The sequence below is a fragment of the Coregonus clupeaformis genome, chromosome 37 (genome assembly GCF_020615455.1).
Source record: "Coregonus clupeaformis isolate EN_2021a chromosome 37, ASM2061545v1, whole genome shotgun sequence".
Lineage (NCBI taxonomy): Eukaryota > Metazoa > Chordata > Actinopteri > Salmoniformes > Salmonidae > Coregonus > Coregonus clupeaformis.
Window position 1 is genome coordinate 16,584,420 of NC_059228.1, and position 288,358 is coordinate 16,872,777.

Sequence of the window (288,358 nt, forward strand, 5' to 3'; positions counted from 1 at the left end):
CTCTGTCTCTACCTCTCTGTCTCTACCTCTCTGTCTCTACCTCTCTGTCTCTGTCTCTCTCTTTTCTCTGTCTATCCCTGTTCTTTCTCTTTTGAAATCAGTTTCTCTTCCTCACCTCATTCCTGTACATTTTCAGATTTCTTTAAAAAAATTAGAAATGTAAACCCTAACCTACCGTTCTGATACCTAGCAGAAACGTTCAGCAACTTGTTTCTCTGTCTCTACTTCGCTGTCTCTACCTCTCTGTCTCTACCTCTCTGTCTAAACCTCTCTCCCTCTCTGTCTCTGTCTCTGTCTCACCCTCTCTCTCTCCCTCTCTGTCTCTCCCTCTCTGTCTCTACCTCTCTGTCTCTACCTCTCTGTCTCTACCTCTCTGTCTCTACCCCTCTGTCTCTACCCCTCTGTCTCTGTCTCTACCTCTCTGTCTCTACCTCTCTGTCTCTACCTCTCTGTCTCTCCCGCTCTGTCTCTCCCTCTCTCTCTCTCTCTCTCTGTCTCTCCCTCTCTCTCTCTGTCTCTCCCTCTCTGTCTCTGTCTCTCTGTCTCTGCCTCTCTGTCTCTACCTCTCTGTCTCTGTGTCTCTGTCTCTACCTCTCTGTCTCTACCTCTCTCTGTCTCTCCCTCTCCCGCTCTGTCTCTCCCGCTCTGTCTCTCCCTCTCTCTCTCCCTCTCTGTCTCTCCCTCTCTGTCTCTCCCTCTCTGTCTCTCTGTCTCTGCCTCTCTGTCTCTGCCTCTGTCTCTACCTCTCTGTCTCTGTCTCTCTGTCTCTGTCTCTCTGTGTCTACCTCTCTGTGTCTACCTCTCTGTGTCTACCTCTCTGTCTCTACCTCTCTGTCTCTACCTCTCTGTCTCTCCTCTCTGTCTCTACCTCTCTGTCTCTACCTCTCTGTCTCTACCTCTCTGTCTCTACCTCGCTGTCTCTACCTCTCTGTCTCTACCTCTCTGTCTCTGTCTGTCTCTTTTCTCTGTCTATCCCTGTTCTTTCTCTTTTGAAATCAGTTTCTCTTCCTCACCTAATTCCTGTACATTTTCAGATTTCTTTAAAAAAATTAGAAATGTAAACCCTAACCTACCGTTCTGAGACCTAGCAGAAACGTTCAGCAACTTGTTTCTCTGTCTCTACTTCGCTGTCTCTACATCTCTGTCTCTACCTCTCTGTCTCTCCCTCTCTCCCTCTCTGTCTCTCCCTCTCTGTCTCTCCCTCTCTGTCTCTCCCTCTCTGTCTCTCCCTCTCTGTCTCTGCCTCTCTGTCTCTGCCTCTCTGTCTCTGCCTCTCTGTCTCTACCTCTCTGTCTCTACCTCTCTGTCTCTACCTCTCTGTCTCTACCTCCCTGTCTCTACCTCCCTGTCTCTACCTCCCTGTCTCTACCTCTGTCTCTCCCTCTCTGTCTCTCCCTCTCTGTCTCTCCCTCTCTGTCTCTCTGTCTCTACCTCTCTGTCTCTACCTCTCTGTCTCTACCTCTCTGTCTCTCTCTGTGTCTCTACCTCTCTGTCTCTACCTCTCTGTCTCTACCTCTTTGTCTCTGTCTCTACCTCTCTCTTTTCTCTGTCTATCCCTGTTCTTTCTCTTTTGAAATCAGTTTCTCTTCCTCACTTCATTCCTGTACATTTTCAGATTTCTTTAAAAAAATTAGAAACGTAAACCCTAACCTACCGTTCTGAGACCTAGCAGAAACGTTCAGCAACTTGTTTCTCTGTCTCTACCTCTCTCTCTCTACCTCTCTGTCTCTCCCTCTCTGTCTCTACCTCTCTGTCTCTACCTCTCAGTCTCTACCTCTCAGTCTCTACCTCTCTGTCTCTACCTCTCTGTCTCTACCTCTCTGTCTCTACCTCTCTGTCTCTAACTCTCTCTCTCTACCCCTCTGTCTCTACCCCTCTGTCTCTACCTCTCTGTCTCTACCTCTCTGTCTCTACCTCTCTGTCTCTACCTCTCTGTCTCTACCTCTCTGTCTCTATCTCTCTGTCTCTACCTCTCTGTCTCTACCTCTCTGTCTCTACCTCTCTGTCTCTACCTCTCTGTCTCTACCTCTCTGTCTCTGTCTCTCTGTCTCTGTCTCTCTGTCTCTGTCTCTACCTCTCTGTCTCTACCTCTCTGTCTCTACCTCTCCGTCTCTACCTCTCCGTCTCTACCTCTCTGTCTCTACCTCTCTGTCTCTCCCTCTCTGTCTCTCCCTCTCTGTCTCTACCTCTCTGTCTCTACCTCTCTGTCTCTACCTCTCTGTCTCTACCTCTCTGTCTCTACCTCTCTGTCTCTACCTCTCTGTCTCTGTCTCTCTCTTTTCTCTGTCTATCCCTGTTCTTTCTCTTTTGAAATCAGTTTCTCTTCCTCACCTCATTCCTGTACATTTTCAGATTTCTTTAAAAAAATTAGAAATGTAAACCCTAACCTACCGTTCTGAGACCTAGCAGAAACGTTCAGCAACTTGTTTCTCTGTCTCTACTTCGCTGTCTCTACCTCTCTGTCTCTACCTCTCTGTCTAAACCTCTTTCCCTCTCTGTCTCTGTCTCTGTCTCTCCCTCTCTCTCTCCCTCTCTGTCTCTCCCTCTCTGTCTCTACCTCTCTATCTCTACCTCTCTGTCTCTACCTCTCTGTCTCTACCTCTCTGTCTCTACCTCTCTGTCTCTACCCCTCTGTCTCTGTCTCTACCTCTCTGTCTCTACCTCTCTGTCTCTACCTCTCTGTCTCTACCTCTCTGTCTCTCCCTCTCCGTCTCTACCTCTCTGTCTCTACCTCTCTGTCTCTCCCTCTCTGTCTCTCCCTCTCTGTCTCTACCTCTCTGTCTCTACCTCTCTGTCTCTACCTCTCTGTCTCTACCTCTCTGTCTCTACCTCTCTGTCTCTACCTCTCTGTCTCTGTCTCTCTCTTTTCTCTGTCTATCCCTGTTCTTTCTCTTTTGAAATCAGTTTCTCTTCCTCACCTCATTCCTGTACATTTTCAGATTTCTTTAAAAAATTAGAAATGTAACCCTAACCTACCGTTCTGAGACCTAGCAGAAACGTTCAGCAACTTGTTTCTCTGTCTCTACTTCGCTGTCTCTACCTCTCTGTCTCTACCTCTCTGTCTAAACCTCTTTCCCTCTCTGTCTCTGTCTCTGTCTCTCCCTCTCTCTCTCCCTCTCTGTCTCTCCCTCTCTGTCTCTACCTCTCTGTCTCTACCTCTCTGTCTCTACCTCTCTGTCTCTACCTCTCTGTCTCTACCTCTCTGTCTCTACCCCTCTGTCTCTGTCTCTACCTCTCTGTCTCTACCTCTCTGTCTCTACCTCTCTGTCTCTACCGCTCTGTCTCTACCTCTCTGTCTCTCCCGCTCTGTCTCTCCCTCTCTCTCTCTCTCTGTCTCTCCCTCTCTGTCTCTGTCTCTGTCTCTCTGTCTCTGTCTCTCTGTCTCTGCCTCTCTGTCTCTACCTCTCTGTCTCTGTGTCTCTGTCTCTACCTCTCTCTCTCTACCTCTCTCTGTCTCTCCCTCTCCCGCTCTGTCTCTCCCGCTCTGTCTCTCCCTCTCTCTCTCCCTCTCTGTCTCTCCCTCTCTGTCTCTCCCTCTCTGTCTCTCTGTCTCTGCCTCTCTGTCTCTGCCTCTGTCTCTACCTCTCTGTCTCTGTCTCTCTGTCTCTGTCTCTCTGTGTCTACCTCTCTGTGTCTACCTCTCTGTGTCTACCTCTCTGTCTCTCCCTCTCTGTCTCTACCTCTCTGTCTCTCCCTCTCTGTCTCTACCTCTCTGTCTCTACCTCTCTGTCTCTACCTCTCTGTCTCTACCTCGCTGTCTCTACCTCTCTGTCTCTACCTCTCTGTCTCTGTCTCTCTCTTTTCTCTGTCTATCCCTGTTCTTTCTCTTTTGAAATCAGTTTCTCTTCCTCACCTAATTCCTGTACATTTTCAGATTTCTTTAAAAAAATAGAAATGTAAACCCTAACCTACCGTTCTGAGACCTAGCAGAAACGTTCAGCAACTTGTTTCTCTGTCTCTACTTCGCTGTCTCTACCTCTCTGTCTCTACCTCTCTGTCTAAACCTCTCTCCCTCTCTGTCTCTACCTCTCTGTCTCTGTCTCTGTCACTCCCTCTCTCTCTCCCTCTACCTCTCTCTCTGTCTCTCCCTCTCTGTCTCTACCTCTCTGTCTCTACCTCTCTGTCTCTACCTCTCTGTCTCTACCTCTCTGTCTCTACCTCTCTGTCTCTACCTCTCTGTCTCTACCTCTCTGTCTCTCCCTCTCTGTCTCTACCTCTCTGTCTCTACCTCTCTGTCTCTACCTCTCTGTCTCTACCTCTCTGTCTCTACCTCTACCTCTCTGTCTCTGCCTCTCTGTCTCTACCTCTCTGTCTCTACCTCTCTATCTCTGTCTCTACCTCTCTGTCTCTACCTCTCTGTCTCTACCTCTCTGTCTCTACCTCTCTGTCTCTACCTCTCTGTCTCTCCCTCTCTGTCTCTCCCTCTCTGGCTCTACCTCTCTGGCTCTACCTCTCTGTCTCTGTCTCTACCTCTCTGTCTCTACCTCTCTGTCTCTACCTCTCTGTCTCTACCTCTCTGTCCCTACCTCTCTGTCTCTACCTCTCTGTCTCTCCCTCTCTGTCTCTCCCTCTCTGTCTCTACCTCTCTGTCTCTCCCTCTCTGTCTCTCCCTCTCTGTCTCTCCCTCTCTGTCTCTCCCTCTCTGTCTCGCTGTCTCTGTCTCGCTGTCTCTGCCTCTCTGTCTCTACCTCTCTGTCTCTGTCTCTCTGTCTCTACCTCTCTGTCTCTACCTCTCTCTGTCTCTCCCTCTCCCTCTCTGTCTCTCCCTCTACCTCTCTGTGTCTACCTCTCTGTGTCTACCTCTCTGTGTCTACCTCTCTGTGTCTACCTCTCTGTCTCTACCTCTCTCTCTACCTCTACCTCTCTGTCTCTACCTCTCTGTCTCTGTCTCTACCTCTCTGTATCTACATCTCTCTGTCTCTCCCTCTACCTCTCTCTCTGTCTCTCCCTCTCTGTCTCTGACTCTCTGTCTCTCCCTCTACCTCTCTGTCTCTGTCTCTACCTCTACCTCTCTGTCTCTGTCTCTACCTCTCTGTCTCTGCCTCTCTCTGTCTCTACCTCTCTGTCTCTGCCTCTCTGTCTCTACCTCTCTGTCTCTACCTCTCTGTCTCTACCTCTCTGTCTCTACCTCTCTGTCTCTACCTCTCTGTCTCTACCTCTACCTCTCTGTCTCTACCTCTCTGTCTCTCTGGCTCTGTCTCTACCTCTCTGGCTCTGTCTCTCTGGCTCTGTCTCTACCTCTCTGTCTCTGTCTCTCCTTGTCTGTCTCTCCTTGTCTGTCTCTCGTTGTCTGTCTCTCCTTGTCTGTCTCTCCTTGTCTGTCTCTACCTCTCTGTCTCTACCTCTCTGTCTCTACCTCTCTGTCTCTACCTCTCTGGCTCTCCCTCTCCCCCTCTGTCTCTGTCTCTGTCTCTCTGTCTCTGTCTCTCTGTCTCTGTCTCTCTGTCTCTCTGTCTCTGTCTCTACCTCTCTGTCTCTACCTCTCTGTCTCTACCTCTCTGTCTCTGTCTCTACCTCTCTGGCTCTCTGTGTCTGTCTCTACCTCTCTTTCTACCTTTCTGGCTCTTCCTTTCTGTCTCTGTCTCTACCTCTCTGTCTCTACTGCTCTCTGTCTCTGTCTCTACCTCTCTCTGTCTGTCTGTACCTCTCTGTCTCTACCTCTCTGTCTCTACCTCTCTGTCTCTGTCTCTACCTCTCTGTCTCTGTCTCTCTGTCTCTGTCTCTACCTCTCTGGCTCTACCTCTCTGGCTCTGTCTCTCTGGCTCTGTCTCTCTGGCTCTCTGTGTCTGTCTCTACCTCTCTGTCTCTACTGCTCTCTGTCTCTGTCTCTACCTCTCTCTGTCTGTCTGTACCTCTCTGTCTCTACCTCTCTGTCTCTACTGCTCTCTGTCTCTGTCTCTCTCTGTCTCTACCTCTCTGTCTCTACCTCTACCTCTCTGTCTCTACCTCTACCTCTCTGTCTCTGTCTCTACCTCTGTCTCTACCTCTCTGTCTCTACCTCTCTGTCTCTCTGTCTCTGTCTCTCTGTCTCTGTCTCTACCTCTCTGTCTCTACCTCTCTGTCTCTGTCTCTCTGGCTCTGTCTCTCTGGCTCTGTCTCTCTGGCTCTCTGTGTCTGCCTCTACCTCTCTCTCTACCTCTCTGGCTCTTCCTTTCTATGTCTGTCTGTACCTCTCTGTCTCTACCTCTCTGTCTCTACCTCTCTGTCTCTACCTCTCTGTCTCTGTCTCTACCTCTCTGTCTCTGTCTCTCTGTCTCTGTCTCTACCTCTCTGGCTCTACCTCTCTGGCTCTGTCTCTCTGGCTCTGTCTCTCTGGCTCTCTGTGTCTGTCTCTACCTCTCTGTCTCTACTGCTCTCTGTCTCTGTCTCTACCTCTCTCTGTCTGTCTGTACCTCTCTGTCTCTACCTCTCTGTCTCTACTGCTCTCTGTCTCTGTCTCTCTCTGTCTCTACCTCTCTGTCTCTACCTCTACCTCTCTGTCTCTACCTCTACCTCTCTGTCTCTGTCTCTACCTCTGTCTCTACCTCTCTGTCTCTACCTCTCTGTCTCTACCTCTCTGTCTCTCTGTCTCTGTCTCTCTGTCTCTGTCTCTACCTCTCTGTCTCTACCTCTCTGTCTCTGTCTCTCTGGCTCTGTCTCTCTGGCTCTGTCTCTCTGGCTCTCTGTCTCTATCTCTACCTCTCTGTCTCTACCTCTCTGTCTCTACCTCTCTGTCTCTACCTCTCTGTCTCTACCTCTCTGTCTCTACCTCTCTGTCTCTACCTCTCTGTCTCTACCTCTCTGTCTCTGTCTCTACCTCTACCTCTCTGGCTCTGGCTCTCTGTCTCTGTCTCTCTGTCTCTGTCTCTCTGTCTCTACCTCTCTGTCTCTGTCTCTACCTCTCTGGCTCTACCTCTCTGACTCTACCTCTCTGGCTCTGTCTCTCTGTCTCTGTCTCTACCTCTCTGGCTCTACCTCTCTGGCTCTGTCTCTCTGGCTCTCTGTGTCTGTCTCTACCTCTCTGTCTCTACTGCTCTCTGTCTCTGTCTCTACCTCTCTCTGTCTGTCTGTACCTCTCTGTCTCTACCTCTCTGTCTCTACTGCTCTCTGTCTCTGTCTCTCTCTGTCTCTACCTCTCTGTCTCTACCTCTACCTCTCTGTCTCTACCTCTACCTCTCTGTCTCTGTCTCTACCTCTGTCTCTACCTCTCTGTCTCTACCTCTCTGTCTCTCTGTCTCTGTCTCTCTGTCTCTGTCTCTACCTCTCTGTCTCTACCTCTCTGTCTCTGTCTCTCTGGCTCTGTCTCTCTGGCTCTGTCTCTCTGGCTCTCTGTGTCTGCCTCTACCTCTCTCTCTACCTCTCTGGCTCTTCCTTTCTATGTCTGTCTGTACCTCTCTGTCTCTACCTCTCTGTCTCTGTCTCTCTGTCTCTGTCTCTCTGTCTCTCTGTCTCTATCTCTACCTCTCTGTCTCTACCTCTCTGTCTCTACCTCTCTGTCTCTACCTCTCTGTCTCTACCTCTCTGTCTCTACCTCTCTGTCTCTACCTCTCTGTCTCTGTCTCTACCTCTACCTCTCTGGCTCTGGCTCTCTGTCTCTGTCTCTCTGTCTCTGTCTCTCTGTCTCTACCTCTCTGTCTCTGTCTCTACCTCTCTGGCTCTACCTCTCTGACTCTACCTCTCTGTCTCTACCTCTCTGTCTCTACCTCTCTGTCTCTACCTCTCTGTCTCTACCTCTCTGTCTCTACCTCTCTGTCTCTACCTCTCTGTCTCTGTCTCTACCTCTACCTCTCTGGCTCTGGCTCTCTGTCTCTGTCTCTCTGTCTCTGTCTCTCTGTCTCTACCTCTCTGTCTCTGTCTCTACCTCTCTGGCTCTACCTCTCTGACTCTACCTCTCTGGCTCTGTCTCTCTGTCTCTGTCTCTCTGGCTCTCTGTGTCTGTCTCTACCTCTCTCTCTACCTCTCTGGCTCTTCCTTTCTGTCTCTGTCTCTACCTCTCTGTCTCTACCACTCTGTCTCTACTGCTCTCTGTCTCTGTCTCTCTCTGTCTCTACCTCTCTGTCTCTACCTCTACCTCTCTGTCTCTACCTCTACCTCTCTGTCTCTGTCTCTACCTCTGTCTCTACCTCTCTGTCTCTACCTCTCTGTCTCTCTGTCTCTGTCTCTCTGTCTCTGTCTCTACCTCTCTGTCTCTACCTCTCTGTCTCTGTCTCTCTGGCTCTCTGTGTCTGTCTCTACCTCTCTGTCTCTACCTCTCTGTCTCTCTGTCTCTGTCTCTCTGTCTCTGTCTCTACCTCTCTGTCTCTACCTCTCTGTCTCTGTCTCTCTGGCTCTCTGTGTCTGTCTCTACCTCTCTCTCTACCTCTCTGGCTCTTCCTTTCTGTCTCTGTCTCTACCTCTCTGTCTCTACCACTCTGTCTCTACTGCTCTCTGTCTCTGTCTCTCTCTGTCTCTACCTCTCTGTCTCTACCTCTACCTCTCTGTCTCTACCTCTCTACTCTGTCTCTGTCTCTGTCTCTACCTCTCTGTCTCTACCTCTCTGTCTCTCTGTCTCTGTCTCTCTGTCTCTGTCTCTACCTCTCTGTCTCTACCTCTCTGTCTCTGTCTCTCTGGCTCTGTCTCTCTGGCTCTGTCTCTCTGGCTCTCTGTGTCTGCCTCTACCTCTCTCTCTACCTCTCTGGCTCTTCCTTTCTATGTCTGTCTGTACCTCTCTGTCTCTACCTCTCTGTCTCTGTCTCTCTGTCTCTGTCTCTCTGTCTCTCTGTCTCTATCTCTACCTCTCTGTCTCTACCTCTCTGTCTCTACCTCTCTGTCTCTACCTCTCTGTCTCTACCTCTCTGTCTCTACCTCTCTGTCTCTACCTCTCTGTCTCTACCTCTCTGTCTCTACCTCTCTGTCTCTGTCTCTACCTCTACCTCTCTGGCTCTGGCTCTCTGTCTCTGTCTCTCTGTCTCTGTCTCTCTGTCTCTACCTCTCTGTCTCTGTCTCTACCTCTCTGGCTCTACCTCTCTGACTCTACCTCTCTGTCTCTACCTCTCTGTCTCTACCTCTCTGTCTCTACCTCTCTGTCTCTACCTCTCTGTCTCTACCTCTCTGTCTCTACCTCTCTGTCTCTGTCTCTACCTCTACCTCTCTGGCTCTGGCTCTCTGTCTCTGTCTCTCTGTCTCTGTCTCTCTGTCTCTACCTCTCTGTCTCTGTCTCTACCTCTCTGGCTCTACCTCTCTGACTCTACCTCTCTGGCTCTGTCTCTCTGTCTCTGTCTCTCTGGCTCTCTGTGTCTGTCTCTACCTCTCTCTCTACCTTTCTGGCTCTTCCTTTCTGTCTCTGTCTCTACCTCTCTGTCTCTACCACTCTGTCTCTACTGCTCTCTGTCTCTGTCTCTCTCTGTCTCTACCTCTCTGTCTCTACCTCTCTGTCTCTACCTCTCTGTCTCTACCTCTCTGTCTCTGTCTCTCTGTCTCTGTCTCTCTGTCTCTACCTCTCTGTCTCTGTCTCTACCTCTCTGTCTCTGTCTCTCTGGCTCTGTCTCTCTGGCTCTCTGTGTCTGTCTCTACCTCTCTCTCTACCTCTCTGGCTCTTCCTTTCTGTCTCTGTCTCTACCTCTCTGTCTCTACTGCTCTCTGTCTCTGTCTCTACCTCTCTCTCTGTCTGTACCTCTCTGTCTCTACCTCTCTGTCTCTGTCTCTACCTCTGTCTCTGTCTCTACCTCTGTCTCTGTCTCTACCTCTCTGTCTCTACCTCTCTGTCTCTACCTCTCTGTCTTTACCTCTCTGTCTCTACCTCTCTGTCTCTACCTCTCCGTCTCTACTTCTCTGTCTCTACCTCTCTGTCTCTACCTCTCTGGCTCTACCTCTCTGGCTCTACCGCTCTGGCTCTACCTCTCTGTCTCTACCTCTCTGTGTCTGTCTCTACCTCTCTGTCTCTCCCCCTCATTCCTCGTCTCTGTGGAAACCAAATGTGGTCATTCTTGAGAGTGCATATACCTTTTCCACCAGACTTTTAAGCAAAGATCTAAACAGTTTCATGGCCTGCTGTTAAAAGCAGCGGTGAGGCTGAGTGAGAATATCCAGTCACACTGGGCTTTTAGTGCTGTCAGGATAATCAGCTCTATAGTAGTGTGTTTACACCGCCCTGTCCTGTCTTACATTTTTACATTTTAGTCACTTAGCAGACGCTCTTATCCAGAGCGACTTACAGTTAGTTGGGAATCGAACCCACAACCCTGGATTGCAAACGCCATGCTCTACCAACTGAGCTACACGGGACTTGGGGTAGTGTAAACCCCTTTGTAGTCTACTGTTGAAGTGTGTTTAAACCTTCCTGTCTTGTGTTGGAGTCGTGTGTCATCCTTTCTGCTCTTTGGAAGTCTGTGTAAATCTAATTGTCTTGTATTGGGTAGTATGTACTAGGGCTGTGGTGGTCACTAAATTTCGTCAGCCGGTGATTGTCAAGCAAATAACTGTCGGTCTCACGGTAATTTACCGTTAATTAACATAAACACATTTAGCATCTCCTGGCTTCCACACATAGCCTACAAGCCACTTTAAAAAGTATAATAAAGCCTACAAGCCATTTTAAAAAGTCAAATAAATCCATGTAATACAGCCTACACCTTCACAATAAATCCATTATTTATTTTAGACAGGTCTAAAGAAGCATGATATGAAGAAAATGTAGTCTATTTCAGAAGAACAAAATAGCATACTCTGAGTTGTCCTTATGTTAGGTCCTGATCTGGCTATGCCAAATGCCTGTGGGCTACACTAGTTCATTTAGCAGACAAGATTTGCTTATAATTCAGTGGCATTATTTTATATTATTTTATAGTATGAAGAATACAATTGAACAAAGCTGAATAAAAAAATATATGTTTTCTCCAAACGATTTGAGGGAGTGCAGACATGCGTTTATTCTGTGTTGAGCGGTTAACAAAGAAATAGGTACTCCTATATGCTTAATTTAGAGTTATTCATGTAACTTTAGTTGTTCTACAAACATTGGGCTATATGTTTTGATTGTTAATACATTGTAAGGCTGCATGATGAGACTCTAATGATGATTTGAAAGAAGTCGCTTGAAAGGCATGAGCTCTGCTTTGTTTTTTTGTGCAGGCTGTACACACTCCAATAGTCTCTCATTCACAATTTGACAAACACTTGTTAATGCCTCGAATTTCACGGCAGCATCCACTTTGTGGCCGTAATGCACCCTAACAAAATCCATGCCTTTTGAGTCCCGGAGTGCTGCGTTGTGCCCTTCTCCCTGAGTGTGCTGCGCAATCCGAAGCGTCCACATTTACTGTCCACATTTACTTTTCGTCAGCCAACAAGATGAGTAGGCCTAACGAACAGCAAAAGCACTAGCCTATGTCAATCTACTATCCCCCATAGTACAAAAGTCGACCTATTATATTCTGTACGAGAAATTAATGTTCCAAACATAATCTGGGACAGTTGTGGGATGCGATAGATCCCAAATTAATACAACCACTAGAAAGTTGATGGGATCCTCCTCTTTTTATTAGCGGCCATCAAAACTGTGTTTTCTCCCGCAACTGCATAGCCTATAGAAATGTTGCTCAACATGAGCTCATGGGCTCTCATGAAGTGTTTGATTTTCAAAAACATTTGCATTGATGTCAGAGTGATTAGAGGGACAATAGAGTGCTGAGTACCAGGCAGTTAGCAAGTTTGGTACATTTACGTCATTTAGCAGACGCTCTTATCCAGAGCGACGTACAAATTGGTGCATTCACCTTATAGCCAGTGGGATAACCACTTTACAATATATTTATTTTGTTTTTTTATATTTAGTTTATTTAAAAAAATGTTTATTATTATTATTATTTTTTTTTATTTTGGGGGGGTAAGGGGGGGGTAGAAGGATTACTTTATCCTATCCCAGGTGTTCCTTAAAGAGGTGGGGTTTCAAATGTCTCCGGAAGGTGGTGAGTGACTCCGCTGTCCTGGCGTCGTGAGGGAGCTTGTTCCACCATTGGGGTGCCAGAGCAGCGAACAGTTTTGACTGGGCTGAGCGGGAACTGTGCTTCAGCAGAGCTAGGGGAGCCAGCAGGCCAGAGGTGGATGAACGCAATGCCCTCGTTTGGGTGTAGGGACTGATCAGAGCCTGAAGGTACGGAGGTGCCGTTCCCCTCACAGCTCCGTAGGCAAGCACCATGGTCTTGTAGCAGATGCGAGCTTCAACTGGAAGCCAGTGTAGTGTGCGGAGGAGCGGGGTGACGTGAGAGAACTCGGGAAGGTTGAACACCAGACGGGCTGCGGCATTCTGGATGAGTTGTAGGGGTTTAATGGCACAGGCAGGGAGCCCAGCCAACAGCGAGTTGCAGTAATCCAGACGGGAGATGACAAGTGCCTGGATTAGGACCTGTGCCGCTTCCTGTGTAAGGCAGGGTCGTACTCTCCGAATGTTGTAGAGCATGAACCTACAGGATCGGGTCACCGCCTTGATGTTAGCGGAGAACGACAGGGTGTTGTCCAGGGTCACGCCAAGGCTCTTCGCACTCTGGGAGGAGGACACAACGGAGTTGTCAACCGTGATGGCGAGATCATGGAACGGGCAGTCCTTCCCCGGGAGGAAGAGCAGCTCCGTCTTGCCAAGGTTCAGCTTGAGGTGGTGATCCGTCATCCATACTGATATGTCTGCCAGACATGCAGAGATGTGATTCGCCACCTGGTTATCAGAAGGGGGAAAGGAGAAGATTAGTTGTGTGTCGTCTGCGTAGCAATGATAGGAGAGGCCATGTGAGGATATGACAGAGCCAAGTGACTTGGTGTATAGCGAGAATAGGAGAGGGCCTAGAACTGAGCCCTGGGGGACACCAGTGGTGAGAGCACGTGGTGCGGAGACAGCTTTTCGCCACGCCACTTGGTAGGAGCGACCGGTCAGGTAGGACGCAATCCAAGAGTGAGCCGCGCCGGAGATGCCCAGCTCGGAGAGGGTGGAGAGGAGGATCTGATGGTTCACAGTATCAAAGGCAGCAGACAGGTCTAGAAGGACAAGAGCAGAGGAGAGAGAGTTAGCTTTAGCAGTGCGGAGAGCCTCCGTGACACAGAGAAGAGCAGTCTCAGTTGAATGACCAGTCTTGAAACCTGACTGGTTTGGATCAAGAAGGTCATTCTGAGAGAGATAGCAAGAGAGTTGGCTAAAGACGGCACGCTCAATCGTTTTGGAGAGAAAAGAAAGAAGGGATACTGGTCTGTAGTTGTTGACATCAGAGGGATCGAGTGTTGGTTTTTTGAGAAGGGGTGCAACTCTCGCTCTCTTGAAGACGGAAGGGTCATATCCAGCGGGTGGAAGTAGGCTACTAATGACCATAAACAGCATCAGAGCTGTGTATTTTGTAGTGTATAGGGGGTAGTGTGTAGCCCTCTCTGCTCTGTAGCTGATCTGTAGAAGTGTGGTTAAACCTTTTTGCATATTTTATTGGAGTAATGTGTAACACCACTGTACTGTTGAGGTGATCTGCAGTCCCCTCCTGTATTCCCCTGTCCATGGCAGCTAGAGGCCTATTATTCTCCTGGCCGTGGCCAAAGCCCAATCCCCCCGGTCTGCCTCCTAAATGAGTGTTTGCACATCTCATCTCGTTTGGCTTAACAAAGCCCTGGCAGAAGAGGTAATGAGCTTGGGGCTTCAGTGCTTGCTCCTCTCTGTGTGTGTGTGTGGAGCATTTTTATTTTTATTTTTTAGTAAAAAAAATTCAAATCTTTTTTTTTTTTTTTTTTTGGGGGTAGATCAGCTTAATATTGCAGATAGATTGTAACTTCCATCAATGTAATTGTCTGCATCACTTCCAATCCCCCATGTTTTTTATATGCACTGCTCAAAAAAAATAAAGGGAACACTTAAACAACACAATGTAACTCCAAGTCAATCACACTTCTGTGAAATCAAACTGTCCACTTAGGAAGCAACACTGATTGACAATAAATTTCACATGCTGTTGTGCAAATGGTATAGACAACAGGTGGAAATTATAGGCAATTAGCAAGACACCCCCAATAAAGGACTGGTTTTGCAGTTGGTGATCACAGACCACTTCTCAGTTCCTATGCTTCCTGGCTGATGTTTTGGTCACTTTTGAATGCTGGCGGTGCTTTCACTCTAGTGGTAGCATGAGACGGAGTCTACAACCCACACAAGTGGCTCAAGTAGTGCAGCTCATCCAGGATGACACATCAATGCGAGCTGTGGCAAGAAGGTTTGCTGTGTCTGTCAGCGTAGTGTCCAGAGCATGGAGGCGCTACAAGGAGACAGGCCAGTACTTCAGGAGACGAGGAGGAGGCCGTAGGAGGGCAACAACCCAGCAGCAGGACCGCTACCTCCGCCTTTGTGCAAGGAGGAGTAGGAGGAGCACTGCCAGAGCCCTGCAAAATGACCTCCAGCAGGCCACAAATGTGCATGTGTCTGCTCAAACGGTCAGAAACAGACTCCATGAGGGTGGTATGAGGGCCCGACGTCCACAGGTGGGGGTTGTGCTTACAGCCCAACACCGTGCAGGGACGTTGGCATTTGCCAGAGAACACCAAGATTGGCAAATTCGCCACTGGCGCCCTGTGCTCTTCACAGATGAAAGCAGGTTCACAGTGAGCACATGTGATAGACGTGACAGAGTCTGGAGACGCCGTGGAGAACGTTCTGCTGCCTGCAACATCCTCCAGCATGACCGGTTTGGCGGTGGGTCAGTCATGGTGTGGGGTGGCATTTCTTTGGGGGCCGCACAGCCCTCCATGTGCTCGCCAGAGGTAGCCTGACTGCCATTAGGTACCGAGATGAGATCCTCAGACCCCCTTGTGAGACCATATGCTGGTGCGGTTGGCCCTGGGTTCCTCCTAATGCAAGACAATGCTAGACCTCATGTGGCTGGAGTGTGTCAGCAGTTCCTGCAAGAGGAAGGCATTGATGCTATGGACTGACCCGCCCGCTCCCGGACCTGAATCCAATTGAGTACATCTGGGACATCATGTCTCGCTCCATCCACCAATGCCACGTTGCACCACAGACTTTCCAGGAGTTGGTGGATGCTTTAGTCCAGGTCTGGGAGGAGATCCCTCAGGAGACCATCCGCCACCTCATCAGGAGCATGCCCAGGCGTTGTAGGGAGGTCATACAGGCACGTGGAGGCCACACACACTACTGAGCCTCATTTTGACTTGTTTTAAGGACATTACATCAAAGTTGGATCAGCCTGTAGTGTGGTTTTCCACTTTAATTTTGAGGGTGACTCCAAATCCAGACCTCCATGGGTTGATACATTTGATTTCCATTGATCATTTTTGTGTGATTTTGTTGTCAGCACATTCAACTATGTAAAGAAAAAATTATTTAATAAGATTATTTCATACATTCAGATCTAGGATGTGTTGTTTAAGTGTTCCCTTTATTTTTTTGAGCAGTATATATACTCCCCTTTATTACTTTTCAACCCCGCCATCTTTTCCCTACTTGGGGTAAATTAGTGAACAACAATGCTTAGTCCTCTACTTCCATCTTATACTTACTATCTACATTTTATGGACACAGTCAATTTTACAATAATTATATTTTATTTGTTTTTGCTCCTGAACTTCTTCTACTCTCAACCTCTCCGATCATTTTCATGATGTCCATCCGGTTTGCTTCTATATGCCATATCTTTCTAACTGTGCTCTTTCCCAAAAGTACCCAAAATACAACCTATATACTTATTATGGACATAATATGCTTACATTATTAGTTATCTTGTTATTATTTGTTGTTATTTGTTATTAGTCCCATCCTTCAACTCCATTCAACACCTCCCATCTATCTCATAACACCATCCATATAGGATTTCTACTTGCCATATACAGTGGGGAGAACAAGTATTTGACACACTGCCGATTTTGCAGGTTTTCCTACTTACAAAGCATGTAGAGGTCTGTAATTTTTATCATAGGTACACTTCAACTGTGAGAGACGGAATCTAAAACAAAAATCCAGAAAATCACATTGTATGATTTTTAAGTAATTAATTTGCATTTTATTGCATGACATAAGTATTTGATACATCAGAAAAGCAGAACTTAATATTTGGTACAGAAACCTTTGTTTGCAATTACAGAGATCATACGTTTCCTGTAGGTCTTGACCAGGTTTGCACACACTGCAGCAGGGATTTTGGCCCACTCCTCCATACAGACCTTCTCCAGATCCTTCAGGTTTCGGGGCTGTCGCTGGACAATACGGACTTTCAGCTCCCTCCAAATATTTTCCATTGGGTTCAGGTCTGGAGACTGGCTAGGCCACTCCAGGACCTTGAGATGTTTCTTACGGAGCCACTCCTTAGTTGCCCTGGCTGTGGGTTTCGGGTCGTTGTCATGCTGGAAGACCCAGCCATGACCCATCTTCAATGCTCTTACTGAGGGAAGGAGGTTGTTGGCCAAGATCTCGCGATACATGGTCCCATCCATCCTCCCCTCAATACGGTGCAGTCGTCCTGTCCCCTTTGCAGAAAAGTATCCCCAAATAATGATGTTTCCACCTCCATGCTTCACGGTTGGGATGGTGTTTTTGGGGTTGTACTCATCCTTCTTCTTCCTCCAAACAAAGCCTATTCCCCCTCAGGAGACTAAAAAGATTTGGAATGGGTCCTCACATCCTCAAAAAATTCTACAGCTGCACCATCGAGAGCATCCTGACTGGTTGCACCACCGCCTGGTATGGCAACTGCTTGGCCTCCGACCGCAAGGCACTACAGAGGGTAGTGCGTACGGCCCAGTACATCACTGGGGCAAAGCTTCCTGCCATCCAGGACCTCTATACCAGGCGGTGTCAGAGGAAGGCCCTCAAAATTGTCAAAGACTCCAGCCACCCTAGTCATAGACTGTTCTCTCTGCTACCGCACGGCAAGCGGTACCGGAGTGCCAAGTCTAGGTCCAAAAGACTTCTCAACAGCTTCTACCCCCAAGCCATAAGACTCCTGAACAGCTAATCATGGCTACCCGGACTATTTGCACTGCCCCCCACCCCATCATTTTTACGCTGCTGCTACTCTGTTAAGTATTTATGCATAGTCACTTTAACTCTACCCACATGTACATATTACCTCAACTACCTCAACTAGCCGGTGCCCCCGCACATTGACTCTGCAACGGTACCCCCTGTATATATAGCCTCCCTACTGTCACTTTATTTTACTTCTGCTCTTTTTTCTCAACACTTTTTTTGTTGTTGTTTTATTTTTACTTTTTTTGTTTAAAATAAATGCACTGTTGGTTAAGGGCTGTAAGTAAGTATTTCACTGTAATGTCTGCACCTGTTGTATTCGGCGCATGTGACCAATACAATTTGATTTGATTTGATTTGAAACACGGCGAGTGGAGTTTAGAACAAAAAGCTCTATTTTTGTCTCATCAGACCACATGACCTTCTCCCATTCCTCCTCTGGATCATCCAGATGGTCATTGGCAAACTTCAGACGGGCCTGCACATGCGCTGGCTTGAGCAGGGGGACCTTGCGTGCGCTGCAGGATTTTAATCCATGACGGCGTAGTGTGTTACTAATGGTTTTCTTTGAGACTGTGGTCCCAGCTCTCTTCAGGTCATTGACCAGGTCCTGCCGTGTAGTTCTGGGCTGATCCCTCACCTTCCTCATGATCATTGATGCCCCACGAGGTGAGATCTTGCATGGAGCCCCAGACCGAGGGTGATTGACCGTCATCTTGAACTTCTTCCATTTTCTAATAATTGCACCAACAGTTGTTGCCTTCTCACCAAGCTGCTTGCCTATTGTCCTGTAGCCCATCCCAGCCTTGTGCAGGTCTACAATTTTATCCCTGATGTCCTTACAAAGCTCTCTGGTCTTGGCCATTGTGGAGAGGTTGAAGTCTGTTTGATTGAGTGTGTGGACAGGTGTCTTTTATACAGGTAACGAGTTCAAACAGGTGCAGTTAATACAGGTAATGAGTGGAGAACAGGAGGGCTTCTTAAAGAAAAACTAACAGTTCTGTGAGAGACGGAATTCTTACTGGTTGGTAGGTGATCAAATACTTACGTCATGCAATAAAATGCAAATTCATTACTTAAAAATCATACAATGTGATTTTCTGGATTTTTGTTTTAGATTCCGTCTCTCACAGTTGAAGTGTACCTATGATACAAATTACAGACCTCTACATGCTTTGTAAGTAGGAAAACCTGCAAAATCGGCAGTGTATCAAATACTTGTTCTCCCCACTGTATATTTCAACCGTACTGTGATGTTTTTAAAAAAGTTCTGAACCTTTCTATTCTCATTGCTTCTACAGATTGTGAATTAAAAATAAACATCTTTGCTAAAACTATTATTATAATATTGATCGATTGACTATGACTTTTCAGATCACCCAGTAACGCTATCTGCAAGGTTAGCTCCAGGTAAATATTGCAATCCTTTAGCCATTCCTGGACCTGTGTCCAAAAACAAGCTACAAATGGACAGAACCAAAACAAATGATCTAATGATTCTGTCTCTTCACAGCAAAATCTGCAGCTGGGAAGATTGTATCCCCCATATAAATAACATTCTATTGGTAGCAAGAATTTTATATAATAATTTAAATTGAAAGATTCAAATTTTTGAATCCGGTGTCCTTTTGCGTGTCAGTTCATAAACACTATGCCATGGGATCGGTACGTCAAAAATCTCTTCCCAACTATTTTGCCATCTATATGGGACGGCTGTCAATCCTTTGGTCCTTAAGTGAAACTGATATACTTTTTTATTTATCACAGTTTTCCTTAACCAATTATGTTCTTTAATGCAAGGCCGACAGACAAGTTCCTTACTTTCTCCCCCTTCCACTTTCCTCTTCCACTTTTGCGGTAAGGCTGCAATTATTTGGTTGTAATTTTGGGTAGAGCAGACATTTCCATATGTTTTTGAAAGCTGCATGTGTGACATAACTCCACCAGTCCTACCGATGATATCATTTACGAAGATTATACCTTTTTTGAACATTCTGTCAAAAAATATAGGTTTTTTGTCAATTAGTATATTTGAATTTAACCACAATATTTGTTGCATTATTTGTTCTGTCGTTTCTGGAGGATTAAATTGAAATTGCAACCAACTTTCTATGGCTTGTTTTAGAAATAGTGATATTTGGGAGATGATTTCCTTTTCAAATAACTGAAAATGAGTGGTTGTAATCTGAATAAAGGGAAAAAGGCCATTCTTGAACATTGGGTGAGCCTCCTAAATGAGTGTCTGCACATCTCATCTCGTTTGGCTTAACAAAGCCCTGGCAGAAGAGGTAACGAGCTTTGGGCTTCAGTGCTTGCTCCTCTCTGTGTGTGTGTGTGTGTGTGTGTGTGTGTGTGTGTGTGTGTGTGTGTGTGTGTGTGTGTGTGTGGGGAGCATTAGGTGATTGAGATCGTCTGTGTGGTTATGTGAGAGGGAGAGAGACAGACAGACAGACAAATAGACATACAGAGAGAGACAGACAGAGAGAGGGAAAGAGACAGAGAGAGGGAGAGACAGACAGAGAGAGGGAGAGACAGACAGAGAGAGAGAGAGACAGAGAGACAGAGTGGGTCGCTCCCAGCTTTTACCTTCAATGCTCTGTACAGTATCACTTAGTACCTCATGTTCTCTTTTTCAATTAGCCTTGTTTTTAGATGAAAATCACAATCCCAAAGAGTCATGGGAAAAAATTGAGAAATAGTCCCTCAACCGATAGCTACATAATCACCAAAACACCAACAGTTTTTTCTCTTTATCGATTTAAAGGAAAGATACAGGTAACTGCCAAAATAAAGGAAACACCAACATAAAGCATCTTAATATGCCGTTGGGCCACCATGAGCCAGAACAGCTTCAATGCGCCTTGGCATAGATTCTACAAGTGTCTGGAACTCTATTGGAGGAGGGATGCGACACCATTCTTCCACAATAAATTCCATCATTTGGTGTTTTGTTGATGGTGGTGGAAAACGCTGTCTCAGGCGCTGCTCCAGAATCCAGAAGTGTTCAGTTGGGTTGAGATCTGGTGACTGAGACAAACACGCACACCCTTTAAAGCCCCATTGCAGGCTTTGTAATTTAAAAAAATAATGGAACAAATCACTAATTTCATGAAAATAACTCAAAATATATTGTTTTAGCATTTTTCCCTGAGCCTCCTTTTACCATTGAAATGCTCGGTCTGATCGTGTGGGCGTGTTTATACAAATTTAAATATATTTACATACACAGCCCTGATTGGCAGATAGGATCGTCTAGACCAGGGATGGGCAACTGGCGGCCTAGCAGCCAGCTATCTAAACCTGTAGTAAGCATGGTCGAATTACCAATCGGGGTGGGGCCCATTGAACATCAGTTATCATATTAAAAACTGCAAACATTTGCCTCAACCCTATGGCAAAATGTGTAGAACTGCAGGAAATAAACTTTAAAACGTGTTTTTTTTTCATGCCTTCACGAGGAGGGCCGCAAAAATGTTTTGCCCATCAAAGTTGCCCATCTCTGGTCTAGACTCTAGAGCAGGGGTGTCAAACGTACGGCCCGCGGGCCGGATCAGGCCCGCAAACGGGTTTAATCCGGCCCGCGAGATGATTAAAAAAATAAAAAATAAAAAATAAAAAATAACTATTTTATTTTTTATTTTTTTTTAAGTATAAAAATGCGCTGAAATTTTTCTATAAAATAAACTGCTGTTCCAATTGCGTCCATTGGATAGCGCAATAGCAATTGTGTTAAGCAAGCAAACTGTTTATACCGGGGCAGAGCAAGTAGGTCAAGCACGTGCAGCCAATGAGCTACTTTGTTTTGCCCGCGATATTTATTACGGCTTCTACTTTTAACATTATGTGCTTTGGCACCCTCATTGCCCCAATATGTCTCTGTCAAAAAAGAGAAAAGTGGACGCAGAGTGCAGAGTGTTCCAAGAAAAATGGTCATCCTATTTAATCACGGAATTGAATGGGAAACCTGTATGTTTGGTGTGTTCAGAGCATGTTGCAGTGCTGAAAGAATATAACCTTCGTCGCCACTATGTGAGTCTTCATTAACCTATTCTTGACTCTGTGGTTCTTGCACTTGTTTGGGGAACAGGATTTCATTATTTTTATCTACATTTCTGCCTGAGAAATGACACCCTGATATAGTTCTGTGATCTGTGAAACAGTTCTGTTAATCACTGAGGCATTGTGTGTGTGTGTTATTTTTCTTTAGAATTTTCAAATAAACTTGTCGTGTTTTATGATTAATAGTGATGTTGTGCTTGTACTATTTTGGACACACTGTCCTCAGGCTCCAGCTTTATGTTGTATGTTGATCGTATTAAAACAAAGAAAACAATCTGAAGTTGTTGTTTTTAAGTTATATATACCATGATTTTTCCGGTCCGGCCCACTCCTGAGCTAAAATGAGTTTGACACCCCTGCTCTAGAGCCTACCCCGCTTAGCCCTTCAAAATAGGAGGATACATACAGTGGGGAAAAAAAGTATTTAGTCAGCCACCAATTGTGCAAGTTCTCCCACTTAAAAAGATGAGAGAGGCCTGTAATTTTCATCATAGGTACACGTCAACTATGACAGATAAATTGAGAAAAAAAAATCCTGAAAATCACATTGTAGGATTTTTTATGAATTTATTTGCAAATGATGGTGGAAAATAAGTATTTGGTCACCTACAAACAAGCAAGATTTCTGGCTCTCACGGACCTGTAACTTCTTCTTTAAGAGGCTCCTCTGTCCTCCACTCGTTACCTGTATTAATGGCACCTGTTTGAACTTGTTATCAGTATAAAAGACACCTGTCCACAACCTCAAACAGTCACACTCCAAACTCCACTATGGCCAAGACCAAAGAGCTGTCAAAGGACACCAGAAACAAAATTGTAGACCTGCACCAGGCTGGAAAGACTGAATCTGCAATAGGTAAGCAGCTTGGTTTGAAGAAATCAACTGTGGGAGCAATTATTTAGCAAAAGCCTACCATCAGTAACACACTACGCCGCCTGGGACTCAAATCCTGCAGTGCCAGACGTGTCCCCCTGATTAAGCCAGTACATGTCCAGGCCCGTCTGAAGTTTGCTAGAGTGCATTTGGATGATCCAGAAGAGGATTGGGAGAATGTCATATGGTCAGATGAAACCAAAATAGAACTTTTTGGTAAAAACTCAACTCGTCGTGTTTGGAGGACAAAGAATGCTGAGTTGCATCCAAAGAACACCATACCTACTGTGAAGCATGGGGGTGGAAAAATCATGCTTTGGGGCTGTTTTTCTGCAAAGGGACCAGGACGACTGATCCGTGTAAAGGAAAGAATGAATGGGGCCATGTATCGTGAGATTTTGAGTGAAAACCTCCTTCCATCAGCAAGGGCATTGAAGATGAAACGTGGCTGGGTCTTTCAACATGACAATGATCCCAAACACACCGCCCGGGCAACGAATGAGTGGCTTCGTAAGAAGCATTTCAAGGTCCTGGAGTGGCCTAGCCAGTCTCCAGATCTCAACCCCATAGAAAATCTTTGGAGGGAGTTGAAAGTCCATGTTGCCCAGCGACAGCCCCAAAACATCACTGCTCTAGAGGAGATCTGCATGGAGGAATGGGCCAAAATACCAGCAACAGTGTGTGAAAACCTTGTGAAGACTTACAGAAAAAGTTTGACCTGTGTCATTGCCAACAAAGGGTATATAACAAAGTATTGAGAAACTTTTGTTATTGACCAAATACTTATTTTCCACCATAATTTGCAAATAAATTCATAAAAAATCCTACAATGTGATTTTCTGGATTTTTTTTCTCATTTTGTCTGTCATAGTTGACGTGTACCTATGATGAAAATTACAGGCCTCTCTCATCTTTTTAAGTGGGAGAACTTGCACAATTGGTGGACAAGTTTTCATCTATATTTTTCATAGCTGTCTATTTACCACCACAAACCAATGCTGGCATTAAGATTGCACTGAATGAGTTGTACAAGGCCATAAATCAACAGGAAAACGCTCATCCAGATGCAGCGCTCCTAGTGGCCGGGGACTTTAATGCAGGGAAACTTAAATCCGTTCTACCTAATTTCTACCAGCATGTTAAATGTGCAACCAGAGGAAAAAAAACTCTAGACCACCTTTACTCCACACACAGAGACGCATACAAAGCTCTCCCTCGCCCTCCATTTGGCAAATCTGACCATAACTCTATCCTCCTGATTCCTGCTTATAAGCAAAAACTAAAGCAGGAAGCACCAGTGACTCGGTTAATAAAAAAGTGGTCAGATGACGCAGATGCTAAGCTACAGGACTGTTTTGCTAGCACAGACTGGAACATGTTCCGGGATTCTTCAGACAGCATTGAGGAGTACACCACATCAGTCACTGGCTTCATCAATAAGTGCATCGATGATGTCGTCCCCACAGTGACCGTACGTACATACCCCAACCAGAAGCCATGGATTACAGGAAACATCCGCACTGAGCTAAAGGGTAGAGCTGCCGCTTTCAAGGAACGGGACTCTAACCCGGACGCTTATAAGAAATCCCGCTATGCCCTCCGACGAACCATCAAACAGGCAAAGAGTCAATACAGGACTAAGATTGAATCGTACTACACTGGCTCTGACGCTCGTCGGATGTGGCAGGGCTTGAAAACAATTACAGATTACAAAGGGAAGCACAGCCGCGAGCTGCCCAGTGACACAAGCCTACCAGACGAGCTAAACCACTTCTATGCTCGCTTCGAGGAGGCAAGCAACACTGAAGCATGCATGAGAGCACCAGCTGTTCCGGATTACTATGTGATCACGCTCTCCGTAGCCGATGTGAGTAAGACTTTTAAGCAGGTCAACATTCACAAGGCCGCAGGGCCAGACGGATTACCAGGACGTGTACTCCGAGCATGTGCTGACCAACTGGCAAGTGTCTTCACTGACATTTTCAACATGTCCCTGACTGAGTCTGTAATACCAACATGTTTCAAGCAGACCACCATAGTCCCCGTGCCCAAGGACTCTAAGATAACCTGCCTAAATGACTACCGACCCGTAGCACTGACGTCTGTAGCCATGAAGTGCTTTGAAAGGCTGGTCATGGCTCACATCAACAGCATTATCCCAGAAACCCTAGACCCACTCCAATTTGCATACCGCCCCAACAGATCCACAGATGATGCAATCTCTATTGCACTCCACACTGCCCTTTCCCACCTGGACAAGAGGAACACCTACGTGAGAATGCTATTCATTGACTACAGCTCAGCATTCAACACCATAGTGCCCTCTAAGCTCATCACTAAGCTAAGGATCCTGGGACTAAACACCTCCCTCTGCAACTGGATCCTGGACTTCCTGACGGGCCGCCCCAGGTGGTAAGGGTAGGTAACAACACATCTGCCACACTGATCCTCAACACGGGGGGCCCCTCAGGGGTGCGTGCTCAGTCCCCCTCCTGTACTCTCTGTTCACCCATGACTGCATGGCCAGGCACGACTCCAACACCATCATTAAGTTTGCCGACGACACAACAGTGGTAGGCCTGATCACCGACAACGATGAGACAGCCTATAGGGAGGAGGTCAGAGACCTGGCCGTGTGGTGCCAGGACAACAACCTCTCCCTCAACGTGACCAGACAAAGGAGATGATTGTGGACTACAGGAAAAAAAAGAGGACTGAGCACGCCCCCATTCTCATCGACGGGGCTGTAGTGGAACAGGTTGAGAGCTTCAAGTTCCTTGGTGTCCACATCACCAATGAACTATCATGGTCCAAACACACCAAGACAGTCGTGAAGAGGGCACGACAAAGCCTATTCCCCCTCAGGAGACTGAAAAGATTTGGAATGGGTCCTCAGATCCTCAAAAAATTCTACAGCTGCACCATCGAGAGCATCCTGACTGGTTGCATCACCGCCTGGTATGGCAACTGCTTGGCCTCCGACCGCAAGGCACTACAGAGAGTAGTGCGTACGCCCAGTACATCACTGGGGCCAAGCTTCCTGCCATCCAGGACCTCTATACCAGGCGGTGTCAGAGGAAGGCCCTCAAAATTGTCAAAGACTCCAGCCACCCTAGTCATAGACTGTTCTCTCTGCTACCGCACGGCAAGCGGTACTGGAGTGCCAAGTCTAGGTCCAAAAGACTTCTCAACAGCTTCTACCCCCAAGCCATAAGACTCCTGAACAGCTAATCATGGCTACCCGGACTATTTGCACTGCCCCCCCACCCCATCCTTTTTACACTGCTGCTACTCTGTTAATTATTTATGCATAGTCACTTTAACTCTACCCACATGTACATATTACTTCAACTACCTCAACTAGCCGGTGCCCCCGCACATTGACTCTGCACCGGTACCCCCCTGTATATATAGCCTCCCTACTGTTATTTTATTTTACTTCTGCTCTTTTTTTTCTCAACACTTTTTTTGTTGTTGTTTTATTTTTACTTTTTTGTTAAAAATAAATGCACTGTTGGTTAAGGGCTGTAAGTAAGCATTTCACTGTAATGTCTGCACCTGTTGTATTCGGCGCATGTGACCAATACAATTTGATTTGATTTGATTTGACTAAATACTTTTTTTCCCCACTGTATACAAATAAAAGATGACTGGTCATTGGTCAGATCAGATTGTGATGTCATGATCTGGGCCAAAAACTCCATACCACCTGAACAGGCTGAAATTCCAGGCATTTTTTACACAAAAAGGGCATTATCATCATTTTCACAATTTCAGAGTGTTATTTCAACATCATAGTATAGAAATATCATTTAAAAAATCACTTTTCTGACTGCACTGCCCTTTTAAACCCCCAATGCTCCTTTGAGACCCATCTTTCAAAGTCATTGAGATCTCTTCTTCTAGCCATGGTAGCCAAAATAATGGGCAACTGGGCATTTTTCTACATGACCTCTAAGCATGATGGGATGTTAATTGCTTAATTAACTCAGGAACCATACCTGTGTGGCAGCACCTGCTTTCAATATACTTTGTAGCCCTCATGTACTCAAGTGTTCCCTTTGTTTTGGCAGTTACCTGTCTGTGTAAAGAAAATAGAGAGTGTTCTGATCATACCAAGATGGGAAGTTATTTTTTAAGACTGGATTTGTACGTCTCTTGGACACAAAGGTGACGGCTCTACAATTATTTTCTGTAAAATAAACGACTAAAGGTGTCACACACACACACACACACACCCCTGCTCTACATACTAAACAAGGCATGAGGTCCATAGTGTTACCTGTAATATGAGTAGATATGGTAGTGACTGTCTAACCCTTCGTCTTTTGTACAGCCTCATACACGGTCAGTTTAAACATTGGATATAGGCTATAACACATTTGTCACAGTGGTTTTGATACAGCAGATATTATCATGTAGTGAGTGCACTTAGAGCAAAGGTGTGAGAGGCCACTAAAACCAATGTAAACCTTTACTTCTAGATGTTATTTATTTCTTTAGAGTTATCATGTCAGCAGTCTCAAATTGGAAGTGCAGCGACTGTCTTTTTCATTCAAGTCTAACATCCTCCTGACAATGCGAGAGCAGACAGAAAACCTTTCTCCTCTTACCTCAGTACTACATTAGCTGACGTAACTCAAAATGGAGAAGACCCTGATTTTGTACACAAGGTTCCAATTTAGATAATCAGCTGGCTGTCATTTCGTCAACCACTTCTTTGTCAAGTAGTTTTCTCCTTCTCCCAAGACAGACATGGAGGAGAGGTTAGCCTAGATCTTGGAGCAATTTCCACCCTCATCTACAGTACATGCCTGCTGAATTTTAAATCAAACCCTAGTGCAACACCCTACTCCCTACCCCAACACTCTACTCCCTAGTCCAACACCTTACTCCCTAGCCCAACACCCTACTCCCTACTCCCTAGCCCAACACCCTACTCCCTAGCCCAACACCCTACTCCCTAGCCCAACACCCTACTCCCTAGCCCAACAACCTACTCCCTAGCCCAACACCCAACACCCTAGCCCAACACCCAACACCCTACTCCCTAGCCCAACACCCTACTCACTAGCCCAACACTCTACTCCCCAGTCCAACACCCTACTCCCTAGCCCAACACTCTACTCCCTAGCCCAACACCCTACACCCTACTCCCTAGCCCAACACCCTACTCCCTAGCCCAACACCCTACACCCTAGCCCAACACCCTACTTCCTAGCCACACACCTTACTCCCTAGCCCAACACCATACTTCCTAGCCACACACCCTACTCTCTAGCCCAACACCCTACGCCCAACACCCAACACCCTACTCCCAACAACCTACTTCCTAGCCCAACACCCAACTCCCCAGCCCAACAACCTACTCCGTAACCCAACACCCTACTGCCTAGCCCAACACCCAAAACCCTACTCCCTAGCCCAACACCCTTCTCCCTACACCCTAGCCCAACACCATACTTCCTAGCCACACACCCTACTCTCTAGCCCAACACCCTACGCCCAACACCCAACACCCTACTCCCAACAACCTACTTCCTAGCCCAACACCCAACTCCCTAGCCCAACAACCTACTTCCTAGCCCAACACTCTAATCCCTAGCCCAACACCCTACTCCCTAGCCCAACACTCTACTCCCTAGCCCAACACCCAACACCCAACACCCTAATCCCTAGCCCAACACCCAACACTCTACTCCCTAGCCCAACACCCAACACCCTACTCCCTAGCCCAACACTCTACTCCCTAGCCCAACAATCTACTCCGTAGCCCAACTCCCAACACCCTACTCCCTAGCCCAACACTCTACTCCCTAGCCCAACACTCTACTCCCTAGCCCAACACCCAACACTCTACTCCCTAGCCCAACACCCAACACCCTAGCCCAACACCCTACTCCCTAGCCCCACTCCCTAGCCCAACACCCTACTCCCTACACCCTACTCCAACACCCTACTCCCTAGCCCAACACCATACTTCCTAGCCACACACCCTACTCTCTAGCCCAACACTCTACGCCCAACACCCAACACCCTACTCCCAACAACCTACTTCCTAGCCCAACACCCAACTCCCTAGCCCAACAACCTACTCCGTAACCCAACACCCTACTGCCTAGCCCAACACCCAAAACCCTACTCCCTAGCCCAACACCCTTCTCCCTACACCCTAGCCCAACACCATACTTCCTAGCCACACACCCTACTCTCTAGCCCAACACCCTACGCCCAACACCCAACACCCTACTCCCAACAACCTACTTCCTAGCCCAACACCCAACTCCCTAGCCCAACAACCTACTTCCTAGCCCAACACTCTACTCCCTAGCCCAACACCCTACTCCCTAGCCCAACACTCTACTCCCTAGCCCAACACCCAACACCCAACACCCTACTCCCTAGCCCAACACCCAACACTCTACTCCCTAGCCCAACACCCAACACCCTACTCCCTAGCCCAACACTCTACTCCCTAGCCCAACAATCTACTCCGTAGCCCAACTCCCAACACCCTACTCCCTAGCCCAACACTCTACTCCCTAGCCCAACACTCTACTCCCTAGCCCAACACCCAACACTCTACTCCCTAGCCCAACACCCAACACCCTACTCCCTAGCACAACACCCTATTCCCTAGCACAATACCCTACTCCCTAGCCCAACACTCTACTCCCTAGCCCAACACTCTACTCCCTAGCCCAACAAACTACTCCCTAACCCAACACTCTACTCCCTAGCCCAACACCCAACACCATACTCCCTAGCCCAACACTCTACTCCCTAGGCCAACACTCTACTCCCTAGGCCAACACTCTACTCCCTAGGCCAACACTCTACTCCCTAGCCCAACACTCTACTCCCTAGCCCAACACTCTACTCCCTAGCCCAACACTCTACTCCCTAGCCCAACACTCTACTCCCTAGCCCAACACTCTACTCCCTAGCCCAACACCCAACACTCTACTCCCTAGCCCAACACCCAACACCCTACTCCCTAGCCCAACACTCTACTCCCTAGCACAACACCCTACTCCCTAACCCAATACTCTACTCCCTAGCCCAACACTGTACTCCCTAGCCCAACAACCTACTCCCTAACCCAACACTCTACTCCCTAGCCCAACACTCTACTCCCTAGCCCAACACTCTACTCCCTAGGCCAACACTCTACTCCCTAGGCCAACACTCTACTCCCTAGGCCAACACTCTACTCCCTAGCCCAACACTCTACTCCCTAGCCCAACACTCTACTCCCTAGCCCAACACTCTACTCCCTAGCCCAACACTCTACTCCCTAGCCCAACACTCTACTCCCTAGCCCAACACCCAACACTCTACTCCCTAGCCCAACACCCAACACCCTACTCCCTAGCCCAACACTCTACTCCCTAGCACAACACCCTACTCCCTAACCCAATACTCTACTCCCTAGCCCAACACTGTACTCCCTAGCCCAACAACCTACTCCCTAACCCAACACTCTACTCCCTAGCCCAACACCCAACACCATACTCCCTTGCCCAACACCCTACTCCCTAGGCTAACACTCTACTCCCTAGCCCAACACTCTACTCCCTAGCCCAACACTCTACTCCCTAGCCCAACACTCTACTCCCTAGCCCAACACCCTACTCCCTAGCCCAACACCCTACTCCCTAGCCCAACACCCTACTCCCTAGCCCAACACCCTACTCCCTAGCCCAACACCCTACTCCCTAGCCCAACACTCTACTCCCTAGCCCAACACTCTACTCCCTAGCCCAACACTCTACTCCCTAGGACAACACTCTACTCCCTAGGACAACACTCTACTCCCTAGCCCAACACTCTACTCCCTAGCCCAACACTCTACTCCCTAGGCCAACACCCTACTCCCTAGCCCAACACCCTACTCCCTAGCCCGACACCCTACTCCCTAGCCCAACACCCTACTCCCTAGCCCAACGTCCTAATCCCTAGCCCAATGCCCTACTCCCTAGCCCAACACCCTACTCCCTAGCCCAACACCCTACTCCCTAGCCCAACACCCTACTCCCTAGCCCAACACCCTACTCCCTAGGCCAACACTCTACTCCCTAGGCCAACACTCTACTCCCTAGCCCAACACTCTACTCCCTAGCCGAACACTCTACTCCCTAGCCGAACACCCTACTCCCTAGCCCAACACCCTACTCCCTAGCCCGACGCTCTACTCCCTAGCCCAACGCCCTACTCCCTAGCCCAACGCCCTACTCCCTAGCCCAACGCCCTACTCCCTAGCCCAACACCCTACTCCCTAGCCCAACACTCTACTCCCTAGCCCAACACTCTACTACGTAGCCCAACTCCCAACACCCTACTCCCTAGCCCAACACTCTACTCCCTAGCCCAACACTCTACTCCCTAGCCCAACACCCAACACTCTACTCCCTAGCCCAACACCCAACACCCTACTCCCTAGCCCAACACTCTACTCCCTAGCACAACACCCTACTCCCTAGCCCAATACTCTACTCCCTAGCCCAACACTCTACTCCCTAGCCCAACAACCTACTCCCTAACCCAACACTCTACTCCCTAGCCCAACACCCAACACCCTACTCCCTAGCCCAACACCCTACTCCCTAGGCCAACACTCTACTCCCTAGCCCAACACTCTACTCCCTAGCCCAACACTCTACTCCCTAGCCCAACACCCTACTCCCTAGCCCAACACCCTACTCCATAGCCCAACACCCTACTCCCTAGCCCAACACCCTACTCCCTAGCCCAACACCCTACTCCCTAGCCCAACACTCTACTCCCTAGCCCAACACTCTACTCCCTAGCCCAACACTCTACTCCCTAGGACAACACTCTACTCCCTAGGACAACACTCTACTCCCTAGCCCAACACTCTACTCCCTAGCCCAACACTCTACTCCCTAGGCCAACACCCTACTCCCTAGCCCAACACCCTACTCCCTAGCCCGACACCCTACTCCCTAGCCCAACACCCTACTCCCTAGCCCAACGCCCTACTCCCTAGCCCAACGCCCTACTCCCTAGCCCAACACCCTACTCCCTAGCCCAACACCCTACTCCCTAGCCCAACACCCTACTCCCTAGCCCAACACCCTACTCCCTAGGCCAACACTCTACTCCCTAGGCCAACACTCTACTCCCTAGCCCAACACTCTACTCCCTAGCCCAACACCCTACTCCCTAGCCCAACACCCTACTCCATAGCCCAACACCCTGCTCCCTAGCCCAACACCCTACTCCCTAGCCCAACACTCTACTCCCTAGGACAACACTCTACTCCCTAGCCGAACACCCTACTCCCTAGCCCAACACCCTACTCCCTAGCCCGACGCTCTACTCCCTAGCCCAACGCCCTACTCCCTAGCCCAACGCCCTACTCCCTAGCCCAACGCCCTACTCCCTAGCCCAACACCCTACTCCCTAGCCCAACACTCTACTCCCTAGCCCAACACTCTACTACGTAGCCCAACTCCCAACACCCTACTCCCTAGCCCAACACTCTACTCCCTAGCCCAACACTCTACTCCCTAGCCCAACACCCAACACTCTACTCCCTAGCCCAACACCCAACACCCTACTCCCTAGCCCAACACTCTACTCCCTAGCCCAACACCCTACTCCCTAGCCCAATACTCTACTCCCTAGCCCAACACTCTACTCCCTAGCCCAACAACCTACTCCCTAACCCAACACTCTACTCCCTAGCCCAACACCCAACACCCTACTCCCTAGCCCAACACCCTACTCCCTAGGCCAACACTCTACTCCCTAGCCCAACACTCTACTCCCTAGCCCAACACTCTTCTCCCTAGCCCAACACCCTACTCCCTAGCCCAACACCCTACTCCATAGCCCAACACCCTACTCCCTAGCCCAACACCCTACTCCCTAGCCCAACACCCTACTCCCTATTATTGTTAAAATGGTGGCTTTACCTATTGATGGAGCTATGTCTACTTAGATTTTTTCTCTTTCAAATAAACGGTTATTTCTTCAACTTCTTATTTCTTCAACATCACACAATTGTGTTTGAAATGAAGAAACCCCCTTCAAAACCAAATGACAGATGGCTATGTATAAAATATTTATTATTATAAATAGTATTTTACATATCTTTACAAATACTCTCATTTGTGCTTACAATAATTACATTTACAGTATCATTACAGGGAACGTACGAATATTGTGACATTACTGTCCTCATGATATATTTATATTAATGGTTGATATTTTACTAACACTTTACTTGAAGGGTACCTACATAAGCACTTCATAACATAAGCATAACCCATATACCACATTCATAAACAGTACATATATACAGTACCTTTACTAAATGCTTGTCAACTATGTCAAAAAATATTTTTGTTATGAATGTGTTATGAAGACCTGATATACTGTAGGTACCCATAAAGTAAAGTGTAACCAATATTCTCTCTCTCTCTCTCCACATGACATTCCAAAGTAGTATGTACAGACATAGTACCACTAGGCAGCAACCTTGAGCTGACCACAAAAATAGTTTAATGTTGTTTAAACTGGTCTGACGTAATCATGCTCACATGTTTTAAAGAGTGCAAAAGCGAATCAAGTTGAAGGGTTTTTTGGTGCATGAAGGGACTCGTGCAGCTGGGAGTTTGGGCCTTTAAACAAGGTGTTGGTACATGATTAGGTTTTATTGACCAGGCACATGCATGTAAGTGTTGCATCCCCAATGGCACCCTATTCCCTGTATAGTGGACTTCTTTTGACCAGGTGACCTGTTCAAATGTAGTGCCCTATATAGAGAATAGGGTGCCAAGTGGGATGCAGCCAAGGACTAGCTGAATAGCTGGTAGGCTCTTTCTCAATTGTCTAAAATGTCAGTTCTCTCGTAGCTTCCTCTAGTTTATTACACTGATCTGAAAGAACTGACCAGGTTAAAGCCAGCCTAATGACAAGCGTCCACCATACGGTTTTACCTGTCAAGTCTTTTCCAATCAATGTAGATAAAGGGGAGTAGCCTAGGAGAGGACGTTTTTGTGCAATCGAGAGAGAGCCCCAGATTACCCAGCCTCGAATTGTGATGCTATCCATCAGGGCTCTCTATCAATTGGTGTTCTAAACGACCCTTCTCCACTGTGATGTCATCACAGCAAGAAAAACCAACACATAAGGATCACCCATTAATGCAGTGGTATTCAGGTGAACACACTAAGCCAAGAATAAATACTTCTAAAAGTTTATCATCAAATATTGTACACATGCATCAATGCAGCTGGAATGAGAATGTACATCAAGTTTCCATAGAAGTGTGGTAAATGCATTATTGATGTACATTTGATGAATAACCCCCTATGTGATTTCAGATGGAAACATATTGAAGAATAAAGTTACATTACTAGCAATATGGATTACATTTACATTTTAGCAGACGCTCTTATCCAGAGCGACTTACAGTTAGTGAGTGCATACATTTTCATACTGGCCCCCAGTAGGAATCGAACCCACAACCATGGCGTTGCAAACGCCATGCTCTACCAACTGAGCTACACGAGACCATATGCATCAACCAAATGACATCATTGTTGTAGTTGCCCATGGTGGCCATTTTGGAAGAGTATCACATCACTTAACAAAAGCATGCTATAATATTTAGAAACATTTGAGCATTGTAATGCATAGAGTACAGCCTCATTTTTCTCATTAAAACAACACACCCTTACTCAGGCATTGGCCCATTAAACATTACTATACCGTATGTCAAGATAAATGTGTTAAAAATAAACAAGCTATTCTCTCTTTATGTTCACTTCTCCGTATCATAGAGACCGTGAATCCAGGCCAAATTTAAGGTATGTTTAAGTAAAGTGTGTGCATTTGTTTCCAATTTGCTAGAAAATAGTAACACATTTACACCAATAGGGGTCAGCAGTAAACAGTCATAACTGTATAGTTTACAGGGTAACACTACTTAATGCCAACACGGATAATGCATGATGTTGTTATAATGCATTACAAGACTTGCAATAAGCATATGATCCTTACAATGTCTTATCTCATAGTGATCCTTAATACATCACAGCAGCTATTTTCAGAAGAAAATGCTTAATATAAATGCATAACATAGCCTATAATAACACATTTTGAAGGTTCATATATGCTTATGACAAGTCATTAAGCACTATCCATGTTGGGTTTACGTAGTGTGTTTCTGTTGACTACAATTAATATCTGTCCAGGATCGTAATTATACTATTCATAATTATTGCTAATATTGTCTGTAAGTGAAGACCCTCCACATTCCATGTTGTTTATGGTCGAATGATAAACATGGTAACATTCATTAGTTGTAGTTTCCTTCAGATTCCAGCATGGACAAATCATCATAATCAGGACTTTTGAGAAAAAAATAAGCTGGAGAGCTGCTGTTTGCATACAAGAGCTGATCTCTGGACACTAGTTTTGTAAGCAAGCTCTTAGTGGAGTATAGAACAGTCCAACTCAAACTACTGCACGACTTATTCAAAGGTTGCAAGTGAAAGAAAACTCATTCATGACCCTTGAATCTCTATACATAAACACCTAGCGAAACCCATGTTCTGTAAACATTGTATACTGTTATTGTAATGGTTTTGTTCAAAATTAATATCTGAAATCATTCGTTAATACGAAATGAGACAAGAAGAATAGCCTAATGTAACACGATCACGATATGGGTTGGATTTAGTTCACGCATTGTAATAGCAGACAGTTACAGCAGAGATATGTTTTTTTTGCCCTTTTACTACGTAATTAATAAATTGAGTGCAGTGTTGCGGCTGTCTATGTTTGTAGCCATCTGCGGGCTATGTAGCACAATGCAGCCATTATGTAGCGTTATGTAGCCATTATGTAGCGTTATGTAGCCCAATGCAGCCATTATGTAGTGTTATGTAGCCCAATGTAGCCATTATGTAGCGTTATGTACCCCAATGTAGCCATTATGTAGTGTTATGTAGCCATTATGTAGCATTATGTAGCCCAATGTAGCCATTATGTAGCGTTATGTACCCTAATGTATCCATTATGTAGCGTTATGTAGCCCAATGTATCCATTATGTAGCGTCATGTACCCCAATGTAGCCATTATGTAGCGTTATGTAGCCCAATGTATCCATTATGTAGCGTTATGTAGCCCAATGTAGCCATTGTGTAGCGTTATGTAGCCATTGTGTAGCGTTATGTACCCCAATGTAGCCATTATGTAGCCCAATGGGAACACTGAACCGTGGAGACCTCCCTTAAGACTGATAATGAACTACATGTATATGTACTGAAGCTGGTTTAGTGAACCCCACTCACGGGATGAGTAACCTTGCCAGAGACCTGAAGACTCACGTTAGCTTCCCAAACTAATGCCTAGGCTTAAATACAGCCCAACACTGTCTTGTGGCATGCAAGACACCGGGCCCAAATGCCAGTTGGTCCCATATAGTAACGGCAAGATCATCAGCATCATACTGTATATTAAGATGACACTGCTAGGGTGTGATTAGTTATCATGTTAAACTCACTGAAGGTGCCCACATCATTGAAGATGTGAACACAGTGGTTGATAACTTTGGCACTGCTAGGTTCTAATTAGTAACAGAAGGTAATCTACATGTCCTGTATATAAATTAGATGTAAAAAATGTACATTGATTACTAATTCACAGGCCTCAAACTTCTGTCTGCCTTTGATATTCAGCAATGGAGTTCAAAGCATGAGCATACAGTAGGCTAGCCTACGGCAAGCTGCAGGACCAAACAGTACTGACATTAATGTGTGTTTAACAATGCAAGTCATGCAGCAAGTCATGCTTTGCAGTGACGTGTCTTGAATTATTTTATTTTTTTTGGAAGAACCAGTTACACAGCAAATGTTGTAATACATTTTCTATACGTTTCACATGTACAGTGTCTAAGGAGAGAGCCATCGGTTAGATGAAACTAAAGAATCAGCTAAGTAATGCAACCTCCTCCACATGCAAACAGCACAACATGGCGAGGTGGAGTGTTAGTGCAACTGAAAGAGTTCAGAGACATTCCCAGCACTGGAACCATCGGCCAAGAATACTGACCAAGCGGTCAACAAAGGTGGTTGGTTGTTGGTTTCTTGGCTATGGATATCAGATCGAACAGTGAACTGCTAAGACACGGTGATGGTCGGTCAGTCTGAAAGGAGGTTGGAGTTTGAGTTCTTTATTAAGACCATGCTGGTCTTCAATCGGTCAGACGGGGTTCTCTGTGCACAGACCAGAAGATTGATTGGTTAAACGTGACGGTCCTGAGCTCTGATTGGTCAACACAGCCTCCTCCATCTGGTTTAAAGAAGACGATGACACAGAGAGTACGGTAGTAAAGTTGGAAAAACAAACCCAAAGTAATATATTCTGTGAACCACCTGTGTGTTTATGAATGCATTGATAGAATATCAGGAGCAAGATCTATATTGAATGATTTATAGCAAGTACAAAGCTCAATATGCAGTCCCACCTGTGCTGAATGCATGTATAGCCTTTTTGCATTTATAAAGACAACACCAAGGTACACAACATGACCAAAAGTAAAAGTGTTCGTTGAACTTCTCATTTAAAAATCATGGACATTAATATGGAGTTGGTCCACCCTTTTCTGCTATAACAGCCTCCACCCTTCTGGGAAGGCTTTCCACTAGATGTTGGAACATTGCTGCGGGGACTTGCTTCCATTCAGCCACAAGAGCATTAGTGAGGTCAGGCACTGATGTTGGGCAATTAGGCCTGGCTCGCAGTCGGTGTTCCAATTCATCCCAAAGGTGTTTGATGGGTTGAGGTCAGGGCTCTGTGCAGGTCAGTCAAGTTCTTCCACACCGATCTCGGCAAACCATTTCTGTATGGACCTCGCTTTATGCACGGGGGCATTGTCATCCTGAAACAGGAAAGGGCCTTCCCCAAACCATTGCCACAAAGTTGGAAGCACAGAATTGTCTAGAATGTCATTGTATGCTGTAGCGTTAAGATTTCCCTTCCCTGGAACTAAGGGGCCTAGCCCGAATCATGAAAAACAGCACTTACAGTTGACCAGGGCAGGGCAGAAATTTGATGAACTGACTTGTTGGAAAGGTGGCATCCTATGACAGTGCCATGTTGAAAGTCACTGAGCTCTTCAGTAAGGCCATTCTACTGCCAATGTATGTCTATGGAGATTGCACGGCTGTGTGCTCGATTTTATACACCTGTCAGCAACGGGTGTGGCTGAAATAGCCTAATTCACTAATTTGAAGGGGTGTCCACATACTTTTGTATATATAGTGTATACAGAAAGTCTTGTAAAGTATTACAGGGTGATAGAATGACATCGTGAATACATACAGAATCTATTGTACACTGGTGGCTCAAAGAAAGCAAAATATTTATTCATCCCTTATAGATACTCTGAGAACCACTCATAAAGATAGTGATCCCATTGGAGATCTACAAGGATAATGAAGGTGAACAATAAAACATTCATTGCTGCTCTGCTCTTGCTCCACAGACTGGTAAAAAAAGAAAAAGTCTCAACCGAAATATACAGCCGATGTGCACGAGCAGACTAGCAGAACACAAGCGTACAGGAGTATAGGTGTGAACCTGTGTCTGTGGGTCACAGAGAGGGTAGCCAAACCCATGGTGGTCTTAAGGTCACTGCACTGTGCCTTGAACCCTTTCACTGCGCTCACCCCAGAATCTTCAAAGTGACCAACAGGGTCAACTCCAAGGTTCCATGGCCCACAGGGGTAAAACCACCAGGTCCTCTTTACATTAACAGCATCGTAGCATCATCATCTGCTGCTTTTCACAGGCATCAGCAAGGTGAGGGCTAATCAATGGCCTCAGCTGAGATACGCCAACAGCCTCCAGCATCTCTGACCCTATTGACCAAATTGCCCAGCATTGGCACAATAAAGATTTTCTGAATCTGTTAACCGTCTTCACACTCTCAAAGCCCCTCTTTGCTTCTACGAAAATATGTCCTCCTTGTCCGAGTCTGGCGAGGTGGGTCTGGAGATCTCAAAGAGAGGCTTGGGGGAGCTGGGAGCTCTCCTTTGAGCCTTGAGAAGCTTCAGAGCTTCTGCTAGCTGGGCCTCCAGGCCGGCCATGCGGGTGTTCAAGGCCTTCAAGTCCTCTTTGAGCTCCAGCTTGAGCTCCAGGAGGGAAGCATGGAGAGTCTGCTCTGGGATGGGGTAGAAGGCGTGCTGCTTGGCCACCTCAGGGGGCACTACAGGGCTGCGGTCCTGTGGCGTGTTGCCCGTGGTTAGAGCGCCGTCCCCAACGTTATCCAGACGCAGATCGCTCTTGGTAATGCCGCTGTCGCACGAGCCGGTTTTCTTGAGCGAGGTCTGGGACTCGTGGGCTGCCCCTACCTTGGTCCGCTCGGGTAGCGTCTCCATGGACTCGGCTTTGGACACCTTGGAAATGAAGAACAGAATGTATTAATGCAGATGGCTGGAGAGCTATTGAATCATCACTAGAGCTATCTAATGCCGGGATTCAATCAGAGGCTGGGAATCCTGGTCTAAATACACTGCTAAAAAAAATAAAGGGAACACTTAAACAACACAATGTAACTCCAAGTCAATCACACTTCTGTGAAATCAAACTGTCCACTTAGGAACCAACACTGATTGACAATAAATTTCACATGCTGTTGTGCAAATGGAATAGACAACAGGTGGAAATTATAGGCAATTAGCAAGACACCCCCAATAAAGAAGTGGTTCTGCAGGTGGTGACTACAGACCACTTCTCAGTTCCTATGCTTCCTGGCTGATGTTTTGGTCACTTTTGAATGCTGGCGGTGCTTTCACTCTAGTGGTAGCATGAGACGGAGTCTACAACCCACACAAGTGGCTCAGGTAGTGCAGCTCATCCAGGATGGCACATCAATGCAAGCTGTGGCAAGAAGGTTTGCTGTGTCAGCGTAGTGTCCAGAGCATGGAGGCGCTACCAGGAGACAGGCCAGTACATCAGGAGACGTGGAGGAGGCCGTAGGAGGGCAACAACCCAGCAGCAGGACCGCTACCTCCGCCTTTGTGCACAAATGTGTCAGCTCAAACGGTCAGAAACAGACTCCATGAGGGTGGTATGACGGCCCGACGTCCACATGTGAGGGTTGTGCTTACAGCCCAACACCGTGCAGGACGTTTGGCATTTGCCAGAGAACACCAAGATTGGCAAATTCGCCACTGGCGCCCTGTGCTCTTCACAGATGAAAGCAGGTTCACATTGAGCACATGTGACAGACGAGTCTGGAGACGCCGTGGAGAACGTTCTGCTGCCTGGGCGGTGGGTCAGTCATGGTGTGGGGTGGCATTTCTTTGGGGGGCCGCACAGCCCTCCATGTGCTCGCCAGAGGTAGCCTGACTGCCATTAGGTACCAAGATGAGATCTTCAGACCCCTTGTGAGACCATATGCTGGTGCGGTTGGCCCTGGGTTCCTCCTAATGCAAGACAATGCTAGACCTCATGTGGCTGGAGTGTGTCAGCAGTTCCTGCAAGAGGAAGGCATTGATGCTATGGACTGGCCCGCCCGTTCCCCAGACCTGAATCCAATTGAGCACATCTGGGACATCATGTCCCAGATGTCCTGAGTGGCGCAGTGGTCTAAGGCACTGCATCACAGTGCTAACTGTGCCACTAGATCCTGGTTCGAATCCAGGCTCTGTCGCAGCCGGCCGCGACCGGGAGACTCATGGGCGGCGCACAATTGGCCCAGCGTCGTCCAGGGTAGGGGAGGGAATGGCCGGCAGGGATGTAGCTCAGTTGATAGAGCATGGCGTTTGCAACGCCAGGGTTGTGGGTTCGATTCCCACGGGGGGCCGGTATAAACAAAAATATGTAAGCTCCATCCACCAACGCCACGTTGCACCACAGACTGTCCAGTTGGCGGATGCTTTAGTCCAGGTCTGGGAGGAGATCCCTCAGGAGACCATCCGCCACCTCATCAGGAGCATGCCCAGGCGTTGTAGGGAGGTCATACAGGCACATGGAGGCCACACACACCACTGAGCTTCATTTTGACTTGTTTCAAGGACATTACATCAAAGTTGGATCAGCCTGTAGTGTGGTTTTCAACTTTAATTTTGAGGGTGACTCCAAATCTAGACCTCCATGGGTTAATACATTTGATTTCCATTGATAATGTTTGTGTGATTTTGTTGTCAGCACATTCAACTATGTAAAGAAAAAAGTATTTAATAAGATTATTTCATTCATTCAGATCTAGGATGTGTTGTTTAAGTGTTCCCTTTATTTTTTTTAGCAGTGTATGTTATGTTTCTGGTCATACCTTGTTCCAGTTGGAATCCTTGGCCATGGAGTCCTTGAAGCGGCCCCAGCCTTTGACCTTGGCCGGCTCGGACAATCGGAGAGATGGGGCCTGGAGCTTGGCTTTGTCTGACGGGCCGGAGGTTGTGGACGCCAAGATGGAGATTGAAGGAATGGGTGTGGCTGGGCTTTCGGTGACGGTGACAATGCTGGTGGTGGCGATGATTTCATGGATGGGAATGGGCTCAACATACACGGTCTGGCCACTCTCCAGGTCATCGGATGGGTCGGCCCACTCCTGATGTACACGGGCCTCCTTCTGCTGCCGGAACCGCTGGAAGAGCCGACGGACCGGATGGTCAGGCGGGAGGTTGAGGGGCGCCTCATTCTTTCGTCTCAGGCGCTCCTCCTCCTCTCGTTTCACGTCGCTGATCTTTCTGAACACAATCTGTAGAGAGACAACACACTCTTCATTAGTTCAATTCAACTTGTTTTTGTTTGCACATACTGCATGATAACTTGTCTGAGAACAGAACAGTGATACTATGAACTCCATCCTGTGTTATGTAGCTCATGCTGTGCATTGGGTGGACTGTCTAACCACATTATGCTAAGCTAACCAGAGGTTGCTGAAACTAACCAAATAACCAGAATGTGCACTTTAAAAAATATATATATTTAAAAAATCGGGTCAATCAACTAAGTTTAGATAAGTGAAAAAAAACATGTCAATGTGTATCTGCACCAAATTCAGCTCTGTTCGATGATGAGCTTCTCTGACAGTTAAGACTAGCAACACAGGTAAGTATCTATAGTAGATACGCAGACAGATAATGCAGTGGAGCTAAAGGCATGGAAGTGGAGGTACAGTGCATTACTAATTTAAACCCATCGTACTGAAAACACTGCAAATAATGCCTTTTGTGGAGTCCCTCAAAGGAAATATGAATGGCTCCTCTCGATCCTCGCACCAGTGACTTTTTTCTCTACAGAAACGCAATCATTATTTAGCAGAATGTTAACCAAAACACAAAACAGACATTTTTGATTATTCTGGGTGACATTTAGAAAAAGCTTGTTCTATTTATGTCGATACAGTATTTTACACAGCAACTGTTGTCCCACAGATTGCATTCCTTGAACCATTCATGCACAACACATTTCTAGTGGCTTAGGATTTGTAAATATATATTCGTAGGGAAAAGCACATGCAAAATATCAAAGTTATATGCTTAGTATTTTCATTTATTTAGAGCCAGCACAAACACCCAAAGTTTCGACTAGGTCTTTTTCAAGGGTGCGCTGTGTGAGCAAACTCCTGCAGTCTGTATTCATACAAGTTTGAGTGAACAACAGGTGGCAACAATTGGTTATTTCAATTAGATAGCAATCAATTAGTGAGTCACAGTAGACAATATATTTAGACAGAATCATAAGTCAACATGATATAGACAGGGCCCATGTTTTTCAAAGCAATGCTCCCATGACTTGTGCAAAGGCATAACAATATTGATTAAAAAAATCAAAACATGGCCATGACACAGTAAATGTACAAAAATAAAAAATAAAAGTCAGATCGATTTCCTCATTAAAAGGATACGTTGGGATTTTGGCAATGAGGCCCTTTATCTACTTGAGTCAGATGAACTTGTGGATACCATTTTTATGTCTCTGTGTTCAGTATGAAGGAAGTTACAGGTAGTTTCGCAAGCCAATGCTAACTGGCGTTAGTGCAATGACTGGAAGTCTATGGGTAAGAGACAGCTAAAGAGGTAGAGAAAGATAGAGAATCTCTGCAATGGATTTGAAAAAGATGAACTACAGGCAATCAGTGTTCGAACAGGAGATATTAAACAAAATATTGAAAAAAATGAGCTCATCTTATGATGTTCATTGCAAAAATTTACTGATTCACTGGACACACACACACGACTGAAATATTAAATGACTGAAATAGATTAGTATGGCTATCCTCATCTTCTATGGAGACAAAAAAAGAAGACTAAGCAGCACATTCTAGATTGCTTTTGAAAAATATTACATTTGATTGAAACCCTAAACCCTGCATCAGACATATGCCAAATGCATACATGCTTATAACAAGTTATAAATCATTATACCTGCAGGCTTGTAGAAAAGTCTTACCCAAAAGGCCAATCTGCTGGTTTATCATTAATAGTTTGCTAAACTACTTCTCAACAGTGGCGACGCTTCATTTTGAGCCCCACCTGTTACATAAAAATAAACTGTTTTGCATGTTATTTTGGCATTATTATGGGTCACATATCAGTTTGCAATCAATGTAAAAATAATAATAATAATTTAGTAAATAAAGCCGCATACAAACAATTTTTTGCTTTCTTGACTAAGGCAGCTCCAAAATGCAGGTGTTTCAGCCTAGCTCAGTGCTTTCTGTGGTGGTAGGGCAGCCAGTGGAAAATATAGAGCGTAGGGGTTGGTAATGTTGTCTAGTGCCGTGATTGGCTGTGTTCTGTCACTCATGGGGACACTACGTCAGGTAGAGCTCGAAATCTACAGGTAGAGCAAAAAGATTCAAGCCCCTTGGGTTCTGCCATAGACTTACACATTAGAAGTGCCCATCCAAGAAGGCTCAAGGTCATTGGCCACAGATAAAATGACCTCAAATCACGTTATATCTACCGTAGCAAATCCTTTTCAATCCTTGTCATATGAAGAGAAATTATAGATAAAACGTATTGGTGCTCATCGGCCATTGGACATAAACATTACACAACAAGTTGGAAATCGCAAATTCAACACTGAGTGCTGAGGCGCGACCGCAACCTCCGGTTCGATCCCAGGCTGTGTCACAGCCGGCCGTGACCGGGAGACCCATGGGACAGCCCAGCATCGTCCGGGTTAGGGGAGGGTTTAGCAGGTCGGGATTTCCTTGTCTCATCGTGCTCTAACGACTCCTTGTGGCGGGCCGGGCGCCTGCAAGCTGACTTTGGTCGTCAGTTCGACAGTGTTTCCTCCGACACATTGGTGCGGCTGGCTTCTGGGTTAAGTGAGCAGTGTGTCAAGAAGCAGTGCGGCTTGGCTCTCGACCTTCGCCGAGTCCGTAGGGGAGTTGCAGCGATGAGACAAGATCGTAACTTCTGGCCGTTGCATGTGAATGTTTATCCTTTTAAAAATGTTTAAAATGTTTACATCCTTTTTCTCCCCAATTTCGTGATATCCAATTGGTAGGTAAAGTTTGAATACATTGGCCATGCTGTCAATCCACCATGACTTCTGCTGCGTTCAAAACAACTGGAAACTCAGAACTGGGAAATGTCAGACTTCAGTGAGTTAAAGACAATTGGGAATTCGGGAAAAAAACCTAGCTCTGACTGGGAAAATACGGAAAATAATTTTGAACGGTCATCCAACTCGGAATTCCAAGTCGGGAACTCGGGCCTCTTTCTAGAGCCCACAAGAAGGACCGCCGCGCCACCTTCCTGTTCAAGTGAGCACAGCACAACAGGGTGAGTCCAAAAATGTCTTGTATGCTGCTGCATAAATGATGTAATATGCCAGGGAGATGTGTGTATACTGTAGCTAAGAAACTAATACTAAGTGTATATTGTGTATTAAGCTGTTAGTAGCCCCTAATAATTTGGTCCCTTTCCCCCCTCATAACTTAGCCTACTGTTCTGACTTGGTGGTGCACACGTAGCCTACAGCCTGTTTTAGAGAAATGTAATCTTCAAATATTGTAAGCATTGTCTGATTATATGCCCCCTTTATTTATCCTACGGTTCTGACTTGGTGTACAGGGAGAATACTTTAAGAACGGCCCATGTTCTGAATTCTGTCACTGTACATTTCAAAAGTGCTGAACAAATAGTTATATTGACCACGTCCGTCCTAGCTCGGATTGCCTCTTATCCGCTCGCCAATCCCTTATGCCATAGTTTGTACATCTCAATTGTCAGTAGAAACCACATTTGTTTAAGCAAGTCAGCCATATCAGCTATGTTTTTAAGAAAGGCAGTAAATGAGGCTGAACAAACTGTTTCGATGCCAGACAAGGCTCCGCTGGTTTAGCGGTGGTAAGGATTCACTCCATGGTGCTGAAAAGAAGGCTATGCTGTTGGGACAGCTATATGTAGGCCCTAATAGTTTGTGGGCACCGTTTGTCACCGTTATAGTGCAATGAATGTATTGTTTAGTGTTGTGTAGTGTCTTTGTTGGCATGCATCATAAAACATTTAAAAAATGGTTAGCCCCACCAAGATTTACATGCTAAAATCGCCACTGCTTCACAATATATATCCCAAACATTTGCTGCTACCCCCAAGCGAAAATATGGTGTCACGAACATCCAAGTCAGAGAAGTGGTTTGGCATCTATTATTCAGTGAGCTGCTGAATTGCCAGCTGGCTGCTTCAGAGAACAAGAGCTTCACGTCAGTTGGGTATTTTGTATTTTATGTAAGGATGAGAGTTTAATTTAGGTTAAGCCAGTGACTCTCATCATAGGGGGGGTTAATCATGCCAAACACTGTAACGTTAACTCTGTCACTTAGTCGCCTACATATACAGTGCCTTCAGAAAGTATTCACACCCCTTGACTTTTTTGTTGTGTGCCTGAATTTAAAATGGATAAAATTAAGATTTTGTGTCACTGGCCTACACACAATACCCCATAATGTCAAAGTGGAATTGTTTTTAGAAATGTTAGAACTTAATACAAAATGAAAAGCTGAAATGTCTTGAGTCAATAAGTGTTCAACCCCTTTGTTATGGTAAGCCTAAATAAGTTCAGAAGTAAAAATGTGTTTAACAAGTCACATAATAAGTTGCATGGACTCACTCTCTGTGCAACAATAGTATTTAACATGATTTTCAAATGACTACCTCATCTCTGTACCCCACACATTCAATTATCTGTAAGGTCCCTAAATCGAGCAGTGAATTTCAAACATAGATTTAACCACAAAGACCAGGGAGATCTTCCAATGCCTCGCAAAGAAGGGCACCTTTTGATAGGTTGGTAGTGGTATATATATATATATATATATATATATATATATATATATATATATATATTTTGAAGCAGACGTTGAATATATTCCTTTGAGCATGGTGAAGTTATTACTTACACTTTGGATGGTGTATCCATACATCTAGTCACTACAAAGATACAGGTGTCCTTCCTAACTCAGTTGCCAGAGAGGGAGGAAGCTGCTCAGGGATTTCACAATGAGGCCAATGGTGAATTTAAAACAGTTACAAAGTTTAATGGCTGTGATAGGAGAAAACTGAGGATGGATCAACAACATTGTAGTTACTCCACAATACTAACCTAATTGACAGACTGAAAAGAAGGAAGCCTGTACAGAATAAAAATATTCCAAAACATGCATGCTGTTGGCAATACGGCACTAAAGAAAAACTGCAAAAAATGTGGCAAAGAAATTAACTTTGTGTCCTGAATACAAAGCGTTATGTTTGGGGCAAATCCAACACATCATTGAGTACCACTCTTCATATTTTCAAGCATGGTGGTGGCTGCATCATGTTATGGGTATGCTTGTCATCTGCAAGGACTATAGAGTTTTTTTTAGGATAAAAATAAATGGAATAGAGCTAAGCACAGGCAAAATCCTAGAGGAAAACCTGGTTCATTCTGCTTTCCAACAGACACTGGGAGACAAATTCACCTTCCAGCAGGACAATAACCTAAAACACAAATCCAAATATATATATATATATATATATATTATTTATTTTTTTCTTCTTCTGGGGGTAGATCAGCTTAATATTGCAGATAGATTGTAACTTCTATCAATGTAATTGTCTGCATCACTTCCAATCCCCCATGGGGGGATACACTGGAGTTGCTTACCAAAATGACATTAAATGTTCCTGAGTGGCCAGTTTTGACTTAAATCTGCTTGAAAATCTATGGCAAGACATGAAAATGGCTGTCTGGCAATGATCAACAACCACAGCTTGAAGAAATGTTAAAATAATAATGTCAAAATATTGTACAATCCAGGTGTGCAAAGCTCTTAGAGACTTACCCAGAAAGACTCACAGCTGTAATCGCTGCCAAAGGTGTTTCGATCATGTATTGAGTGTAAATACGTATGTAAATTCTATATTTCATTTTCAATACATTTGCACAATTTTCTAAAAACATGTTTTCACTTTGTTATTATGGGGTATTGTGTGTAGATAGGTGAGGGAAAAAAATCTATTTAATCCATCAGGCTGTAACACAACAAAATGTGGAATAAGTCAAGGGGTATGAATACTTTCTTAAGGCACTGTAGGCCTACACGTGCACAGGCCAACCTGGTCGCACACCCATTCGCATTATATTTTTTGGTCGCTACATTTCGTATTATACGTCCCTCCATTTCGTATGATATGTTACAAATGGTCCAGTGTCATTGCACTGCTGGAATAGCGGTCGTACAGTATTATTCAAAAAACTGTGTTTTAAGGGAGAAGTAGGCATTGGTCTGAAGCCGAAAAATAAAGGACATTCACGAGCACCACAATGCCTACTTTACCCATACTCTACCAAGGTTTTCCAGCACACAGCTTTGACCTACTACAGTAGCTACGTTGGTGTATTGTACTTCAAACAATGTGTATGCAGGTTGCTTAGGATTCAAACCTTCTCAAACAGCCTAATTCATACTTTTAGAGGAGGTGCTCCCACAATAATGTGATTTGTCAGCTAGCTTGTTTTGTGAAAGAATGTGGTATATATTCAACATTGAGTTGTAGTGCACAAATGTCCACACCACTGTTTGGGTATCGTTGGCTAGCTAGCTAGCTAGCTAGCTAGCTAACTGGTATTAGGACGTAAGCTAGCTAACGTTAGCTGTGAGAAGTAGCTAGCTATGTCAGCTGTTGTCTGGCTCCAGCTAGCTAGCTAACTAATGTCATGACCGAAGCAATATGTGTAAAAACCTTCCATAACCAAATATAGCTAGCTATCCAATGTTAGCTCTCATCTGGTATAATGTTACGTTAGCTAGCTACAGTACAGCTGCTGGCTAGCTAGCTAATCAAAACAAAACCACATTCATTGGCTTATCAAATCAAAAACAGCGCACTATTAACAACCAACCCATTGTTTCATGTCGGACAATCATCTGTATGCATTTATTGATTAACCTCAGCTTGAATACCAACATATAGCTATGTACAGTAGCCTAGGTTTGATCTCATCCACTTCTTATGACTGCCTGGCTGCTTGGCTGGTGCAGGTGGCCAGCTGTATTGTTGAGTTGCTGAGCAACCAAGTTGCTGGGCCCAGTTTTAGAACTGAAAAATATGTTAGCGTTGTCAGAAATTCTACAAAAAGGTAGCACCTCTTTGGTTCTCTATTGGCACGTGAGAGTGATCAATTGTACATTTATTAAAAACTGTTGCCCCTAAAAGAGTCCGAAAGGTGGCTAGTCTAATGGTCACTTTTTGGACTCTGTAGTCTCGTTCTTATCCGACGCCTAGATATTAAGCGAGGTCTGGGGAACAAATTGTATTTTTTCCTAATGCTAACGACCCTGGACAATAATTTCTTAGCGGTCATACAGTATCATACGTCTTGTTGCATTAGCATTTGTGGCTAACATTAGCTATAAAGTTAGCTTAACATAGCTAGCAGGTTAATGTAACATAGCTAGCAGATTAGCCTTACGTGGTTCAGTCTAGGGTTAGCGAACATGCTAAGTAGTTGCAAATCGGTATGGTTGTGGTTAGCTAAAGTCGCTAATTAGCTATGATGCTAAAGCTGTCCCGACACGATTCAAACTCGCAACCTTTGGGTTGCTAGACGTTTGCGTTATACGCCCACCCATCCTCCCTGACCAACCTCCCTACTTACTTTAGTTTCTGTCTAAAGTAACTTTCTGTCTTAAGTAACCAGACCATTTGAAACATATCATACGTATTGGAGGTATCCCCCCCAAAAAAAGAGTACTATCCTACATCTAGTCGGCGCGAACAGGCTGTACGGGCATGCACACATACACACACCTGCACAGACATCAACAATACTGGACGTACAAGTATGGAAGCAAACATATTGTACTGTACCATAGTTATAGTTACAAGTATGGAAGCAAACATATTGTACTGTACCATAGTTATCTAACGCTCTTCGTTGTTGCTTTATGCTTTGTTTGTTTGCTTTCATATTTAATATCACCTCAAGAGAGGAACTGGTGTCTTGCTGTGTGCAGAGCAGTCAAGCCAACAGTGTTGTGTACAATGAAAAATTGTGGCCTGAGGTGTTAGTGTTGCACTTTTATCTTTAGATCAGAGACAGGGTACACAGACAGGGTAACACACACACATGCACGGACAGTATTAGTGTGTGTATTTGTGCTTGTGTGTTTTTGGACAGACGTGTGCTCAGTAAGGAACTCCCATGGCGCTGTCTGAAAGTTCATAACTCGCCTATGGCTCAAGCCTTACTTTCATGAGGACGCTATGCTAACATAGCTTGAGTGGTTCATGAGGCAGAAGGCTAACGCAGACCAAATCCAGTCTGCATGGTGATATCTGAAAAACTATAAGACAAAACAACAGCCATGGTCATTTAAGTACAGTTTTCTTTTTATCAGAATATAAAATGCTACCCAACTTTTTATTCAAAAAATGCTTTATCTGTTAGCTTATCATTGCTATTTATAATTCACTTTCACAATTTGAAACTTTAAGATAGTATTTTCAGAGTAATACTGCACCCAAACCCAATTCATTTGAATGTGTAGCAGAAGACCCCTAAAGGCAAAGCAAGCAGTGTCATTTTGATTCTCTGATAGATCAATGGGCAAGGACGACTCACCACTTCATTGTATCCATGGCGATGCCAACAGGGTGTTACTTCTTCTAAGACTTGCCATCCGCATCTGGGTCCACTCAGCCATAACAAAACAGAAAGTAGGTTGACGCTGTAGTGTATTCTTAATGTCTTCAGAGGCTCATTAGACGTATGATATGCTTTGATGTGTGACACTAATGTCTAACTGTCTTTTCTCTGAATGCTGTTACGACGCAAAGGAAGATACAAATGAAAAAACTGTATTAGATAGGTTTGACTTATACCATACCAATCTGTTGGAATTAAACCGAATGAGATATACAGTATATTGTACATATAATGTATCCAAGTGTGATAGCTGAGCTTGATCCCAACATTGGAGTCTTTCTCTCTTCTACTCCCTCGTTTGGCCTAACAGAGCCATAGGAATAGATTCTCTCTGTCTCTCTGCCTGTGTGCAGTATTTAGTTTAGTTTATTCTTTAGCATGGCCTTTGGCTCTCTATCACTCATGCTGACAGCAGCATAGAGAGAGCAGGGTGCTCCCTACCCAGACCACAGTACCCATCACCCACCCACATATCTCCACCTGACAAACACCATCTGAAGCGCTGTGGGAGCATGCACGCACGCACACACACACACACACACACACACTAAGCCAACTCAATCTAACACCCCCTGTCCTTTTTATCTCCTCATACCATCCACCCTGACATCTGAATGGCCACTCCCCTCACCAGAAACCCTGCCCGCTCCATACGCTACACTCTTAGAAAAAAAGGTTCCATCTAGAACCTAAAAGGGTTATTCGGCCATCCCCATAGGAGAACCCTTTGAAGAACCCTTTTTGGTTCCAAGTAGAACCCTTTCCACAGAGGGTCCTACATGGAACCCAAAAGAGTTTTACCTGGAACCAAAAAGGGTTCAACCTAGAACTAAAAAGGGTTCTCCAATGGGAACAGCCGAAGAACCCTTTTGGAACCCTTTTTTCTAAGAGTGTAGCACTCCAAGCCCGCATCAAAGATGCTGAAGCGAGAGTGAAGATGCGGAGTGTTCCTGCCTGGGCCAGAATGGAATTAACACTAGCATTAGCTTGAGGGCAAGGGAAGGCAGTGGCAGAGTGTGTGCGTCTTTGTGATCGACTACACAACAGATCCTCTCAAACGTCCTCTGCATCTTACACAGGCTGCGTCCCAAATGGAACCATATTCCCTATAACTCTATGGGCCCTGGTAAAAAGTAGTGCACTATATTGGGAATAGTGTGATATTTGCTACGCAATCACCGACCCGATATGGCTCATGTATCCACTCAAACAGAAGTCAAAACTCTGCTTCTGTGATATTTCACACCAACCCTTCGTCATAAAGCTGTCTTTACACTGTCATTAGGGTGACATGTCTACGTCATTTAAAGTGTGGTCCTTTGATTTCCCCAATGTCAGAACAGAGCAGAACAGAAATCTGCCATTCACAAGAGCAGAAGTCCAAACTAGGGTTAAATAAAAGGAGGAACCCAGCGGGCGAAGCTGGTTGAATGACATCAATCCACATCAAGGAGAGATGAGTGTTCGACTTTCTTTTTTCATTTGAATTGATGTCATTACAACCAGTGATTATACCCTGATGAAGACAGCTTGGCTGTCCAAACGATGGTATAAAAGCATCTGAGCTCATGGAGTGTGCGGCACTCCTTTTCTTTTTAAATATGGTTGAATGTCATTGCAACCTCATTTATAGGTTGAAATCGGGGTTGTAATGATGTTGATGTAACCAGTTTTGCCCACTGGGGAAGATAGCTAGTTGACAATATTGCAACCGTAAATTTCATCCACCACCCTAATCGTGGAAGGGTGTACTTTTCATTACTTCGGTTAATTCGTTTTCCCTATAACTGTGACAGTGGACCAAGATCAATGGTCACAAATTGCCCTCCTTATTAGTCACTAATTGCCCTCCTTATTAGTCACTAATTGCCCTCCTTATTAGTCACTAATTGCCCTCCTTATTAGTCTCCTCAGAATTAGTCATTTCGCTTCGGTTTCTCTTTCCCCAAAACATCCTGCTGATTGTAATTCCTTCCTGCATTGAACCTTTATTGAAGCTCTCCTCCTCCATGGCCTGCCACACACACACACACACACATAGAGAGACACACGCACACACACAGACAGGCACCCACACACTGGATTGTCATATTAAACTCATATTTCATTCTGCCACCCTGGTAATTTACCTCACGTGGAGCGTCACGCTCCTGTTCACTCACACAGCTCCTTCCCAACTCTCTATAATTCAATACATTTCTTTGAATTTTATATACAGTTCATTCGGAAAGTATTCAGACCCCTTCTCCACATTTTGTTACGTTCATCAATCTACACACAATACCCCACAATGACAAAGCAAAAACAGGTTTTTAGAAATGTTTGCTAATTTATTAAATTCACATAAGTATTCAGACTCTTTGCTATGAGACATGAAATTGAGCTCAGGTGCATCCTGTTTCCATTGATCATCCTTGAGATGTTTCTGCAACTTGATTGGAGTTCAACTGGTAAATTCAATTGTTTGGACATGATTTGGAAAGGCACACACACCTGTCTATATAAGGTCCCACAGTTGACAGTGCATGTCAGAGAAAAAACAAACCATGATATCGAAGGAATTGTCCGTAGAGCTCCGAGACAGGATTGTCAAGGCACAGATCTGGGGAAGGGGTACCAAAACATTTATGCAGTATTGAATCTCCCAAACAACACATTGGCCTCAATCACTCTTAAATGGAAGACTCTTCCTAGAGCTGGCCAAACAGCAATCGGAGAAGGGCCTTGGTTAGGGAGATGACCAAGAATCCGATGGACACTCTGACAGAGCTCCAGAGTTCCTCTGTGGAGATGGGAGAACCTTCCAGAAGGAGAACCAACTCTTCAGCACTCAACCAAATCAGGCCTTTATGGTAGAGTGGCCAGAAGGAAGCCACTCCTCAGTAAAAGGCACATGACAGCCCGCTTGGAGTTTGCCAAAAGGCACCTAAAGGACTCTCAGACCATGAAAAACAAGATTCTCTGGTCTGAGGAAACCAAGATTGAACTATTTGGCCTGAATGCCAAGTGTCACGTCTGGAGGAAACCTGGCACCATCCCTACGGTGAAGCATGTTAGTGGCAGCATCATGCTGTGGGGATGTTTTTCAGCGGCAGGGACTGGGAGACTAGTCAAGATCGAGGGAAAGATACAGAGAGATCCTTGATGAAAACCTGCTTCAGAGCGCTCAGGACTTCAGACTGGGGAGAAGGACAACGACCCTAAGCACACAGCCAAGACAACGCAGGAGTGGATTCGGGACAAGTCTCTGAATGTCCTTGAGTGGCCCAGCCAGAGCCCGGACTTGAACCCGATTGAACATATCTGTAGAGACCTGAAAATAGCTATGCAGCAACACTCCCCATCCAACCTGACAGAGCTTGAGAGGATCTGCAGAGAAGAATGGGAGAAACTCCCCAAATACAGGTGTGCCAAGCTTGTAGCGTCATACCCAAGAAGACTCGAGGGTGTAATCGCTGCCAAAGGTGCTTCAACAAAGTACTGAGTAAAGGGTCTGAATATTTCAGTTTTTTATTTTTAATACATTTGCAAACATTTCTAAATACCTGTTTTTGCTTTGTCATTATGGGGTATCGTCTGTAGATTGATGAGGGGAAAAAACAATTTAATCAATTTTAGAATAAGGCTGTAACGTAACAAAATGTGGAAAAAGTCAAACGGTCTGAATACTTTCCGAATGCACTGTATTTTGGAAAACATTATTGCATTCCTGTTCCTTGGCAAACCTGAATGTCATTGAGAAATCATAGATTTATGTTATTTGAATTTCCATCTTAGTCTCGTTTTTTAGCAGGTCAGGATGACTGTGTGGTTTTTGAAATGAACAGGTCTTCGTCTACACACTCAAGCATGAGCAAGCCTAAATGTGAACTATCGGTTTCCATGTGCAGATTGTGTTTCTCTACTGCTGGAGGAGAAACATCTGAAAGGTACAGCAGGGATTCCGTCCCATTGCAGGACTTTAATCTTTAATCGAAAGCATAAAATAATAACATTTTGATCGAAGGTTAAAAATGACCGTCTCTTCCAAGTTCCTGAATCCCAAAGAGATTTATATTTATTAATATCTGGGTCTTTCTCTCCTTTAAATGTCCTTCAGTTTGGGTCTGAGAAAGGTGCTATAAAAGCATTATCATTCTCTAAAAGTAAAAACCCTCTCTTAAATGATCTCTCTCTCAGAAAGACTAAAAATAAAGACTTGTACAATGAATAAGTGTAAGCTGATGTAATTTAACGTATTTATAATATTGTGCGGAAATGCAAAATGCTCTCACACAACTGTAATGTACTTTGTTATATTATGTAAAATGCTAAATATTCTCTCTCTGATTGTTAAAGTGTGTTTTATTTGTCAGCCTAAAAGCCTTCCAAATCTGCGATTTGGAATCCATTAATAACATTAGCTCTATCATTATAAATAGTCTGACATTTTCAACTGATTTCACCAGGCCAATGTAATACTATTATGCATTTTCTTGTTTCTATCACAACGATTACATCAGCCCCCACCCAACTGGCAAAGCTGAGGCGCGTTCAGCAGGAAGCAACATTTTCTAACCTTCAGAAAGAAATATGCTATGTAGAACAAATATGCCTCTCCGACATGTAGAATAAGGAGTCATGTCAGCTCTATTGGTGGCCCGGGTTGTAATATGGTTGTAATGATCACTGCGATAATGTCCTGAAGCATTGTAAATAAAATCAAGCACTCATAATATAGGAAAATATGTGTGCATACCGGAGTTACCATCATGCAATAAATGTTTCCTTATAACAACAGTTATGAATCATAATTAGTTTCATATCTCTGAGGAATTGGATACTGCTGCTGGTTGTCTCTCCAATCAATGGCACACAACAGGTTGGTGATGAATAGCCCTTATGCCAGAGGACAACGCTGAGCGTTCAACATATGCTCATCATCATCGCTCATACAGGTCACGCACACACCCATAACCACTGTGAATATGACATGACAGATTATTCATCATCATCATCCACTTTGATTGAAATGAATCATGCTTCTCGGATTTCATGGTCATCCCACAAACCTGGGTTGCATAAAAGACACTGGTGTGGCTCATGCAATTATATTTGTCACAACTAACATCTTTCAATGGTATTGGTATTTTCCATTAGATTGCACAGCCCTGGAAAAAAACATGAATCCTTTGCTGACCCTTGCCAAATTCTAATGTAGTTGAGCAATCTAAGATGATCAGTCTTATTACCATATAACGTTTTCCTACTCTCACAAAGTCAGACATTCTACTCTATTAAAGTAATATCCCATGAAGATACATATATATACACAGGTGAAGTCGGAAGTTTACATACACTTTGGTTGAGTCATTATAACTCGTTTTCCAACCACTACACAAATGTCTTGTCCTAACCGACTTGCCAAAACTATAGTTTGTTAACATCTACTTTGTGCATGACACAAGTAATTTGTCCAACAATTGTTTACAGACAGATTATTTCACTTATAATTCACTGTATCACAATTCCAGTCGGTCAGAAGTTTACATACACTAAGTTAACTGTGCCTTTAAACAGCTTGGAAAAATCCAGAAAATGATGTCATGGCTTTAGAAGCTTCTGATAGGCTAATTGACATCATTTGAGTCAATTGGAGGTACCTGTGGATGTATTTCAAGGCCTACCTTCAAACTCAGTGCCTCTTTGCTTGAAATCATGGGAAAATCAAAATAAATCAGCCAAGACCTCAGAAAACAAATTGTAGACCTCCACAAGTCTGGTTCATCCTTGGGAGCAATTTCCAAATGCCTGAAGGTACCGCGTTCATCTGTACAAACAATAGTATGCAAGTATAAACACCATGGGACCACGCAGCCGTCATACTGCTCAGGAAGGAGATGCGTTCTGTCTCCTAGGGATGAACGTACTTTGGTTCGAAAAGTGCAAATCAATCCCAGAACAACAGCAAAGGACCATGTGAAGATGCTGGAGGAAACAGGTACAAAAGTATCTATATCCACAGTAAAACGAGTCCTATATCGACATAACCTGAAAGGCCGCTCAACAAGGAAGAAGCCACTGCTCCAAAACCGCCATAATGGGGACAAAGATCGTACTTTTTGGAGAAATGTCCTCTGGTCTGATGAAACAAAATAGTGACCATCGTTATGTTTGGAGGAAAAAGGGAAGGCTTGTAAGCCATAGAACACCATCCCAACCGTGAAGCACGGGGGTGGCAGCATCATGCTGTGGGGGTGCTTTGCTGCAGGAGGGACTGGTGCACTTCACAAAATAGATGGCATCATGAGGAAGGAAAATAATGTGGATATATTGAAGCTATATCTCAAGACATCAGTCAGGAAGATAAAGCTTGGTCTCAAATGGGTCTTCCAAATGGACAATGACCCCAAGCATACTTCCAAAGTTGTGGCAAAATGGCTTAAGGACAACAAAGTCAAGGTATTGGAGTGGCCATCACAAAGCCTTGACCTCAATGCTATAGAACATTTGTGGGCAGAACTGAAAAAGCGTGTGCGAGCAAGGAGGCCTACAAACCTGACTCAGTTACACCAGCTCTGTCAGGAGGAATGTGCCAAAATTCACCCAACTTATTGTGGGAAGCTTGTGGAAGGCTACTCAAAACATTTGACCCAAGTTAAACAATTTAAAGGCAATGCTACCAAATACTAATTGAGTGTATGTAAACTTCTGACCCACTGGGAATGTGATGAAAGAAATAAAAGCTTAAATAAATCACTCTACTATTATTCTGACATTTCACATTCTTAAAATAAAGTGGTGATCCTAACTGACCTAAAGGGAATTTTTACTAAGATTAAAAGTAAGGAATTGTGAAAACCTGAGTTTAAATGTATTTGGCTAAGGTGTATGTAAACTTCCGACTTCCGACTTCAACTGTATTACTATATTATTATTATAATATATTAAACATATTCAATTTATTTATGTGTGATATCCTCTCTCACTACTTTCTGTCCTCTACCTCCCATTACCCAGCATGCACCATTTTGTCAATGCTCGTCCGTCCCTGCCGCGCCCATGGACAGGATATGGTCTGGTTCGAAAGACATGTTTCTGATACGTCTGTACAACCCTAGCTCCTAGGTGAGATTGATGTTGTTAGGAGGGAGGAGGTCTGTCTCAATAAATCACCAGAGTTTAGTTAAGGTCTATAAATCTGTCCGGAGCCCAGCCATTAAACACACTGCTGCAGATGGCTGGGGACGGAGACTGTCACTACAACTCAGAATCAACATGTTCTCGCCATTACAATCCTTCCCCTTCACTCCAATCTACAGCAAGTCTCCATTCCAGTCTTCCACTTGTGTATGATTCTCCCAGTTCTCTTCCTCTATAGCGCTTCGCCACTCTTTAAAGGCCCACTCCTTAATTCGGAGGAAAAAAATACAAACAGCAGCCCGGCACTTGGGTTCTCATTCAACATCTACAGCAACTCTTCTCTCCATTCCAGTCCTCCCCATTTCCCTTCTCTAATGCTCTATCCTCCCTCTTCCCTTCTGTACCTCCTTTTCTGCCATCCTTTCGTTTCCTTGGGATCATGTCTAAAGTCTCAATCCACATTGTGGTGTTTCATATGGATGAGAGGACGTTTTGCTTACAAATGGTAGCTGACAAATGGCGGGCTTTTGTAAATTCATTACACTGCCCTTGTAGGAAAAGCTCTGTTAACAACGGAGACAGTAAACTTTGTTTTACAGGTCAGAGACAGTAAACTTTGTTTGACAGACCTCCTTGATAGGGTAAGGTCTTTGGAAGGGTAAGGTGGTCGCTCTAGGGATATTTAGTGAGCAGAAAGGACGAGATCAGCAAGAGATCAGGGCATCAGCCTGAGTGGGAGGAGGAGGAGGAAGGGTGAGGCCAAGTCTGGGCCTGAGGGGTAAGTTCAGCCTGCCAGTGTTCATCAGTACTGTAGCATCCCCTCCTAGTGTATATCAATAGCACAATCCTAGATTAAGATAGAGGCAACCATAGAGATTGAGACACTAAATAGCTTTATCTCTATGGAGAAAACTGACTACTAAGTGCAGTCGGTCTATTCTTCCTTTCTTTTGACTGATTTATAGGCCATGTTATCAATTTTCTGTAGTGGCTGGCTTTTGACTTTATACTAAGGCTATTGAATCAAGTGCATAGCAGCAACGAGCAGCACCAGGAAATCAAACTAAAACGAACTGCCTTATTGGTTTCACACTTCAATTCCCCAAGCATTAGCCGTTAAACATACTGTTGCGAATTTTCAGTTTACTGCTTTGTGTTGAAGCAGATCACATACATTCCTAAAAGTCTACTATACTCAATATATTGAAACAACAATTTGCATCCAGCATAGCTGTCAGGATAAGAGTTGTAATAAGCCCACGCACGCACACACAATGGAGAGGGAGCACTACATACCATATAAATGACATCAGTAAGCAGAGGGAAGTCCCCCGACACTTCACTCAGAGTGCTACGCTAAGCACTAGCTGTGTGGAGGAAGTCTCCGGTAAACTAATACATTCTGGAACCAAAACGTTCCATGGTCATCAAAGCATTGGGTTTCACCAAAGCAGATGAGGTAAGCTCTGGAGACCTTGAGTTTTACAATCTCAGCTAATCTCTAAAACAAACATGGCCCATGCACCACTTTCCCCCAACGGTGTTTGGCATCTCAGGGGCCAATAGGTTGTAATGAATGAACGTCACAATAGGCCACTATGGCGTAAACTGGTTATGGCGGCTTCAGCTGGAACATAGATCTGTGTTGTTGTCAGTGTATTTTCAACTGAGTGGTGTTTGGGGGTTTGTTAGGTATGTTAGGCATGTTAGGTAAGGGAAAGGGGGATACCTATTCAGTTGTATTATGTTCAGAATGAGACTGAGGTAATGATTTAATAAGTGACTTATCGATATATAACATATAAACTCAGCAAAAAAAGAAACGTCCTCTCACTGTCAACTGCGTTTATTTTCAGCAAACTTAACATGTGTAAATATTTGTATGAACATAACAAGATTCAACAACTGAGACATAAACTGAACAAGTTCCACAGACATGTGACTAACAGAAATTGAATAATGTGTCCCTGAACAAAGGGGGGGGTCAAAATCAAAAGTAACAGTCAGTATCTGATGTGGCCACCAGCTGCATTAAGTACTGCAGTGCATCTCCTCCTCATGGACTGCACCAGATTTGCCAGTTCTTGCTGTGAGATGATACCCCACTCTTCCACCAAGGCACCTGCAAGTTCCCGGACATTTCTGGGGGGAATGGCCCTAGCCCTTACCCTCCGATCCACCAGGTCCCAGACGTGCTCATTGGGATTGAGATCCTGGCTCTTCGCTGGCCATGGCAGAACACTAACATTCCTGTCTTGCAGGAAATCACGCACAGAACGATCAGTATGGCTGGTGGTATTGTCATGCTGGAGGGTCATGTCAGGATGAGCCTGCAGGAAGGGTACCACATGAGGGAGGAGGATGTCTTCCCTGTAACGCACAGCATTGAGATTGCCTGCAATGACAACACGCTCAGTCCGATGATGCTGTGACACACCGCCCCAGACCATGACGGACCCTCCACCTCCAAATCGATCCCGCTCCAGAGTACAGGCCTCGGTGTAACGCTCATTCCTTCGACGATAAACGTGAATCCGACCATCACCCTTGGTGAGACAAAACCGCGACTCGTCAGTGAAGAGCACTTTTTGCCAGTCCTGTCTGGTCCAGCGACGGTGGGTTTGTGCCCATAGGCGACGTTGTTTCTGGTGAGGACCTGCCTTACAACAGGCCTACAAGCCCTCAGTCCAGCCTCTCTCAGCCTATTGCGGACAGTCTGAGCACTGATGGAGGGATTGTGCGTTCCTGGTGTAACTCGGGCAGTTATTGTTGCCATCCTGTACCTGTCCCGCAGGTGTGATGTTCGAATGTACTGATCCTGTGCAGGTGTTGTTACACGTGGTCTGCCACTGCGAGGGAGATCAGCTGTCTGTCCTGTCTCCCTGTAGCGCGGTCTTAGGCGTCTCACAGTACGGACATCGCAATTTATTGCCCTGGCCACATATGCAGTCCTCATGCCTCCTTGCAGCATGCCTAAGGCACGTTCACGCAGATGAGCAGGGACCCTGGGCATCTTTCTTTTGGTGTTTTTCAGAGTCAGTAGAAAGGCCTCTTTAGTGTCCTAAGTTTTCATAACTGTGACCTTAATTGCCTACCGTCTGTAAGCTGTTAGTGTCTTAATGACCGTTCCACAGGTGCATGTTCATTAATTGTTTATGGTTCATTGAACATGCATGGGAAACAGTGTTTAAACCCTTTACAATGAAGATCTGTGAAGTGATTTGGATTTTTACGAATTATCTTTGAAAGACAGACGTTTCTTTTTTTGCTTAGTTTATATCTTCTAAGAGTTTAAATCGGGAGATGGTAACTCATTAAACAACTTCTTCTGTGGTGCACCAAATTCCTAATGAGTTAATTGTTACATGATTAATTTAATCGAGTGACAATTAAACATAGTTAGTTGATTCGATAAATAACAGTCATCACATTAATGTAAGTCACGTCACGACAATACCAATCCTCATTACATCGCCACTCTAGGGACCTAATTGACCTTTAAGGGCATGACTTTTGACACAGATTAATTTTGGTGGAATTCTCAGGGGGCCATGTTACAGGGGTAGAGCCCCCATTGGTGTCTCCTCTGGATCCGTGTCCTATTACAGAGAGTTCTAGCTGTGGAGTGCAAGAACCGATTGATCTTCTCCTATCCCACCTGAGCCCTCTGAGAGGCCGGATGGTCCCAAATGCACGTAGATCAGTGGAGGCTGCTGAGGGTAGGACGGCTCATAAGAATGGCTGGAACGGAGCAAATGGATTGGCATCAAAGACGTGGTTTCCATGCCATTATTATGAGCCGTCCTCCCCTCAGCAGCCTCCATTGCCGTAGATAGCTGCAGAATCCCATTGTCTGTTTACGGTTGTCTTATCTGTATTGACTCACATGTGGGGGTCATTTACGGCAGAATCAATGCTTATGCACGGTTGCACAGATGCACACACGAACATATACACACATCCACACGCATGCACTCTCTCACAGACACACAAACACTGTAATCTCAGCATGGTTTTCCACTGATAGTGCAGAGCTGGCCAGCTGAAGTACGTGTTGTTGACTGATGTGGTGTGGCAGTAGATGAAATGGGATGGGTTTCCCCTACACAACGTTAAGTGCTTTGAGCATATGGGAAAGTCACCATATTTATCATAACTACTGTTATTAGTACTTAATAGTCTGTGTACTTCCTTCCCTATGAGTGAGTTTACATGGACTCGCTCACAGCCTTTATTAAATAAATCCCTTATCCTGTGATTTCATTACATTACATGTATTCTACACTATATGTAGCTACAACATCTGCTGGCAATTCTATATTGCGTGTTTGCATTGCGACCGTAGCTTACAAACTTGTCCTTTATGAAATTAAACACATTACATGTTTGGTTGTAGCTGGGTCATTCTTGAATTGCGGTGGCATTTGGGCATGGCATTTTGGAAAAAACATAACTTTTCTAAATGTTTTATTTATATAAATGTATTTATTTGCGTACATTCCATTCTAAATCAACTAATATAAAAACTTTTTTTTTACCATTATGATAACATTGTGCCACCAGTAGGAGTTGTAACATCAATGACGGTAACACCAATTGTCACGACTTCCGCCGAGGCTGCCTCTCCTCCTTGTTCGGGCAGGCTTCGGCGTTCGTCGTCACCGGCTTACTAGCCACTGCTGCTCCATGATTCATCATTCCATTTGTCTTGACTTGTCAATCACACACACCTGGTTCGTATCCCCTCATTAGTCCGTGTATAAGTGTTCCCTCTGCCCCCCTTGTCCTTGTGGGTGATTGTTTATTTGTGAGAGTAGTGTAGCTCGGTGGAGCTACCGTTACCTTGTATTGCCAGGATAGATATTTCCCCTGTGCCTGTTTCGTTTGTCGCTATCCAGCGCTATGCGTGTACGACGGAATAAGTGATTACCCTCCTGCGACTGACTCCTATCACACTCATCACAGAATCACTCACCCGCTATGGAGTCAGCGGGAGAAGAGCGCATGCCTGGAGTCGTGGCACGGGTCCAGGAGCATTCCACAATGCTGGCCAGCTTGGGGGAAGCGATGGATCGGGTTCTTCAGGTCGTCCAACGCCTGGAGAGGAGAGAACCCAATCTGTCGAGACCAGCTGGCCAACCGGATCCAGCCACCTACACCCCAGCACCCGGAGGGATCCAGATATCCCGACCACGGGCGTTCGACGGGACGGCGGCGCTCTGCCAAGGATTCCTCCTCCAACTGGAGCTTTACTTCTCCAGCATCAGGCCGGCGGGCGCCATCGGAGCGGGAGAAGGTGTCCATCCTCGTTTCCTGCCTCTCAGGGAAAGCTCTGGAGTGGGCCAACGCGGTTTGGAACGAAGGAGGAGCCGCGTTGAAGGACTACGGGGAGTTCACTCGCTTCTTTCGGGCGGTCTTCGATCACCCGCCTGAGGGTCGAGAGGCGGGCGAGCGGCTGGTCCACCTGAGGCAGGGGACGAGGACCGCGCAGGACTTCGTGTTGGAGTTTCGGACTCTGGCAGCGGGGACTGGGTGGAACGAGCAGGCCCTGATCGACAATTTCCGGTGTCATCTGCGGGACGACGTCCAACGCACTGGTGGACATGGCCATCCGTTTGGACAACCTGCTGGCAGCCAGAGGACGTCCTGGTAGGGGTCTGCCCGTTTCCACCCCCTACGACTCGGATCCCGAGCTGATGGAGCTGGGTGGAGCCGCCGTCCGAGAGAGCGGAGGACGACAGCGACAGTGCCACTCTGGTGGCACGAAGGGACAGTACACCACACGTCGTAGTCAACGCTCTTTTGGGCCTGGAGGCGGCAGGCAGGGCACTCTCGCATCACCCCAGGTATCGAACACCCACACTCGTTCAGAGCCCTCTGCTGCACACTGTACCCTACCTATCCACTTTCCCGATCACATGGTAGTTCCCCAGTGTAAGGCGCTAGTCAATTCAGGCGCAGCTGGGAACTTTAATGACAGGGCATTCTCACGCCGTTAAGGCATTGCATTGGTTCCCCTATCCATTCCACTCCCCATCAGAGCACTTGATTGTCGACCATTAGGGTCCGGGTTTGTAAAGGAAGTCACTGTACCAGTCACCATGATCACCCAGGAGACTCATTGTGAGCAGGTTACTTTTTCGATTATGGAGTCTTCTGCTTTCCCTGTGGTATTAGGTATCCCATGGCTAGCACTCCACAACCCCACCTTCTCATGGCCGCAGAGGGTTCTCACGGGGTGGTTGCAAGAGTGTCTGGGTAGGTGTCTAGGTGTTTCCGTTGGTGCAACCACGGTGGAAAGTCCAGACGGTACCTCCACTGTGCGCATTCCCCCCGAATACCATGATCTGGCGCACACATTTTCTAAGACACAGGCGACAAAATTACCACCTCATCGGGCGGGGGATTACGCGATAAACCTTCAGGTAGACGCTGTACCTCCCAGGAGTCATGTGTACCCCCTGTCGCAGGCTGAAATGGAGGCTATGAAAACATACGTCACCGAGTCCCTGGGCCAGGGGTATATACACGTCCCTCCACTTCACCCGCCTCCTCAAGTTTCTTCTTTGTGAAGAAGAAAGACGGCGTTCTGCGCCCGTGCATTGCTTATCGATCACTGAACAAGGAGACAATAAGGAAAATGACCTTTATGCCAAGGCAGAGAAGTGTATCTCTTTCCAGCAGTCCCTCCTTCCTCGGATACCTCATTACCACCTCAGGTGTGGAGATGGAGGGAGATCGCATTTCAGCCGTGCGTAATTGGCCGACTCCAACCACGGTTAAGGAGGTGCAGCGCTTCCTTGGCTTTGCCAACTACTATTGGAGGTTAAACCGGGGCTTTGGCAAGGTCGCAGCTCCCATTACCTCCCTGTTGAAGTGTGGGCTGTCCCGGCTCCGCTGGTCTGCTGAGGCTGACCTGGCCTTCAGCAAACTGCGGGGTCTGTTCACCTCAGCCCCGGTACTGGACCACCCAGATCCATCACTACCGTTCGTAGTGGAGGTGGTTGCGTCCGAGGTAGGGATTGGCGCTGTCCTATCCCAACGCTCGGGCACGCCACCCAAGCTCCGCCCCTGTGCCTTCTTCTCAAAGAAGCTCAGCCCGGCGGAGCAGAACTACGACGTTGGTGATCGTGAGCTTTGACCGTGAGGAGGCATTGGCTCGAAGGGGCGAAACATCCTTTCCTCGTCTGGACGGACCACCGTAACCTGGAGTACATCCGGGCAGCGAGGAGGCTGAATCCTCGCCAGGCCAGGTGGGCCCTATTCTTCACCCAGTTTGATTTTACACTGTCATACATTCTGGGTACGAAGAACGTGAAGGCAGACGCACTGTCCCGGCTGTATGACACAGAGGAGAGGCCCAGAGACAACACCCCCATACTCCCTGCCTCCTGCATTGTGGTACTGGTAGTATGGGGCGATGGACGTGGATATAGAGCAGGCATTACACACAGATCCCTCTCCACCTCAGTGTCCAGCTGGGCTGTGGTACGTGCCTGCTCTTATCCGTGAGCGTCTGATCTTCTGGGCACACACGTCACCCTCCTCTGGTCACCCAGGTATCGGTCATACAGTGCGCTGCCTGATCGGAAAGTACTGGTGGCCTACCTTGGCTAAGGACGTGAGGGTGTACATCTCCTCCTGCTCGGTGTGCGCCCAGAGTAAGGCACCTAGGCACCTCCCAGTGGGTAAGTTGCAACCTTTACCAGTTCCACAACGACCATGGTCTCACCTTAGTGTTGATTTCTTGACTGATCTTCCCTTCTCCCAAGGTAACACCACCATCCTGGTCGTTGTGGACCACTTTTCCAAGTCCTGCCGCCTCCTTCCTCTGCCCGGTCTCCCCACGGCCCTGCAGACTGCAGAGGCCCTGTTTACTCACGTCTTCCGGCACTACGGGGTGCCAGAGGATATAGTGTCCGACTGAGGTCCCCAGTTTACGTCCAAGGTTTGGAAGGCATTCATGGAATGTCTGGGGTCTTCGTCAGCCTGACCTCTGGGTTCCACCCCGAGTCAAATGGACAGGTGGAACAAGTAAATCAGGATGTGGGTAGGTTCCTGCGGTCCTACTGCCAGGACCGGCCGGGGGAGTGGTCGGTGTTCTTGCCATGGGCAGAATATGCCCAGAACTCTCTCCGCCACTCCTCTACTAACCTAACGCCATTCCAATGTGTTTTAGGTTACCACCCGGTTCTGGCATCCTGACACCAGAGCCAGACCGAGGCTCCTGCGGTGGATGATTGGTTTTGGTGCGCGGAGGAGACATGGGACGCTGCCTACGTTCACCTCCAGCGCGCCGTGCGTCGTCAGAAGGCCAACGCTGACCGTCACCGCAGTGAGGCCCCGGTCTTCGTATTTTCTTAAATGAAAGCCACATATGCTCAAATCTAAGGTAATTAACCGTTGAAAAATAAATTTACTAATTCAGTGATATGATTCATAATTTTGCTCAAAATTCAATTTACCTTCATTTCAATTGAGTAACACCAGTTACACATTTTGTCTGACTGACTCTTCCATTATTTCTTTTGTGAATCTTTATTTAGGCAGGGAGAGTCCCATTGAGACCATCTTTATTTTTCGAGGGAGCACTGCATTCAGACCAAGAAATTACACAATGATAAATTACACAGAATTACAAGGGGCATGGGAAATAAAAAAAACTAAAAGACAAATAATAAAAAACGCCCACATTCCTCAGTGAAGAGGTCCTCTAACAATCTGAATTGCCCGAAAGGCACCAATGCATTCCAATTGTAGGGTATTCTGAAGATTCTTCCATCTATGTACATGTCAACATTTGACAGATATCAGACAGATAACCTAGAGTATTTAGTTTAAAATGTTAGGTGCTGATGTATGGCTTACAGAGACACAGCATTTCCTAGACATTTGCCTGCTGATCAGGCAGTTTGCATCAATGTAGTTCAAGCATCTATCCAGCTCACCAGGCAAAAATGTGTTGAGTCAACGTTGTTTTCACGTTATTTCACCATACCTTATCGACGTAAACATGTATCAATGTGGCTTTTTGATTGATTTTGCAACATTTAAAAGTCTTATATGAACAAAGTTTTAATCACAGGCATGTAACATACCGGCATGTAATGCTTACAACCTTCCCATTTCTCTCTTCCTCCCTTTCCCTCCCTCCCTCCCCCCTAAATCACTCATTAAATATTCAAGGCAGTGGTGTATTGATTGAGCCATGACAGGCTGAGGTCCAAGAGCTCCTTGATAGCCAGTGTTTTGCAGTGTAAGCTATCTATCCCAGTTCACACAGTAACATCAGCTGGTGTGCAAGTTGAGGAGACTAAATTACTTTGTGTTATCTTGGATTGTAAACTGTCATGGTCAAAACATATTGATTCAGTGGTTGTGAAGATGGTCTGCTTTTTTGACACCACACTCCACAAAGCAAGTCCTGCAGGCTCTAGTTTTATCTTATCTTGATTATTTTCCAGTCATATGGTGAAGTGCTGCAAAGAAGGACCTAGTTAAGCTGCAGCTGGCCCAGAACAGAGCGGCACATCTTGCTCTTCGTTGTAATCAGAGGGCTAATATAATACTATGCATGCCAGTCTCTCTTGGCTATGAGTTGAGGAAAAACTGATTGCATCACTTATTTTTATAAGAAACATTAAATGTGTTGAAAATTCAAAATTGTTTGCGTAGTCAACTTACACACAGCACTGACCCACACTTACCCCACCAGACATGCCACCAGGGGTCTTTTCACAGTCCCCAAATCCAGAACAAATTCAAGAAAGCGTACAGTATTATATAGAACCATGATTGCATGGAACTCCCATCTCATACTGCTCAAATGAACAGCAAACCTGGTTTTAAAAAACAGATAAGCAACATCTCACGGCACAACGCCTCTCCCCTATTTGACCTAGATATTGTATGTATTGATACTGTAGGTAGGCGTTTAAATGTATGTAGTTCTGTCCTATGTTCTTCGCTACTAAAGTTCTGTATTATGTAATGTTTCATGTTTTGTGTGAACCCCAGGAAGAGTAGCTGCTGCTATCGCAACAGCTAATGGGGATCCTAATAAAATACCAAATATCAAAGCTCTCACATCATGCTCAGAGAGAACACACATCACAGTGCAGAGTAGGACATATACAGACACACACACCTCTGCCGCAGCCCTGGTACGTCCTGTCACAATACCGTCATAAGTAAGCTTTGTACATTTCATCTCATCTGATCCACTATCATACAATCTAACATCTAAGATCTCAGAATCACCCCTTAATGATTAATTAATTCCATTTAAAAATAATCTAGAAGGTGATCGGTAGTCTATAACTGAAAATGTTATGCTGATACTGCTAATATAAAAGTGATATGGACTTCAAAATGCCAGGTTGTAATCTGCTATTGACTTTTCTTTGATTGTTACAATGAGATGATATTGATCAGATCAGAAGCTTAGGCAAGGATTCATTAGATCAGCGGTTACTCGGGTTAGCCGAAAAACGCATAGCATATCATTGCATTTGTTTAGTTGTCTACGGTGTAACTACGTTGGAGCTGTTAAATCAAAGGGCGGCTGCTCTTATGGTTTCATTTATTAGGATCCCCATTAGCTACTGCACATGCAGAAGTTACTCTTCCTGGGTTCCACATAAAACGTACAAATACATGACAAAGTACAAGTTATAGACAAGAACATCATAAGATATTACATTAAATTCTAAATAAAATAAAAATAAGAGTTATATATAGGAAAGACACCAAGTGGTCCACGAAACCACACATATCCTTATACAGTACATTCGGAAAGTATTCAGACCCTTTGACTTTTTCCACATTTTGTTACGTTACAGCCTTATTCTAAAATGGATTAAATTAAATGTTTTCCTCATCAATCTACACACAATACCACATAATGACAAAGCGAAAACAGGTTTTTAGATATTAGAAAAAAACTGAAATACCTTATTTACAAAAGTATTCAGACCCTTTGCTATGAGACTCGAAATTGAGCTCAGGTGCATCCTGAGATGTTTCTACAACTTGGAGTCCACCTGTGGTACAGTGGGGGAAAAAAGTATTTATTCAGCCACCAATTGTGCAAGTTCTCCCACTTAAAAAGATGAGAGAGGCCTGTAATTTTCATCATAGGTACACGTCAACTATGACAGACAAAATGAGAAAAAAAAATCCAGAAAATCACATTGTAGGATTTTTAATGAATTTATTTGCAAATTATGGTGGAAAATAAGTATTTGGTCACCTACAAACAAGCAAGATTTCTGGCTCTCACAGACCTGTAACTTCTTCTTTAAGAGGCTCCTCTGTCCTCCACTCGTTACCTGTATTAATGGCACCTGTTTGGACTTGTTATCAGTATAAAAGACACCTGTCCACAACCTCAAACAGTCACACTCCAAACTTCGACAGGATTGTCGAGGGACAGATCTGGGGAAGGGTACCAAAACATTTCTGCAGCATTGAAGGTCGACAAGAACACAGTGGCCTCCATCATTCTTAAATGGAAGAAGTTTGGAGCCACCAAGACTCTTCCTAGAGCTGGCCACAGCACTCCACCAATCAGGCCTTTATGGTAGAGTGGCCAGACAGAAGCCACTCCTCAGTAAAAGGCACATGACAGCCCGCTTGGAGTTTGCCAAAAGGCACCTAAAGGAATCTCAGACCATGAGAAACCAAGATTGAACTCTTTGGCCTGAATGCCAAGTGTTACGTCTGGAGGAAACCTGGCACCATCCCTACGGTGAAGCATGGTAGTGGCAGCAACATGCTGTGGGGATGTTTTCAGTGGCAGGGAAACTAGTCAGGATCGAGGGAAAGATGAACAGAGCAAAGTACAGAGAGATCCTTGATGAAAACCTGCTCCAGAGCGCTCAGGACTTCAGACTGGGGTGAAGGTTCACATTCCAACAGGACAACGACCCTGAGCACACAGCCAAGACAACGCAGGAGTGGCTTCGGGACAAGTCTCTGAATGTCCTTGAGTGGCCCAGCCAGAGCTCGGACTTGAACCCGATCTAAAATCTCTGGAGAGACCTGAAAATAGCTGTGCAGTGACACACCCCATCCAACCTGACAGAGCTTAAGAGGATCTGCAGAGAAGAATGGGAGAAACTCCCCAAATACGGCTCTGCCAAGCTGGTAGTGTCATACCCAAGAAGACTCGAGGCTGTAATCGCTGCCAAAGGTGCTTCAACAAAGTACTGAGTAAAGGGTCTGAATACTTATGTAAATGTTATATTTCATACATTTGCAAACATTTCTAAAAACCTGTTTTTGCTTTGTCATTATGGGGTATTGTGTGTAGATTGATAAGGGGGAAAAAAACAATTAAATCCATTTTAGAATTAGGCTGTAACTTAACAAAATGTGGAAAAAGTCAAGCGGTCTGAATACTTTCCGAATGCACTGAATCTCACGTTAAAGTTCAGAACTAGAAAGTGCTACAGTGAGGGAAAAAAGTATTTGATCCCCTGCTGATTTTGTACGTATGCCCACTGACAAAGAAATGATCAGTCTATAATTTTAATGGTAGGTTTATTTGAACAGTGAGAGACAGAATAACAACAACAAAATCAAGAAAAACACATGTACATTTTTTTATAAATTGATTTGCATTTTAATGAGGGAAAGTAGTATTTGACCCCTCTGCAAAACATTACTTAGTACTTGGTGGCAAAACCCTTGTTGGCAATCACAGACGTCAGACGTTTCTTGTAGTTGGCCACCAGGTTTGTAAACATCTAAGGAGGGATTTTGTCCCACTCCTCTTTGCAGATCTTCTCCAAGTCATTAAGGTTTCGAGGCTGACGTTTGGCAACTCGAACCTTCAGCTCCCTCCACAGATTTTCTATGGGATTAAGGTCTGGAGACTGGCTAGGCCACTCCAGGACCTTAATGTGCTTCTTCTTGAGCCACTCCTTTGTTGCCTTGGCCGTGTGTTTTGGGTCATTGTCATGCTGGAATACCCATCCACGACCTGTTTTCAATGCCCTGGCTGAGGGAAGGAGGTTCTCACCCAAGATTAGACGGTACATTGCCCCGTCCATCTTCCCTTTGATGCGGTGAAGTTGTCCTGTCCCCCTTAGTAGAAAAACACCCCTAAAGCATAATGTTTCCACCTCCATGTTTGACGGTGGGTATGGTGTTCTTGAGGTCATAGACAGCATTCCTCCTCCTCCAAACACGGCGAGTTGAGTTGATGCCAAAGAGCTCCATTTTTTTTCTCATCTGACCACAACACTTTCACCCAGTTCTCCTCTTATTCATTCAGATGTTCATTGGCAAACTTCAGACGGACCTGTATATGTGCTTTCTTGAGCAGGGGGACCTTGCGGGCGCTGCAGGATTTCAGTTCTTCACGTCGTAGTGTGTTACCAATTGTTTTCTTGGTGACTATGGTCCCAGCTGCCTTGAGATCATTGACAAGATCCTCCCGTGTAGTTCTGGGCTGATTCCTCACCGTTCTCATGATCATTGCAACTCCACAAGGTGAGATCTTGCATGGAGCCCCAGGCAGAGGGAGATTGACAGTCTTTTGTGTTTCTTCCATTTGCGAATAATCGCACCAACTGTTGTCACCTTCTCACCAAGCTGCTTGGCGATGGTCTTGTAGCCCATTCCAGCCTTGTGTAGGTCTACAATCTTGTCCCTGACATCCTTGGAGAGTTCTTTGGTCTTGGCCATGGTGGAGAGTTTGGAATCTGATTGATTGATTGCTTCTGTAGACAGGTGTCTTTTATACAGGTAACAGGCTGAGATTAGGAGTACTCCCTTTAAGAGTGTGCTCCTAATCTCAGCTCGTTACCTGTATAAAAGACACCTGGGAGCCAGAAAACTTTCTGATTGAGAGGGGGTCTAATACTTATTTCCTTCATTAAAATGCAAATCAATTTATAACATTTTTGACATGCGTTTTTCTGGATTTTTTTGTTGTTATTCTGTCTCTCACTGTTCAAATAAACCTACCATTAAAATTATAGACTGATCATTTCTTTGTCAGTGGGCAAACGTACAAAAGCAGCAGGGGATCAAATACTTTTTTCCCCTCACTGTATATAGAAATAATGACACTCAAATTGAAAATCATTCAGGGGAAATACATTCTTTAAAAAAAAACTTCATATTCATCATGTCCAGCACCACCCCAACATCAACATATGTGAAAATGGCGCATTTCTATGTTTTGTAGTAAAAAAGATAGAGGAAGATAAGTGTTTGCAATGACATCAACCAATTAGTAGGCAATGCCAACTCATAATTGGTTAAAATCACATGATGCACACCGATGAGGTAATTGGACACTCATCTTCCTCTATCTTTTTTACTACAAAACATAAAAACGCGCCATTTTCACATACGTTGATGTTGAGGTGGTGCTGGAGATTATAAAAATGGTGAAAGTTCCCTTTAAACAAAATAATAAGGATTTATATAAATCACACATTCCAGTGTTCAAACTTGTAATATGGCTGCATGGGATTTCTACTAATGCGTCTATGGCAATGTCCGCGATAGGTATAACACTGGGAGCCGCTTGTGGATTTGACCACTAATGCATTTACACCTCTGACACCTCCTAAACAAAAGCAATGATAAGCTATGTGTTTGTCGGTTATCGTGGGTTACCGCTGATCTGATTTAATCCTGGCCTTAGATGCCCTGGGTGGATGACGTGAAGGGAGAACAGAGAGGAGGGAGAACAGAGAGGAGGGAGAACAGAGAGAAAGACTGAGACGTGAAAGATAGGCAGAGGAGACAAGGAAGATAAAACAACAACTGAAATGAGAAAATAATATGAGTTTGATAGGCTGGGAGGAAGAAGAGTGGTCTTGTGAACCAGCCTGATCCTTAGATGAACCAGCCTGAACACTTAGATGAGGCAGCCTGATCCTTAGATGAGCCAGCCTGAACACTTAGATGAACCAGCCTGAACACTTAGATGAACCAGCCTGAACACTTAGATGAACCAGCCTGAACACTTAGATGAACCAGCCTGGTGAGCAGCTATTCGGCTGGTTCTACGAGGCCAGAAGAAAAGTGGATGGTCCAATAAGTTACACTGACCCTCTTCCGCAGGTTGTAGGTGAGCAGCAGGTTCCGTGAGAAGTGGTTAGAGAAGGCTGTGTAGAACTCCAGAACCTTCTGCAGGGCGTCCCGCTTGATGACGTGGAGGTCACAGTAGGTCAGGGCACGCACGTTGGCACACGCCTGGGCTAGGGTCACCTCCTTCCAGAACACATCCCCAAACACGTCCCCCTTACCTGCAGACACACACACACACAGAGACAGAGACAGAGACAGAGACAGAGACAGAGACAGAGACAGAGACAGAGAACCGACTAAGATATTACTTCTTAAATCTAACAGATTTTGCATCCGAGATTTACTTATGAATTATTATTTTTAAGACTTTAGAGAGATTTCTGAAATATTTTTCACCTGCAGAGTGCGAGAGAAAACAGCTAAAATGGCTGGTTTACAACTGATTATTTACCCATTTACTTCTGAGACCTAACAATGATTTGTTTAGCCCAGTGTGACTTTGCCTGAGATGTGAAGACGTGCGTTTGCTCCCATAGTTAATGTCTAGGCTTTGGCTCAGCAGGATAGCAAAGTGTTATGGCACGCAGAAAATGCTGGTTCAAACCCTGTCAGTCACAGCAACAAAAGCCTGTTTGAACCCAATAACCTTACTGGCTGAAATATAAAACTTGTTGATGTGAATCATATCAATGTTCAGTGAATTGACAAAACAAACACAGACACTATAAACACATTTGTTCTGATCATTGTGTCTGGCTTCCTAGAGGATCCTATTTGTGATTCTGTAAAATTGTATTTCAGGTATTTCAATTACTTTTCAATACATTTGAAAACAATATTCAGATAACCTTTATTTGAAAAAACAAGTAGTTGAATTTTGGAATGTATTTGGAAACACTCAAATACACATTAAAAAGTATTTAAATAACAAAATACTCAATTACACATGTATTTGAACCTAGGTCTGGCGCACACACACACACACACACACACACACGTCTTCTCCTAGTCAAACACATACAAATATTATATATTCATTTGGGATGAGATAAACAGGAAATCTCTCCCATCAGTCACTTTGCTAATCACCATACTGCAAAGAAATCCCAAATAAGTTATTTGACTTAAAAACACAGTCATTATGGCGTAGCAGATAATCTACGGTGAGATAATTGTTTGTTGTTTGAGAAACAAAGTCAGGATTATCTCCTATTCTCCAGAGAAGCTCTGACTAGCACTCAACACAAAGTAACAACGTAGAACAGTAACGCTCAGCGTAGAACAGTAACGCTCAGCACAGTACAGCACCACTCAGCACAGTACAGCACCACTCAGCACAGTACAGCACCACTCAGCACAGTACAGCACCACTCAGCACAGTACAGCACCGCTCAGCACAGTACAGATCAACACAAGATAGAACAGAACAGCCCAGCACAAGATAGAACAGAACAAAGAACAGAACAGCACAGCGCAACAACCTGCTAGATTTCAGTTGATCTACTCCTCTAGACTACTAATCACACACACACACAGTGTATGCATCCAGAAATGAGAACTGTTTATATCAATCTCTTTCTATTAAAGCTGACATTTACATTTTAGTCATTTAGCGGCCGCTCTTATCCAGAGAGACTTACAGTTAGTGCATTCATCTTAAGATAGCTAGGTGGGACAACCACATATAACAGCCATAGTAAGTAAATGTTTCCTCAATAAAGCAGCTTTACGGTACGTTGTTGAAAAGCTGCCAACATCCATCAAATACACGGCCAACATCCATCAAATACACGGCCAACATCCATCAAATACACAGCCAACATCCATCAAATACACGGCCAACATCCATCAAATACACGGCCAACATCCATCAAATACACGGCCAACATCCATCAAATACACGGCCAACATCCATCAAATACACGGCCAACATCCATCAAATACACGGCCAACATCCATCAAATACACAGCCAGCTGTTTATATCAGTCTCTTCCTAATTAAAGCTGACATCTGCCTCAGCTTTACGGTACATTGTTGAAAAGCTGGCAACATCCACCAAATACACGGCCAACATTGAATTACAGAGCGTACCTGGGTGGGTGTGTGGCCCCATACAAAACAGTATGATGGTAGTTTGAACCAACTCGGTGGCCTTGTGGTTACAGTGTCCTGAGATTGGAAGGTTGGGAGTTCGATTCCCGGCCGAGTTATACTAAAGACTGTAAAAATGGGACCTGATGTGTCCCTGCTTGACACTCAACATTAAGGAGATAGATTGGGGGTAAGGCCCTGCGATAGACTAGTGTCCTATCCAGGGTGTGTACATCAAGCTGCCTCACGCTACAGAAACAGGAGATAGACTCCTGCTCCTATGAGCTGTTCTGGCTCGCACAAGCCAAGGCTCCTTACTTACTTATAGTTCGTGGGTTGGCAATAGTCAGTCCAAACAATGTAAATTCACACATTCACACTCAAATTGTGGAACTAACAAATCTGACATATCAGTTGTGATACAATGGATCGTTTTGATGGTTTGTCAGCATAATCAGATTGGATTGAATAAATAAACAAGGCTTTCATGTCTTACACCCTAAAACAAACCAAGGCAGTGATAGAGAGGCAAAAATGGAACAGCAACACAGCTAGAGTCAATTCTAGTAAAACTATCATTGTTCTACATAGACCTGTATTCCACAGCTGGAGTAATGTGAATCAACTGCACGGTCCTTCAAAAAATGCAGAAGATCAGATTTGGTTGAACCTTAGAAACAAAAGCTTTCATGTTCTGCAGTTTCTGACAAACCAAGAAAATTAGGTAAACAACTAGAGTTAATTAGTTAATAGAATGATCACAGTGCTAAATAGCCCTACATTCAGCAGCTGGTGTAGCAAGGATTCTGTATAGCAACTGCCATTAGTTTAATGAGAATGTGATTTACAGCGGTAGCTAATTCATCACCCAGGGTTCAATCAACATGAACTAGCCAGGACAAGGACAAGTATAACAATGTAAATAGGATTTCTATCCTCCCAACAAGCCAACCCACCAATTGCAGGTCAGCAACACGAGAGAAAGTAACCACAGCTACTGTATGTTAGAAGGCCCAGGGAAGACCATCCATCTGTATGTTTTGATGTGTTGCATTTTTACTGTTTACCGTTTTTAATTATGTTGCGTGTTTGCCTGGCAATGTTGGCTGTTTGCCCAGCAACAATCTAACAGTTTGTATATGCACTCACGCACATCCGTCGGCACACACACCGTGGAGACCAACCAAACCATGATGTGAGAAAAGGACAAAGAATCCATCACTCAGATCAATAACAAGGTGCGATTTACAGCCACTCAACATTTAACTGTGTAACCTTCACCCACCAGTCCCACATTAACATCCTGGTAATGTCTCTAAAGGGACTGTCGTTGGGATTAGACAATAGCTCCTTTCACACGAGGTACCGATGACCACGACGGTACCGATGTGCACCGGCTCAACTCAAACACTGGTCCATGGACAGCAACTCACTCAAAATGGCCACAAACCATCCTATACAATAGACAGCAGCAACGCACCCAAGATGGCCACCATGTAATCCTACATCGCCATACTGTATAATAGACAACTACTCACCCAAGATGGCCACCATATAATCCTACATCATCATACTGTATAATAGACAACTACTCACCCAAGATGGCCACCATGTAATCCTACATCGTCATACTGTATAATAGACAACTACTCACCCAAGATGGCCACCACCTCATCATCTTGGATGACTTCCAGGGATCCTGACACCACGAAACAGAGGCTGTCCACACTCTCCCCGGCATGGTAGATGAGGTCGCCAGGGGCACAGTGGATAGTCTGGAACTCCATGGCCAGGGCACGCAGGCACCCGTCACTGGCCAACCTGAACGCAGGGTGTTCTTTGAAGACTTTCCTGTTCAGGTGGACGCAGATATCTGCCCTCATGTCCTTAGGGCATATCTGCAATACCTGGGACGGGGAGAGGTGAGAGAGAGAGAGATCAGTTTAATAGCCAAATTGTATCACCTTCCAAACTCATTGTCTTTGGTGATCCAGTCGTTTTTGACTGGCAGCCATGATAGCGTTTAGATACATTACTTTCAAATCCTCTTCTCTTTTTTTCCCCCCTTCTGAATTTTCCTTCCATCTTTATCTTGAAATATTCTAAGGGTGTCACATCAAGGCACCCAACCAAAAACAGATTGTTAATATTTATAATAATAGCAACAGAATGCAATCTTAGCTAGATTTTTAATCTTATATTGAGTGATAATGCACTTAAAATGACACGTTTTTTTCTTACCAAGATAAATGATTTTACCACATTGACAGATCATTTGGCTTATTTTAAACTAAAAAAGGCTTGATACAAGGTGGAGTAAGATAAAAAAAAAAAACACTTGTAAGATAATTCATCCTATTAAAATTCTTACTCCACTTCTATCAAGCCAGTGCGGTAAGATAAAATTACTTGAATTTTTTTCTTATCAAGATCAATTAAGTGCATTATCACTCAATACAAGATTTTAAAAATCTAGCTAAGATAAAACATTTTGCAGTGCATCAACAACAATCACCATCATCATCATCATCATCATCCAGTAATGGTGCTCATTGGGTAAAAGTACAAGTTAGAGGAACACTTAGGGAGCATAGAAAATACAACAGTACATCAATGTTAAAATCTTGTTCTTTAAAATGGGGGCCTCCCGAGTGGCGCAGTGGCGCAGTGGCGCAGTGGTGCCACTAGAGATCCTGGTTCGAATCCAGGCTCTGTCGTAGCCGGCCGCGACCGGGAGACCCATGGGGCGGCGCATAATTGGCCCTGCGTCGTCCAGGGTAGGGGAGGGAATGGCCGGCAGGGATGTAGCTCAGTTGGTAGAGCATGGCGTTTGCAACGCCAGGGTTGTGGGTTCAATTCCCACGGGGGGCCAGTATGAAAAATAAAATAATATATGCACTCGCTAAATGTAAGTCGCTCTGGATAAGAGCGTCTGCTAAATGACTAAAATGTAAATGTAAAATCAGCTTTTTCTGTCAAAAAAAACAGGAAGTATAAGTGTATAGACTAACCCCAACGGTGTCTTAAGGTTAGTTGTATAGGTTACGGTTAGTTAAGTATGTGAACGTGCCCCGTGTAGAGCATGGTGTTTGCAACGCCAGGGTTGTGGGTTCGATTCCCACGGGGGGCCAGTATGAAAATGTATGCACTCACTAACTAAGTCGCTCTGGATAAGAGCGTCTGCTAAATGACTAAAATGTAAACAGATCATACAAAGAATCCCCCAGAACTGCCAATCAAACCAGCCTCCTCTCTACAGGTCTGGCTGGGATGCTGTTGTTGTCACAGCAACAGCCACAGTTAAACACCTGGGAGGCTGAGGTGAGTCCATGTGTGATACCAGAGAATCCTTAAAGGATTTTACCCTCCTTCGCTCATCCAGTCTCTCTGCGCTGTGGGAGAAATGTGCCTGGAAGCTAACATAGTGTTGCTTTCTACTGTCACTGAGGCAATTCCAAAGCATACAGCACAGGAATGTGCCAAAAAACTGTACTGAACTGCAAATACTCACCATAGCTATCAGACAGCCGCAAAAGGACAACACACTGTATTGCTTTTACTAAATATTTCACTAATTAGACATTTCTTACATCGACTTTCCTCACTGTTTTTTCTGAATACTATGCTCATAATTGTTTTAAAACCATGTCACATTCAGGCATTTAATTAATTGGAATCAAATCTCACATTGCACACGTTCTAACTACCACCAGCTTGCAAATCAGCCAAAGTTTGTGTCATAACAGGGTAAAGTCACTTGTCATAAGCTAACACCAACTGTCATTACCAATTATAATAATCAGTTAATATGACAGTTACAGAGCATTATCCATTAACTCAACACCAACCCCCTCCCCCACACTCCCACCCCAAGTGGACTGGTCAAGCACATCAAAACACAGAGCCACGATGACCACCACACCACAATACAAAAGGACCAGCTAGCTGCGGAAGCTACCATGCAGGAAAACCAACCAACGGACAGCATGCAAGCCAAGGTAATGAATGTCAGGCTTACAGTTTGAGATACCTTTTCAGTATCTATGCCCCGGGACATGGACCAGGTGGAGGCGATGTAATCCATGACCCTCTCGCTCAGCCCCTTGGGCACCTGGTAGAGCTTGAGGAAGTCACGGACGCTGTTCAGCATCTCGTGGTAACGGTTGGTGTTGGCGTACATTTGCTGGAAGATGGTGGTGACGTTACCGAAGATGGTGGCGTAAAGAAGGGCTGGGGGAAAAAAAGAAAGAAAGGAGGATTTAGAGAAGATAGCCCAGCAAACCAAAATTGGTTCTGTGAAAGTTCCCAGAACATTTTTTTACATTTTAGTCCAGAGCGACTTTTTTTTTTCTCAGAACATTCGTTAGGTCGCGGCAAATGTTCTCATAACACAAAAACTGTCCAGTCGTGCGGTTTTCATAAAACATTCACCTCATGTTGCAAGAGCGTTTCTAGAACATGTCAAATTCCACGTGACAGTTCAGTCACGGTAATCTCCTTTAATGCACTCTGGACATGCTTTGGTAGTACCCAACTTGCTAACTACTATCAGGTCCTAATGGCCTGGTACTCAGGGCTCTATTGTCCCTCTAACCACTCTAACGTCAAAGCAAATGCTACCAAAAATCACAAACACTTATCATCAAAACAGTAGGCCTATCATACTTTTAAAACTCACCTCACTGTAATCAATTTGAAACAAAAGTTCAACAGCAGGTTGAAACAGTGTAAAACATGGTTGTTGTGGATGTTGTTTCAATGCCTAACACAATGAAATGGACAGTGCTTTCTAATGTGAGGATTTATTCAAAAACCACATATGCATATTAGAGCTTATGCATATGCAAAGGTTTATGAGCCCAAGCCCGAAAAAAACTAAACAGAATTAAAATGATGATTGTGCCGTTATACAATACATAGCCTACCACATATTACCCATTGCAGAAAAACATATAACAAAACTGATCTAAGATGTCTTTGGTACATAATTGTTCTAGCCTTTGAGTGTGGACAGTATTATTATGCATACTGGATGGACTGGTTACCTTATGCTCCAAAATGTCTATCCATGAGTCTGGGAGAGAACGTATAGCCCTAGGCGAAGCTGTTGGTTCATTGATTGTGCATGGCGGCTTACAGTTAGCCTACAATTAGTGAATTTGAATTTCATTTTGAATACCCTAGTAATAGGGAATTGTTTATATTTTCATACTTAATTGGGTGAGACAGTGGAGACCCGTCATTCAGGGCTTTTGAGCCCCACCTGTTTAGCTAAAAAATAAAAGAATACGTGTCACATATCAGTTCGCAAACAGTTGAACCTTTTAAGTATCTGACCCTTTTTTTCCAATTTTCGCCTAAAATGACATACCCAAATCTAACTGCCTGTAGCTCAGGACCTGAAGCAAGGATATGCATATTCTTGATACCATTTGAAAGGAAACACTTTGAAGTTTGTGGAAAGGTGAAATTAAATGTAGGAGAACATAACTCATTACATCTGGTAAAAGATAATACAAACAAAAAAACATTTGTATTATTTTCTTTTTTTTGTTCCATCATCTTTGAAATGCAAGAGAAAGGCCATAATATTGCAGTTTAGGCGCAAATTAGATTTTGGCCACTACATGGCAGTGTGTGCGCAAAGTTTTAGATTGATCCAGTGAAGCGTTGCAATACTGGACTATTTTGGATCAAGTCTGTCCAAATGTGCCGAATTGGTCAATTGATACATTTTCAAGTACATAACTATAGAGAACATACGAAACTGATATGGTAATACAAAATGTAAGTTTACACACTCCCAGGAATGTCATACATGATGGATCATTAGCTTATACACATCTAGATGGCCAGGCGGGGTGGGTGTGGAGTCAGAGACAGCAGGGGTTAAAACTGTAAAACCCAGTTCCTACATTTGAATATAAAAATGTATTTTATCAAACAAAACTACGCTACATTTTCTCTCTGGGACCCTTAGGATGACAAATCAGAGCAGGATGACTGAATGTAAGTACATTATTTACCTTCAGAGGTGAATGTATCAAACCAGTTGTCGTGATACGTTTTTTGTTGTTGTGCACTCTCCTCAAACAATAGCATGGTATTTTTTCACTGTAATAGCTACTGTAAATTGGACAGTGCAGTTAGATTAACAGGTATTTAAGCTTTCTACCCATATAAGACATGTCTAGGTCCTGGAAAGTTTGCTGTTACTTACAACAGTCATGCTAATTCCATTAGCGCACGTTAGCTCAACCGTCCCGTATACGGGACACCGATCCCGTATAGGTTAATAAAGCCGGCTCAGTGGCTCAGTGTTCGGTCACTCATGGGGAAACTACGTCACCGCAAAATCTACGGTTAGAGCTCGAAAATGCAAGCCCCTTGGGTGCTGCCATAGTGTTACATTAGAAGTGCCCATCCAAGGCGGCTCAAGGTCATTGGCCACAGATAAAATGACCTCAGAATCACATTATATCTACAGTAGCTTTGATTGCACTGATCATGTCAACATCATACTTTCAAAATCTTAGCTAGCAGTCATCATCATGAATCAAGTCCACAATCTACTGGCAAATCCTTTTCAATCCTTGTCATATGAAGATAAATTATATTTAAAACGTATCGGTGCTCATCGGCCATTGGACATAAACATTACACAAGTTGGAAATCGCAAATTCAATAATGAGTGGTTTGGAATGAATCAATGGCTAACTGCAAGCATTGAAAAGCAATCACTAGCCTGCTATTCAGTGGAGTGTGTGTGTGGTCCAAGTCTGTGTTTAAGGGTCTTCTTTTCCACGCTTAAAAGGATAAACATTCAACATTGGCCATGCTGTTAATCCAGCATGATTTCTGCCGCGCTCATACCAACTGGAAACTCTGAACTGGGAAATCGCAGACTTCAGTGAGTTCAACACAACTGGGAACTCAGAAAAAAACAAGCTCAGACTAGGAAAATACGTTTTGAACGGTCATTCAACTCGGAATTGAGAGTCGGGAACTCGGGCCTCTTTCTAGAGCTACGACCTGAAGAACACTGACGTCATCATGATTCACCTTGTTTTTTTCCAGAGTTCCCAGTTGTCTTGAAAGAACCATAAATCCAGAGAATGCCAGACTTTGATGACAAAGTTTGATGACAAAATTTGCCCACGAAGGACCGCCGCGACACCGTCCTGTTCAAGTGAGCACAGCACAACAAGGTGAGTCCAAAAGTGTCTTGTATGCTGCTGCATAAATGATGGAATATGCCAGGGAGATATGTATACTGTAGCTAAGAAAGTAATACTATGTGTATGTTGTGTAGTAAGCTGTTAATAGCCCATGTGCCTCACCCTAATAATTTGGTCAATTTTCCCCTCATAACATAGCCTACTGTTCTGACTTGGTGGTGCACACATAGCCTATAGCCTGTTTTAGAGAAATGTAATCATCAAATATTGTCAGAGCTTTCATTGTCTGCTTATATGCCCCCTTTATTTATCCTACGGTTCTGACTTGGTGTACAGGGAGAATACTGTAAGAATGGCCCATGTTCTGAATTCTGTTGCTGTACATTTCAAAAGTGCTGAACAAATAGTTATATTGACTACATCCTTCCTAGCTCGCTCATTAATGTCAATCGAAATTACGGATTGCCTCTTATACGTTTCATCCCCTTATGCCATAGTTTTTAAAGGCAGTAAATGTGGTTGAATGAAATGTTTCTCAGCCAGACAAGGCTCCGCTGATAGCCAGGTGTAGCAGTGATAAGGTGTTGGCACTGCTGTTGGGACTCTGCTGTTGGGATAGCTTTATGTAGGCTCTGACAGTTTGTGGGCACCGTTTGTCACCGTTATAGTGCAATTAATGTATTGTTTAGTGTTGTGTTGTGTAGTGGCTTTGCTGGCATGCATCCCCAAAAATTGTTATTTTTTTGCCCCACCAAGACTTGCATGCTAAAATCGACACTGAGGTTACACATTACCTTTAGGTATACAGAATATCTCACCACCATGTGTTTCCAACTCCTCTCTCTCCTTTATTCCTTTCTCGAGCGGGCAGATGGGCTGTCAACATTTCAGTGAAATATGTTTCGTTGCGAAAAAAATTTACTATGTTCCCGAACAGATTTCACTTCATTTCCCAAATTAAGCACTGGGTAGCTGCAGGAACAAGGTTGGAGAGCCCATGGCATAAAGAGTACTGGGTAGCTGCAGGAACAAGGTTGGAGAGCCCATGGCATACAGAGTTTGGGCAGAATATCACCTGTAGGGCAGCGAGAGCATGCTTCTCAAACAGTGGTTGATGCGTGGAGTGAAATCAGTGTTCTTATATTTATTTCTCAGCTGCTCATATTAAGCACATGCTCCGCTATAAAACCGAAGTAGCCTACAAAACAGACCGGTGAGAAAGCGCGCGGCCTCCATCCGCTATTCGAGTGCCTACAGATGACATGTATTTTTTCCCCTGCTCATTTGATAATGGGCCATTCTAAATCAAAAGACAAGATTAAATTGAGAATAGTCTGATGGGTGAAAATATGATAACTTGATGAGAGGACAGCGGTGCAGCCTGAGGCAAGGAACAGAGTGCAAGCTTTTTTTGCTACTTTCCAGTGGTGTAAAGTACTTAAGTAAAAATACTTTAAAGTACTACTTAAGTAGTTTTTTGTGGTATCTGTACTTTACTATTTATATTTTTGACAACTTTTACTTTACTACATTCCTGAAGAAAATAATGTACTTTTTACTCCACACATTTTCCCTGACACCCAAAAGTACTCGTTACGTTTTAAATGCATAGCAGGACAGAAAATGGTCCAATTCATACACTTATCAAGAGAACATTCCTGGTCATCCCTAATGCCTCTGATCTGGCGGACTCACTAAACACAAATGCTTTGTTTGTAAATTACATCAGTGTTGGAGTGTGTCCGTGGCTATCCATACATTTAAAAAACAAGAAAATTGTGCCGTCTGGTTTGCTGACATTATTCGCACTTTTACTTTTGATACTTTAGTATATTTGAGCAATTACATTTACTTTTGATACTTAAGTATATTTAAAACCAAATACTTTTACTGAAGTAGTATTTTACTGGGTGACTTTCACTTTTACTTGAGTCATTTTCTATTAAGGTATCTTTACTTTTACTCAAGTATGACAATTGGGTACTTTTTCTACCACTCCCTCAAATCATCAATAGTCGCACCATGGAGCCCATATATGTTTTGATTTCTAAGACATTCTAAGGTTTGTATCATTCACAACTAAAATAGCCAAATAACTCTAAATCTAGCATATAGGACCCGTTTCAAATTATCACTTTTACGCTCAACATAGCCACTTCATATGCGCACTCTTGCCGTAAAGGGAAAAATATCCTTTCCATTTTATTCAGCTAAGTTCAATTATATTCTTCTTACTATAAAATAATGGCATGGGACTCAAGCATGTCTTGTCAGATAAATTAACAAGCCTACAGCCTAACAGTAGGCCAACTCATATTCTGTTCTGAAATACATTTTCTTCATATCATGTTTCTTTAGACCTGACTAAAATTAATAATGGATTTATTGTGATGGTGTAGATTACATTTATTTATTAGACTTTTTTTAAATGTAGATGTTCCAAAAGGTGTGCATAATCAGCTGCTTATATGCCTGGAGGCCTGGAGATCCTAAACGTGTTCATGATAATTAACGTTACATTACTGTGAGACCACCAGCCTTTTACATTTACATTACATTTTATTCATTTAGCAGATGCTCTTATCCAGAGCGATTTACAGGAGCAATTAGGGTTAAGTGCCTTGCTTAAGGGCACATCGACAGATTTTTCACCTAGTCGGCTCGGGGATTAGAACCAGCGACCTTTCGATTACTGGCACAACGCTCTTGACCACTAAGCTACCTACCTGACAATAACCAGACAAAATGTCATGACCGCCACAGCCCTACCTAGAACACACTTAGCCTGTTCTTTAAATGGTTCTCAGAATGTTTCATTAGGTTGTGGGTATAGCCTGGTGACAACATTGTCAGGACATCACAATGTTCCCAAAACACAAAAACTGTCCAGTTGTGCGGATGATTCTACAATGTTTCTTTGCTATGGGCAGCAACAATGTCATCCTCTTTTTGACCAGATAGATGGGCTACACAGAGACAGAAGGGCTGTTCTGCTTGCACGGATGCGTTCTCCGTTGAGGTACATTCAGCCTCATGCGAATTGAAGGAAAATTATGAAAACACAGAGAGAGGAAAGATACATTATTTTATGTTTTTTTCTTTGTCAATTTTTTGGGGAAGCCTGGCTTCCCTTGGAATCGATGAATACACTCCACTGCATTTTACCCTGTCTTGGCAGTCCTCATATCATTTCAAGAACATTTAGAAAATGTTATATTTAAGTCTGACCTAATATTACCACAATATTCTCAGTATGCAAAGTTGTAGCTCCTTAAAGCAGATTGTAATACATCCCCATTGTGTTTCTCTCTAGATTTAATGGCCATTCACATTTGAGACACATGGCATTTAATTTAATTCATAGGGACATTTTGAACAGCATTTAAAATCATACAAACACAACCATATTTTTTACACTTTATATATTGACAATCTACTGTGGGGCTTGAACCTGCAATGTTTGGTTCCCAACCCATGTCTCTTTTACTCTTCGCCACCAGGGAAGCTCTTATATCTTATTTTTTCAGTATATAGCCATGGCAGTATGGTCAATCAGGAATTTCATGCTTCTTTTTTAAACATAACTAACCCAGGGATATACTGGTAACTGGGTTATTCACCATCACTTCACCAATCCTCTTGATATACTGTATACCTCTGGGCCCATATTTACAAGGTATCCAAGACTACAGTGAGGGAAAAAAGTATTTGATCCCCTGCTGATTTTGTACGTTTGCCCACTGACAAAGACATGATCAGTCTATAATTTTAAATGGTAGGTTTATTTGAACAGTGAGAGACAGAATAACAACAAAAAAATCCAGAAAAACGCATGTCAAAAATGTTATAAATTGATTTGCATTTTAATGAGGGAAATAAGTATTTGACCCCTCTGCAAAACATGACTTAGTACTTGGTGGCAAAACCCTTGTTGGCAATCACAGAGGTCAGACGTTTCTTGTAGTTGGCCACCAGGTTTGCACACATCTCAGGAGAGATTTTGTTCCACTCCACTTTGCAGATCTTCTCCAAGTCATTACGGTTTCGAGGCTGACATTTGGCAACTCAAACCTTCAGCTCCCTCCACAGATTTTCTATGGGATTAAGGTCTGTAGACTGGCTAGGCCACTCCAGGACCTTAATGTGCTTCTTCTTGAGCCACTCCTTTGTTGCCTTGGCCGTGTGTTTTGGGTCATTGTCATGCTGGAATACCCATCCACGACCCATTTTCAATGCCCTGGCTGAGGGAAGGAGGTTCTCACCCAAGATTTGACGGTACATGGCCCCGTCCATCGTCCCTTTGATGCGGTGAAGTTGTCCTGTCCCCTTAGCAGAAAAACACCCCCAAAGCATAATGTTTCCACCTCCATGTTTGACAGTGGGGATGGTGTTCTTGGGGTCATAGGCAGCATTCCTCCTCCTCCAAACACGGCGAGTTGAGTTGATGCCAAAGAGCTCCATTTTTGGTCTCATCTGATCACAACACTTTCACCCAGTTCTCCTCTGAATCATTCAGATGTTCATTGGCAAACTTCAGACTGCCCTGTATATGTGCTTTCTTGAGCAGGGGGACCTTGCGGGCGCTGCAGGATTTCAGTCCTTCACGGCGTAGTGTGTTACCAATTGTTTTCTTGGTGACTATGGTCCCAGCTGCCTTGAGATCATTGACAAGATCCTCCCGTGTAGTTCTGGGCTGATTCCTCACCGTTCTCATGATCATTGTAACTCCACGAGGTGAGATCTTGCATGGAGCCCCAGGCCGAGGGAGACTGACAATTATTTTGTGTTTCTTCCATTTGCGAATAATCGCACCAACTGTTGTCACCTTCTCACCAAGCTGCTTGGCGATGGTCTTGTAGCCCATTCTAGCCTTGTGTAGGTCTACAATCTTGTCCCTGACATCCTTGGAGAGCTCTTTGGTCTTGGCCATGGTGGAGAGTTTGGAATCGGATTGATTGATTGCTTCTGTGGACAGGTGTCTTTTATACAGGTAACAAGCTGAGATTAGGAGCACTCCCTTTAAGAGTGTGCTCCTAATCTCAGCTCGTTACCTGTATAAAAGACACCTGGGAGCAAGAAATCTTTCTGATTGAGAGGGGGTCAAATACTTATTTCCCTCATTAAATGCAAATCAATTTATAACATTTTTGACATGCGTTTTTCTGGATTTTTTTGTTGTTATTCTGTCTCTCACTGTTCAAATAAACCTACCATTAAAATTATAGACTGATCATTTCTTTGTCAGTGGGCAAATGTACAAAATCAGCAGGGGATCAAATACTTTCTTCCCTCACTGTATGAGAAAAAAATATTCCATTTTATTTGGAACGGCAAGCCAGACAAAATTAAAAGGCCTATTTATTTAATGAATATGAATTCGGAGGACAGAAATTATTAAATATTAAAGCATTAGACCTATCACTAAAAGCTTTGCTGGTGACACTGTCTGTGACTTATTTAGAATTCAAGGCACACTTAACCAGCATGGCTACCACAGCGATACTCCATCACATCTGGTTTGGGCTTAGTGGGACTATCATTTGTTTTTCAACAGGACAATGACCCAACACACCTCCAGGCTGTGTAAGGGCTATTTTACCAAGAAGGAGAGTGATGGAGTGCTGCATCCGATGACCTGGCCTCCACAATCCCCCGACCTTAACCAAATTTAGATGGTTTGGGATGAGTCGGACCGCAGAGTGAAGAAAAGCAGCCAACAAGTGTTCAGCATATGTAGGAACTCCTTCAAGACTGTTGGAAAAGCATTCCAGGTGAAGCTGGTTGAGAGAATGCCAAGAGTGTGCAAAGCTATCATCAAGGCAAAGGGTGGCTACTTTGAAGAATCTCAAATATATTTTGAACACTTTTTTGGTTACTACATGATTCCATATGTGTTATTTCACAGTTTTGATGTCTTCACTATTATCCTACAATGTAGAACATAGTAATAATAAAGAAAAACCCTTGAATGAGTAGGTGTTCTAAAACATTTGACCGGTAGTGTACATAATATAAAAAAATAATTCAGGTTTAATGCAATAACCTTTTTGGTCCAATGCAGCCGTTTTTAACTCAATATAAAATCATTTCTGGGTAACACTTAAGTACCTTACTGTGATTGCTTTCAATTAAGATTGTCAACGACAAAAAACACAAAATCATAAAATACAGTATTACAAGTACATGAAGAGGATGGCAACATTTGAATAACTCAGAAATTGTGTGCCGTGTCCCAATTGACCCCATTCCACTGAAAAACAAAACACAAGGCCACAGCTATTGTCTGGTGGTGCAGAGGGTTAATGATCTGGTTGCAGATCTGAAGATTACAGATTCAAGCCCACATTTTCTTTAACCATGTTTCTTTAGAAATATTCTATAAAAAAAAAGCTGTGAAACTGAGGCTCAGATACACTTTACTAAAAGAGATGTCTTTATTTCGTCCAGATTTATAAATCCAGTCAGAAATGCACAAAGACTAACTGTAAAAAATGCAACATTGTGTAAAAATTGACTGTTCGACTTTTTAAAAATCAGAACCAATATAATTCCTACTTTGAAACGTTTCACATGGTCGAATTGCCACTAAATCTGGAGAGAAACTTAATGGTGATGTATTCCAATCTGCTTTTAGACGCTACACATTTGCATGCTGGGAATGTTATGGTAATATTAGGTCAACTTAAATATAACATTTTCTAAATGTTCTGAGGACCTCCAAGTCAAGGTAAAATGTATATTTCGTGAACATCAATGGAAAATTATGTTAAACCTAAAACAAATATGCTATGAATGTCATAAAAACTTACTTATTTGGAAATTGTGGAACATAATGCAACCTGTTTTGGGAAATCTCTTTTATTGTATCCACTGCTCCCACAACCTAATTAAATGGTCTGGGAACCTTTAAAGAACAGGCTAAATGTGTTCTGGGATGTTCTTGTTTTTTTGCACCCTAAAAAGAAACATTGTAGAATCATCCGCACAACTGGACAGTTTGTGTTTTGTGATGTCCCCACAAAGTTCTCACCAGACTGTTCCCACAAACCTAATGAAACATTCTGGGAACCTTTAAAGAACAGACAAAATGTGTTCGGGGAACATTCTTGCAACATCAGGCGAATGTTTTCTTTGCTAAGGTTATGGTTAGGTTTAGAATTAGGGTTAGAGTTAGGGCTAGGGTTAGGTTAATATTAGTAGATAGTTAGTTGAAATGTAACCGATAGTTGGTAGAGTATCTACAGATGGACTATCCAGATAAACTACCAATGTTTTATTCACTCTAAAAAGAAACATTGTAGAATCATCCGCACAACTGGACAGTTTGTGTTTTGGGAACATATTTTATGTGATGTCCCCACAATGTTCTCACCAGACTGTTCCCACAACCTAACGAAACATTCTGGGAACGTTTAAAGAACAGACAAAATGTGTTCTGGGAAAATTTTTGCAACATCAGGCGAATGTTTTATGCAAACATTGTACTGTATAACCATCAACACAACTGGACTGTTGTGTTATGAGAACATTTGCCGCAACCTAACGAATGTTCTGGGAACTTTCACAGAACCAATTTTGGTTTGCTGGGAAAACATTACTGGTACATTGTGTTATTATATTACCTGGAAACCTGATGAGAACTTTTGGGGAATGTTCTGTGGTGGTTGTTACAGATGTTGTGCCCAACATTTTAGTGAATGTTAGTCCAAGGATATTTAATTGAAAACATTAAAAAAATACAATTATCAAATGTTATCATCCTAATGTTAGAACCTAATGTTAGATAAAACCCTAACTAGAACTTAAATGGGAATCTTAGCTAATGTTCTGAGAATGTTCCCAGTTTCCTGGGAAGAGTCCAAGACAGTTAGCTTCACAGAGAAGAATATAACGCATTTAAGGACAAAAGCTAAAAGTTAACAGATGGCAGACTTCAGGAATTGATCCAGTATTACATCAACATGTTAAAATAAATGTGTCAGCCTATGTAATTGGAAGTAGCTGAAATACATACTATAAGTCAAGTCATCAAAGCTTGTCGATCTGTAAATGTATCAAAGATCCACTAAAGGCTCAGAGGTATCCTTCATCTTTGAGGACAAACATAGAAAAGAAGAGTCAAGAACCAAAGTGACAAACAAGCAGTTTGTGAGGAAGTGTTTATGTGGCACTGGTGACAGGGTGGCAGTTTTGCGTGTGTGTGTGTTTGTGTGTGCGCTTGTGTGTGTGTGCTTAAAGGAAACAGGAAAGAAGAGGTGGTGACAGAGACACAGAGCTCTTCTGACCGTGCCTGTCCATCAGTATCATTGTCATGTTGCATGACAAGCCTGTAGGTCACTACATAGATATCAAACGACTCAGTTTTACAACCTTTTCCTGCACAGTCTAAAGCAGTGTTTCTCAACCTTTTTGTCTACCAGGGACAGGCAAGTTGTGGTACTTCCTTCTTTGAGCGCTTACATTTAAATTCAATCAGTGTCAGCTAACTATGAGGGAGAGGCGCCAGTCTACGGACCGGAGGTTGAGAAACATTGAACTAAAGATCACTGTGGATGTCTGCAATAACTGGAATCAGGGATTCCACATGAATACAAGTTGTTGTTGTTTTTTTGGAGGGGGGGGGGGGTATTGCGCAATTGCAAAAATGATTGGTTATGTACAAGTACAACACCTTATGTTTCAGCCTTTATAAATCAACCTGTGAATGTCATACGCATGTTCCAGCATTTGGAATTTTGAGAAAAACCCGATCATTCCCCCTTTAGCTTACAGATCACCACTTGAATATTTATTCCGGCATGTATCAGCATTTAAGAAAGCGGTAACGATATTCCTGCAGGATTTAGAAAAATGAAATATTATTTTATTCTGCATAGCTACACCTTAATTGCTGAAAAATGCACAGATAATACTCATATGACATTGGTGTTTATTTATTAAGCATTATACAACAGGTTGGTCTAATCCTGAATGCTGATTATTTAAAACCACATTCCAGCCGGTGTCCATTCCACAAGTTACCACCGGCTAAATCTATGACATTAAAATGCCTATTTACTCTGATCTGACAGTCCAGAGCTCTATTTTCATGTCATCTGACCAAAGCACCAGTTCCAATCAAACTGCCAATGTCGCTTAGCAAACTACAGGCGTTTACATTTGTTGGATGACGTGAAAATAGAGCTCTTTGGCCACACACACCAGTGGTGGGTTTGGTGTCGAAATGAGAATCCAGAAGCAGAAAATAACCCCATACCAACTGTATAATATGGTGGTGGATCTTTGATGTTATTGGGCTATTTTTGTTTCCACTGGTCCTGGGGCCGGTGTTAAGGTCAACGGAATCATGAACTTTACCCAGTACCAGGACATTTTTGCCAAAAACCTGGTTGCCTCTGCCAGGAGGCTGAAACTTGGCCGCAAGTGGATCTTCCAGCAAGACAATAACCCCCAAGCACACATCAAAATCCAGAAATAAATGGTTAACTGGCCACAAACATCTACATTTTGCAATGGCCATCTCAGTCTCTGGACATTAAACACATTGAAAACCTGTAGTTTGAATTTAAGAGGGCAGTCCATAAGCGCAGACGAAGGATATCAATGATCTGGAAGGATTTTGTATGGAGGAATGGTCTAAGATCCCTCCCAATGTGTTCTCCAACTCATAAAACATTTTAGAAAAAGGCCCAGTGCCGTTATCTTTGCAAGGTGAGGTATTGAAAACAGGGGTGTCAATAATTTTGACCCCCATCTTTAAAAAATAAAATCCCTTGTTAAACAAAATCTATTTCTCTGACCAATTATATTAGTATAATTGTTTATTTTATACAGTCATTTTTGCTCATCTTCATCAAGGGTATCAATAATTTGGGACCCCACTCTAGCTCTACAGATTTATAATACAAAGAGCTTAGTTTTTTGACAGGCTATTGTGCAGCTTTAGCAGAGAAGCCTTTCTGTGGGCTGTCAGAAAGACTGTATGCGAAATGTAACAAGGTTTAACAAGACTGCTTAGATTGATAGAACTGCATCTGATTGAAGAGGCTCTCTCTCTCTCTCACACACACACACACACACACACACACTTTCTAACCGATCTCTGCTTTCTGCAAAATAACAGTAATCGTATGCCTTACTCATTGGTTCTACTCCAAGGGGAAATGGAGGGTTTGGTCAGTTTTCTGTGTAAAAATCTATTTGAATTTCATGCTTATTCCTGCAGAAAGAAACAGCAATCCAAACCCTGTTTCTTCAGAGTAAAGTGTGAAGGGTGTCTCACTGAGTAAGGCTAACATAAGAAGAGCTGCAGAAATATTTTCTTTACACCATGTAAATGAATGTCATGATTGCAGAAAGAACATTTGAGCCAATTTAACAGCTTATTATAGCTGTGGCAATTTCCCTATGTTCAGCTATGAAGCACATAGCAGTACAGTAATCCCTGGAGTTCGTCATACTGTTTGAGTGCAATACATACCGGTTCATTTTCTGGAAGATGATAGCTTTGAGACATTGATGCTACTATTTTCCAAACTAAGCACACCTATAACATTCTGCAATGTCAACAGTATTTGACAATGTACTCTGTTTGGAGCCAGAGGGACCACACAACAAAATTATCGCCTCAAATGGGTGCCATATTGAAATGGAATTTCCCATCATTGTAGCAGGAAATAGCATTTAACACAGTTTAAATTACATTTCTCTCCCCACTTAACAGTGCAGCTACACTGGTTTGTATTGATTTGACCTATCCCTTAAGTGTTTGTGTGCATGTGTGTATGTGTGTTATAGCATCAGTTTCATCATGGGGCGTAGTGACAAAGTGCTTTCACTATGATCTATGACAGCATACATCACTTATCTCCTGACGGATAGAACCACAGTGGACTGGAATGTATCTAAACACTGATCTACAGGACACTGCAGATTGCAATCAGATATACAGTTAGATATACAATACGATCATTAATTATGTATATTAAAAAGCACAAACATTGTATAAGGGAGTGGGGTAAGTTGAGCCACCCTTGTTTCTAGGAAACCATACACAAAATGTATCTTTTGACCAAATATTTAGGAAGAGGTTATCATTTCATCGAGTCCACGAAGGAAGAAACCAGATGGAAAAAGTGGCAAGCAAGTTAGGTCCAAAGGATTTTCACCAAGTCAAATGAATGTATTGTTTTAGAGGTTTCATGATGCTTGTATCTAAACCAAAGTAGATAACTTAAAGATAGTTCTATACATCAGCTGGGGTCTCTATAAGCTTCAATAAGGTCCTAAACCTAGTAAGAAAGTGCATCCTTGTAGCTGTGTGGGCTAATAGTCAAAATGTTTGCTATGGGGTACGTTAAGCCGATGGTTGAGCCAATTGAAGGGTCTTCTTCTCAGGAGTAGTGCAAGGCATTACCGCTGGGATATGAGGTAAGCACAGGGTCTGGCCTATGTTAAGTGTACAAAGTGTTTGTTAGGTGTTAAGCCGGTGTTAAAATATGATTTCAATGATTAAAAAGACAAAAAAAAGTTATTGTGATTGTGTTAAATTATGTTTGGGAAATTAAGATAGACATGGTTTTAAAAAGGTAGTGATAATGTTTCATTCAGTACGGAAACTTGTAGGCAGCTTAACTTACCCTGTCCCGAGGCTCAACTCACACCATCCCCAGGGTACTTTGTGGCACTTTTCTTTGGACAAGCTATGTTTTGAAAACTGTAATGTTTACATACATTCTGATTATTTTCCGGGGATACAAAACATCCTGAAATATATGTAAATATCTTTGTTAGATAGAATACTGTATTTCCCTTGGAGTGATGCTGAATGTAGAGAATGTCTCAACTTACCCTACGCTCCCCAACAGTGCTTGCATTCACATAAACACCCCCCCATCCACACAGGTCCCCACATCACCATATTACACTAAGTATATAATAGTGAAAGATGACCACCATGTACAATAGCCCCTCCCTCTCTCCATGGGGTAGACCGACACCAACACCCCTTCACTGGGACAGGAGGGAGCAGTAGCTCATGAGTTAGGACCTGTCACCATTACATTATAAACCATTTTTCAAAGCAGCCCAGCCATATAAACAATACTGTTATTTCCTGAGCACAGGATCAAACACCTAATCTAACAGGAGATTTATGACTCAAAGAGAACAGCTACCAAGCACAGAAGAGGCTAAAAACACGTGAATGTACTCTTAACAATATAATAATAAAAAGCCATTTAGCAGACGCTTTTATCCAAAGCGACTTACAGTCATGTGCGCATAAATTTTTACGTATGGGTGGTCCCGGGGATCGAACCCACTACCCTGGCGTTACAAGCGCCATGCTCTACCAATTGAGCTACAGAGGACCGACATTCGTGTATGAAAAGCCATGCAAAGGAACCTAACACGTTCTATGAATATTGTCATAAATGTGCCTAGAACGCAGTATGAAGAAGTTATTCATAGTCTTACCCAATGTAGCTTTCCAAAGCAAAACTGTTATTGTAAAATTGTGTCCATTACCATCCCAATCATTCACTGCGCAAATATGAAATGGGCTCATATAGATGCCTTAAACCTTATTGTCAAACAAAATGTTGAGCCATTCTAAACTTGAAAAATCCTTTATCTGTCCATTTGCTATAAAATAGTATTCTGACAGAGGATTTGAAGCAGGGCTCAATGGGACTTCCCTGCATAAATAAAGGTAAAAAATGTCCTGCATGCTGTCTGCAATGTGAAGCATATGTGACAGAATATTATATCATCACGTTGTCACTGCTGCCTTTGAAGATTAGATACTACACAGGTCTCTCCCTCTCTCTCTCTCTCTCTCTCTCTACTGTAGACTAGAGCTATCTCTCCATCCTCTACTGTAGACTAGAGCTCTCCCCCTATTTACATTTTTGTCATTTAGCAGACGCTCTTATCCAGAGCGACTTACAGGAGCAATTAGGGTTAAGTGCCTTGCTCAAGGGCACATCGACAGATTTTTCACCTAGTCGGCTCAGGGATTAGAACCAGCGACCTTTCGGTTACTGGCACAACCCTCTTAACCACTAAGCTACCTGCTCTACTGTAGACTAGAGCTATCTCTCCATCCTCTACTGTAGACTAGAGCTCTCGCTCTCACTAACTTCTCAATGGACAGATACAGGATCTGAATTTGACCCAGTTTGCTACAACAGGATACATTTTTCGTAAGGGAAAATCAAGTCTGAAATTTCAAAGTGGAAATTACAAACCTCAAATAGTTTCTCTCTCGCTCTCGTTCTCTCTGGACAGGATGGGACGTAACACCTGGAGCCATGTTACTAGGTGTGTGTGTGTGTGTGTGTGTGTGTGTGTGTGTGTGTGTGATCAAATCCAACGCTGCTTGCTCGTCAACCACCACATCATTGTCCCTCTGGGGATATGTATGCATCAGCAAATCAAGATTCCATATGATGTGACAATAATATGCTAATGTTCATATTCAGAAACTGCAACCAGCCACAAAAAGTTAATATACAGTATACATTAAACACAGCCTAACTAATATTACTGTACCTGTCCTATACACTAAACATGCATCCCCAGGAAGAATGGCTGTGGCTTTGGCAAAAGCTAATGGGGATCTGAATAAACCAATGAACAGAATCACTGACAGAGCAGTGGTGATATAACAAGACCTGATGGAGAGATTCAGGGGAAACAGGGATAAAGGTATTAACACACACTATACTTCAAAAGATTTTAGGATGCCTAGGATTGGTAACACTTTACTGTAGGTGTCCTTATGAATGCATTGATAAAGCCTTTTTTTAAAACCTTTATTTAACTAGGCAAGTCAGTTAAGAACAAATTCTTATTTACAATGATGGCCTACCCCGGCCAAACCCGGACGGCGCTGGGCCAATTGTGCACCGCCCTATAGGACTCCCAATCCCGGCCGGTTGTTATACAGCCTGGAATCGAACCAGGGGGTCTGTAGTGATGCCTCAAGCACTGAGATGCAGTGCCTTAGACCACTGCACCACTCGGGAGTTTATAACAGCTACATAACACGTTATAGCAAAGACAGGACACCTACAGTAAAGAATTACCAATCCTAAAATCTTTTGAAGTACAGTACGTGTGTTAATACCTTTTTCACTGTTTCACCTGAATCTCTCCATCAGGTCTTGTTCTATCACCACTGCTCTGTCAGTGATTCTGCTTTAAATGGAATCAGCAAACAGCTGTCTTCCTTTGAAGACAGTTTACAGACAGTTGTCAAAAAACCCATAATGCTCAGGGCCAACCGCTGCTACAGTGACAAGACAGCTGTATAATCCCCCTGTCAACGATGTGATCTTCGGCTGCTGCCAACAATGATCCACCACAGTTGGTAAAAATAGAGTCGTGCCGAGGCGGCCATTTTTATAGAGAATAATGGAATAGTCAGTCAGGGTTTAAACTGGATGGAATCATACAGTAGAGTCATTCCACTTGAATCTTCTGATGCTTTTCCAAGCTTCTTTCTATTCAGAACAAAACCTATAGCATGACCTACACAATATACAAACCCTAACTCTTGGAGTGTGTCTCCATCATTAAAGTCTACAGAATCACTACTAGGACTTCATTTATGCCACAATGGTGCACAAAACAACATTGGAGCTCAGCAGGTTACGAAATGGAAACAAGGAGAGAAACAATTCAGAGTATTGAAATGTACCCGTACAACCGCTGTACCTCTCACAGTCTCTCTCTTTGTCTCTCACCATGGAAACGGAGGCTGAGATGCAGGGAGTGCATCTGAACCCGCTGTTCTGTATGTGCTGTAAAGTAGTGAGTGAAACTGTGTCCCAAACGGCACCCTGTTCCCTATGTAGTGCACTACTTTTGACCATGGTCCATTGGGCTCTGGTCAAAAGTAGTGCACTAGGTATGGAATAGGGTGTCATTTGGGACGCTACCAGGGTCTGAGAGCAGCTGAGGCAGATGGTGCTGAGGTAGTGAGTGATTGCAGGGGGAATGCAGGGGAGTGCTCGGCTCAATTGATCCTGCCTAGCAGGTTCTCCTGCTGCAGCTACTCCTACACAACCGAGAGCCAATCAGCCAAATATAGTAACATATAACTACGGTCTGTGTCCTATATTGCATGCGTGTGTCAGTCTCTGGCTGTCTTTAGACGTATCCTTACGAAATGAAATCGATGGATGGAATGAAAAGGATGGCTAGGTGACGATCGTTCCCTACATTTTGCCATAACCACTGACAGATATGATATTGGTGATCATGTGAGTTACAGTAACAGCAGCCATATTGTTGGAGAGAGCTTGAGCGCTACAGTAAGGAAGAGAGATGAAAGACTAATTGAATATCACCAGGTTAGATGATTCATCACCCCTGAATGAACGTTTGAAAAAGCTCATGGAGTGGCGAACACTTATTATTTGCATAGAAACGCTCATGCCTTTGTGATGCAAAAATAATATGATGTGAAATAGTGTCAGAACATGGTTTTGGGGACAGTAGAGTGTTTGCTGTGCTCCCTGTTTCCTGTCTGGATGGAGTGCAGGGCCATCGATTCAGACAGTTTAAGGGGATATAAGCTAATGGGTTGGTCAAATCAATTCAAAACAGAGCCCTTAAAAAGGCCCAATAGACATGTTTATCTCAATATCAAATCATTACTGGGTAACAATTAAGTACCTTACTGTAATAGTTTTCCATTACATTTTTTTTTTTAAAGAAACAAAAATTGCTTTTTGCAAAAATACTATTTCTCAAGCAAGAATTTAGCTAGGACTCACTGGGAGTGGTCTGAGAGGGGAGGGAAGAGCACCAAAGCGATGCAGGAGCCTAATGAGATGTAAATGTCAAATCTAGCTGATTTTGACAGAGAGGTTTGGAACGCTCTTTGTTATTGGTCTATTAAATTTATACCGCCTGGTGATGTCACCAGGCAAGCCAAAACTCCACAGATGAAAAACCTGCTGATAAGAAGTTCCTATGTAGATTGCATTTTCAACTAGCAACTATCAGGAAATAACAATGATCCATTTTTACTTTTACACTGTTAGCTTCATCAGCTGTGGTACAATATGATACAAAACAAAGGAAAAATAGAAATGTGACTGCCTGGGCCTTTAAGGTTCAGTGGAGTCCAAATGGGTGATGGGGTGAACATGACAAGATTACCAGATCAGAGCTGCTCCGTTTATCTAGAACCAAATAATTAAATTCTAACAACATTCCATCATGAGACTTAAGGGGGGCTCATTCATTCATAATGCTACCACAAGGGGAGAAAGCCAACATAAGGCCAGAGGGCACCCTTAACCCTTAGATGAACGTTTCCCAAACCTCAGTGTTCCCCCAGCGGATTCAAATGATCACCTAATCATCAAGCCCCTCAGTTAAATCAGCTGCGCTACTTCTGGAATACATCAGATATGGACTGGATGGGGGTACTCCAGGAGAGGATTGGGAAACACTGCCTTAGATCATGACAAAAAAAAAAACTGTCCCATGTACTCACATCCAATCATCATCATGGCGACAGCGAAGATCTTCTCTCCGTCGGTGGTGGGGGCGATGTTGCCAAACCCTATACTGGTCAGAGATGTCATGGTGAAGTATAGAGATGTGATGTAGACAGAGTCTTTGTTGGGGCCGCCCTCCCACTTCCCTGTCCCGCTGGCGTTGAAGCGGTATGGAGAGCCCACCGTCTCCCCCAGCATGTACAGCCAGCTGTCTGTCCGCAGGATGCCCGTTTCCTCGTCTATCACCTCATAGTCACCAATACTGTACCTGTTATAGTCAGTCAAGATAAAAAATATATTCAGCCACTCTTGGTAGGACATTGGAAGTTTGCTTCAAAAACGCATCCTTTATTGTTAAAGCCTAGTTAGACAATATCCAACCAGGTGATACCCATTAGGTTGAGAAGAGAAATAACCATGTTAGGGGTAGGGATTTTGGTTAAGGGGTAGAGGTTAGGTTTAGGGGTAGGGGAAGGGATAGGTTTATGTTTAGGGGTAGGGGTTAGGTTTAGGTTTAGGGGCAGGGGTTATGGTTAAGGGTTAGGTTTAAGGGGGATGGGAAGGGATAGGTTTATGTTTAGGGGTAGGGATATGTTTGGCCTCCCGCAGTGGTCTAATGCACTGCATCGCAGTGCTAGCTGTGCCACTAGAGATCCTGGTTCGAATCCAGGCTCTGTCGTAGCCGGCCGCGTATATGCATAATTGGCCCTGCGTCGTCCAGGGTAGGGGAGGGAATGGCCGGCAGGGATTTTGCTCAGTTGGTAGAGCATGGCGTTTGCAACGCCAGGGTTGTGGGTTCAATTCCCACAGGGGGCCAGTATGAAAAATAATGTATGCACTCACTAACTGTAAGTCGTTCTGGATAAGAGCGTCTGCTAAATGACGTAAATGTTTAGGGTTAAGGGTACCTCTACAACACGTCAGAGGTTGGTTCACTTTGCTTAGAGGAGGAAGACTAATGTTAGAAAATAACACATGTCAATTCTGGTGAGAAACAGACTTCTCCCTCATGACATTGTCAACACTACAGAGCATGATGGTTTTTAACCCGTTACTCAGTGACTCCCAAGTCGTTTCACTTCGCATTTTTTTCTAATCCACCAGTAGCACATCTGATTCAACTTGAACACTAATCCACAACTAATCTTCTTGATTAATTAAATTAGGTGTGGTAGACCAAAAGCATGCCACGGCTGGGGATCAGAGGGGGACGGATTAAGAAACACTGAAGAAATATGCAATTAACAAATACAGTAGCTAGATTGTTTTGGCTACTGTCATAGTTTATTGCATATATTAAATGTCCGTAAATGTAAATGTAAAATGTATATTAATATATGATAAAAGTTTATCATATATAATGACTTCTTATCACATGAATAACTCCTATAACAGGTTTTGCCAACCCTCTCCATCGGGGATCACCAGACAGTTTACATCTTTGTTGTCTAATGATCAAGGCTTGACTAGTTGAATCAGGTGTGCCAGTTTAGGGCTACAGCAAATATGTGCAACGTCTGGTGGTCCCGGATGAGAGGGTTGGGAAGTACTGTCATTACACATTAAAGGTAGACTCAGCGATATGACGTAGATGCACAACGTCAACAGCATAGTGGGTCAATTTCCGCAACAACTAAGAGGGTTGAAGTGCGAGGCTCAACTTCTCCTCTGTTTTGGTACCGTACCTACCATGTTGTAACAGCGTGAAGCGAACCCGTGCACATGCGCAGATACTTTGTGTGAGAGCAAAGTCTTGCATCTCGCCATCTATTTATTAGTCTTGCATCTCGCCTATTTATTGCCTTACCTCCATAACTTGCTACATTTGCACACACTGTATATATATTTTCTGTTGTATTTCTGACTTTATGTTTTTTACCCCATATGTAACTCTGTGTTGTTTTTATTGCACTACTTTGCTTTATCTTGGCCAGGTCGCAGTTGTAAATGAGAACCTGTTCTCAACTGGCTTACCTGGTTAAATAAAGGTGAAATAAAAAAATAAAAAATAATAATTTCACTGAGTCTACCTTTAATATACAGTCAAATCAGTCATAACAGAACAGTACCAGATGCAGGCCAGCCAGTGGGCAGCCAGGCCGAAGACACACACCAACAGGACGAGGACGGCAGCTCCATACTCAATGTAGTGGTCCAGTTTACGGGCTACCCTGCCCAAACGCAGCAGCCGGACCACCTTCAGGGAACTGAACAGACTGCTAATCCCCTGAGAGAGAGAGCGAGAGCGAGAGCGAGAGCGAGAGCGAGAGAGAAGCAAGAGGTTGAAAGAATGTTTCAGTTCTATGGAAACGGAAGGGTGGTCCTGTACTTTAAGAGCCATTACTTCAGGTACAAACATACACCAGGATTAACACAACTGCAACATATTTTGAGCCAAACCAACTCAGTGAGTTTGATAATGAAAGGCCTACTTGAGTGACAGCTCGATGGTTCCAGTTCTTCACGTCCCACAAACAAACACAGGCAGAGGAGGAGGAGGGACCATGCAAACAGAACAAAGAACAAAACAGGGGGAGGAAGAAAATAAAAGAAAGAAAGAAGTGAGCATGATCAAAACAGAAGTAAAGAAGACAAGAAGATTGCAAAAATAAAACCATGACTTTAAACATGTACAAATTATTAGGTAAATGATATTAATGTAAAAAGGATAATGTGATAAAAAAAAGACAAAAAGTTAAGACACTAAACCTAATCTTCTCTCAGTTAGACTTTTTTTTTTATTACTACTGTGTTTTATTGAGCATGGTGGAATGCGACGAACACGTTACCTAGTAACAATTTCAGTTGACCAATTGAAATGAATATATTCCAAAATATTACAGTGAAGCCGCAAATAGTTTAAGGATTTGTAGACCTGTAATTTCTGATAAGATAACTTGGCTGGGGAGAGGGGAGACTCGAGGCCATGGAGGTGGTCGAAGTAAGACATTGAATACCAAATTCTTCTGTATACATGCATTTACATTCAATATGCAAGAGCAGGTTACATCTTAGACGCAAGGGCATAGTACATAATGAATTGCATGGCAATTCAGTCTACAGTTTGGTGATCAGAGTAGCATGGTATAATAACCCTGGGGGATAAAAGACAAACAGCTCAAAGGCAGAGAGACAATTACTATTCTGTTATTCTGTCTCAAGATTATATAGTCATTCTGATTTCCATATACATGCATCATTGCAGCCGTTGGTTGATATGAAACTGATACAACTTTCAGTTGAACAATGAGAACAGTGAAACATCTGCTACTTTAGGTACAGAGTGTAGTTCTGCAGCTTGAACTAGTTCAAGGTCGGATTGTCACGAGTTGAGGCCTCTGATGTGTGATCTGGGGCACAGAATGATGGAAAGCACTTGTATACTTAAACCATTTTAAGTTATACATGTGCAATTATGCAGGTTATTCATGATATGATTGTAAGTAAGGGTGTGGCATCTGATTTGGGTTGTCATCCATTCTCAATCCCTCCTTCGATCGATTAGGCTCCAGCCTAAACGATTGCAACTCTACTCCGTCCTCAGATTACTGTCACTTTTTGGCTGCAAACTGAAAAAACGTAGCTATTCCTAGTACATGTAATAGAAAGTCTACATGGCCACTTCATTATTTGTAGTGGCAGTTTAGACCTGAAACAGATACTCTCGTTCACCACAGACTAAGCTAACGTTAGCGAATGTTTGTGGTTAACAGAAAACAAATAGAATGTTAGCTAACCTTCAAACTAAACCTCATAGTAACGCTGTACTTATCCCCTGTAGGTATAAAGCATGTAGAGGTCTCCACAATGTTATAATAACTTTAATGGCTAAATTAAGCCTTCACAAATCCTTTAATAAGCCTACTGTATATAGATGCTTCACAAATCCTTTAATAAGCCTACTGTATAGATGCTTCACAAATCCTTTATCAAGCTGATATAGATGCTTCACAAATCCTTTATCATGCCGATATACAGTGCATTCGGAAAGCATTCAGACCCTTGATTTTTTCCACATTATGTTACGTTACAGCATTATTCTAAAATGGATTAAATTGTTTTTTTCCCCTCATCAATCTACACACAATACCCCATAATGACAAAGCAAAAACAGGTTTTTAGAAATGTTTGCAAATTTATAAATAAACAACTGAGATATCACATTTACATAAGTATGCAGACCCTTTACTAAGTACTTTGTTGAAGCACCTTTGGCAGCGATTACAGCCTCGAGTCTTCTTGGGTATGACACTACAAGCTTGGCACACCTGTATTTGGGGAGTTTCTCCCATTCTTCTCTGCAGATCCTCTCAAGCTCTGTCAGGTTGGATGGGGAGTGTTGCTGCACAGCTATTTTCAGGTCTCTCCATAGATGTTAGATCGAGTTCAAGTCCGGGCTCTGGCTGGGCCACTCAAGGACATTCAGAGACTCGTCCCGAAGCCACTCCTGCGTTGTCTTGGCTGTGTGCTTAGGGTCATTGTCCTGTTGGAAGGTGAACCTTTTCCCCAGTTGGAGGTCCTGAGCACTCTGGAGCAGGTTTTCATCAAGGGTCTCTCTGTACTTTGCTCCATTTGTCTGACTAGTCTCCCAGTCCCTGCCACTGAAAAACAATCCCCACAGCATGATGCTGCCACCACCATGCTTCACCGTAGGGATGGTGCCAGGTTTCCTCCAGACGTGACACTTGGCATTCAGGCCAAAGAGTTCAACCTTGGTTTCATCAGACCAGATAATCTTGTTTCTCATGGTCTGAGAGTCTTTAGGTGCCTTTTGGCAAACTCCAAGCGAGCTGTCAAGTGCCTTTTACTGAGGAGTGGCTTCCGTCTGGCCATTCTACCATAAAGGCCTGATTGGTGGAGCGCTGCAGAGATGGTTGTCCTTCTGGAAGGTTCTACCATCTCCACAGAGGAACTCTGGAGCTCTGTCAGTGACCATCGGGTTCTTGGTCACCTCCCTTACCAAGGCCCTTCTCCCCCGATTGCTCAGTTTGGCCGGGCAGCCAGCTCTAGGAAGAGTCTTGGTGGTTCCAAACTTCTTCCATTTAAGAATGATGGGTACCCTTCCCCAGATCTGTGCCTCGACACAATCCTTTCTCGGAGTTCTACGGACAATTCCTCCGACCTCATGGCTTGGTTTTTGCTCTGACATGCACTGTCAACTGAGGGACCTTATATAGACAGGTGTGTACCTTTCCAAATCATGTCCAATAAATTGAATTTACCACAGGTGGATTCCAATCAAGTTGTAGAAACAACTCAAGGATGATCAATGGAAACCGGATGCACCCGAGCTCAATTTCAAGTCTCATAGCAAAGGGTCTGAATACTTTCCGAATGCACTGTAGATGCTTCAAAACCTTTATCAAGTCTATATACAGTAGATGCGTCACAAATCCTTTATCAAGCCTATATAGATGCTTCACAAATCGTTCATCAGCAAATGTACAACCAAAAGTACAAAAATGACTTGATGATCAAAACCTTGAATGACGTGAGACCACATTAATCCCCAGTCATACAGAAATGTATATGTATCGTTTCCCCTGTCCACAGCAGCTGGCTGGACAGAGCCTCGCTTCCCCTGTCCACAGCAGCTGGCTGGACAGAGCCTCGTTAGGCTGACAGTGAATATCCTGGTGTCTGTCAGCATTAACCGTGGCGCGAGCTGAGAAGCTGAAAGACTAGAGGCCGACAAAGTGCTGTCCCTGCAGATACAATAGACTTGATGCCTCTCACAGCCTTGTTAGCATCCGCCTGTTAAAGACCACTGCAGCACTTTACACCACCAAGTCCTTCATCCACCAACAACTCACTAAGGGACACGCAGGACGCTACCACAGCATTTTGCACAGATGTAGGCACACACACACACACGCACGCACGCACACACAGTACTGGCTCCCAACTTGAGTCCAGTTTGGTTTGCCTAAATGACAACTGACAGTAGCAACCCTTTGTAGCCCTAGGCCACATGTCAAACTCATTCCTCAGAGGGCCGAGTGTCTGGGGTTTTTCGCTCCTCCCTTGTACTTGATTGATGAATGAAAGTCACTAATTAGTAAGGAACTCCTCTCACCTTGTTGTCTAGGTCTTAATTAAAATGAAAAACCAAAAACCTGCAGACACTCGGCACTCTGTGGAATGAGTTTGACACCCCTGCCCTAGGCCTATAGGAGCTACAGTGTGCATGTGCATGCAAGCGCACCCGTGTATGAGAACGGTGTGCACATTGTGCAGTGCATGCTAATAATGAAGGTAACCGGAGTAATCAATAGGCCTAGTAGTGTAACGTTATCCATCTCTAAATCTGTTGACACTTGAACCCTCCATGTGACCCAGAGATGCATTAAACGTTATAATTCACCAAACTAAAAAAGGTGCTTCAATAGCATTTACGTGCATTGACCCTCTATTACACCCTGTGCTTTCACACATACAATAGTGTCAGGAGCCGTATTCACTAAGGGAGTGAACGTTATTTATAATAAGGGTTGCATGGAGAAAAATCTGACCTCTCAAATGACAATGGATGGCCATCCCTATAGCAAAATATATTTTACCTAAACCCTCCCTGAAAGCTTGAAAAAAAACACACAAAAAACTAGTGACCCTCTCCAATAACTTCAGAGCCTGTGTTCACTAAGCGTCTCAGAATAGGAATGTTGATCTATTGCAGATATAGTCCCAACTGTCAATTTAATCTTATTCATTCTGATCTAAAAGGCTAAACTGTTCCTATATCGGAGACTCTGAATACAGACTCAGATCTGTCAAGAGAAATAGCTAGAGACCAGAATGGACCTGAACAATATTTAAGACTTCCAAAGAAACCCCAATCTCATGTGTCATTGGATGTTACTATCCATTAGATAGACTTGGCACGGTTTTTAACAATAATTGGCTGTGGGATTGATTCTCTGTGAGAAACCTTAGAGGTGCCAATTTGGCTTAAAATTGGGGGAAGAGAAATGCAGTGTATTGATTGTAGAGGGATCTATAGCATCTTATATGACTCCGGGGTGACGGTTCAGCTTCCTGTTCGGTGAGCGCTCCATTTGACCAATTACTATTAATGTTAGACCTCTCTCTCTCTCACACACACACACATCTGAGATGTACTCTTTGTATATGTGTAGGCCTACGTACATATTCCTCTGCATAGCCAATCACACTTTGGTTGGCCTATGTTCATACATCTTCTTCCTGGCTAACGCTAATGGTTTCACTGGCTAATGTCTACACAGTGAGCTCATTTGAGCTAGTCCTGTAATGCCTGGCTAGCTGTGCTGCTAATGCTAAGGCTACACTGATATCTCATTTGATCCCATGCTGTAACTGGCTATACGGCTGCGCTATGCTAATATCTAATTTGATCCAGCCCTGTAGCTGCACGTCTGGCTAGCGGCGCTGCTAACACTACAGCTACACTTTGAAGGCTATGCTAATTCTAGTTCTATGTCTGTAGCTGTGCGGCTGGCTAGCTGCGCTAACACCATGGTACGGCAGTTATCCCCTCCACCAGAGAGCTCATTTACATGACAGGAGAAATCCCGAATCCCCTGACACATAATTATAGCGTCAAACTAGAGTAAAACAATAGAAATGGGAGAAAAAGAGAGAAAGGACAAAGATATTTTGTTTTGTTTAGTCTCTTCGCATCTCTCTCCTTGCACGTTAAGAAACTAGCAACGCATTTCACTGCACTTCAGTGAGACGTCAGTCTCCAAACCAAATGCTGTACTGACTGCTAGGGGTAGAATTCACATTTAAACACATCAAAGCATTAGGCTAGCAGACTCTTTTCTCCCAGCGCCATTTTATGAGATCTTCTTCACAAGGTAGTACTGGAGGGGGCAATATGACTAATTACCCTCAGTGACCCTGATCTGTTCTCCAACCCTTCCCCTGAAGAGAAAAATGCATGTCAGCCAGCTCACTTCAAAGGCTAAGAGGATAAGAGACAGACATAACTGGTATCTTAGTGTCTGTCAACAGACTGTGGGATGTGACGACTAATGAGGAATTATGTTTTGGTATGCAGATTTTTTGCCACTAATCATTTGGACCAATCATGATTCGCAGGTGTTTCTCTCTTTCAAATGTTCCAAAAGGGAGACATTTGGCCCATAGACTTGCCCACACTAATGCTGTTTCCACTCCTCATTCTAGTATGTTTTCTCTAACACGTCTTCTCCCAGAACTACATCGAGCATCTGACGTAATTTCGCAAGATTTTTGTTCTGGGTTTCCCAGATTAAGAACTCATAAATGTCTGGAACTCATACCCAAGACACTCTGGGACTTATAATATATCTGAGTCATCTCCAAGTATTTATCTACAAGGTTGATGTCAATTCTATTTCAATTCAGAAAAAAATGAAAAGTCCAATTCCCATTTTCCTCATTGAAAAGCACTTTGTTTACTTCATTAATTGACGGAATTGAAATGGAACCCAACCGTGTGCCTCTGAGACACGTTTACCTGAGACTTACAGATCTGAAACAGGTGTTTCCAAATCTATTGATACCATCATCCCCATGGTATTGTGGGACTACTGACATACTACAGAATTATCTGGTAAGGAGACTGACCCTAAATAACAAAAAAATATGTTTGCGTTTGGAAAGCATAGCACTTCATATATTTAAAATGACAGCAATAATACACTGAGTGTACAAAACATTAGGAATACCTTCCTAATATTGAGCTGCACCCCCTTTGCCCTCAGAACAGCCTCAATTCATCGGGGCATGGACTCTACAAGGTGTCGAAAGCGTTCTACAGGGATGCTGGCCCATGTTGACTCCAATGCTTCCCACAGTTGTGTCAAGTTGGCTGGATGTCCTTTGGGTCATGGAACATTCTTGACACACACGGGAAACTGTTGAGCGTGAAAAACCCAGCAGTGTTGCAGTGATTGACACAAACCGGTGCGCCTTGCACCTACTACCATACCCCATTCAAAGGCACTTAAATATTTTGTCTTGCCCTTTCACCCTCTGAATGGCACACATACACAATCCATGTCTCAATTGTCTCAAGGCTTAAAAATCCTTCTTTAACCTGTCTCCTCCCCTTCATCTACACCGATTGAAGTGGATTTAACAAGTGACATCAATAAGGGATCATAGCTTTCACCTGGATTCACCTGGTCAGTCTGTCATAGAAAGAGCAGGTCATGTTTTGTAAACTCAGTGTATATTTCCTATTGCTGCAGCAGTCGGAGTGATAATACCCCTTAAGGAAAAAACATATGAATTTCACATGTGAACACGTGAAGTGTTACAAAAACACATGTTTTAATGTGATCAGGTGATCTTATATGAAGTTACTGTGATAACATGTGATTCACATTTACATCATTTAGCAGACGCTCTTATCCAGAGCGACTTACAAATTGGTGCATTCAACTTATGATAGCAAGTTATTATTTTTTTGGTGTGGGGGAAGAAGGATTACTTTATACTATTCCAGGTATTCCTTAAAGAGGTAGGGTTTCAAGTGTCTCCGGAAGGTGGTCAGTGACTCCGCTGTCCTGGCGTCGTGGGGGAGCTTGTTCCACCATTGGGGTGCGAATAGCTTTGACTGGGCTGAGCGGGAACTGTGCTTCCATAGAGGTAGGGGAGCTAGCAGGCCAGAAGTGGATGAACGTAGTGCCATCGTTTGGGTGTAGGGTCTGATCAGAGCCTGAAGGTAAGGAGGTGCCGTTCCCCTCACAGCTCCGTAGGCAAGCACCATGGTCTTGTAGTAGATGCGAGCCTCAACTGGAAGCCAGTGGAGTGTGCGGAGGAGCGGGGTGACATGAGAACATGAATCTACACATGTGAAAACATGATCACATGTAAAGTTCTCCAAAAAACACATTTTAACATGATTTCACATGTGAAATTTCATGTGAAATCATGAGATTTTCCACATGTGAAATCATGTGGTTTTTCTGCAAGGGACTTGCCTGAGACTAAATGCTTTAACACTCATGGATAAATGGGTTTAATTCCATCATTTAATAATGTGTGTGGAGGGTAGGAGGGACGGGGCTAATATGCTTCTCTTTGGAGGATATTTTCTTTCTGTTGAAAGAGAATCCTCCTTTTCCTTGCATTCCCTCCTTATCTCTTGGTGAGCAGCTTCTGGTCGTAAACATGGAGACTCAGAGAACAGCAAAAACCAGAGGGGTCTTTATTTACTGTGTGAATACAGTCACACACACACACACACACACACAACTGAAAACAGAATCTCGAAACAAACACACACACACGACTGCGTCACATATTAAAACCAACAGCCCGCCCTAATAACTCAATACGGCTGCCATAACACAAATAAACGCTGGCAGGTTTGTGGCCCTTCAAATGGAGCCTCTTCCAGTAATATAAACTGGTTAACAGGTTGAACTAATATATAGACACAGAATAACACACACAAACAGACATCCAGTAATATAAGCCAATATAACAGGCCGAGCTCTGGGTTGTCAGGAAGAGATTGAAAAAAGGCTGTGTTGGGTTTCTGGAGGGGTAAGGACATCAGGATTAGGACATCAGGATTAGGACCGTAGTTCCTGTCATTAGCCAAACATAACTTTAAAATCGTCAGACAGGAAAGGAAAACCCCTGACATTTCAATATTTCAATGGCTGGTTCAAATGGCTCACTGGGCTTAGATTACTAGGTCATGGTGCTGGCAGTGGCAACACCAGGGTTATTGGTTAAAGCCCCACTGAATGTTTAGTATGTGCCGCTGTCCACGCATCCTCCAGAGGAAGAGCATGATAAATTCTAGTTGTCTACATGGCATAAACAAAATGTTACTCAACTATAAAAGCTGGAAAAGCTAAATTACCAATATATTGTCAGACCTGACTGACCTCGTTCACATTTTCGAAGATGTTGATGAGGTCATAGAGCAGGCAGGAGAGCAGGTCGATGATAACACCCACCACACACACAATACTGACCTCATCCACATTCTCGAAGGCGTTAATGACGTCGTAAGGCAGGCAGGAGAGCAGGTCGATGACGAACCAGGTCTTCAGGTAGTTCATCCTGATGAGCTTGGGGTCGGAGATGACCTCTCCGGCCGGGCCCACGAAGGTAGTGTGGAAGTTGAGCACGATGTCCACCAGGAAGATGACGTCTACAATGCTGTCCACCACCAGCCACGTCACGTTGTTCTGCTTGGTCTGGAGGAGGAGGAGAGAACCTTTGTGATAGTACAGTAGTAGAGCAGAGAATCTGTGTTACAGTAGAGGAGACAATCTATTATACATCCCCAAGATTATTACATTTATAATAAATTATTACAAAGTTATTACATCTATATTGTATCCCTGAGGACAGGAGAGGATCTATATTTTTGTAGAGTAGAGACACTTTATAATATAAAATAGTGGTAGATGTCACAAGCCTGCATAGCTCTAGAATATGCTGATAATATACTGTTTTTTCCAACTAGCACTGACTTTGCTGATAACTTCTTTATTGAGGAAAAATGTATTTACTACGACTGTGACATGTGGCTGTCTCACATAGCTATACTAAGATGAATGCACTAACTGTAAATAGGTCTGGATAAGAGTGTCTGCTAAATGACTAAAGTGTAAATAATGGCAGCCATCTTGGTCAGGGATAAATTATATGTAATTCAATAGTTCAGACCTTGAAGGAGACGTTGTAAGGAACCATGATGGCGGTGTAGAAAGTCAGGATGAGGATGACCCAGTCCCAGGTGGTCTTGAAGGCGCAGTAGTGTAGGATGATGTGGGGCGGCGTTTTGGGCGTCTCCTGCTTGTACTGGGGGAGGATGTCTGAGCCCAGCTGGAGGACCTGCAGATTGTATATCTTTGATGAGTTTGATGGAATAAAATCAAAGAAGGGTTTGGGGTAAACCGAGAGGTTACAGTTCACTTAAAAGGTTGCTTACAGATTGTTACATATACACACACAAATAGGGAAAAAAGTATTTGATCCCCTGCTGATTTTGTAAGTTTGCCCACTGACAAAGAAATGATCAGTCTATAATTTTAATGGTAGGTTTAATTGAACAGTGAGAGACAGAATAACAACAACAAAAATCCAGAAAAACGCATGTCAAAAATTTTATAAATTGATTTGCATTTTAATGAGGGAAATAAGTATTTGACCCCTCAAAAAAACATGACTTAGTACTTGGTGGCAAAACCCTTGTTGGCAATCAGAGGTCAGACGTTTCTTGTAGTTGGCCACCAGGTTTGCACACATCTCAGGAGGGATTTTGTTCCACTCCTCTTTACAGATCTTCTCCAAGTCATTAAAGGTTTCGAGGCTGACGTTTGGCAACTCGAACCTTCAGCTCCCTCCACAGATTTTCTATGGGATTAAGGTCTGTAGACTGGCTAGGCCACTCCAGGACCTTAATGTGCTTCTTCTTGAGCCACTCCTTTGTTGCCTTGGCCATGTGTTTTGGGTCATTGTCATGCTGGAATACCCATCCACGACCCATTTTCAATGCCCTGGCTGAGGGAAGGAGGTTCTCACCCAAGATTTGACGGTACATGGCCCCGTCCATCGTCCCTTTGATGCGGTGAAGTTGTCCTGTCCCCTTAGCAGAAAAACACCCCCAAAGCATAATGTTTCCACCTCCATGTTTGACGGTGGGGATGGTGTTCTTGGGGTCATAGGCAGCATTCCTCCTCCTCCAAACACGGCGAGTTGAGTTGATGCCAAAGAGCTCAATTTGGGTCTCATCTGATCACAACACTTTCACCCAGTTCTCCTCTGAATCATTCAGATGTTCATTGGCAAACTTCAGACTGCCCTGTATATGTGCTTTCTTGAGCAGGGGGACCTTGCGGGCGCTGCAGGATTTCAGTCCTTCACGGCGTAGTGTGTTACCAATTGTTTTCTTGGTGACTATGGTCCCAGCTGCCTTGAGATCATTGACAAGATCCTCCCGTGAAGTTCTGGGCTGATTCCTCACCGTTCTCATGATCATTGCAACTCCACGAGGTGAGATCTTGCATGGAGCCCCAGGCCGAGGGAGATTGACAGTTCTTTGTTTCTTCCATTTGCGAATAATCGCACCAACTGTTGTCACCTTCTCACCAAGCTGCTTGGCGATGGTCTTGTAGCCCATTCCAGCCTTGTGTAGGTCTACAATCTGGCCATGGTGGAGAGTTTGGAATCTGATTGATTGATTGCTTCTGTGGACAGGTGTCTTTTATACAGGTAACAAGCTCCCTTTAAGAGTGTGCTCCTAATCTCAGCTCGTTACCTGTATAAAAGACACCTGGGAGCCAGACATTTCTGATTGAGAGGGGGTCAAATACTTATTTCCCTCATTAAAATGCAAATCAATTTATAACATTTTTGACATGCGTTTTTCTGGATTTTGTTGTTGTTATTCTGTCTCTCACTGTTCAAATAAACCTACCATTAAAATTATAGACTGATCATTTCTTTGTCAGTGGGCAAACGTACAAAATCAGCAGGGGATCAAATACTTTTTTCCCCCTCACTGTATATCAGTGTACATGTGTGTTATCACTTCAGTGCATCTCTGTAATCACAAAGGACAGAGACAAATGGATACACAGCACAGGGGCACATGCCTCACCCATAGCCAAATGGAACGGCAACAAGCTCACACATCTTCCCCCACCCACACGCATGCCTTAGCTAGCTTTATGAGAGGAGAGTTATAAACATTCACAACAGACATAAATATTAGCGCACCTCAGCTAGGCGGGAGTGCTTGTGGACGTTCTCTCCCCTGTGTACAGTAGGCTGCAGCTGCTGTAACACCCCTCTACTGCTGGTCAGAGCACGAGTTAGCCGGGCGAACTTCCCCCAACCTGAGGCAACAAAACAAAGAGGTCTGTGTGAAGATAATGAGTGTGCTAATAGGTTTTACAAAAGAAGATAGAGATTGAACTTATTAACTAGCCAGAGTGTTATTATTAATAAAACAATGTGTTTCGATAAAAAGCAACACCCTGATGAAGGCTTTAGACAAAACACATTTTTATAATAATAATAATAATAATAATGTTATAATACTTTTTTGTAAAACTTTTAGTATAAAACACACAGCCTACCCTAAAAAGTTATTTTTATAATAAAGACTGATTTGTATCTGTCGGAGCTAGAAGCACAAGCATTTCGCTACACCTGCTATAACATCTGCTAAACACGTGTATGTGACAAATAAAATGTGATTTGATTTGATATAGGGGACTATCCAATAAGGTGGGACCACATCCTCTGCTGCCACTCAAAAACTCTGTCACTCACCTTTCGAGGTTTCATCTTCTATTGGCTGTTTAAAGGCTGTGATGTCACTGAAGGTGCACAGAAACAGCACTACTTTTTCCTGTTCGTTTCGTATTGGGGCTATCTTCACAAAGAACCATACCGGCGTTCCTGAGATGAGAGAACATACACTGGTGAATATTCATAGCTTTATCTATAGCAGTATTTGTTTGATACAAAAATCAGTCAAATGGGAAATACAACCATCAACAGTAACTTATTTGGGGAGTTATAACTGGGCCTGTATTTACAAAGCATGTCAGTGTAGGAGTGATAATCTAGGATCAGGTCCCCACTGATTCATTATGATCTACGAGAAAACGGATCCTAGAGCAGCACTCCTACTCTGACACTTTATGGATGCGGCCCCTGATCTACAGCATCAGAAATTATCTACAGGGTTCGTGCTGTTCGAACATCATTGTACATATTCATAAGTACATATGTAAATAAGAAATGGCTGAATACATTTACATGATGAGGCTGTTTTTTAAATGTTATTCAATTGGTACTTACTGTTCTTTTTATACATGAGTATTTCAAATGAATTCATCTCGTAGTTCTCGAACGTTAGCCGTACTTTCTCGCTAGTATCCTTGTCTGTGAGCTCCCCGTACATGAAGCTAGAAAACACAAAACAGTGTGTACATTTTTTTATGACAAAAAGCATTAAAAACAAGTGTGTAGATATGTTAGTGGGTTAGTTAGAGCGAAACAGTCAAATGAGGCTGTTAGCCCATGAATGTTGTTGTCTGTGTAAATGTAGTCAATCTTTTGAACTGCCTTACTGAGGAGGACAACAGGGTGTGTTAAGTGTACTTACCAATGTTTCTTATGATGCACAAACAATGTCATAATCTGATATCTTCTCTGTCTATTACTCCTTCGCTCTAACTCTTACCTGTGTCTCTCTGTGTGTGTGTGTGGGTCTCTCTCGGTCTCTGTGTGTGTGTGTGTCTCTGTCTGTCTATTACTCTTGCCCCCTCCCTCCCTCCCTCTGGTAGTGTTCATTGCCTAAACTTTCTCCCCACCTTACAGGTCTGTCCCTGTGGGCCGAATGGGCTGTCAGTCAGTAAGCTTGCTAACAGAGATGACACCGTCAGGGGACTCTTCCGAGACACACACACACACACACACACACTTCCGTCCCTCAGCCTCACAGTGACTCAACATCAGCGAGTCAAATCCCAGATCCATCCCAGATTACACCAGTGGGGGCAGAGAGGTGTGGCACACAGACAGGTTGGCTTGATTCTCACCTAAGGAAGTGTTATAAGACACCGGCTAGTCCTCTGGACGTTTCACCTATTAGATCTGGTCGAGCCCATCTGATTCAACTAGTCAAGGGCTTGATGATTAAACAACTAATGTGTTGGTTAATTTGTTAGACTCAGGCGCTAGAGGTGGAATTGATCATGTGAAACGCCTGCTGGTCCCAGAGGTGCTGCCGCCATAGAATGACCACATCTGTATTAGATGGGTTCCACCACTAACACACCTGATTCAACTAGTTAAGGTTAAGGGCTTTATGATGTGAAATGGACAGTGAAACAATTATCTTAGGGCCTTCGTTGGCACACTGATCCATTTCTACTCTCCGATGCACAAAATATCCATCTTAAAAGACACAGTTAACATGGGGAAAAGGTACTGTAACTCACACACCTATCACATTACCAGGTGCATGGAGAAAACTGTTTACAGCAACACACAGGTGGCACACTGATCATGAAACTACACAGAGGGCCAGAGTTTCTTTCCAAGAAAGGTACAGTAAAGATCAGCCAGCCAACTATCAGCTCTGTAGCAACACACACTATTTTATTTAACCTTTATTTAAGCAGGGAACCATGCAGAGACCACGGTCTCTTTTGCAGATGAGCCCTGCATGAACACCGCAATAAAAAATTATACTATACATATCTACACGTCAACTATACATGAAAAGCAAAACACAATCATATGAAATGAACACATTCTTCAGTAAAAAGGCCCTCTTTAAGGACTTTGAGGTCATGCCATATGAGAGGCACAAAAAAACTGATATATTTAGAATTCAAGGCACACTTAACCAGTATGGCTACCACAGCATTCTGCAGAGATACGCCATTCCATCTGGTTTGCGCTTAGTGGGTCTATCATTTGTTTTTCAACAGGACAATAACCCAACACACATCCAGGCTGTGTAAGGGCTATTTGACCAAGAATGAGAGTGATGGAGTGCTGCATCAGATGACCTGGCCTCCACAATTCCCCGACCAGAACCCAATTGAGATGGTTTGTGATGAGTCGGACGGCAGAGTGAAGGAAAAGCAGCCAACAGGTGCTCAGCATATGTGGGAACTCCTTCAAGACTGTTGGAAAAGCATTCCAGGTGAAGCTGGTTGAGAGAATGCCAAGAGTGTGCAAGGCTGTCATCAAGGCAAAGAATCTCAAATATATTTTGATTTGTTTAACACTTATTTGGTTACTACATGATTCCATGTGTTATTTCATAGTTTTGATATCTTCACTATTATTCTATAATGTAAAAATAAAGAAACACCCTTGAATGAGTAGGTGTGTCCAAATATTTTGTGTGTGTGTGTGTGTGTATATATATATATATTATATATATATATACACACACACGCCGATTTTGCAGGTTTTCCAACTGACAAAGCATGTAGAGGTCTGTAATTTTTATCATAGGTACACTTCAACTGTGAGAGACGGAATCTAAAACAAAAATCCAGAAAATGATTTTTAAGTAATTAATTTGCATTTTATTGCATGACATAAGTATTTGATCACCTACCAACCAGTAAGAATTCTGGCTCTCACAGACCTGTTCGTTTTTCTTTAAGAAGCCCTCCTGTTCTCCACTCATTACCTGTATTAACTGCACCTGTTTGAACTCGTTACCTGTATAAAAGACACCTGTCCACACACTCAATCAAACAGACTCCAACCTCTCCACAATGGCCAAGACCAGAGGGCTGTGTAAGGACATCAGGGATAAAATTGTAGACCTGCACAAGGCTGGGATGGGCTACAGGACAATAGGCAAGCAGCTTGGTGAGAAGGCAACAACTGTTGGCGCAATTAGAAAATGGAAGAAGTTCAAGATGACGGTCAATCACCCTTGGTCTGGGGCTCCATGCAAGATCTCACCTCGTGGGGCATCAATGATCATGAGGAAGGTGAGGGATCAGCCCAGAACTACACAGCAGGACCTGGTCAATGACCTGAAGAGAGCTGGGACCACAGTCTCAAAGAAAACCATTAGTAACACACTACGCCGTCATGGATTAAAATCCTGCAGCGCACGCAAGGTCCCCCTGCTCAAGCCAGCGCATGTCCAGGCCCGTCTGAAGTTTGCCAATGACCATCTGGATGATCCAGAGGAGGAATGGGAGAAGGTCATGTGGTCTGATGAGACAAAAATAGAGCTTTTGGTCTAAACTCCACTACGCCGTGTTTGGAGGAAGAAGAAGGATGAGTACAACCCCAAGAACACCATCCCAACCGTGAAGCATGGGAGGTGGAAACATCATTCTTTGGGGATGCTTTTCCGCAAAGGGGACAGGACGACTGCACCGTATTGAGGGGAGGATGGATGGGGCCATGTATCGCGAGATCTTGGCCAACAACCTCCTTCCCTCAGTAAGAGCATTGAAGATGGGTCGTGGCTGGGTCTTCCAGCATGACAACGACCCGAAACACACAGCCAGGGCAACTAAGGAGTGGCTCCGTAAGAAGCATGTCAAGGTCCTGGAGTGGCCTAGCCAGTCTCCAGACCTGAACCCAATAGAAAATCTTTGGAGGGAGCTGAAAGTCCGTATTGCCCAGCGACAGCCCCGAAACCTGAAGGATCTGGAGAAGGTCTGTATGGAGGAGTGGGCCAAAATCCCTGCTGCAGTGTGTGCAAACCTGGTCAAGACCTAGAGGAAATATATGATCTCTGTAATTGCAAACAAAGGTTTCTGTATCAAATATTAAGTTCTGCTTTTCTGATGTATCAAATACTTATGTCATGCAATAAAATGCAAATTAATTACTTTTAAAAAAATCATACAATGTGATTTTCTGGATTTTTGTTTTAGATTCCGTCTCTCACAGTTGAAGTGTACCTATGATAAAAATTACAGACCTCTACATGCTTTGTAAGTAGGAAAACCTGCAAAATCGGCAGTGTATCAAATACTTGTTCTCCCCACTGTGTGTGTGTGTGTGTGTGTGTATATATATATATATATATATATATATATACAAAAAAACAAAAACACTCTGGTTTAACACACTGGTTTCACACCACTGATTGCAGTCATCCCGAGGTACGGTCTGTTCCAGCGTGTCTAAAAATAACTCTGTGGAGTTCAGTTAGCTTTGAATTGTGAATGACAGGGTCATTCTAATGTGACTATTTTGGGGGCTGCTCGAGAGGAGTGAGGACCCAACGGCTCCCAAAGACTATTAGCTTCTTCTGACATCTCTCCTGACAGGAACATGTCTCAACATATCACGCGCCGGCACAGTTCGCTTCAGACCGAGGTTCTTCTCAGCTAGAATGGCCAGACAGAGGTTACCGTAAGGTTCCCGAAATGTTGTCTCTGATTCCCACTATATGGCCGACCCAAAAAATACTGTGCTGGCTCAGATGTTTTCTTCTCCTTCCCAACACAGTCCGAGCAACTATGGTGGTGCGTAACCAGGCCCGCCCAGTACAGTTTGGCTTGGTTCGGCTCAGTAGTGTGAAAAGTGTCTTGATGGCAAGTTATCAGTTGTTTTTATATGGAAGATGTGCTTATTGTTCTCACAACTTCAGTTTGAACTTCAAGAACGGATAATAGTACCTTAAATAAGGAATATAATACCTTCATCCCAGCAATTATAAAATGCGTAAGAAGAGCTTTGAAAACACCCATGCTTTTTCACACAATAACAACTAATCTGGCTTTGTTTAGAGCTGAGCAAGCAGAGCTTGCTGACATTGAACAAGTCACCTTCGGAGTCTGAATAGGAGATTCTGAATAGGCTTTTGTTTCTTATTTTTTACTGACTGGGATAAACGCAGTGGAATTAGCTGTAGAGTATGTGCTTTGGTTTGGCAAGGAAAGGTGATTCTCTTGTTTTACTCAATTTTTCTTTTCAATGTAATTTTTCTGCATTATTTTAAAATGCTGTTGGGTTGAAGTAAAAGAGGCTATCGACAAAGCAAAGAATCTGGTGATTGAATCTACAGTATCTGAAAATAATTCTGTATGTAGGAAGTATGGAGTAAAATGAGCTGGAGCAGCAGAAGAACCAACAACAAGTACAAGCAAGCTAACTGTGGCACTATTGTACCTCAGTGTTCTCTGAGATGTAGGTGATTATTGTTCAGTGTTGCTGTTAAATAAATGAGATATCTACAAAACAGATGGAAGGCAGTGTATTGTACCTGCATGTGCTGCTCTTCTGCATGACTTCCGCCCTGTGGTACCCCGACAGCTTGCAGAAGCCATCGTTGCTGTAGACGATGGGCCAGTCCACAATCTGAGCATTCCCAAGGACAAAATTGGTATCTGTCAAAGATGAGGGGGAACAGAGGAGGAGGTAAGGCTCACTTGTTGGAGATTGCTCAAAGTTATGAACAACACATTACGTGGGGTGGGGAAAAGAGTGGAAGCGGGCAGGATTGGGATCAATTGCATTTCAGTACAGTCAATATGAGGAACTGAATTGAAATTCGATTCATAATTTGGAAAGAAAATCCAAAACGCATTAATTGAATTTCAGTGAGTTCCAAAAAAAACTGAAGTGGAATGGTGTTGACCCCAACCCAGGGTTGACATCGACAGGCGACAGCACAGTCATATCGCACGACGCAAGCCACTACAGTACAGTGTGAAAACAGAGTAGCAGAATGATCCTTCACATACGGGTACTGTACTCAGTCTCAGACCATCCTTACCCTTAATGCTGAGTAAGTAAGCACTGCATGTGGGGAGGGTTAGTGTCAGTTAGGCTTGAAGGGGTATACATAAGACTGTAGTAATGCCTACGTAAGCATTGCATGACACCTGCGGCTTCATTTTGACCGAACAAAAATTTGCAGATTGTGTTAAAAGAGAGGTCACTCCCAACACTGGAGACAACAGTATTTATTTCAAAAGTAGAGTCAATCCACGCAGGGTTTAAATCAAACAGTGTAGATTTGTTTTGAAATAGATAGCCATCATGCTGAGTATTTAAAATGATACAATTTTTAGCACTGTCAAAATCCCACTCTGAGTGTTCCTGGTACAGTACATGTACAATTGATGATTTCTCACCTCTGTGAGATCGTAAACATCAAAAGGTTAACAAATACTAGCAGGTGATTATAAAATATGATCGTTTGTTGTTTCTTTCCCTTATGTAATGTAATACCCCTTCAGATACACGACTACAGAACGGCATAGAAACGCCTGTCCCAGAAACAGACTCACTGAAGCTTAGTTTACCACAGTACACTTCTATGCTGACAATGGCGTTTCTATGCAGCTACATAGTACATGTATAATATCACATTTTTATTAATTATTGCTTTTGGGAAGGGGGGGAAAGCAAGCTCTAAAAAGACAACAATACATGAGTCAATGTGATGAGGATCAAATTGGCTTTTGATCCATTCACAAATGATTGACATAGGAGCCACTCAGGCAGCTACAGAGTGATGAAAGTCTGCACCTGAAACGTTCAACCATAGACTGTATTACATAACTGGAGTCAACAGGCCTGGCTATACACACACACACTCCACAGACAGATGTGGTTTTAATTGCTGTGTTCCACCATATTTTATGGGAGGGAATATACACTGGCAATTGTAAGGATATTTAGGACAAAGGATTATAGAAAACGCACTAATCTTAGGGACAGTTTCCACCATATATAAAATCCAGATTTAACCCTTTGCTGACTGCAGCACACAAAGGAAGAAAGAGTCCGAGCTATACTGTACCGTCACACCACTGTGCAGTAGTTACATCCCTGTCTCAATACGAGTTGGGTGTAATACCTATGAACAGCACTGCACTGATCTCTGTTATTCTGCATGTTCAAAGGGAAACTTAACTTCACTCCAATCCAATCCTCTGAAGCAACACACGTGTAGAAAGTAGGTTAACGTCTCAGAATCCAGGGGGGGAAAGTGGGAATAGGAGAGGAGTGAGGACGTAGCAGTGTATGTCAAGCCTCAAGAGTTGTACTGACAAAGATTTCATACCATGCAGCTTTTAAAAATACATGCTACTGTCAATTCCTCCAGGTACTCTGGGCCTTGTTCAAACCTGCACAGCAACCATACATTTCTGAAGGCAAAATAGCATTACCATGAGAAAACATGTTTACATGATTGTACCCAAATTAGTTTATATTTGTTCCATACTGTTAACATGGTTCTATTGACTAAATGTCTGAAACTGCTGTGTTGGCAGTTTGTATCAAATAGTATAGCTTCTGTATTGCTCACTAAGACAATATAGCACAGTATGTGTGTGCGCTTCAGTTGGGTCTCCTTGTCTTTAACGCTCTGGAGGCTTTTGCCCTGTCAGCGCTGAGATTAAGGGACTGACAGAGACAGGTACACGCCTGACAGAATACAGGGACCTCTCTCTCGCTCACAATATAGCTTTATGTTCTTTTATATGTTGATTCCTCCCACTATTGCACAATGTTGTTCACATTGTTGTTATAAAAAATAAAAAAATTAATCTGCCAGTACATAAAGTCAACCTGGCATCCATTAAACTAAATCAATATGGAAGAGGTGCATGCTGCTGCAGCAGTAGTATATTAAATAACAAAATGATGTCCTGTCTGTCGTGTCAAAGTCACACGTCATCAACATGGAATGGGAACAAAACAAACTAAATGTGCTACTCAACAATAGAAAATACAAAACTACACACACTATTCTACCAAACTACAAACGTCACCAAGATAATTGAAGACAAACAGTAACATAACTGACACAAACACAGTGCTATGAAGTAGAACGTTCCATGCCAACATTTGTTATTTTACAATGTTTTTTTAAAAACAACAGTAGGATGCCGTCGCTGATGGGTAGCTAAGCATCAGTCATCTATGCCCCAACGAAAAAGAAGGGTCCTAGGAATTTAATTAACAGTCAAACAGTTACTACCCAGCTAGCACAGAACGTTTCCAAAACTTTAGCTGGGTAGTGTCTGTGAACCCAAATTAGTAGAAGTTGATGTTAAATGAAAAGAGAACAGGCGACAAAAATAAGTAGGTATCTGCCCCCCAGGCCAGGATTTTAAGCCGGTCATAGACTTGGATTAATTTGCTTTGCAAATTAACAGCAATTGGTAGAGAACAACAGACATAGTACATGGAATTAATAGAGAGTGAGATTAGGGGGAAAACATGAGCAGCACTACAAAACATGGGTTGGGTTTATACCTGTCTGTCTATGTGATAATGTCCATACTGAAAAGTTGAAAAGAAAAATGGTTAAAGTAACAGTGACAAACTTATTTCAAACAAACTGGTACGTTTCATTTGAGTGATGTTTTCAATGCTTTTTCCACAACCAACATTTCACATGTCGACATATAGAGTTACACACGTTCTTTGAGCTCTTGAACTAAAAGGAGATGTTTTGTGACACTGCAAAATACACAACTTGGGTTATGACCCGGTCTCAATGCATTATACTAATGCCCTTGTTCACTCTACCTCCTGAACTTCGATCAATGAGTCCACTCTAATCCATGCCATGTGTCTCCTTCTACCCTACCCTGCACTGCACTGCTATGACTGGTGTGTGTGGAGTAGCTTGGTGCATAATGGCTGCCGTGCGTCATCCAGGGTCCTGTTCATTAGGGAACCAAACAGAAGAAAATGGACTTGTACACCTAGACTTATACAAACTGTAATGCTGCCCTAATAAACAGGACCCTGGTTGGTGCGTCTACTCATTGGTTACCACTACACATCTCTGACCAGACAGTGGGACCCCAATAGACTACAGTTGGGCAACAATGGCTGACAACAGTATTTTCTGAAAGTGTTTAATTGACGAGGAGAAAACTTTAATGGCTTGAGGACTGTGTCTTTCAATTAGTTTATTTTGGTTTTACAGAAGGTCATTGGTTGATTGTCCAAGGAGGGATGCTCATGAGTAAGAGGGGTGTCCCCAAAATTGGTGTGTGCCTCAAACTAGTAGGCCTGGTGCAAGTGCACATGGGTAATGTAGCCTACCCACCTGACCCCGCCTTGCTGACTCATTGGATATGGATGTGTCCTTCCAGCCCACCTACACCTGTCCTACTAATTTGTGTTTCTTTCATAAGTTTGGTAGGCTACCAATAACTATGTACTTTGTTTGTATTTTGGCAGAATTGACTTACCATGCAGTTAAGCAAACTTTCAGTGAACATTTAAGTAAACAGTTAATCTACAGATGCTGTTTGGACTAAGACAAAGGAGGCTAAATTAAACATCTATTCTTCCTTTTTCATGGAATTGTTGGTGGCAAATAACATTTACTCATATTGAATGAAGTATTTTAATCAAAATATGTATTAGTGGAGAATTAGCAAGGTACCTATGCTATTACATTGATTTAAAGATTTCACATCTAGCAAAAAAATACACTATATATATACACAAAAGTATGTGGACACCCCTTCAAATTAGTGGATTTGGCTATTTCAGCCACACCCGTTGCTGATAGGTGTATAAAATTAAGCACACAGCCATGCAATCTCCATAGACAAACAGTGGCAGTAGAATGACCCATACTGAAGAGCTCAGTGACTTTCAATGTGGCGCCGCCACCTTTCCAACAAGTCAGTTCGTCAAGTTTCTGCCATGCTAGAGCTGCCCCGGTCAACTAAGTGCTGTTATTGTGAGGTGGAAACGTCTAGGAGCAACAACGGCTCAGCTGTGAAGTGGTAGGCCACACAAGCTCACAGAAGGGGACCGCCGAGTGCTGAAGCACATAAAAATCATATGTCCTCGGTTTCAACATTCACTACCGAGTTCCAAACTGCCTCGGAAGCAACATCAGCACAAGAACTGTTCGTCGGGAGCTTCATGAAATGGGTTTCCATGGCCGAGCAGCTGCACACAATCCTAAAATCACCATGCGCAATGCCAAGTGTCAGCTGGAGAGGTGTAAAGCTTGCCGCCATTGGGCTCTGGAGCAGTGGAAACGCGTTCTCTGGAATGATGAATCACGCTTCACCATCTGGCAGTCCAATGAATGAATCTGGGTTTCGCAGACGCCAGGAGAACGCTACCTGCCCCAATGCATAGTGCCAACTGTTTGGTGGAGGAGGAATAATGGTCTTGGGCTGTTTTTCATGGTTCGGGCTAGGCCCCTTAGTTCCAGTGAAGGGAGATCTTAATGCTACTGCATACAATGACATTCTAGACAATTCTGTCCTTCCAACTATGTGGCAACAGTTTGGGGAAGGCCCTTTCCTGTTTCATCATGACAATGCCCCCGTGCACAAAGTGAGGTCCATACAGAAATGGTTTGTATGGGGGCCTGTTTATATCGGTTGGATTACATGTTGAGAACAACGACTATATCCATCCTCTCATTTACATTTTAGTCATTTAGCAGAAGCTCTTATCCAGAGCGACTTACAGGAGCGATTAGGGTTAAGTGCCTTGCTCAAGGGCACATCGACAGATTTTTCACCTAGTCGGCTCGGGGATTAGAACCAGTGACCTTTCGGTTACTGGCACAACGCTCTTAACCACTAAGCTACCTGCCGCCCCAAAGCCACACCAATAAAGAGGATGGAACAGAGAGCCTATTCTTTGGGTTTATTTTCTCAAAACGATATAAGCAGATAGTATAGTTTAACCAGCCAACAGGCCAAACAACTTTAAAGTGTAATTTAATCATACATTCTAATTTATGAAGTATATAAAATGTGTTTATTCAAGATGTATTTTCTTTTACTTTATAGGCAGACTACCGAGAAATAGCCTAGGCTATTTTTAGGCTGCATAATTTCCCAAATTGTGCGTTGCTGCTGATTCCATGGTAGTAAGATCGCACATAAGATAAAATAAGAAGCGACTTTCTGGAGATGGGATGTGCCCAAGCCTGACTAAAAAAATAGATGTGCCTGACAAATACCCTAGTAATTGTATCCCATTTGATAAGTTCATTGATTACCATACAACTTTTACTAAGTACAGACGTTTGGAAAGGATATGGAAATTGTTTCCTTTTGTGTTATGGTTATTCTGAAGATTCCAAGTCACGACGACGTTTAGGGAGAAAGATCGCGCAGTTTTTCGATCCTAGCCATTCGTATGCGTTTTTACACGCCAAAGAGGGTAGGCTTCATCGATGATTTAAAACCCAAACATAAAAGTTTTTTTTAGGTCTACTCCATTCTCAAGATAATTATCATAGGCATAGCACATCTCATTGGAGCATGATCCTTACCGTTAGATCGTCTGACAATATTTTCTAAAAAAGTGTTTTGAGGGGCTACAAGTCCTCTCCTTCCTCCGGCCATCCTGGCTCGTCATTCAGTCGTCCGTGTGTAAAGCGGTCGGTGGGGTTGGACGCTGTCCGCAAAACGATAACTCCAGTCGTCTGTCTTCATGGTCCCTTTTATCTGTACCGAGTGAGTGAGCTTTAGATAAAGGTATCGTCTATAGCTACTACTGCTGCTACAAAGACTTCTCACAGTCGCTGGCTGCGCTTCCCCTGTTGAGCAAGCCTGTGCGTCGAATGAAGCGCCTACAGCACGTTGCGACGCGCTTTTAGGGAATTCTCCTCCGCATTTGTTTGAGCGCAGCGGCGCGCCTGACTGGTGGTACACGGGCTTTTGTGGGTCTTCATTCAAACTCCGAGCGCCATCTGCCGCTGATATATGGCAGTGGTTCTGAACCCTCTCCTCCGGGATCCCCAGCCGTTCCATGTATTTGATCTATTCCAGAGATAGCGCACCTAATTCTACTTGACTAGGCGAGTTTGTTGAGCCAATTCAGAGCTGCACCAAAATTGTCAAACGTCTGGGGATCCCTGAGGAGAGGTTTGAGAACCACTGATATATGGTATAACATCATGAAATAACCATATTATACATCCACTAGAAAAGGGTTTCCCAAACTCGGTCCTGACCCCCAGTGCACGTTTTGGTTTATGACCTAGCACTACACAGCTGATTCAAATAATCAAAGCTTGATGTTGGTTATTTGAATCAGCTGTGTCGTGCTAGGGCAAAACACCTAAACGTGCACCCAGTGGGGCCCCAGGACCGAGTTTGGGAAACTCTGCACTAGAACACTTTTGAGAGTGAAATGGGCCTGTTTTGTACAAGTTGTGGGCCTATTTGCATCCTAAACTGTTAAAACACATTCTGAACGATCATCATCAGGTCACGTATGCCAGTGGTTCTCCAACCTCTCCTCGGGACACCCAGGCATTCCATGTAGGCTACTTGAACTATTCCAGAGCTAGCACACCTGATTCAACTTGTCAACTAATCATCAATACCTTTAATAGGTGAATCACATGAGTTAGTGTAGCTGGAAACTCACTCCTCAGCCTGAAGTGTCTCCACTTGCGCTGCCACGACTGGGTAAGACGCTTCAGGGGGGCAGACATGTTTGCGAGGCAGAGGTGCTGGGTTTGACCTGAATCAGGAGGAAGCGGCACACTAAGCAGCATGGCATAGTTTACACTAGTTCAGGCCTCCCACATAATTGTGAAACATCTGGGGGTACCAGAGGAGAGGTTTGAGACCCACTGATGTATGCACAAGACTGTTTGACATGTATTATGAAGCAAAGAACAGGTTCTTTTCAAATCAGAGCTTGCTTTATAAAGATAATTTCCAACATTCCATTGTTCATATACATTAAGACACCGGAGTCAACATGCATGTCACCTCTCCAACCCCCCACACAAAGTCAATACTTCCTCCTCATTAACTGGACCATGTCTTGGTTGTGTTGAGGTGACTTAGATGATCAACAACATATTTATGTTCTGGAAACTTTTGAAACTAAGTCTCCTTAATTTTGAGCCATTTCTGTGCTCGCCGCTCAGCGGCGTGTCCTCGCTCCTGCTCTGTGGTCATGTATGGTCGGGAGACCCAGTACTCATTCTCTGCCTCGCGTTCCAAGTGCACCAGCATGTTGCGTTTCATCTGCCAGGTGATGGCACGCGGCCGGCGGTACTTCCCGATCCACTGCTTCCCAGAGATGCCTTTCCTCAGCAGGGCCATGGTGAGGAACATTGTAAAGGATGGGGGTTCTTCTCAACAAGTCCTGGATTTATAGGCTACAACATGATAGAAAGAGAGAGAGAAAAAAAGAGGGCATTGGCTCCATTTTACAGGAGAGTAACATAGATCGCTAGCTAGGTGGTAGTGGCAAAACAATGGAGGTAATTTCATTGGAATAAAATGTAATTCCCCCTGAAATGTTATCATTAAAACATTATTTTGAATTAAGAAGTTATGACATTTGGCAAACTATAAAATTACTAGAGATATGGGTATACTTATGGAATGTTGGCTTCCTTCGAGACCCTGGAATATTTTCGAAATACAAATGCCATAAAAATAATGTCAAACCCATTTTACCGCGCATACACAGAAGCGGTCCCTCTATCCTTGACAAAACCGACGCATGTGCGGCTAATTTACATTGGGTTGAACAACAATTCAGGAAAACACCACATAATCCAAGTAATTAGGGAATATCATTTTCTGAGAGAAACCCCAAATCATTTATCAAATCATTGAAGGGACAAAAGTATAGCTAGATGTGATCATTATCAAAGTGAATGCTACTAGCTAGTTGGTAGCACATTAGCCTAACTACAAACGCGTTATTCATGAATTGGTTAGAAAATTGTTACTCGCTCCATTTCATTTGGATTACCTGTCAGTTATCAGATACATTGTTGTCCAAATCCATCAATATTGATATTGTCTTCATGTAATCCGTGCAAAACGTGACCCCAGTCGGTTTCAGAGACATTTCCTTCTTCCGCGAATTCTACGGTGTGATAATGCAGGAGGAATCAAACCATTTCACATGTAATGACTAATCCATTCCAACTGGAGGCGCCATTATACAGAGTTTGCTGCAAGACCACAGAAACAGTCATCCAGTTGTTTAATCAGAGACGGAATGGTTTCAAACCTCTGGTTTCATGCTTTTTTGTTATGATAAGTTAAGGCATTTGTACCAATCAAATGTCATGTTCTTCAAAATCAAAGAGGTACTATTTAATGACTTTAGAAATCTGCTCAAATCTAATCTGCTAAAATAGTCAAATAAGGTAATTGAAAAGTAGGCATGTGTTGCAGTAGCCTAATCTTAACCTTACCATATTTTGTGTGTTTACTTTCTGAATGAGCAAGCAACTCATGATTGATTGTAAACCCATATTGACCTGATGGTACAAAGTTCATATTGAATAGAAGGGAGTACAAAAGCAAGTCTATTTAAGTGACTGCCACTTTAAACGCTGTGAAGGTATTAACATTAGGTCCTGTCCAGTGTGAAACAACACAGTGAGCTGTGAGAATAAAAAAGGAGGAACACAGAAAAAAGCTCCTGCCAAGTAGAGCCCTGTTTCTGTGACTCGCGCCTTTCTCTCTTTCCCCCTCTTCCCAGATCCCTCTCTTTTCCTCTCCTCCCAGTCCCCCTCTTATACTGTGAATAGAGAAGGAACTGGAACTGAATCTAGAGAGGCAAAAGACAGCTTTTCACACTAAGGTAAGGAAAACCTAATCCTTCAACAAGATCACAGGCTGAAAAGTCTTGTGACTTTCAATTATTCTAATAAGGTTTTCATGTGACAATCCCATGCAAACAGACCTTTGATAATGCAGGGTTTTTACATTGTGATAGGCTATTGTAGCAGAAGAGAATGGGGTACAATACTCTCTTAACAATTTTTCATTCACCACTTTAGAAGCTTCAATGCACTGCATAGGTCATAGCTTTAGGTCACTGCATAGAGTTCTGTTACAGTTACCTCCATAATATGGTCTTAATGTTTTCTCACTTTGTTTTGCCATAGGCAGGGAAAGTGAAGGGAATACTGATTGCTTCCCTTTCACACGTCATGGTGCATTGTATCCAGTGACATTTTATATCTAACTTGGGTTTTCCTGCTGTCTCATGCAGATTTACGAGGGGTGTGCCTGCCTGGCTGGCACGGCAGCAAAGTCAATCTCTAAGTGTGCACAGAGGGACACATCTCCTGAACAACATGCAGCTTTGACAAAATACTTTCACTCTCCTGGTTTTCACAGCTGTTGTGGACTTCACCTGCACCCACCTCTGTTTCTAGATGGTCTGACGTTTCTGAATACCGACAAGGAGGAAGACACAGACAGGCCGGCCGGCCAGCAAGATAGAGGAACAAGTACTGGTTTCAGGGCTTGCTCTACTCTGGTACCTCCTTAGGATATAATAGAGGCAAGGAGGCTGTAGGGGGCAAGGTGTCAGGCTCAGCATCCTCAATGTCCTCAGTGCCATCTTCCCCCAGAGTCACTACGGACAGCTTCGCCTTCTGTCTGGTGGAGGAGATGATGGGCTCATCAGCCCAGGGGGCAAAGCCAAAACTACACTGGCACTCCTTCCCACCAGCCCTCCCAAAAGCCCCATGGCTTTAAAGATGGCCTCAGACAATGGGTTAGGATTTGACAACGAGACTGAGGATGACTTTTTATATAATAAGCAGGAGCGTTCGACGGTCCTGGTCCGTAGGTTCTTGAGGGATAACCAGAGGGTGAAGAAGTCGGTGTGTACAGGAACCAGGGCTATCATCAGGACGTTACCCACCGGGAGGATCGGTGAGGAGGCTTGGGACGCTGTCTGCGGAAGGGTGCCCCTCCAGCTGTGGGATGAGGAGGACCACCAAACTTCTGGTGGATACAGCCGATTGAGTGGATACAGTGGACACAGTTCAACCTCTCAGAGTCTACATCTGCAAGTGTGTAAACCTCTCCTTGGAAAAACAGGAGACATGTTTTTTGAGGTAAGAGCATACACACAGTTGGCTTTAATGGTTCCATTGAGCAAAACTGTGTCACTTTTTGTTTAAAACTACTTTGGGAAATCCCTAGACTACACTGGACTACACATACCTAGACCACACACACACATACACAGCGTGTCTCAGAAAGGAAATGTGTGTTAAAAAAAACCCGGATACAGTGCTACAGTATGTGGTGTGAGTCAAAACTCAGGTTGACGTATTTTGGGATGAATCTTGTCCTGGAGGCATAGCTGAGTGATTTCCATTAGATGGGCCAGTGGCAATGTAAAAATTGGCTATATATCGTAAACATTTTTTTTTTTTTTTTTGTTGCCTTTTTGGTCTTAATTTAAGGTTAGGGTTAGGCATAAGGTTAGCAGTTTGCTTAAGGTTAGGGGTAGGTTTCAAATCTGATTGCATGACTTTGTAGTTGTGCCAGTTAGTGACCAGCCTGCAGAGCTGACTCCAGTACATGTCATCCCAATAAATGCCAACCTGCAGCCAAAACTCACCGAGCTGCAGTGGAAATGAGGGTTGGGGCAGCCGGGTATGAGAGCGGAGGGGAGGGGTGGTTAAGTTAAGTAGAACACTAGAGGCCTGTATTATAGAGGGTGCGTCTCAAATGGCACCTTATTCCCTATAAAGTGCACTACTTTTGACCAGAGCCTTATGGTCAAAAGTAGTGCACTATAAAGGCAATAGGGGGCCATTTGAGACGCTGCTAGAGGGTCTGGGCTTGCTGCTCTGCTCTAGTGGTTACACACCCAATGGAAAAGTTAGGCTACACCATTACATCACAATCACTTGGCAGATGGTTACAATCTCAACCATGCGAAACAAATACAGTCAGTGGAAAACAAAGCACTCACACTCCAGAGTTTATTTTTAAGGGGCTGCCGAGTCAAAAACTACAAACTTCAGGAGAAATGAAAGGAATAACTTGCCTACTTATAGCTCCAACCTGTGGGAATTGTTTGGCAGGTAGACCCAGAGCAGGTGAAAACAGTCACAGCCTATTGAAAGAAAGACCTGTCAGATAAGGATGATAGAACTGAGGGGATAACGGGGATGGTCTGTCTTCAGTTCTCTTTACACCTTCACCAGGAATCATGAAAGGATGGTGATGTCTGTGTTGACTTTTAAGAAATATATTTTCCCAGGACCCCAATGGAAAAATGCCTTGGCCTTTATTATGTTTTATTCTCAATCAATGTTTTATGTAAAGTTGTTAAAACAGGACAGTGTGTACAGTGGTCCAACACAATAACGAGTTTATGAGTACATTCCTATAAAGGGGAATGAGGAGTGGTATGACCTCAGAGGGGGTTATGATGCAGCCTAGTCTGGGATTCAAACAACAACAAAGTGGGTCCCCTGCCACTTTTGGAGACAAACGTTTTTTAAAAGTATTTACCAATCACAGAGTGCCCCTTTAGAAGTCAGTAAGCCTCGGAGAATGAACTGCAGACCTCATTCAGTACTAATTCTGCAGCGGCAATAGACTGTACGCTGCTGGTAATAATACAGTGGATTAGACTGCCACCTAGTGGTTTGCTATATATTGGTACTGCTCACGTAAACCCTTGGCACAGAGAAGTGTCCAAACTAATCTGGAAAACACTGATGTTTGCTCCAGTCCAAGCAATAACACACCTGATTCAACTTATCAATAAATCATAGTCTTTAATAAATACTTTATTATATGAATTAGGGTAAATTAATTGCTCTCCTTTTGAAAATAAATTCCATGGTCGATTAAACTGACAGCCGAAGACATGAAATTAACTGCAACTGTTGTTGTACAATAGGTATTTGTACTGAACCACTGTGGTCTCAGCAGAAAATAAGACTTTAAGATCCTTGTTAAGTCATTTCTGTAGAAAATAATACCAGAATCTGTTTCTGTAATCAGTGATCAGGGTTAAAAGAGGTCATTTCAAGGTTGACTGAACTCATTAGTGTGGGTCAGGGTTGAAGACAATTCAGGGAATTTCAGGGGGGAAATTCAGTTCATGAAGGGAAAACATTGCCATTTAAAATAGCAGACATGGTAATTGAATAAACAATTGTGATTGGTAACTGTGTGTGTGTAAAGGATGTCACGCTGCTTGCTTAGCGAGTACCGCTTCCTCCTGATTCGGCTCATACCAAGGCTCGAACCCAGGACCTCTGCCTTGCTAACACACGTGACCACCCTCCTGATGCGTCTTCCGCACCACGGAAAAGCTAGCTTTTGGGGGACACTTTAGACTGAGGAGTGATTTTCGTGTGTCCTGTGTGTGTCTTCTCTTGAGTGCACTCACTGCTGACATGATAGCATAAGGCTTTGTTTACACAGTAAAGAGATTTTCACGCATCACCCAAACTGCTGTGGTTAGAGTAGGAGATGAGCAACAGTGATGTGTTTTATATATAAAGGTAATGTTCTTCTAATAACTCCTCTTACAGATGTCAAGTCTCCCTAACCATATAAGGGGAGCTGTCTCTCTCTCTCTTTCTCTCTCTCTCTCTAATTTTGCTCCCTCCCTCCTCTTAGGTTTCAGACATTCTCTTTCTCTTCTGTCTCAAACATATCTCTCTCCCTATCTCTTGCAATCACTACAAACTGGAACATATGGACATGACACTGCTATTGCAGATTGATTGACTTTCTCTAATTTTGGAGGCTGTATTACATTAGGCATGATCTTCTAACGTAAGTCAAAATATATTTTCTCTGTCATTCAGATGGTTTATTCAATGAAAGCAGTAACACTAGTACTTAACTAACATTTCTATCAAACCATGCATACTATCATCTTAGTTATTCGTATCAGTGGTGATCGCTCAAGGTAGAGTATGATTGTGTTCCTGATGGTAAATGTGGGTCCTATTTGTCGGTCTTCAGACATCTTGATTCTGATCAACTGTTTTGTAAAACCCTACAAGACAGGCAGAATGTTGCTTGTGACAGTATATCTTATAGTGTTACAAGGGTTCCATACATGATCTTGTGGCACAACTATAATTTCAGGTAGTTTCATTACAAACATACAGTACAGAATATTTATGCATCCTTGTGACAAGTGCTGCAGTATTAGAGTCTATTGAAGGCTCTATGGATGGCTGAAGTGATACCAAAAACCATAACAAGATTATATTGCAGAGGGATGTGTATCCCTGGTTTGGTGTAATATGGCAGAATAGTTTCTAGCCAATGTATAGACTGTACACATATGGATTAAGTGTATCAGGTCCATGGCCAACATCTGCAGCAACCTTACACAGTTTGACCAATTGTTTTATTTTTATTTAAGACATATTGAGAACTTGGTCTCTTTTACAAATGTGCCCATTAAAGGGTTTTTCTTTATTTTTACTATTTTCTACATTGTAGAAACCAAAAAAGTGTTAAACAAATCAAAATATATTTTAGATTTTAGATTCTTCAAAATAGCCACCCTTTGCCTTGATGACAGCTTTGCACACTCTTGGCATTCTCTCAACCAGCTTCATGAGGAATGCTTTTCCAACAGTCTTGAAGGAGTTCCCACATATCCTTCACTCTGCGGTCCAACTCATCCCAAACCATCTCAATTGGGTTGAGGTCAGGTGATTGTGGAGGCCAGGTCATCTGATGCAGCACTCCATCACTCTCCTTGGTAAAATAGCCCTTACACAGCCTGGAGGTGTGTTTGGGATCATTGTCCTGTTGAAAAACAAATGATAGTCCCACTAAGCCCAAACCAGATGGGATGGCGTATCACTGTAGAATGCTGTGGTAGCCATGCTGGTTAAGTGTGCCTTGAATTCTAAATAAATCACAGACAGTGTCACCAGCAAAGCACACCATCACACCTCCTCCATGCTTCACGGTGGGAACCACACATGCGGAGATCATCCGTTCACCTACTCCGCTGTGTCTCACAAACACGTGGTTGGAACCAAAAATCTCAAATTTGGACTCATCAGACCAAAGGACAGATTTCCACCAGTCTAATGTCCATTGCTCGTGTTTCTTGGCCCAAGCAAGTCTCTTTTTCTTATTGATGTCCTTTAGTAGTGGTTTCTTTGCAGCAATTCGACCATGAAGGCCTGATTCACGCGGTCTGATGTTAAGATGTGTCTGTTACTTGAACTCTGTGAAGCATTTATTTGGGCTGCAATCTGAGGTGCAGTTAACACTAATGAACTTATCCTCTGCAGCAGAGGTAACTCTGGTCTTCTTTTCCTGTGGCAGTCCTCATGAGAGCCAGTTTCATCATAGCACTTGATGGTTTTTGCGACTGCACTTGAAGAAACGTTCAAAGTTCTTGAAATTTTCCGGATTGACTGACCTTCATGTCTTAAAGTAATGATGGACTGTCGTTTCTCTTTGCTTATTTGAGCTGTTCTTGCCATAATATGGACTTGGTCTTTTACCAAATAAGGCTATCTTCTGTATACCACCCCTACCTTGTCACAACACAACTGATTGGCTCAAACGCATTAAGAAGAAATAAATTCCACAAATTAACTTTTAACAAGGCACACCTGTTAATTGAAATGCATTCCAGGTGACTACCTCATGAAGCTGGTTGAGAGAATGCCAAGAGTGTGCAAAGCTGTCATCAAGGCAAAGGGTGGCTGCTTTGAAGAATCTCAAATATATAATATATTTTGATTTTTTAAACACTTTTTTGGTTACTACATGATTCCATATGTGTTATTTCATAGTTTTGATGTCATCACTATTATTCTACAATGTAGAAAATAGTAAAAGGAAAGAAGAACCCTTGAATGAGTAGGTGTGTCCAAACTTCTGACGGGTACTGTGTATACTGTATTTACACATTTAAAATACAAAAACACAGTCATGGTAAGCACAAATAAACATTACAAATCACCCAGAAAAACAGTTACATTCCTCCACAAATAAGTCCCCAATTAATACTTTAAATTGCCCGAACAGCACCAGAACATCAAGATGAAATGTGTTAGTGTGTTCTCTCTCGTCCCACTAGACTAAACATGTGGTTTCTGTTTAATTTCATTTAAACAGATAGAAGACATGAGATTTAAGCCATACATGAAAGGTATTTGAGTAACACTTAACATTAATTTATCATTTCTAAAGGGGTCGTAAAGAGCTTATCAGTTGTTGATAGACAGTTTAGTGTACAGGTGGTAATAAACAGTTATTACTATTTGACAGATAACAATTTGTATTATTGGTTTAGGCCTACAAATCATTGTACAATACTAGCAACAAGCTGAATGGGATATAGTCCTACAACTTACTATATCTTTTTTTATATTGAAACTTTACAAATGTACAAAACCACATACAGTATAACAACAACACTCAATAACCAAGGCTTCCTCTCCTCATCTCCTGCCTTCATCTGCTCTGATGTAAAATAAATGGACTGGACCAGTCCGACTGGTAGATGCAAATACTAAGAATGTTTCTTCTACCATGACAGCTTTGCCAAGAGTGTGCAACGCTGTCATCAAGGCAAAGGGTGGCTATTTGAAGAATCTCTAATATAAAATATATTTTGATTTGTTTAACACTTTTTTGGTTACTACATGATTCCATTTGTGTTTTGATGTCTTCACTATTATTCTACAATGTAAAAAAATAGTAAAATAAAGAAGCACCTTGAATGAATAGGTGTGTCCAAACTTTTGACTGGTAGTGTGTGTGTGTGTGTGTGTGTGTGTGGGGTGGGGGGGTGCATGCATGCGTCCGTTCATTATTGTGTTCATGTGGGAGAATAAATGAATTCATGACTATGGGTTCCCTTTAAAGGAATCGAAGGAGGTTAAAGTGCGGTGATGATGTGAATATAATTTCTGAATATTCGACTCCAAGGAGTAAATATTTGGTTTAGCTAAAGCACATTGTCTGTTAGGCTCTGCCAGCTGGATACACTTCCCTGTCTCCTCTCTCTCCTCTCTCCCTACACTGGCCAACAGAAACAGAAGTCCTGGGGAGGGGTGTTGGTGGTACGGTGGGGAATGGGTTGCACCACGGACGCCCTTTCAGGGGCCCCAAACTTTAATCCTGGATAGCTGAGAACATCCTTATAAAACAAGAGATTTACAGACAGAAGATCCCAAAGTTCAGATCCTTATAAAACAAGAAATAACATCAAAAATACCATCTTCCCAGGTTCAGAGGGTTTACCAACAACTAACATGCCACAATGCTACAATGTGAGAGTCTAAATATTTTATTGTCGGATACACAGATCAGACCGAGCATCTTTGTTTATATCACAACCCTCATTTTCACAGCACTGTTTTAATGCTCAAGCAAATGCATTAGGCAAACTCCAATGTATTGATATTAGACTGAGAATAACTGCCAAGTTGACTCTCAGAGGCACACAGACACTTCAGATAGATTTATGTCAGTCGGAAAATGGAATACAAATAATTTACAAGAGGCTATGCCTGATTCTTTACATAACACACACACAGACTCAGACAGAGACACACTGAGAGACCGTGTTATAATAGCACCTTTTATGAGAAAGGCTACTGCATGTCTTGTACGTTTGTAATTCTCAAGGGGGCTAGTGGCACCTTAATTGGGGATGACAGGCTCATAGTAATGATTGGAACGGAATGAATGGAATGGTATCAAACACATGGTTTCCATGTTTGATACCACTCCATTCACTCCATTTCAGCCATTATTATGAGCCATCCTCCCCTCACCAGCCTCCTGTGGTGGGATTAGGTGATGAGATACCTGGGTCGTGTTCAGTAGGGAGAAAAGGTTTTATAACTTAGTGACTTCCACCTGAACTTGTCCATGGAGAACACAGATAATTGTTTTCTGTTACAAAACGTTTTTCTACAGTGTGCCTTGCTGAACGCGACCCTGTATCTTCCTCTGTCTTCCCAGGCATGCCATGCCCTGAGTTCTGAAGTAAGGGTGGCCAGTTCAGGAGCTCTACTCCTGTCTTCCAGGAAGCTTCTGTTGTCTGCCGAGAGGAGGGATCTGTGTCGCAAGAGGGCCACATTGCCATGGCCGGGAGGAGGAGGGGTGTGTAGCTACCGAGCAACCCTACAGAGGACTGACATTTCTGCCTATATCTCAGGGACCCTCCTGGAAGTGGTTCTGTCCATCGGCAACACGGGAGACAACGACTTCTCTCCTCCCTGTATCACCACAAGTCCCTTGGGCTGGGCTGTCCTGAAAGGTCCCATAACTAATATGAATCTTATTAAATTCAAGTTGATGAAGTATTGAATCAAATCAACTTACATAATAAATCATATGAAATGTCTATTAATCAAATGTGGTTAAAATACTACCTGTCTTATCAGAGAGTAGGATAGAGCTGTTACCATAGAGATCCTATTAAATTACACTGCTCAAACAAATTAAGGGAACACTAAAATAACACATCCTAGATCTGAATGAATGAAATAATCTTATTAAATACTTATTTCTTTACATAGTTGAATGTGCTGACAACAAAATCACACAAAAATTATCAATGGAAATCAAATGTATCAACCCATGGAGGTCTGGATTTGGAGTCACCCTCAAAATTAAAGTGGAAAACCACACTACAGGCTGATCCAACTTTGATGTAATGTCCTTAAAACAAGTCAAAATGAGGCTCAGTAGTGTGTGTGGCCTCCACGTGCCTGTATGACCTCCCTACAACACCTGGACATGCTCCTGATGAGGTGGCGGATGGTCTCCTGAGGGATCTCCTCCCAGACCTGGACTAAAGCATCCGCCAACTCCTGGACAGTCTGTGGTGCAACGTGGCGTTGGTGAATGGAGCGAGACATGATGTCCCAGATGTGCTCAATTGGATTCAGGTCTTGGGAACGGGCGGGCCAGTCCATAGCATCAATGCCTTCCTCTTGCAGGAACTGCTGACACACTCCAGCCACATGAGGTCTAGCATTGTCTTGCATTAGGAGGAACCCAGGGCCAACCGCACCAGCATATGGTCTCACAAGGGGTCTGAGGATCTCATCTCGGTACCTAATGGCAGTCAGGCTACCTCTGGCGAGCACATGGAGGGCTGTGCGGCCCCCCAAAGAAATGCCACCCCACACCATGACTGACCCACTGCCAAACCGGTCATGCTGGAGGATGTTGCAGGCAGCAGAACGTTCTCCACGGCGTCTCCAGACTCTGTCACGTCTGTCACGTGCTCAGTTTGAACCTGCTTTCATCTGTGAAGAGCACAGGGCGCCAGTGGCGAATTTGCCAATCTTGGTGTTCTCTGGGAAATGCCAAACGTCCTGCACCGTGTTGGGCTGTAAGCACAACCCCCACCTGTGGACGTCGGGCCCTCATACCACCCTCATGGAGTCTGTTTCTGACCGTTTGAGCAGACACATGCACATTTGTGGCCTGCTGGAGGTCATTTTGCAGGGCTGTGGCAGTGCTCCTCCTGCTCCTCCTTGCACAAAGGCGGAGGTAGCAGTCCTGCTGCTGGGTTGTTGCCCTCCTACGGCCTCCTCCACGTCTCCTGATGTACTGGCCTGTCTCCTGGTAGCGCCTCCATGCTCTGGACACTACGCTGACAGACACAGCAAACCTTCTTGCCACAGCTCGCATTGATGTGCCATCCTGGATGAGCTGCACTACCTGAGCCAGGGGTCCCGTCTCAGCTACCGAGTGAAAGCCAGCATCAAAAGTGACCAAAACATCAGCCAGGAAGCATAGGAACTGAGAAGTGGTCTGTGGTCACCACCTGCAAAAACAGTCCTTTATTGGGGGTGTCTTGCTAATTGCCTATATTTTCTACCTGTTGTCTATTCCATTTGCACAACAGCATGTGAAATTTATTGTCAATCAGTGTTGCTTCCTAAGTGGACAGTTTGATTTCACAGAAGTGTGATTGACTTGGAGTTACATTGTGTTGTTTAAGTGTTCCCTTTCTTTTTTTGAGCAGTGTACTATTAGTATTCTAATTCCTATTTCTATGGCTATAACCATATTGCTTACACTTATCTGATCGATTCAATTCTACATGAAGTGTCTACCAGTAGGGTCAATGTAGGAGTCCAGAAACAATCTACAGTATTTTACTCCTTTCTTAACTCCCTCTTGACTCACCCTTCCCTCCCTCCTCCTTCACCCCCCTCCCTCCCTATTACCCCCTCCCTCCCTCCCAGAGCGCCAGCTGCGCTCCCCCATGGCGGGATCCAGCGTGGTGCCGGCGGCTCCACTGATGGAGGTCAATAAGGAGCTGTCTGACCTCCGACCCCTGGTCAGTTTCCCGGAGGAGATGGCCTACGTCCTCATGGATCAGGAGCTGCAGCTCTACAGCCGGATCCTACCACTGGACTACATCTGCTTCCTCACCCATGACCTGGGAGGCCCTGGCCAGCCACAGCCACAGCCCCAGGGGCAGACACACCAACCTGGACAAACTAATCTTATGGCTGGCTGCAGTAGGCCCCACAACGCTGTAGAGGACCTGGTCACAAGATTCAATGAGGTGAGAGAGAAATAACTAACCTGCGACGTGTCTCAACATGGGGAATACATTTTCCACCTATATGTCGAGTAACTGTGCCTGAGACCTGAAGACTTGTGTTGGCTCCCAGAGCTAATAACTTGGCTTGAGCTCAGAGGGATAACACAGTCCTGTTGCACAAAGGTGACTCTAGATTCAAACCGTTTTCCTGTTTCCAGGTGAGCTCCTGGGTGACATGGATGATTCTGACAGCAGGTTCTATTGAGGAGAAGAGAGAGATGTTCTCATGTCTGGTCCACGTGGCCAGGTGCTGTTGGAACATGGGAAACTACAACACTGTCATGGAGTTCCTGGCTGGACTCAGGTAGAAGCAGGGCTAGAACCAATTCTTCAAGGGAACATTTGATTATTTGATTTGATGTTTTTGCAAATATATTTAGGATCCATCTACCTCTGCTCAAGTATCATTTCCTGCTTAATTAATAAACATCACACCATTTTTCTTTCACCCACATTCTGTCTTCATCTCCAACTTCGCCTCCTAAACTGTCCACTTTTGGCCCTCCCACCTCCATTCTCACTCAGCTGCATCTCTCCATCCTACCCTTCAGGTCTCGCAAGGTGCTAAAGATGTGGCAGTTCATGGAGCAGTCGAACATCGAGACCATGCGTGCCCTGAAGGATGCCATGGCGCACCACGAGACGTCTGCAGAGTACAGGAAGGTGGTCTCGCGTGCCCTCCACATCCCGGGCTGCAGGGTGGTGCCCTTCTGTGGGGTCTTTCTGAGAGAGCTAGGGGAGGTCCTGGATGGAGCAGCTAGCCTGATCAGCCTCAGACCACGCCTCAGCTCACAGGACTCTGTGGAGGTGAGGAATTATGCATTTTTAGCAAGACTGTACAAACATATCTAGGATTAGGCTAGAGGAATGTTGGCCTTGTACTTAGAAATTAGGGCCACATTTACTAAGTGTTGACATCACTGCACCTGTTTCCTACTGTAGTTTCCTATTCCTTCTTTGATATTCCTTTACACAACATTTAAATGATGTGTTCTATTAAAGTATCAAGTGCATTTGACCTTTTCGTGACCATCCATTCAGGCCAAAACTGAATCTTCACACAACCCGACTCATCATAAATATACTTTAGTAACCTTTCTCATCTTAAACACCACCATGCCTTCTTTCCATAGTTTCAGTGGTGTATATTCATGGATCCTAAAAAATTTACAAAGAAAAAAACATACAAAATAATTGATTTCCTTCAATTCGCAAGAGGCTGAATGTATCTCACTGGAGAAAGCATCCGAGCGAGCAAAACAGCGCCCCTCTGTTTCCGTATATGTAGCCCATCTAACTGATGCTGTCTGGTCAAAAAGAGTATAACATTGTTGCCGCCCGTAGCATTGAATGCAAGGGAAGCCAGCAAGCAAGCATTTGGCCTCCCTTGATATTTAAAAAAATCAAATAATAGCCAATCAGCGTTGAGCTAAACTGAGTGAGCTCAACTGTGAATGGTCCTGGTGCACAAAAAAAAAGTGTCTAGGGAAGCCAGTTTGGATTTGGCTGTCATTGACAGAAAAAACGTACATTGTTGTGTCGTTGTCCTCCGGTGGCTAGCTAGCGATTTCCTAAATTAGCCATGGATGGAGACAGGGATTTGGACTTGTGGTTTTACTTAATTCTTCGCACTGGCCAATGATTATAAAGGTGATTCTGATCCAACCACAAATTCATACATTGTGCCCCTGGCCTGAGAGGATGAAAGTTCAACATGTAGCTCACAGGAGGTTGGTGGCACCTTAATTGGGGAGAACGGGCTTTTGGTAATGTCTGGAGCAGAATAGGTGGAATGGTATCAAATACATCAAACACATGGTTTCCAGGTGTTTGATGCCATTCCATTTGCTCTGTTCCAGCCATTATTATGAGCCATTCTCCCCTCAGCAGCCTCCTGTGATGTAGGTAGATATAGTAGGCTAATGTTAACTAGCTGGCCTGGCACATCGTGGCCCATGAAAGGAAGTTAGGCTAGCGAGCAATAATTTTTGCCAGGTAGCCTAGGACAACAAAAAACAAAAGCGTGTACTATATGACAGAGTCATAGATCGTTTAGGCAACATGAAAGAGGATGGCATTGGTGTTTCTCTAGAAGTAGGGTGAGTCAACATGTTTTTTCTACTTGCACGCACGCACGCACACACACACACAGAAATCAGAACCATGGACAGCCACATCATATTTAGCTTACGTTGATTGGACTAAATCGTTTTTGGTATCTTTTAGTTGTCACTGTATTAGACTAAACATAGGTGATTAGATGATGTTGAAGTTGAAATGGTGCTGGAATAGTGCAGTCAGCTGTTTTCTTTGCGACTTGCGGTAACTCTCTGTGGTTATAAATCAATAGTTGTTTAGTAGTCCGAAAATGTCGGAAACATTAACTTGCTTGACCATGCTGTAGGTCATGTGACTGTTTGTCACATGCAATATGTTTTGTGGATCACCGGGCAGATGTTGCTCTCCGGTTTTGTGATGAAACAAAGGTGTGGTTGGATTTATTCTGCCGTTGTGTCTTCTTCACGGTGTCAAGACATATGAACTAACAGGTTATAGAGCAAACAACGCAATTATCACTAACACATAGGTGGTAATATGGCATTTTTTCCCTGGTGATTTTATCCACGCACCGCTACTGCGTAGTTTGTCTCTGACTACAACGGACAGGACAACTTCCTGCAACGGGCGGGGCCAGATGGGCTCAACCAACCAGAGAAGGAAGCAACAGTCAACAACATCCTGCAGACCATCCGTAGCTGCAACCGCAGTATGGAGTCTGAGGATTGGGAGGAGTCTGGAGGGTCTGGTGATGGGAGCATCACTGGTTCACGTAAAAACTCCTTCAAGGATGGCAACCGCAACCAGTAAGTGTCCACAGTGGGCCCACCTAACGTTAGGCTACTTTTTAGTTGATTGTGCAGGATTTTGACTCTGATTGTGCTAGAAAGTGTCAATAAAATCGGAAAAAACACTGATACCACAACACCTGCTATCTGATACAAGCTAGGTGAAATTGGCTCCCCATTTCAATATTACATATTATTTTTCTTAATATAAGTATCAATGCATTATCATTTGTTTTGTGTTGGTGTCTTATTATAGATAATAACATCTGCATCATTTTAAAGCTTCTTTCGGTCATTTACCTCTCCTGAAAACACTCTTCTCTGGTCAGGTTCACCGTGGGTGATCTCTCCGAGTCTTCGGGTGACCTATCTGACCTATCACAGGGCAAAGACCCAGACTTCCAGGGTACGGGTGAGAGGACTCAGAAGGCCTTTGCCCACGGTACGGAACTCATCCCGTGGTACGTCCTCTCCCTCCAGCCCCACGTGCACCACTTCCTCCAGCAGGGCGCTACTGTGATCCACTACGACCAGGACTCCCACCTCACCGCCCGCTGCCTGCTCCGACTCCAACCCGACAATTGTGTCCTCACCTGGGCCAAGCTCCACAGTGGTGGTGGGGGCCTGCCTGGTTCTAGCCCTGGCCCAGACTCCTCCAAGCTCCGGAGCCCCACTGTGTCAGGGGCTGGCGGTCAGTACTGTGGGCAGCCCATACTGAATGGCCAGTTGGATGGATTCCTGGATCTCTCCGTGGCTAAAGCTGTCTTCATGGGCCATCCAGGGGCTGATGTTCAGGCGACATGCCTGCAGAACAAGCTCTCATGTGGGCTGAGCCTGGAGGAGTGTGGGGTGACTCTGCTCTATGGGCTCCATACAACAGACAACAGGTTATTACACTTTGTGGCCCCCAGAAACACAGCTAGAATGGTGTACTCTGGGCTGCAGGCCCTGTTAGCTGTTCACAGGAGGATGAGGAAGTTCCCTGACCAAAGGCTGCAGTGGCTCCGGAGGAAGTACGTCAATCTCTATCAGGTGAGGGACTGCGATGCAATGATGGAGTCCAGTTACTAAACCTCGGGTCCAAGTCAAGTCCCAAGTCTTGTAGTGTTCCAGTCCCAGTCCCTACTGGTAGAGTGTGAATGGTGTCAACAGTCATGAGTGAGTAGATGTGAGTGATTTACCATTTTGTACCAAGAACATGTTCCTCTCTCTTCCAGGAGGATGGCAGATACGAGGGTCCGACACTAGCCCAGGCCATCGAGCTGTTTGGGGGCAGGAGATGGAGTGTGGGTGCTGGTAGCATGGAGAAGTCTGGAGCTCAGAAGAACAGCCATCTCACTGTGACCTCCAATCAGAAGAAAAAGAAGTCTGTGACTAGGGTGAGGAGAGATATTTGCAGTAGAGATTTATTCAACTCCTGCACAAATGCCTGGCGCTTGGTTGGAGGAACATGTTGAGTCAGTTTCAATAAAATAACTACATTTGGTGTGTGTGTGTGCGTGCATGGTGACAGGGGGACAGTGGGGATGCCACAGATGATGAGATGGTGTCACAGAAGGTGAAGAGCGGTTGGGATATCTTAGGGCGGAGTGCACCAGACCCGACAGACAACATGGACCAAGACCAGGAGGACAGCAGCTCCTATGGTTTCCCTGGGCCTCTCTCCTCCTCCACCAGTAGATCCATGGCCATTAGTACCTCTTCCTCCTCCATCTCCTCCTCTTCCTCAGCCTCCAATCACAAGGCTCAAACAGGGTAAGATACTACAAACTGTGGTATATTCTTCTGTGTGTGTGTGTGTGTGTGTGTGTGTGTGTGTGTGTGCGTGTGTGTGTGCGTGCATATGCTTCATGTTTAATTTTGGTGTGCTGATGTTTGTGCTGAAATTCAGTACACATAACATTTCATTGGCTTCTCGCTTCAGTAATAGGCCAAATCAGACACTACCTAGCCGGGGTAAGAGCCAATCAAAGAGCTTCCAGAACCTCATGGTGTCAGATGGCACAATGAGGTTTACTGAGTTTGTTGAGCTCTTCAAGTCCTTCAGGTAATCTCCTCTAACTCAACATGTATCTATCTATACTGTATTATTGTGTAATACATTAACTGTTGTTACAGCAGTGAGATGTACATTCCTTATGATTTTCCCAGTGTAAAAAATAGCCACTATTTAATCAATGGCAGATTGTGGATTTCCAGATAGGGCTTTCAGTAGTGTGTTTGATTTGCACCAGCATGTCCTAGGAAGTTGACATTATCTACAAATGAGTGAATTGGGGCCTCCATCTTTTTGTTCCCATGTTGGTGTGTAGTATCCGGAGTCGTAAGGACCTGAAGGATGTGTTTGATGCCCATGCTGTGCCCTGTGTTCAGTCTGCCTCTGAGCCTGCTCCTCTCTACACTCACCTCAGCATCGACGACACAGTCACAGGAATACAACCAGACCTGGGTGAGTTTCCTGGGTGAGTTTCCTGGGTGAGTTACCTGGGTGAGTTTCCTGGGTGAGTTACCTGCCCAGTTGGGGTCAATTCCATTTAGATTCTACCGGAGTAATGAAGCCTGGTCCCAGATCTGTATGTGCTACATCATCATGCTTGGCATGTCAAGGACCACTGGAGTTGGTGAGAGAAGCACAAACAGATCTGGGACCAGTCTAGGATATATCAGTCTTCAAACTACAAACATACAGGAAGCTCTCAGCCCTAGGCTAAGACGGTCTGTGCAGTGTGAAAAGCCCTTTAAGGGGTAGTGCAGTTAAAAACTTGATATTCCTGTTTTTTTATATTTCGACACTGAGGTCGAAATAACACAGACGTTTATTTGAATGCCTTGAATTTCAGCCTGTTCAGGTGGGATGGAGTTTTTGGTCCAGATCATGACGTCACAATCTGATCTGATTATAATAGACCAATGACTGTTCATCTGTGTAAGGGGATGGGCTCTAGACCATCCTATCAGCCAATCAGGGCTGTGTATGTAAATAAACTGAGCTACTCATATTTGCTTTGAAGTCAAGTGTAAATGTCTTTATTTTGTATTTCCCCCCATACTAGACCTTCTGACGCGTAACGGCCTGGACCTTGGTCTTTCCATCCGGATCAAGAGACACATGTCAGACAATCAGAAGCATATTTCAGACGCCATAGCTGCAGCCAGCATCGTGACCAATGGTACTGGTGTGGAGAGTGTCTCGCTGGGAGCTCTGGGCATGACCATCATGCACCTCAACGACTTCCTGGTCAACTGTCAGGGAGAGAACCACTCGCATGATGAAGTCCTAAGAATCATCCAGGTGTGTGACGATGAAGTGTGTGTGTGTGTGTGTGTCCTTTGGCAGACAATCTTCCACTGAATTAATGTGTTGTGTGTTCCAGACTTTTGAACCATCTGCCACTTTGCGTCAGATTGGCTGGATGTCCTTTGAGGGATTTGCCCGGTCAGTATTTCTTGTATGTGTTTGTGATCCCTGCGGGAATTGAACCCATGACCCTGCTCTTATCAACTGAGCCAAAAAGTACCCCAATTCAGGAATGACCCAGGTTGGTTTTCCCCTGCTATAAGGTATCTGATGGACAAGGACAACTCTGCTTCCAAACTGGAAGAGTCTCCGCTGAATGTTGAAGAGCTCCAGTACCCTTTGTCATACTACTACATTGCTACATCACACAACACCTACCTGACCGCACACCAACTCAAGGGAGGGTCGTCTGTGGAGCTGTACAGCCAGGTGACAATCAGAACACTGGTATTACCCTGACGGGGATAACACTCCATGTAATATTTACTCAAACCGATTGAGTGTACAGCAATACAGCTGTTGTGGTGATAAACTGTCAGTGAAAAGCCTTTATTGTTGTGAATTTGGGGGGTAGCCCTACCAGGATTTGAACCCAGGTCCTTGCGTCTGTCAGTCCAACACCTTAGCCAATTACATCAAGAGATCCAAACCTTCTGATCCAAGCCATAGAGGTGTCCAGGTGTTGTGTCCAGGTGTTGTGTCCAGGTGTCCAGGTGTTGTGTCCAGGTGTCCAGGTGTCCACATTACTGTTTGGTTTGTTGTTGTCTCAGGTGCTCCTCCAGGGATGCAGGAGTGTTGAACTAGACTGTTGGGATGGAGACGATGGCATGCCGATCATCTACCATGGACACACCCTCACTACCCGCATACCCTTCAAGGTGTGTTGAATTTAGTTTAACTAAGATGAGATGAGTTGAGTTGGGTTGAGCTGAATTGAGTTGAATTTCATTTATTGAGTTGAGTTAATCTCCCGTTCCTGCAGGATGTGGTGGAGGCGGTGAACCGCTCTGCCTTCGTGACCTCTGACCTACCTGTGATGCTGTCCATAGAGAATCACTGCTCCCTGCCGCAGCAACGCAAGATGGCCGACATCTTCAAGGTGGGTAGGCCTACTTACTGTCCTGTCCAGTTCAGTGTTGAAATGTTGAGATGTGAAATGGGCTCTTTCTGATGCTCGTTGGTGTTTTACGAAAGGAAGTGGAGAGGGGGTGAGGTTAGGTTAAGGGTTCAGGTTAGTCATAGAGTTAGGGAACCGCCACCCGCAACATACTGTACATTGCCTTTAATAAGTCAATCATTATTGATCCTTCTTCCCCTCAGAACAGTTTAGAACTCTGATGGTGTGTTTGTGTTGTCCTTCAACAGACTGTGTTTGGGGATAAACTGGTGACAAAGTTCCTGTTCGAGAGTGATTTCTTGGACGACCCGCTGCTGCCGTCACCATGGCAACTGAGGGGAAAAATCCTCCTCAAGAACAAGAAGCTGAAAGATCACCAGACGCCGGTGGACATCCTCAAACAGAAGGCAAGGCCACTGATAAGGAACACACTGACCAAAAGTTCTCTTAACAGTTGTTGATCCAGTCCTGTATCTATATAATGTGCTATATGTACCTCAAAATGATGGTACACTGATACGTAATTAGAAGGAAATAAGATTGTCATAAATGACTCTTCCTGATACAGGCTCACCAGTTGGCCCAGATGCATGCTCAGGCCAGTAGTGTGATGCCTCCTCCCTTCCCAACCAATGAGGAACAGGAGGAAGAAGAGGATGAGGATGAATACGACTATGAGTATGAATCACTATCTGATGGTATGATCACAAAACCAATAGCATCCCAGTGTATGCCAGTTTATAGTCGTCACACCCTCATAATGCCCTCAAACAGCAATACTGTTGATCATCCCAATTCTTCTACTTAACCTTTGACCCCCTACTCACTCTTCCTCTGTAGCTGATGCCCTGGCTTTATCTGCTGCTTCTTCTGTCCAAGAAGGTAATAAAAAGAATCAAATGAATCACTTAAGATTTGACAATTCCACAGCATGCTTGTTGTCCTGTTGCTGAATAGGTTTGTGCTCTGTTTGTGCTGTGCTCTAGTACACTGTCTGTGTGACTATGTGTCCATTGCACGAGGGCGTTGTGACATTTGGAAAGCTTCTTATCTACTAAATGAGTACCCACTGATACTCAATTTGATTACCAAGTGGGTCAAAAACAACAAGAGATTGCTTGAAAGCCAATCGTTTTTGGCCACATGTTTGAATGTTACATAGTTATTTGTCACTGAAAACCTCAAATTATATTTCACTGCATGAATGTGTGTTTTTGTTTAGACTGCAATAATAATGTATTTGGCTGGGAATGTCTACGTTGATACAGATAATATCTTGGAGGATAGGCCGGAGGGAAAGTCTTCGTCAGGGGAGAAGTTACAGACCAAACACAGTGACGAAGTCCCCAAGAAGATGAAGAAATGCAAGAGATCTACTGACAACAAAGGAGAAGTGAGTTTATCCTCCATCTCCATTCAGCGGCAGGATCCAGTAGACGTAGAAATACAAAAGTATTTATCTTGTTGGTATTTTTCTTAATTAACCAGTTTCTCCCATTATATTTGATTAATAACATCATGAGACATGGGTTAAGAATAAATATTCAGCATGGATATTGTTGGTATTTGTCTGAAAGAGTTTTGCCTCGTTTGTATTTTTACACACACACACACTCTCACAAACACACACAAACACACACACACACACAGGTATTTGGCAAGGAGCTGGAGGAAGAGTTCAAGCTGCCTCGGAGCAAGAAGGAAGGACGCCAGATAGCCCAGGAGCTATCGGATCTGGTGATCTACTGCCAAGCTGTCAAATTCCCAGGTCCTTCCTTTCATTATGTCATCTTCTATAAACAAACTATACAATGTAAATAGCCTTGTGTTCCAGTCACACATTCACGATAGTAGGTTAATGTAATATCCCTGAAACAGTTGTCTGACTTGTGAGATCTCCTTGTAAAGGTATGAGTCCGTGTGTGTCCCAGGTCTATCCACCCCCACTACATCTGAGTCTCCCAGGGAGAGAAAAGAGAGACAGGAATTTCTTTCTCCTAGAGGAAAGGGAAGGAGGTCCATCTTTGGGAAAGATCCAGGGAAAGGTGTTCCAGGGGACCCATCGACAGTCATGCGTACCCCAGGGAGAGGTAGGCTACTCTTCTCTGCCCCATGCCTATCTATCAACACTCAGTTCTAACTCAATGGCTAAGGTTCTGCTACTTCTTCCTAGACAGGCTGGACATCTTTTGGATATATTTGAAAGTTGATAAGATAAACCCTTTGCGTTCAGTGTGTCTCACACACACACACACACACACACACACACACACACACAAATACATACCTCTTACACACACTTCTCTCATAACCCTTTCCCCCTAAATCTGAAGGAACAGCATCAGAGGGCCCCCGTCCCAACTGGGAAGAATCCCACACCTCCCCTCCTTACACCTGTAACGCCTCCCTTAGCTCCATCATCCACACCCCAAAGTGCTACAACGTCTCCTCAGTCAATGAGAACGCCGCCAAGCGCCTGTGTCGCCGCTACTCCCGGAAGCTGATCCAACACACCAGCGCCCAGCTCCTGCGGACCTACCCGGCAGCCACACGTATCGACTCCACCAACCCCAGTCCCCTACTCTTCTGGCTGCATGGAATACAGCTGGTCGCTCTCAACTACCAGACCGATGGTGAGCTAGACGCTAGGAGTCGTCAACTAAGTCAAGTTTGCTTCATTATGCCAAAAGTTAAATTAATTTGGCTAGCTTCATGTGAGGAACCGATGTTTGGCCTATTGCCAGAATGAGTTGGCCCTGTCTGCATTCAGTCAAAAGTATGAAGGGACAAGGGGTTCGGCGAATTCAATATTTCAGAAGTTGATTCAGAGAAGTCAATTGAAATTGGAGCACAACATGCTTCTTGAAAATGGCATTCTGTCTGAAAGTCTAGTTGTTGGAGCACAAACCTCTTTTTGAGTCTCTCTGAAAGTAAAGATATTTCTCTCCTCTCTCTCACTCTCACCCTCACTCAGACCTACCCCTGCAGCTGAACGCCGCCATGTTTGAGCCTAACAGGGGTTGTGGGTACGTCCTGAAGCCCCCGGTCCTGTGGGACCCCAGCTGCCCACTCTACGGACACTTCTGCCCCCTGGACAGAGACCCAGAGGGCATGAGCCCCGCCCTGTTGTCTCTCACTGTGAGTACATAGCAGAGGTAATGGATTGGATGTATACATGTGTACAACAACTAGCTAGTGGTCCTCGGTCAGTTCATCTGATGCAACATGTTTTTTCTTGACGTCTTTCTCTCTATCTGTGTCTCTCTCCTATCTCCCCCCTCCTTCTCTCTTTCCATTCCTTCCAGATAATCTCTGGTCAGAATCTATGCCCAGGGACTACAGCAGGCAGTCCATGCATCGAGGTAGACATCCTGGGCATGCAGGCTGACGGGTGTCACTTCCGCACCAAACCTGTCCACCGTAACCCCCTGAACCCCATTTGGAACCAGAGCTTCCACTTCCCCCTGCTCATGGCTGACCTGGCCTTCCTACGCTTTACTGTGGTGGAACACAACAGCTCCCAGACCACCGCTCAGAGAATCATATCACTCAGAGCACTCCGGACAGGTAAGTACACACACTAGACTTGTGCATGCGCACACTCTGAAAAAACACACACAAAGACACACACTACACAATTTCATCTGTGACTTATCTTCCACACACAGACAAAGAGTGTGTTTTTTATTAGAAGACCCAAGCCTGGTAATGCTACAGTCAGATGAAAAGAGACTAATTGTCACGAGACATTTCAAACATGAACACCTGCTGTGAGTGTGGCTGTAGGTGTACATTCTTTCCTAACATTAAAGCTAGAATCCTTAGTTGCTACATCCATTTTTGGACTTGTAAATAAATTATATATACCCATTGATTCTTGGAGAATATAACTTATAAATGCCTCATGAGCTTAGTTCAACTGTCGTAACCCATCAGAACCCAAAATACAGTGGGGAGAACAAGTATTTAATACACTGCCGATTTTGCAGGTTTTCCTACTTACAAAGCATGTAGAGGTCTGTAATTTTTATCATAGGTACACTTCAACTGTGAGAGACGGAATCTAAAACAAAAATCCAGAAAATCACATTGTATGATTTTGTATGACATAAGTATATGATACATCAGAAAAGCAGAAACCTTTGTTTGCAATTACAGAGATCATACGTTTCCTGTAGGTCTTGACCAGGTTTGCACACACTGCAGCAGGGATTTTGGCCCACTCCTCCATACAGAACTTCTCCAGATCCTTCAGGTTTCGGGGCTGTCGCTGGGCAATACGGACTTTCAGCTCCCTCCAAAGATTTTCAATTGGGTTCAGGTCTGGAGACTGGCTAGGCCACTCCAGGACCTTGAGATGCTTCTTACTCCTTAGTTGCCCTGGCTGTGTGTTTCGGGTCGTTGTCATGCTGGAAGACCCAGCCACGACCCATCTTCAATGCTCTTACTGAGGGAAGGAGGTTGTTGGCCAAGATCTCGCGATACATGGCCCCATCCATCCTCCCCTCAATACGGTGCAGTCGTCCTGTCCCCTTTGCAGAAAAGCATCCCCAAAGAATGATGTTTCCACCTCCATGCTTCACGGTTGGGATGGTGTTCTTGGGGTTGTACTCATCCTTCTTCTTCCTCCAAACACGGCGAGTGGAGTTTAGACCAAAAAGCTCTATTTTTGTCTCATCAGACCACATGACCTTCTCCCATTCCTGCTCTGGATCATCCAGATGGTCATTAGCAAACTTCAGACGGGCCTGGACATGCGCTGGCTTGAGCAGGGGGACCTTGCGTGCGCTGCAGGATTTTAATCCATGACGGCGTAGTGTGTTACTAATGGTTTTCTTTGAGACTGTGGTCCCAGCTCTCTTCAGGTCATTGACCAAGTCCTGCCGTGTAGTTCTGGGCTGATCCCTCACCTTCCTCATGATCATTGATGCCCCACGAGGTGAGATCTTGCATGGAGCCCCAGACTGAGGGTGATTGACCGTCATCTGGAACTTCTTCCATTTTCTAATAATTGCGCCAACAGTTGTTGCCTTCTCACCAAGCTGCTTGCCTATTGTCCTGTAGCCCATCCCAGCCTTGTGCAGGTCTACAATTTTATCCCTGATGTCCTTACACAGCTCTCTGGTCTTGGCCATTGTGGAGAGGTTGGAGTCTGTTTGATTGAGTGTGTGGAAAGGTGTCTTTTAAACAGGTAACAAGTTCAAACAGGTGCAGTTAATACAGGTAATGAGGTGGAGAACAGGAGGGCTTCTTAAAGAAAAACTAACAGGTCTGTGAGAGCTGGAATTCTTACTGGTTGGTAGGTGATCAAATACTTATGTCATGCAATACAATGCAAATTAATTACTTAAAAATCATACAATGTGATTTTCTGGATTTTTTTTATAGATTCTGTCTCTCACAGTTGAAGTGTACCTATGATAAAAATTACAGACCTCTACATGCTATGTAAGTAGGAAAACCTGCAAAATCGGCAGTGAATCAAATACTTGTTCTCCCCACTGTATAAGCGTGTTTTCCTCCAAAGTTTGTACAATGTAAATACAAACACTATAGCCTCAAAACATGGTTAAAACTATCATTTTGATGTCATGGATAGTCAATCATTGCATCCATAGGTCTGTCTATGAATTTGAGAATGGTTACATTTCTCCAGGCCCATCCCTCAGCTTTTTACCAAAACAGTGGTGGGGTGGCCTCTTTGTTATTCTTTTAATGAAGGACTATAGCTTTAACAATTCTGAAATGCCTCTGAATGAGCACCATATGCAAACTGAATGGGCATATACTAAGTGAATGGCCACGCACATGTAAACAAATAGGGAGGATATATGTAGGTAAATGACCCAGACCTATTTGTCTTCACATGCCCATTCAAGACTTAGTGCACCTGGATTTTCTCTCCACTTTTCCTCCAGAATAATGTCATTCTGTGTAGGTAGGCTTCAGTCTTGAGTATCGTCAGACAGTTTAGGGTTTGGTGTGCAATAAATGTAACTGACATTTTCAAAATACTGTAACCCTGTTTCAAAACAGAATATAATTAATTATACTTTAATTTTTATTCTGGGGGTAGGCATGTTGCATTTGATAGCGTTCAGTTGTTGTAGCCTACCACTGCATATCATTTTAATCCATATTTCATACAATAATACATTTGATTTCACTTAGGCTACTGGTTATGAGTCCAAAGCATTTCCAAAGTATTAATTTATGCGAGCAATTATGGGCAAAGGTTTTCCATTATTTCAGATTTTTCAATTGGTTTTGCAAGAATTAAGATAGTAATGAATTAGACTATGGATCTGATTTGATTCTATGGCTATACATAGCCTACATAGTATTTACCTCAGCGCAAACGTTTGTTTTGCGTCATTGCATCCATGCATATCCTAAGGAAATGTCTGTAAGGCCATTGTTGTTTTAGTTCAAATGTTGGGATATTTCAACTAAAATGTCTACATCCGATTCTACTGCATATTTACATTAAAGCTGCAAGTAAAAAAATATATACAGTATAACTTTAAATATGCATTTAAAATATAAAAATCTGTTTAAATTCATTTGTGATATTATTTTAATAAAATGTAAGGTAAGATTCAAGTTACAGAAAGAGTGAATGAAAGATGTGAAGTTCCCCTTTTTTCATTTAGATGGGGTACAGCCTAACTGTTGAATGGAAATGAAGGCCTAGATGCTGCTATAATGAGCCTAATTCCTGCACAAACTATTCTGTTAGGAATGATCTTCTTTGTTTGTGCAAGGACACCGGAACTACAAACACTGGCAGAGCTATTAACAAGTCGTTTTAGGGGGACCTTGATAGTTCAATAATAGACCTGAGGAAAAAAAATGTGGAAACCCATTTCATGAAGCTCCCGACTAACAGTTATTGTGCTTGCGTTGCTTCCAGAGTTAAAGAGTCGCTGTCATGCCTTCTTCACCACGGTGTCCGTGTGGTTTGACCATTTCAGCACCTCGGAGATGTGTACGCAGAGGAACTTGAGGTTTTTGACCGTCTCCATGACAGTCCCATTGATGAGGATGGGGGCGTGCCCAGCCTGGTTCCTCCTGAAGTCCACAATCAGCTCCTTTGTTTTGCTAACGTTGAGGGAGAGGTTGTTTACCTGGCACCACACCTTCAGAATGCCTACCTCCTCCCTGTAGGCCGTCTCGTTGTTGTTGGTAATCAGGCCTACTACTGTTGTGTCGTCAGCAAACTTGATGGTGGAGATGGAACTGTGTGAGGCCACGCAGTTGTGGGTATACAGGGAATACAGGAGGGGACTGAGGACGCACCCTTGTGGGACCCCCGTGTTGATAATCAGTGTGGAGGAGGTATTGTTGCCCACCTTCACCACCTGGGGTTGGCCGTCAGGAAGTCTAGGAACCAGTTGCACAGGGAGGAGTTCAGTCCCAAGACTGTGAGCTTTGTGGTGAGCTTAGAGGGCACTGTGATATTGAAGGCCGAGCTGTAGTCCTCACGTTGCTCTTGTCCAGGTGGGTGAGGGCAGAGTGCAGTGCGAGGGTGATTGTGTCATCCGTGGATCTGGAGAGAGTCGAGTGTGTCGGGGACGGAGGAGGTGATGTAGTCTTTGACTACCCTCTCGAAGCACTTCATTATGACGGAAGTGAGTGCTACAGGTCTGTATTGGTTCAGTTACTTTCCCTGTCTTGGGCACGAGGATGACAGTGGACATCTTGAAGCAGGTGGGGTTAACAGCCTGAGCTAGAGAGAGATTGAAAATGTCCAAAAACGGGGCCTCCCGAGTGGCGCAGCAGTCTAAGGCACTGCATCGCAATGCTTGAGGCGTCACTACAGACCCGTGTTCGATCCCAGGCTGTGTCACACCCGGCTGTGACCGGGAGTCCCATAGGGCGGCGCACAATTGGCCCAGAGTCGTCTGGGTTAGGGGAGGGTTTGCCGAGGGGGCTTTACTTGGCTCATCGCGCTCTAGTGACTCCTTGTGGCGGGCCGGGTACATGCAGGCTGACTTCGGTCGTCAGTTGAACGATGTTTCCTCCGACACATTGGTGCGGCTGGCTTCCCGGGTTAAGCGGGCGGGTGTTAAGAGGCGCGGTTTAGCGGGTTTCGAAGGACACATGACTCAACCGAGCCCGTTGGAGAGTTGCAGCGATGAGACAAGATCGTAATTGGATATCACGAAATTGGGGAAAAGGGGGGGAAGAAATACAACAAATATATACACTACCGGTCAAATGGTTTAGAACACCTACTCATTCAAGGGTTTTTCTTTATTTTTACAATTTTCTACATTGTAGAATAATAATGAAGACATCAAAACTATGAAATAACACATATGGAATCATGTAGTAACCCAAAAAGTGTTAAACAAATCTAAATATATTTTATATTTGAGATTCTTCAAATAGCCACCCTTTGCCTTGATGACAGGTTTGCACACTCTTGGCATTCTCTCAACCAGCTTCACCTGGAAAGCTTTTCCAACAGTCTTGAAGGAGTTCCCACATATGCTGAGCACTTGTTGGCTGCTTTTCCTTCACTCTGCGGTCCGACTCATCCCAAACCATCTAAATTTGGTTGAGGTCGGGGGATTGTGGAGGCCAGGTCATCTGATGCAGCACTCCATCACTCTCCTTCTTGGTAAAATAGCCCTTACACAGCCTGGAGGTGTGTTGGGTCATTGTCCTGTTGAAAAACGAATGATAGTCCCACTAAACCCAAACCAGATGTGATGGCGTATCGCTGCAGAATGCTGTGGTAGCCATGCTGGTTAAGTGTGCCTTGAATTCTAAATAAATCACAGACAGTGTCACCAGCAAAACACCCCCACACCATAACATTCACACAGTCTCCTCTGAACATCTGATGTTGAGATGTGTCTGTTACTTGAACTCTGTGAAGCATTTATTTGGGCTGCAATTTCTGAGGCTGGTAACTCGAATGAACTTATCCTCTGCAGCAGAGGTAACTCTGGGTCTTCCTTTCCTGTGGCGGTCCTCATGAGAGCCAGTTTCATCATAGCGCTTGATGGTTTTTGCGACTGCACTTGAAGAAACGTTCAAAGTTCTTGAAATGTTCCGTATTGACTGACCTTCATGTCTTTAAGTAATGATGGACTGTCTTTTCTCTTTGCTTATTTGAGCTGTTCTTGCCATAATATGGACTTGGTCTTTTACCAAATAGGGCTCTCTTCTGTATACCCCTACTACCTTGTCACAAAACAACTGATTGGCACAAACGCATTAAGAAGGAAAGTAATTCCACAAATTAACTTTTAAGAAGGCACACCTGTTAATTGAAATGCTTTCCAGGTGACTACCTCATGAAGCTGGTTGAGAGAATGCCAAGAGTGTGCAAAGCTGTCAGCAAGGCAAAGGGTGGCTATTTGAAGAATCTCAAATATAAAATGTATTTTGATTTGTTTAACACTTTTTTGGTTACTACATGATTCCATATGTGTTATTTCATTGTTTTGATGTCTTCACTATTATTCTACAATGTAGAAAATAGTAAAAATAAAGAAAAACCCTTGAATGAGTAGGTGTTCTAAAACTTTTGACCGGTAGTGTACATAACAAAATGTCCGAAAACACAACAGCTAGCTGGTCAGCACATGCTCTGAGGGTGTGTTAGGGATGCCATCTGGGCCGGCAGCCTTTCAAGGGTTAACTACGTCCTCCATGGAGACTGTAAGCACTTAGCCCTCATTGTCCTCAGTGGCTCTCCTCGGCAGCTCAGAGTCGTTTTGCTCGAAGTGTGAGAAAAAGGTGTTTAGCTCGTCCGGCAGGGCGGTGTTGGTGTCCGCGACGTGACTGGCTTTCTTTTTGTAATCTGTGATCGTTAGAAGCCCTTTCAACATACGCCTCGTATCCGACCTGCTGAGTTGCTCCTCCACTCTGTCCCTATACTTGTGTCTTGTCATCTTGATCGATCTGCGTAGGTCGTATTTGTACAGTTTTTTCCCTCCTGCTGTCCAATAAAACAGTCTGTGTTGAAATCATTCTATACTTTACAGGAAAACTGAAGATAAAGACAACTTTTAAAATTTGATTAGCTAATTGAATTCACACAAAACTGGTAGAAATTCTATGCCCATATCAAGTTCACTTTCAAGAGACAGCATGGGTAAAACAAAACTAGAAGAAAGGCAGAAAAAGTTGCAATGCTGTCAAATGAGAGCATTATATTCCCAATACTAACAGTGGCAATTATTTCAAACTGTTTGTGTGTGTGTGGTAGGATACAGACACGTGCAGTTGAGGAATCAGCACAATGAGGCCCTGCCAGTCTCCAGTCTGTTCATCTACAGCCGTACATCTGAAGACAGTGGAACAGCAGGTTCACGGCCTGCGTCATGGGTGAGTCTGTAGTCTATAGTGTGTAGTGAGTGTGTAGTGCAGGGTTCTCTCCTACTCCTGTCCTGGAGAGCTACAGGGTGTGCAGGATTTTGATTCAGCCCTGCAGTAACCACTAAACTCACGCTGTACTGTGCCTTCTGAAAGTATTCAGACCCCTTGACTTTTTCCACATTTTGTTAGGTTACAGCCTTATTCTAAAATTGATTAAATTGTTTTTCCCCCCTCATCAATCTACACACAATACCAAATAATGACAAAGCAAAAACAGGTTTTTATACATTTTTGCTAATTTATTAAAAGTAAAAAACAGAAATATCACATTTACATAAGTATTCAGACCCTTTACTCAGTACTTTGTTGAAGCACCTTTGGCAGCGATTACAGCCTTGAGTCTTCTTGGGTATGACGCTACAAGCCTGGCACACCTGTATTTGGGGAGTTTTTCCCATTCTTTGCAGATCCTCTCAAGCTCTGTCAGGTTGGATGGGGAGCGTTGCTGCACAGCTATTTTCAGGTCTCTCCAGAGATGTTCGATCGGGTTCAAGTCCGGGCTCTGGCTGGGCCACTCAAGGACATTCAGAGACTTGTCCCGAAGCCACTCCTGCGTTGTCTTGGCTGTGTGCTTAGGGTCATTGTCCTGTTGGAAGGTGAACCGTCGCCCCAGTCTGAGGTCCTGAGCACTCTGGAGAAGGTTTTCATCAAGGATCTCTCTGTACTTTGCTCCATTCATCTTTGCCTTGATCCTGACTAGTCTCCCAGTCCCTGCCGCTGAAAAACATCCCCACAGCATGATGCTGCCACCACCATGCTTCACCGTAGGGATGGTGCCTGTTTTCCTCCAGACGTGACACTTTGCATTCAGGCCAAATACTTCAATCCAAGTTGGCTGTCATGTGCCTTTTACTGAGGAGTGGCTTCCGTCTGGCCACTCTACCATAAAGGCCTGATTGGTGGAGTTCTGCAGAGATGGTTGTCCTTCTGGAAGGTTCTCCCATCTCCACAGAGGAACTCTAGAGCTCTGTCAGAGTGACCATCAGGTTTTTGGTCACCTCCCTGACCAAGGCCCTTCTCCCCCGATTGCTCAGTTTGGCCAGGCGGCCAGCTCTAGGAAGAGTGTTAGTGGTTTCAAACTTCTTCCATTTAAGAATGATGGAGGCCACTGTGTTCTTGGGGACCTTCAATGCTGCAGACATTTTTTGGTACCATTCCCCAGATCGGTGCCTCGATAAAATCATGTCTCAGAGCTCTACGGACAATTCCTTCGACCTCATGGCTTGGTTTTTGCTCTGACATGCACTGTCAACTGTGGGACCTTATATAGACCGGTGTATGCCTTTCCAAATCATGTCCAATCAATTGAATTGACCACAGGTGGACTCCAATCAAGTTGTAGAAACATCTCAAGGATGATCAGTGGAAACAGGATGCACCTGAGCTCAATTTCGAGTCTCATAGCAAAGGGTCTGAATACTTACGTAAATAAGGTATTTCTGTTTTTTATTTTAAATACGTTTGCAAACATTTCTAAAAACCTGTTTTCTCTTTGTCATTATGGGGTATTGTGTGTAGATTGATGAGGATTTTTTTTTAAATAATCAATTTTAGAATAAGGCTGTAACATAACAAAATGTGGAAAAGGTCAATGGATCTGAATACTTTCCGATGACACTGTATGTGTGTGTGTGTGTGTGTCTCCCAGCTTTTTAGTACAGAGGAGCGTAGGGCTGCTGTGCAGTACAGGGTCACCGTACATGGAGTCCCTGGGCCTGAGCCTTTCACAGTGGTGGATGTGAGTGAGAGGACCACTGCCAGAGAGCTCCTACACAATGTGAGCATGGCATTTTTCACTTCACCATGTACTGTACCTCTGCATTCTACACATTTGGATCTTCGAGATTCATTTTAACAGTGCAGCTGCACCAATATAATGCTTAATCTCTCTTTCTCTCTCCCTCTCTGCCTCCCAGATCCTTCCATCCCTCTCTGCCTCCCAGATCATTCCATCCCTCTCCTCCTCCACTTGCTTCTCCTTCTCTTCTTGCTTCCTGATGGAAGAGAGGGTGGCATTGCCCCGTGAGAGGGGGGAGGCTCGGGGTGAGAGGGGGGAGGTTCGGAGGCCTCTCCTGCAGAGGATCATCAGGCCTGAGGAGGAGATACTCAGGGTTGTTGAGAGCTGGAACCCTGACGAAGGCTACCTGGGCAGAGTGTGCCTCAAAACAAGAGAAAAGGTCAGGTTGTATTTCAACCTACTCAAAATCACTGTTCCGTTCTCTTATGACCAAATGTATGACTTTCAATTGGTAAAGTCATTGCACAGTTTCTAAATTGTGTTGCTTCAGAGCATGGATTCTAATTATATTGGACATTTTTGTCTTTGATCTACTCAACCTGTTCAGCTTGTTCAACCCCAAAAACTGCACTGGGGGCGCTGCGCTGCAGCTGACTCTGTTCCTTTCAATGTGTGGAATGCGCCAATTATGCCATTCTTTGCAGATATGAATTAACTGTTGTTGATGTCTCTAAAAAAGACTCAATCTTAACCATACGTTTACTATTCACCTTTGTTTCAGCCTATGAATGAGGAGAAGCCAGTTTTAGAGGAGATGGACGTAAGCTGTGGACTGGAGGACGATTCCTTTCTGGTGGAAGTACATGGAGTGTCTCCTGACCAATCACCAGTGACCCTCAGAGCTCCCAGACACATCACAGGCAATGACCTCATCCAACAGGTAAGCATATGGGAGTCAGGCACTCTTGATATGTTTTTAGATGTTCAGTGTCATTGGAGAATCAAATGGACTGTCCATCCTTGCACCAGTCTATGAAGCTCAATCTATGAATTTGGGCGTGGTTACATTTCACTAACCCCATCCCTTAGCTTACCAAACAAAGTTGCAGGGGCAGGCTGTTCAAATTACAGATCATGCCTTTAACCGTGTACCTGATCTCCATTTCACTTGCAGACACTGAGGAAAGCCAGACAGTCCAGCCTCCTGCTGTCAGCGGACAACGCCAGCGACTACATTCTGATAGAGGAGGTGGTCAAGGAACCCCTGGGGCGCAGGCTCCCTGCCAGACCCACCCAGAGGATCCTCCTGGACCAGGACTGTGTGTTCCAAGCCCAGGGGAGGTGGAGGGGTCAGGGGAAGTTCATCCTCAGACTCAGGGAGCAGGCTCAGGGAAAAGAGGTGAGGATATACATAGGATGAGGACATTCTGTATGTGATGAGGGGTGTGTGTGTGTGTGTGTGTGTGTGTGTGTGTGTGTGTGTGTGTGTGTGTGTGTGTGTGTGTGTGTGTGTGTGTGTGTGTGTGTGTGTGTGTGTGTGTGTGTGAGATACTTCAGGTGTTGTTGATAGCCAAATGAATGAGATGTCCTGCATGGGCCACATGTATTGAATTTGTCAGTAACTGTAAATATGTTTAGGTAAAAATGTTTGCTGTGTTTAAGATGGCATGACCAACCCAATCAAAAGAACAGTTTGCAAATGTCTCAAAATCTTAACAAATCCCACTATTTTGTAATGACCGAAATTGGGGTTATTTCTCTGGAGTAGCTGGCCATAACTAACAGCTTTAATGTCCTCAGACAGCTCAGCGTGAAGACTGTGTCAGACCTGTTCGCGAGGATCGGCGGAAAGGAATATCGTTGGCGAACGAGTTGAAACGACTGACAGGCCGGAGCCGGGCCGTATGGATCGGGGCTCACGCCTGCTCTGAGGTGGTGCACAGCAAGGACGAGAGGGCAGTGTGCTGTCTGCATCTGAATGAAACCAGAGAGTGACGTTAGTGGTTCTCCTTTATAACTGTTCTACTACACACACAGTGTATTCTTAGTGAATTATAGGATCTCTATGTCCAACTCATAGAGATAGATAGAGGACTCTAGTGCCCAAAAGCCTGTTTTAGCATGGGCAGCGCGCCATTGAGGACTTTCACAATTTTTAAGTAGTCAACTGGGTGGGACTTCCTATGTGTTAAGGAAGGATCTAACAATTCCATCTAGGTCATCAGGACGGATCAGCCAATGAATTATACTTGTGAGCAAACATTCCATAACTGCAGGTGGCAGTAAATCGCCAACCTTGGCTTTATAACTGTCCAGACAACACACTCCAGGAGGCAGTATGCACCCCTTTCAGTTTGTTTACCAACTCATAAAGAAGAAGAAAATTGACTACTTCAAAATTGAGATGGCGCTGTCTATGGTCTCACAGATGCCATAATGGGACAGATGCCATAATGGGACAGATGTAGTGTTGCGCCCTCTAACTAACTCCATGGTCCAACCCTCTCTTGAGTTTCTCTGACTAAACCAATGGTCCAACCAAATCCAAGTCTACCGCCTTACTTACAGCTAAACAACCTCGCTAGCATCGTCATTTGGGGCAGAGAACCATTCAATTTCGCATCTGGGAACCAGACTGAAGTGTAAAAAGTAATCTCTTATGTTCTCTGCTATCGACTGTCCAATTGAGAGTATTAATGTATGCTTGTAATATAATGTTTGTGTGTTGATCTCCCTTCAGGCAGTCTAATTAAAGATTTCCAAGATGGGCTGACACTGGAAACAGGTGGAATTGGAGCAACTCCTGGGTGTCTGATGTGACTTGGACCAGGCAATAAACCTAATCTACATCTACCTAGAGCTGGAAATGGCACATTATCAGCATGTGAATTTATTGAAGACTTGCATTAGTTCCCCAATCAAATGCATAACAGAAATGGGGAGAATCTCAATTGGATTTCCTCGCCTCCTTTTCGAGGATTGGAAACCAGGAAATAAATGCGCTTGTCATCAGGCAAATTATGTTTACAGAGGTGGAATCACATTGTCTGTAGGACAGACCAGCAGACATCAACCTGGCAAGTTTGAAGTGGCTGGAGGAAATGTGGAGAATCTCAATTGGATTTCCTCGCATCCTCTCCTCGCCTCCTTTTCGAGTTGAGGAGAGGAAAACAGGAAATAAATGCGCTTGTCATCAGGCAAATGACGTTTACAAAGTTGGAATCCCAAAATACATGTGTAAAGTGGTTTTAAAAAATGCTAGTTGTGCTAGACATTTTATTGACAAAAGGATAAATAAGTTGCATATCATTTTTTTCTGTGTGCATGCTTTTCCCCTCCGAGAAAACAGCTGTTTCAAAGGGGGTGTGGCTGATTTCAAAACACTTCTGCGATAGGATACACCCAAGCATCCTCCACCGGTGGTGGCAGTCGAGGAGAGGAGCCAAACTGCTTCGTTCACCTATTAACAAATTGACACTCCTACATATGCCGACCACTTACTGGATTCCGGGTCACGAAGGAGAGGAAGGACTATTTTTTATATCGTTTTTGTTTTCTTTATTTTGTTATCGTTTTTTCTTTATTTTTATTTTTCTTTAGGGGGTAGATCAGCTTAATATTGCAGATAGATTGTAACTTCCATCAATGTAATTGTCTGCATCACTTCCAATCCCCCATGTTTTTTTATTTATATATATATATATATACACACACACACACATACATGCATACACACATACATATACATACATATCCTTTTTTTAAAATATATTCCCCTTTATTACTTTCCAACCCCACCACCCTTTCCCTAATTGGAGTAAACTAGTGAACAACAATGCTTAGGCCTCTACTTCCAGCTTATACTTACTATATACATTTTATGGACAGTCAATTTTACAATAATTATATTTTGTTAGTTTTTTCTCCTGAACTTCTTCTACTCTCAACCTCTCCGATCATTTTCATTGAGAATCTCCCATGGTCAGACTCAAATAATCAGACAGACGATTTCCTCGGTCATCCCTCAAAACAAATTACTGCTAGTGTACAATACTGTGATATTACTATTGTATTACTGTGATATTACTATATTAAACGTTCCCGGTGCTATAGCTGTATCCTTTGGTCTACAGTGGGGAGAACAAATTGATACACTGCCGATTTTGCAGGTTTTCCTACTTGCAAAGAATGTAGAGGTCTGTAATTTTTATCATAGGTACACTTCAACTGTGAGAGATGGAATCTAAAACAAAAATCCAGAAAATCACATTGTATGATTTGTAAGTAATTAATTTGCATTTTATTGCATGACATAAGTATTTGATACATCAGAAAAGTAGAACTTAATATTTGGTACAGAAACCTTTGTTTGCAATTACAGAGATCATACGTTTCCTGTAGGTCTTGACCAGGTTTGCACACACTGTAGCAGGGATTTTGGCCCACTCCTCCATACAGACCTTCTCCAGATCCTTCAGGTTTCGGGGCTGTCGCTGGGCAATACGGACTTTCAGCTCCCTCCAAAGATTTTCTATTGGGTTCAGGTCTGGAGACTGGCTAGGCCACACCAGGACCTTGAGATGCTTCTTACGGAGCCACTCCTTAGTTGCCCTGGCTGTGTGTTTCGGGTCATTGTCATGCTGGAAGACCCAGCCACGACCCATCTTCAATGCTCTTACTGAGGGAAGGAGGTTGTTGGCCAAGATCTCGCGATACATGGCCCCATCCATCCTCCCCTCAATACGGTGCAGTCGTCCTGTCCCCTTTGCAGAAAAGCATCCCCAAAGAATGATGTTTCCACCTCCATGCTTCACAGTTGGGATGGTGTTCTTGGGGTTGTACTCATCCTTCTTCTTCCTCCAAACACGGCAAGTGGAGTTTAGACCAAAAAGCTATATTTTTGTCTCATCAGACCACATTACCTTCTCCCATTCCTCCTCTGGATCATCCAGATGATCATTGGCAAACTTCAGACGAGCCTGGATATGCGCTGGCTTGAGCAGGGGGACCTTGCGTGCGCTGCAGGATTTTAATCCATGACGGCATAGTGTGTTACTAATGGTTTTCTTTGAGACTGTGGTCCCAGCTCTTTTCAGGTGATTGACCAGGTCCTGCCATGTAGTTCTGGGCTGATCCCTCACCTTCCTCATGATCATTGATGCCCCACCAGGTGAGATCTTGCATGGAGCCCCAGACCGAGGGTGATTGACCGTCATCTTGAACTTCTTCCATTTTCTAATAATTGCGCCAACAGTTGTTGCCTTCTCACCAAGCTGCTTGCCTATTGTCCTGTAGCCCATCCCAGCCTTGTGCAGGTCTACAATTGTATCCCTGATGTCCTTTGACAGCTCTCTGGTCTTGGTCATTGTGGAGAGGTTGGAGTCTGTTTGATTGAGTGTGTGGACAGGTGTCTTTTATACAGGTAACGAGTTCAAACAGGTGCGGTTAATACAGGTAATGAGTGGAGAACAGGAGGGCTTCTTAAAGAAAAACGAACAGGTCTGTGAGAGACGGAATTCTTACTGGTTGGTAGGTGATCAAATATTTATGTCATGCAATAAAATGCAAATTAATTACTTAAAAATCATACAATGTGATTTTCTGGATTTTTATTTTAGATTCCGTCTCTCACAGTTGAAGTGTACCTATGATACAAATTACAGACCTCTACATGCTTTGTAAGTAGGAAAACCTGCAAAATCGGCAGTGTATCAAATACTTGTTCTCCCCACTGTATTTCCTAACAATGAATCTCTGCAATGACAGACTTGAATTTGACACCAAACCGCTGTGATGACTGATACAAGGACTTGATCAATAAAGTTAAAAATTTTATTACAAAGCCACTAGCACAACAATAGAACTCCTTGTTCAGCTGTCATTTTGAAATCAGTGCAAAATACATACAGCAGACAAACTCAAATCATACAAGTGCAGGAACCCAGAAAACTGTTTTGTATTTGTAAAATAAAAATAAAACACAGCAAAGAGATGATAGTTTTCATTTAACCCTGTTCAGGTTTTGCATTTAAAGCTGCATAATGAAAAAAATTAAATAAAAAGATCCTTTAATAAAAAGAATTGTTCTTGCTGTTTCTTGAGCCATGTCATAACCAAGCTAGGCACACAGGTAGGAGAGCAATTTAACCTGACTTAACTGTCAAATAACACTTAATTGAATAACTAGTCTATTCATCAACAATATTGATATACTATCAACAATCAAGCACACACTCCCTTGACATGAACATTCTTAGAATATTAGCCTAAATACAAACAATAAGATATGAACATTCCCATTGATGGATTCCATATGTTTTTAGAAAGCCAGAGGAGTACAATACATGCTTTTGGGAAAATGCTAGAACATAGAAACTCCCCTAGAAATGTTTTGTCAGTCACTGAAGGTGTAGGAATTGAACATGCAGCATTAGTATATTAGCCTAGTAGTTAAATCAGATTGAATGCTGCGTTCACCATTCACACAGCCGTGGTCAGACTGGTTTAACTAGGCTATTACTTTTAATAACAAATGAATATGATGCAGCTTAAAATCATCACATTACCAATGTAAGTCAAATAGTCAATATAACCAATGTCACACCAGGGCCTCCATACATACAGCTTTCTGAACATTGTTTACATTAAGTAAACAAAAATTCCAAATCCACATTTTCCTCACAGAAAATCATTGAGGAAAATTGAAATGACAGTTGTCTTCCTGAATTGACCAAATTGAAATGGAAATAGCCCCAACCCTGTAAGGACACCTGGTTTGGCACACAGCACTTCCAAAAGTAGAGTGCTTTAAATCGGTCCTGTGCTCTAAACTGCACCTGTTGAAGTGGTGTTCACTAGAAACACTTTACAATGGCACAATAACAACCAGAATTCAACTGAACTCTCACACACACACACACACACTTTGACATCCTTCCTAAAGAATTGAGAGAAAAAACAGCAACAGTAGGGGAAGTGTGAGATTGGAGAGGCACGTACGCAAACCATCCACTAGGTACAGTCTTGGTAGGAGTACTAAGAAATACAGATGTAATAACTACAAGTAGAACAACTTTTAAATTTGATTTAATTTAAAATAATATAGGGTTAGCGTATTGTCACTGTTACCGGAGCAAAACATAACTGTTGTTTAGGACAGGTTCCCCCTCCCCCGTGTAGCGCTAGGGCAAAAAACTAAACGTGCACCCAGGGGAGGCCCCAGGACTGAGTTTGGGAAACCCTGTTTTAATCATCATGTCTTCAATCATTACACTGAAAGCATGTTGGGTTGATAATATTCTTATTTTACTGTGCAGCTGCAATTGAAATAACTTTAAATACTTTTTAGCCCATCCTCATGAACTTAATTGTACCATGTATCATAACAAATTTACAACAACAAAAAATAATAACACACCAACAGAAAATCAGTTACGCCTGAATGTACACAAAAACACACCATCAAAGAAAACGTATGTCAGCTGTAACATAGAAATGTTCAGCAATCATACAGAAACAAAAAACAGCTTACTGACCTAGTCAACCAGTCTGACTAGTCAACCAGTCTGACCTAGTCAACCAGTCTGACTAGTCAACCAGTCTGACTAGTCAACCAGTCTGACCTAGTCAACCAGTCTGACCTAGTCAACCAATCTGACTAGTCAACCAGTCTGACCTAGTCAACCAATCTGACTAGTCAACCAGTCTGACTAGTCAACCAGTCTGACCTAGTCAACCAATCTGACTAGTCAACCAGTCTGACCTAGTCAACCAATCTGACCTAGTCAACCAGTCTGACTAGTCAACCAGTCTGACTAGTCAACCATTAAATCAACAGAAGAACAGGAATATGACTCATCTCTTTCAGGGTGCATGTGCCGCAAATTAATTGAGAAGTTTGTCATAAAATTTTAGATTCCGTCTCTCACAGTTGAAGTGTACCTATGATACAAATTACAGACCTCTACATGCTTTGTAAGTAGGAAAACCTGCAAAATCGGCAGTGTATCAAATACTTGTTCTCCCCACTGTATTTCCTAACAATGAATCTCTGCAATGACAGACTTGAATTTGACACCAAACCGCTGTGATGACTTATACAAGGACTTGATCAATAAAGTTAAAAATTTTATTACAAAGCCACTAGCACAACAATAGAACTCCTTGTTCAGCTGTCATTTTGAAATCAGTGCAAAATACATACAGCAGACAAACTCAAATCATACAAGTGCAGGAACCCAGAAAACTGTTTTGTATTTGTAAAATAAAAATAAAACACAGCAAAGAGATGATAGTTTTCATTTAACCCTGTTCAGGTTTTGCATTTAAAGCTGCATAATGAAAAAATTAAATAAAAAGATCCTTTAATAAAAATAATTGTTCTTGCTGTTTCTTGAGCCATGTCATAACCAAGCTAGGCACACAGGTAGGAGAGCAATTTAACCTCAGACTTAACTGTCAAATAACACTTAATTGAATAACTAGTCTATTCATCAACAATATTGATATACTATCAACAATCAAGCACACACTCCCTTGACATGAACATTCTTAGAATATTAGCCTAAATACAAACAATAAGATATGAACATTCCCATTGATGGATTCCATATGTTTTTAGAAAGCCAGAGGAGTACAATACATGCTTTTGGGAAAATGCTAGAACATAGAAACTCCCCTAGAAATGTTTTGTCAGTCACTGAAGGTGTAGGAATTGAACATGCAGCATTAGTATATTAGCCTAGTAGATAAATCAGACTGAATGCTGCGTTCACCATTCACACAGCCGTGGTCAGACTGGTTTAACTAGGCTATTACTTTTAATAACAAATGAATATGATGCAGCTTAAAATCATCACATTACCAATGTAAGTCAAATAGTCAATATAACCAATGTCACACCAGGGCCTCCATACATACAGCTTTCTGAACATTGTTTACATTAAGTAAACAAAAATTCCAAATCCACATTTTCCTCACAGAAAATCATTGAGGAAAATTGAAATGACAGTTGTCTTCCTGAATTGACCAAATTGAAATGGAAATAGCCCCAACCCTGTAAGGACACACCTGGTTTGGCACACAGCACTTCCAAAAGTAGAGTGCTTTAAATCGGTCCTGTGCTCTAAACTGCACCTGTTGAAGTGGTGTTCACTAGAAACACTTTACAATGGCACAATAACAACCAGAATTCAACTGAACTCTCACACACACACACACACACTTTGACATCCTTCCTAAAGAATTGAGAGAAAAAACAGCAACAGTAGGGGAAGTGTGAGATTGGAGAGGCACGCACGCAAACCATCCACTAGGTACAGTCTTGGTAGGAGTACTAAGAAATACAGATGTAATAACTACAAGTAGAACAACTTTTAAATTTGATTTAATTTAAAATAATATAGGGTTAACGTATTGTCACTGTTACCGGAGCAAAACATAACTGTTGTTTAGGACAGGTCCCCCCCCCCCCCGTGTAGCGCTAGGGCAAAAAACAAAACGTGCACCCAGGGGAGGCCCCAGGACTGAGTTTGGGAAACCCTGTTTTAGGATCAATTTCAATCGCAAAACTGGTGAGATGTCTTCAATCATTACACTGAAAGCATGTTGGGTTGATAATATTCTTATTTTACTGTGCAGCTGCAATTGAAATAACTTTAAATACTTTTTAGCCCATCCTCATGAACTTAATTGTACCATGTATCATAACAAATTTACAACAACAAAAAATAATAACACACCAACAGAAAATCAGTTACGCCTGAATGTACACAAAAACACACCATCAAAGAAAACGTATGTCGGCTGTAACATAGAAATGTTCAGCAATCATACAGAAACAAAAAACAGCTTACTGAAGAAAAACTAGTCAACCAGTCTGACCTAGTCAACCAGTCTGACTAGTCAACCAGTCTGACCTAGTCAACCAGTCTGACCTAGTCAACCAGTCTGACTAGTCAACCAGTCTGACCTAGTCAACCAATCTGACTAGTCAACCAGTCTGACCTAGTCAACCAATCTGACTAGTCAACCAGTCTGACCTAGTCAACCAATCTGACCTAGTCAACCAGTCTGACTAGTCAACCAGTCTGACTAGTCAACCATTAAATCAACAGAAGAACAGGAATATGACTCATCTCTTTCAGGGTGCATGTGCCGCAAATTAATTGAGAAGTTTGTCATAAAATAAGTAGGGCTACTTTAGTTACTACAAATCTATTCCCTATTTAATATTCAAGCTACATGTGTGTTGCTATGGTTCCAAACTGTAATGACAGGGGAGCGGTTGAATAGAGGAAGGGATTATCTTGTTGGTTATGACTAACAACACACCCCCAACTACAGATCTAGGATCAGATTTTCCCAACCCCAATCTTATTGCGTGTGATGATAGAATGTCTAATATCTGACCCTGCATCAGTGGTTAATTATGGGCAACTTCCACTTTGAGGGTGTTTGGGGGTTATTCTTTGATACCTACACGGCTGCCTATCGCTCGACTCCCACAAAAATACCACAACTCTACATTGTGTAGTTTACACAGTTCCTCAACTGAGTAGCACTCTCTGACAGCATACTACACGAGGGTCTCCATGGCTGGTCCGTCCGTCCACTATTGTCTTCCCACTGGTGGCTGAAGTTGCGATGATTATGGCTCCCAGACAATCAAAACAGAGTCAAAATGGCTGATTGGCCAAGTCACTGCTAGCTCAACAGTCTGAATGCACAAACACGTGTCTGCACACACACGCTCACCTACAAACACACAATCAGGTGTATGTCCTGGGCACGCACAAACACACATACAGACAGTTCTGAGGCAGTACCTAGCTGAATCCCTGGTCATATCGGCCTTTAATCATCATATTCAATAAAGGACCAACCTACGGAACAGAAAGCACATCGATGCATTAAAACACAGTTGCAATAAAACAAGTCAGTTGTTGAAAACCTTTTAGTGCCTACTATTAGGTAAGATATTGTAGCTATAGCGTTGTTTCACTGAGTGTCCTGTCCTCCTGTCTTTGTACTGTACCACATCTCCCCCCTTCTTCCATTCACTCTGTGCTAAATCAGGTAGACCATAAATATTCACAGTAATTGGGTTGCTATCAGGGTCAGCGTTCCGGAGCCGTAAAGATTCCGGGCATGGCATGCTTTCTGCACTATTCCTACGGGACCAACTAAATACAGAGCAGCCAAATGGAATGTCATTCATTTGATGTCATGTTCTAGTTATGGAACCAGCGAGAATCTTCATCTCAATGGAATCTCATTGGGATCTCAGAGCTGTGAAATGTAATTTGATGTTCTAAAAATGATGTAGTCATGTTCTAGCTCTGGAACTAGTGTGTCTATGGGATCTTTGGCAGCCTGGTCCAGAGAAGTTTGTTCTTAGGTTTAGCCAACTCTTCTGACTATGGCTGTCATGCCCAGATATTACATTATGGCTGTCATGCCCAGATATTACATTATGGCTGTCATGCCCAGATATTACATTATGGCTGTCATGCCCAGATATTACATTATGGCTGTCATGCCCAGATATTACATTATGGCTGTCATGCCCAGATATATGACATTATGGCTGTCATGCCCAGATATATGACATTATGGCTGTCATGCCCAGATATTACATTATGGCTGTCATGCCCAGATATTACATTATGGCTGTCATGCCCAGATATATGACATTATGGCTGTCATGCCCAGATATATGACATTATGGCTGTCATGCCCAGATATATGACATTATGGCTGTCATGCCCAGATATATGACATTATGGCTGTCATGCCCAGATATATGACATTATGGCTGTCATGCCCAGATATATGACATTATGGCTGTCATGCCCAGATATATGACATCATGCCAGATATGCCTAAAGTAGCCAGTGCATTCAAATACCAGGCTTTCTACAACTCGTTGGTGAAAACAAGCATTGTGATGGGTGGGCTTTGCCTCGTACCTACGACCGCAGCACAGCCGTGCTAAAAAAGTCCAAACCCACGGCCTCTCGTGTACAATTGCTTTAACATACCAGGCTAGATCTCCCATAAATAAATACCATCAGAATATTCCTCATTTGTCCAGTTTCAGTACCTCGTGTGGGTCTCCCAGTGCCTCCCCTAGCATCTTCTCTATGTTTCTCATGATGGCCACCTTCTGTTGAGCTCTCAGTGGGTACTCTATCCTCTTGGGCGTGGGTGCACCCTGGGGGAATGACAGATCATGTAGTGAGGACAGAAATATAACATGTCCTCTAATGTATCAAGGTGATCCATGCTGATTTAAAATGACTAGTGAAGACCGCACAGTGAGAAATCTATCCTTCAATGCAAAGTTATTCAATTCATTAAACCAATATTTTGACTGTAATACTGCCTTCTTCGGGGTGCCACAACATTAGTTGACATGAATGTAGTAAAAATTATACTGATATGGTGATACATGTTGGCATATTTCAGTGAGCACATACATTACCTTGTACCAGAAGTTGACAGTGATGGTCACTCCACCACTCAGCAGGGACTCAATATGGTGCCACCTGAATTAGCCATGAAATGAAAACAGAGCAGGATTCTCAGATCATTTACAATGTCACCAACAGGTCAAACTGACCAGCCTGGTTCCACAATGGCACAGTGTTGGCATTTCAGCGACAGAATCCTCAGTGAGAAAACAACATCAAAAACTGTCTATTTTCAGACACAGTACAGAACTACTCTTACCAATACACACTGTACTGTACATGGGATCCCACCACACACATACTACTAGGTAGAACAGTGTAAAGCAGCTCCTACCAGTACATGGGGATGTACAGAACATCTCCGGGGCCCACCACAGTCTCATAGCCCGCCACATTCTTGAAGTTGGGAAACCTCTCATAGTCAGGGTTCTCAAAGTCAACCTACAAATGGCGAAAGCAAACTTGCTGTTAGTAAGATAAATTAAAAACAAACAGAAACAGTTGAGAAACAGAAAAGCCACTGCATATCAAATCAAACACGCTGTTGTGTTTGGCCTATTCCACAAACCTTCTTACCGGTTTCAAAAGGGACCACAATTGAAATACGTTTTCCTTGATGTGTTATCCTCTATGATTACATTGTATCCACGTCTGGTTGATTGTTTTAAAATTGTCAAATGAATTAAATCAAAAAGTAGGGTTTACCTGGCTCTGTCTGTCACAGGGGTGGTGAACAGGGAAGGGGTAGAGACACTCAAACTGGTCGGGAGGGAACAGGATGCACCTCTTGTAACCTTTGATTTGTGCAAAGAAGTTCTGCTGCTCGTCGTAATGGGCTGGCGTCACGTTGCCTACAAACATTGAGCAGATCACAGGATTACCTGTCTGTCTGTGGAGGAGCAATGCCCTTAAGCTAATTTCAGCTTATTTAAGGCGAGTGGATTTCTTTCATAATGCCCTTTCCACAAGGCTTTTTACTGCACATTGATACAGGATACTTCACTCTTTCCATCAGCGATATATGGCACCCACATTGTAGATATACTATTTATAATTTCCTTGTCTAATATGACTAGAGAAATCACCTACTAGCCATGGTCCCCATGCCTAAAAGCCCCAGGGTCCCTTCCTTACCAGGGTTCTCCCCAAAGAATGTAAAAGTGGTGCTGATTTTGTAACTTTAAAAGAAAAACTATTTGTTATCATTTATGGATCTAGATTGCAGGAAATGGCGGTTACAGGTGTTAAAAGCCGCAAAAATCTCTGAGTCAAAAGGGGGGCACTGACTCCCTCCGGGCCTCCCATCCCCCCCTCCCCCGTACTCAGCAGCACCAACCTAGTTAAAACATCCTGGGAAAACCCTGCTTACCCTTCATTCTTATAAACCCCTCAGTTCCTTACCCTCCATTCCTATAGGCCAGGGCTAGGTCTCTACCCTCCATTCCTATAGGCCAGGGCTAGGTCTTTACCCTCCATTCCTATAGGCCAGGGCTAGGTCTCTTACCCTCCATTCCTATAGGCCAGGGCTAGGTCTTTACCCTCCATTCCTATAGGCCAGGGCTAGGTCTTTACCCTCCATTCCTATAGGCCAGGGCTAGGTCTCTTACCCTCCATTCCTATAGGCCAGGGCTAGGTCTCTTACCCTCCATTCCTATAGGCCAGGGCTAGGTCTCTTACCCTCCATTCCTATAGGCCAGGGCTAGGTCTCTTACCCTCCATTCCTATAGGCCAGGGCTAGGTCTCTTACCCTCCATTCCTATAGGCCAGGGCTAGGTCTCTTACCCTCCATTCCTATAGGCCAGGGCTAGGTCTTTACCCTCCATTCCTATAGGCCAGGGCTAGGTCTCTTACCCTCCATTCCTATAGGCCAGGGCTAGGTCTCTTACCCTCCATTCCTATAGGCCAGGGCTAGGTCTCTTACCCTCCATGCCTATGAGAAGCAGGTTGGAGGTGAGCTGGCCCCAGTTCCTCTTGCTCTGCTGCTTGGTGATCCAGTTCCAGTTGAAACCCAGAAAGTCCACCACGATCTTCCTGCCCACTGTGTCGTTCAGGGTTTGCTGCAGGTACACCCTGGGAGGATGAACAGAATAGAATAGAATTAGTCCATCTGCTGAGATGGAAATGGATCTTCAGCTTTGCACATATTTTGGAAGGAGCACAGCCACAGAGGGAGCTGAAGTACAGTGCTCCTGGAGCTAGTTGTGGAGCAGAATCTGGATAGAGACACAAAGATAGGATAAGACTGTCCTTCATGGCACTCTGTCATTAATGCAGTCCAAAGAAGAGGTAATGCTGTAACTGTAGTCAACAACTGATAAAAGAAAACGGATTGGAACTGTTGTGAATATGCTGCTGTAAGCCCAGTGGATAACACAGATATACAGAGCAATTAAGAGGAATGCAATTGAATAGGGACAGTTGAACTGCAATGCACATACAGAGTTTGCACTTATCAGGAGTCAAGTGTACTCAGCAAGTTTACGTGCATCCGGAAATTAAAGCTTGTCTTGCCAATATAAATGTTCAACTCGGCTCAGAAGAAAGTATTCCTTGCCAAACCACAAAGAATGATTTCAATCAGAAAACAGTAATGCCATGCAACAAACATTGCACAAAACCACTACTATATAATGTGACAGAAAACGTCATTTAACTGATTAAATCTACAGTACGTGGACACAAGCAGCAAGCATTAGCTTTAAGGAAGGGGCTCAGTGCAGTAAGTGATGTGTGTGTGTCTCCCAGGCCATGTAACTCAGTCAGGTGGCAATGGTACAAAGTGTTCCCAAGATGCCGTATAAATGCTTAGTCATTCTCGACAGCTAGCTACTTCAGTTCCTGCATTAGATTTCATTTGACTCACTCAACATTTGACTTTCGACTTTCGACTAATGAGCAGCACACCTGCAACGCAAACACCTAGACTGGATAGCATTTCATCTGATTCTGGCCATATTACACACACACACACGTTTTGTGACTCAAATAAGAGAAGTTGTATATTACTTTCACTCATATTCAGTACTGATAAAATGTCTCTAATCTTTTTCATCAACTGTCCATAAGGACCTAGCTCTACTGCAGCAGGACAACAGATCAAACAGCAGATCATCCTCCCTCAGATGATGGTTTAATATATCCATTTACACAATAACATTACCTCTCATCTCCTCCCTCTTCCTGCATTTTTTGCATTTTCTCCACAAAATCCGAGAATTTCATGTCTATCCGTCGAGACTTGGGTACAAAGTTCTCAAAGTTGGCCATTTTCTTCTCGTCATAGTAGAGGAATTTGTGGTTTTCTGCGATGTACACGGAGAAGTCCCCGCTTCCAATGTTCTCCTGCAGGTACGGGATGTCCCACTGGAGAGCCGGATACACTAGATTGGTGTCTGTTAAAACCACTGGTTCCTAGAAACCAAAAAATGAGGATTTGTTAGGTTAGAAAAAGACTGCATATACTCTGATCTTTTTATTTGTTATAATATAGGACTGAAGCAAGCAACAATTTTGATTAAATTATACAAAACGTATTCAACTTTTTGCATAATTTGTTAACATGTTTTCCTAATAGTGATAGGCCTAACGTTATATGCATTAAATATCATTATACATCTAATCAGTTTTCCTTTGATGCATTGAATTTTTAGGCTATAGTCAGACCAAATTAAATGCATGGAGAATTCATCAATATTTAATAGCTTTTAATACATTATACATATGATCCTTATGCACGTAGCAAAGAAAGGCACACCTGTTTCTGGGGAATAGGAAGCGCCTGCATAAGCTATGTGTATCAACAACACTGCGGTTCGCTGGCAGGCAGCGCGATTGATGGTCCCATTGGACACAAGTGGCAAGTGCTACGTGACTGTTGGAACGTAGGCTGTGTAGCACGAACATGCGCGCTGTGCCGCTGCACTGTATTTCACTAGCGAAGCCTTTACAGCAAGACCGCAAGCAGGGCGGAAGCAAGAGGCAAAAGATACTAAATTAATTATGAATAGGATACGGAAGCTCCATTTCAACAGACTATGTTGTTTCACTTTTACTTCTGTGAAACAGACGCTATTACACTAATTTAATGTCAACAGCAAATTGTTGGTCTACTCTATTCGGTACTCTACTGTTTAACGCGCGGTAAATCTGAATCAAACAGCTCATTCACCTCCTAGTCAACATTGTTGTGTCTGGTCAAAACGCAACCCCTCCTCTCCTCCCATCCTCCTCTCTTCCCCTCTCCCATCTGAGTACACTGGGAGTTCACCACAGGTCATAATAGTGGAAACACCATCATTCTATGCCTACTTTCCTCAACCACAAAAAAAGCTATATTTGAATCATGCTGGCAACTGCTCGTGTCAGCATGATAATAATAAAATAGCTGAATAAAGACCAAGGAATAAAACCTGTAATTTGCATGCAGAAAACGTTTACTTTGCAGATAGATCACGCAGCAAACAACACAGTTATGTCTGCCACAGGTATAGGCCTATATGTCCCATGCACAATACTGTTGTGCACCTAGCCTTGTGTATGGGACATATAACTGATATTCACTACAGTTCGCCGTTATGTGAACAGTTACCGATTTACACAGTAATAGCCTAGATGTCCCTGCCATATATTAACAGCCAGCATTGATCTTCCAGGCTGTAGCCTAATATCTGGCATCACATAATCATATTCCAAAGAAAGGCAGATCAATGGATGCAAAAGACACTCATATCAGAAATATTTATTTACTTAGTGGTACGTGCATTTCAGTGTTATAACAGGGTGTGACTGTTGCATATCTGTGATGTAGGTCAAGTTAGAAATCAACTAGCCGATATAATTTCATGGGAATCAACGACATATCAGATGTAGTAAATGCAGACTGACTTTTGGAGAGAAGCATTCAAGTGGAGGCATGATGTTTTATTATTGAACATAAAGCAAGGGAGGTGGCACGTGTATACTGAGAGGAGCTTGCTAACAAGGGGTCCAGATTACCTGGTTGACAAACAGTATCGGACAGGAGGGGAAAAAAAGTCTGCTTCATAGGCTACCTATGAAAATAAGATAGTCTATGGTAGGCCAGATATGTGTTACCACCAAACTGATTATCTGCACTGCAGTGCCATGCCCATGCAGACTTGCATGTAAAGTCCTGTGTTCTTTGGTCTTGGGGCCCAAAACCTAGGCTACAGCCAAGCTTGTGTTCCAGTCCAGCGTCAAAAACACCCGTTTCACCTAATCAACTGATCATCAAGCCCTGCCATAATACATTGGAACAGGAACTGCACACCCTATGAAGGACCCCAGGGCCAGGTTGGAAGAACACTGGACTTGTCCACTATCACCCAGACCAAGTGGGGTCTCTCTTGCATGATATTTGATCCATGCAGCACAAACCTGGATACAAAAAATAGAACCACTGTCAAAATCGTGTTAGCTGGCTAGCTAGCTAGCTTGCCCGGCAGCTGATTCAGTTGAGAGGACATTGGCTATCTTACCAACAACATACAGGATACAAGCTGGAGGGATGTGCTAGACAAAATACTTGTTGATTAACGTTAGTTGACAATGTAGCAGCTAGCTATATAGCTATCGTTAGCTAGTTAATTTTGTTTCTCACCAAATACCTCGTACCCCTGGCCTGCACATTGATCTGATACTGTACTCCCTGTACGGTATATAGTTCCATTCTTGTGTATTTTATTCCTGGTGTTACTATTTTTTATTTTCCTTATTATTTTTTAACTGCATCGTTGGGAAGGGCTCGTAAGCAAGCATTCCGCGGTAAAGTATACACCCGTTGTATTAGGCGCATGTGACAAATACCATTTTACTTAATTTGAGCTAGCTGTCAGACTCGAACAAGAACATTACAAGTGTCACTTTACCTCGTTGTTTATGAGCATCTCAGCTCTAGGATCCGTGTGAGAGAGTCTGGGTATCGGTCTGGTCTGGAAAGGATACTTTCGAAGTTGAGATTCGTTCCAGATAGGGCTGTGGACCTCCGGCTCCGAGAATGATGCGGCACCGCCTTCGCTCGCCGTCGGATCATTTTCGACCACTGTTGCCGCTGCCATGCCGGTGTACCGAACTCAAGCCAATATTGCCCCTCGCCTGCTGTCAAAATATGTTCTCTTGAATAGAGATACTTACGCCTCTTCTTTGGGACCTATGCTACGTGTTTGCTCACAACATAGCCATGCAGAAATTGTCTGTTTATTTCCAATTCAAGAAATTAAACACAGAGCCTACAAGCTTCCAACGCTCAATGGTTGCTAGCACCAGTCAAATGTGTAAACACAGCCGTGACCACTGAGGTATAATAAGAACAGTGACAGGCAGAAAACCAACATTTATTTGGAAGGGAAATACCAAGCGAGGTGGAATGAGAGTACAGCGACATCTAGTGTACTGAATGACTAACTGCTATAGAGCAACTTTGCACACATCCATCAGATGGCGTAAGAGTACTGCTATTGGATTAGAATGAAAACGGTCCAAAAAAAACCGTCCTGCTTAGGTTTCTGACGTCACAGTGTATGCAAAAAATTGTGAATTATACTCACTTGAAATCTTGAAATGAGAGACACCCATAGAATATAGGATTCAGAGTTGAAATTCGGTGCAAATAAGATACATTTTATGTGTCTTTGCTCATCTCTCTGTATATGTGTGTGTGTGCAGGGTTGGACGGATTACATGAAAAATGTAATCAGTTACTGATTACAGATTACATGACAATACACGTAATTAGTAACATAATTCATTGGATTACTCAAAATGTGTAATTTAAGGATTACTTTTGGATTACTTCCTTGGTTAGCCAGCATCTCTGCCTCCTCAGTTTATGCTGTACACTGATCAGTACCCTCTCTAAAGAGAAATCAAATTATACTGTATGTCATCCCAGTGCTTTGGAAGTGAACAGGGTGGTACTGTATTATGAAAAATGTCCTTTCGACACAAAGATCCTGATGAGGTGGGGGATGATTCAGGTCTCAGTAAATGTGGGTCCTACGTTTTGGTTACAAAAAGGTTCTGTCGAAAGCAACCAAGGAGCACAAATTTGGCAACAGATTAAAAATAGATTAGAACAAAATTCCCACTGAAAGGTGTTTTGGTTACAAAAAGGTTCTGTCGAAAGCAACCAAGGAGCGCAAATTTGGCAGCAGATTAAAAATAGATTAGAACAAAATTCCCACTGAAAGGTGACTTCCAGCTTTAAACAATGTTTAAAAATCGTATATTTTATTATGTTTAAGGCAAACACTTGTAGCACACATCCTGATTAGATTGAGTAATCAAATATGTAATCAGTTGTTGAAGGTAACTAACTGTAAAGTGCATTCGGAAAGTATTCAGACCCCTTGACTTTTTCCACATTTTGTTACGTTACAGCCTTATTCTAAAATGGATTAAAATACACATTTCCTCATCAATCTACACACAATACCTCATAATAACAAAGCAAAAACAGAAATACCTTGTAAGTATTCAGACCCTTTGCTATGAGACTCAAAATTGAGCTCAGGTGCATCCTGTTTCCATTGATCATCCTTGAGATGTTTCTACAACTTGATTGGAGTCCACCTGTGGTAAATTCAATTGATTGGACATGATTTGGAAAGGCACACACCTGTCTATATAAGGTCCCACAGTTGACAGTGCATGTCAGAGAAAAAAACCAAGCCATGAGGTCGAAGGAATTGTCCGTAGAGCTCCGAGACAGGATTGTGTTGAAAGCACAGATCTGGGGAAGAAGTTTGGAACCACCAAGAATCTTCAGAGAGCTGGCCGCCCAGCCAAACTGAGCAATCAGGGGAGAAGGGCCTTGGTCAGGGAGGTGATCAAGAACCCGATGGTCACTCTGACAGAGCTCCAGAGTTCCTCTGTGGAGATGGGAGAACCTTCCCAAAGGACAACCATCTCTGCAGCTCTCCACCAATCAGGCCTTTATGGTAAAGTGGCCAGAAGGAAGCCACTCCTCAGTAAAAGGCACATGACAGCCCGCTTGGAGTTTGCCAAAAGGCACCTAAAGGAATCTCGAGTGGTCGAGTGGCCGAGTGGCGCAGCGGTCTACGGCACTGCATCTCAGTGCTTGAGGTGTCACTACAGACCCCCTGGTTCGATTCCAGGCTGTATCACAACCGGCCGTGATTGGGAGTCCCATAGGGTGGCGCACAATTGGCCCAGCGTCGTCCGGGTTTGGCCGGTGTAGGCCATCATTGTAAATAAGAATTTGTTCTTAACTGACTTGCCTAGTTAAATAAAGGTACAAAAATAAAAAGATGAAAACAAGGTTGAACTCTTCGGCCTGAATGCCAAACGTCACGTCTGGAGGAAACCTGGCACCATCCCTACGGTGAAGCATGGTGGTGGCAGCATCATGCTGTGGGGATGTTTTTCAGTGGCAGGGACTGCGAGACTAGTCAGGATCGAGGGAAAGATGAACGAGGCAAAGTACAGAGAGATCCTTGATGAAAACCTGCTCCAAAGCGCTCAGGACCTCAGACTGGGGTGAAGGTTCACCTTCCAACAGGACAACAACTCTAAGCACACAGCCAAGACAATGCAGGAGTGGCTTCGGGACAAGTCTCTGAATGTCCTTGAGTGGCCCAGCCAGAGCCCGGACTTGAACTCGATCTAACATCTCTGGAGAGACTTGAAAATAGCTGTGCAGCAAAGCTCCCCATCCAACCTGACAGAGCTTGAGTGGATCTGCAGAGAAGAATGGGAGAAACTCCACAAATACAGGTGTGCCAAGCTTGTAGCGTCATACCCAAGAAGACTCGAGGCTGTAATCGCTGCCAAAGGTGCGTCAACAAAGTACTGAGTAAAGGGTCTGAATACTTATGTAGATGTGTATTTCCGTTTTTAATTTTTAATACATTTGCAAACATTTCTAAAAACCTGTTTTTGCTTTGTCATTATGGGGTATTGTATTTAGATTGATGAGAGAAAAAAACAATTTAATCAATTTTAGAATAAGGCTGTAACGTAACAAAATGTGTAAAAAGTCAAGGGGTCTGAATACTTTCCGAATGCACTGTTTTAATGTAACTGTAATCTGATTACACATTTTTCAAAAGGAATTTGGGATGATTACAGTTACTTAATTTTTGTAATCGGATGATTATTATGAATACCTGTTACATGTAATACGTTACTTCCCAACCCTGTGTGTGTGGATACTGTATATGTGTGTCTGCGTGAGTCTGTCCATGCATGTGTCCGTGCACGTGCACGCTTGGTCCGCATGTGTGTGTTAGGTGGAGGGGATAGACAAATACTTTTGAAATGGTCTGTCAATATTTAAACATTGGTTACAGTACCCTCTTACTTCATTGACCCCTGGGTAAACTCTATGGTCACACTTTGAAGATAGCATTCTGTTTGTATTGCACACCATTGACTTTGCTCAGTCGTCTGACCAGCTGATCAAGGCTATGTTTCCTTACTTTGTCTGTGTAACTTTGGCCAGTTTCTGTACCTTTTGTACCAACCAACTTAAAGGGCCACTCTTTTATATTTAGGAATTGAGGAGTGGGCCTTTAATCAGTATTTAGCCATAACATTTATTTTTATTTTATTTTACCTATATTTAACTAGGCAAGTCAGTTAAGAACAAATTCTTATTTACAATGACGGCCTACACCGGCCAAACCCGGACGACGCTGGGCCAATTGTGCGTCGCCCTATGGGACTCCCAATCACGGCCGGTTGTGATACAGCCTGGAATCGAAACAGGGGGTCTGTAGTGATATTTTATACTGTAAAACTTGCAGTTTCAAGTTGCAAAGTTTATTTGCCACGTGCACAGGATACAACAGGTGTAAAACATTACAGTGAAATTCTTATCTTGAGAGCTCTTTCCAACATGGCAGTGATAATAATAATAATATAGAAAATAGAATAAAAAATACAAGTCTGAATAAAAAACCACAGAAGAACTACGTTGAGAGTTAAAGAAACACGAGAATGTAAGTATTGTATATACAGGTCAGTGCCAGTACCTTATTCAATGTGCAGGGGTACTGGAGTGGTTTGAGGTGGGTTTATACATAAAAAGAGACTGGTAGTAACATATACATGTAAACAGGACTGAAAGTGACTGGTAGCAGGAATATATACTGTAAATACTTATGGTAATATACAGTTGTGTCACGACTTCCGCCGAGGCTGCCCCCCCTCCTGGTTCGGGCAGGCTTTGGCGTTCATCGTCACCGGAGTACTAGCTACTGCCGATCCCATTCTCATCACTCCACTTGTCATGTCTTTTCAATCACACACACCTGGTGCTCATTCCCCTAATTAGTATGTGTATCAGTGTTCCCTCTGTTCCCCTTGTCTTTGTGAGTGATTGTTTGTTGTGAGAGCGTGTAGCTCGGTTGAGCTACATTTCACTGTGTTTATGCCAAGGTGGATGTTTTCTCTTGTAATAGTTTCGTTTGACGCTTGGGCCGTTTAATTTATGTAAACGGAATAAACTCTGGACTTCGGTATTTTACCTCCTGCGCCTGACTCCTCCTTTCACACCTCGTCACAAGTTGAAGTCGGAAGTTTACATACACTTAGGTTGGAGTCATAAAAACTTGTTTTTCAACCACTCCACTCATTTCTTGTTAACAAACTATAATTTTGGCAAGTCAGTTGGGACATCTACTTTGTGCATGACACAGGTAATTTTTCCAACAATTGTTTACAGACAGATTATTTCACTTACAATTCACTGTATCACAATTCCAGTGGGTCAAAAGTTTACATACGTAAGTTGACTGTGCCTTTAAACAGCTTGGAAAATTCCAGAAAATTATGTCATGGCTTTAGAAGCTTCTGATAGACTAATTAACATCATTTGAGTCAATTGGAGGTGTACCTGTGGATGTATTTCAAGGCCTACCTTCAAACTCCGTGCCTCTTTGCTTGACGTCATGGGGAAATCAAAAGAAATAAGCAACATTTTTGTAGACCTCCAAAAGTCTGGTTCATCCTTGGGAGCAATTTCCAAACGCCTGAAGGTACCACGTTCCTCTGTACAAACAATAGTACGCAAGTATAAACACCATGGGACTACGCAGCCGTCATACCGCTCAGGAAGGAGACGCGTTCTGTCTCCTAGAGTTGAACGTACTTTGGTGCGAAAGGTGCAAATCAATCCCAGAACAACAGCAAAGGACCTTGTGAAGATGCTGGAGGAAACAGGTACAAAAGTATCTATATCCACAGTAAAACGAGTCCTATATCGACATAACCTGAAAGGCCACTCAGCAAGGAAGAAGCCACTGCTCCAAAACCGCCATAAAAAAGCCAGACTACGGTTTGCAACTGCATAAGGGGACAAAGATCGTACTTTTTGGAGAAATGTCCTCTGGTCTGATGAAACAAAAATAGAACTGTTTGCCCATAATGACCATCGTTATGTTTGGAGGAAAAAGGGGAACGCTTGCAAGCCGAAGAACACCATCCTGACCATGAAGCATGGGGGTGGCAGCATCATGCTGTGGGGGTGCTTTGCTGCAGGAGGGACTGGTGCACTTCACAAAATAGATGGCATCATGAAGAATGAAAATTATATGGATATATTGAAGCAACATCTCAAGACATCAGTCAGGAAGCTTGGTCGCAACTGAATCTTCCAAATGGACAATGACCCCAAGCATACTTCCAAAGTTGTGGCAAAATGGCTTAAGGACAACAAAGTCAAGGTGTTGGAGTGGCCATCACAAAGCGCTGACCTCAATCCTATAGAAAATGTGTGGGCAGAACTGAAAAAGCATGTGCTAGCAAGGAGGCCTACAAACCTGACTCAGTTACACCAGCTCTGTCAGGAGGGATTTGCCAAAATTCACCCAACTTATTGTGGGAAGCTTGTGGAAGGCTACCCGAAACGTTTGACCCCAGTTAAACAATTTAAAGGCAATGCTACCAAATACTAATTTAGTGTATGTAAACTTCTGACCCACTGGGAATGTGATGAAATAAATCATTTTCTCTACTATTATTCTGACATTTCACATTCTTAAAATAAAGTGGTGATCCTAACTGACCATAGACAGGGAATTTTTACTAGGATTAAATGTCAGGAATTGTGAAAAACTGAGTTTAAATGTATTTGGCTAAGGTGTATGTGAACTTCCGACTTCAACTGTATATATACGTAAACAGGAGTAATAGTGACCAGTAGCAGGATAAATAGATAAATACTTATGTTAATGACAATCAATAATCAATGGACAGCAGCGTAATGGAGTAATACATCGAATCAATCATGATTTTAGGTTTTGTCTGACTGGGTAGAGACCTGTGGAATGGCATTGAGTCAGGGTGGATAGTCTGTGGGAGAGGGAGAGCAGTAGTTTTTAGCCATTTAACAGTCTTATGGCCAGGGGATAGAAGCTGTTTAGGAGTCTGTTTGTCTGAGCCTTGATGCACCGGTACTGCCTGCCGGACGGGAGCATGGAGAACAGTCCATGTCTCGGATGGCTGGAGTCTTTGGCAATTTCTCTGGCCTTTTTACAGTGCCTAGTGAAAGTCTGCACACCCCTTGCACAGTTGTCACATTTGGTTGTGTTTCAATTAATTCTTAAAAGGGAATAAATTACACTTTCAAAGTGAACTGCTCCACATTTTCAAAGTGAAAGAAAAAGTCTAGGCATTTTTCAAAAGTCAAATCTATAAAAAAAAAAAGATGTCTTGATTGTGTATATCTTCACACCCCAGACTTTGTGGAAGTACCTTTGGGCAGCAATTACAGCAATTACAGCTGTAAATCATTTTGAATAAGATTCTACCAACTCTGCACAACTCTTAGGACAACATTATATCCATTGTTTTTGACAAAATTGCTTAAGCTCAGTCAATTTGGTTGGGAATCATTGATGGACAGCAATATGCAAACCACGTCTCAAATTTCCAAGCAGATTTAAGTCAGGACTGAAACTGGACCCCTCAGAAACCCTCAACACCTCTTGGAATACAATTCTGGTGTGTCTTTGGCATTCAAATGTGTACATTTGTCCCATTCAAAATAAAACTCTGTCCCAGGGTTAGATATTCAGAAGACTGAGGCAGGTTTCCCCTCTTACTTTTTACCTGGGCTTTGCTCCTTTAATATTTACTTTGATCCTGACAAATTCCCCAGTCCCTGACGGTGACAAGCATACCCATAACATGATGCTGCCACCACAATACTTGAAAATACAGAGGTTTTCACTCTGTGTTGTATTGGATGTGACACAAACCTGACGTTTTTATTTTAAGGCAAAAAGTTAATTTATTTGCCATGTTGTCTTGCAGTATTACTTAAAGGCCTTCTTGCAAACATAATGGATTATTTGAAATGTATTTGTTTTTGACATAGGCTTCCTTCTTTTCACTTTGTCAAACAGGCCAGTAATGTGGAGTGAATGCAATGTTGTAAAATCCTCTGTATTGTGGTGGCAGCATCATGTTATGGGAATGCTTCTCCTCTCCTTCTCCATTGTCTGTCTATAAGCACTATTCAACCGCCGGGACTGATGATGGCCTCCTGGTGTGTTCCCATGCTCAATGTTTCCTGCTCCGAGCAGTGAGCGAATCTGATCCTTCTGATGCCTCTTCTCTTCCCATTCTCCCCACAGATCTCACAGTAAAGGGATTGACTGGCCACCCTGCTGTGCTGAGACAGGGGCTCACATCTTTATCCTGCTGATAACCCACACCACTCCGCTCTACTCCCTGGACCAGACCGACATAAATGACGGGCAAATCAGTTGATATAGAGTAGAAGAGAAATGCACTCTGTAGCAACATTGCTGTCTCTCAGCAGACATTTTTGTGTGTGTTTTATGAGCTCACTTTTATTATGAGGCTTTTTATTACAAGGCTAGTTTACTGTTTACTGTACCTTCAACTCAACAATAGCAGATCAGAAACTTAAAAATGTAATCGCAATAATAGTTATTAAACCATTCTTCTCATGGAATCCTGCGATGGTCTCTCTCTCTTGTCTCCTGGGGCCTGTTGCACAAAACTAGGATAAGGGATTAAGCCAGGATATCTTGGTGATCCTGGCTCAATTGATCCGTAATCCGGTTGCACTAAAGATGGATAGGGGGCAGGAGGATATGTTATGGTATAAATTACCATGGAGATTTATTCTGTGGAGCTAGCCTGCTCCAGACCAGGCTAAATTCCAGGATCTATTTAATCTCATCCCTAATGTCAGTCAGCAGTCACCACAAATGGAAACCAATAGTTATTTCACTGCTCACTATACATTGTTATCACATATAACTAGACCCACTGTCATTATTTAAACGTTTGTGATCATTAATTTCAATGATTTTGGATAAAAAATGATTTTTAGATGATGTTGCTATCATTAGATAATTTACAGTTTCCCATAGACTATAAGGCTATATATAAAATGATAGAATATTAGGGCCACAGAGGGGAAAAAAAACACAAGTCATAATATTGTAACCAGTTGTTTTAAAGGAGGACAGTTGTTAAAATGACAGATGTGGGGCATTTCGTGAAATTGTACTTCAGTATGGTTTCATAAACAAAGACATGCTGATGTGCCAGAATATTAAGTATCACATTGTCATAAGTATCAAAACTGTAAAAACAATATGTAGCTTTTCTGCAGAAAGAACCAGCCTCATAAATTTATGACTTTATCCTTTTTCTTCAGTGTGGCCCTAGTACTCTGTCATATAAACAAATACACATTCCATATGAATATAAAAACACAATGTGTAACATTATGTTCCTTTATTGAATAAGGACAAAACAAAGCAGGTAAACCATCAGCTCCTTTCGAAACTGAAGTCACAGTGACTCTACAAGATGGAAAGCACAGAATCCAAGCATATTATACAAAATGATACATACACATTCAAAGGTCTGTATATAACACACCCTGCATGTCTGCACACTAAAATAAATGCAGGACAAATCCATACACATCAACTGAACAGACAAATTAATGGATGCAGTAGCCTCCCTGCAGCCTTGTATTACACACAGTATACCGCACAAACATCATAAGAGGCCAAATTCGTAAAAAAACGAACCCAAAAAAACCCAAATTCCTCTGCCACCGCAGGACATATTTAACCAAAATTGAAAGCACACATACTAACTAAAATAATTCAACACATATTGGTCCCTCAGCAGCCGACCACTGTCGTCATCAGGGAAGATTGCCGGATTGTCCCAGTCCATGGCTGGTGGCACTCTGGGGGGCCCTCTCCTTCCTCAGGCAGGCCACATTGTGGAGGACAGCACAAGCCACAGTAATATCACATGCCCTAACAGGGCTGACCCCTTAATTTGTGAAGGCAGTGAAAGCGTGCCTTCAGGAGGCCAAAGGTCATTTCAACTCTGGCCCTGGTCCTGGCATGGGCATGGTTGTAGGCCTGCTGTGCTTCCTGGGGGTCTGTGAAAGGTGTCAGGAGAAAAGGCTGGCAGCCATACCCCCTGTCTCCCAGCAACACACCAGAGAATTCACCTGTCAACACAAAATCTCATCATTACTACCTCATAAACACAGTGATATTCTTGACACAGCCATGATGGTTATAAATAGGGGTTGTGTGGCTTACCTTGTGATAGGCACTGATAGATTTCAGAGGCCCGAAAGATTCTGGAGTCATGGACTGAGCCAGGCCATTTTGCCACAACATTGCTGATCACACAGTCAGCATTGCAGACCATCTGAAATCATAAGATGAGGAATATTACACCAATCAATGCACATCACTGGCAATGCAGAGTGTTCGTCAATGGACAATATCAAAAAGTTATGTTCACCTGAACATTAATGCTGTGAAAGGATTTCCTATTCACAAAATCGGCCTCATGGGCACCTGAGGGGGCTTTTATCCTTATGTGTGTGCAGTCCACTGCACCAATGACATTGGGGAAACCTGTCACACAAAGTAATGAGTATCCTACTATGTGTTAACAGTTGTCCTGTAATTTGTAGATCCTCTTACCTGCAATCCTATAGAACTCCTCTTTGATGTCACAGAGTCTTCTGTGGCCAGGGAAGGAGATGAAGACATCTGCTAATGCTTTGATAGCCAGACACACACTCCTTATTGTGCGGCAAATTGTGGCCTTGTTCAGCTGTTCTGCATCCCCCACTGAGTACAGGAAGGCTCCACTAGCAAAAAAATTACTTGGTATTTTTGTCTTGTTTTCAGTAAAAATATCAAAAAATGTATCATAGCTTTATACAGTGTGATGGAGTTACTTTACACAATTTCACTCATATCTGCAGTGCATTTCAATTAAAAATTTAACCGTTTCATAATTACAGTACAACTGCATTTTTGGAGATGTGAATTAAATATTTGAATTGTAATTGTGATGTTTCAGCGGAGCGGTGAGTGTGTAATTGTGCACTACTTACGCATTCAGGCGGTCTGCAATACTTTGCCACGCTTTTTCTCTTTGCTTTATCACTGTGGCGGTGTTGCCTTTCTTCTTAATTATATCTTTTATCTCCTCGTATGCCTCCATGAGGATTTGTGCTTCCGACGGGGAAAAGTACGCGGCTCTAGTTGCCATGGTAAATCAGTTAATCTGTGATCTGTGGCGGGGTCTATTTGAGTGAGCCGTGAGCGCGCACCTATCCAGGATTGGTTTCACCTGGCTTAATGAATCCGTGTCTGCTCATCCTGGCTTGGTCTTTGTGCAACCAATTAAGCCTGGACGCACATGTTTTGGCTTCATTGAGCTCAGCTGAGTCATTTATCCCGGATGTCTTAATTCTACTTTTGTGCAACAGGCCCCTGGCCTCTCTTCTCTTCTGTTTGACTTTGCTCTCTCTCTCCTCTCTCTCTCTCTCTCTCTCTCTCTCTCTTTCAATTTTATCAATTTTTTATCAATTTAAGGGCTTTATTGGCATGGGAAACGTGTGTTAACATTGCCAAAGCAAGGGAAGTAGATAGTAAACAAAAGTGAAATAAACAATAAATATTAACAGTAAACATTACACTCAGAAGTTTCAAAAGAATAAAGACATTTCAAATGTCATATTATGTATATATACAGTGTTGTAACAATGTGCAAATAGTTAAAGTACAAATGGGAAAATAAATAAACATAAATATGGGTTGTATTTACAATGGTGTTTGTTCTTCACTGGTTGCCCTTTTCTTGTGGCAACAGGTCACAAATCTTGCAGCTGTGATGACACTGTGGTTTTTCACCCAGTAGATAAGTGTTATGATTTACCAGTATTAGAACCCAAATGCAGACAAGTACACCAAGCCAGAGAAGGTTTAACAGGTTTATTTAAAATGTTCAATAGTCCAGGTTTCCAATAATAGGGGAAGAGCAAGTCCAGGTTACAGGGAGGGTAACAGATCCAGGTCAGGGCAGGTGTGGTACCGTAATGTCCTAGTGTCCGTGGTGAGTCCAAAAGAGAGGTCCGGTAGTGGAGAGCAGGATGGTGGTGGCAGGAGTGAAGCGGAGGCAGGAGTCAGGTTCCAAATATCTGTGGCACAGGAGAAAAAGTAAATAGAACAGGCCAAAACACAAAGAGCAAAAATAAACAGGTTGAGTCGGCAGCGAGACTAACATGGTCGTCTTGACTATGATCTGACGATGAGTGGAAAGTTTGACCGGGTCTTAAAGGCTGAGGTGATTATGGTGAATGAGCTGCAGCTGGAACCCTGACTCCCGCACACCAGACTTCACTCCTGCAATCAAGGACAGACAGAGGGGAGGGAGAGAGCAGAGAGAGAGCTACCTAGCAGCAGTAGGCCTAACAGTACCCCCCCTCTACGGACGCCACCTGGCGGCCGACGGGGTTTATCGGGATGTAACCTATGAAACTCTCGGACCAGAGCAGGATCCACAATGAAGCTCCTGGGCACCCAGGAACGTTCCTCAGGACCATAACCCTCCCAATCCACCAGGTACTGGAAACCACGACCCCCGGCGGCGAACATCCAGAAGTCGCCGGACAGTGTAGACCGGACCCCCACCCACGATCCTGGGCGGAGGAGGGGGACGAGAGGGCGGGCACAGAGGGCTAACCGACACAGGCTTAATCTGGGAAACATGAAAGGTGGAATGAACCCGTAGGGGAGGCAGGAAGCTGTAGCTTAACCGCGCAGGGGTTAACAATAGACAGTATCTTGAACGGTCCTATAAAACGAGGCGCCATCTTCTTAGACTCCACCTTCAATGGAAGGTCCCGTGACTTCAGCCATACCTCTTGACCAGGAGAGTAACCGGGAGCCTGGGACCGGTGACGGTTGGCTTGCCTCTGCATGTACGCCGAAGCTCGGGACAGAGCTACCCTGGCCTTCCTCCAGACCTTGAAGCAGCGGCGCATGTGGGACTGCACCGAGGGTACCGCCAGTTCCCTCTCTTGAGAAGGGAACAGGGGAGGTTGATAACCCAGAGCACACAGAAAAGGAGACAAACCAGAGGAAGCGTTAGTCAAGGTGTTATGAGCATATTCCACCCAGGGGAGCATGGAGCTCCATGACCCAGGGTTAGACCCTGTGACACAGCGAAGAGCGGTCTCCATCTCCTGGTTCGCTCTCTCGGCTTGCCCGTTGGTCTGGGGGTGATATCCAGAGGACAGGCTGGATGTAATGCCCAAAGCTTTACAGAAAGCTTTCCACACCTGGGAGACAAACTGGGGACCCCTGTCAGAGACAATATCCGTGGGTAGACCATGAGAGCGGAACACATGTTCAACCAAAATATCAGCCGTCTCTCTGGCAGTGGGCAGTTTAGGTAGGGCCAAAAAATGAGCGAACTTAGAAAAACGATCAATCACCGTAAGAATTACAGTCTTTCCAGACGAGGGGGAAGTCCAGTGACAAAATCCATAGCGATATGCGACCAGGGCCGGCTGGGTATAGGTAGAGGTCGTAGATGACCAGCGCTGGCCTGGGTGGAGTTCTTACTTCGTGCACATACCGTACAAGCAGCAATGAAGGCTCGAGTGTCCGCCTCCATCGTGGCCCACCAGAACTTCCGTCGCACAAAGTCAAGGGTCCGCGAAACTCCAGGGTGACAGGTAAGGGGAGACGAGTGAGCCCACTGAAGTACCTGGGAGCGAGCAGACTCAGGGACAAACATCCGGTTAGGAGGATCCCTCCCAGGGTCAGCTTGATGATGTTGAGCCTGTCTAACAATCCCCTCGATGTCACATGTGACGACCGCAATACTGCAGGTAGGAGGCAAAATGGGTTCAGGGTTACTACCAGTATCAACAGCCGAATGAACACGAGACAGGGCGTCAGGCTTGACGTTGCGTGACCCAGGACGGTAAGACAGAGAAAAATTGAATCTCCCAAAAAATAGTGCCCACCTGGCTTGACGGGGGTTGAGCTGCTTCGCTGACTGGAGGTAAGCCAGATTCTTATGATCCGTCCAAACGATGAAGGGTTGTTCCGCCCCTCCAACCAATGTCGCCACTCCTCGAGAGCCAGCTTAACGGCAAGCAGTTCACGATTGCCAACATCATAATTCCTCTCTGCCTGAGAAAGTTTCCTTGAGAGAAAAGCACAGGGATGCAGTTTGTTATCTTCAGGAGAACGCTGTGACAACACCGCACCTACCCCAGTGTCGGATGCATCCACCTCCCACGACAAACTGGCGGTCGGGGTCCGGCTGCATCAGAATGGGAGCCGAGGCGAAGCGATGTTTCAGTTCTTCGAACGCTGATTCGGCCCCTTCATTCCAAGCGAACGGTCGTGAGATGGAGGTGAGAGCGGTGAGTGGCGCCGCAATGCGGCTGTAGTCCTTGATGAACCTCCTATAGAAGTTCGCAAACCCCAGAAATCGTTGAGTTGTTTGCGGGTAGAGGGGGCTGGCCAGTCCGTGACAGCAGAGATCTTAGCTGGGTCCATCCGCAACTCCCCCTGAGCGATGATGTAACCCAAAAAAGAGGTCTCAGACACATGAAATTCACATTTCTCCATCTTCACAAACAGTTTGTTCTCCAACAACCTTTGCAACACCTGGCGCACATGCAGTTCATGTTCCTGGGAGGACTCTGAGAAAATCAAGATATCATCCAGATAGACAAAAACAAACCGATTCAACATGTCCCGAAGGACATCATTGACTAGTGCCTGAAAAACAGCAGGGGCATTAGACAACCCAAAAGGCATAACCAGATACTCAAAATGTCCCAAGGGTGTGTTGAAGGCAGTCTTCCATTCATCACCTTTACGAATGCGCACCAGGTGATACGCATTTCGTAGATCCAGTTTCGTAAAGATGGTAGCACCATGAAGGAGGGGAAAAGCAGAATTAATCAAAGGCAGAGAATACTTGTTCTTAATGGTGATGTTGTTAAGTCCACGGTAATCAATACAGGGTCTGAGGGTCTTATCCTTCTTAGCAACAAAAAAAGAATCCCGCTCCTACAGGTGACGAGGAAGGACGCATAATACCTGCCGCCAAGGAGTCCCGAATGTAGTTCTCCATAGCCTCCGTCTCCGGCCGGGAGAGATTGTACAGGCGACTGCTGGGGGAGCGGGGCTCCTGGCTGGAGGTCAATGGCACAGTCGTAAGGCCGGTGAGGAGGAAGAGAAGTAGCTCTGTGTTTGCAGAAAACGGATGCCAGGTCATGATACACGTCAGGAACATTAGAAAGATCCATGGACTCCAGTGGAGGTCGAGGCACAGTACTGGCAGGAGTCAGAGCAGAACACAAACAATTCACATGACAAAATGTGCTCCATGAAACAATTCTACCTGTCACCCAATCAATGTGTGGATTGTGTCTTATGAGCCAGGGGATACCAAGGACCAGAGGGGTCTGTGGGCAGTCGATAATATGGAATTGAATGTTCTCCTGATGATTTCCCGACACTCTAAGACAAACAGGAACAGTCTGATGGGTAATATGGGTCAACAATTGTCCATTCAGACCCTTAGCCTGCAGCGGACAGTCCATAGGAACAGTCTCCAAATCCATTTGTTGAGCCCACTCTCTATCCAAAAGCTTTCGTCTGCACCAGAGTCAATCAGCGCACTAACAGAGAGATTCTGGAACTGCCACTGGAGGGATGCCTGGAGCAGAATGCGGGGAGAAGAGGAAGAATCCGCTGCTCGGCTCACCAAAACTTCTCCCATTAATGATGAGCCGGCCCTTTTTCCCGGACGAACTGGGCAGGAAGGAACGAAATGACCAGCTTCTCCACAATACAGGCAGACCCGAGCCTGAATGCGACGTGCACGCTCCTCTGAGGACAACCGTGCACGACCCACCTCCATGGCTTCGGGTTCAGTGCTCCTCGTATCGACTCGGGAAGACACGGCTTTCTCCGTAGGGAAGATGCGGGGAGGAGTTTGTTGATGACAGACAGGTTGCTTGGAACTAACACTCCTCTCCCGGCGGCGCTCCCGAATCCGATTATCCAACCTGATGGTGAGTGAAATAAGATTATCCAGCGTAGGCGATTCATCATATGACACCAATTCATCTTTTAAAGTCTCAGACAAAGCATTGATGAACACTCCTTGTAATGCCTCGTCATTCCAACCACTCACTGCTGCTAAAGTCCGAAACTCCACTGCCATCTCCGCCACACTGCGAGCCCCCTGCCGAAGAGAAAACAACCGTTTCGCAGCCTCCTTGCCTCGTACGGGGTGGTCAAAAACCTTCCTCATCTCAGTGGTGAAGGCAACGTGAGCGTTGCAAATGTCCGACTGACTCTCCCAGACCGCGGATCCCCAGGCAAGAGCGGAACCGCTAGTAGAGTTGATAAGGTAGGCAATACGGGCTCTTTCTGAGGCGTAGGTGAGGGGCTGTTGTTCAAACACTAACGAGCATTGAGTCAAAAAATCGCCACAGGTTCCCATGTTCCCGTCATAGCGCTCTGGAGCAGGAACAAAAGGCTCTCTGATCTGGGCTGAAGGGGTAGTAAGGGCAGACACTTGATTGGTGAGTAATTGAACCTGATTAAGCAGCACCTGACTGTCCTCAGCAATCGTCTTAAACAGGGTATCATGTTGGCCAAGTAAAATGCCCTGATTGGCTATGGCAGTCCAAATTTGAGTGCACTCTGGGGTGGTATCCAAGCTACTGTCTGCTGGGTTCATGATGGTCAGATCATACTGTTATGATTTACCAGTATTAGAACCCAAATGCAGACAAGTACACCAAGCCAGAGAAGGTTTAACAGGTTTATTTAAAATGTTCAATAGTCCAGGTTTCCAATAATAGGGGAAGAGCAAGTCCAGGTTACAGGGAGGGTAACAGATCCAGGTCAGGGCAGGTGTGGTACCGTAATGTCCTAGTGTCCGTGGTGAGTCCAAAAGAGAGGTCCGGTAGTGGAGAGCAGGATGGTGGTGGCAGGAGTGAAGCGGAGGCAGGAGTCAGGTTCCAAATATCTGTGGCACAGGAGAAAAAGTAAATAGAACAGGCCAAAACACAAAGAGCAAAAATAAACAGGTTGAGTCGGCAGCGAGACTAACATGGTCGTCTTGACTATGATCTGACGATGAGTGGAAAGTTTGACCGGGTCTTAAAGGCTGAGGTGATTATGGTGAATGAGCTGCAGCTGGAACCCTGACTCCCGCACACCAGACTTCACTCCTGCAATCAAGGACAGACAGAGGGGAGGGAGAGAGCAGAGAGAGAGCTACCTAGCAGCAGTAGGCCTAACAATAAGGGAGTTTATCAAAATTGGGTTTGTTTTCGAATTCTTTGTGGATCGCTGTAATCTGAGGGAAATATGTCTCTAATATGGTCATACATTTGGCAGGAGGTTAGGAAGTGCAGCTCTTTCTCTCTCTCTCTCTCTCTCTCTCTCTCTCTTCTCTCTCGCTCTCTCGCTCGCTCTCTCTCTCTCTCACATCCATAGTGACCCTGGCCCCTCTGGGTGTTGTGTGTCCAGATCAACTAAGCCTACAATCCTATTAGTTAGGGATTCCAGGAGGCATTAAATGTAATTGTCCTATTTTCCATGCCTTGTATCATCACTAGTCATTTTTCTCCTGCTATCTGTCTGTTATTCTTTTTCTGATTGAGATTGAAACAACGGCTGTAAGAGATGGGCAGTATGCAGTGTATAAAGGGTTTATTTTAGAAGGTGAAAAGGAAGTTTACAGAGCAATGTTAAATGATTGTTATGTGTAAAACTGAATGATTGTTAACTAATCTTTAGAGCAGGGTTGCCCAACCCTGTTTCTGGAGAGCTATCCTCCAGTAGGATTTTGTTCCAACCCCAGGTGTTACTAACCTGATTCATCTTATCAACCTGCTAATTATTAGAATCAGGTGTGCTAGATTAGTGTTGGAGCAAAAACCTACAGGACGGTAGCTCTCCAGGAACAGGGTTGGGCAGTCCTGGTATAGTTTTAGTCATTATGTACATTAATCAAAACTGTGTAATTGTTGCTGCCATTTTGGAATCAGATTTCCAGCAGAAGTTCCAAGACAGACACATTCTAGAATGAATCCCAAATAAAATGATGTTGTCATGGAATGTTTGAAACCATAATTGAAGACTGTTTGCCAATCCTTTGACATCTCTGGCTCTGCTCTCAATCTGGCACTGCCAGTGTCCCTCTGCTTCCAGTGCCACCAGAACTGCAGAATTGATTGACCCTCCAGGAAGTGAGAGAGAGTGGATCTTTAATCTCTCCCTCTTCCCCGGCAGTGTCACCTCTGCCTCTCCGCCACCTCAGGCTCATGCCTCAGAGCAAACTGGACCTGGCAGGACCAGCCCCCCTACTCTAACCCCTCTGAGTGTTGGACGGAGAGGAGGCGGAAGTTCAGCCCCCGAGGTCAGAGTTTGCTTCACTCTCCGGAGGGAGGTCTGTTGTGTGTGAACTGTGTTTCACGCTGTGTTCTGCATGTGAAACATACAGTTGAAGTCGGAAGTTTACAAACACTTATGTTGGAGTCATTAAAACTTGTTTTTCAACCACTCCACAAATGTCTTGTTAACAATCTATACAATCCCAGAACAACAGCAAAGGACCTTGTGAAGATGCTGGAGGAAACAGGTACAAAAGTATCTATATCCACAGTAAAACGAGTCCTATATCGACATAACCTGAAAGGCCACTCAGCAAGGAAGAAGCCACTGCTCTAAAACCGCCATAAAAAAGCCAGACTACGGTTTGCAACTGCATATGGGGACAAAGATCGTACTTTTTGGAGAAATGTCCTCTGGTCTGATGAATCAAAAATAGAACTGTTTGGCCATAATCACCATCGTTATGTTTGGAGGAAAAAGGGGAATGCTTGCAAGCCGAAGAACACCATCCCAATCGTGAAGCACGGGGGTGGCAGCATCATGCTGTGGGGGTGCTTTGCTGCAGGAGGGACTGGTGCACTTCACAAAATAGATTTAAACAGTTTAAAGGCAATGCTACCAAATACTAATTGAGTGTATGTAAACTTCTGACCCACTAGGAATGTGATGAAAGAAATAATTCTCTCTACTATTACTCTGACATTTCACATTCTTGAGAGAGAGAGAGAGAGAGAGAGAGAGAGAGAGAGAGAGAGAGAGAGCCATGGCCGAATGATATCCCAACTTAAGTTACACCACACACAACTATAACGTTTCCATGTACCGGTAACTGCCAAATTAAAGGAAACACCAACATAAAGCGTCTTAGTAGGGCACTGGGCCTTGTCTGGAAATCTATTGGAGGGATGTGATACCATTATTCCACGAGAAATTCCATAATTCTGTGTTTTGTTAATGGTGGTGAACGCTGTCTCAGGCGCCGCTCCAGAATCTCCAATAAGGGTTTAATTTGGTTGACTGAGACGGCCATGGCATATGGTTTACATAGTTTTCATGCTCATCAAACCATTCAGTGACCACTCGTGCCCTGTGGATGGGGGCATTATCATCCTATGGGGGCATAGCCATGGTAGCCAAAATAATGGCCTGCCTGGCATTTTTATACATGACCCTAAGCATGAGGGGATGTTAATTGCTTACTTAACTCAGGAACCACACCTGTGTGGAAGCACCTGCGTTCAATACACTTTGTCCCTCATTTACTCAAGTGTTTCCCTTATTTTGGCAGTTACCTGTATGTTGCTTCAGTTCCTTCATTTCTTCAGACAGTATTTCTTCCAGACATCCATGTGATTAGGTAATTAGGTGCAGTGTGAGGCAAGGTTGAGAGGGTCAGCCAGTGCAACTTTTCAGTACAGTTTAGGCTTTAGGACCCTGAGGTGGTCCTAGTCCAGAAGTAGCCAGAGTCATCATAACTGTATGATCAGGGATTAAAAAATAATAATGTATGCATTCACTAACTGTAAGTCGCTCTGGATAAGAGTGTCTGCTAAATGACTAAAATGTAAATGTAAATCTACCAAACGTACATCTCCTGACTCAGCTGTGTGTGTGCACGTGTGTGTGTGTGTGTGTGTGTGTGTGTGTGTGTGTGTTTGTGTGAAACTGAAGACCAGGAGGATCTAAACGAAAGGCTCCCCAGGTTCAGTTATTAAGCATAGTATTATTTTCTAACATATTCGGCCTGGCTGCCCCAACAGAACATTATAATGTTTTAAATCACTCCTCTTTCATCTTTCCCCCCTGAGCACAATCGCTTCTGTCTGAACGGGGTAGATGGTGTCACAGAAGTGCCTGACGGTCGGTGTTCGGTTGGGTCGGCTGCTGTGTGGGGTTTTCATTCTTCCCATAGTTCCACTTCTACAGGCAGTGTCTGTGTCAGCAGGGCCGTGTTCATTAGGTACCAAACGGAAGGAAACGGACTAAAACAGGGAGGGACTACCTGGACTTTTCCAATAAGAAAGGTTCATTTTCATTTTCGTTTGCAAAACATTTGGAAACGTTGTCCACTGCATATCCTAACAAACACAACCCATTTACAAAATGTTCCATTGAGTGCACTAATGAATACAACCCAGCTCTTGTACTGTACCTCAGCATAAAATGTATGGTGACTCTTTCGAGGGCCAAATCCTAACTTAATCTATTGATGTTAATGGGAGACTTGCACGAATATTCTTGTTATATGCGCACAGATTAGTGATTACAGAGAGTTGCTCTGCTGGGCATGCCACCCCCTAGCTCCATCCAGCAAACAGGGGTCATTCAATGAGGGGTGTGTTCTGTCTCTGAGTTTCTGATCATTATTTTGTAAAAGATATGTCAACAAGGTGTTTCCTTGACACTTTATTGGGTAGAAAGAAAAGGGTGCAGAAATGAACTGCCCCTACTCTCAATAGGGTCTCCTAATCTCCTCTTTCAGGTCCCGTCTCGTCTGGAGGGCCCCGTCGGGCTGCCATGTGCTACCGTCTTCCCCCAGCCCTGGCACCCTCTTTAGGCTACCACAGGTGGGGTGGTGGGTGGGTATCCACCCTGGCAAGCATTTGTTTATCAAAACCACTTGTTGTGGGCACAATACTTGAACTAACTTGTATTGAGGGAACAGTGTGAATCCGTGCAAAACCTTTTCCCAAAGCCCTTTTGAAGGCGGCAGTCCATTGAGCCAGTGGAAGAGGAGAGGGGATTAAGTGGCTCGGCAGTGGCGCATTTCCGAGAGGGCTGATTAGCTCGACGCTCATTGTTAAATCGAGCAAAGGAAGGCCCTAGAGTAGAGAAAGGATCCAAATAGGTGAACCGAGGAGGCCGAGGGGGCCCAGGAATGAAACAGCCAGCAGGAAGCCACTGGTGAGTTCCCGGTGAAGGAAGGCAACACCACCAAGTTTTCCCAACAGTTCTTGTCCCAACTCACCACTCACTCCAAGGAGGGGTAGAGTGAAAAGGAGATTAGCATACAAAATTAGAGGCGGGGTGGGTGATTTTAAGGATTTTTAAGGGCAACTTGTCTAGCTTCTTCGTGTCCCCCCCCCCCCCACCATGCACTCTGTCTGGACAAAGTTAATTAAACTAGTATTAAACTGTGTAGAAAGTTCTGAGCTCCAGGGCGTTAGGAGAGGCTCTCTGAGGATTAGACGGACGAGCGGCAGAAAGAAAGGGGAGGTATTTGTCAAGGCGAAATAGAGAAAGGCGTGAAGGAAAGAAGTGTATAATGAAAAGTTTTCTCTTGTTGTTACTTTAGCCCAGAGGGTTATCGGATCCCAAAGTGAACAATACAACAACACTCAGGTTGTGTTGGTAGCCTACCACTGCTGAACATTGGTGATTTATATGTCACACAGGGGGCGGATAAGAAATAATCATGCATTCGATTTCAACACTTCTGAAATTAATTAAACACTTCTGAAATGAATGGATGTGAAACGGGTGATGGGCATGCTCAATAAATTAATATAATAGGGGGGTTGTAGATTATACTTTTTTAATTACAAAAGTTTTATAGAAAATATCAACAATAAACAACAACTATGAATAAAGCAACAACTTGGGATAAACATGTGCAATAAATTAACAATATACAGAACAAAGTGCTTCATTTTATTTACAATTAAATACATCTTCAAGCCATGGCTGGGGGTGGCAGGGGCGGGCTGGAGAGTGGAGGGCAGGGCTGGGAATGGCAGGGGAGGGCTGGTCAGGGCAGGGGAGGGCTGGTCAGTGCTGGGGAGGGCTGGTCAGGGCTGGTCAGTCATCATGACAGGATGGAATGTCTGATAAACTGACCAATCAGAAATGCCGTAACTCATTGGTGGTACTTATGACAATAAATAAGATGTTGTTGAGGTGTGCCGTGGACTGACCATTTAGGAAGAGTTGTTCAAGCTATCAAGTATGAAGGCGATTATTCAGAGCGGCCGTATGTAACATGCTTTAAATGCCCAATGACTTAAAATAATATATATATAATTGGGGGGAAAAAGTAACAAAATATATACTTTTAAATATATGTATACATTTATACCATCAGTTCTACACAACTAATAGTTTCCCTTCTTTCTCTATTATGTCTTTTTTTTTTACACACATTTTCTCCCCCACTATTAAACATTTGATTGGGATAATAACAATACTAGTCTTATTCAATAAATACATTTTCAATGATGTCTTTAGAATAAAAGCAGAACGCGTGTTGTAGAAACATTTAAGAGGGGCACAGTTTCAGGACACACAGGAAGTCTGTGAAGATCAGCTTGTGAGAAGACATGGCGTGTGCCAGTGATGATGATGATGATGATGGTGAGGAAGATGGAAGCCGCTCAGTGCTTCTTCCTCAGCCTCAGGTTCTTCCTACGGCTCCCGGCGCTCTCGTTCTTCCCCCTCTGCCCTCCCTTCTTCACGCAGAAGTACTTGGTCACCGTCTTGCGGCACTGCTCGCACTTCACCGCGCAGCACCAGTGGAACTTACAATTGCAACTTGACACCAACTCCGCCTTCCTCTCCTGCACGGCTAAACCGCACTCCCCGCACAGCCTCTTGCAGCTCCGCTTCTCCCACTTGTTTAGGCTCTTGCCCTTCTTCAGGCACTCTCTGACCTCTGTGCCTGGCAGGCCCAGGGTACGGTTCTCCAGGCAATAGTCTGGGGAGTCCTCTAAGTGGACCAGTTCTTTACGAGAGATGGATCTGAAGGTCTCAGCAATGGCACCTCGACTGGCTGCACTGTTCCCAGCCCCCCGGAGCAGGTCCACCTTGGATGAATGAATGAATGAATAAATAAATGAATGAATGATTGAATGAATTTTATGTGAAGTGTCTTTAGAGTGCCTATAAACAATATTGTTTAATATAAACAATAAACAATATATACTGTACCTTCAGGGCTCGGTGGTACTTCTCCTTCAGATAGTTTCCCACCTCACTGAAATCTGGTAGCTGTAACCAGCAGGTCTGTGTGGTGCAGGACCCAGAGACACCATGGCACTTACACGTCTTCTGCATGGTCCCTTTCACTGCCTGGGAGGGAGAGGAGAGGGAGGGAGGGAGGGGAGGGAGGGAGGGAGGGAGGGAGGGAGGGAGGGAGGGAGAGAGGGAGGGAGGGAGGGAGGGAGGGAGGAGGGAGGGAGGGAGGGAGGGAGGGAGGGAGGGAGGGAGGGAGGGAGGGAGGGAGGGAGGGAGGGAGGGAGAGAGACTTTGGTTAAGTTTTATTCTACAGTCTATGATTCACCTGGAAACACGGTAATTACATAATAATAACCTGAACATTACGTAAATTAAGTAAATACTGTGTAAACTCCAGACAGAACCTATTGTTGCCATATAATTATTATGTAAATACCAGGCAAATACCAGGTGAAACAGGAGTGTCGAAAAATGTATAATTACTCAGACTTCTTTTTAAGACGAGAACATAGCGCTATACGGATGAGACGTTCATTGTTTGATTTGGTCTCAGGAAATCAGTTGTGTAAGTATGTGTGGCTGAGCATGAAGTTGTTTCAAAGAATCCGTTGTGTAATGTGAAGACCATTGGCTCAAATTAACCCTCTAATACTCTAATTAAGAACTAGCACCAGTGATCCTGAGATTCTGCAACTTAAGTCTTGTCATAATAAAGGACATTCAGTAACTGGTAAATAGGCCCTTCTGGTACAGCGAACACACTGTGGTTATTGGAGGACAAGTGGCACCTCACTTATGGGGATGTGAAAGGGGATGCTTGGGTGGTACGCTTGCTGAATGCTGTAATTCTCACTGAGCAGGCTGAGAAATAAAAAAATGATTCGAAAGGTACTTTACATTGAGCAGTCGATCGGTTGGGGTTCAAGTGGGAAACGCAAATATCTGACCCTCCACCTTGAACTACAAGAGCTCCCCCCTATGGCAATCGCACTGATTCAATCTCAACATGATCTGGGTTTTCAGAACAATCAGAATTCCAAGCTCTAAATCTATCTGGAATAATGATAATATTTCACTATATCATCAAAGTTTTTTTGATTGTATGGTGCTGAGGGATAGCTTACCCCTTCCATCACCAAGGTGTAAAGTAAAAGTAAATACTGTACCTTGCGTCCAGCCTCGTTGTTGTGGAGGTTCATGGCGGCCCGTGCGTCCTGACCCGTCTCCAGCGCGTCAACAAACTGCTTGGAGATGGTCTCACCGAACCCCACGTTGTCACTGCAGCCCCCCCACTGCCAGCCTGTACCCCCTGGGGACACAAGCAGGAGACACCAGTTTGTCTGTATGAGAGGATGGCTCACCATTTGTGACGGAAAAAAAGTGGAAGGGTATTATTTCCGAGGTACTTGAAAAAATACTTGTTGTTTTATTGTTTTGTTGTTTTGCCTACAACCAAATCACTTTACATGAATGCAACACAGTGTGTACACAGCTGTTTAATCTATACGTGTCTTGTAATGATCTGTGTTTGGATTTTTAAATCTTCTCTTACCCCGCTGTCCATTCCTGGTGTCATCACAGCCACAGTTGTCAAAGTCCCCCAGACTGCAGTTCCTCGTCAGAGTGTACATGACTCCTGCTGAGCTGATGGCATGGACAAACGCTGCCTCCCTGTTCGCTGTGGAAAACAAACATATATTATATATTATATTATATTATATTATAGTAGCAATGATTACTGAACTGATGGCAAGGACAAATGCTGTCTCTCTGTTCGCTGTGTGTGAGAGAGACATTTTAAAATGCACTCAGGAATGCCTTCTTCTGAAGAGGTCATTCCTCTCCGCTAACCATTATCTTTAGAGTGGGGCTTCTATTTCAACGCCTCTCACTCCACAGTATCCTTTATCTCCTATCTCTCCTGGTAATTAAGACATTGGCTCTAACTGCCATTTGCGTGCCATATTTTCGCAAGGCCCCTGAGCAGGGTCCCGTCAATGGGTGGCTCAGTAGGATGTTGTGAATTGGATTTGTAGCGTTGTTTTGGCCAGGGCGGCCATGGGGTTGCTGTTGTTTTAGCCAGGGTGACCGTGGAGCTTGCTGTTGATTTGGGTGAGATGACCGTGGCGGCCGTGGGGTTGCTGTTGTTTTGGGCGAGGCGACCATTGCGGCCATTGGGTTGCTGTAACGATCCTTTTGACTGATGAATCTCCTGACTAATCAAACAAATGCCATCTCACGTTCTAGAAAGAGTCCTTCCTCTGTGATCTGGATGGGCCTATCTGTGACTTAAAGCTGGTCTGTTATTAAAGGGCAGATCAAATGATTCCCTAGTCAGCATATACAGTTCCTCACTACTTTTGACCATATAGTGCCTTACATTTCGTCTGGTCAAAAGTAGTGCACTATATGGGGAATAGAGTGTCCTCTAGCCTGTGACCCAAACCATGTGTTCCAAACCCAGCAAAATACGGTGTAATTTGGGCAGCACAACAGAAAAAAAAAAATCTGAATTAGAATTCAAAGATTTTACAAACTTCCTAATTGGAATTCAAAAATTCCAATGGAGCCTGGTTGATTGGCTCTTACCGCTGCGGAGGCTTCTGTGTGTGGACAGCTGCAGGGCTCTCTCAGGGCAGTTCCATCGGTCCCAGGCAAACTGGTACTTGCACTCCTCGATGCCGCTCTGAGCCCCAGCCGCTACGCTGCTGGAGTAAATCAGGTACGCCTTGAGGAACACAGAGGAGTATATCATCAGGTCACTAAAAACGGAATAGGTTCAATCATGACCATGGGAAGCAACAAATTCTAGGGACATTTAGTTCCATAACCCCAAAAGTCCTAGTGTATAACTGATTTTTTTTTTAACAATACTAATAAAACATTAGCTTCGGTTAGCAAAAGAAATAGACGGTGGGAAAAGTCTTAATACAATATTAATTCAACTTTTTAAACCTGTTTCACGACCCCTGAGTGAGTTGGAATCCCAAGCCCTATTCTTTACAAGTTCACTATGTCCACTTGGCTTGTTCGCCCGGCTCTCTGGTCCTTGTTGAGACTGTGTGAATGATGTGTCTCAAGTGGCATGTGGAGAGACTGAGCCACCACCTCTCTGCTTCTCACTGGGGTCTGGTGGGCTAATGATGACCACCCACCAAACCACAGTACTGCACAGGCCAACACTGCCTTTCCTGCCACTACTGCCTCTAGTTTATTCACACACAACACACAGATATATCTAATGCCTCTCCTCCTCTAGTCTAATCTAGATATATCTACCCAGGGACCTCTACTGCCTCTAGTCTATATCTGTCAACCCAGGGACCTCTATTGCCTCTAGTCTATATCTGTCAACCCAAGGACCTCTATTGTCTCTAGTCTATATCTGTCAACCCAGGGACCTCTATTGCCTCTAGTCTATATCTGTCAACCCAAGGACCTCTACTGCCTCTAGTCTAGTCTAGATCTATCAACCCAGGGACCTCTACTGACTCTAGTCTAGTCTATATCTGTCAACCCAGGGACCTCTACTACCTCTAGTCTAAATCTGTCAACCCAGGGACCTCTACTGCCTCTAGTCTATATCTATCAACCCAGGGACCTCTAATGTCTCTAGTCTAGTCTGGATCTATCAACCCAGGGACCTCTACTTCCTCTAGTCTAGATCTGTCAACCCAGGGACCTCTACTGCCTCTAGTCTATATATATCAACCCAGGGACCTCTACTGTCTCTAGTCTAGTATAGATCTATCAACCCAGGGACCTCTACTGCCTCTAGTCTATATCTGTCAACCCAGGGACCTCTACTGCCTCTAGTCTATATCTATCAACCCAGGGACCTCTACTGTCTCTAGTCTAGTCTATATCTGTCAACTCAGGGACCTCTACTACCTCTAGACTAGATCTATCAACCCAGGGACCTCTACTGTCCCTGGGTTGATAGATCCAGCCTGGTCTCATAGACCAGACGTAACATAGTAGCTCAGTTGGTAGAGAAGGGCGTTTGCAACGCCAGGGTTGTGGGTTCGATTCCCACAGGGGGCCAGTTTGAAAAAATATATATATATAATGTACGCACTCACTAACTGTAAGTCACTCTGGATAAGAGCGTCTGCTAAATGACAAAAAATATATATTTTAAAAATAGTAAATGTAAATCTGGGACACTCAAATTAGTATGATATGTTACGTTTGGTTTGGTTACATAAGACATATTACATTTACATTTTAGCAGACGCTCTTATCCAGAGCGACTTACAGTTAGTGAGTGCATACATCATTTTTTAAATGTTTTATACTGGCCCCCCATGGGAATCGAACCCACAACCCTGGCGTTGCAAACGCCATGGTCTACCAACTGAGCTAAATCCCTGCCAGCCATTCCCTCCCCTACCCTGGGCCAATTGTGCGCCGCCCCATGGGTCTCCCGGTCGCGGCTGGCTACGACAGAGCCTGGATTCGGACCAGGATCTCTAGTGGCACAGCTAGCCCTGTGATGCAGTGCCTTAGACCACTGCGCCACTCGGGAGACAGATGGTTACTTAAGGAAAAAACGAAAGGTTGGTCGGGCATATAATGCAAACATCTAGCAACCCAAAGGTTGCGAATGTCATCACGGACAACTTTAGTATTTTAGGTAATTAACAACTTTTCAACTACTTACTAGTTTTTAGCTACATTGCAACTACTTAGCATGTTAGCTAACCCTTCCCCTAACCCTAACCCTAACCTTAACCCTTTTAGCTAACCCTTCCCCTAACCCTAACCCTTTAACCTAACTCCTAAACTTAACCCTAACCTTAACCCTAACCCTAACCCCTAGCCTAGCTAACGTTAGCCAGCTTGCTAATGTTAGCCACGTAGCCACCTAGCTTGAACTTGTAACATATCATAGGTTTTGCAAATTCGTAACATATTGTACGCTTTGGAAATTCGTAACATATATAATATGAATTGTATACAGATTGTATACAAATGAACACATACCATACAAAACATAACATATCATACTAAATGAGCATCTCGGATTTACGTACAGAATAATAAGAATTGTTCTGAGACCAGGTTGCCTCTATACACACTGAACAAATAACTCTCCATGCCTATACTATCTCAACCCATGGACATTCAAAGCTTCTCAGCCTTAATAGCGTCAAGAGCCGTAGATAGGAACCTAAAAGGCCACCATAACACTGCTAAGGCCTACCCTTGCTGTTGTTACAACAAATCAATGATGAAAGGACATTTTTATATTTATAAGTAACCATGACCATCTCAATGTGGAGAAATGCAGTCTATTTAGAAACAGAGGGAGAAAGATAGTAACATATGCAGACAGCAATAAGAGATCCTTACAGGGGGGGTCTTTGCTCTCTTTTTTTGGGGATGGGGAAGAAGGGAAAGGAAAGAGGGATCTGGCCAGAAGATTAAAAGAATGTTGGCTTACCTTAGGTCCAGTCATCAGGAAATTATTCACTGACCTGGAAGAGGAGACAGCTTATTAACTCTGGGAATTAAGAGTTGTCTTTCAGCAAAGGCAGGAATTCCACAGCGCCTTCACTTAACATCTCTCATTAGTTATCTTTAATAACATTTAATAACATAGTACTGAAGCATTTATTAGCATACTCTCAGAAATTAAGTGTCCTTCAGTAAGGGCAGGAATTTCTTTGCTCCCTCATTAGATAGCTATCTTTAATAAAAATGTAATAACATGGTACTAAACAATCATCAATCTAAATCATTGTCTCCCAAATGAATGAAACCCCCTCCTGCTGGTCAATAACCATGGCGGTAAAGTGACATTTCTTGGAGATGTTATATTCAAAATACCTCAAATAAAGATATGTTAAAGATACATAAGTTTGAATTAATATTGCCAAAATGAATTGTTACTCATCCATGCTCTCATACACAAAAACTCAAAAAAATAGAGTGGGATGAAAGTATATTCATAAGTAATAAATATGTAATATACAAGAATTACAGGAAAATATCAAGTTACAATAATTTAATAATTGTCCATTCCTACATTCTCATAAAGGAAAATCATGAAGCCTAACTGTTTCCCAGTCCTACACCAAATGCTGTCGTTTTGGTAAACACTTTTGGAAGGTAAAAAAAACTAAACAGAAACTCACTTTTTAATTGGATCAGTAAATAGAAAAACATTGCACCATATACATCATGGAATTATTTATCTATTCCAATAGGCCTATGTACCAATATTTCATTAACGACCTTCCTATCACATACGTTGTATTAAATCAATGAGGCAATCACAAAGAATCCAAAATAGTTGAAGCTCACCAGCTGCAGCAAGACGTTGTCATGTGAGACATCAAAATGAAGATACAGTAACAGACCTCCAAATGCATGAACATCCTGACAGAAGAGACGAGAGAGAATAGAGAGATGGCATGCACATTCAGCAGCTCTCTAAAGGAGCATAGAGGATATAGCGAGAGGCTACCAACCCTACATACATACACAACTCCACTGGCTGTATATGCCAAGGTTCTCATGCGGGACACTCGAGGGGGGCTCTGAAATGGACCCACTCTCATCCCAACAAGAGATTATCTACTTAATTAAAGATGTTCCCCTTCTTACTCCCTCGACCAATCAGAAGGAGCACACCGAGGAGAGACTGAAATGATCAAAAGGGCACCCTGGGCCTCGCGCGGACAAATAGCAGCCCGAAATCTCTCTCTCAGTGCGCGGCCTTCTGAAGGATTCAGGATAAAGTTAATTAATATTAAACCGGCTGAAATCGACTGATCTCTCCTCGATCTGGTGGAGTTTGCGCCCTGAAAAGTTCATTTACACACGGTCTTGAAAGAGTTTGATACAGCGGTAACTGATAACAGTCACGGATTACTGGTTTATCTCCTTGGGATGTTATTTGGATACTGTGGGATTTCTTGAGAGTTGTGTTTTTTAGGAAGTTTGCCTGATTTTACAAATGCCACGTCCGATTTAATCAATTGTTGTCCCTCTAAAAACAAACATAGGCTAGTCCTAATTAACATCTCATTGTTTTAAATTCAATGTTGAAGCATGGATATCATTTTACATTTTCAAGAATGCGCTCAGTTTTCCCTAAGTTAATTTCGAACTTCTGATGTAAAATAAAATATAGGCCTATTAAAACGAATTGTAAATGGTTTAACCAAAAATCAATTTTAGGGGAAATAGTTTTAAAACAACATCAGGTAGCCTATTCTTATTGATAATTGTTTAGCCTAACTTAATCAATCATGCACTAACATTTCCACCTCAGTAAGATCCAAATTAATTAGAGATCGAGTATTCATGTTGATTGTTTTGGGGGAGGTAAGGTATATTAGATCCCTTTAACAAATTATGCCTACTCGAAAACCTATTATGCCTACTCGAAAATGAGTTGATAATTAGCCTAATACAAATCGAGGAAAAAGTGTTTATTTATAGCACGAATAGCAAGGTTTCCATCCAATTGGCAACAGATATGCAGATTTTCCCACCAGTGGTATGTTTCCACCAAACTGACTTGTTGTGAATAAAACAAATCTGTATGTGATGACATAGTGCACACAAAATGTACTTTTTCATGTACCAAATACAAATTTAAAGTTCAGTGTTATCACATTCTACTGATATTTTGTCACAAAAACTGTTGCATTAAATAGCAAATGTGCCTACTCTGGTCTTGGCACGTGCGCTCTAGCCAACAGCTCGCTGATACAGTGCAGGTAGGCCAGTCTACATGATGAGATTATTATAGATAAGAGCAATAATATTTTTATCTGTCAAATGGCAGTCAAGCATCAATCATCATGTTACCAGAATCAGACCCTCAATATTTTTTGGAAAGGAGCACCAAGATCACCATGCACTTTCACCACCCTGTGAAATCCATCATAAATGATTTAATCTGTAACCTAATGAACTGCTTTCCCAAAGAGTAATAGTGGGAAGACCAAATATGTTATCACTTGACTCCAAGTTTAATTAGATATTATGGTTATTATATCAACATTTGCCCATAAAAGCTTTTCCACCGCCATTTATCGCATAATTAATGTTACTGACACAAAAAGATCCCACCATGTCAAATGAACGATATTATCTGTTGGCATTTATAAAATTGTGCCGAAACGTCCTGTTTCCATCACAGCTGTAGTAAGGAAAGTGCATGTGATGAGCTTGATGCTCCTTTCCAATAAATATTGAGGGTCTTATTCTGGTGACATGATGATTGATGCTTGACTGCCATTTGACCCCAAAAAATATTATCCCTCTTATCCATAATAATCTCATAATGTAGGTAGCCTACCCACACTGTCTCTGCAAACTGTTGAGTAGTTGGCTAGAGCGCACATGCAAAGACCAGTGTCACGCCCAGGCTCTGGGACTCTGTTATGTTGAGCCAGAGTGTGTAGTTTCTATGTGTCTGTGTTCTAGGTTGTTTATCTAGCTGATGTGTTTTCTATGTTGGCCGGTGTGGTTCTCAATCAGAGGCAACGTGAATCAGCTGTTGATTGTTGTCTCTGATTGGGAACCATACTTAGGCAGCCTGTTTTGCCACAGTGTTTGTGGGATCTTGTTCCGTGTATGGTTAGTGTCTGTTACCAAGGACGTCACGTATCGTTTTGTTCGTGTGGTACTCTAATAAATAAGTATGTTCGCAAATCACGCTGTGCATTGGTCCACTGTGTATGACGATCGTGACAGAAGATCCCACCAAAACTGGACCAAGCAGCGTGTCCAGGAGCCAACGCCAGACGTAACTCTAGCGGATATCCACTTCGACTGGGTCAAGTAGCGTGTCCAGGAGCCAACTCCAGAGGTAACTCTAGCGGATATCCACCTCGACTGGGTCAAGCCGCGTGAGGAGGAGAGAGGTTGGACTTGGGAGCAGAGGCTGGAGAGTCTGGCGAGAGCCATGGAGGCCATAGCCATGGGGGGAGAGACGAACCCAATACATTTTTAGGGGGGCTCACACCGTGGGACGACGGGACTGCTGGAGGCAGATAAGGGGCGAGTTAGTGGACGAGGAGAGAAGGCCACCGGGTTACGGGAGCCATTGGCGAGTAGAGGGAAGGAGAATGTAGAGGCACGGCGAGAGGTACTGAGGTGTGTTGCCAGTCCGGTCCGGCCCGTTCCTGATCCCCGGGTAAGGCCAGTGGTGTGTGTTCCCAGTGCGGTCCGGCCTGTTCCTGTCCCTCGCACCAAGCCTGTGATGCGCGTCGCCAGCCCGGTCCGGCCTGTTCCTGCCTCTCGCACCAAGCCTATGGTGCGCGTCGCCAGCCCGGCCCGGCCTGTTCCTGCTCTCCGCACCAAGCCAATGGTGCGCGTCGCCAGCCCGGCCCGGCCTGTTCTGCTCCCCGCACCAAGCCAATGGTGCGCGTCGCCAGCCCGGCCCGGCCTGTTCCTGCTCCCCGCACCAAGCCTATGGTGCGCGTCGCCAGCCCGGCCGGCCTGTTCCTGCTCCCCGCACTAAGCCTATGGTGCGCGTCGCCAGCCCGGCCCGGCCTGTTCCTGCTCCCCGCACCAAGCCAATGGTGCGCGTCGCCAGCCCGGCCCAGCCTGTTCCTGCTCCCCGCACCAAGCCAATGGTGCGCGTCGCCAGCCCGTCCCGGCCTGTTCCTGCTCCCCGCACCAAGCCAATGGTGCGCGTCGCCAGCCCGGCCCGGCCTGTTCCTGCTCCCCGCACCAAGCCTGTAGTGCGCTTCGTCAGCCCGGTTCGGCCCGTCCCTGCTCCCCGCACCAAGCCTGTGGTGCGCGTCGTCAGTCCGGCACAGCCCGTGCCTGGGTCACCGGTGCCTGGTCAGGTACCGGTCAGCTGCTCCACATCGGAGCCTAAGCAATCCGCTCCACCGATGTCCAGTCCAGCTCCAGCCAGCGGGGCCAGACCGGACCAGGGGCGCTACGGGGGAATTGTTGGAGGGTGGTGGTCAAGCCCGGAGCCGGAACCGCCTCCGAGGAGGAATGCCCACCCGGCCCTCCCCTGTTCGGTTTATGTTTGGCGCGGTCGCAGTCCGCGCCTTTGGGGGGTACTGTCACGCCCTGGCTCTGGGACTCTGTTATGTTGAGCCAGGGTGTGTAGTTTCTATGTGTCTGTGTTCTAGGTTGTTTATCTAGCTGATGTGTTTTCTATGTTGGCCGGTGTGGTTCTCAATCAGAGACAACGTGAATCAGCTGTTCATTGTTGTCTCTGATTGGGAACCATACTTAGGCAGCCTGTTTTGCCACAGTGTTTGTGGGATCTTGTTCCGTGTATGGTTAGTGTCTGTTACCAAGGACGTCACGTATCATTTTGTTGTTTTGTTCGTGTGGTACTCTAATAAATAAGTATGTTCGCAAATCACGCTGCGCATTGGTCCACTGTGTATGACGATCGTGACAGCCAGAGTGGGCACATTTGCTATATAACGTTTTTGAGACAAAACCATCAGTAGAGTTGAAAATGTGATGGGAACCCATTTAACTCATATGTTTTATTCTGTACATGAGAATTTAATGTAAACATTATTTGTATGTGCACTACGTCATCACGCACAGACTTTTAGCCCGCAATAAGTCCATTTCATGAAAACACATCTCTGGTGGGAAAATGTGCATATTATTTTATGCACAATTATAAATATTCACATGAAAATCAGTCGCAAATTGGATGGAAACCTAGCTAATGTTGCAAATTAAAGCTGTTGCGCATTACTGACAATATCCTTCCTCAAAATGATGACATTAGCCCTATATGAGAATGCCAAGTTGCACTGTAGCACGCTAGCTAGGTTTCCATCCAATTGGCAACAGATTTTCATGCGAATATTCTAAAATCTGCATAAAAACATGTGCATTTTCCCTCCAGAGATGTGTTTCCATCAAATTGACTTGTTGCAGATAAAAGCCTGTGCGTGGTGACATAGTAGGCCTACACATAAAAGCAAACGTTGTGTTAAATTCCCATGTACCGAATAAAAAACACAAGTTAAATGGGTTTCAATCGCATTTTCAACTCTACTAATGGTTTCTTCACAAAACAAATTGGTGTTATATAGTGAGTGTGCCCACTCTAGTGTTGGCACGTGTGCTCTAGCCAACAGCACGCAGATTGTGTGCGCAGACAGCACGGTTGGCAAGAGTGCATGTATAGCCTACATAATGACTTTATGGACAAAGTAGCGAGATTCTTTTTATTTGTCAAATGGCAGCCAAGCATCGATGATCATGTCACCAGAAAAACAGAATAAGACCATCGATATTTATTGGGTAGAAGCATCAAGCTCAACACCTTGCACTTTCACCACCCTGTGAAGTTCATCATAATTTATGCAATCTTCAAGTTTTAATGTCACATGCACAAGTACAGTGAAATGCCTTTCTTGCAAGCTCTAAACCCAACAACGCAGTAATCATAATTTATTTCATCTGTAGCCTAATAAACTGCATGCTTTCCCAACAAGTCATATTGGGAGTAACACACGTCATCCCGTGACTCCCAAGTTTACTTAGATATGATGGTTATTATATCACTATTTGCAGGGGGGAAACTTTGGTTTTAGAAGATAGATTGTGGCTTCCATCAATGTAATTGTCTGCATCATTTCCAATCCCCATATATTTTTTTGTAAATATATAATTTATATATATTAAAATACAGCGAGGGAAAAAAGTATTTGATCCCCTGCTGATTTTGTACATTTGCCCACTGACAAAGAAATGATCAGTTTATTTGAACAGTGAGAGACAGAATAACAACAAAACAATCCAGAAAAACAGATGTCAAAAATGTTATAAATTGATTTGCATTTTAATGAGGGAAAAAAGTATTTGACCCCCTCTCAATCAGAAAGATTTCTGGCTCCCAGGTGTCTTTTATACAGGTAACGAGCTGAGATTAGGAGCACACTCTTAAAGGGAGTGCTCCTAATCTCAGCTTGTTACCTGTATAAAAGACACCTGTCCACAGAAGCAATCAATCAATCAGATTCCAAACTCCATCGCCAAGCATCGCCAAGCAGACCATCGCCAAGCAGCTTGGTGAGAAGGTGACAACAGTTGGTGCGATTATTCGCAAATGGAAGAAACACAAAAGAACTGTCTATCTCCCTCGGCCTGGGGCTCCATGCAAGATCTCACCTCGTGGAGTTGCAATGATCATGACAACGGTGAGGAATCAGCCCAGAACTACACGGGAGGATCTTGTCAATGATCTCAAGACAGCTGGGACCATAGTCACCAAGAAAACAATTGGTAAAACACTACGCCGTGAAGGACTGAAATCCTGCAGCGCCCGCAAGGTCCCCCTGCTCAAGAAAGCACATATACAGGGCCGTCTGAAGTTTGCCAATGAACATCTGAATGATTCAGAGGAGTATTGGGTGAAAGTGTTGTGATCAGATGAGACCAAAATCGAGCTCTTTGGCATCAACTCAACTCGCTGTGTTTGGAGGAGGAGGAATGCTGCCTATGAGCCCAAGAACACCATCCCCACCGTCAAACATGGAGGTGGAAACATTATGCTTTGGGGGTGTTTTTCTGCTAAGGGGACAGGACAACTTCACCGCATCAAAGGGACGATGGACGGGGCCATGTACCGTCAAATCTTGGGTGAGAACCTCCTTCCCTCAGCCAGGGCATTGAAAATGGGTTGTGGATGGGTATTCCAGCATGACAATGACCCAAAACACACGGCCAAGGTAACAAAGGAGTGGCTCAAGAAGAAGCACATTAAGGTCCTGGAGTGGCCTAGCCAGTCTCCAGACCTTAATCCCATAGAAAAGCTGTAGAGGGAGCTGAAGGTTCGAGTTGCCAAACATCTGACCTCTGTGATTGCCAACAAGGGTTTTGCCACCAAGTACTAAGTCATGTTTTGCAGAGGGGTCAAATACTTATTTCCCTCATTAAAATGCAAATCAATTTATAAAAATTTTGACATGCGTTTTTCTGGATTTTGTTGTTGTTATTCTGTCTCTCACTGTTCAAATAAACCTACTGTGATGTCACGAGAGGCTACACAGCTTTCAGCGGGATTGCTCAAGTAGTGCAAGGAGACCAGGTTCAACCAAAACAAGGATTTTATTAAAGGTCTTGGGAAACTAACGAAAGTATAACACAATTCTGTTCTCTGGTGGCTCTTTAAGGGTTAACAGTTCAGGGATGTCTCTTCCACATCCAAAATCATAACTCTCCCTCGCTCAAATAACTTTTCCCCAGTCTTACTGTATTCCACGTTGCAGCTAGTGGCCAACCCAGCAAAACGTCCTTCCAAATGTCCCACACGTATTTCCACAGGTGCATATATCCAAAGGTGAGTATTTCCCCAAAGGTAAGTATCTCCAAATCCTTATATTCCTCATGGAAGTGGACGTGCAGCACTCTTGTCCTCCAGAGAGCCCAGCCTGGAGACCGTGTCTCTTCACCCTCCACACACCCCCCTCAGTGTGTCTCTTCCCTTCCCAAACCTTCAGCTCATCAGCTCCTGATTTGTTTCAGCTGCGTGGGAAGATTGGCCATAGAGGGGTGGAGTTCCCGACCATACCAGCAGATGGAGCCATAGCTGTCTGGGTTTGCAGCCATCTCAGGGGGATGTAACGTCCCTCCAGGACACAGCCTCTCGTGACATCACACATCCCCCTCCTCGGGACCGACGCCCTCGTCGGGGTAAAGGCAGCGAAGAAGGCATCACGCCGGGAGAGGGCGTCCGCATTGCCGTGGTGCTTGCCAGCCTGCTCTCTCTTCAACACCTCCACCTCTAGGACCAGGGACTCAGCCTCCTGTTGTCTCTCCTTGAGTTTCTTACTGAACGCATCAGCCTTGGTTTTAGCAGAGTTTAGCTTCTGTTGAGCAGCTTTCAGTTCCTTCTCTCTCTCTGCCTCCGCATTCTTCATCTTGTTCTCCAACACCTTGTACTTCTCCTCTGCCTTCTTCTGGACCTCCTTACTACTGCGCAGGGTCTCCTCACACTCCTCGATGGTCCTGCGCAGCCTCTCCAGCTCCTCCTGTTGCTTATGGAAGGAGCTCTGTTGGAGTTTAGCCTGGAGGATATCTAACTCTTCTGTCTTCATGTCTAACTGTTGCTTTAACAAACGATACCTCTCAGCGGTCTCCTTCAGACCAGACAGTTCTTTGTCCAGATTCTGTAGCTCCGTCTCTGTGTCGGTCTGGGCACCTGCCATCCCTATCAGAGCCCGGGCGGGAGTGAGTAATTCGGAGGATTGCACCGGAGCCTTCCCAGGATGAGTCTTGCCTCTCCGTTTCCGAGGTACTCGGGTTATCCTCTCCTGAGACTCTCTCCAGAGTGGGTAAAAGGCTGGGCAGTCTCGTCCAATTAGGACAGGGACGGGGAGGGAATCAACCACCCCCGCCGTCGTGTGTATGGTTCCCCGTGTGCTGGTCATTGTAAGTTCAGTAATGGGGTATTCTCTGGTGTCCCCATGGACACAGGAAACTGGGAGGACTTTCCCCGGGGTCAGACACGTTGGGCCCACCAAATCCTTACGCACCAGGGTGGCCCGGCTACCAGAATCCAGTAAGGCCTCCACATCATGGTGATTCACAGTTACCGGGCAGGTGGGGGGGTCGATCTGGGCCGCCATCTACGACTCCCAAGAGCGAGGCAAAACGGTGTGTGGGTGCTGAGCTGGAGGACTCCGCAGTGGGCATAGGTTCATCGGCTGGTTTCCCACACTGCCAGGAGATATGTCCCATCTCCCCACACCGGTAACACTGTCGAGTTTCCCCCTCCTGGTGTACTCTTCTTGGACCCGCCTGGTTTCTGGCTCCCCCTGGAGCCGGGATAAGTCCTGACGTGGCTCTTTAAGGGTTAACAGTTCAGGGATGTCTCTTCCACATCCAAAATCATAACTCTCCCTCGCTCAAATAACTTTTCCCCAGTCTTACTGTATTCCACGTTGCAGCTAGTGGCCAACCCAGCAAAACGTCCTTCCAAATGTCCCACACGTATTTCCACAGGTGCATATATCCAAAGGTGAGTATTTCCCCAAAGGTAAGTATCTCCAAATCCTTATATTCCTCATGGAAGTGGACGTGCAGCACTCTTGTCCTCCAGAGAGCCCAGCCTGGAGACCGTGTCTCTTCACCCTCCACACACCCCCTCAGTGTGTCTCTTCCCTTCCCAAACCTTCAGCTCATCAGCTCCTGATTTGTTTCAGCTGCGTGGGAAGATTGGCCATAGAGGGGTGGAGTTCCCGACCATACCAGCAGATGGAGCCATAGCTGTCTGGGTTTGCAGCCATCTCAGGGGGATGTAACGTCCCTCCAGGACACAGCCTCTCGTGACATCACACTACCATTAAAATTATAGACTGATCATGTCTTTGTCAGTGGGCAAACGTACAAAATCAGCAGGGGATCAAATACTTTTTTCCCTCACTGTATATGTTCCTTTATTATTTTCCCCTAACCCTACCATCCCTCCCCAAATTGGAGTAAACTAATGGACAACAACACTTAGGCTTCTACTTCCAGCTTATACATACTATATACAGTACCAGTCAAAAGTTTGGACACACCTACTCATTAAAGGTTTTTTCTTTATTTTTACTATTTTCTACATTGTAGAATAATAGTGAAGACATCAAAACTATGAAATAACACATATCGAATGATGTAGTAACCAAAAAAGTGTTAAACAAATCATTTTATGGCAAGAACAGCTCAAATAAGCAAAGAGAAAAGAGAGTCCATCATTATTTTAAGACATGATGGTCAGTCAATCCGGAAAATGTCAAGAACTTTGAAAGTTTCTTCAAGTGCAGTCGCAAAAACCATTAAGCGCTATGATGAAACTGGCTCTCATGAGGACTGCCACAGGAATGGAAGACCCAGAGTTACCTCTGCTGCAGAGGATAAGTTCATTATAGTTACCAGCCTCAGAAATTGCAGCCCAAATAAATGCTTCACAGAGTCTGTAAGTCGCTCTGGATAAGAGCGTCTGCTAAATGACTAAAAATGTAAATGTAAAAATGTTCAAGTAACAGACACATCTCAGCATCAAGTGTTCAGAGGAGACTGTGTGAATCAGGCCTTCATGGTCGAATTGCTGCAAAGAAACCACTACTAAAGGACACCAATAATAAGAAGAGACTTGCTTGGGCCAAGAAACACGATCAATGGACATTAGACCGGTGGAAATCTGTCGTTTGGTCTGGAGTCCAAATTTGAGATTTTTGGATGACCTGGCCTCCACAATCACCCGACCTCAACCCAACTGAGATGGTTTGGGATGATAGGACTGCAGAGTGAAGGAAAAGCAGACAACAAGTGCTCAGCATATGTGGGAACTCCTTCAAGACTGTTGGAAAATAATTCCAGGTGAAGCTGGTTGAGAGAATGCCAAGAGTGTGCAAAGTTGTCATCAAGGCAAAGGGTGGCTACTTTGAAGAATCTAAAATATAACATATAATTTGTTTAACACTTTTTTGGTTACTACATTATTCCATATGTGTTATTTCATGGTTTTGATATCTTCACTATTATTCTACAATGTAGAAAATTGTAAAAATAAAGAAAAACCCTTGAATGAGTAGGTGTGTTCAAACTTTTGACTGGATTGATGTCATTTCATTTACATCATTTCATGCCTCATCCATGGGCTGAAGGAGGGTGGTACACTCATGGGGATGGCAATCATACATCTTCCACCTGTATTGTAATCGTGTATTGTATTTTACAGTATTGTATTGTACTTATGTATTGTACTGGTCCTGTACGTGGCTCCGTTCATACGAGCATGGCACTAGCAACACCAGAGTTATGGGTTTGATTCGCACTGGGGTCAAAAGGTGTGGACTGTTGTCACTTTCTTGTTTTGGACTTTCTGGATTATTTGCGTATTGGTATTAAATAATAAATAATAATATGCCATTTAGCAGACGCTTTTATCCAAAGCGACTTACAGTCATGCGTGCATACATTTTTTTGTGTATGGGTGGTCCCGGGGATCGAACCCACTACCTTGGCGTTACAAGCGCCGTGCTCTACCAGCTGAGCGTATTGATATTCTATTGCTGCACTGTATAAAACTAGAAATACAAGCATTTCACTGAACCTGCTGCAACATCTGCTAATCTGTGTACGCAACCAACAAACTTTGATTTGTCACATACAGTATATATCTCTGATCTTGTCAATGTCATTTATTTTATTTTTTTACTTACTGTGAAGTAAAATCATAATATGTCATACTTCTTATGTTTCTACTTTACAGACATACATTTTTATTATGTAGTTCTCAAAATCTGTAGTAGACAAATGAGTTTACATGTCAAATCTATAGGTTTACAAAACATTTAAGTGATCATCAATTAAGAGCAGTCGGACAGTAATGTGAGCATTGCATTCAGAAAGGCAATTACTTTATATGAACAGGTATTGCAATATGAAACATGTATTTCTAGATGAAACACTGATTAAGTTTGGTTAAAAAGTGACTTTGTGTGTTGTACTTAGGTATTTGAAAATGTGCTTAGAGTTTTGAAACAACTGCCTTTTTGATGATTTGTTTTGAGTTTTGTATTAAGAGTTGTGAACATTTACCACATACTTGCGAAAATTCCACCAAAGTGGTAAAATAAACTAACATTTAAGGTGGAAGTTCACCCATTTTTACGTGGCCTTTTTTTCACAATTTTTTTCCGTTTTTTTTCATATTTTCATTAGTTACAGAGAAAATTGGTTCTCACATTTTGCTGTCCTCACTTGCCATTGACTACAATGCATTGTGAAAATGTGTGTTATAGAAAACACTCCAAACCAACTCATATATATTTGCACTCAATTTCTGAAATTTCCACTGTCCCATAAATCCATATTTGCACTGTTACATTGTTGGTGTAAACAGTATCAGTCAAACATGAATTTATGGCACAGTGGAATATATATATTTTTAAAGAGGTCAGATGCATCATTCAGAATGGTATTCTAATGCAATATGAGTTCATTTTGAGTGTTTTAGAGCATTTTCTAACATCCTTTAGGCCCTTTTCACATATGAAATTCAGTACCCTGGTGCAGTTCTCTGGAGCGTTTGCAAAAATTCTACAGAATACTTTTTGCTTTCATACAACCTGAAAATAACCGTTTCAGGGTGCAATTAGCAAGACGCTCATTCTACATGACGTTAGCGAGCTAGCTCGTTTACAACGGCCAAAAAAGTTCCACGCGACTCGCGCTGCCGTGTCACGATACCTGGTACTCTGGTCCTGGATCTTTGACCCGCTACTCACGTAGGTCCAGGATTAATTTCAGCCAGGGTTTGTTTGCGTTTCACACATGCTTTATAGCGTGGATCAGGGTACCAAACACGAAACAAAATATTTAAAAAACGTTTTGAAGGATAAACTACAAGCACAGAAAGAGTGAAAATCATGTATGTAAAAATGGGTGAACTTTCCCTTTAGTTGATTATGGGTAAAGTCTACCCACAATATGGTTTTCATTAGCATCGCAAACTGGCTACATACAGAGAGACAGACAAACGCAGATATTTAATTACGTTTAGCTTTTCAAGCCAATAGTGGCTAACCAGGGGTGGGATAATGTCAATGTGGCTTTTATTGGATAGTAGACAGGATCTTGATGTTTATGACAGTTTGCATGGAACTTTAAAAAAATAATTTCTGAATTCCTAGGAGAGCTACTCATAGGTGTGCTGCGACCTACTGGTAGCTCAAGATCTACCTGTTGGAGACTAAGGTAGCCTAATTTATTTTAAGAAAATAAGCATTTTGTGAAATGATTAAATGTATGCCTATATTCCATTTGAATGCCTATATGAGGACAAAAAACAACAACTCTAAAGCAGTTGATTTGATTTGTGACCATGACCTCATATGACACCCCAATAGCTTCCCAATGTGTGATGAGCAGTCCAACAAATCACACCCATCAAATGATCCTACAAATCACTTCAGTATAGTCCACTCATTATAATCTATTTCTATAACCTGCACTTGAATGACTAAATGGGAAATCAAATCAAATGTTATTTGTCACATGCGCCGAATACAACTGGTGTAGACTTTACCGTGAAATGCTTGCTTATGAGCCCTTCCCAACAATGCAGTTGAAAAATAAAAATAAAATAGTAACACAAGAGGAATAAAATAAAATACACAAGAATGGAGCTATAAACAGGGAGTACCAGTACCAGATCAATGTACAGAGGTACAAGGTATTTGAGGTAGATATGTACATGAAGGCAGGGTAAAGTGACTAGGCATCAGGATAGATAATAACAAGGTATTTGAGGTAGATGTGTACATGAAGGCAGGGTAAAGTGACTAGGCATCAGGATAGATAATAACAAGGTATTTGAGGTAGATGTGTACATGAAGGCAGGGTAAAGTGACTAGGCATCAGGATAGATAATAACAAGGTATTTGAGGTAGATGTGTACATGAAGGCAGGGTAAAGTGACTAGGCATCAGGATAGATAATAACAAGGTATTTGAGGTAGATGTGTACATGAAGGCAGGGTAAAGTGACTAGGCATCAGGATAGATAATAACAAGGTATTTGAGGTAGATGTGTACATGAAGGCAGGGTAAAGTGACTAGGCATCAGGATAGATAATAACAAGGTATTTGAGGTAGATGTGTACATGAAGGCAGGGTAAAGTGACTAGGCATCAGGATAGATAATAACAAGGTATTTGAGGTAGATGTGTACATGAAGGCAGGGTAAAGTGACTAGGCATCAGGATAGATAATAACAAGGTATTTGAGGTAGATGTGTACATGAAGGCAGGGTAAAGTGACTAGGCATCAGGATAGATAATAACAAGGTATTTGAGGTAGATGTGTACATGAAGGCAGGGTAAAGTGACTAGGCATCAGGATAGATAATAACAAGGTATTTGAGGTAGATGTGTACATGAAGGCAGGGTAAAGTGACTAGGCATCAGGATAGATAATAACAAGGTATTTGAGGTAGATGTGTACATGAAGGCAGGGTAAAGTGACTAGGCATCAGGATAGATAATAACAAGGTATTTGAGGTAGATGTGTACATGAAGGCAGGGTAAAGTGACTAGGCATCAGGATAGATAATAACAAGGTATTTGAGGTAGATGTGTACATGAAGGCAGGGTAAAGTGACTAGGCATCAGGATAGATAATAACAAGGTATTTGAGGTAGATGTGTACATGAAGGCAGGGTAAAGTGACTAGGCATCAGGATAGATAATAACAAGGTATTTGAGGTAGATGTGTACATGAAGGCAGGGTAAAGTGACTAGGCATCAGGATAGATAATAACAAGGTATTTGAGGTAGATGTGTACATGAAGGCAGGGTAAAGTGACTAGGCATCAGGATAGATAATAACAAGGTATTTGAGGTAGATGTGTACATGAAGGCAGGGTAAAGTGACTAGGCATCAGGATAGATAATAACAAGGTATTTGAGGTAGATGTGTACATGAAGGCAGGGTAAAGTGACTAGGCATCAGGATAGATAATAACAAGGTATTTGAGGTAGATGTGTACATGAAGGCAGGGTAAAGTGACTAGGCATCAGGATAGATAATAAGAGAAAAATAAAGAACCTGGCTTAGAAATTCCTCAGAAGCTTTGATGTGGTTTTATTACAGGATATCATAATACAATTGAAGGAAACAGGTGGCAATTTTTTTTGTTGATTTTCTAATATTCCAGCAGTAGGCAAGACACCCTGTTTAGTTAAGAAAAAAATACATAAAATAGTTAGCCATCCTATTTTCTAGGCTAATATTCTACCAGTAGACTACTGTAGCCTAGACCTAGTATTCTCCAGCAAAGCAGATCGCAGTTTGACGGTGCAAGGCTAAAACTGTCAGCCTGATGACCACACAAGTGTTACGGACAGAGCAGAGGATGGTCTGACACCAGGCAGCCAATGGATAGAGAGGGGTGATGTCACTGGGAGCTGGGCTGAGCCTGACAGCAGAACAGTGGGCCAGGAGGCCAGCTCACAGACAGACCGTGGTGGGGACACCCACTACAACTGGACTGAAGCAGACCTGGGATCAAACACAATTTTAAATATTTATAATACTTTAGCTGTGCTTGATTGAGCTTGCCTGTTGCAATGAAATCAATAGCAGTCTCAAAAGTACAAACCCTGGCACGCCAGCCAGACTAAAGCAAACGCTCAAATTATTTGAAAGATTTCAAATAGTATTTGAACCCAGGTCTGGACTAGAGTCAGCCAGTTGCAACTCTGACAATGATTGCATTGGCTAACTCTTCACTGTCTAGGCACAAACTGGCCATTTAGGAATAGTACAAGGAGTGTAATGTTAGCTGAACAGACTGGTACCCAGGCTAAAATATTGGTACAAAATAGAAATTAATTAGTCTGTCTTTTTAGTTTTAGTTTAGTTGCTTATTTAGATCTGAGAAGAGAGATCATTTTCAGTGGTGGTTCTTATTGGCTTGAAACTAACACATTCTCCAGTAGGGGGTGCAGATATGCTAGTTTTTGAAGAGACGTTGGCTGACTGCCAAACTGAAACCTGTATTTTAGCCGTCTGCACCCATGCTTTATCAGGACGGTTCATTCAACTCACGATCAGTCAATGCACCAAAATGAACCCATTTAGCAGAGGCTTAAGAACAATACCATAGATAGACCAAGACACTGGCACACACAGAAGACGGCGATCAGATCAAACGGCGAAGCAGTCTTGTTGCTGCCGTTCAGTGTTGGTCGGAGAGAGGACAACATGCATAGCAGGCTCCTACGGCCTGACAGTTTGTTATAGGCTCAATAGGTGAGCGAGTCATGCACAAGATGGAACTTCTCAGCAGGTGGCTGAGGAACTAGAGGAATGTGTAGAAACAGGCAGCAAGCACACCATGTCCAGAGAGAGGGGTGGAGAGAGATCTGAGAGAGACAGAGGGTGTGTGTGTGAGAGAGGGGTGGGGAGAGAGAGAGCGAGCGAGAGGGGTGGCGAGAGAGAGAGGGGTTGAGAGAGAGATATCTGAGAGAGACAGAGGGTGTGTGTGTGAGAGAGAGAGGGGTGGAGAGAGCGAGAGGGGTGGAAAGAGAGATCTGAGAGAGACAGAGGGTGTGTGTGTGTGTGTGTGTGAGAGAGGGGTGGAGAGAGAGAGAGAGTGTGTGTGAGAGAGAGAGGGTGAGCTGGAGGGAGAGTGAGTGAAAGACCAAATTGCAAGGCAGAGATACAGTACTATCAGTCAACCTGAATGACAGTCTAGGGAGCCTAGGGGACCAACACAAAATCTTGAAATGACCGTTTAAGGAAGTGCTGACATCTGACTTTGTCAGCAAACAAGAACAAGTTATGAAAAACACTTAGGCCGAGGTATACGTCTGTCAGCAGGCGCAGACTAAATACACCAAACCTTTCGGTTCAGAGGCCGCCCTCAATTTACGGTTAGGTTATGAATTGGCAATGTGATAAATAAATAGCACATTCAAAAGAGCTGTCCAAGTGTTGTCTTTTATTGTACTTGGTGTTGCATATTGATAGTGTAAAGTTTAAATTCTAGTCTAAAACACCATGATTCAGTAAGCAGTATGGGGAAGCGAGATGATGTGAGAATAGGTCACAGAATAGTCGAACAGCAGCCCCTCATCGCCGGGGGACAAGGCCAGTCAGAATGGTTTTCTACGATAGCTGAAATGTGTTTAATTTATAGTCACTTTTGGCAGTGGTGAGAATGACAGTATTATGCTGCATACATGGCAGGCTGGGGGTGTATTCACTAGGAACTAAATGGGCCTAAGTGGGAGGGACTAACCTGAATCGTCCAAATAAGAAACGCTCGTTTTCATTGCATAACATTTCCCATTGCAAAAAAAGTTTACATCTACATGTGCACTAATGAATACACCCCAGTCACTTTGCTAAACAATTACTGAGACAATGCAGCTCGGACGGGACCAGTAACTGCTAAGACAACGACTTGTCTTTTATTCAATTAGGAACGGAAGGATTACAACACAACTGACAGCAGAACATACTTTCCAACATGTAGAAAATTTGGTTTATTTACGGTACATACAGTGGGTAAAACATTCCATGAAAGAAATGCGGCAGTTTTTTTTAAGGCATTCAGACTTCAAGAAGTTAACACTGTACAAAATAATTGCACTGAAAAAGTAGACCAAATTGTGACAAATATTACAATAACTAATCTGGAATCTTGTTTCTTCAGAGCCAAAACATTCGTTGAACTATTATGCAAAAATGGATTCTTAATTACTCATCGGAATCTGATACTTGAAAGAATATCCCAAGATGCAAAGCACATGGTCTTAAATAAGTGCTATCCGTTACTCTCTCTCATACAGACACACGTACTGTACATGAGAGAGATAGATTAACATATAGAACTTATTTAAGACCATGTGCTTTGCATCTTGGGATATTCTTTCAAGTAATATATATATATTAAGAGTCATTAAATAACAACCACGGTACCAAAGCAAATATCTCATTCCTAGAAAGTGGAATTCCTATAGTTTTCCCACTCACTCCTAGAGTGTTAATTTGGTTGGGCATCAATTGTTGGCGCTTTCTTTCCCTCCCCTGTGTTGCATCCATCTTTTTCTAGACATGTCCATGTCTACAAGCAAAGTACATAACATTACTTCCATAAGGCATCTCGGGCGAGTCCTGACAAAATATTTTTCTTCAAGATATCGAGACGACACGTACGCAAATGCTCTCAAAGCCTCTTTCTTCCACCTTGTCCTATTGGAGAAGGGAGACCGAGGTCCATATTCAACTGCAGTATGAGTAAAAAATAAATACAAAGTATTTCTTTGTATAATAAAGACTGATCAGTATGTTATTTAACTACATTTCAGTGCAGAGGTGTGTCTGTGAAGCAGGATGAAAAAAAATAACACCAACCAGGCTTCTGTTTGACCATCCAACTGAAGTCATAGGCACCATCGCCCACACCAGAGGTATAAATCGTGTTATATACAAATGACCCAGAGACCTTATGTACGTCCCAAATGGCACCCTATTCCCTATATAGTGCACTACCTTTGATCAGAGCCCAGGTCAAAAGTTGTGTACTATATAGGGAATAGGGTGCCATTTGAGACTTGGAGAACTTCCTTCATCCTCTTCTACAAGGAGGAAAGACTCCTGTTAAGAGCAACTTGGACAGGAGGAGACCACTGGTGCTTTCATGGGTAATGCCACGGCAGAACTGAACTTCTACGCCAGCCTATATGGAATATGGTCTGGTATTTAATGAAAGCTAAACAGTACGTTGACTATGAAGTAGGTAGGGCTGTTTCAACAGCAGCTTATGGTCAAATGAGACTGAAGTTGGGTGGCTTGGTAAAATAAAAACAAATAAAATGTAAATAACGTGAATTTTATCTTGAACTTGACAAAAGCTGGACTTCTCCCAGGATTTAGACTCTTATGAAATGAATGTCAGCAAAGCGCGACTGATTGACAGATCCTGACATATCGAAGAGATTCATTTTTGTCCGAATTGAACCAAACGACATGATCAAAACAAAACTTGCCTGCTTCGCCTTAACAATTTCAAAAGTGCCACAGAGGGTTAATTAATAATAGCACATGAATAAATTAGAGGTTAATGTTCTCCCATCTTCATTGTTGGTGCACAGATGGCACAGGCGGGTAGTTTGGTTGGTGTAATGGTGTCACACATTACACCCGTCTATCTCCGCCACACACACATATTCAGGTTATTCCACAGATAACATGACTCTCTAATCAAGACTCTTCGAGTGTCCGTGCCAAAATGCCCAGTCTTTCCACTAAATAAGCTCGCTTTGGCTAGTAACCTCACACAGCATTCATTTCAAAAACATCAAATAAAAAAATACACAATTTACTGAAAGGTCTAGGACCGTTTTAAAGCCAATATTAGTCTGAGGAACTCAGGAATAGGTTAACTCATAATACAGAAATGAGACATCAATGAACCATGATCTGATCACTACTACGTGCAGCACTACTAACTCCATCATCGCTGCAATTTACTACAGATACATTCTTTCCATCTTTCGTTGGTTTTGCCTGTTTCATCATATCTGGTATCGGTCTTATCGAGTCCGTAACAGTTGGAGGCGGTTGAGACAACATTACTCAGCCAGTCTTGTGGCTGCCGTCACCTGTTCGCTGGGCGCGGGCTGAGACAAGATCGCGGGACACCCTCTTGCAGTCCTTGGCCAGACCCAGGAAGCACATGAGGTCTATGAAGGCGGTGGTGATGTTCATTTTAATGCCGAACTCACTGGTGGCGTAGTCAAAGGGGAAGGTGTGGTGGTAGTTGTGGAAGCCCTCGCCTGGAAGGAAGGACACAAGGGGACAGGGAAATCAGGTTAAAACCATAGACCAACAGCTGATGTGGGGACAGCCAAGACAGGATTTATTTTTTGGTTTTACTCCATGCACCTGCTAATGCTACAGTTATGAATCTATGAGAGTTACTTCCCCCCCCCCAATAGGCTTGAAAACATAATTTGATAACAGTACAGGTGATATGTAAACTAAAGCACTTGGAGTCAGAAGTTCCACAACAGGGATGGGTAACTTCAGCCTTGGTGGGCGGCTGTGTGCAAGCTTTCATTCCAGCCTAGCACTCAAACACATGATTCAGCTAAGTTAATTATAGTCTCCAACTTGAAGAACCAGAATTAGATGACTCAAAAACCTGCACCAACCTACAGCAGCCCTCTAAATCCAGAGTTGTAAGTATCTGAGCTATATTAGTGTCATCTTGGTTGATAGTCAATTACAATTCCCACTTGTTTTAAGCTATTCAACTAAAGCGTGATTTTCACAGCTGACAAACAGGCAGCTCATATGGACGAGAGGTTACAGTAGAACAGTGGTATTGAAAGTCGGGGGTGAACTGCAGTGGGGTCACCAAAATTATTAGTGTCTATATACTCCCTATAGAGTGCAAGGTTCTGGACAAAAGTAGTGCATTATATAGGGAATAGGTTGCCATTTCAGATTTGCCAATTGTGAAACCTGGATGAATTTATTTTATTATACATACATCTCTATGGTCCCCGCCTAACTACCAGTATTAAGAATACTTTATAGTGCCTGGGGTTGGTTGTGAAGTATAAGCCACTGCCCACTGTGATAGTTCACGTAAAATGGGGGGCTTACTACAAGTGAAAAAATACATTGACCCCAACTCTGGAGAGTGGCTCTCCACCCCCCCCTTAAAGAGAAAGATGATCCAGTCCTTACCGATGGCGCTGAAGGCCACGAAACGGTTCTCACTGGGGTTGATGTTGCGGTCGTAGGGTCGGTTGCCCCACATGTGAGCGGCAGAGTTGACCAGCCAGGTAGCATTCAGCACCAGGGCGTACCTCATGAGGCCCGGGATGAAGTAGCCCACCCACAGGGACTCACCCCACAGGTACCAGGGCACCCACATGGGCACCAGGAAACACAGCAGGACCACAGACAGCTTGTAGTACCTAGAGGTGAGAGATGAGATGTTAAAGATCTACTGAGAGAGGAGACATTGTTTGGTGTGTGTGTGTGTGTGTGTGTGTGTCTCAAATACAAAGAAAATCTATTGAGCTCAGCCATTCATTTCTGGGGTGGGTGGGAGAGATTACATTTATCAAACATAAATAAGTAGCTATGTTACTCAATAGAGCTTGTAAATGGAAATAGAAGCATGCAATTTGAACACCAGGCTATTCTGTTACGATGAATCTAAAATGAAGTTACTAAAGCTGGGAAGTCAACAACACCACCACCCCAAACACCTAGTTTCATAAACAGAGGTACTATACCGGGGAACGTCGCACCTAGTTCTCAGTCCACATAAAACATGTTTTGACAAAATCTTCTGATCAGTTGAGTGCGTCTACCACCTTATGTTAAAATCACCCTTTCCTATAAGAGCTGTGGTGATACTAGTTTGGGACTGCATCCAAGAGTACCCGCTGCATGTTGACCAATGGCCAGCCAGTCACCAGCCACTGTACTTTATGGGGGTATGGCCTGACCGTGGCCCTAGCAGAGATGACAACTCTTATCAAAAGATCAGCAACCAGCGCTGTCACGTCCACCGCAAACCAGACTACCACTTCCTCTGGTCGTGGCTAGAATGGAGAAACGGATTCAGAGAGCACCAGTGCAGAGAGCACTGCAACACTCACGAGAGATCAACAGTCAAGTTACTGGGGCTGCTCTCACGCAACATACACAGAAGTATAGCTAACTGGGGCATAGATTTATCTTGTCTGGTCACATGGTCAGGAAAGCACCTGGTCCTAACAATGAGACATTTGTGTGGAACACTCAAGAGTTTGGTTTACTTTAGATATTGTCATGCATAGACAATGAATTCAAATACATCTAAATGTTGTTGAGTAACTGCTGGTCTCGTGGAACATCCATACGTACAACAATGTGGAACACACCAGTTTTGGTTTGCTTGATTATCTTGTAGTGACAAGATAAAAAAGGTATTATGTCTGGTGGCATAGCTGAAAGTAGAGGGAAAACGCAAAACTCAATGGCATCATCTGATCACCAGTCACATGCAGTCCGAATCTTGATGTGACATTCATTCTGTAACCACCGGTTTCTATGGTGGATTTTATACAGAGCTCTTTCAAGTGTTCAATGAGCGTTAAATTACCCCTCTGTGGTACATTCTGTGCCGTGCCACTGCCAATGGAGGTTTGGTACAACTTTTCCAGAATGCAAATAGGCTTCTAGCTACAACACTGCATGATTCAGAGCGAGGGTACTGACAAAGGCCTCGTCAGGGCCAACACCTTTAAAAAGGCCCAGCGCAGTCAGAAATTCAGATTTTACTGTGTTTTGTATCATATTGTACAACAGCCGATGAAACTAACGCTGTAAAAGTGTGACATTTTGATAAGTGTTATTTCCTGATAGTTGCTGGTTGAAAATACAATCTACACAGGACCTTATATTCAGCCTGTTTACATGGGAGGGAGTTTCAGCTTGCCTGGTGACATCACCAGGTGGTAAATTGGTTAATAGGAAGAAAAAAAAAAAAGGGGTTCCGAACCTCTGCCAATAACAGCTAGTTTTAAGATTCCCCCTCCCACTCTGACCACTCCCAGACAGTCCTAGCAAAAGTATTGCTTGAGAAATAGTTTTTTGCTAAAAAGCTATTTTTTGTCTGTTTTAATGGATACTATTACAGCAAGGTTACCCAGAAATAGAGATAAATACTGCTGCATTGGTCCTTTAAAAAAAATACTTCCAACTGAAAGGTGACAGCTAGCTACTGTACGTAGATTTTAATAAAGTACAACAAGAAATCCAGTTCCTCAAAACAAACAAACACTTCATAATTGGTGGCATGAGGGTACAACTGTTCTTATGAAAGGAGGGGGTTTTACGCACATCCAAGAACATGACCAGGAATAAGATCCAATACATGGCTCACTGACTTGCTGCTCCCAAATGTAATCTTTTGATAAAGTTAAATAGGTGATACAATAACAATGTTGACAGATGGTCTTTGTTAGGTCAAGCTTTAATCAACAGATAACGTCTGAGGAGCAGCAATCTCCCTAAAGCAATATCTTTAAGTATTAAGATAAGACAATAAAACGTTATCTTATCACAGAAATGTGCATTGCGTCAAACTCTTTACAGGACATAATACCAATAGACAAACCGTCCTGTGTGGCTCACTTGGTAGAGCACGGGGCTTGCAATGCCAAGATCGCAAGTTCGATTCCCGCTGGGGCCACCCATCCGAAAATGTATTCACAACTATGAGCTTCTTTTGATAAACGTGTCTGCTAAGTGGCATATAAGACATTAGATGAAAGGCAGGGGACTAGGACGGTACAGGGCATGGACTGAAAATGTTATCTTCTTACTTTCTCTGGAACATGACGACTTTATCTGCCTTCAGGTCCGTCAGCTCCAGCTTCTTGCCCTTCTCGATGACTTCAGGGTGCTTGCGTACAAGCAGCCAACCAATGTGAGCGAAGAAAAAGCCCCGCACTGCATTGTGGGGGTCGGCATCCGTCTCAGAGTACTTGTGGTGAACCCGGTGGTCCCTCGCCCACTCATAGATGTCATTCTGGAAGAAATAAATGAAGTGATGTGGTTGTTTAGGAGGTACTTACAGTTGCAGTCGGAAGTTTACATACACCTTAGCCAAATACATTTAAACTCAGTTTTTCACAATTCCTGACATTTAATCCTAGTAAAAATTCCCTGTCTTAGGTCAGTTAGGATCACCACTTTATTTTAAGGATGTGAAATGTCAGAATAATAGTAGAGAGAATGATTTATTTAAGCTTTTATTTATATCATCACATTCCCAGTGGGTCAGAAGTTTACATACACTCAATTAGTATTTGGTAGCATTGCCTTTAAATTGTTTAACTTGGGTCAAACATGTCAGGTAGCCTTCAACAAGCTTCCCACAATAAATTGGGTGAATTTTGGCCCATTCCTCCTCACAGAGCTGGTGTAACCAAGTCAGGTTTGTAGGCCTACTTGCTCGCACACGCTTTTTCAGTTCTGCCCACAAAATGTTCTATAGGATTGAGGTCAGGGCTTTGTGATGGCCACTCCAATACCTTCACTTTGTTGTCCTTAAGCCATTTTGCCACAACTTTGGAAGTATGCTTGGGGTCATTGTCCATTTGGAAGACCCATTTGCGACCAAGCTTTAACTTCCTGACTGACGTCTTGAGATGTCGCTTCAATATATTCACATCATTTTCCTTCCTCATGATGCCATCTATTTTGTGAAGTGCACCAGTCCCTCCTGCAGCAAAGCACCCCCACAGCATGATGCTGCCACCCCTGTGCTTCACAGTTGGGATAGTGTTCTTCGGCTTGCAAGCATCTCCCTTTTTCCTCCAAACATAACGATGGTCATTATGGCCAAACAGTTCTATTTTTGTTTCATCAGAACAGAGGACATTTCTCAAAAAAGTACAATCTTTGTCCCAATGTACAGTTGCAAACCGTAGTCTGGCTTTTTTCTGGCGGTTTTGGAGCAGTGGCTTCTTCCTTGCTGAGCGGCCTTTCAGGTTATGTCGATATAGGACTTGTTTTACTGTGGATATAGATAGATACTTTTGTACCCGTTTCCTCCAGCATCTTCACAAGGTCCTTTGCTGTTGTTCTGGGATTGATTTGCACTTTTCGCACCAAAGCATGTTCATCTCTAGGAGACAGAACGTGTCTCCTTCCTGAGCGGTATGACGGCTGCGTGGTCCCATGGTGTTTATACTTGCATACTATTGTTTGTACAGATGAACGTGGTACCTTCAGGTGTTTGGAAATTGCTCCCAAGGATGAACCAGACTTGTGGAGGTCTACAATTTTTTTCCTGAGGTCTTGGCTGATTTATTTTGATTTTCCCATGATGTCAAGCAAAGAGGCACTGAGTTTGAAGGTAGGCCTTGAAATACATCCACAGGTACACCTCCAATTGACTCAAATGATGTCAATTAGCCTATCAGAAGCTTCTAAAGCCATGACATCATTTCCTGGAATTTTCCAAGCTGTTTAAAGGCACAGTCAACTTAATGTATGTAAACTTCTGACCCACTGGAATTGTGATACAATTAATTATAAGTGAAATAATCTGTCTGTAAACAATTGTTGGAAAAATGACTTGTGTCATGCACAAAGTAGATGTCCCAACCGACTTGCCAAAACTATAGTTTGTTAACAAGAAATGTGTGGAGTGGTTGAAAAACGAGTTTTAATGACTCCAATCTAAGTGTATGTAAACTTCCGACTTCAACTGTATATCCAACACTAATAACAGCAACAAAGGAATCTTGGGCCGTGTGAATCAAGCGTCTCAGAGTAGGAGTGCCGATTTAGGATCAGTTTTGCTTTTTAGATCACAATAAATTAGACTACATAGACAGGGAGAACCTGATTCTAGATCAGCACTTACTCCGAGATGCTTGATCTATATGGCCATAGATCCACAGTTCTGGTGTTTCTACTATAGAGAACCATTGACAGCCATGCAAGCTGATGGGCTCATACCCGAAACGTTCGGCAATAAAAATGTAAATGTAAGTTTAAGTGCTGTCCTATTTCTGTTCTTTGTACCATAGAGCTAAACCATGTATTTATCTCCATCTCTATGCTTTAATTCTACAAGCAATTGATATGTCAGAACACACTAATATTAACAGGTATGGGCACAACACCAGAGAGAGGGTTTAAACATAGTATACTTGAGTATAAATGCACAGTAGAGAATTACAGTTCAACACAATGAGTATTAAGAGGTGACGATCAGATTAACGGGGCAGCATCAGTCAGTCAGCACAACAACGCAGATTATACAGGCAACAGCACTCAGATTAAATGCAATCATTAATTCCAGTGGAAATGTGTTAGAAACACTCAATCATCCTTTATATACACCAGCATATTGCACAATTGGTCGCTCATTAATGCGGTTGTTGTTATTGGTGGGGACTGGCATAGACCTTTTTTGACTAAACCCTTAACCTGATTGCATTGGCCACTTCTTTAAATCAAGTCATCAGTTTGTAAGGAGGTCATAGGCCACATGATGTCACTTCATACATCTAATTTGGGGGATTTATAGAATATAAAATGGGTCTATTTAATGAGGGGATTTTGTCCCTGATTTGGATAAGTATTCTTGTGTTGATGTTTTTGATGAAGGCTGGCTAACGCCGCTAAATCGTTGGCACTTGGTGGTAGTCCCTGCTAGCTCTCTGTCCTGCTTTTCTAACTTTCCCTCACGGATATGCCAACACAATAAAGGCCTTTTAAATTGAAGCAACACTCTAGAAAAAAAGAGCCTTGGTCTTTTGGAAGAGCCATGTTGGTTGTTTGCACTAGTTTAGCCGTCCAAGTTTATGATGCGTGTGTATGCCTGTGTCTGTTTTTGTCCCTGTAGGTGTCCTATGCTGGCGACAAATCCAATTTCCTCTGAGGTTCAATAAAGGTTATTCAATTCAAAAAGTTTTCCTCTGTTTACCTGAAAGGCCATGGAGTTAGCGAGGGCCAGAAAGACTCGGAGTGGGGTGGAAGCCTTGTAGGACTTGTGACTCCAGAGGCGGTGCGCCCCCGCGGTTATACCAAGGGCACTGATCAAGAAGCACAAAGCAGCTAGGGAATGGAGAGAGACAGAGAGAGAGATTAGGCTAGATATACAGACACCCATGTTTGGCTCACACAAGCATACACAGAATCATGTGAAAATGAGAGACATTTGACTCCTAGTAGTTACAAGGGACATCATGCCCCATGTCCGTTACCCATCCCTGCCTAGTTTCTGTCATGATAAGAGTTATTTCTGTTGGGAACTGGCAATAGCAGTATGTATGCATGTCTACTCTACTACTCTCAGGGTTGTTGTTGTAAAACTGCTGAATGTGTTTCTATGTGCAGCCACATAAGGCTGCTTAGGATGTGAGAACCCGGGACCTCCAACTGGTCCGGCAGCAAAGAAGAGACATTCTGTTGTGGTGCCATGTAGCCTCACAATGGAATGTCTATTGGAATGGCGATTGTTCTTTGTCTTGCTTAGTGCAATAATGTGCAGTTCAGCATATGAGAGCGAGAGCGCGAGAAAGAAAGGCAACAGTGGAAACACAGTTTGGGTTGTTTAGTATAATCCACGTCATAAATCCTGTCTATTCCAACTATTCTCACAATAACATAATTAAAAACCCCTGCACGTTTTGTTCTGTCTAAACAAGCAAACAAAGATGGGTGTAGCTATTTTCTAATTCAGAAACATATTGTGAACAGACGTGCCTCAGGCCACACATTCCAAAAGTCTCTCCATCTGCACCACAGTAGGCCTAGCCTATGTGCCGTTTGTTTAATTTATGATAGATGGTCCGTAAACTGTTAGGCTACATATTCCGTTATATGATACGAGAGAAGTCACCCAATAGGCCCTTATGACTGTGTGTTTGTTATTTCCATTGGAAATATATTGAGTAGGTGTGCCCCGAAATAGATTTACCAACATCCAACAATATTCTTATAGGAGGGCGGGCAAGCAGCAACATGTCGGTGTAATACCACCAAGCGTCTACTTCACAAATGCATCACCCGGTTCAGCACATTCTCTTCTCGTAGGTCGACCGGATAAACCATACTGCGTAGCCCAACAACTTTAACGAGGAAAAATATAAAACGCGAAAACCCGATACAAGCGCAACAAAAACATTTGACTAAAATGGCACATGCAGTAAATGGGGATACTTACTCCAAGCCAGAGTTAGGGCCGACGCGGAGGGCACGAGCATCAGTCCATAACACGCTCCAATATGTAACAAAAACATTAATATGATGTTTCTCCACACCAGTCTCATCGGCGGTTTAGGGCCCTCTTTTGCTTTATAACTATCATCAAAAACATCATCCCTCGTCGACGTTTCTGGCATCACGGCATCTCCGTTTTGTTGGTTGTTGGGGTTTCTCGTCTCTGTCATTTTTGCTGTAGAATTATGTAATGCGCAGTGTTGAGATGAGATCTGTACTTGAAAGAGGACAGATAGCTATTCAGTTTACATGACAAACACCGGCATCATGGTCCATCCCACCAGGAAATCGACCACGCACTTCACACTGTGAAAGTGCGTGCTCGATTTCCTGGTGGGCCAGCACAGCACTGGTTGCAATGCTAGGATAGCATAGGCTGCTCTAAAAAGCACACATAATTCAATTTGCTATCAACTGGCATCAAATACATAACTTACTGCGTGGAATGAAGTGAATCGTTACAATGTATCAAAAGGGGCACAACGCGGAGATGGCTTCTTCGGGCGAAAGTTGACAATAGAGCCTGTTGTGCAGCTCTACTCGTAGTGATGACTCTGCTTACCTAACCTGCTGCTGAGTTTCTTCTTCAGACCTCGTTTTAAAGACTGCAATTGGTCGAGGGGCATTTCATGCCACTTCTACCCTAATCGTTTCATTGGTTGCCTTCGTATCTGATGTTTATTTTACAAACCCTGACAGTGAAATGCTGAAAGTCATCCAGATAGCCTCCCTCCCTCCCTCTTTTTTTTTGTTTGTTTCTTTCTTTCTTTCTTTACAGTCACACTCATGTCAATTTATGTGGTCACAAATTACGCAACTTGTGTCAACATGGTTGGATAGCTGTTTGTTTGATAGGCGTAGTCTAGTTAGATAGACAGACACCACCTTTCCAAAGTCAGTCCCCAGCAGTAACCTATCCATAAATCGGTCATTACAATAAGGAAAATTGCATTTTGTTGTTCATGGAAAGGATGTGGGGTGATGGGAGATGAATGATACATTCCAACATTATGATTTATCACATCACTTAGAAATATAGGCTTACTTAATATAATATTGCAGCAGGTAATATGATATTAACATAATAACTATGAATATAATCTATATACATACTCCAAATGTTCATTATTCAAGGTAGAACTTGTCCTTTTGACACTCCTGAAATCACTTGAATCAAAAGATTGAGGCCAAAGGGTGATGGGTATTTTCTGTTATAATGTTACTCATTCTGTGTTATGACATGAGTATAAAAACGATTCATATAATCTTAAATACAGTGGGGTATGAAATTATTGGCAGATAGGGGTCAAAATTATTGGCACCCGTTTTCAATACCATTCAATACCTAACCTTGCGATGATAACAGCACTGAGCCTTTTTCTAAAATGTTTTATGAGATTGGAGAACACATTGAGAGTGATCTTAGGGACAGATCAACATTTATTTTGGGGAGGGGTGGTCCAAAATAGGGGAGGTTGTCAAATCATTTTTGTTTTGTTTTGGGGAGGGTTGTGGGTTTTTGGGGGGCATAGGGGAGGATAGTGCGTTTTTTCCCTGGTTTACGTTTGCTCTTTTGCTGATATTTTCCCTATAAACAATGGCTTGACTTACTTTGATATTACCCTAATAAAGTTTAGAAACATTTGTGGCTATTATTAAGCTTTAGCTACTGTAGGCCTATGATATGAAGGCAGTGCACCCCGGCACTCCAACTGACTCCGACAGTTGAACTTGAGGTGAGGAAGTCTTAGGCCTACCAGAGTTACTCCTATAACCTAACAATATAATGCTTATCTTTATACAAAATATTCTGATAGAAAATTTACTAATATGCCTCCTTCTGTACGTTTATATCTGTATAGCAGACATAGTAGCCATCTGACATAAAGAAATACATGTCGATGACGTAGCATGCCACCGGCATATCTCTATCTATCTGTCTGGGGTTAGGGCTATGTTTCTCTTCCTTTATATAGGCTATATATATACAGTATATATTTATAAAATATTAATATCATACAGTGGACACCTAAGCCTATAGGCCTATGCATGCAATGTGTCACGTCTCCTCCCGTTGCTCCCCTCCGGCGCTCTGATTCGCCGGTCTACTGAGCCACCGGTCTGAGCACACCACCTCGGCAACACCGGAATGGAAACCCAACGCACCATAATCACTTCCAGCGCACCTGCACCTCATCATCTCATCACCACCCCTATGTAGCCCTGGACTGTTCAGTGTTGTGTTGTGTGTGATTGTTAGGGTCGTGTCGTGTACTCACTCTTTGTTGTTCTCTTGCTTAGTGTTAAGTAAACCTTTACATTGTTGATTCCTGCGTCTGCGTCCTACCTCTTCGTATGCTCAGTACTCGTCACACAAGCCCTGATACATTTAGTGCTTAAATCTCTGACAGCTGAACCGTGAGGTGGACAATTATTATTTTAGGAAAGTAGCCAAAAACTAATAAAAAAATTGACTATAATGTTTTGCATATCCTACACATTGAAACACAAGGAATAGTGTTTTTGTAATTCTATTCCTAGAAAACATTGAACCATTGTAGTTTACAACAATTATAGTTTCTGAGGTGGAAGTTGGGAGAGTTATATTTGGGTGTTTCAGTGAAACGTAAGTGAGGGAGGCCCCGCTCGCTCGCTTTCCCAGATGTTTAGTTCATTTCATTCCGATCTCCTTTGCATCATTGTAGCCATTTTCTGTAGCCTGTCAACTATGCCTCTGTCTATCCCTGTTCTCTCCCCTCCACACAGGCTATACAAACGCCTCACACCGCGTGGCTGCTACCTCTCTAACCTGGTGGTCCCTGCACGCACGACCCACGTGGAGTTGCAGGTCTCCGGCAGCCTCTGGAACTGCCGTTCTGTGGCCAACAAGGCAGAGTTCATCTCAGCCTATGCTACCCTCCAGTCCCTCGACTTCTTGGCGCTGACGGAAACATGGATTACCACTGAAAACACTGCTACTCCCACTGCTCTCTCCTCGTCTGACCATGTGTTCTCGCATACCCCGAGAGCATCTGTTCAGCGGAGTGGTGGCACAGGAATCCTCATCTCTCCCAAGTGGACATTCTCTCTTTTTCCCCTGCCCCATCTGTCTATCTCCTCATTTGAATTCCATGCTGTCACAGTCACTAGCCCATTCAAGCTTAACATCCTTGTCATGTATCGCCCTCCAGGTTCCCTTGGAGAGTTCATCAATGAGCTTGACGCCTTGATAAGTTCCTTTCCTGAGGATGGCTCACCCCTCACAGTTCTGGGTGACTTTAACCTCCCTACGTCTACCTTTGACTCATTTCTCTCTGCCTCCTTCTTTCCACTCCTCTCCTCTTTTGACCTCACCCTCTCACCGTCCCCCCCTACTCACAAGGCAGGCAATACGCTTGACCTCATCTTTACTAGATACTGTTCTTCTACTAATCTCACTGCAACTCCCCTCCATGTCTCCGACCACTACTTTGTATCCTTTTCTCTCTCGCTCTCCTCCAACACTACTCACTCTGCCCCTACTCAGATGGTAATGCGCCGTCACAACCTTCGCTCTCTCTCTCCCGCTACTCTCTCCTCTTCCATCCTATCATCTCTTCCCTCTGCTCAATCCTTCTCCCTCCAATCTCCTGATTCTGCCTCCTCAACCCTCCTCTCCTCCCTATCTGCATCCTTTGACTCTCTATGTCCCCTATCCTCCCGGCCGGCTCGGTCCTCCCCTCCTGCTCCGTGGCTTGACGACTCATTGCGAGCTCACAGAACAGGGCTCCCGGGAAGCCGAGCGGAAATGAAGGAAAACTAGACTCCCTGCGGACCTGGCATCTTTTCACTCCCTCCTCTCTACATTTTCTTCCTCTGTTTCTGCTGCTAAAGCCACTTTCTACCACTCTAAATTCCAAGCATCTGCCTCTAACCCTAGGAAGCTCTTTGCCACCTTCTCCTCCCTGCTGAATCCTTCTCCCCCCCTTCCCTCTCTGTGGATGACTTCGTCAACCATTTTGAAAATAAGGTTTGTTAAGTCAAATGTCCTCGTTTGTTAAGTCAAATGACACTGCTGGTCCTGCTCACACTGCCCTACCCTATGCTTTGACTTCTTTCTCCCCTCTCTCTCCAGATGAAATCTTGCGACTTGTGACAGCCGGCCGCCCAACAACCTGCCCGCTTGACCCTATCCCCTCCTCTCTTCTCCAGACCATCTCCGGTGACCTTCTCCCTTACCTCACCTCGCTCATCAACTCATCCTTGACCGCTGGCTATGTCCCTTCCGTCTTCAAGAGAGCGAGAGTTGCACCCCTTCTCAAAAAACCTACACTCGATCCCTCCGATGTCAACAACTACAGACCAGTATCCCTTCTTTCTTTTCTCTCCAAAACTCTTGAGCGTGTCGTCTTTAGCCAACTCTCTTGCTATCTCTCTCAGAATGACCTTCTTGATCCAAACCAGTCAGGCTTCAAGACTGGTCATTCAACTGAGACTGCTCTTCTCTGTGTCACGGAGGCTCTCCGCACTGCTAAAGCTAACTCTCTCTCCTCTGCTCTTGTCCTTCTAGACCTGTCTGCTGCCTTTGATACTGTGAACCATCAGATCCTCCTCTCCACCCTCTCCGAGTTGGGCATCTCCGACGCGGCTCACTCTTGGATTGCGTCCTACCTGACCGGTCACTCCTACCAAGTGGCGTGGCGAGAATCTGTCTCCGCACCACGTGCTCTCACCACTGGTGTCCCCCAGGGCTCAGTTCTAGGCCCTCTCCTATTCTCACTATACACCAAGTCACTTGGCTCTGTCATATCCTCACATGGCCTCTCCTATCATTGCTACACAGACGACACACAACTCATCTTCTCTTTTCCCCCTTCTGATAACCAGGTGGCGAATCGCATCTCTGCATGTCTGGCAGACATATCAGTGTGGATGACAGATCACCACCTCAAGCTGAACCTCGGCAAGACGGAGCTGCTCTTCCTCCCGAGGAAGGACTGCCCGTTCCATGATCTCGCCATCACGGTTGACAACTCCGTTATGTCCTCCTCCCAGAGTGCAAAGAGCCTTGGCGTGACCCTGGACAACACCCTGTTTTCTCTCCGCTAACATCAAGGCGGTGACCCGATCCTGTAGGTTCATGTTCTACAACATTCGGAGAGTACGACCCTGCCTTACACAGGAAGCGGCACAGGTCCTAATCCAGGCACTTGTCATCTCCCGTCTGGATTACTGCAACTCGCTGTTGGCTGGGCTCCCTGCCTGTGCCATTAAACCCCTACAACTCATCCAGAATGCCGCAGCCCGTCTGGTGTTCAACCTTCCCAAGTTCTCTCACGTCACCCTGCTCCTCCGCACACTCCACCTGCTTCCAGTTGAAGCTCGCATCTGCTACAAGACCATGGTGCTTGCCTACGGAGCTGTGAGGGGAACGGCACCTCCGTACCTTCAGGCTCTCATCAGTCCCTACACCCAAACGAGGGCATTGCGTTCATCCACCTCTGGCCTGCTGGCCCCCCTACCTCTGCGGAAGCACAGTTCCCGCTCAGCCCAGTAAAAACTGTTCGCTGCTCTGGCACCCCAATGGTGGAACAAGCTCCCTCACGACGCCAGGACAGCGGAGTCACTCACCACCTTCCAGAGACACTTGAAACCCCACCTCTTTCAGGAATACCTGGAATAGTATAAAGTAATCCTTCTACCCCCCCCTTACCCTACCCCAAAGAAAGAAAAAACAAAAAAAACATATTGTAAAGTGGTTATCCCACTGGCTATAAGGTGAATGCACCAATTTGTAAGTCGCTCTGGATAAGAGCGTCTGCTAAATGACGTAAATGTAAATGTAAATGTTATAACTGTTTTTAAGGACATGTAAATGTGGTTCATTTGGCAAACATCCCTCGTTGTGTCTGTATCTACAGTACCTTCAGAAAGTATTCAGACTGCTTGACTTTTTCCACATTTTGGTTGGTTTCAGCCTTATTCTAAAATGTATTAAATTGTTTTTTATTAAATTGTTTTTTTCCCCCCTCATCAATCTACACACAGTACCCCATAATGACAAAGCAAAAACATGTTTTTTTGTTTTTTTTTGCTAATTGATTAAAGATTTTTAAAAAAACATATCACATTTACATAAGTATTCAGACCCTTTACTCAGTACTTTGTTGAAGCACCTTTGGCAGCAATTACAGCCTCGAGTCTTCTTGGGTATGATGCTACAAGCTTGGCACACCTGTATTTGGGGAGTTTCTCCCATTCTTCTCTGCAGATCCTCTCAAGCTCTGTCAGGTTCGATGGGGAGTGTCGCTGCACAGCTATTTACAGGTCTCTCCAAAGATGTTAGATCGGGTTCAAGTCTGGGCTCTGGCTGGGCCACTCAAGGACATTCAGAGACTTGTCCCGAAGCCACTCCTGCATTGTCTTGACTGTGTGCTTAGGGTCATTGTCCTGTTGGAAGGTGAACCTTCGCCCCAGTCTGAGGTCCTGAGCGCTCTGGGGCAGGTTTTCATCAAGGATCTCTTTGTACTTTCCTCCGTTCATCTTTGCCTCGATCCTGACTAGTCTTCCAGTCCCTGCCGCTGAAAAACATCCCCACAGCATGATGCTGCCACCACCATGCTTCACCGTAGGGATGGTGCCAGGTTTCCTCCAGGTGTGACGCTTGGCATTCAGGCCAAAGAGTTCAATCTTGGTTTCATCAGACCAGAGAATCTTATTTCTCAAGGTCTGAGAGTCTTTAGGTGCCTTTTGGCAAACTCCAAGCGGGCTGTCGTGCTGAGGAGTGGCTTCCGTCTGGCCACTCTACCATAAAGGCCTGATTGGTGGAGTTCTGCAGAGATGGTGGTCCTTCTGGAAGGTTCTCCTATCTCCGCAGAGGAACTCTAGAGCTCTGTCAGAGTGACCATGGGGTTATTGATCACCTCCCTGAACAATGTCTTTGTGAATTTTGATGTGTGCTTGGGGTTATTGTCTTGCTGAAAGATCCACATGCGGCCATGTTTCAGCCTCCTGGCAGAAGCAACCAAGTTTTGGGCTAAAATGTCCTGGTACTTCATGATGCCGTTGACCTTAACAAGGGCCCCAGGACTAGTGGAAGCAAAATAGCCCCATAACATAAAAGATCCACCACCAGATTTTGCAGTAGGTATGGAAGAAAATAATCCCATACCCACTGAAAAATCAGGTGCTCGATCTTTGATGTTATAGGGCTATTTCGCTATCTACAAAGAAATGGTTAATTGAGCACAAATCAACATTTTGCAATGGCCATCTCAGTCTCATGAAGCTCATAGAAAACCTGTGGTTTGAGTTGAAACTGCAGTCCATAAGCGCAGACGAAGGATATCAAGGATCTGAAAAGATTCTGTATGCAGGAATGGTCTAAAGATCCCTCCCAATGTGTTCTCCAAACTCATAAAACCTTTTAGAAAAAGGCTCAGTGCCGTTATCCTCGCAAAGTGAGATTGAAAGGTATTGAAAACAGGCGTGCCAATAATTTTGACCCCGCTCTTTTTGTTTATTTATTAATATTACTTGCTCAACAAAGTCTCTTTCTCTGAGCAATTGCATTAGTATAAAATACTATAATTCTTTTTTTTTAGCATACAATATATATTTATTTTATACAGTCTTTTTTGCTCATCTTTGTCAATGTGCCAATAATTTCGGATCCCACTGTACATTTTCAACATACTATTTACTTAAAATGTAACCCTTTCCTTTGACTCTCCTGAATAAGCTGAATAAATAAATAATAATAATAATATGCCATTTAGCAGACGCTTTTATCCAAAGCGACTTACAGTCATGCGTGCATAAATTTTTTTGTGTATGGGTGGTCCCGGGGATCGAACCCACTACCTTGGCGTTACAAGCGCCGTGCTCTACCAGCTGAGCTACAGAGGACCACGAAGGTATGCTTTTGCATAATGAAAATATGACTCATCCTGTAGACCAGACTCATATTTATATAACAAGGACATTATGAATGAGAGGACTCATGTTTCAAAAGCTGAATAATATGCGCACATCCAGGTACATTTTGCAGATGCTGGAGTTATAGGTGAACTCATGAAAAATGAAAGGTAAAACGCCGTACACTGCTGTTCCTGCTCCCATGCCATTTTATTGATACGTTTCGACCCTTAGGTCTCCATCAGGCATCCATGACCTGAGGTCGAAACGTATCAATAAAATCTCCTTGTAGCATGAACAGCAGTGTGCCATATTTTCCTTTTTATGTTTAAACACATGATCAGGCAGCAAGGCTCAGGTGTTACGCAAACACACCGTAAAAACGTGCCATATTTAACCTGTTGGAACATGACAAGCCTTCAAGAATGACATAAGTCAATAATGAGCATGGACCTACTAATATAATATTGCAGGTAATATGATATGAGTACGATAACTATGAATATATACTGTATTATACATATTTAACATGTAACCTTTTTTTTTACTCTCCTGAATCCCTTGAAGCAACAGAGTGTTAGAGGTAGCCTACTGCTGCCATAATGTTAGTCAAGCTGTAATGTTAGCCTCATGTCATGTTTATAGAATAATGATTACATAATAACTATGAGTAGAATCTCACATATTCAAAAATATATATTCGACTCTCATGAATCACTTGAATCCTCAATAGCCTATTTGCTGTAATAATATTGCTTATCCTATAGCCTAGACTCATGTTTATATAATAGGGATATTATGAATGAAATGACTCATATATCAACGTGTTCAGGATCAAACAAACACACCACAATAACGCCCCATATTTTACCTGTTGAAACCCGACCTCAATACTCCAATGAGTCAACCAACCGTATAGAGTTTAGACTGCAGTGCACTACAGATAAAGATCTTATTTCATTGCTTCAAAATAACAGAAATAAAAGTATATGGATGCATAAAATATATTTTCCATATTGCACAAGTAGAGCACAACCAGTCATACATGGAGTTTTCCACCTGGTTGAACTTTGACCTAGTATTTTCAAATTCCAATTCATTGGAAGGATCAAGAACACCATATTTTAGGCTTCCTGTTAAAGCCTTTAAGACTGTCATTGCAATGCTAGAATACTTGATTTATTGGTCCATATGGATAGAAATCCTGTATTTGTTGCTGTAATAGTACCCAACCTGACACTTAACACACACAGCAGTAGCACAATTAAGGGCTGCTGGAGAAAAGAGCCTTGCTCTAGGGCACAACGGCGGTAGGTAGCATACAGGATGTTGAAGCCGGTAAACCTCCGGCTACCGTCTCATTCCCTGCAGATTTCCCCCCAGTTAGCTTGGGGATTGAAACTGGCAAGCCTCCAGTTACCGGACCGCTTCTCTAACCATGAGGCTACCTCCGCCAATCAGGTTGGTTGACTCATGGCATGAGTCAATCAACTTTATACAGTTTACTTGGTGCAGCTACACTGCAGATACAAATCTCATATCACTACTGAAGAGTTGTAAATACATAGTATATGGTTCTGTATTGCACAGAGCACAATCGTCATACATGGATTTTCCCTGCTGGTTGAACTTTAACCTAATATTTTGCCAAAACTGGATCCTTAAAATTATCAAACACAAAATTATAATCACGTGCCATATTTTACCTGTTGGAACATGACAAGTCTTCAAAACTGCCGTGAGCCAACCAATCTTACACGTCACAACTTCGTAGGCAGAAGCATGCATTCTCTAATTTCATAAAGTAAACATAACTTTTGACTGGTCAGTTCGGACTGTCAGAATAAGGCCTTCAAGATAGGCTTGAATATCCTATAAAGTACAGTATATGTTTGGATAATATACTCTCTATTGCACAAGTAGGATAGACACAGCACACCACACATCATATATTGTCTGCAGGTAGCCTCAAGGTAAGAGCATTGGGCCAGTAACCGAAAGGTTGCTGATTTAAATCCCAGAGCCGACAAGGGGAAAAATCTGTTGCTGTGCCTTTGAGCAAAGCACTTAACCCTGGCTGTAACCCCACTCCCTGCGGGTGTCTCAGGGGGAGTTGGGATATGTAAAGAAAATATGTGTGTAATTGAACAAATACAAGCACACCCCAAATTATATGTTGTACATGGAATTTACACTCTTGGTTGGATTTTAACCTGATATTTTCTGGTTGGTTTTTAACCTGATGTTTTCTGGTTGGCTTTTAACCTGGTGTTTTCTGGTTGGATTTTAACCTGCTATTTTCTGGTTTATTTTTTACCTGATATTTTCTGGTTGGCTTTTAACCATGTTGCATTCCCCACCCTACCATGAGACTGTTGGGTTTGATATCATTCGGTTGGTTTTGATATCATTTGAAAGTTTACAAATAGGGTTGTCAAACTATTTCATTATTTCTAGAAAAAAATGTGTATAAAAAAAAATGGTCATTTTTTTTACCGAATGCCAACTTGAATGGGAATTAATATTTTATTATCTATATTTATAGGATTTCAATAGGTTTCCTATGAAAGATTGACAGTTTAATTTAAAACATTGGATATTCCCACTCAAGTCAACATTTTCTGATATCTTTGTAACCTATAACAGGGCAGTCAAACCGGCAACCCAGGGACTTCCAATGTGCACGTCTTGTCTTATCATGTGAATGATAATGGCACGGAGAAGTAATCAACATTTTTAAATGAATAGATTAGTTTTTCATTATTTTGACCTCCCCACGTTATAATTGGAAGAGGAAGTGTAAACTCTAATATAGCCTATTAGTTAGAAAGGTAACTCCAAAACATTTCCGCTAATGCCGTGTTCACGTACTAGACATGTAGTTATACACGTGCCGCATTCAACCAGTTAGCAAGGCATCAGAGCACCTGTTTAGCTGGTTAAAGGCCCAGATGTGTTTTTCCTGTTTTATACAGCATATGTTTCCACACTATACTATGAAATTGGGAAAATTATGATAATGCCCTTTTAGTGTTAGCACTGTTTGAAAAGACCACCTGGAATTTCAGCCTGTTTTGGTGGGATGGAGTTTTGGCCTTCCATGGTGACATCACCATGAAGTACATTAGTTAATAGACCAGTAAGAAAGAGAGTTCCAAACCTCTCTGCCATTAACAGCTAATTTTCAGTTCCCCCTCCCCACTCAGACCACTCCCAGACAGTCCTAGCAAAAATCTTGCTTGAGAAATTGCTCTTTGCCAAGAAGCTATTTTTGTTGCTTTTTTAAAAACAAATCAAAGGTACTTAACTGTTACCCAGAAATTATTTGATATTGACATAAAAACTGCTGCATTGGACCTTTAAACAAAGGTTAGCGATGTGTTGGCAAAAATGTCCAAGTCTGCTAGCCTATTGACTGCTAGCCTATTGACTGATAGCCTATTGACTGATAGCCTATTGTCTGCTAGCCTATTGACTGATATGCTTTGAAAAAGAATAGGCTATGTCAGATACTCCAGTGAGTGTAATTGGCTCCAATTAGTGTAATTTGCTCAATATTAGGAGTTCAGAAATAAAGTTTACATCACTCGAAAAAAATATATAATATTTTCTACTGTATGTTATTCAAAATTCATTTATTCTGTTGGTGCTAGCAATTTTCATAAAAATACATTATATACATTTTCGCGTACCCCTTGTTGAATACCCCTGACATAAAAGGCTAAACTGATTCTAGATCAGCACTCCTACTCTAAGATGTGATGTTGACTGATATATCAGAGAACATTCTAGAACTGTTTGATGCAAATCTAGATAAGCAAAGAACTGGGTAACTCCCCCTGTAATACATACCATAAAGTGGCACTGACTGGGACACATGCAATAAAGATAAACAAAACATGCCAACTCATCTTGACACCCTGGAATGCATTTATCTCTTTCTCAACTACATTTGACTATGTGGTCATCTGTCTAGCCAACCTGGCACTATTCTACTAGCCTGGTCCCAGATCAGTTTGTGCTGTCTTGGCAACTCAAATGCTGGTTTGCCAACTAATATGGTCATTGTCACAAGATCTGGGACCAGGTTACGTACAGTGGGGAGAACAAGTATTTGATACACTGCCGATTTTGCAGGTTTTCCTACTTACAAAGCATGTAGAGGTCTGTAATTTTTATCATAGGTACACTTCAACTGTGAGAGACGGAATCTAAAACAAAAATCTAGAAAATCACATTGTATGATTTTTAAGTAATTAATTTGCATTTTATTGCATGACATAAGTATTTGATCACCTACCAACCAGTAATAATTCCGGCTCTCACAGACCTGTTAGTTTTTCTTTAAGAAGCCCTCCTGTTCTCCACTCATTACCTGTATTAACTGCACCTGTTTGAACTCGTTACCTATATAAAAGACACCTGTCCACACACTCAATCAAACAGACTCCAACCTCTCCACAATGGCCAAGACCAGAGAGCTGTGTAAGGACATCAGGGATACAATTGTAGACCTGCACAAGGCTGGGATGGTCTATAGGACAATAAGCAAGCAGCTTGGTGAGAAGGCAACAACTGCTGGCGCAATTATTAGAAAATGGAAGAAGTTCAAGATGACGGTCAATCACCCTCGGTCTGGGGCTCCATGCAAGATCTCACCTCGTGGGGCATCAATGATCATGAGGAAGGTGAGGGATCAGCCCAGAACTACACGGCAGGACCTGGTCAATGACCTGAAGAGAGCTGGGACCACAGTCTCAAAGAAAACCATTAGTAACACACTATGCCGTCATGGATTAAAATCCTGCAGCGCACGCAAGGTCCCCCTGCTCAAGCCAGCGCATGTCCAGGCCTGTCTGAAGTTTGCCAATGACCATCTGGATGATCCAGAGGAGGAATGGGAGAAGGTCATGTGGTCTGATGAGACAAAAATAGCTTTTTGGTCTAAACTCCACTTGCCGTGTTTGGAGGAAGAAGAAGGATGAGTACAACCCCAAGAACACCATCTCAACCGTGAAGCATGGAGGTGGAAACATCATTCTTTGGGGATGCTTTTCTGCAAAGGGGACAGGACGACTGCACCGTATTGAGGGGAGGATGGATGGGGCCATGTATCGCGAGATCTTGGCCAACAACCTCCTTCCCTCAGTAAGAGCATTGAAGATGAGTCGTGGCTGGGTCTTCCAGCATGACAACGACCCGAAACACACAGCCAGGGCAACTAAGGAGTGGCTCCGTAAGAAGCATCTCAAGGTCCTGGAGTGGCCTAGCCAGTCTCCAGACCTGAACCCAATAGAAAATCTTTGGAGGGAGCTGAAAGTCCATATTGCCCAGCGACAGCCCCGAAACCTGAAGGATCTGGAGAAGGTCTGTATGGAGGAGTGGGCCAAAATCCCTGCTGCAGTTTGTGCAAACCTGGTCAAGACCTACAGGAAACGTATGATCTCTGTAATTGCAAACAAAGGTTTCTGTACCAAATATTAAGTTCTGCTTTTCTGATGTATCAAATACTTATGTCATGCAATAGAATGCAAATTAATTACTTAAAAATTATACAATGTGATTTTCTGGATTTTTGTTTTAGATTCCGTCTCTCACAGTTGAAGTGTACCTATGATAAAAATTACAGACCTCTACATGCTTTGTAAGTAGGAAAACCTGCAAAATCGGCAGTGTATCAAATACTTGTTCTCCCCACTGTATCTCCTGGCTTAGTGGCCAGTCTGTGACTAGGCCTACTGGTCAGCAGGTCCTGTGGTCTAGGTCTGGCGTGACATCACCCCTCTGACCTCTTGTGGGGAGAGAAATAACACCCCGTTGTTAGGCAAGCCAAGGGACAATTGTTGCAACACATTACAACACATAGAGTGTAACCTCGCTAGCTCAAACAGTTTTTTTTCCTGCTGTATATTTGAAACATTGTTTGCACATTGAGTGCAATAAGTCAGTGAACTAGACTGTCAGTGAACTACAGTGAACCAGTACCTTAAAACCAGGGCTCGAACTGAGGCGGTATGTGGGGGTATGCCATACCCCTTGTTAAAGAAAAGGGCAAAAACCATACCCTTTTTAGTTTCAGATTTTGAATGGGAAAAAAATGTATCCTAAACAACACTCTGCAATGCTTTAGGCTAGAAACAAGCTGTAACTTTTACGAGAAAGGCGGGATTCTGATGCACGTGGGGATATATTTGGTTTGTCTCTATGGTGACATTCTGAGGCTGAGCTACGACCTTCTAAAGTCGAGGAGTCAAAGCAAAGCAAAAATTGACTTTGCTTGGGAAGTAATATGTGACTCTGTCGTTATCAATTGAGCTAATCACTTTTTGAAAAATATGTTTAACTAAATTGATACTTGAATGTTCATGTGAATTAAGTACATCACTGGGGCCAAGCTTCCTGCCATCCAGGACCTCTATACCAGGCGGTGTCAGAGGAAGGCCCTCAAAATTGTCAAAGACTCTAGCCACCCTAGTCATAGACTGTTCTAGGTCCAAAAGGCTTCTTAACTGATTCTACTCCCAAGCCATGACTCCTGAACAGCTAATCAAATGGCTACCCGGACTATTTGCATTCCCCCCCCCCCCACACCTCTTTTACACTGCTGCTACTCTCTGTTTATTATCTATGCAGTCACTTTAACTCTACCTACATGTACATATTACCTCAATTACCTCGACTAACCTGTGCCCCCGCACATTGACTCTGTACCGGTACCCCCTGTATATAGCCTCGCTACTGTTATTTTACTGCTACTCTTTAATTATTTGTTATTTTTTACTTAACACTGCATTGTTGGTTAAGGGCTTGTAAGTAAGCATTTCACTGTAAGGTCTACACCGGCGCATGTGACAAATAAAATTTGATTTGATTTGAATTACAATATTATACATATAATATATTTGTTAGCGAAATAACATTTGTCAACATAGTCTAGACTTTTTTCCCCCTATCCTTATTAATTTTTCTAGAGCCTCACAATAGCTAGTGTCAGTGGAGCAAGGTGCACCTACTTATTTGAAGTCTGAAATGCTTAGTTGTGTCATTGAAAAGACATCTAACGAGGTCTGCTTTTTTGTACACATTTTCAACTAAGCTATGTCCTGGACAGTGTTGATTGTAAGTCATAAAACATGAGAAAAGGCTATATTGAAATGCCCTTTGCCTCAAGTATCTTGTTTTGTCCTTTTAGTACTTCAAACCAAGTTTTGAATGTGGATTCAACTTTTAAAGCATAATGAATACACCTGACTTGTGATTCTATTTTATTTAAATTCCACTCTAGTCATAAACCTAAGCCTCCTAGGAGTCCACAGAATTAACCATTTAACAGCTGCTTTGACCAAAAAAGTATCTATATGCATATGCCATATTCTATAAATGGTGTATAAAGAGTGAGATAACCATTCCCACTGTAGGGAGAATTCCCACTATGTATGTTTATACATCATTGATAGAGTATGAGAAATGCTTTGAGATTATTTGTGACACATGTATGTATGCTAAACTTTATAAGTTGTACTTGAGGAGAGGAAAAACATTGCCTGATCCGACAAATCCCAGTTCCTGTTGTGTCATGGTGATGGCAGTCAGGATTTGGCATGAGCAGCATGAGTCCATGGACCCAGCCTGCCTGGTGTCAACAGTACAGGCTGGTGGCGGTAGTGTACTGGTGAGGGGACAGGTTAGGTCCCTTCATGCCAATTGAGCAACGATTGAAGGCCACAGTGTATCTGAACATTGTTGCTGACCAAACTCAATAGAGTATATTTGGGATGAGATGGAACGGGCTGTTCGCAGCATGAATGTACCGCCGTCCAATCTGCAGCAACTATGTGATGTCATCGCATCAGCATGGACCAACATCCCTGTGGAACGTTTCCGACACCTTGTAGAATCCATGCCAAGAAGAATTCAGGCTGTTCTGGAGGCAAAGGGGAGTCCAACCCGGTACTAGATGGGTGAACCTAATTAACTGGCCACAGAGTATGTCCATAATGTATTTTGTTCTTAGTTTTTTTATACAAACCATGGGTTTTTAGAAGGGAGAACTGATCAAATCCTGTAGATTTCACCCTAACGGTGATTCAGTTTAAGGGTTCCTCCTGTCTTTTATGTCAGCAATAACGTAAAACGGTTAACTCAAGACTACACAGTGGAAGTTTATAGTTGACACTATAGCACCACCTAGTGTACATATATGGAGTTTACGCCTACGCAGTTCAGGCGTGTTACATGACATAACAGATGGAGTACAGCATGTGCCTCATTCAAACACAGAAGAGGGGAAGATAGCGGAGAATCTACTCCAGCGTTTTGTGAGCAAGCGACTCCAAACACACTTCCCCCTGCTCTCCACCCATTTCCTACTTTTGATCCATTCACAAGGCAGAAAATGTTTTGATTCAATCCTGCTGTAGAATATAGAGACACAACCCCTCACAATGCAGTATCTGCCTCTGAATAACGTACAATTTTGATTTAAATATTCTACATGACATTGAAAAGCTCTCAGCGTTTGTATTTTTAAGTAATGATCACTTTCCTTTTTGAGAGGATTTTGGAATTGAATTTCCACTGATTTGACTATTTTATCTCTGTAGTCATCACACAATCCAGAGGACAACATTCACAAAGTATAAGAGTTAGAAAAGGTACATTTTCTAAAGAAAATGTGTGTGCTTGCTTCAGTTGTAGTGTAACTTGTAGTGGTGGTAATGAACTATCCTTCAAAGACCAGCAACAGTTTGCAGTGTGGTGTGTGAGGGAACATATCCACATGCACAGCTACAGTCGGCCTGAACGCCTCCCCTGCAGTGGCGGCTCCTGAAAAAATTCTCAGGGGGGGCAATTTTTCTGATGATTTAGGTGACCTACACACATTTTTAAAAAGATATGTCCAGCAACAACATGAAGACAGGGGCAGCATATAAGTCAATACCAGAAGCATTTATTGACTGATCTCAAAAGTGTTGGCTTACAAAATCAAAATAAGTTATCACAGTAAAAATAATCAAGGGTGTTCTTTCACATTCCTCAACACTGCATAAACAATATGCATTTCCATAAACAAATGAAATATCAGCTGAAAATACAGCATCTTGGTATTTGTTCAGATTGCAGGATCAACAAGAGCTTTTACCACATTTTTTGCCTCATGGTTGAATTGGAAATATGTGCACCTGAGCATAATTCACAACAAGCAAGCAGGAGCTTTTGATAGAGGCTACTGAAAACATTGATGCAAGTTATTGGTAATAAGACATTTTTATAGACTTCCATATTCTGCCCTCTTGTATAGATTTGTGAAAATGAACAGTGATAGACATTTTGCCTGAAAACAGAATTTGAAAGTAATTTCTAGAAAAGGTAAACACAGCTATCTGTATGGCTTTGTAAAAATGAACAACCATATTCTGGCCAATTGTATAGATTTGTAAATATGAACAACCATATTCTGGCCAATTGTATAGATTTGTAAAAATGAACATGAACAGATTATTATATTTTTTTACTTTTTTTAAATGAAAAATAACTATTTTAAACAACATCAACTGTGAACTGATTTGGGCGTGTGTGTGTTAAAGAGACAGACAGGGAGGGACAAAGAGAGAGAGAGGCTACATTACTTGTACTGAAACTGTTCTCTTCTCTGTTTCAATACAGCAAAGCGTTCAATGACTTTCTCATTGAAATCAGGCATGCTGAGGACTAGTTCCCTCTCCATGGAAAGCATGGCCAGTGCATTCAGACGTTCCTGGCCCATTGAATTTCGCAGGAATGTCTTAACTCGTGTCAAAGTTGAGAAACATCTCTCAGCTTCAGCTGTTGTCATGGGAGTAGTTATGAGGATGTTCAACAGAGTCACAGTCTCAGAGAACGTCTCCTGGAGGTTGTAGCTCATGAGAACCTGGTACAGTGCCAGTGCACCACAGCAACCCTTGAATTCCAGGATTCTCATAGATCAGAGATAGTTCTGTCTTGAGCTTTGCCTTGCTCATCATGGGGTATGCATTCACAGTGGCATTCAGAGCCTCATCAGGAAATGAATGGCAGTACCTTTCAAACATGTCTGCTTGCAGTAAGGTAGCACTCACAAGGTGGCCAGAGAAAGAGAACCTTTCTTTGGTGTGATCCAGGATGGTGTTGCAGACCTCTTCAGACAGCCTCTGCTTCTCCTCTTCTCTCAAAGCTGTTCTGGGTCTTTTGGCTCCTGTTGCTTCTTGCAGCTGCTGTTGAGAGGAGTCCCTGAAGGCAAACAGACCAATGTGTTTGTTGGCTTTGTACAGTATTGTTGTCTATGTGATGCACAGGTATATGCAATGTATCCATGTATAGTACAAATACTTCAGTTCCACTTAAAATGGGCAGGGATGCATAAAGTCTTTAGTGTTTAAGTTAGCCTTTGTGTCTCACATAGCCTGGATGTTCAGCACAGTATACAGTGGTGCTCATAAGCTTATGATCCCATGCTAAAGTTGACTAAAAAGAGGAATAAAAAAGAAAAGAAAATTGGTGTCCTTAAAGGTTGGATTTTCCAACTTTTTTAATTAAGTCATTAAGATCAATTTCCAAAAGATGATTTTTTATTTTTGTATTCCTCTTTTTAGTCAACTTTAGAATGTGTTCATACCTTATGAGCACCACTGCTACAGTACACATAGTATATAAAATAAGCTAGATTACACCACTGGCCATATATAATGAGAATAATGTAATTTCAAACACAAATGCAGTCTCCTTTCATGCATACATTTTCAAATAAAGCTCTGCTTTGAGAAAGATCGAATGATATTGTTTAATCTTACCTTATGGCCTGCACACTGCTTGTGAAGCTGTCGAGGGCACGTTTGATAAAGACAGCATCGATGTCCTTCTTCTGTAGCTTCTGGTACAGAATGTCGACGTGGGGCATGATTTTGTGAAAAAGCCGCAGGAAAAAAATTAAATCTTCATCATGTAGCATCCTCACGTAGCCAGATGCCTCTCTCACGGTGGGCTGGTCAAATGAACCCAATGAACCCGTCCGAATGGCTTCAAAACATTCTATGAGGTCGTCTCGATTCTCGTAGACAGTGTTCACGACTCTGCTTAGTAGAAACCTGTTGAATTATTAAATTTGGTCTGGGAGGTCCTAATTGTTTCGTTGCCAATTTATCTTGATTTGTTCGCCGACAAAAAGGAACTTCTTTCAAAGAGACAATCGAGTTGCACTGAAGGCTAGCCATTTTGACAGTAGTAGTGAATTGATTGATGAGGCTACCCGCTCTTTTCTTAGTTACGTTCATGGTTATGTTACGTATGACGAACTGCGCGTAAAGTGCAAGCCCTCAGAAACCCATAGAGATTGTATTGAAAGCTCTGATATTTTAAAAAAATTGATTTTACATTAGAGGCTATGAGAGACTTCTGGGCGATTTTCAACCTGACTGAAATCGCCCCAAAACGGCGGGGACATTTGAAGCACGACTTTAGCCTGATTGGACATTTAGTGGCAGATCAGACGTCTAGATTAGAACACTGATAACTACTGTTGCCGTGATATAATTGATTAGAAAAAAAATCCCTTCCTTTTCCCGTTTGGCAGTGCGTCGCCCATATCGCCCTAATGAACACACCGCCCCTGCTCCCCTGTCAGCTTCTGCAGCACAGCTCCCTGAAGTTCCTCATGGCCTCTCCTTCGGGTTTACAGGAGATATAGAGCAGCCTGCGGATAGATGAGGGATTGCTTAGAGCCCGGATCACACGATAATGAGGCCCGGCCCGGGCAGGGCAGGGTTCACCACAGTTGTGAGGGGGCTGCTGTCTGAGGAATAGCCCAGGACCTCCATGAGCCCTGGAAGGACCACCTCTGCTTTCCCCGGGAGGAACTCACAGTTCTGGATCTGGTTGAGGGCTGCGTTGTGCCTGGCGTCCACCACGGACTGCTGGATGAGTTCTATCCCGATGACCTTGTCCAATGGCCCTCGTTCCACAGAACACGTCAAGGAGTGTGCCCCTTGTTTCACCTGGAAGAAGGTGTCTGATTAGATGCAGAACTTGGTGTATGATAAATTGATTCCACAATAACCTACATTGCTAAACTATCCCCATGTAGTTACAAAGCAATTACTATGTAACTACATGTTAAAACAATGTTGTTCTACAGTTATTACTGTGAATTTTCATAGGTATATAAGGGCAACTTAAAGGGATAGTTTACCCAAACTACTAAATTATGTATTGTTTCCTTAACCTGTAAGCAGTCTATGGACAAGGTATGACAGCGATCCATGATTTGGTTTTGTTTACCTGGCTACTGTTTCCAAATACTAATTTCCAATCCAATGGAAGTCAATGGTATTGATATTAGCATTTTTCGGCCTTCATGTCCAAATCATCATAAAGTGTATAAAATGGATTGTGTAGCTCTGTGAAGTTACTTACAGATGATTTGGACATGAAGTGTGAAAAATGTGAATATCGGTACCATTGACTTGCATTGGATTTGTGCCACAAAAGCTAAAAAGTTTGCATTTGGAAACAGTGGCCAGGTAAATAAAACCAAAGCGTGTATTGCTGTCATACCTTCATAGACTGCTTATATATATCATTTTGTAATTTGGGTGAACTATCCCTTTAAGGTAAAAAGTCACCAAATGAAACTATACCATTCTCTTACCGTAGCCTTTTTTACACTGTGTATGTTAATGTATTGTGTATAGTATTGCATTGTATTGTATTCATCATCTCCTGGTGTATGTGTGGCAGGACATGCAGCAGCTGGTAGGGGGATTCCTCATGGCTGCAGGGGGTCATGGAACTCTCCTGGAAGTACAGGGAGTCTAGCTGGCAGATGGCACCAGGCCCCTTGGTGAAGTACTCCACCAGGGAGGACTTATGGGCCTTGAACACTGTTGTCAGTAGTTACCACAGTCACAAAGTCATAAACCATGCCTATTTCTACAATTTCTCTTATTCAAATATTATTTTTAATCTAACCCTAACCTAGCCCTAACTTAAGACCAAAAAGCACATTTTTACGATATAGCCAATTTTGACTTTGTGGCTGTGATATCTAGTGGAAACCCCTTGGACACAGTTGAGTTGAGTTCCTGCCCGACTACGTTACGCATGCCAGATCTTACAACGTCTGGATAGGTATTTAACATATCATCTAACCATATCACATGACATAGCTATCTGATGCCCGACTGCACAGCCGATGACGTAGTGTGCAACCATTTGTTGATGCAATGCAAGGCCTGCTCATATAGTCAGGCAGGAACTCAACCAATTGTGGCATTCCTGCCTGACTACATTGCAGACTATGGCTGTGTTCGAGAGCATCAAAACCGTGATGTATCATGGGTAAATTGTGACTGACTGACTGACTGATCTACAAATAATATTGGGTTGTTATTTATGATGCAAGGTGATTTGTAGATCAAGCAGTCTTGACTCGCCTACAAAGTCGGCTGCAATGTCGAACACGGCCATCACAGCTTTGATGCTCTTGAACACAGCGGTTGCATTGCATCAACCAATGGTTGTGTGCCACATCATTGACTGCACAGTCGGTCATCAGATTGCTATATCATATGATGTAGTTAGCTGATATGTTAAACATCTATCGAAGCGTTGTGAGATCAGGCAGGAACGTCACCAGTGTTCATTTGATTTGAATCAGTTGTGCTGGTGTTAGGATACATCAAATATATGGAATGACTGGTGGGCCCTGTGAAGTTGGTTGAGAAAGGCTGTCCTATCCTATCCTACCTCCCTCCAGTGGCCTCCGTTATGGAACAGCAGACAGGGCTCCAGGGGTGAGGTGGAGGAAGTCCTGGGAGCACCTGGCCACAAGCTTGTGTCTCTGGCATGTTGAGGAGGTGGTCCCCATTCACACATACGATGTTGCCCGCCTTGCCCGTGGCCACGTAGAATCCCACCATCTTAGGGTTGCCATCCATCCCACGGTTGACTGAGAAGTGAAGACTTGTTTTGCGGTAGCCTTCCCTGACAGGTGATGATAAGATAGGCAGCAGAGAGAAGCTGGTCCTCCTGGGTGGGGACGGAGATGGTGTCAAGGCCTTATGTTGGTTCGAATCTCCCCATAAGAGCTGAGCTGAGAGCTGTAGTAGGATCCTTTTCTGGTGCTTCTGTTTCAGCTGGAGCTGTTCGTCGTAACTCAGCCGCCACGGAGGAGTAACAGTCGGCCAGTCACTCCTAAGAGGGCAGGTGTTCATTTAATGCAGGCTTGTTCCTGAACTTGTGGTGGTATCATCCATGGCTGCAGAGCATAGACATGCCTTCACCAGAGCGTTTATTGGCTTATGTTTTAGTAATGCTGCCTGTATTAAAAACATGGCTAAGGGGGAACTATCCGACTAAACTATACACAGAAATACACAAGTTTAAGTGGCTGTACATACATTGTCAATATTGATAATCGGAACTGCTTGACTTGGACTGAAATTGGGGCCGGTACTCATTTTGGGTGCCGGTACTGTTTATGGTTAATGTTAGCTAACATGCTAAGTAGTTGAAAAGTTGCTAATTAGCTAAAATGGTCCGTGATGAGATTTGAACTCCCAGCCTTTGGGTTACTAGACATTGGTGTTATATGCCTACCCAACCAACCAAAGACATTGGTGTTATATGCCTACCCAACCAACCAAAGACATTGGTGTTATATGCCTACCCAACCAACCAAAGACATTGGTGTTATATGCCTACCCAACCAACCAAACACCCACCCAACCTACTTTCGTTTTTGCCTTAAGTAACCATACCAAATGTAACATATCATACTAATTTGAGTGTCCTGGATTTACATTTACTATGTTACCTCTAGTCTATAAAACCAGGCTACAGTGTATCATTATTTTTTATTTTTTTACATTTTAGTCATTTAGCAGACGCTCTTATCCAGAGCGACTTACACAAGCAATTAGGGTTAAGTGACTTGCTTAAGGGCACATCGACAGATTTTTCACCTAGTCGGCTCGGGGATTAGAACCAGCGACCTTTCGGTTACTGGCACAACGCTCTTACCCACTAAGCTACCTGCCGCCCCGTATCACCGTATCAGCCACTGACCCTGAATGTATCACAGATTGTCCATTATATTGACCAGTTATTCTAGTCTAGTCGTAGCGGGCTAAACTCCACTCCATAGTGAAGGAAGTAGTGGTACGCTAGTCTAGTGGCCGCTCTAACAATGGGAATTTGTTTTATAGGCCCTTTTCACGATGACGTCATCTAACTTCCGCCTTTCCGCGTAGCAGGTTAACTTCACTTCCGTTCGCCCGTAACCTGAGACTTCTCTTCTGAGGTACGTTTAAGTTAAATTAGTAAAGTTAAGAGTAATAATGTTTACGTATATGCAATGGTTTGTAACTTGCTAACGTTATTGTTAATTCATAATTGTTCACTGCCTTAGTTACTTAAAAGTGGGCTAACGTTAGCTAACAACAACTTAGTACCAGATACCGATAACGTTAAAAGGTAGCGTTACATTGCTGCCTGGCTGTAATGTAACAAGTTTACTTAGCTAGCTATCTAACCCTTTGTTAGGCAGTTAGTTTATTCATGAATGTATAGTAACTCGCCTATTCAAATACTGTTGTGCATGATAGCTAGATAAATATTGATTCCTGGTCAAAGCTGAATGTTAATTTAGCTGTTTCTTTTCTCCCGGTGTCTGTATCGCAACAGTATCCCATCCAACACCGAAGCATGGCACAATCTTCGAGAAGATGCTATTGCAGTGTACCATTTTGTTCAAACAACAAACAGAAATTCCCGTATCTTCCCGTAAAAATCTCCTCAGCTCAGCAGGGAGGACACTCTTAAGACCCAGGCCATCGCCCGGCTGAGGATTTTAGTCGAGAGGGCCATACGGAGGGTGAAGGAGTACCATATCTGGGATGGGCTTGTTCCTCTTTCCACAGTGGGTTCAGTGAATCAGCTGTGGGCCATCTGCTGCCTCATGTCGAACTATCAGGGACCTCTTGACATTAAAGGAGACAAACCAGTCTGATGTTTTTGTCAACTGGAAGTTGTATATTTCCTGAGTAAGCTAGATGGGCTGTAAATAGAAGTACTTTTATATTACTGTATTGTATGTACAAAAAAATGTAAATATGAATTAACTTTGTTGGTAATTTAATTGATCTAATGTTATACTGTATGTTTTTGTTAAGGGTAATAACTTTTTCATAGCTATTAATGAACCTAATGTGATATATTGTAAAAATATCCAACTATTAACCATGTTATGTGCTTATGTGTCATGGCACTGATGGAACTATTAAATATATGTTTGCAAGCAACTGCTTCCAATCCTTTTTGATTTTGGTAAGAGCATTTACAACATCGCAATCCTTTTCAAAATTTGTATTTCAATACATAGATATACAGTATATAACACAATTAAGTTCATTTGCAGTTAAAGAAAAACATGTCGACATTTACATCACAATCCTTTTCAAAATGTGTGTTTCAGTACATAGGAGATATACAGTATATGACAAGTTAATTTGCAGTTAAAGAAAAAAATGTCAAAGGTTCACCTTCCACATTTACCTTAACACTATTTACACATAAAATTCTGCCTTATGTTTTATAACTTAAGAAGACATCCATGTAGATGTTATAATAGAAATGATCAAGCTTCTGTCGCATTGAGTGGATAATCTCCTCATCCCTAAAGATTCTCTCAACTGTGAAGTCAGTGCGGGTATCTGTAATGAAGTCACACCACTGAAGTCCGCTTAAGGCGAGTTGGCCTTGAACCTGATAGTAGTATTTGTGGCTCTTCTTAAGGCAGGCCTGGCCTTTAACTGTGATCAGGTGTTTAACTTGGGTAACATTTTCAACATCGCAACTCTTAACCTCAGCAAGACCAAATGGTGGTGCTTCTGTTGGGCAGAAGACTTTAGCATCCGGGCTGGCTGCAAGGTGAGGTGAATCAGGGTGGATGATGACCCCGCATTGTTTCAGAGAGACATCACAAAAATCAGAATATTGCCTCAGTATCTCAGGTTCCAGATCCAACCCTCTTCTCATAGCAGCTGTCTGAGGAGTTCCTCTCAGAATGCGGGTTGCCAAAGCCTTGGCAGACAACTCCCCACGAACATGGCATATTTCACGGAATCTGCTGGCTGTCAGTCGGGGTTTGCGTACCTGGCTCCACAGCTGGCATTCTGACTGCATTCTTGTTTCTGCTTCAATAGCAGCAGACATCTCCTCTGACACAATCAGGCTGTCCAAATGACATTGTTGTATGTAGTTGGGCTCAAAATCAATGGGAAATTTAAAGTTGTAACCTTCAATAGGCAACTGAGGAAACTCACTGGCACCAGGGTGTTTAATAATATCTCTACTTAATTCTAGAGGGCACTGGTAAGAAAGCACAGACCCAAATGGCACAGGGCCAAATTTAGAGTCCACCAAATTAAGGCCCTCAAGCCCGTGCAGCAATTTGCAAATCCCTGGTTGTGGACGGATGTCTTTCAGTTTCTCAGCACTGGCCATGACGTGAGGATCCGGAATAGGCCCTGGCATGAAAGTGAGATATGTCAAGTTTAGATTTCATTAAATGCCACCTTATCTTTTTCACTAAAAAAGACAACCACACTCATCCAGTCTCGTACATGCTTCTAATACAAATAAAAAAATATCCACTGAAAGTCTATATAAAAAGTAACAAATAATAATCACTTTTATGTTTGTATTATTTTAGAAATGCACTAAAGTCTTTGTGCTCTAGTACAGGCGGGGGCTCATTCAGACTCACCATCATAGGCTCGGTACAGTGTGCACTTCACACCAGCTCTGACACTTGTTTTTTTCTTAGCCGCTGGTTTACACACCGCCATATCATTGGTGGCCTCTGGTACAATTCCCTGTGATATAATAATGATGAACAATACATTGTCAAAAGTCAATACAAACTGCAAAGTTCTGCATCAGTGTAACAAATAATGTCTGACCTGTGTCCTAGGCCGGTGCCAGGTCTGCAGTGCGCTGGTGCATGACAGAGGCAATGGCACTGTCTTAAAGCCCATGGTAACATAGTGAGCACTTTGAAAAAGAAGTGCTACTATGTGATTACATAGTGCTTTCCCAGCAGAGCAGGAACATGACATGTGATTGAGTACCACAGGAACCTCTGCAGAGTCTAGTGTAACCTGTTCATAGAGACATAACAATTAGTGCTGTACTTACAAAACATTTTTTCATGGTTTCATTATAAACTACTGTACACAATTTTCAAAACCCAATTTCTTTTTTTAATTAAGAAAAATTGGCTGTTCTGAAACCTTTGACAAGTAGTGCCAACACTTATCGAAAATTTGAACATTTTGAGTTATCACAGAATCTTTCCCAGTCTTTATTGCCGTCAACAACCCACATCGGTTTGTTAGAATTTCGTTGTGTATTAAGTTTAATGATACAAAATCAGAGCTCAGACTGAGAAACAAACTGATCCACAGTGGAACATTGTGGAATCATTCTTATTAAATCTGCAACCGCAGCAAAACACAACAAAAAGAAAACTTATCTATCTTAACCTATCTTATCATAATGTTAGAGAACTGTTTATCTGAGAAACCTGAAGCCGATGAGCCTCCTCATTTTTCTTCATGGACCTGTAACATCGCCCTCTCACTGTCACCTCACCGTTAACTACACTTGAGACTGTTTCAATACAGTGATTGGGAGAAAGGGCGCAGCATTAGCCATTAATACATTACTGACTCTTATCTTACGGTCGATACAAACAGCAGTAATATTAAAAAGAGGCTGCAAAACAGAAACTTCGTCAGCTCATAACCTTCGCTAGCATAGGGCTAATTTAAGCTAAATAAAGATAAACACGTACCTTCATAATCAAACAGGTAACCTTCAACGAAGAACTTGTAGCCTTTATCAAGCTTCGATCTTGAAGTAAGGGACCACTTGTCAGCAAGTCGTTCTACGTCGTTAAGTCGTATTGGTGGCAGATGTGAAAGGGACTGGGTGAACTCCATAATGATGTGCTACTAGCTAAGCGTTCCTAAGCGACACCGGATGTAAACATAACCTGCATCGCGGCAGAACGGAAGTTGTCTGACGTCACGTGAAAAGGGCCTATTCAAAAATGGAAGATACTCCGGGGAGGCAAAATCAGGTGGGACCATTCTAGCCAATGAGAGGGCAGATACTCGCGTGAACAACTATACTGACCAAATACATGTCTCTCCGCCCTAGCGACCGCAGTCGTTGTCCACAAAGCGGCTCTGCGGGCTGTCTAGCTCCCGCATATCCTTTCTTTGGTTTGGATGATACATCTCATTATTCTCATCTTTTTTTTTGAATATTCGATGAGGATTGTTGACGTCAACCACCTGTATTCAATGGAGAGAGATGCTATGCTACTAGCCTCATGTCATGAATATGCATAGCCATCTCGAGACAACTCCAATATAAAGTGTTTATTCTCAAAGTTGCCGGAATGTCATGTGTCCTACTTATATCAGTACACTCGTAACAACTTAAGCATTACGAAACGTATATTCGATCAAATAAACCTCACGTAGCAAATAAACCATACATTTTTGTTGTTGACCAAATTCAACACTCTCCCACTGACCTCCATACAAAAACTCCTTGCTTGGAGGGCGAAACAACGAAAAAATGCCGCCCACTGGAGGGCCAATTGGGCCTCTCTCTTCCTCTTCCTCTTCCTCTCTGACAGCAGGCACAACGGTTTCCACTAGCTACCACCACCTCAGGTTATCACAGCCACAAAGTCAAAATGGCCTATATCGTAAAAGTTAATGAAAACAAAATGTGTTACTACTGTAAGTCGCTCTGGATAAGAGCGTCTGCTAAATTACTAAAATGTAAAAATGTTAATATAAGGTTAGGGATAGGCATAAGGTTAGCAGCTTGGTTAAGGTTAGTGTTAGGTTAATAATCATATTTAAAGAAGATCAATTTTAGAAATAGGCGGGGTTTCAGACTTTGTGGTAACTAGTGACGAACTGACACAACGCCGAGATGGTCATGGCTAGAAGGGATCTAGCTTTTGTCAAATTAACGTCAACATTATTTAATTTTTTTGCATTTTAGCTAACCGAAACCCTTCCCCTAACATTAACCTAATTATCCTAACCTGCTGCTACGAAAAGTCAATCTGACGTTAATTTGACAAAAGATGGATCCCCTCTAGCATGACCCTCCGATTGATTGTGTTTTTTCTCAAAGTTGCCGGGATCATGTCACGTGTCCTACTTATATCAGTACACTCTTATCATTACGAAACTTCTATTTGATCAAATAAGCCACAAGTAGCAAATAAGCCATTACATTTTTCGTTGACCAAAGTAGACACTCTCTCGTTGACCTCCATACAAAAACTCCCAGTTATCCTTCTCGCATTGGCTCTTCTGGTGCTTTCAAGAGAACTTCTGGTGCTTTCAAGTCGGAGATTTAGGAGTTCCCCGTTTCCAGTTGTTTTGAATGCGGCATTCATCTCTAAAGAGATCATATGTCGCGTTCAAAGCAACAGGGAACTCGGAACTCGGAAATGTTTTTTTTTTTTTTTTTTTCACCTTTATTTAACCAGGTAAACCAGTTGAGAACAAGTTCTCATTTACAACTGCGACCTGGCCAAGATAAAGCAAAGCAGTGCGATAAAAACAACAACACAGAGTTACATATGGGGTAAAGCAAAACAAAGTCAAAAATACAACAGAAATACATATATATACAGTGTGTGCAAATGTAGCAAGTTATGGAGGTATGGCAATAAATAGGCTATAGTGCAAAATAATTACAATTAGTATTAACACTGGAATGATAGATGTGCAAGAGATGATGTGCAAATAGAGATACTGGGGTACAAATGAGCAAAATAAATAACAATATAGGGATGAGGTAGTTGGGCGGGCTAATTTCAGATGGGCTGTGTACAGGTGCAGTGATCGGTAAGGTGCTCTGACAACTGATGCTTAAAGTTAGTGAGGGAGATAAGTGTCTCCAGCTTCAGAGATTTTTGCAATTTGTTCCAGTCATTGGCAGCAGAGAACTGGAAGGAATGGCGGCCAAAGGAGGTGTTGGCTTTGGGGATGACCAGTGAGATATACCTGCTGGAGCGCAGACTACGGGTGGGTGTTGCTATGTTGACCAATGAGCTAAGATAAGGCGGGGATTTGCCTAGCAGTGATTTATAGATGGCCTGGAGCCAGTGGGTTTGGCGACGAATATGTAGTGAGGACCAGCCAACAAGAGCGTACAGGTCACAGTGGTGGGTAGTATATGGGGCTTTGGAGACAAAACGGATGGCACTGTGATAGACTACATCCAATTTGCTGAGTAGAGTGTTGGAGGCTATTTTGTAAATGACATCGCGAAGTCAAGGATCGGTAGGATAGTCAGTTTTACGAGGGCATGTTTGGCAGCATGAGTGAAGGAGGCTTTGTTGCGAAATAGGAAACCGATTCTAGATTTAACTTTGGATTGGAGATTCTTAATGTGAGTCTGGAAGGAGAGTTTACAGTCTAACCAGACACCTAGATATTTGTAGTTGTCCACATACTCTAGGTCAGACCCGTCGAGAGTAGTTATTCTAGTCGGGTGGGCGGGTGCAAGCAGCGTTCGGTTGAAGAGCATGCATTTAGTTTTACTAGTGTTTAAGAGCAGTTGGAGGCTACTGAAGGAGTGTTGTATGGCATTGAAGCTCGTTTGGAGGTTTGTTAACACAGTGTCCAATGAAGGGCCAGATGTATACAAAATGGTGTCGTCTGCGTAGAGGTGGATCTGAGAGTCACCAGCAGCAAGAGCGACGTCATTGATATACACAGAGAAAAGAGTCGGCCCAAGAATTGAACCCTGTGGCACCCCCATAGAGACTGCCATAGGTCCAGACAACAGGCCCTCCGATTTGACACATTGAACTCTATCTGAGAAGTAGTTGGTGAACCAGGCGAGGCAGTCATTTGAGAAACCAAGGCTATTTAGTCTGCCAATAAGAATGCGGTGGTTGACAGAGTCGAAAGCCTTGGCCAGGTCAATGAAAACGGCTGCACAGTACTGTCTATTATCGATCGCGGTTATAATATCGTCTGAATGTACGACTCAGTGCGTTCAAGACAAGTTTTTTTTTCTTCGATTTCCCAGTTGTCTTGAAAGTACCAATAGACTGTAAAAATAAGAGATTATATATGCCATTTAGCAGATGCTTTTATCCAAAGCGATTTACAGTCAAGATTGAAATTGAATGACATATTAAACTGGGAATGCTGGGAGCGAGGAGTGGGTAAGCAGAGGGCGTATGGGTGGACAATCTGGCAGAAGAAGGTAGAATATGGACTGGGGGAGAGAGAGATAGGGCCGGCAATTGCATTGGGGAACGTTCCTCCGTGGCTGTTTCCGAAACAAGTGTAGATATGGACATGTTTGAGAGCATGAGAGAATGGGGTGAGGATGTGAGATGGCGTGTGGAGAGCTATATAGATAATTTGAAAAGTATTCAGACAACTTTACTTTTTCCACATTTTGTTACGTTACAGCCTTATTCTAAAATGGATTTAAAAATTGTTTATCCTCATCAATCTACTACACACAATAGCCCATAATGACAAAGCGAAAACAGGATTTTAGAAAAAAAAAAAACATTGTAAAGTGGTTATCCCACTGGCTATAAGGTGAATGCACCAATTTGTAAGTCGCTCTGGATAAGAGCGTCTGCTAAATGACGTAAATGTAAAGGTAAATGTATTACAAAAACAAAACGGAAATATCACATTTACATAAGTATTCAGACCCTTTACTCAGGACTTTGTTGAAGCACCTTTGGCAGCGATTACAGCCTTGAGTCTTCTTGGGTATGACACTACAAGCTTGGCATACCTGTATTTGGGGAGTTTCTCCCATTCTTCTCTGCAGATCCTCTCAAGCTCTGTCAGGTTGGATGGGGAGCGTCGCTGCACAGCTATTTTCAAGTCTCTCCAGAGATGTTCGATCGGGTTCATGTCCGGACTCTGGATGGGCCACTCAAGGACATTCAGAGACTTGTCCCGAAGCCACTCCTGCGTTGTCTTGGCTGTGTGATTACGGTCGTTGTCCGTTGGAAGGTGAACCTTCGGCCCAGTCTGAGGTCCTGAGCGCTCTGGAGCAGGTTTTCATCAAGGATCTCTCTGTACTTTGCTCCATTCATCTTTCCCTCGATCCTGACTAGTCTCCCGGTGCCTGCCGCTGAAAAACATCCCCACAGCATGTTGCTGCCACCACCATGCTTCACCGTAGGGATGGTGCCAAGTTTCCTCCAGACGTGACGCTTGTCATTCAGGCCAAAGAGTTCAACCTTGGTTTCATCAGACCAGAGAATCTTGTTTCTCATGGTCTGAGAGTCCTTTAGGTGCCTTTTGGCAAACTCCAAGTGGGCTGTCATGTGCCTTTTACTGAAGAGTGGCTTACTTCCGTCTGGCCACTCTACCATAAAGGCCTGATTGGTGGAGTGCTGCAGAGATGGTTGTCCTTCTGGAAGGTTCTCCCATCTCCACAGAGGAACTCTGGAGCTCTGTCAGCGTGACCATCGGGTTCTTGGTCACCTCCTCGACCAAGGCCCTTCTCCCCCGATTGCTCAGTTTGGCCGGGCGGCCAGCTCTAGGAAGAGTCTTGGTGGTTCCAAACTTCTTCCATTTAAGAATGATGGAGGCCACTGTGTTATTGGAGACCTTCAGTGCTGCAGACATTTTTTTGGTACCCTTCCCCAGATCTGTGCCTCGACACAATCCTGTCTCGGGGCTATACGGACAATTCCTTCCAATCAATTGAAGTTACCACAAGTGGACTCCAATCAAGTTGTAGAAACATCTCAAGAATGATCAATGGGAACAGGATGCACCTGAGCTCAATTTCGAGTCTCATAGCAAAGGGTCTGATTACTTATGTAAATAAGGTATTTCAGTTTTTTTTTTTAAATACATTTTCACAAAAAACAATAGATTGATGAAAAGAACAAACAATTTTACAATAAGGCTGTAACGTAACAAAATGTGGAAAAAGTAAAGGGGTCTGAATACTTTCCGAATGCTCTGTACAGATGGTTCAAAGGATCCAGTCAGTGGAAGGGTGGGGGCTGGGATGTATAGCCCAGATTTCAATGTTAGAGTAAGCAGTTAACTGATTATGTGTCAGTGTATGCAGCCGAGTTGATGGCCATGATTATAGGTTTTAGATGAGTGGAGGAGGTGAAACCACTCAGAGGGGTGATCTGCTCTGATTCCGCTGCAGTGTTGAGTAGTGTGAAGACGGGCATGTCGGATAGGGGAGACTTGTTTGTGGAGATAATGGTGCTGTTAATGGGATTGGAGAGGATGGGAGTGGTGGTAAACTTTTGCCAGGTTCCCGCCCATGTGGGTGCGGAGGGTAATGAGAAGGCCATTGTGGTGGCTAAGAGTGCTGGGAGGAGAGAGGGGGTAGATATTCAGGTCCCGCTGGGCCGCAGGGAAGTCAAGTTCTTGATCCGGGCGAAAGGGATCGATTTTTGGCAAAGGGAGTGGGATGCTAGTAGTAACAGGAGGCAATTTTATCACGTGCATCGGTCAATAAAGGAAGAGGTGGGGAGTATGGGATGTAAGAGAGAGGAAGTTGTGTGGAGTAGACTATGGTTTGGGTGCACAGGTTTGAATGCCACGTTGTGGATGATAGGGAGACATGAAACAGGTCTGTGTGATGAGTGTTTAGTGGAGGAAACGGTGGAGCATGTGTTGATATTTTGTGAACTGTATGACGTAGATAGGGAGAGATTGTGAAAGGGTTAGAGAGGCTGGACAGGGTTGGGGTTTGGGTGGTGTAGTGAGGGGAGGGGAGGGTTAGAGAGGCAGGACGGGGTTGGGGTTTGGGTGGTGTAGTGGGGGGAGGGTTAGAGAGGCTGGACAGGGTTAGGGTTTGGGTGGTGTAGTGGGGGAGGGTTAGAGAGTCTGGACAGGGTTGGGGTTTGGGTGGTGTAGTGGGGGGAGGAAAGGGGAGGGAAGTGGTGTCTAGGGCTCTATTTCACTTAGAGGAACAGGACTAATGAAGAGAATTGAACAAAAATATAAACTTAAACATGCAAAAACGTCAAAGATTTTACTGAGTTACAGTTCGTATAAGGAAATTAGTCAATTAAAATAAATGTATCTATGGATTTCACATGACTGGGAATACACATATGCATCTGTTGGTCACATATACCTTAAAAAGAAGATGATAGGGGAGTGGTTCAGAAAACCAGGCACTATCTGGTGTGACCACCATTTGCCTCATGCAACGCAACACATCTCCTTTGCATAGAGTTGATCAGGCTGTTAATTGTGGCCTGTGGAATGTTGTCCCACTCCTCTTCAATGGCTGTGCGAAGTTGCTGGATATTGGTGGGAACTGGAACACGCTGTCGTACACGTCGATCCAGAGCATCCTAAACATGCTCAACGGGTGACATGTTTAACGGGTGACATGTTTGGTGAGTATGCAGGCCATGGAAGAACTGGGACATTTTCAGCTTCCAGGAATTCTGTATAGATCCTTGTGACATGGGGCCGTGCATTATCATGCTGAAACATGAGGTGATGGTGGCGGATGAATGGCACAACAATGGGCCTCAGGATCTCGTCACAGTATATCTGTGCATTCAAATTGCCATCAATAAAATGCAATTGTGTTCGTTGTCCGTAGCTTATGCCTGCCCATACCATAACCCCACCATGGGGCACTGTTCACAACGTTGACATCAGGAAACCGCTCGCCCACACAACGCCATACACGTGGTCTGTGGTTGTGAGGCCGGTTGGACGTACTGCCAAATTCTCAAAAAAAAACATTGGCGACTTATGATAGAGAAATGAACATTAAATTGTCTGGCAACAGCTCTGGTGGACATTCCTGCAGTCAGCATGCCAATTGCACGCTCCCAATAAACTTGAGACATCCGTGGCATTGTGTTGTGTGACAAAACTGCATATTTTAGAGTGGCCTTTTATTGTCCCCAACACAAGGTGCACCTGTGTAATGATCATGCTGTTTAATCAGCTTATTGATATGCCACACCTATCAGGTGGAGGGATTATCTTGGCAAAGGAGAAATGCTCACTAACAGGGATGTAAACAAATTTGTGCTCAAAATGTGAGAGAAATAAGCTGTTCGTGGGTATGGAAAATGTATTTTATTTCAGCTCATATTTTTTCAGTACAGTATATTAAAATAATGTAGGTATATGATCACACTGGTAATAGATAATTTGTTATATTACTTGTGAGGCACAGCTGAGTGAGCATAATAATTAGCTTATTTTATGCAAGTAGGGAGAACGTGTATTTTATGACCTAAAGTGTTAACAGTGCTGAATAACAACTTAACCATGCTTGACTTGGGATGAAAGAAGAGCAGGAGCTGTCTTTTTCCAAGTCAGTCCATTAGACTATGTTCACCGAAATTCTCAATTTAAATTATGCTTAGAGACCTCTGATTATTCACTGTTAAGGGTTTATACACATTTTCCATGACTTCTCCATGACTTTTAACCACATTTTCATGACTATTATAGCCTACGTGAAAAAGTAAGCATTATTGACACTGGAAGGCTGCGGTGTCTGATCCCATGTAGACCTACCATCTCCAGCCGTTGTGCCCTTGATCAAGGCAGTTAACCCCCCACAAAGTAGAATTGTACTGTTGTCACATGTGGTCAACCCTCCATCTGGAAAGCTCCTGGGTGTGCAGGCTTTTGATCCAGCCCTAAAACACCCAAGTCTGCTTATCAAGGTCCTGTTGAGCAGATTATGTTTAGGCTATAATGTGTAAGGGGTTGGTGTGAGGTGTGACCCAGGTGCGGTGCAGGATAGACAGTAGGCAAGGATGGTGAAACAAGGATCTTTACTGGTGGTCCACAAACGAAGATACAAAACAACGGACTATTCACAAAAACAAATGAGGAGCACATAAGTCTCAGAAAAACAGGCTGACAGCAAACAATACGAAATACTAACTCTGACTGGAAAAACACAATGACACAGGGAGAACACTTCTCGAGTACCTGTAACTCCGTCACGTGATCCGACACTGATACGTACTGCTTGACATCAAGGAACTAGCAGAGAAAACTGAGCAAGGGAACACAGGGAAGTGAGGGCATAAATACACAGGTGAATCAGATAGCCACAGGTCAAATCAAATCAAATCAAATTGTATTGGTCACATGCGCCGAATACAACAGGTGCAGACATTACAGTGAAATGCTTACTTACAGCCCTTAACCAACAGTGCATTTATTTTTAACAAAAAAAGTAAAAATAAAACAACAACAAAAAAAGTGTTGAGAAAAAAAAGAGCAGAAGTAAAATAAAGTGACAGTAGGGAGGCTATCTATACAGGGGGGTACCGTTGCAGAGTCAATGTGCGGGGGCACCGGCTAGTTGAGGTAGTTGAGGTAATATGTACATGTGGGTAGAGTTAAAGTGACTATGCATAAATAATTAACAGAGTAGCAGCAGCGTAAAAAGGATGGGGTGGGGGGGCAGTGCAAATAGTCCGGGTAGCCATGATTAGCTGTTCAGGAGTCTTATGGCTTGGGGGTAGAAGCTGTTGAGAAGTCTTTTGGACCTAGACTTGGCACTCCGGTACCGCTTGCCGTGCGGTAGCAGAGAGAACAGTCTATGACTAGGGTGGCTGGAGTCTTTGACAATTTTGAGGGCCTTCCTCTGACACCGCCTGGTATAGAGGTCCTGGATGGCAGGAAGCTTGGCCCCAGTGATGTACTGGGCCGTACGCACTACCCTCTGTAGTGCCTTGCGGTCGGAGGCCAAGCAGTTGCCATACCAGGCGGTGATGCAACCAGTCAGGATGCTCTCGATGGTGCAGCTGTAGAATTTTTTGAGGATCTGAGGACCCATGCCAAATCTTTTCAGTCTCCTGAGGGGGAATAGGCTTTGTCGTGCCCTCTTCACGACTGTCTTGGTGTGTTTGGACCATGATAGTTCGTTGGTGATGTGGACACCAAGGAACTTGAAGCTCTCAACCTGTTCCACTACAGCCCCGTCGATAAGAATGGGGGTGTGCTCAGTCCTCTTTTTTTTCCTGTAGTCCACAATCATCTCCTTTGTCTTGGTCACGTTGAGGGAGAGGTTGTTGTCCTGGCACCACACGGCCAGGTCTCTGACCTCCTCCCTATAGGCTGTCTCATCGTTGTCGGTGATCAGGCCTACCACTGTTGTGTCGTCGGCAAACTTAATGATGGTGTTGGAGTCGTGCCTGGCCATGCAGTCATGGGTGAACAGAGAGTACAGGAGGGGACTGAGCACGCACCCCTGAGGGGCCCCCGTGTTGAGGATCAGTGTGGCAGATGTGTTGTTACCTACCCTTACCACCTGGGGGGCGGCCCGTCAGGAAGTCCAGGATCCAGTTGCAAAGGGAGGTGTTTAGTCCCAGGATCCTTAGCTTAGTGATGAGCTTAGAGGGCACTATAGTGTTGAATGCTGAGCTGTAGTCAATGAATAGCATTCTCACGTAGGTGTTCCTCTTGTCCAGGTGGGAAAGGGCAGTGTGGAGTGCAATACAGATTGCATCATCTGTGGATCTGTTGGGGCGGTATGCAAATTGGAGTGGGTCTAGGGTTTCTGGGATAATGCTGTTGATGTGAGCCATGACCAGCCTTTCAAAGCACTTCATGGCTACAGACGTCAGTGCTACGGGTTGGTAGTCATTTAGGCAGGTTATCTTAGAGTCCTTGGGCACAGGGACTATGGTGGTCTGCTTGAAACATGTTGGTATTACAGACTCAGTCAGGGACATGTTGAAAATGTCAGTGAAGACACTTTCCAGTTGGTCAGCACATGCTCGGAGTACACGTCCTGGTAATCCGTCTGGCCCTGCGGCCTTGTAAATGTTGACCTGCTTAAAAGTCTTACTCACATCGGCTACGGAGAGCGTGATCACATAGTCATCCGGAACAGCTGGTGCTCTCATGCATGCTTCAGTGTTGCTTGCCTCGAAGCGAGCATAGAAGTGGTTTAGCCTCGTCTGGTAGGCTTGTGTCACTGGGCAGCTCGCGGCTGTGCTTCCCTTTGTAGTCTGTAATAGTTTTCAAGCCCTGCCCCAGGTGACACCGATACGCAGATAATTAGTCCCGACTGTGAGTGAAGAGGTTCCTAAGGTTGTCGGAGGATGACACCTAGTGGGTCGCTCCAGAACTGCGACCCACTCCTGTAACAACAATGTGGTTAGACCAGGGCTTGAACAAAAGCCTGCAAACCCATGCAGTAGCTATTCTGGAGGGTGGTTGCCACCCTTGATATAAAATATTACAACATTACAACCAAATACTTTTGTTTTTATAAAATTATTCTCTCATTCAATGAATCAGGGATCAAATGGATACGGTAGGCTACTACAAAGCAAAGCATCTAACTAGACATATTTATATATAAAGCTCAAATATTCATGTGTCAGTGTAGATCTATCTATGCACAGCAAGTTATTTGTCATTTAGGCTATTCTTAGAATATTTTTGCATTGTCGCAATAACATGGCTACTGTTTAATAGAGGGGAATCGCAGTTTTCCAACGGTGCAGATTTATTTAGGCTCTACGGTGCCGGTGGAAAGGCGACAATGACATTAATGCTAAGTTAGCTATAGTTAACTAGCGAGATAACTGCTACATGTTGTTTTGAATTGGCCATCTATACTGAACAAAAATATAAACGCAACATGTACAGTGGCGTGAAAAAGTATTTGCCCGCTTTCTGATTTTTGGAAGAATGTTTTATGGACAGACTATTCAAAAGTATAACTTTTTGGACGACATGGGTCCCGTCCCATTATGCCAGGCGAAAACCAAACACTGCATTCCACAGTAAGAACCTCATACCAACGGTCAAGCATGGTGCTGGTAGTGTGATGGTTTGGGGATGCTGCTGCTTCAGGACCTGGACAACTTGCCTTAATAGAAGGAACCATGAATTCTGCTCTGTATCAGAGAATTCTATAGGAGAATGTCAGGCCATCTGTCTGTAAGCTGATGCTGAAGCGCAGCTGGGTCATGCAGCAAGACAATGATCCAAAACACACAATCAAGTCAACATGAAAATGGCTAAAAAGCAACACATTTGAAGTTTTGGAATGGCCAAGTCAAAGTCCAGACCTAATCCCAATTGAGATGTTGTGGCAGGACTTGAAATTAGCAGTTCATGCTTGAAACCCCACAAATGTCGCTGAGTTACAGCAGTTCTGCATGGAAGAGTGGGAAAAAATCCCTCCACAGCGACGTGAGACTGAGTAACAACTACAGGATGCATCATTGCAGCTAAAGGTGGCACAACCAGTTATTGAGTGTAAGGGGCAATTACTTTTTCACACAGGGGCATTGGGTGTTGCATAACTTTGTTAATGAAATAAATTAAATAAGTATGTAATTGTTGTGTTGTTTGTTAACTCAGGTTCCCTTTATCTAATATTAGGTTTTGGTTGAAGATCTGATAACATTCAGTATAAGAAATATGCAAAAGTAGAGACAATTAGAACGGGGGCAAATACTTTTTCACTGTAAAGTGTTGGTCACATGTTTCATGAGTTGAAATAAAAGGTCCCAGACAATTTTCTATACGCACAAAATCCTTATTTATCTCAAATGTTGTGCACAAATTTGTTTACATCCATGTTAGTGAGCATTTCTCCTTTGTCAAGATAATCCATCCACTTGACAGGTGTGGCATATCAAGAAGCTGATTAAACAGCATGATCATTACACAGGTGCACCTTGTGCTGTGGACAATATAAGGCCACTCTAAAATGTGCAGTTTTGTCACACAACACAATGCCACAGATGTCTAAAGTTTTGAAAGAGCATGCAATTGGCATGTTGACTGCACGAATGGCCACCAGAGCTGTTGCCAGAGAATTGAATGTTAATTCCTCTACTATAAGTCGCCTCCAACGTTGTTTTAGAGAATTTGGCAGTACGTCCAACCGGCCTTACAACCGCAGACAAGGTGTAACCACGCCAGCCCAGGACCTCCACATCCTGCTTCTTCACCTGCTGGATCGTCTGAGACCAGCCACCCGGACAGCTGATGAAACTGAGGAATATTTCTGTCTGTAATGAAGCTCTTTTGTGGGGGAAAAACTCATTCTGATTGGCTGGGCCTGGCTCCCCAGTGGCAGGGCCTGGCTCCCAAGTGGGTAGACCTATGCCCTCCCAGGCCTACCCATGGCTGTGCCCCTGCCCAGTCATGTGAAATCCAGAAATGAAGGCCTAATAAATGTATTTAAATTGACTGATTTCCTTATATGAACTGTAACTCAGTAAAGTCGTTGAAATTGTTGCGTTTATATTTTTGTTCAGTATAGTTAGTCTGTTGTCTGTCATTATTTTATACCTGCTGCTGTAATGTCCTGCTCTCAGTCTCTCCTCGGGCAACGCCCACTCGCAATGCCACACACAGACATGCACTGAAGGGTCATTCCTATAATTGCTGATATGTAGATTTTTAACTGATTGATCATATTTAAAAGTGTGCCTTCATGAATTACATTAACATAAATTATTAAACTAATTTCCATTACTTTTCATGACCTTACAACCCCTAATTTGACAATTTGGAACAGCGCATCATGCACATTGAAGTTGGCGCATTTTCAATCTGCGCAATCTCGAACAGCCTACTTTTCACGCATTGATTCACAGACTAACAGCAAATAAATTTGAACAAAGCGGAATCAGGAAAATAATGCCCACTCGCCTTTGCTATTCAATGCAGTTCCCGCCTTCATTCCTATTTGATCAAACTTTTTTGCCTAGGTGTGTGAATCTGGGCTGGCGATAGGCTACTTTGTCACAGTTTCTAAACCCAGAGGCGCAACATCGCGAGACTTCCGGGAACGTTTGCGAAACAGACCAAGTAGAGCAGGCCGGGTCTTGGGGTTTCAGAAGTCAATGAGAGAAGTGAAAAATTATTCCTTAGTTGTTAATTTTCTCGAAATCTAAAGGCAAAAAACTAGATTCGAGCGAATGTCTTCAGTAGCTGAAAATGTTATTACTCCAACATCGTGAAAGTGACAAACTGACACGCTTCCATTTTCGTCAAAAACAACTTTATATCGAAGGAGTGCCTTTGATATGACGGCCTGCACGAGACGCCCGTTAGCCCTAATTACGTGTTTCTACGCAAGAGCTTAGCCAGCCAATGTCGCGGTGACATCGCCTACAAGTATGATCGAGGATTTCAATTGGAGAAGCCGTTTCTGCCTATCTTCATACTGTACTTTCTTTGACTTAGTTTTTATAGAGGAGCTGGTACGCAATTCCCAAAAAAATGGAAGTGCGGGTACAGCGCTCCGGACATCTCCGACCCAAGTCAAGCACTGATTTACTCATAAAAACAGCAGCTCTTTGCTGTATTCGTTAGGGCGTGATTGGCCTCACACTCCAGTACAGTAGGTGAAAGAAGAAGAATGACGTATTATTTACTTTATTTTTTATTATTATTAACAATAAATCAATACAAAAAGTACATGGGGAACACAAGTTTATATAAAGAATATACAAAGGACATTTGGGCTAGGGGGTACAATATCACATTACATAGGGACCTTAAGGGACATACACACACTTATAATTCTAACAGCTTTTTTATTGGCAGAGTATTTCATTGTCTTAAAATATAGTTCAATTTCTTTTTGTAAGGTAAGAAAATGTGGTGTTTTGTTTGTAAATTTAAATTTTTTGAATATGAAATTTGGCCAAAAGAATAATGAAATTAATTATATAAAATTGTTTCAATTTATTTATATCGTAGGTAAAGAATCCAAGCAGTACATCTCTCCACAATAGTGTAAAATCTTCATAAATGTGTTCAATTCTATATCTTAAAAAAAAAATGTTTTTATTCATTATACAAATAAAAAATCAACAACTTACATCCCTACATCAAACATGAAATGAGTTTGAATAGGAAATATAGCAAAATGCATAGGAAATGTAGTCATTGACAAGGTTAGAAATAAAGATTTTTAATAGAAATAATAATTGTGTCCTTCAAACTTTGCTTTCGTCAAAGAATCCTCCATTTGCAGCAATTACAGCCTTGCAGACCTTTGGCATTCTAGTTGTCAATTTGTTGAGGTAATCTGAAGAGATTTCACCCCATGCTTCCTGAAGCACCTCCCACAAGTTTGATTGGCTTGATGGGCACTTCTTACGTATCATACAGTCAAGCTGCTCCCACAACAGCTCAATAGGGTTGAGATCCGGTGACTGTGCTGGCCATTCCATTATAGACAGAATACCAGCTGACTGCTTCTTCCCTAAATTGTTCTTGCATAGTTTGGAGCTATGCTTTGGGTCATTGTCCTGTTGAAGGAGGAAATTGGCTCCAATCAAGCGCCGTCCACAGGGTATGGCATGGCGTTGCAAAATGGAGTGATAGCCTTCCTTCTTCAAGATCCCCTTTACCCTGTACAAATCTCCCACTTTACCACTACCAAAGCACCCCCAGACCATCACATTGCCTCCACCATGCTTGACAGATTGCACTCCTTCAGCATCTTTTCATTTGGTCTGCGTCTCACAAATGTTCTTCTTTGTGATCCGAACACCTCAAACTTCGATTCGTCTGTCCATAACACTTTTTTTTCCCCAATCTTCCTCTGTCCAGTGTCTGTGTTCTTTTGCCCATATTTTATTTTTATTGGCCAGTCTGTGATATGGCTTTTTCTTTGCAACTCTGCCTAGAAGCTCAGCATCCTGGAGTCGCCTCTTCACTGTTGACGTTGAGACTGGTATTTTGCAGGTACTATTTAATGAAGATGCCAGTTGAGGACCTGTGAGGCGCCTGTTTCTAAAACTAGACACTAATGTATTTGTCCTCTTGCTCAGTTGTGCACCAGGGCCTCCCACTCCTCTTTCTATTCTGGTTAGAGCCAGTTTGCGCTGTTCTGTGAAGGGAGTAGTACACAGCGTTGTACGAGATCTTCAGTTTCTTGGCAATTTCTCGCATGGAATAGCCTTCATTTCTCAGAACAAGAATAGACTGACGAGTAACAGAAGAAAGTTATTTGTTTCTGGCCATTTTGATTCTGTAATCAAACCCACAATTGCTGATGCTCCAGATACTCAACTAGTCTCAAGAAGGCCAGTTTTATTGCTTCTTTAATCAGCACAACCGTTTTCAGCTGTGCTAACATCATTGCAGAAGGGTTTTCTAATGATCAATTAGCCTTTTAAAATGATAAACTTGGATTAGCAAACACAACATGCCATTGGAACACAGGACTGATGGTTGCTGATAATGGGCCTCTGTACGCCTATGTAGATATTCCATAAAAAATCAGCTGTTTCCAGCTACAATAGCCATTTACAACATTAACAATGTCTACACTGTATTTCTGATCAATTTGATGTTATATTAAATGGACAAAAAAAAATGATTTTCCTTAAAAAAAAATGACATTTCTAAGTGACCCCAAACTTTTGAACGGTAGTGTGTATATACAGTGGGGAAAATAAGTATTTAGTCAGCCACCAATTGTGCAAGTTCTCCCACTTAAAAAGACGAGAGAGGCCTGTAATTTTCATCACAGGTACACGTCAACTATGACAGACAAAATGAGGAAAAAAAATCCAGAAAATCACATTGTAGGATTTGTAATGAATTTATTTGCAAATTATGGTGGAAAATAAGTATTTGGTCAATAACAAAAGTTTCTCAATACTTTGTTATATACCCTTTGTTGGCAATGACACAGGTCAAACATTTTCTGTAAGTCTTCACAAGGTTTTCACACACTGTTGCTGGTATTTTGGCCCCTTCCTCCATGCAGATCTCCTCTAGAGCAGTGATGTTTTGGGGCTGTCGCTGGGCAACACGGACTTTCAACTCCCTCCAAAGATTTTCTATGGGGTTGAGATCTGGAGACTGGCTAGGCCACTCCAGGACCTTGAAATGCTTCTTACGAAGCCACTCCTTCGTTAACCGGGCGGTGTGTTTGGGATCATTGTCATGCTGAAAGACCCAGCCACGTTTCATCTTCAATGCCCTTGCTGATGGAAGGAGGTTTTCACTCAAAATCTCACGATACATGGCCCTATTCATTCTTTCCTTTACACAGATCAGTCGTCCTGGTCCCTTTGCAGAAAAACAGCCCCAAAGCATGATGTTTCCACCCCCATGCTTCACAGTAGGTATGGTGTTCTTTGGATGCAACTCAGCATTCTTTGTCCTCCAAACACGACGAGTTGAGTTTTTACCTAAAAAGTTCTATTTTGGTTTCATCTGACCATATGACATTCTCCCAATCCTCTTCTGGATCATCCAAATGCACTCTAGCAAACTTCAGACGGGCCTGGAAAGGTACTGGCTTAAGCAGGGGGGACACATCTGGCACTGCAGGATTTGAGTCCCTGGCGGCGTAGTGTGTTACTTATGGTAGGCTTTGTTACTTTGGTCCCAGCTCTCTGCAGGTCATTCACTAGGTCCCCCCCTTGTGGTTCTGGGATTTTTGCTCACCGTTCTTGTGATCATTTTGACCCCACGGGGTGAGATCTTGCGTGGAGCCCCAGATCGAGGGAGATTATCAGTGGTCTTGTATGTCTTCCATTTCCTAATAATTGCTCCCACAGTTGATTTCTTCAAACCAAGCTGCTTACCTATTGCAGATTCAGTCTTCCCAGCCTGGTGCAGGTCTACAATTTTGTTTCTGGTGTCCTTTGACAGCTCTTTGGTCTTGGCCATAGTGGAGTTTGGAGTGTGACTGTTTGAGGTTGTGGACAGGTGTCTTTTATACTGATAAGTTCAAACAGGTGCCATTAATACAGGTAACGAGTGGAGGACAGAGGAGCCTCTTAAAGAAGAAGTTACAGGTCTGTGAGAGCCAGACATCTTGCTTGTTTGTAGGTGACCAAATACTTATTTTCCACCATAATTTGCAAATAAATTCATTACAAATCCTACAATGTGATTTTCTGGAGAAAAAAAATCTCAATTTGTCTGTCATAGTTGACGTGTACCTATGATGAAAATTACAGGCCTCTCTCATCTTTTTAAGTGGGAGAACTTGCAAAATTGGTGGCTGACTAAATACTTTTTTCCCCCACTGATATATATATATATATATATATATATATATATATATATATATATATATATATTTATATTTAAAATAGAAAATATAAATAAACAAAACAAATTCTAGTACAATTGTATTCACTCAGAAAAAATCTCATTATAATGATTGAGGAATATGTTATTATTTTTGTTGTTCACCATGGATAATGTCTTAACAAGATGATTAAATTCAATCAAAAATATTTGTACATTTTGGTATAGAATTCTGGAATTTTTGTTTGTGTATAAAGTATTTGGTAACAAGAATAAAAATAATTCACAATCATTTCAACGGTCTTGTTATCATTGCAATAGTAACATATTATATCCTTCATGTCAAAAACATTGGTAGTGTTCAAAAAGGTAAAGAAGTATTCTGCAAGGTTTTTCCAAAAATCTATCACAGAATTACATTCATAGAACAAGTGAGTCAGATTTTCTTTTTCGCAGAAAACGCAGATATCATCAATATTAACAAATTTGGCCAACATAGGTGCCTTTTGGCAAACTCCAAGTGGGCTGTCATGTGCCTTTTACTGAAGAGTGGCTTACTTCCGTCTGGCCACTCTACCATAAAGGCCTGATTGGTGGAGTGCTGCAGAGATGGTTGTCCTTCTGGAAGGTTCTCCCATCTCCACAGAGGAACTCTGGAGCTCTGTCAGCGTGACCATCGGGTTCTTGGTCACCTCCCCGACCAAGGCCCTTCTCCCCCGATTGCTCAGTTTGGCCGGGCGGCCAGCTCTAGGAAGAGTCTTGGTGGTTCCAAACTTCTTCCATTTAAGAATGATGGAGGCCACTGTGTTATTGGAGACCTTCAGTGCTGCAGACATTTTTTGGTACCCTTCCCCAGATCTGTGCCTCGACACAATCCTGTCTCGGGGCTATACGGACAATTCCTTCCAATCAATTGAAGTTACCACAAGTGGACTCCAATCAAGTTGTAGAAACATCTCAAGGATGATCAATGGGAACAGGATGCACCTGAGCTCAATTTCGAGTCTCATAGCAAAGGGTCTGATTACTTATGTAAATAAGGTATTTCAGTTTTTTTTTTTTTTATACATTTTCACAAAAAACAATAGATTGATGAAAAGAACAAACAATTTTACAATAAGGCTGTAACGTAACAAAATGTGGAAAAAGTAAAGGGGTCTGAATACTTTCCGAATGCTCTGTACAGATGGTTCAAAGGATCCAGTCAGTGGAAGGGTGGGGGCTGGGGTGTATAGCCCAGATTTCAATGTTAGAGTGTGTAAGCAGTTAACTGATTATGTGTCAGTGTATGCAGCCGAGTTGATGGCCATGATTATAGGTTTTAGATGAGTGGAGGAGGTGAAACCACTCAGAGGGGTGATCTGCTCTGATTCCGCTGCAGTGTTGAGTAGTGTGAAGACGGGCATGTCGGATAGGGGAGACTTGTCTGTGGAGATAATGGTGCTGTTAATGGGATTGGAGAGGATGGGAGTGGTGGTAAACTTTTGCCAGGTTCCTGCCCATGTGGGTGCGGAGGGTAATGAGAAGGCCATTGTGGTGGCTAAGAGTGCTGGGAGGAGAGAGGGGGTAGATATTCAGGTCCCGTCGGGCCGCAGGGAAGTCAAGTTCTTGATCCGGGCGAAAGGGATCGATTTTTGGCAAAGGGAGTGGGATGCTAGTAGTAACAGGAGGCAATTTTATCACGTGCATCGGTCAATAAAGGAAGAGGTGGGGAGTATGGGATGTAAGAGAGAGGAAGTTGTGTGGAGTAGACTATGGTTTGGGTGCACAGGTTTGAATGCCACGTTGTGGATGATAGGGAGACATGAAACAGGTCTGTGTGATGAGTGTTTAGTGGAGGAAACGGTGGAGCATGTGTTGATATTTTGTGAACTGTATGACGTAGATAGGGAGAGATTGTGAAAGGGTTAGAGAGGCTGGACAGGGTTGGGGTTTGGGTGGTGTAGTGAGGGGAGGGGAGGGTTAGAGAGGCAGGACGGGGTTGGGGTTTGGGTGGTGTAGTGGGGGGAGGGTTAGAGAGGCTGGACAGGGTTAGGGTTTGGGTGGTGTAGTGGGGGAGGGTTAGAGAGTCTGGACAGGGTTGGGGTTTGGGTGGTGTAGTGGGGGGAGGAAAGGGGAGGGAAGTGGTGTCTAGGGCTCTATTTCACTTAGAGGAACAGGACTAATGAAGAGAATTGAACAAAAATATAAACTTAAACATGCAAAAACGTCAAAGATTTTACTGAGTTACAGTTCGTATAAGGAAATTAGTCAATTAAAATAAATGTATCTATGGATTTCACATGACTGGGAATACACATATGCATCTGTTGGTCACATATACCTTAAAAAGAAGATGATAGGGGAGTGGTTCAGAAAACCAGGCACTATCTGGTGTGACCACCATTTGCCTCATGCAACGCAACACATCTCCTTTGCATAGAGTTGATCAGGCTGTTAATTGTGGCCTGTGGAATGTTGTCCCACTCCTCTTCAATGGCTGTGCGAAGTTGCTGGATATTGGTGGGAACTGGAACACGCTGTCGTACACGTAGATCCAGAGCATCCTAAACATGCTCAACGGGTGACATGTTTAACGGGTGACATGTTTGGTGAGTATGCAGGCCATGGAAGAACTGGGACATTTTCAGCTTCCAGGAATTCTGTATAGATCCTTGTGACATGGGGCCGTGCATTATCATGCTGAAACATGAGGTGATGGTGGCGGATGAATGGCACAACAATGGGCCTCAGGATCTCGTCACAGTATATCTGTGCATTCAAATTGCCATCAATAAAATGCAATTGTGTTCGTTGTCCGTAGCTTATGCCTGCCCATACCATAACCCCACCATGGGGCACTGTTCACAACGTTGACATCAGGAAACCGCTCGCCCACACAACGCCATACACGTGGTCTGTGGTTGTGAGGCCGGTTGGACGTACTGCCAAATTCTCAAAAAAAAACATTGGCGACTTATGATAGAGAAATGAACATTAAATTGTCTGGCAACAGCTCTGGTGGACATTCCTGCAGTCAGCATGCCAATTGCACGCTCCCAATAAACTTGAGACATCCGTGGCATTGTGTTGTGTGACAAAACTGCATATTTTAGAGTGGCCTTTTATTGTCCCCAACACAAGGTGCACCTGTGTAATGATCATGCTGTTTAATCAGCTTATTGATATGCCACACCTATCAGGTGGAGGGATTATCTTGGCAAAGGAGAAATGCTCACTAACAGGGATGTAAACAAATTTGTGCTCAAAATGTGAGAGAAATAAGCTGTTCGTGGGTATGGAAAATGTATTTTATTTCAGCTCATATTTTTTCAGTACAGTATATTAAAATAATGTAGGTATATGATCACACTGGTAATAGATAATTTGTTATATTACTTGTGAGGCACAGCTGAGTGAGCATAATAATTAGCTTATTTTATGCAAGTAGGGAGAACGTGTATTTTATGACCTAAAGTGTTAACAGTGCTGAATAACAACTTAACCATGCTTGACTTGGGATGAAAGAAGAGCAGGAGCTGTCTTTTTCCAAGTCAGTCCATTAGACTATGTTCACCGAAATTCTCAATTTAAATTATGCTTAGAGACCTCTGATTATTCACTGTTAAGGGTTTATACACATTTTCCATGACTTCTCCATGACTTTTAACCACATTTTCATGACTATTATAGCCTACGTGAAAAAGTAAGCATTATTGACACTGGAAGGCTGCGGTGTCTGATCCCATGTAGACCTACCATCTCCAGCCGTTGTGCCCTTGATCAAGGCAGTTAACCCCCCACAAAGTAGAATTGTACTGTTGTCACATGTGGTCAACCCTCCATCTGGAAAGCTCCTGGGTGTGCAGGCTTTTGATCCAGCCCTAAAACACCCAAGTCTGCTTATCAAGGTCCTGTTGAGCAGATTATGTTTAGGCTATAATGTGTAAGGGTTGGTGTGAGGTGTGACCCAGGTGCGGTGCAGGATAGACAGTAGGCAAGGATGGTGAAACAAGGATCTTTACTGGTGGTCCACAAACGAAGATACAAAACAACGGACTATTCACAAAAACAAATGAGGAGCACATAAGTCTCAGAAAAACAGGCTGACAGCAAACAATACGAAATACTAACTCTGACTGGAAAAACACAATGACACAGGGAGAACACTTCTCGAGTACCTGTAACTCCGTCACGTGATCCGACACTGATACGTACTGCTTGACATCAAGGAACTAGCAGAGAAAACTGAGCAAGGGAACACAGGGAAGTGAGGGCATAAATACACAGGTGAATCAGATAGCCACAGGTCAAATCAAATCAAATCAAATTGTATTGGTCACATGCGCCGAATACAACAGGTGCAGACATTACAGTGAAATGCTTACTTACAGCCCTTAACCAACAGTGCATTTATTTTTAACAAAAAAAGTAAAATAAAACAACAACAAAAAAAGTGTTGAGAAAAAAAGAGCAGAAGTAAAATAAAGTGACAGTAGGGAGGCTATCTATACAGGGGGTACCGTTGCAGAGTCAATGTGCGGGGGCACCGGCTAGTTGAGGTAGTTGAGGTAATATGTACATGTGGGTAGAGTTAAAGTGACTATGCATAAATAATTAACAGAGTAGCAGCAGCGTAAAAAGGATGGGGTGGGGGGGCAGTGCAAATAGTCCGGGTAGCCATGATTAGCTGTTCAGGAGTCTTATGGCTTGGGGGTAGAAGCTGTTGAGAAGTCTTTTGGACCTAGACTTGGCACTCGGTACCGCTTGCCGTGCGGTAGCAGAGAGAACAGTCTATGACTAGGGTGGCTGGAGTCTTTGACAATTTTGAGGGCCTTCCTCTGACACCGCCTGGTATAGAGGTCCTGGATGGCAGGAAGCTTGGCCCCAGTGATGTACTGGGCCGTACGCACTACCCTCTGTAGTGCCTTGCGGTCGGAGGCCAAGCAGTTGCCATACCAGGCGGTGATGCAACCAGTCAGGATGCTCTCGATGGTGCAGCTGTAGAATTTTTTGAGGATCTGAGGACCCATGCCAAATCTTTTCAGTCTCCTGAGGGGGAATAGGCTTTGTCGTGCCCTCTTCACGACTGTCTTGGTGTGTTTGGACCATGATAGTTCGTTGGTGATGTGGACACCAAGGAACTTGAAGCTCTCAACCTGTTCCACTACAGCCCCGTCGATAAGAATGGGGGGGTGCTCAGTCCTCTTTTTTTTCCTGTAGTCCACAATCATCTCCTTTGTCTTGGTCACGTTGAGGGAGAGGTTGTTGTCCTGGCACCACACGGCCAGGTCTCTGACCTCCTCCCTATAGGCTGTCTCATCGTTGTCGGTGATCAGGCCTACCACTGTTGTGTCGTCGGCAAACTTAATGATGGTGTTGGAGTCGTGCCTGGCCATGCAGTCATGGGTGAACAGAGAGTACAGGAGGGGGACTGAGCACGCACCCCTGAGGGGCCCCCGTGTTGAGGATCAGTGTGGCAGATGTGTTGTTACCTACCCTTACCACCTGGGGGGCGGCCCGTCAGGAAGTCCAGGATCCAGTTGCAAAGGGAGGTGTTTAGTCCCAGGATCCTTAGCTTAGTGATGAGCTTAGAGGGCACTATAGTGTTGAATGCTGAGCTGTAGTCAATGAATAGCATTCTCACGTAGGTGTTCCTCTTGTCCAGGTGGGAAAGGGCAGTGTGGAGTGCAATACAGATTGCATCATCTGTGGATCTGTTGGGGCGGTATGCAAATTGGAGTGGGTCTAGGGTTTCTGGGATAATGCTGTTGATGTGAGCCATGACCAGCCTTTCAAAGCACTTCATGGCTACAGACGTCAGTGCTACGGGTTGGTAGTCATTTAGGCAGGTTATCTTAGAGTCCTTGGGCACAGGGACTATGGTGGTCTGCTTGAAACATGTTGGTATTACAGACTCAGTCAGGGACATGTTGAAAATGTCAGTGAAGACACTTTCCAGTTGGTCAGCACATGCTCGGAGTACACGTCCTGGTAATCCGTCTGGCCCTGCGGCCTTGTAAATGTTGACCTGCTTAAAAGTCTTACTCACATCGGCTACGGAGAGCGTGATCACATAGTCATCCGGAACAGCTGGTGCTCTCATGCATGCTTCAGTGTTGCTTGCCTCGAAGCGAGCATAGAAGTGGTTTAGCTCGTCTGGTAGGCTTGTGTCACTGGGCAGCTCGCGGCTGTGCTTCCCTTTGTAGTCTGTAATAGTTTTCAAGCCCTGCCCCAGGTGACACCGATACGCAGATAATTAGTCCCGACTGTGAGTGAAGAGGTTCCTAAGGTTGTCGGAGGATGACACCTAGTGGGTCGCTCCAGAACTGCGACCCACTCCTGTAACAACAATGTGGTTAGACCAGGGCTTGAACAAAAGCCTGCAAACCCATGCAGTAGCTATTCTGGAGGGTGGTTGCCACCCTTGATATAAAATATTACAACATTACAACCAAATACTTTTGTTTTTATAAAATTATTCTCTCATTCAATGAATCAGGGATCAAATGGATACGGTAGGCTACTACAAAGCAAAGCATCTAACTAGACATATTTATATATAAAGCTCAAATATTCATGTGTCAGTGTAGATCTATCTATGCACAGCAAGTTATTTGTCATTTAGGCTATTCTTAGAATATTTTTTGCATTGTCGCAATAACATGGCTACTGTTTAATAGAGGGGAATCGCAGTTTTCCAACGGTGCAGATTTATTTAGGCTCTACGGTGCCGGTGGAAAGGCGACAATGACATTAATGCTAAGTTAGCTATAGTTAACTAGCGAGATAACTGCTACATGTTGTTTTGAATTGGCCATCTATACTGAACAAAAATATAAACGCAACATGTACAGTGGCGTGAAAAAGTATTTGCCCGCTTTCTGATTTTTGGAAGAATGTTTTATGGACAGACTATTCAAAAGTATAACTTTTTGGACGACATGGGTCCCGTCCCATTATGCCAGGCGAAAACCAAACACTGCATTCCACAGTAAGAACCTCATACCAACGGTCAAGCATGGTGCTGGTAGTGTGATGGTTTGGGGATGCTGCTGCTTCAGGACCTGGACAACTTGCCTTAATAGAAGGAACCATGAATTCTGCTCTGTATCAGAGAATTCTATAGGAGAATGTCAGGCCATCTGTCTGTAAGCTGATGCTGAAGCGCAGCTGGGTCATGCAGCAAGACAATGATCCAAAACACACAATCAAGTCAACATGAAAATGGCTAAAAAAGCAACACATTTGAAGTTTTGGAATGGCCAAGTCAAAGTCCAGACCTAATCCCAATTGAGATGTTGTGGCAGGACTTGAAATTAGCAGTTCATGCTTGAAACCCCACAAATGTCGCTGAGTTACAGCAGTTCTGCATGGAAGAGTGGGAAAAAATCCCTCCACAGCGACGTGAGACTGAGTAACAACTACAGGATGCATCATTGCAGCTAAAGGTGGCACAACCAGTTATTGAGTGTAAGGGGCAATTACTTTTTCACACAGGGGCATTGGGTGTTGCATAACTTTGTTAATGAAATAAATTAAATAAGTATGTAATTGTTGTGTTGTTTGTTAACTCAGGTTCCCTTTATCTAATATTAGGTTTTGGTTGAAGATCTGATAACATTCAGTATAAGAAATATGCAAAAGTAGAGACAATTAGAACGGGGGCAAATACTTTTTCACTGTAAAGTGTTGGTCACATGTTTCATGAGTTGAAATAAAAGGTCCCAGACAATTTTCTATACGCACAAAATCCTTATTTATCTCAAATGTTGTGCACAAATTTGTTTACATCCATGTTAGTGAGCATTTCTCCTTTGTCAAGATAATCCATCCACTTGACAGGTGTGGCATATCAAGAAGCTGATTAAACAGCATGATCATTACACAGGTGCACCTTGTGCTGTGGACAATATAAGGCCACTCTAAAATGTGCAGTTTTGTCACACAACACAATGCCACAGATGTCTAAAGTTTTGAAAGAGCATGCAATTGGCATGTTGACTGCACGAATGGCCACCAGAGCTGTTGCCAGAGAATTGAATGTTAATTCCTCTACTATAAGTCGCCTCCAACGTTGTTTTAGAGAATTTGGCAGTACGTCCAACCGGCCTTACAACCGCAGACAAGGTGTAACCACGCCAGCCCAGGACCTCCACATCCTGCTTCTTCACCTGCTGGATCGTCTGAGACCAGCCACCCGGACAGCTGATGAAACTGAGGAATATTTCTGTCTGTAATGAAGCTCTTTTGTGGGGAAAAACTCATTCTGATTGGCTGGGCCTGGCTCCCCAGTGGCAGGGCCTGGCTCCCAAGTGGGTAGACCTATGCCCTCCCAGGCCTACCCATGGCTGTGCCCCTGCCCAGTCATGTGAAATCCAGAAATGAAGGCCTAATAAATGTATTTAAATTGACTGATTTCCTTATATGAACTGTAACTCAGTAAAGTCGTTGAAATTGTTGCGTTTATATTTTTGTTCAGTATAGTTAGTCTGTTGTCTGTCATTATTTTATACCTGCTGCTGTAATGTCCTGCTCTCAGTCTCTCCTCGGGCAACGCCCACTCGCAATGCCACACACAGACATGCACTGAAGGGTCATTCCTATAATTGCTGATATGTAGATTTTTAACTGATTGATCATATTTAAAAGTGTGCCTTCATGAATTACATTAACATAAATTATTAAACTAATTTCCATTACTTTTCATGACCTTACAACCCCTAATTTGACAATTTGGAACAGCGCATCATGCACATTGAAGTTGGCGCATTTTCAATCTGCGCAATCTCGAACAGCCTACTTTTCACGCATTGATTCACAGACTAACAGCAAATAAATTTGAACAAAGCGGAATCAGGAAAATAATGCCCACTCGCCTTTGCTATTCAATGCAGTTCCCGCCTTCATTCCTATTTGATCAAACTTTTTTGCCTAGGTGTGTGAATCTGGGCTGGCGATAGGCTACTTTGTCACAGTTTCTAAACCCAGAGGCGCAACATCGCGAGACTTCTGGGAACGTTTGCGAAACAGACCAAGTAGAGCAGGCCGGGTCTTGGGGTTTCAGAAGTCAATGAGAGAAGTGAAAAATTATTCCTTAGTTGTTAATTTTCTCGAAATCTAAAGGCAAAAAACTAGATTCGAGCGAATGTCTTCAGTAGCTGAAAATTTTATTACTCCAACATCGTGAAAGTGACAAACTGACACGCTTCCATTTTCGTCAAAAACAACTTTATATCGAAGGAGTGCCTTTGATATGACGGCCTGCACGCAGACGCCCGTTAGCCCTAATTACGTGTTTCTACGCAAGAGCTTAGCCAGCCAATGTCGCGGTGACATCGCCTACAAGTATGATCGAGGATTTCAATTGGAGAAGCCGTTTCTGCCTATCTTCATACTGTACTTTCTTTGACTTAGTTTTTATAGAGGAGCTGGTACGCAATTCCCAAAAAAATGGAAGTGCGGGTACAGCGCTCCGGACATCTCCGACCCAAGTCAAGCACTGATTTACTCATAAAAACAGCAGCTCTTTGCTGTATTCGTTAGGGCGTGATTGGCCTCACACTCCAGTACAGTAGGTGAAAGAAGAAGAATGACGTATTATTTACTTTATTTTTTATTATTATTAACAATAAATCAATACAAAAAGTACATGGGGAACACAAGTTTATATAAAGAATATACAAAGGACATTTGGGCTAGGGGGTACAATATCACATTACATAGGGACCTTAAGGGACATACACACACTTATAATTCTAACAGCTTTTTTATTGGCAGAGTATTTCATTGTCTTAAAATATAGTTCAATTTCTTTTTGTAAGGTAAGAAAATGTGGTGTTTTGTTTGTAAATTTAAATTTTTTGAATATGAAATTTGGCCAAAAGAATAATGAAATTAATTATATAAAATTGTTTCAATTTATTTATATCGTAGGTAAAGAATCCAAGCAGTACATCTCTCCACAATAGTGTAAAATCTTCATAAATGTGTTCAATTCTATATCTTAAAAAAAAATTTTTTTTATTCATTATACAAATAAAAAATCAACAACTTACATCCCTACATCAAACATGAAATGAGTTTGAATAGGAAATATAGCAAAATGCATAGGAAATGTAGTCATTGACAAGGTTAGAAATAAAGATTTTTAATAGAAATAATAATTGTGTCCTTCAAACTTTGCTTTCGTCAAAGAATCCTCCATTTGCAGCAATTACAGCCTTGCAGACCTTTGGCATTCTAGTTGTCAATTTGTTGAGGTAATCTGAAGAGATTTCACCCCATGCTTCCTGAAGCACCTCCCACAAGTTTGATTGGCTTGATGGGCACTTCTTACGTATCATACAGTCAAGCTGCTCCCACAACAGCTCAATAGGGTTGAGATCCGGTGACTGTGCTGGCCATTCCATTATAGACAGAATACCAGCTGACTGCTTCTTCCCTAAATTGTTCTTGCATAGTTTGGAGCTATGCTTTGGGTCATTGTCCTGTTGAAGGAGGAAATTGGCTCCAATCAAGCGCCGTCCACAGGGTATGGCATGGCGTTGCAAAATGGAGTGATAGCCTTCCTTCTTCAAGATCCCCTTTACCCTGTACAAATCTCCCACTTTACCACTACCAAAGCACCCCCAGACCATCACATTGCCTCCACCATGCTTGACAGATTGCACTCCTTCAGCATCTTTTCATTTGGTCTGCGTCTCACAAATGTTCTTCTTTGTGATCCGAACACCTCAAACTTCGATTCGTCTGTCCATAACACTTTTTTTTCCCCAATCTTCCTCTGTCCAGTGTCTGTGTTCTTTTGCCCATATTTTATTTTTATTGGCCAGTCTGTGATATGGCTTTTTCTTTGCAACTCTGCCTAGAAGCTCAGCATCCTGGAGTCGCCTCTTCACTGTTGACGTTGAGACTGGTATTTTGCAGGTACTATTTAATGAAGATGCCAGTTGAGGACCTGTGAGGCGCCTGTTTCTAAAACTAGACACTAATGTATTTGTCCTCTTGCTCAGTTGTGCACCAGGGCCTCCCACTCCTCTTTCTATTCTGGTTAGAGCCAGTTTGCGCTGTTCTGTGAAGGGAGTAGTACACAGCGTTGTACGAGATCTTCAGTTTCTTGGCAATTTCTCGCATGGAATAGCCTTCATTTCTCAGAACAAGAATAGACTGACGAGTAACAGAAGAAAGTTATTTGTTTCTGGCCATTTTGATTCTGTAATCAAACCCACAATTGCTGATGCTCCAGATACTCAACTAGTCTCAAGAAGGCCAGTTTTATTGCTTCTTTAATCAGCACAACCGTTTTCAGCTGTGCTAACATCATTGCAGAAGGGTTTTCTAATGATCAATTAGCCTTTTAAAATGATAAACTTGGATTAGCAAACACAACATGCCATTGGAACACAGGACTGATGGTTGCTGATAATGGGCCTCTGTACGCCTATGTAGATATTCCATAAAAAATCAGCCGTTTCCAGCTACAATAGCCATTTACAACATTAACAATGTCTACACTGTATTTCTGATCAATTTGATGTTATATTAAATGGACAAAAAAAATTGATTTTCCTTAAAAAAAATACATTTCTAAGTGACCCCAAACTTTTGAACGGTAGTGTGTATATACAGTGGGGAAAATAAGTATTTAGTCAGCCACCAATTGTGCAAGTTCTCCCACTTAAAAAGATGAGAGAGGCCTGTAATTTTCATCACAGGTACACGTCAACTATGACAGACAAAATGAGGAAAAAAAATCCAGAAAATCACATTGTAGGATTTTTAATGAATTTATTTGCAAATTATGGTGGAAAATAAGTATTTGGTCAATAACAAAAGTTTCTCAATACTTTGTTATATACCCTTTGTTGGCAATGACACAGGTCAAACATTTTCTGTAAGTCTTCACAAGGTTTTCACACACTGTTGCTGGTATTTTGGCCCCTTCCTCCATGCAGATCTCCTCTAGAGCAGTGATGTTTTGGGGCTGTCGCTGGGCAACACGGACTTTCAACTCCCTCCAAAGATTTTCTATGGGGTTGAGATCTGGAGACTGGCTAGGCCACTCCAGGACCTTGAAATGCTTCTTACGAAGCCACTCCTTCGTTAACCGGGCGGTGTGTTTGGGATCATTGTCATGCTGAAAGACCCAGCCACGTTTCATCTTCAATGCCCTTGCTGATGGAAGGAGGTTTTCACTCAAAATCTCACGATACATGGCCCTATTCATTCTTTCCTTTACAGGGATCAGTCGTCCTGGTCCCTTTGCAGAAAAACAGCCCCAAAGCATGATGTTTCCACCCCCATGCTTCACAGTAGGTATGGTGTTCTTTGGATGCAACTCAGCATTCTTTGTCCTCCAAACACGACGAGTTGAGTTTTTACCTAAAAGTTCTATTTTGGTTTCATCTGACCATATGACATTCTCCCAATCCTCTTCTGGATCATCCAAATGCACTCTAGCAAACTTCAGACGGGCCTGGAAAGGTACTGGCTTAAGCAGGGGGACACGTCTGGCACTGCAGGATTTGAGTCCCTGGCGGCGTAGTGTGTTACTTATGGTAGGCTTTGTTACTTTGGTCCCAGCTCTCTGCAGGTCATTCACTAGGTCCCCCCTTGTGGTTCTGGGATTTTTGCTCACCGTTCTTGTGATCATTTTGACCCCACGGGGTGAGATCTTGCGTGGAGCCCCAGATCGAGGGAGATTATCAGTGGTCTTGTATGTCTTCCATTTCCTAATAATTGCTCCCACAGTTGATTTCTTCAAACCAAGCTGCTTACCTATTGCAGATTCAGTCTTCCCAGCCTGGTGCAGGTCTACAATTTTGTTTCTGGTGTCCTTTGACAGCTCTTTGGTCTTGGCCATAGTGGAGTTTGGAGTGTGACTGTTTGAGGTTGTGGACAGGTGTCTTTTATACTGATAAGTTCAAACAGGTGCCATTAATACAGGTAACGAGTGGAGGACAGAGGAGCCTCTTAAAGAAGAAGTTACAGGTCTGTGAGAGCCACACATCTTGCTTGTTTGTAGGTGACCAAATACTTATTTTCCACCATAATTTGCAAATAAATTCATTACAAATCCTACAATGTGATTTTCTGGAGAAAAAAAATCTCAATTTGTCTGTCATAGTTGATGTGTACCTATGATGAAAATTACAGGCCTCTCTCATATTTTTAAGTGGGAGAACTTGCACAATTGGTGGCTGACTAAATACTTTTTTCCCCCCACTGTATATATATATATTTATATTTAAAATAGAAAATATAAATAAACAAAACAAATTCTAGTACAATTGTATTCACTCAGAAAAAATCTCATTATAATGATTGAGGAATATGTTATTATTTTTGTTGTTCACCATGGATAATGTCTTAACAAGATGATTAAATTCAATCAAAAATATTTGTACATTTTGGTATAGAATTCTGGAATTTTTGTTTGTGTATAAAGTATTTGGCAACAAGAATAAAAATAATTCACAATCATTTCAACGGTCTTGTTATCATTGCAATAGTAACATATTATATCCTTCATGTCAAAAACATTGGTAGTGTTCAAAAAGGTAAAGAAGTATTCTGCAAGGTTTTTCCAAAAATCTATCACAGAATTACATTCATAGAACAAGTGAGTCAGATTTTCTTTTTCGCAGAAAACGCAGATATCATCAATATTAACAAATTTGGCCAACATAGAATTACATGTATATATCTTATGTAGAATTTTTAAGTG

General features: G+C 43.5%; 5 protein-coding genes and 2 pseudogenes across 9 annotated transcripts; 1 reads left to right on the plus strand and 6 right to left on the minus strand.

The window, feature by feature from the left end:
• Window positions 1–37,131: 37,131 nt before the first annotated feature.
• Window positions 37,132–123,149, minus strand: LOC121553631 (potassium voltage-gated channel subfamily H member 1). 4 transcript variants are annotated; one of them, XM_045211561.1, is made up of 16 exons: window positions 122,782–123,149; window positions 119,769–119,795; window positions 116,761–116,884; window positions 111,855–111,961; window positions 111,321–111,449; window positions 110,763–110,881; window positions 108,708–108,875; window positions 108,008–108,232; window positions 99,479–99,505; window positions 99,116–99,273; window positions 97,043–97,314; window positions 77,370–77,581; window positions 75,006–75,258; window positions 71,281–71,477; window positions 40,211–40,636; window positions 37,132–38,330 (listed from the first exon to the last, which is right to left on the minus strand). In XM_045211561.1, exons 1-16 carry the CDS (start codon window positions 122,852–122,854, stop codon window positions 37,881–37,883), a joined length of 2,967 nt encoding a protein of 988 aa, XP_045067496.1. In that variant the 5' UTR covers window positions 122,855–123,149; the 3' UTR covers window positions 37,132–37,880. The 4 variants fall into 4 exon arrangements, with proteins under 4 accessions (XP_045067496.1, XP_041722829.1, XP_041722828.1 ...); XM_041866895.1 differs by lacking the exon at window positions 119,769–119,795; XM_041866894.1 differs by lacking the exon at window positions 119,769–119,795 and having other exon boundaries at window positions 108,708–108,890.
• A 993-nt stretch (window positions 123,150–124,142) lies between these two features.
• Window positions 124,143–125,393, minus strand: LOC121553516 (annotated as a pseudogene).
• Window positions 125,394–126,502: 1,109 nt separating this feature from the next.
• LOC121553248 (1-phosphatidylinositol 4,5-bisphosphate phosphodiesterase epsilon-1-like) lies at window positions 126,503–159,827 on the plus strand. Its single transcript, XM_045211562.1, has 31 exons — window positions 126,503–127,347; window positions 134,225–134,522; window positions 136,468–136,793; window positions 136,991–137,136; window positions 137,384–137,639; window positions 139,476–139,696; window positions 140,008–140,710; window positions 140,896–141,057; window positions 141,192–141,433; window positions 141,603–141,725; window positions 141,991–142,127; window positions 142,732–142,970; window positions 143,053–143,114; window positions 143,240–143,405; window positions 143,747–143,854; window positions 143,959–144,075; window positions 144,342–144,500; window positions 144,662–144,791; window positions 145,362–145,486; window positions 145,744–145,861; window positions 146,025–146,183; window positions 146,433–146,726; window positions 147,068–147,231; window positions 147,399–147,660; window positions 154,319–154,437; window positions 156,137–156,265; window positions 156,405–156,665; window positions 157,008–157,166; window positions 157,401–157,625; window positions 158,027–158,222; window positions 158,967–159,827. The coding sequence occupies exons 1-30, from the start codon at window positions 126,973–126,975 to the stop codon at window positions 158,219–158,221; spliced, it is 6,180 nt and encodes a 2,059-aa protein (XP_045067497.1). The 5' UTR covers window positions 126,503–126,972; the 3' UTR covers window position 158,222; window positions 158,967–159,827.
• Window positions 159,828–163,509: 3,682 nt separating this feature from the next.
• LOC121553675 (hypoxia-inducible factor 1-alpha inhibitor) lies at window positions 163,510–175,040 on the minus strand. The gene is made up of 8 exons (XM_041866968.2): window positions 174,588–175,040; window positions 171,860–172,110; window positions 170,621–170,769; window positions 169,405–169,550; window positions 169,034–169,140; window positions 168,711–168,774; window positions 168,330–168,440; window positions 163,510–167,109 (listed from the first exon to the last, which is right to left on the minus strand). The coding sequence occupies exons 1-8, from the start codon at window positions 174,774–174,776 to the stop codon at window positions 167,053–167,055; spliced, it is 1,074 nt and encodes a 357-aa protein (XP_041722902.1). The 5' UTR covers window positions 174,777–175,040; the 3' UTR covers window positions 163,510–167,052.
• Window positions 175,041–196,039: 20,999 nt separating this feature from the next.
• LOC121553552 (protein Wnt-8b-like) lies at window positions 196,040–203,916 on the minus strand. Its single transcript, XM_041866739.1, has 7 exons — window positions 203,694–203,916; window positions 202,831–202,864; window positions 199,974–200,112; window positions 198,937–199,062; window positions 198,551–198,693; window positions 197,358–197,498; window positions 196,040–197,233 (listed from the first exon to the last, which is right to left on the minus strand). The coding sequence occupies exons 1-7, from the start codon at window positions 203,906–203,908 to the stop codon at window positions 196,805–196,807; spliced, it is 1,227 nt and encodes a 408-aa protein (XP_041722673.1). The 5' UTR covers window positions 203,909–203,916; the 3' UTR covers window positions 196,040–196,804.
• Window positions 203,917–220,282: 16,366 nt separating this feature from the next.
• scdb (stearoyl-CoA desaturase b) lies at window positions 220,283–231,247 on the minus strand. Of its 2 annotated transcripts, none has more exons than XM_045211564.1 (6): window positions 231,088–231,247; window positions 230,595–230,867; window positions 229,353–229,483; window positions 226,234–226,439; window positions 223,598–223,830; window positions 220,283–222,678 (listed from the first exon to the last, which is right to left on the minus strand). In XM_045211564.1, exons 2-6 carry the CDS (start codon window positions 230,818–230,820, stop codon window positions 222,479–222,481), a joined length of 996 nt encoding a protein of 331 aa, XP_045067499.1. In that variant the 5' UTR covers window positions 230,821–230,867; window positions 231,088–231,247; the 3' UTR covers window positions 220,283–222,478. The 2 variants fall into 2 exon arrangements, with proteins under 2 accessions (XP_045067499.1, XP_045067498.1); XM_045211563.1 differs by having other exon boundaries at window positions 230,595–230,862; window positions 231,088–231,246.
• A 15,265-nt stretch (window positions 231,248–246,512) lies between these two features.
• LOC121553247 lies at window positions 246,513–253,006 on the minus strand (annotated as a pseudogene).
• Window positions 253,007–288,358: the final 35,352 nt, after the last annotated feature.

Excerpts from the sequence above, each read along its gene's own strand:
- LOC121553675 (XM_041866968.2), bottom strand. The coding sequence starts at position 174,776 with ATGGCAGCGGCAACAGTGGTCGAAAATGATCCGACGGCGAGCGAAGGC. Across the intron at positions 170,770-171,859 it reads GAAGAGGGAGGAGATGAGAG|GGTGTACCTGCAGCAAACCC; the intron begins GTAATGTTATTG and ends TCATCCTCCCAG. Across the intron at positions 168,441-168,710 it reads CTGTCAACTTCTGGTACAAG|GGTGCACCCACGCCCAAGAG; the intron begins GTAATGTATGTG and ends TCATTCCCCCAG.
- scdb (XM_045211564.1), bottom strand. The coding sequence starts at position 230,820 with ATGACAGAGACGAGAAACCCCAACAACCAACAAAACGGAGATGCCGTG. Across the intron at positions 223,831-226,233 it reads GTCGTCATGTTCCAGAGAAA|GTACTACAAGCTGTCTGTGG; the intron begins GTAAGAAGATAA and ends TCTCACCTCTAG. Across the intron at positions 222,679-223,597 it reads CGTGGCCTTCAGCGCCATCG|GCGAGGGCTTCCACAACTAC; the intron begins GTAAGGACTGGA and ends CCTTCCTTCCAG.
- LOC121553248 (XM_045211562.1), top strand. The coding sequence starts at position 126,973 with ATGGCTTTAAAGATGGCCTCAGACAATGGGTTAGGATTTGACAACGAG. Across the intron at positions 139,697-140,007 it reads AAGGATGGCAACCGCAACCA|GTTCACCGTGGGTGATCTCT; the intron begins GTAAGTGTCCAC and ends TTCTCTGGTCAG. Across the intron at positions 142,971-143,052 it reads AAGTCCTAAGAATCATCCAG|ACTTTTGAACCATCTGCCAC; the intron begins GTGTGTGACGAT and ends TGTGTGTTCCAG.
- LOC121553631 (XM_045211561.1), bottom strand. The coding sequence starts at position 122,854 with ATGGCCGGAGGAAGGAGAGGACTTGTAGCCCCTCAAAACACTTTTTTA. Across the intron at positions 99,506-108,007 it reads CCTTCGAGAATGTGGATGAG|AACTGGAACCATCGAGCTGT; the intron begins GTCAGTATTGTG and ends TGGGACGTGAAG. Across the intron at positions 75,259-77,369 it reads CTGAAAAGGTATCTCAAACT|GTATTGCAGATATGCCCTAA; the intron begins GTAAGCCTGACA and ends TCCCCGTCCCAG.
- LOC121553552 (XM_041866739.1), bottom strand. The coding sequence starts at position 203,908 with ATGAGAACCTTGGCATATACAGCCAGTGGAGTTGTGTATGTATGTAGG. Across the intron at positions 200,113-202,830 it reads TCCTGATGACTGGACCTAAG|GCGTACCTGATTTACTCCAG; the intron begins GTAAGCCAACAT and ends GTGTTCCTCAAG. Across the intron at positions 198,694-198,936 it reads CACCAGGAATGGACAGCGGG|GGGGTACAGGCTGGCAGTGG; the intron begins GTAAGAGAAGAT and ends TTGTGTCCCCAG.